General features: G+C 40.6%; 9 protein-coding genes and 6 long non-coding RNA genes across 28 annotated transcripts; 10 read left to right on the forward strand and 5 right to left on the reverse strand.

Annotated features, from left to right (window-relative positions):
* Nucleotides 1–28,092: 28,092 nt before the first annotated feature.
* Nucleotides 28,093–121,056, forward strand: LOC106592333 (zinc finger protein 135). 6 transcript variants are annotated; one of them, XM_045713130.1, is made up of 4 exons: nucleotides 28,093–28,642; nucleotides 29,068–29,165; nucleotides 63,132–63,306; nucleotides 119,277–121,056. In XM_045713130.1, exons 2-4 carry the CDS (start codon nucleotides 29,163–29,165, stop codon nucleotides 120,350–120,352), a joined length of 1,254 nt encoding a protein of 417 aa, XP_045569086.1. In that variant the 5' UTR covers nucleotides 28,093–28,642; nucleotides 29,068–29,162; the 3' UTR covers nucleotides 120,353–121,056. The 6 variants fall into 6 exon arrangements, 5 of the variants coding, with proteins under 5 accessions (XP_045569086.1, XP_014039143.2, XP_045569075.1 ...); XM_014183668.2 differs by lacking the exons at nucleotides 28,093–28,642; nucleotides 29,068–29,165; nucleotides 119,277–121,056 and adding exons at nucleotides 62,152–62,645; nucleotides 62,899–62,996; nucleotides 64,096–66,391; XM_045713119.1 differs by lacking the exons at nucleotides 28,093–28,642; nucleotides 29,068–29,165 and adding exons at nucleotides 62,155–62,645; nucleotides 62,899–62,996.
* On the forward strand, nucleotides 42,865–44,953 carry LOC123736734 (uncharacterized). The gene is made up of 3 exons (XR_006766391.1): nucleotides 42,865–43,609; nucleotides 44,029–44,123; nucleotides 44,262–44,953. It is a non-coding gene; the product is annotated as an uncharacterized lncRNA (long non-coding RNA).
* LOC106591045 (zinc finger protein 501) lies at nucleotides 71,436–91,080 on the forward strand. Of its 3 annotated transcripts, XM_045713153.1 has the most exons (5): nucleotides 71,436–71,905; nucleotides 73,008–73,105; nucleotides 73,241–73,418; nucleotides 76,083–76,115; nucleotides 77,481–78,169. In XM_045713153.1, the coding sequence occupies exons 1-5, from the start codon at nucleotides 71,707–71,709 to the stop codon at nucleotides 77,498–77,500; spliced, it is 528 nt and encodes a 175-aa protein (XP_045569109.1). In that variant the 5' UTR covers nucleotides 71,436–71,706; the 3' UTR covers nucleotides 77,501–78,169. The 3 variants fall into 3 exon arrangements, with proteins under 3 accessions (XP_045569109.1, XP_045569112.1, XP_045569106.1); XM_045713156.1 differs by lacking the exons at nucleotides 76,083–76,115; nucleotides 77,481–78,169 and adding an exon at nucleotides 91,021–91,080; XM_045713150.1 differs by having other exon boundaries at nucleotides 76,083–78,169.
* Nucleotides 121,057–123,063: 2,007 nt separating the features above from the next.
* LOC123736789 (uncharacterized) lies at nucleotides 123,064–124,014 on the forward strand. Its single transcript, XR_006766402.1, has 3 exons — nucleotides 123,064–123,139; nucleotides 123,328–123,403; nucleotides 123,887–124,014. It is a non-coding gene; the product is annotated as an uncharacterized lncRNA (long non-coding RNA).
* Nucleotides 124,015–128,893: 4,879 nt separating this feature from the next.
* LOC106591226 (uncharacterized) lies at nucleotides 128,894–147,145 on the reverse strand. Of its 2 annotated transcripts, XM_045713081.1 has the most exons (6): nucleotides 146,640–147,145; nucleotides 145,734–145,831; nucleotides 145,421–145,598; nucleotides 141,784–141,898; nucleotides 133,156–133,188; nucleotides 128,894–131,014 (listed from the first exon to the last, which is right to left on the reverse strand). In XM_045713081.1, the coding sequence occupies exons 1-6, from the start codon at nucleotides 146,848–146,850 to the stop codon at nucleotides 130,000–130,002; spliced, it is 1,650 nt and encodes a 549-aa protein (XP_045569037.1). In that variant the 5' UTR covers nucleotides 146,851–147,145; the 3' UTR covers nucleotides 128,894–129,999. The 2 variants fall into 2 exon arrangements, with proteins under 2 accessions (XP_045569037.1, XP_045569044.1); XM_045713088.1 differs by lacking the exon at nucleotides 133,156–133,188 and having other exon boundaries at nucleotides 146,640–147,144.
* Nucleotides 145,782–148,555, forward strand: LOC123736745 (uncharacterized). Its single transcript, XR_006766393.1, has 3 exons — nucleotides 145,782–145,859; nucleotides 148,268–148,329; nucleotides 148,469–148,555. It is a non-coding gene; the product is annotated as an uncharacterized lncRNA (long non-coding RNA).
* A 6,474-nt stretch (nucleotides 148,556–155,029) lies between these two features.
* LOC106564015 (zinc finger protein 501-like) lies at nucleotides 155,030–165,022 on the forward strand. 2 transcript variants are annotated; one of them, XM_045713168.1, is made up of 4 exons: nucleotides 155,030–155,081; nucleotides 155,525–155,622; nucleotides 155,757–155,934; nucleotides 163,231–165,022. In XM_045713168.1, the coding sequence occupies exons 2-4, from the start codon at nucleotides 155,620–155,622 to the stop codon at nucleotides 164,316–164,318; spliced, it is 1,269 nt and encodes a 422-aa protein (XP_045569124.1). In that variant the 5' UTR covers nucleotides 155,030–155,081; nucleotides 155,525–155,619; the 3' UTR covers nucleotides 164,319–165,022. The 2 variants fall into 2 exon arrangements, with proteins under 2 accessions (XP_045569124.1, XP_045569125.1); XM_045713169.1 differs by having other exon boundaries at nucleotides 163,243–165,022.
* Nucleotides 165,023–167,031: 2,009 nt separating this feature from the next.
* LOC123736767 (uncharacterized) lies at nucleotides 167,032–170,916 on the forward strand. Its single transcript, XR_006766398.1, has 4 exons — nucleotides 167,032–167,104; nucleotides 167,293–167,368; nucleotides 167,851–167,917; nucleotides 170,836–170,916. It is a non-coding gene; the product is annotated as an uncharacterized lncRNA (long non-coding RNA).
* Nucleotides 170,917–172,897: 1,981 nt separating this feature from the next.
* Nucleotides 172,898–191,089, reverse strand: LOC123736417 (piggyBac transposable element-derived protein 4-like). Of its 4 annotated transcripts, none has more exons than XM_045713229.1 (4): nucleotides 190,623–191,089; nucleotides 189,716–189,813; nucleotides 189,403–189,580; nucleotides 172,898–175,016 (listed from the first exon to the last, which is right to left on the reverse strand). In XM_045713229.1, exons 1-4 carry the CDS (start codon nucleotides 190,831–190,833, stop codon nucleotides 174,871–174,873), a joined length of 633 nt encoding a protein of 210 aa, XP_045569185.1. In that variant the 5' UTR covers nucleotides 190,834–191,089; the 3' UTR covers nucleotides 172,898–174,870. The 4 variants fall into 4 exon arrangements, with proteins under 4 accessions (XP_045569185.1, XP_045569184.1, XP_045569178.1 ...); XM_045713228.1 differs by having other exon boundaries at nucleotides 190,623–190,817; XM_045713222.1 differs by lacking the exons at nucleotides 189,403–189,580; nucleotides 189,716–189,813; nucleotides 190,623–191,089 and adding exons at nucleotides 177,150–177,182; nucleotides 185,771–185,807.
* Nucleotides 189,764–192,538, forward strand: LOC123736756 (uncharacterized). Its single transcript, XR_006766396.1, has 3 exons — nucleotides 189,764–189,841; nucleotides 192,251–192,312; nucleotides 192,452–192,538. It is a non-coding gene; the product is annotated as an uncharacterized lncRNA (long non-coding RNA).
* A 5,934-nt stretch (nucleotides 192,539–198,472) lies between these two features.
* On the forward strand, nucleotides 198,473–208,500 carry LOC106596404 (zinc finger protein 501). 2 transcript variants are annotated; one of them, XM_045713170.1, is made up of 4 exons: nucleotides 198,473–198,524; nucleotides 198,968–199,065; nucleotides 199,200–199,377; nucleotides 206,709–208,500. In XM_045713170.1, exons 2-4 carry the CDS (start codon nucleotides 199,063–199,065, stop codon nucleotides 207,794–207,796), a joined length of 1,269 nt encoding a protein of 422 aa, XP_045569126.1. In that variant the 5' UTR covers nucleotides 198,473–198,524; nucleotides 198,968–199,062; the 3' UTR covers nucleotides 207,797–208,500. The 2 variants fall into 2 exon arrangements, with proteins under 2 accessions (XP_045569126.1, XP_045569128.1); XM_045713172.1 differs by having other exon boundaries at nucleotides 206,721–208,500.
* Nucleotides 208,501–210,521: 2,021 nt separating this feature from the next.
* LOC123736778 (uncharacterized) lies at nucleotides 210,522–211,477 on the forward strand. Its single transcript, XR_006766400.1, has 3 exons — nucleotides 210,522–210,594; nucleotides 210,783–210,858; nucleotides 211,341–211,477. It is a non-coding gene; the product is annotated as an uncharacterized lncRNA (long non-coding RNA).
* A 5,251-nt stretch (nucleotides 211,478–216,728) lies between these two features.
* Nucleotides 216,729–218,213, reverse strand: LOC123738301 (piggyBac transposable element-derived protein 4-like). Its single transcript, XM_045713369.1, has one exon. It carries the CDS (start codon nucleotides 218,211–218,213, stop codon nucleotides 216,729–216,731), a length of 1,485 nt encoding a protein of 494 aa, XP_045569325.1.
* A 32,495-nt stretch (nucleotides 218,214–250,708) lies between these two features.
* LOC106564014 (zinc finger protein 239) lies at nucleotides 250,709–254,071 on the reverse strand. Its single transcript, XM_014129979.2, has 2 exons — nucleotides 252,630–254,071; nucleotides 250,709–251,870 (listed from the first exon to the last, which is right to left on the reverse strand). Exons 1-2 carry the CDS (start codon nucleotides 253,060–253,062, stop codon nucleotides 251,242–251,244), a joined length of 1,062 nt encoding a protein of 353 aa, XP_013985454.2. The 5' UTR covers nucleotides 253,063–254,071; the 3' UTR covers nucleotides 250,709–251,241.
* Nucleotides 254,072–255,823: 1,752 nt separating this feature from the next.
* On the reverse strand, nucleotides 255,824–262,234 carry LOC106594893 (zinc finger protein 135-like). Its single transcript, XM_045713186.1, has 2 exons — nucleotides 261,642–262,234; nucleotides 255,824–257,605 (listed from the first exon to the last, which is right to left on the reverse strand). Exons 1-2 carry the CDS (start codon nucleotides 261,979–261,981, stop codon nucleotides 256,770–256,772), a joined length of 1,176 nt encoding a protein of 391 aa, XP_045569142.1. The 5' UTR covers nucleotides 261,982–262,234; the 3' UTR covers nucleotides 255,824–256,769.
* Between the last annotated feature and the right edge of the window lie 26,124 nt (nucleotides 262,235–288,358).

Genomic DNA, 288,358 nt, shown 5'->3' on the forward strand with positions numbered 1-288,358 from the left:
AAGGAGTTTCCACCGCTATTTCTCGCTCATACATTTTTACTGACACAAAATGATCCCACCATGTCAAACGAACAAACAAATCGTCTGTCGGCATTTATAAAAGTGTTCAGGCATATCCTGTTTCCATCAGCCCGGTCATTACTTTTGAAATGGTTGGATCAATATCCACCTTCATGATATGGATGAAGCCTGGTTTGGAATGTCTGAGTAGTTCTTGCTGGCTTCATAGTTTACTCTGATAATCAAGTAATATTTACATGTGATACATTTGCTCCATTGTTTCCATTTGACGTCAAGAAGAGAATGGGCTGATGGGTGGTGGTGCTACTCTATAGGTAAGGCTGTCCAATATGAATGTTTAATGCACACAATAGGTTGATCAGTAGCCAGTTAGCTAGCTGTACAGTCCAATATGAATGTTCAATACACACAATTGGTTAATCGGTAGCCAGTTAGCTAGCTGTTACGTCTTTAGCTAACACAGCTAGCTAACACAGCTAGCTATCAACAAAGTCAAAATGCCCTCCAGGCCTGGTGGTGGCAGCAGTGCACTACAACCACTGTTTACTGGAGCTTCCTGAGGAGAAAATAATTAGACTATATATATATAGCTTGATTAACAACGTTTCCAGACAAAGTGTGAGTAAAGTCATACCAAATATATATATATTTTTAAATCATGACAGCTGTGATGGAAACAGGAAGTTGTGATTGGTGGTGGTGTTCAGTCCATAGGTAAGGCTGTACAGTCCAATATGAATATTCAATACACACAATAGGTTGATTGGGGAGGGGATTTCCCAATAAGAGCTAAGATGCAAATATTTGTGTAAACTACATATAGTTGTGTTCTGTGGTTGTCACTGAGGTGGCTGATATCCCACTCCATTGTTAAGGCTGAACAGTGACTATAGGAAGTCTACACCCCCTTGACATTTTTTTTTCACATTTTGATCCCTTAAAATTCAATATAAAAAGGTTTTAAATTCTAAAAAATTTTTAGAACATGTCCAGCAATTGTATTTTTATATGTCATAATTGGATAAATCCCCCCTGAGTTAATACTTGGTGGAAGCACCTTTGGCACTCCATTACAGATGTGAATAATTGTGATTAAGATTCAACTTTTCACAACTCTAGGGCAACATATATCCATAGATTTGGTCGAAATTGCTAATTGATGGACAGTGATATTTAAACCTGATTTGTCTCAGATTTTCTTTCCGCAGATTTAAGTCAGGACTGAGAACAGACCCCTTAGGAACACTCAACAAGTCTTGGAAAGCCATTCTGGTGTGTCTTTTGCGTAAACATTTGTGTTATTGTCCCTCAGAAAAATAAAACCTTATCCCAGGGTTTGGTTTTCAGAAGACTGAGTTGGGTTTTAACTTTTTACCTGGGCTTTGCTTCTTTCATATTTCTTTTGATCCTGACAAACTCCCCAGTCCCTGCCGGTGACAAGCATACCCATAACATGATGCTGCCACCACAATACTTATTGTGTGGTTAATGTGTGGTCTATCTCCAGGTCATCAGACTATTAAATAGTCACCACTAGACGGCCTCCGCACAGTACCTTGCCCTGAACTTTAGTCACTGTTACTAGCCGTCTACCACCCAGTACTCCACCCTGTATTCTAGTCAAGGCTCATCCTATATAACTGCTGCTGTTCACACCTTTTATATTCATATACAGTCCATAATGTCTATACACACCACCATATACATTGTAAACAAACTGTATATATTTATATTCCAGACTCTGACATTGCTCGTTCTACTATTTCTATATTTCTAAATCCTTCAAATAAATTGTGGGGATTTGTGTGTACTGTTTTGTATTGTTAGATATTACTGCACTGTTTCGCTACACCTGCGATAACATCTGAGAAATATGTGTATGAGACCAATAACATTTAATTTGATCTGTGGTCAGAGGTGTGCAGACAACAGACAGTGGTAGAGGTGTTTGTGGTGGAGAAGACTGTGGACTCAGTGGAGGACATCCCAGCCACTTGGCAGTGTTGACACTGCTACTTCCTACCTGACTGGTAATAGGACTTCACTGCTATTTCATAGTTTTGTCTTCATCTATTATTCTACAATGTAGAAAATAGTAAAAATAAAGAAAAATCCTTGAATGAGTAGGTGTGTCCTAACTTTTGACTGGTTCTGTATACTTCTGCTACTGTCACATAACAAAATACAATGTCAGCGTCAGTATATGCATCCTTAGATGCTGTGGGAATGTGTTATATTGTGTACATGTTCCCCTTGTAGATATTCCTTAACATCTTAGATACTAGTACATTAGTAGTACATGACAGTGTAATAGTTTAGTACTACAATACAGACCTGTCTTGACATCCTCGTTTGAAACGGAAAAGTTGATTGTTTATTGTCAGAACCAGCCTTCTGGACATGTGTACTATATAAAATACCAGGGACTCCTTGATTCACCAGAGGTTCTTGTTCTCCACAGTTTAACATAAACAGTATTTCCCTCCCCTCTAAAAACATACTTTTGGATTATAAACATGTCAATAAAAAAAGATGACTAAAGTAGCCAATGTATCTTGTCATGTCATATACATCATAACCCAAGGGTGGTCGAAATTGTTGTTCAAATGTTGCATATAAAATCTTTAGTACCTAGGCATTGGGTTATATGTTAGAATGTCTAATAAACAACTATATTGTATAAATTAACAATGTTGTTTTGTCAAAATAAACTGTATGCAGAAGATACAGTTGTGTACTATATTGCCCACCCTGCTGATCAGGCTCTATCTGAACTACAGTATGCTGTCATTATTTTACAGAAAACCTTTATTGACCTTAAATTACTATTGAATCTGTGTAAACTAAGTATATGTTGTTTTCTAGAGTGAACAAAAATGATTCCAATGATTTAAAGTGTATGTACCTTGTGTGGTGTATCTGACGTTAAGCTGTCTTTAAAACCATATTGATGAGTTAGTTAATTAAGATGCTGAGTTGGGGTTTTAGGCTGGGTTTCTGTAGAGATGTTAAGCTGTCTTTTAAACAACATTTTGATGAGTTAGTTAATTAAGATGCTGAGTATTAAAAGGGTCTTCTTCTATAGAAATAGGTCAGGCCTCTTGCTTAATAGTACAAAGCAGATCATTCAATCGATGTTCTTACTGGTCCTAGACTGTGGTGACATCATCTATATGAATGCAGCTGCCACTTCATTAAAGCCATTAGATGCATTTGACCATAATGCACTTTGTTTTATTATGGGTACAGGTTCAGTAAACCTCCCTGCATTCTCCATCAGGAAGTAGGCTGACCCTCTTTGTGGTCACGTAGGTCCATTCATTGCTCTCTTTGCATTTATAAAGCTCTTTGACAGTAACTCTCTCTGTAGCTAACATCTACAATAACCATTAGAGGTAAGAGTTGGTGTTATCATACACAGTCTCAGGGATGGCTAGCTCTGGGAATTCCTTTGGTCTGTACAGAGTTAGGTAAATCAGCTCTTTGCACCTTACTTGTGAAATAATCTCCTAACTTCTCTAAACAAATCAAATCAAACTTTATTTGTCACATGCGCCGAATACAACAAGTGTAGACCTTACCGTGAAATGTTTACTTACAAGCCCTTAACCAACAGTGCAGTTCAAGATAAGTTAAGAAAAGATTTACCAAATAAACTAAGGTAAGAAATTATAAAAAGTAACACAATAACATAACAATAATGAGGCTGCATACAGGAGGTACAGGTACCGAGTCAGTGTATGGGGGTACAGGTTAGAGGTAATTTGTACATGTAGGTAGGGGTGAAGTGACTATGCATAGATAATAAACATTGAGTAGCAGCAGTGTACAAAACAAATGGAGGGGGGAGGGTCAATGTAATAGTCCGGTGGCCATTTGATTAATTGTTCAGCAGTCTTATGGCTTTGGGGTAGAAGCTGTGAAGGAGCCTTTTGGTCCTAGACTTGGCGCTTCGTTACATCTTGCCGTGCGGTAGCAGAGAAAACAGTCTATGATTTGGGTGACTGGAGTATGACAATTTTATGTGCTTTCCTCTGACACCGCCTATTATATAGTCCCTTGAAAGCAGGTTGCTTGGCCCCTCATTGATGTACTGGGCCGTATGCACTACCCTCTGTAGCGCCTTAAGGTCAGATGCCGAGCAGTTGCCATACCAGGCGGTGATGCAACCGGTCAGGTTGCTGTCGATGGTGCAGTTGTAGAGCTTTTTGAGGATCTGGGGACCCATGCCAAATCTTTTCAGTCTCCTGAGGGGGAAAAGGTTTTGTCTTGCCCTCTTCACGAATGTCTTGGGGTGTTTGGACCATGATATATCGTTGGTGATGTGGACACCAAGGAACTTGAAACTCTCGGCCCGCTCCACTTCAGCCCCGTTGATGTTAAATGGGGGCCTGTTCGGCCCGCTTTTCCTGTAGTCCACAATCAGCTCCTTTGTTTTGATCACATTGAGGGAGAGGTTGTTGTCCTGGCACCACACAGCCAGGTCTCTGACCTCCTCCCTATAGGCTGTCTCATCGTTGTTGGTGATCAGGCCTACCACTGTTGTGTCGTCAGCAAACATAATGATGGTGTTGGAGTCGTTGTTTGGCCACGCAGTCGTGGGTGAATAGGGAGTACAGGAGGGGACTAAGTACACAACCCTGAGGGACCCCAGGGTTAAGGATCAGGGTGGCAGACGTGTTGTTGCCTACTCTTACGACCTGGGGCTGGCCCGTCAGGAAGTCCAGGATCCAGTTGCAGAGGGAGGTGTTTAGTCACAGAGTCCTTAGCTTAGTGATAAGCTTTGTGGGCTCTGTGGTGTTGAACGCTGAACTGTAGTCAATGAACAGCATTCTCACATAGGTGTTCCTTTTGTCCAGGTGGGAAAGGGCAGTGTGGAGTGCGATTGAGATTGCGTCATGTGTGGAACTGTTGGGGCGGTATGCGAATTGGAGTGGGTCTAGGGTGTCCGTGAGGATGCTGTTGATGTGAGCCATGACCAGCCTTTCAAAGCACTTCATGGCTACCGACGTGAGTGCTACAGGGCAGTAATCAGTTAGGCAGGTTACCTTCACTTCCTTGGGCACAGAAACTATGGTGGTCTGCTTGAAACATTTAGGTATTACAGACTTGGTCAGGGAGAGGTTGAAATGACATTTGACAGTTGGTCCGCGCATGCTTTGAATACACTTCCTGGTAATCCGTCTGGCCCAGCGGCTTTGTGAATGTTGACCTGTTTAACCTCTATGGGCTAGGTGGGACGCTTGCGCTTACACCATTTTAAAGATAAGACTCTCGTTAATCTAACCACACTGTCCGATTTCAAAAAGGCTTTACAACGAAAGCAAAACATTAGATTATGTCAGCAGAGTACCCAGCCAGAAATAATCAGACACCCATTTTTCAAGCTAGCATATAATGTCACATAAACCCAAACCACAGCTAAATGTAGCACTAACCTTTGATGATCTTCATCAGATGACAACCCTAGGACATTATGTTATACAATACATGCATGTTTTGTTCAATCAAGTTCATATTTATATCAAAAACCAGCTTTTTACATTAGCATGTGACTAGCATGTGACTAGCATTCCCACCGAACACTGCCGGTGAATTTACTAAATTACTCACGATAAACGTTCACAAAAAGCATAACAATTATTTTAAGAATTATAGATACAGAACTCCTCTATGCACTCGATATGTCTGATTTTAAAATAGCTTTTCGGTGAAAGCACATTTTGCAATATTCTCAGTAGATAGCCCGGCATCACAGGGCTAGCTATTTAGACACCCAGCAAGTTTAGCACTCATCAAAGTCAGATTTACTATAAGAAAAATGTTATTACCTTTGTTGTCTTCCTCAGAATGCACTCCCAGGACTTCTACTTCAATAACAAATATTGGTTTGGTCCAAAATAATCCATCGTTATATCCAAATAGCAGCATTTTGTTCGTGCGTTCAAGACACTATCCTAAAGGGTAAATAAGGGTGGCAAGCATGGCGCAATTCGTGACAAAAAAATTATAAATATTCCATTACCGTACTTCGAAGCATGTCAACCGCTGTTTAAAATCAATTTTTATGCAATTTTTCTCATAAAAAAGCGATAATATTCCGACCGGGAATCTGCGTTTAGGTAAACAGACAAAGGAAAAGAAAGCATTCGGTCGACGCGGGCACGCGCCTTAGCCCATAGTACTCTGAGTGGCCACTTGCCAAAAGCGATAAAGTGTTTCAGCCAGAGCCTGCCTCGATATCGTTCAGCTTTTTCCCGGGCTCTGATAGCCTATGGAAGCCGTAGGAAGTGTCACGTTATTGCACAGATCCTGAGTCTTCAATAAAAAGAGCCAAGATGAAACACTACTTCTCAGACAGGCCACTTCCTGCTTGAAATCTTCTCAGGTTTTGGCCTGCCATATGAGTTCTGTTATACTCACAGACACCATTCAAACAGTTTTAGAAACTTTAGGGTGTTTTCTATCCAAAGCCAATAATTATATGCATATTCTAGTTACTGGGCAGGAGTAGTAACCAGATTAAATCGGGTACGTTTTTTATCCGGCTGTGTCAATACTGCCCCCTAGCCCTAACAGGTTAAAGGTTTTGTTCACACGGGCTACCGAGAGCATTATCACACAGTCATCCAGAACAGCTGGTGCTCTCATGCATGCTTCAGTGTTGCTTGCCTCGAAGCGAGCATAAAAGGCATTTAGCTCGTCTGGTATACTTGCGTAACTGGGCAGCTCGCGTCTGGGTTTCCCTTTGTAGTCCGTAGTAGTTTTCAAGCCCTGCCACATCCGATGAGCGTCAGAGCCGGTGTAGTAGGATTCAATCTTAATCCTGTATTGACGCTTTGCTTGTTTGATGGTTCATCTGAGGGCATAGCGGGATTTCTTATAAGCATCCGGATTAGTCTCCCACTCCTCGAAAGCAGCAGCTCTAGCCATTAGCTCGATGCGGGTGTTGCCTGTAATCCATGGCTTCTGGTTGGGATATGTACGTACAGTCACTGTGGGGACGACGTCGTCGATGCACTTATTGATGAAGCCAATGACTGAGGTGGTGTACTCCTCAATGCCATTGGATGAATCCCGGAACATATTCCAGTCTGTGTTAGCAAAACAGTCCTGTAGTGTAGCATGCACGTCATCTGACCACTTACATATTGAGCTAGTCACTGGTACTTCCTGCTTTAGTTTTTGCTTGTAAGCAGGAATCAGGAGGATATAATTATGATCAGATCTGCCAAATAGAGAGTAGGGGAGAGCTTTGTATGCATCTCTGTGTGTGGAGTAAAGGTGGTCTAGAATTTTTTTTCTCTGGTTGCACATGTGACATGCTGGTAACAATGTGGTAAAACTGATTTAAATCTGCCTGCATTAAAGTCCCCGGCCACTAGGAGCTCCGATTCTGGCTGAGCATTTTCTTATTTGCTTATGGCCTTATAGAGTTGGTTGAGAGCAGTCTTAATACCAGCTTCGTTCTGTGGTGGGAAGCAGACGGCTACGAATAACATAGATGAGAACTGTCTTGGTAGATAGGGCGGTCTACAGCTTATCATAAGATTCTCTACCTCAGGTGAGCAATACCTTGAGACTTCTTTTATATTAGACATCGCACACCAGCTGTTATTGACAAATAGACACACACCCCCACCCCTCGTCTTACCAGACGTAGCGTATCTGTTCTGCCGGTGCATAGAAAATCCCGCCAGCTCTATATTATCTGTGTCTTCGTTCAGCCACGCCTGGGTTAAACATAAAATATTACAGTTTTTAATGTCCCGTTGGTAGGATAATCTTAATCGTAGGTCGTCAATTTTATTTTCAACTGATTGCACGTTAGCAAGAAGAAAGGATGGCAGTGGGAGTCTACTCTCTCGCCTACGGATTATCAGAATGCTGCCTGATCTGCGGCCCCTTTTCCTGCGTCTTTTCATCAAGCAAATGACGGGGATCAGGGCCTGTTCCAGTGAACGCAGTATATCCTTCTCATCAGACTCGTTAAAGGAAAAAGTTTCTTCCAGTCTGCGGTGAGTAATCGCTGTCCTGATGTCCAGAAGTTATTTTCAGTCATAAGAGACGGTAGCAGCAACATTATGTACAAAATAAGTTTAAAAATAAGTTACCCACAACGTAAAAAAACGAACAAAATAGCACAATTGGTTTGGAAAATGTAAAACGTCACCCATGTTCTTCTGGCACAATCTTTTTCGAATGTTTCCTCTTCAGAAAGTTGAAGGAAAATACAAATCACTTGGACTAATTTAGACGACTTGCAGGCAGTGGGTTCAGAATAACTATGGCAAAAAGCACCACCCAAAAGGACACTTTAGAGACTGTAAGTGCAAAGGGGCATGTGCTCTACACAGGTAGAGCCCTATCTGTCCATTTTGCCTTATGCAAAGTGGGCACTGCTCCATGTGGCAATAGCAACACTCACCTAAATAGCCCATATGCCACTGGGTGTGAGAAGTTTTCATTGTTTTGGGGCAGCATTATGTGAGGTGTTATTATGTGTTAGTGATGAGCCTTGGCCAATTTATCTCTGAATATGCCACCCTCTTCAATCTGTCACCTAATCCTGCCCAATGGGCAGGTCAGCCCTGGAGTAAAGTATTGGCTGTAAGAAGGAAGAGAAAACATAACATCTGGTTGTTTTTAAATGAGTTCTTATGACATTGCTTGCCAGAATAAACATTGTAATTAATATTTTTCCAATCTGCGTTACCCACTCCAGTCAGCAGATGGCGATGTGAGTCTTTCAGTTGATGCTTCTTGCGTGACGTATAATCTAGTGGACGGGACAGGAGGCTTCTTCAACAGCGACAAAAGGCTTCTGATTCAACCAACGTGGTGGTTTGCTAGCGAACATAAAAACTGAAACGTTGAAGCGTTTAAGACCAAACTTGTTTATATTACTCTTGGTGTTTTAAACATAATTCTGTTTACCTTTCTACTAGTTAATTTAAACGTAATTTGCTTGTTAAATTAGGAAATGTGTTAATGTAGCTGGTTTCTTATGCACCACAGGAGAACCAAGAAATGAAGAGCGACACCACGGCTGTCTTTTAGGCTTTTATGTTGATCTGCAATAGTATTGTGAAAAGACAGGACAGGAACACATCAGTCTCCAATGCACCACCTGACAAGTTGTTCTTTCTCTCTCAGTGTTTTCTCAGACTCTCACAATCACACTCATACATAAAGCCATAATGTATAGTATAAAATAATAACCAGTCCTTAATACAAAGAATGTATAATCTTAATTCTTAGACAATAGAACCATACCTGCAATAGTATTGTGAAAAGACAGGACAGGAACACATCAGTCTCTAATGCACCACCTGACAAGTTGTTCTACACAGGAGCATGAAGAAAGGTAAAAACACATATCCTGTCTCACATCCCCAATACATTGCTAGGTGCTTTCATTTACATTTACATTTTAAGTCATTTAGCAGACGCTCTTATCCAGAGCGACTTACAAATTGGTGGATTCACCTTATGATATCCAGTGGAACAACCACTTTACAATAGTGCATCTAAATCTTTTAAGGGGGGGGTTAGAAGGATTACTTTATCCTATCCTAGGTATTCCTTAAAGAGGTGGGGTTTCAGGTGTCTCCGGAAGGTGGTGATTGACTCCGCTGTCCTGGCGTCGTGAGGGAGCTTGTTCCACCATTGGGGTGCCAGAGCAGCGAACAGTTTTGACTGGGCTGAGCGGGAACTGTGCTTCCTCAGAGGTAGGGAGGCGAGCAGGCCAGAGGTGGATGAACGCAGTGCCCTTGTTTGGGTGTAGGGCCTGATCAGAGCCTGAAGGTACGGAGGTGCCGTTCCCCTCACAGCTCCGTAGGCAAGCACCATGGTCTTGTAGCGGATGCGAGCTTCAACAGGAAGCCAGTGGAGAGAGCGGAGGAGCGGGGTGACATGAGAGAACTTGGGAAGGTTGAACATCAGACGGACTTTCAGTGTTGATAGTAGCAAAATACAACAACTCATGTACAAAACCACTGCAACACAAACAAGTTACAACGTAAAATCGCCTTAGAGGGCAAAAACTACATCCCCCATAATGCAACACCATCACTAGTTGGCAGCTCAGCGTGCCGTCTGCATCACAGAAAGAACGGCATGCTAGCTAGCAACACTTTTAGCACTCTAACTATATTAATAACAATAAAACTCTGAAAGTTACGTGTTTCGATAGTCTCACATCCCCTTATAACAATATCTACAGCATTAACCTTGGGACGTTTTATTTATTTCACGTTACGGACTTCTACAAAGCAGTAATCTGCAACCCGTACCTTTCTCTCTCAGTGTTTTCTCAGACTGAGGAGAGCGGGAGCTATGGGTAGTACCAGGGTGTTAGTAGGTGACGTAAGCGCCCAGATAAAATAAAATAAATGTAATGAAACAAAACCTGAAGATATTAACATCATTCAGCTACTGTAGCTGCCTACCTAACACCAACAGGCATCACCAGTAGCGCAACAATTAAAATTAGAAACCAAAAGTAAAGTTCCTGGCGATCATAGCGATCTGACTCCCCCCTTCTGTCTGAACTTGGAATATTCCTGTTCGCGGGGTTTGGCCATTGACCCTCAACCTGATTGTTCTGTTCTGCGTTGTGTACTATTCTAATAATTTGAAGTTTGCTGGAATAACCATTTTAACTCTACTACATTAAATTGATACTGCACTTGGCTAATCTCCCGGAGCAACTAAGCTAGACGGAAAAAGAAACTCTGGTGAAAGGAGAGGAAGAAGCTTTCAGAATGAAAAAGGAGGAAGAGGAGGCTATCACATTGAAATAAGATGATGATGTTATTACAGTGACTGAGAAAGAGGTTGTCAGAGTGGAAGAGGAGGAGGTAGAAGCTTTCAGAATCAAAAAGGAGGAAGATGCCTTAACATTGAAAGAAGTGAAAGAACCTTTTGCAGTTAAAGAGGAAGGGGAGGCTATCTCAATAAAAGAGGAAGACGTTTTTGGAGTGAAAAAGGAGGAGGAGAGACTGACGATCAGATTAACACCAGTGAGTACTGTCTTAAAAACGGGCAAAAACTATGCAGTTGTTGAACTGTGTGGTTTTAAAGGGGCATTATACTGAAGTTCTACACTTGAATATGTTGTTCAGTACTGTAGGAATTGTTTAAGGGGCAGTGTGTCGTTGGTACATATATTTTTGGGACTTTTAAATTAATGTATTTAATTCTCCTTGTGGTCTGTATCTAATATAACAGGCTTTTAAAATTCCAAATTGGTGCATCATTTCTATTTAAAATATCAAAGGGCACCCATGTCGTGGAACGACCCTTTTACATTTGCATCATAAACAATATTTTTAAGAAGCGTAATGAAAGTGGCCTATTTAGGCCCTTTTTAGACATATTAATGCCTCTTGAAAGACCCTATGATTGTAATAGAAGATAATAAGTTTGATGTTCTCACTTACACAGGAGAGAGACATTATTATTGTGGATCTTCTGGGGAGCCTCAACAACATCCTGATGCTGACGAGGCAGAGAAGAGTCTCTCCAGATCAGAACACCAGATGGTACAGCTTGGTCTGGTCTAGCATACAGCTTGTAAATAACTCATGGACACTAGAGAAGCTTTAACCAAGTTTAATTATTCCCAAAGGTTCTGTACAGCTGTAATTCAGACAACCCAACATTTGTCCCATCCAGATATATATATCCCACTTAAGACACTTCTCCTTCCTTCCAATACTTACATCTTATGGTTCCAGAGGAAGAGAGTAAAGAGGGTAACAGGATACCAAACCCTTATTACTCCCTGATGAGAATCTGTCCTGACCTCAACCCCTCCTTCATCTAATCCACAGATGTCTATCTGTCTCCCGTTTCACACTTTACTCTCCTCTCATCACCCAACACATTCCGAAGCCTTCTGTCTTTCTACAGAGAACCATTAACTTCTGACATAACACCCAGTCTCTTTCACTTCCTATCACTTCATAAAATGTCTCCATGTTCAAAATTTAGCCGTTTCCAACAATGTAAAAAACATTTGTTTGTCTGTGGTGTGTAATGATGAGCAACCAGACGCTGCCCTTGACACGTTTATGACATTTCTTATCCCAGTTAGTAATAAGCATGCACCCATTAAGAAAATGACTGTAAAAACTGTTAAATCCACGTGGATTGATGAGGAATTAAAAATGGTATGATGAAGAGGGAGGCAAAAGAGATGGCAAATAGGTCTGGCTGTATAACTGATTGGCAAACGTATTGCAAATTGAGAAATCATGTGACTAAACTGAATAAAAAGAAGAAGAAACTACACTATGAAACAAAGATAATTGACATGAAGAATGATAGTAAAAATCTTTGGAGCATCTTCAATGAAATGTTGGGCAAAAAAATCAACAATGACATGTCACCGGTGTCTGACAACGTGGATGGAAAATGATTGAGGATAATAGCGGCCGATATTGCCACTCCTATTTGCCTTATCTTTAAGCCTACTAGAAAGCTAAAGTCATTCCACTGCCCAAGAATAGTAAAGCTCCCTTTACTGGCTTAAATAGCCGACCAATCAGCCTGTTACCAACCCTTACATTTTTTGAAAGAAATGGTGTTTGGCCAGATACAATGCTATTTTACAGTAAACAAATAGAGACTTTCAACTTATAGGGAAGGACATTCAACAAGCACAGCACTTACACATGACTGATTGGCTGAGAGAAATTGATGATAAAAAATATTGTTGGGGCTGGTTTGTTAGACTTCAGTGCGGCTTTTGACATTATCGATCATAGTCTGCTGCTGAAAAAAACGTATGGCTTTACACCCCCTGCTATATTGTGGATAAAGAGCTTTTTTTTATTTATTTTTTATAAATGTAACCTTTATTTAACAAGGCAAGTCATTTAAGAACAAATTCTTATTTTCAATGATGGCCTAGGAACAGTGGGTTAACTGCCCTTTTCAGGGGCAGAACGACAGAGTTTTACCTTGTGAGCTTGGGAATTTGATCCAGCAATCTTTCGGTTACTGACCTACCGCTCTAACCACTAGGCTACCTGCCGCCCCAGAGCTACCTGTCTAACAGAACAGAGAGTGATCTTTAATGGAAGCCTGTACAACAAAATCAAGGTAGAATCAGGAATTCCCCAGGGCAGCTGTTTGGCACCTACTTTTTTCAATCTTTACCAACGACATGCCAACGACATTTGAGTAAAGCCAGTATGTGTTTATGTATGCGGATGACTCAACACTGTACACGTCAGCTACTACAGCAGCTGAAATGACAGCAACACTTAACAAAGAGCTGCAGTTAGTTTCAGAATAGGTGGCAAGGAATAAGTTAGTCCTAAATATTTCAGATTAGCTTAAATTATATGGCCTACTATGCTAATTCTGTAGCGGTATTGTTAGAGGGGGGTAAAGATAAAGATTTTCTTGGGGCGCCAGGCAGGTATTAACCCTAGTTATTAAAGTTAGTTATTACCTATTATAACATTATTATTATTAAATATTATTAAAGCCGGAAGGATAAGAGTAGAATAGATAGAGTAGTGCTTCCAGACACATTCTAAACATGATGGAGTCTTAAAGGAGGCCTGTAGCATCTAATGATGAAACATGGTGGAGTCTTAAAGGAGGACTGTAGCATCTAATGATGAATTACTATGGAGTCTGATGCTTAAAAGGAGAAGTTTACCCAAAATCCAGAAACTCCTGCGGGACAGGTACAGGATGGCAACAACAACTTCCCAAGTTACACCAGGAACGCACAATCCCTCCATCGGTGCTCAGACTGTCCACAATAGGCTGAGAGAGGCTGGACTGAGGGCTCGTAGGCCTGTTGAAAGGCAGGTCCTCACCAGACATCACCGGCAACAACGTCGCCTCTGGGCACAAACCCACCGTCACTGGACCAGACAAGACTGGCAAAAAGTGCTCTTCACTGACAAGTCGCAGTTTTGTCTCCAGGGGTGATGGTCGGATTCGCGTTTATCGTCGAAGGAATGAGTGTTACACCGAGGCCTGTACTCTGGAGCGGGATCGATTTGGAGGTGGAGGGGCCGTCACGGTCTGGGGTGGTGTGTCACAGCATCATCAGACTGGGCTTGTTGTCATTGCAGGCAATCCCTCATGTGGTACCCTTCCTACAGGCTCATCCTGACATGACCCTCCAGCATGACAATGCCACCAGCCATACTGCTCGTTCTGTGCGTGATTTCCTGCAAGACCGTAATGTCAGTGTTCTGCCATGGCCAGCGAGGAGTCCGGATCTCAATCCCATTGAGCACGTCTGGGACCTGTTGGATCGGAGGGTAAGGAGTAGGGCCATTCCCCCCAGAAATGTCCGGGAACTTCCAGGTGCCTTGGTGGAAGAGTGGGGTAACATCTTACAGCAAGTACTGGCAAATCTGGTTTAGTCCATGAGGAGGAGATGCACTGCAGTACTTAATGAAGCTAGTGGCCACACCAGATACTGACTGTTACTTTTGATTTTGACCCCCCCCTGTTCAGGGACACATTATTCCATTTCTGTTAATCACATGTCTGTGGAACTTGTTCAGTTTATGTATGTTGTTGAATCTTGTTATGTTCATACAAATATTTACACATGTTACGTTTGCTGAAAATAAACACAGTTGACAGTGAGGATGTTTCTTTTTTTTTGCTGAGTTTAGTTTGACGAGGGGGAAAAAACGTTTTAATCAATTTTAGAATAATGCTGAAACGTAACAAAATTTGGAAAAGGTGAAGGGGTCTGAATACTTAACAAATGCACTGTGTGTGTGTGTGTGTGTGTGTGTGTGTGTGTACTGAACCAAAATATAAACAACAATTTCAACGATTTACAGTTTATATAAGTCAGTCATTGTAAATAAATAAATTAGGCCCTAATCTATGGACTTCACATGACTGGGCAGGGGCACAGCCATTGGTGGGCCCTGGAGGGCATGCACCCACCCATTGCGGAACCAGGCCCAGCCAATCAGAATAAGATTTTCCCCACAAAAGGGCTTCATTACAAAGAGAAATACAACTCGGATGGCTGGTCTCAGATGATGTGGAGGTCCTGGGCTGGCGTCGGTGTCTGTGGTTGTGAGGCCAATTGGATGTACCGCCAAATTCTCTAAAACGATGTTGGAGGCGGCTTCTGGTAGAGATTTGAACATTCAATTATCTGGTAACAGCTCTAGTGGATATTCCTGCAGTCAGCATGCCAATTGCACGCTCCCTCTGAGACATCTGTGGCATTGTTGTGTGACAAAACTGGACATTTTAGTGGCCTTTTATTATCCCCCGCACAAGGTGCACCTGTGTAATAATCAAGCTGTTCAATCAGCTTCTTGATATGCCACACCTGTCAGGTGGATGGATTATCTTGGCAAAGAATAAATGTTCACTAACAAGGATGGAAAAATTCTGCAATCTTTTTTTTCAGCTCATTAAACATCCAATACTTTACATGTTGCAATTATATTTTTGTTTATTGTAGTTACTATCAGTTTTAGGAACATCTACCCAAAATATTTCACCTTATTTTTTACTTTACCCAAAATATGACATCAGCGATAGTCAAAATGTTGAAAACCTGTGAACGTCTAAATAAGAAATTGGTCCATTTAAACAGCATGTGTCGAACCCTTTCGACAACGGGGAGATTTTTTTGATGTGCTTTGTGTCTTCGACGTAAAAACAAGTTTTAGACTTCCACACAAAATTACTTATTTACTTATTTTATGTTTAAGGAAGTGTGTAGGTCGCATTCTGTATCATACAGCTATGAAAGTTATAAATTCCACCTGCTCGATTGGAATGTAGCAATGTCTGTGTCTTCAGTGTCCTAGAACTGTTTCGTTTTTTGGTGTTCTGACTTGTAAAACAGGATGAATAAAATAATGTAAACATATCAGTAATTACCAGGAAGCTCTTCATTTGTTTTAAAATCACACCAAGATTGTTAAAACTGGTCTCAGGTTATTGAGAGATCTGATTAGGATTTATCCTCATAGCAAGGCCGTTTTATCATGTGGAGGTTTCATTCGGGTCTCTATTTTTAAAAAACACTGTCTTTGGCAGAAGAAAGACCAGACTCAGAGGAACCAGAGCCAGGGACGTCCAAACCAGCAAGACTACACCACTGCTCCCAGTGTGGAAAGGGTTTCAACCAGTCAGGGGAGCTGAAACGACATGAGAGAATACACACGGGAGAAGCCTTACCACTCCTCCCAGGGTGCAAAGCTTTTGCCCATTTAGTAAGCCTGAAAGAACACATGATACTGCACACAAAGGAGAATGCTTACAAAAGCTCAGACTGTGGGAAAACGTATTACTCATAACAGTCACTTAAACATCATTAGAGAATCCACACAGGAGAGAGAAATTACTTCTCTTAGTGTGCATATTGATTTTTCACATCACATTGACTTGTAATTCATCAGAGAACATACACAGTGCTCCCATTGTCTTATATTGTTGACTGATAATGTGTTTACCTGTTTTTACCATATGAAATTGCTACTTCCAATTATTGATAAACCTGTACCTGTTAAGAAACTGACTGTTAGAACTGTTAAGGCTCCATGGATTGATGAGGAATTTAAAATCTGTATGGTTGAAGTAGATGGGGCAAAAGGAGTGGCTAATAAGTCTGGCTGCACATCTGGCTGGCTTACGTACTGTAAATTGAGAAATGATGTGATCAAACTCAACAAAAAATAAACTTTATTATGAAGCCAAGATCAATGATATAAAGAATGATGAAAAAAAACTTGGGGTAAAAACATAATGGAAGAAAAGCAGTGCAAGTATTGAATTTTGTAAAGTTAGTGTGGGAGAGGTGGAAAAATTATTATCGATCATTAATGACAAACCTCCTGTTATTGACAACTTAGATGGAAAGCTACTGAGGACAGTAGCTGACTCTATAGCCACTCCTATCTGTCATATTTTTAATCTGAGCCTGGAGGAATGTCTTTGTCCTCAGGCCTGGAGGGAACCCGAAGTAATTCCACTACCCAAGAGTGGTAAAGCGGCCTTTACTTGTTCTAACAGCAGACTTATAAGCTTGCTGCCAGCTCTTAGCCAACTGTTGGAAAAAAATTGTGTTTGACCAAATACAATGCTATTTCTCTGTAAACAAATTAACAACAGACTTTCAGCATGCTTATAGAGAAGGGCACTCAACATGTACTGCACTGACACAAATGACTGATGATTGGTTGAGAGAAATTGATAATAAGAAGATTGTGGGAACTGTACTGTTAGATTTCAGTGCAGTCTGTGATATTATTGACCATAACCTGTTGAAATAACGTATGTGCTGTGGCTTTTCAACCTCTGCCATATTGTGGATTCAGAGCTATCTATCTACTAGAACTCAGTCGTTTTTAATGGAATCTTCTCTAATGTCAAACATGTAAATTGTGATGTACTGCAGGGCAACTCTCTAGGCCCTCTACTCTTTTCCATTTTTACCACTGGCATTAAACAAAGCATGTGTGTCCATGTATGCTGATGATTCAACCATATACACATCAGCAACCACAGCTAATGAAGTCACTGAAACCCTTAAAAAAGAATTGCAGTCTGTTTTGGAATGGGTGGCCAGTAATAAACTGGTCCTGAACATCTCTAAAACTAAGAGCATTGTATTTGGTACAAATCATTCCTTAAGTTATAGACCTCCGCTGAATCTGGTAATGAATTGTGTGGCTGTTGAACAAGTTGAGGAGACTAAATTACTTGGCATTACCTTAGATTGTCAACTGTCATGGTCAAAACATATAGATTCAATGGTTGTAAAGATGGGGAGAGGTATAGCCGTAATAAAGAGATGCTCTGCTTTTTTGCCACCACACTCCAAAAAGCAAGTTCTGCAGGCTCTAGTTTTGTCTAATCTTGATTATTGACCAGTCATGTGGTCCAGTGCAGCAAGGAAAGACCTAGTTAAGCTGCAGCTGGCCCAGAACAGAGCGGCACGTTTTGCTCTTAATTGTAATCAGAGGGCTGATATAAATACTATGCATGCCAGTCTCTCTTGGCTAAGAGTTGAGGAGAGACTGACTGCATCACTTCTTTTTATAAGAAACGTGAATGAGTTGAAAATCCAAAATTGTTTGCATAGTCTATAAGGGAATTCTGCCCTTTGTGCACAGAAGAGAACACAGGAAAACTTATTTGATCAGAGGTTAGTTTGTTTAGTAAGGATTGCAACCCAGAGTATACACTTAACGCAATTTGCAAGTTCAAAAGATGGTGTCTTCCCTTTTTATCCCCTACTGAGGATCACCCCGCCCAGGGTGATGTCCCTTAACTTTAATGCCATATAAGCTCATAATTAATAGTTCCTAATACAAAGATGTCTCTGCTAGGTGGAGTTCAGCTTATTGCGTTATTGGCAGTTAGTTTCCCATCACTCTTCCCCTTATTGATATCATGTAAGACTGTAAGTAAGACTGGAACATAGTATCAACAGGAACTCTTAGTTCCCTTTATCCATCTGTTACCTAAAATATAGTTTCAACACACAGACATCTGACTTTGTACAGTTGACCTTTTCATGCACTTGCAAGGTCTCTACCACTGATTCTTAATCTCAAGCAAAACATGAATCATTGTACTTTTGTCATCACAGGTGTTCCTATAATGTACAGATATCATCAAAGTTCTTACATGTCAACTTACACACAGCTCTGACACACACTTATCCCACCAGACATGCCACCGGGGGTCTTTTCACAGTCCCCAAGTTTCCAGAACAAATTCAAGAAAGCGTACAGTTGTCACGGTTGTCGTCGGGAAAGGAGGACCAAAATGCAGCAGGATTGTGGATGCTCATCTTGAAGTTTATTTTAACTCAAAAGTGAACACCAAAATAATAAACACAACGAACTCACGATCAACAAAACAGTCTTGTCAGGCTCACACACGCTAAACAAGAAACAATCCTCCACAAATTACAAACACCCCCTAATATATAGGACTCTCAATCAAAGGCAAATAGACAACACCTGCCTTCAATTGAGAGTCCCCACCCCAATTAACCAAACATAGAACCAGACTCACCAGACCAAACAAAGAAATACATGAATACAAAACAGTACCCAAACCCCAGAATACACAAATCAAATGCCCCACTAAATAAAACACCACCCCGAACCACATAAAACAAATACCCTCTGCCACGTCCTGACCAAACTACAATAACAATTAACCCTTATACTGGTCAGGACGTGACAACAGTATTATATAGGGACCTTATTGCATGGAACTTCCTTCCATCTCATATTGCTCAAATAAACAGCAAACCTGGTTTAAAAAAACAGATAAAGCAATGCCTCACGGCACAACCCCTCTCCCCTATTTGACCTAGGTAGTTTGTGTGTATGCATTGATATGTAGGCTACTTGTGCCTTTTACAAAATGTATGTAGTTCTGTCCTTGATCTGTTCTTGTCTATTGATGTTCTGTATTATGTGTCATGTTTTGTGTGGACCCCAGGAAGAGTAGCTGCTGCTTTTGCAACAGCTAATTGGGAGCCTAATAAAATATCAAACTCTGTTATTCTCTCTGAGCTCAGAAATAAAGAATCTTGGTTTGACTTGGACTCCAGCAGATCCTATTTTTATAATATCCACCACAACTCGCCCACAAATTGCTGTTTCATCATTGTCTCGAAGAAGAGTTCCTCGTTCCACTTTCCTGGGGCAAAACATCTTTAACATTGATGAACCTTCACTATCTTCATCCCTAAACTAGTAACATTTATTATTGTCTATTGTTATTCTCAGTAACCTTCCTGGCCTTATGAAATCCTAGCTAAATACAATGTTCCCACCAGTTTTCATGTCTTTGGTTATACAAACATTTGTTTATTCAATTATATTTCTCATTATTAAGATGAATGTTGTTTTAATACTATATGGGTCACGCATTGCTTTGGTCATGTGTTCCCTTATTGGTCAATGATTTTAATTAGAATATAGCAATGATGCTCTCTCCTCAATCACTTACAGTTTCTTTGGAAAGTATTCAGACCCCTTGACTTTTTTCACATTTTTCTGTTTAGGTCGTCAGTAAAGGAAGCATAGTTAAATTAAAGAATACAATGAACCTTTCAAAGAGGATGGTGTGAGGCCTCTGGGGCTTTTTTGGGGTGGTTGACTGAGACATCCCTCGGACACTCTTTTATGGGGGGTAAAATGTATCTTTTTAGGTCATCAGTAAAGGGGACATCTTAAATATTACAATGACCCTTTCAAAGACTGAGACATCCCCCGGACATCTCCCATATAACTATTTTTAAAAGGGTAGAAATTATGTGTTTAGGTCGTTAGTAAAACATATGTTTTCAAAGACACCTGAGGGTCCAGGTTGTTAATTATTTTGTGTACATATAGTTCCCCTGTGTGCAAGGGCCCCCGAGATTCACAACTTCTTGACCCTTAACATTCCCCGCCAAGGGGAGAGACAGAGGGAGAGAGATAGAGGGGGAGAAAGCGAGAGAAAAATGTAATTCATTGAAAGTAAATTACATTTTCTTTCAAAGCTTTTATTTTATTCAAAAATGTAGTACTGTCACGGCTGTCGTAGAGAGGGGACCAAGGTGCAGCGTGTGTGTCGTTCCACATTTTATTTAATCTGTGAAACTTTGCAATACTTAAATAAACTGAAAAAACAACAAACCGTGAGAAACAAACACTACTCAAAATAATCACCCACAAAACCCAGGAAGAAAAACCTCTACTTAAGTATGATCTCTAATTAGAGACAACGAGGACCAGCTGCCTCTGATTGGAGATCATCCCAAAAAACAACAACATAGAAATAGAAAACTAGAACCTAAACATAGAAATACAAAACATAGAAAAACACAAAACACCCCCTGTCACGCCCTGACCTACTCTACAATAGAAAATAACATCTTACTATGGTCAGGACGTGTCAAGTACAGACATTTAAACATACATATTACAAATATTAAAGTTTCTATGAATATTAAATACTAAATTATGTCACTGTTTTATTACTAAAGAACTTTATATAAATCACACATGTTATTATTACATGTAGCAACACCATATGACAACAACATTGTAGTAACACAACATGACAAAAACATGGTAGCAACACAACATGGTAGGAACACAACCTGGTATCAATTTGTAAGTCGCTCTGGATAAGAGCGTCTGCTAAATGACGTAAATGTAAATGTAGCAACACCACATAACAACAACATGGTAGTGACACAACATGGTAGCAGCACCACATAACAACATGGTAGTAACACAACATAACAACAACATGGTAGCAACACCAAATGACAACAACATGGTAGCAACACAACATAACAACATGGTAGAAACAACACATAACAACATGGTAGCAACACAACATAACAACAACATGGTAGGAGAACAACATAGTAGAAACACAACATGGTAACAACACAACATAACAACAACATTGTAGTAACACCACATAACAACAACATGGTAGCAACACAACATGGTAGCAACACAACATAACAACAGCATGGTAGCAATACAACATGGTAGAAACACAACATAACAACAACATGGTAGTAACACCACATGACAACAACATGGTAGCAACACAACATAACAACAACATGGTAGCAACACCACATAACAACAACATGGTAGCAACACCACATAACAACAACATGGTAGCAACACAACATAACAACAGCATGGTAGCAATACAACATGGTAGCAACACAACATAACAACAACATGGTAGTAACACCACATGACAACAACATGGTAGCAACACAACATAACAACAACATGGTAGCAACACCACATAACAACAACATGGTAGAAACATCACATAACAACAACATGGTAGAAACACAACATAACAACAACATGGTAGAAACACCACATAACAACAACATGGTAGTAACACAACATAACAACAACATGGTAGAAACACCACATGACAACAACATGGTAGTAACACAACATAACAACAACATGGTAGTAACACAACATAACAACAACATGGTAGCAACACAACATAACAACAACATGGTAGCAACACCACATAACAACAACATGGTAGCAACACCACATAACAACAACATGGTAGTAACACAACATAACAACAACATGGTAGAAACACAACATAACAACAACATGGTAGCAACACCACATAACAACAACATGGTAGAAGCACCACATAACAACAACATGGTAGTAACACAACATAACAACAACATGGTAGAAACACCACATGACAACAACATGGTAGCATGGTAGCAGCACAACATGGTAGCAGAACATCATGGTAGAAACATGGAGGCCTGCTCGCCTCCCTACCTCTGCCTCCCTACCTCGCCTCCCTACCTCTGCGGGAAGCACAGTTCCCACTCAGCCCAGTTAAAACTGTTCGCGGCTCTGGCACCCCAATGGTGGAACAAGCTCCCTCACGACGCCAGGACAGCGGAGTCAATCACCACCTTCCGGAGACACCTGAAACCCCACCTCTTTAAGGAATACCTAGGATAGGATAAAGTAATCCTTCTAACCCCCCCCCCCAAAAAAAAAAATATATAGATGTACTATTGTAAAGTGGTTCTTCCACTGGATATCATAAGGTGAATGCACCAATTTGTAAGTCGCTCTGGATAAGAGCATCTGCTAAATGACGTAAATGTAAATGTAAATGCAACACCACATAACAACAACATGATAGTTACACCACATAACAACAACATGGTAGCAACACAAAATGGTAGCAACACAACATGGTAGACACACCACATAACAACAACATGGTAGCAACACACCATAACAACAGCATGGTCGCAACAGAACATGGTAGCAATACAACATGGTAGAAACACATCTTGGTAGAAACTCCACATAATAACAAGATGGTAGTAGCACCACATGACAACAACATGGTAGCAACACCACATGACAACAACATGGTAGCAACACCACATGACAACAACACCACATAACAACAATATGGTAGAAACACAACTTGGTTGCAACATCACATGACAACAACATGGTAGAAAAATACCACATGGCAGAAACACAACATGGTAGCAGCACAACATGGTAGCAGCAAGAACATGGTATAAACATTATTGGGCACAGACAAGAGCACAAAAGGCAAGAAGGTAGAGACAGCAATACATCATACGAAGCAGCCACAACTGTCAGTAAGAGTGTCAATGATTGAGTCCTTAAATGAAGAGATGGAGATAAAACTGTCCAGTTTGAGTGTTTCTTGCAGTTTGTTCCTGTCGCTAGCTGCAGCAAACTGAAAAGAGGAGCGACCCAGGGATGTGTGTGCTTAGGGGACCTTTAACAGAATGTGACTGGCAGAACGGGTGTTGTATGTGGAGGATGAGGGCTGCAGTAGATATCTTAGATAGGGGGAGCGAGGCCTAAGAGGGTTTTATAAATAAGCATTAAACCAGTGGGTCTTGTAACGGGTATACAGAGATAATCAGTTTACAGAGGAGTATAGAGTGCAATGAGGAGCTAGCGGAACCCCTCGCCAACAGCCAGTGAAATTGCAGGGCGCCAAATTCAAACAACAGAAATCTCATAATTCAAATTTCTCAAACATACAAGTGTTATACACCATTTTAAAGATAAACTTCTCGTTAATCCAACCACAGTGTCCGATTTCAAAAAGGCTTTACGGTGAAAGCATAGCATGCGCTTATGTTAGGTCAGCGCCTAGTCACAAAAAAACATTCAGCCATTTTCCAGCCAAAGAGAGGAGTCACAAAAAAGCAGAAATAGAGATAAATGAATCCCTAACCTTTGATGATCTTCATCAGATGGCACTCTCGGGACTCCATGTTACACAATACATGTATGTTCTGTTCGATAAAGTTCATATTTATATCCAAAAACCAAATTTTACATTGGCACGTTATGTTCAGTAATGTTTTGCCTCCAAAACATCCGGTGAATTTGCAGAGAGCCACATCAATTTACAGAAATACTCATCATAAACTTTGATGAAAGATACAAGTGTTATACATAGTATTAAAGATAAACTTCTTCTTAATGCAACCGCTGTGTCAGATTTCAAAAAAGCTTTATGGCGAGAGCACACCATGCGATAATCTGAGTACAGCGCTCAGCCACCAAAACAAGCCATACCTGCCAAGTAGTGGAGTCAAAAAAAGTCAGAAATAGCGTTATAAATATTCACTTACCTTTGATGATCTTCATCGGAATGCACTCCCAGGAACCCTAGTTCCACAATAAATGTTTGTTTTGTTCGATAAAGTCCATCTTTATGTCCAAAAACCTCCTTATTGTTCATGCGTTTAGTTCAATATTCCAAAGGCACAACGCGCGGTCCCATCCTCCAGACTAAAAGTCAAAAAGTTCAATTAACCTGTTGGGGATAGGGGGCAGTATTTACACAGCCGGATAAAAAACGTACCCGATTTAATCTGGTTACTACTCCTGCCCAGTAACTAGAATATGCATATAATTATTGGCTTTGGATAGAAAACACCCTAAAGTTTCTAAAACTGTTTGAATGGTGTCTGTGAGTATAACAGAACTCATATGGCAGGCCAAAACCTGAGAAGATTCCATGCAGGAAGTGGCCTGTCTGACAAATTGTGTTTCATCTTGGCTCTTTTTATTGAAGACTGAGGATCTTTGCAATAACGTGACACTTCCTACGTTTCCCATAGGCTCTCAGAGCCCGGGAAAACGCTGAACGATATCGAGGCAGGCTCTGGCTGAAACACATTATCGCTTTTGGCAAGTGGCCGATCAGAGTACTATGGGCTTAGGCGCGTGCCTGAGTCGACCGAATGCTTTATTTTCTTTCGTCTGTTTACCTAAACGCAGATTCCCGGTCGGAATATTATCGCTTTTTTATGAGAAAAATGGCATAAAAATTGATTTTAAACAGCGGTTGACATGCTTCGAAGTACGGTAATGGAATATTTAGAATTTTTTTGTCAAGAATTGCGCCATGCTCGTCACCCTTATTTACCCTTTCGGATAGTGTCTTGAACGCACGAACAAAACGCCACTGTTTGGATATAACTATGGATTATTTTGAACCAAACCAACATTTGTTATTGAAGTAGAAGTCCTGGGAGTGCATTCTGACGAAGACAGCAAAGGTAATAACATTTTTCTTATAGTAAATCTGACTTTGATGAGTGCTAAACTTGCTGGGTGTCTAAATAGCTAGCCCTGTGATGCCGGGCTATCTACTGAGAATATTGCAAAATGTGCTTTCACCGAAAAGCTATTTTAAAATCGGACATATCGAGTGCATAGAGGAGTTCTGTATCTATAATTCTTAAAATAATTGTTATGCTTTTTGTGAACGTTTATCGTGAGTAATTTAGTAAATTCACCGGCAGTGTTCGGTGGGAATGCTAGTCACATGCTAGTCACATGCTAATGTAAAAAGCTGGTTTTTGATATAAATATGAACTTGATTGAACAAAACATGCATGTATTGTATAACATAATGTCCTAGGGTTGTCATCTGATGAAGATCATCAAAGGTTAGTGCCACATTTAGCTGTGGTTTGGGTTTATGTGACATTATATGCTAGCTTGGAAAATGGGTGTCTGATTATTTCTGGCTGGGTACTCTGCTGACATAATCTAATGTTTTGCTTTCGTTGTAAAGCCTTTTTGAAATCGGACAGTGTGGTTAGATTAACGAGAGTCTTATCTTTAAAATGGTGTAAAATAGTCATATGTTTGAAAAATTGAAGTTTTTGCATTTTTGAGGAATTTGAATAATGCGCCACGGGATTACACTGGCTGTTGACTAGCACATAGAGGTTAAAGTTTGTAGAAACATGTCAAACGATGTTTACAATCAATCCTTAGGATCCTTTTATCATAAATATTCAATAATAATACAACCGGACAATACCGTTTTCATTACAGAGGAAAAAGAACGCCCGGCGAGCCCGCGGGACCGAGCAAACAACAAATCATTGGTTTCATCTGAGCCACTTCCTATTTGTGGTCTTATTCGACCCCTTTTCACAATACAAGCCTGAAACAACTTCTAAAGACTGTTGACATCTACTGGAAGCCTTAGGAAGTGCAATTTCACCCCACAGACACAGGATATTGGATAGACAATCCCTTGAAAACTACAAAATTCTAATTTTCAACTTCCTGGTTGGATTTTTCTCAGGTTTTCGCCTGCCATATGAGTTCTGTTATACTCACAGACATAATTTTAACAGTTTTGGAAACTTAAGAGTGTTTTCTAGCCACATCTACACATTATATGCATATCCTAGCTTCTGGGCCTGAGTAACAGGCAGTTTACTCTGGGCACGCTTTTCATCCAAACTTCCCAATGCTGCCTCCTATCCCAAACAGGTTTTAAACCAGTGGGTCTTGCAACTGGTATACAGAGATAACCAGTTTACAGAGGAGTATAGAGTGCAGTGAGGAGCATTGGTGGCAAATCTGATGGCCGAATCGTAAAGAACATCTTGCCGCTCAATGTATCCTACTATGACTATATCCAACCCTACTCCATGTGTTGCCACTATCATGTACTATCACATACATAGACCTCGATGAAAAGGTAGTGTGTCAACTAGGAAAATGAGCACCAAAACAAAATCATAGACTACATGGCTTTGATCCAGTGGAAGAACTATTGAGGAGTAGGGAGGTTAAAGGTCACTTCAGGATACAGCTGTTACTCTACACCATCCCTAGATTATCCAGTAATGAGAGATAATGTATAGGTTATTTAGGGCCCTATCAACTCCGTTTTCTTTTTTTTTACCTAATTCTGTTGTTTTCTCTAATTCAGTTTTTTTCTCCAATTTCTTTTTTTTCTCTAATTCTGTTTTCTCCGTTTAGTTTTTCCAGGTTTATAACATCTCTATCATATCCATTTTTTTGGAACTCCTACGTCTGCATTCTGAACAGGTGGATTACTGAACTCAATGACGCCTACTAAATGGACTATTTGGGATATAAAGAAGGACGTTATCGAACAAAACGGCCATTCATTGTGTTCCTGGGACCCTTGTGATTGCGATCAGAGGAAGATCTTCAAAGGTAACTGACTTATTTTATCGCTATTTGGGATTTTGTGACGCCTGTGCCTTTTGGATAATATGCTGTTGTGGGGCGCTGACCTCAGATAATCGAATGCTGTGCTTTCGCCTTAAAGCCTTTCTGAAATCCGACAATGTGGTTAGATTGCCAAGATTCTAAGCTAAAGAATCATGTATGACACTTGTATTATCATGAATGTTTAATATTGCGTTTATTGTATTTTGAATTTGGCGCTCTGCAATTTCACCGGATGTTGTCGAGGTCGCTGGCGGGACGCCTGCGCCAGAAAGGTTATACCACAACAGGAGACCACTTTTGAAGTCTGACAAAAATTGAAGACATTTTCATATTTGGGTGTAGATTCCCTTTAATTCACGCGGCACCAGCAAGAGCCTTGCTTGGTTAGTGGTGTCTCTGTAGCACACATGTGATTGCAGAGCTTGCTGAACAAATCACAACTGGATTAATGCAAATAATCATGATATCATTCTGTCAGGTAGGCAAAGACAACTTTGTAGTTAACATTTAATTGACAAGTTTTTTTGGGAAAGCTTTTCTATCAACCAGAAGATGGTTGTCATTAGCATCATCGCTAACAGCTACACATAGTGGTAGACAAATGCACTCAGAAAGGGGCATTTCCGGGCTGTTTCCTCTTCAGAAAGTTGAAGGAAAATACAAATCACTTAGGCTAATTTAGACGACTTGCAGGCTGGGGGTTCAGAATATCTATGACAAAAATCGAATACTCTTTAACCTGTCACCTAATCCTGCCTAATGGGCAGGCCAGCCCTGGAGTAAAGTATTGGCTGTAAGAAGTAAGAGAAAACATAACATCTGGTTGTTTTTAAATGACTAGTTATGACATTGCTTGCCAGAATAAACATTGTAATTAATATTTTTCCAATCTCCGTTACCCACTCCAGTCAGCAGATGGCGATGTGAGTCTTTCAGGTGATGCTTCTTGCGTGACGTATAATCTAGTGGACGGAACTGGAGGCTTCTTCAACAGCGACAAAAGGCTTCTGATTCAACCAACGTGGTGGTTTGCTAGCGAACATAAAACCGAAACATTTAAGCTCTTTAGACCAATCTTGTGTATTTTACTCTTAGTGTTTTGAATATAAATCTGTTTACTAGTTCATTTAAAGTAATTTGCTTGTTAAATTAGCAAATTTGGTAAATTGCTAATGCACTAGGCTAATCGACCGGAGCATGAGCTCACTAAGCTCGACGGAGAAAGAAGCTCTGGTGAAAGGAGAGGAAGAAGCTTTCAGGATGAAAAAGAAGGAAGAGGAGACTATCACATTGAAAGAAGAAGAGGATGATATTACAGTGAAAGGGGAAGATGGGAAAGAGGTTGTCAGAGTGGAAGAGGAGGAGGTAGAAGCTTTCAGAATCAAAAAGGAAGAAGATGCCATAACATTGAAAGAAGAAAATGTAGTGAAAGAAGAGGATGAACCTTTTGGAGTAAAAGAGGAAGAGGAGGTTATCTCAATAAAAGAGGAGGAAGACGACGTTTTGGGAGTGAAAATGGAGGAGGAGGCTGAAGATCGGTTTTACAACCAGTGAGTACTGTCTTAAAAACAGGGGCACTATGCAGTTCTTGAAATAATGTATTGTTTTAAAGGGGCATTCTACTTCAGTTCTACACTTGAATATGTTGTTCAGTACTGTAGGAATTGTTTAAGGGGCAATCTGCCATTGGTACATATGTTTTTGGGACTACGGTGTATTGAATTCTCATTCTCTGTGGTCTTCATTAAAGTTCACCTCATCTAATATAACAGGCTTTTAAAATTGGTGCATAATTTCTACTTAAAATATCAAAGGGACGTATGGCACCCATTTTGTGGAAATGACCCTTTACATTTGCAACACAAACAATATTTTACAAAACCATGATGAAAGTGGCCATTTTAGACATTCATGCCTCTTGATTGCAATAGACGGTCATAAGTTTACCGTCTGTTTGATGTCCTTGTTCACACAGGAGAGAGACATGACTATCGTGGATCCTTTGGGGAGCCTCAACAACATCCTGATGCTGACGAGTCAGAGAAGAGTCTCTCCCGATCAGAACACCAGATGGTACAGCTTGGTCTGGTCTAGCATACAGCTTGCTCTATCAGGGTCTGGGCTGGGTTTCTGTAAAGCACTTCATGACAACAGTGACATTAGCATCCATAATGATATGTGTCTGTGTCCCCTCTTTATGGTTACCAGGAGAATGTTAGCCTGCCCCCTTCCACCTTACTGCTGGGTATGAAGAGGTTGTCTGTGCTGCTGGTGGGCTGCAGGAAAACAACGGGGCTGAGTGGACCTGTGAGAGGAGGAGAAGAGAAGAAAGGATCAGATTTGACTCATCAAAGTAAGTGCTGTAGTTTAGTTTGAACAAATAAAATAGATCTGCCCACTGGTATCTGTTACCAGGACAACCAGCAGAGTTATGTTAGTTGACATGAAGATAGACTGGTGGATATGGATATTATGAATATCATAACACTGAAAAAGGATTCTGCCAATGAAAAGAGAGAAACCAATAGACCATATAAAACCTTGATGAAAGTTAGCTTTAGAGAGAAAGTTTCAAGATGATCTGATGTAAGGTGCATGTTTTACAAAAACATTTTCTCAAAACATTATGGATGTTACATTGCCTGTCCCAGTCAACCCCCTATCTTTACAAGTCTCTTGAAGAGGCAGACAAAACTCCAGACACTTCAATGTGGTCTGTATTGCTTCATTAACGTCTGATCTACAGAACTTGTTAAACATGCAAATGTACAGTTGTAGTCGGAAGTTTACATACACCTTAGCCAAATACATTTAAACTCAGTTTTTCACAATTCCTTTATTTTAATCCTAGTAAGAATTCCCTGTCTTAGGTTAGTTAGGATCACCACCTTATTTTAAGAATGTGAAATGTCAGAACAATAGTAGAGAGAGAGATTTATTTCAGCTTTTATTTCTTTCATCACATTGCATCAGTGGATCAGAAGTTTACATACACTCAATTTACATACACTCAACACTCAATTTGTATTTGGTAGCATTGCCTTTAAATTGTTTCGGGTAGCTTTCCACAAGCTTCCCACAATAAGTTGGGTGGATTTTGGCCCATTCCTCCTGACAGAGCTGGTGTAACTGAGTCAGGTTTCTAGGTCTCCTTGCTCGCACATGCTTTTTCAGTTCTGCCCACAATTTTCTATCGGATTGAGGTCAGGGCTTTGTGATGGCCACTCCAATACCTTGACTTTATTGTCCTTAAGCCATTTTTCCACAACTGTGCAAGTATTCTTGGGGTCGTTGTCCATTTGGAAGACCCTTTTGTGACCAAGCTTTAACTTCCAGACTGATGTCTTGAGATGTTTCTTCAATATATCCACATCATTTTCCTCCCTCATGATACCATATGTTTTGTGAAGTGCACCAGTCCCTCCTGCAGCAAAGCTCCCCCACAACATGATGCTGCCACCCCCGTGCTTCAGGGTTGGGATGGTGTTCTTCGGCTCCCAGGCCTCCCCCTTTTTCCTCCAAACATAACAATGGTCATTATGGCCTAACACTTCTGTTTTTGTTTCATCAGACCAGAGGACATTTCTCCAAAAAGTTCGATTTTTGTCCCCATGTGCAGTTACAAACCGGAGTCTGGCTTTTTTATGGCGGTTTTGGAGCAGTGGCTTCTTCCTTGCTGAGCGGCCTTTCAGGTGATGTCGATATAGGACTTGTTTTACTGTGGATATAGATACTTTTGTACCTGTTTCCTCCAGCATCTTCACAAGGTCCTTTGCTGTTGTTCTGGGATTGATTTGCACTTTTCGTACCAAAGTACGTTCATCTCTAGGAGACAGAACACGTCTCCTTCCTGAGTGGTATGACGGCTGCGTGGTCCCATGGTGTTTATACTTGCATACTATTGATGAACGTGGTACCTTCAGGCATTTGGAAATTTCTCCCAAGGATGAACCAGACTTGTGGGGGTTTACAATTTTTTTTCTGATGTCTTGGCTGATTTATTTTGATTTTTCCATGATGCAAAGAGGCACTGAGTTTGAAGGTAGACCTTTGAAATACATCCACAGGTACACCTCCAATTGACTCAAATGATGTCAATTAGCCTATCAGAAGCTTCTAAAGCCATAACATAATTTTCTGGAATTTTCCAAGCTATTTAAAGGCACAGTCAACTTAGTGTATGTAAACTCCTGACCCACTGGAATTGTCATACAGTGAATTATAAGTAAAATAAGACATTTGTGGAGTGGTTGAAAAACAAGTTTTAATGACTCCAACATAAGTGTATGTGATCTCCCGACTTCAACTGTATGTATCTTTTTTTAAACAAGCCTTTTCTAAAAGCTGTGAAATCTACTTTAACAGGTCAAATAAACTCCAACATATAGACTTTAAAGAGCATTGTTTCATTTGGAAATGACAAACTTTTTTTGTTCATGTAAATGACATCAGTGTGCTGCTTACAGTTTAGCTTCCTCCACTGTACCCATACTTGGCTGAAACTAGTGATCATCTGCTTCTCAACATGCGTGACTGCTCTCCTTGACAATGTTCCGATTGAGCTATACAAAAGGTACCAGTTGGATAGCTCCATCTGTGATGTTTCAAGCTAGCTGTGGAGTGAGCTTACGGCACGTTCTTACCTCCGTTACACATGTTCAGGTTGACTTTCCCACGGAATCGACCATATACAGTACCAGTCAAAAGTTAGGACACAACTACTCATTCAAGGGTTTTTCTTTATTTTTACTATTTTCTACATTGTAGAATAATAGTGAAGACATCAAAACTATGAAATAACACTTATGGAATCATAGTGTAACCAAAAAAGCGTCCCACCCCTGGTACACCCTATCAACAACAGGTGAAATATCAAGAGCGCCAAATTTGACAACAATTAAATGTCATAATTCAAATTTCTCAAACATACAACTATCTTACACCCTTTGAAAGATAAACATCTCCTTAATCTAACCACGTTGTCCGATTTCAAAAAGGCTTTACGGCGAAAGCATAAAGTTAGATTATGTTAGGAGAGTACATTGACAATAGCTGTGTGTAATGTTTTGTCAATTCAAAGACAGGCGTCACCAAAAGCAGAAAACCAGCTAAAATTATGCACTAACCTTTGACAATCTCCATCAGATGACACTCCTAGGACATTATATTAGACAATACATGGATTTTTTGTTCTATCAAGTTCATATTTATATCCAAAAACAGCGTTTTACTATGGCGTTGATGTTGAGGAAATCGTTTCCCTCCAATAACCGCCAGTCAATCAGCACAAATTAAATAATTACTATTCGAAAACATTGGTAAAATATTATATTGTCATTCAAAGAATTATAGATTTACATCTCTTGAACGCAACCGGATTGCCAGATTTAAGAATAACCTTACTGGGAAATCACACTTTGCAATAATCTGAGCACTGCGCCCAGAAAAATACGCTTTGCGATTCAGACTAACCGCCATGTTGGAGAGCTCTAAAATCGAAAATACTATGTAAATAATCCATTACCTTTGATTCTCTTCATCAGATGTCACTTCCAGGAATCCCAGGTACATAACAAATGTAGTTTTGTTCGAAAAAGCTCATAATTTATGTCCAAAAAGCTCCGTGTTGTTAGCACATGATCTATGCCCGCTGGACTTCTCTTCATAAACGAGGGGAAAAAAATATTTACGTTCGTTCAAACATGTCAAACGTTGTATAGCATAAATCATTAGTGCCTTTTATAACCAGAACATGAATAATATTCAAGGCGGACGATTGCATTCTCTTTTAAAACGTATTGGAACGAGACTACCCAACATGAACTCGCGCGCCAGAGTCTAATCGGCCACCACCGTTCCAAGGCTCTTGTTCGTTCAGTTCTCACAGTAGAAGACTCAAACCACTTTCTAAAGACTGGTGACATCTAGTCTTCCAGTTACACAAATATTTGTTTTGTTCGATAAAGTCCCTCTTTATATCCAAAAACCTCAATTTTGTTGGCTCGTTTTGTTCAGTAATCCAATGGCTCAAATGCGGTCACAATAGGCAGACGCAAATTAAAAATTGTATCCGTTAAGTTCGTAGAAACATGTCAAACGATGTTTATAATCAATCCTCAGGTTGTTTTTAGCCTAAATAATCAATAATATTTCAACCAGACAATAGCGTCGTCAATATAAAAGAAAAACAAGAAAGGCACGCTCTCGGTAATGCGCAGTAAACAGCTCTGGGTACATCTCACTATCCACTCACTCAAAGTTGTCATTCTCCCTCATTTTTCAGAATAAAAGCCTGAAACAATGTCTTAAGACTGTTCACAACTAGTGGAAGCCATAGGGAATGGAATCTGGGTCCTATCCCTTTAAATGGTGGATGGGCTTTCATTGGAAAACAGCCATTTCAAAATAATGGCACTTCCTGGAAGGATTTTCCTCAGGTTTTCGCCTGCCATTTCAGTTCTGTTATACTCACAGACATTATTTTAACAGTTTTAGAAACTTTGGAGTGTTTTCTATCCAAATATACTAATCTATTATATGCATATCCTAGCTTCTGGGCCTGAGTAGCAGGCAGTTTATTTTGGGCACGCTTTTCATCCGGAGGTGAAAATAGTGCCCCCTACCCTAGTGAGGTTAAGGAAGTTTGTAGGTCACATTCTGTATCATACAGCTATGAAGGTTATATATTTACAACCACCGGCTTGATAGGAATCCAGCGACGTCTGTGTCTTGAGTGTCATAGAACTGTCTAGTGTTTGGACTTATAAAACAGAAATAAAAATAAGTAACGTAAACATATCAGTAATTACCAGGATGCTCTACAACATTTGTTTTAAAATCACACAAAGATTGTTTTAAATGATGAAACGTTTGAAAGCTGGCCTCAGGTTATTGAGGGATCTGATTTGCTTTAACCTGTTGGGGGTAGGGGGCAGTATTGACACGGCCGGATAAAAAACGTACCCGATTTAATCTGGTTACTACTCCTGCCCAGTAACTAGAATATGCATATCATTATTGGCTTTGGATAGAAGACACCCTAAAGTTTCTAAAACTGTTTGAATGGTGTCTGTGAGTATAACAGAACTCATATGGCAGGCAAAAACCTGAGAAGATTCTGAACAGGAAGTGGCCTGTCTGACAAGTTGTTGTTCATCTTGGCTCTTTTTATTGAAGACTGAGGATCTTTGCTGTAATGTGACACTTCCTACGGCTCCCATAGGCTCTCAGAGCCCGGGAAAAAGCTGAATGATATCGAGGCAGCCCCAGGCTGAAACACATTTACGCTTTTGGCAAGTGGCCGATCAGAGGACAATGGGCTTAGGCGCGTGCACGAGTCGACCCCGTGCTTTATTTTCTTTCCTCTTTTTACCTAAACGCAGATTCCCGGTCGGAATATTATCACTTTTTTACGAGAAAAATGGCATAAAAATTGTTTTTAAACAGCGGTTGACATGCTTCGAAGTACGGTAATGGAATATTTCAAAAATTTTGTCACGAAATGCGCCGTGCTCGTCACCCTTCTTTACCCTTTCGGATAGTGTCTTGAACGCACGAACAAAACACCGCTGTTTGGATATAACTATGGATTATTTGGGACCAAACCAACATTTGTTATTGAAGTAGAAGTCCTGGGAGTGCATTCTGACGAAGAACACCAAAGGTAATAACATTTTTCTTATAGTAAATCTGACTTTGGTGAGTGCTAAACTTGCTGGGTGCCTAAATAGCTAGCCCTGTGATGCCGGGCTATCTACTGACAATATTGCAAAATGTGCTTTCACCGAAAAGCTATTTTAAAATCGGACATATCGAGTGCATAGAGGAGTTCTGTATCTATAATTCTTAAAATAATTGTTATGCTTTTTGTGAACGTTTATCGTGAGTAATTTAGTACATTTTTTGTAAATTCACCGGAAGTTTGCGGGGGTATGCTAGTTGTGAACGTCACATGTTAATGTAAAATGCTGTTTTTTGATATAAATATGAACTTGATTGAACAAAACATGCATGTATTGTGTAACATAATGTCCTAGGTGTGTCATCTGATGAAGATCATCAAAGGTTAGTGCTGCATTTAGCTGTCTTCTGGGTTTTTGTGACATTATATGCTAGCTTGAAAAATGGGTGTCTGATTATTTCTGGCTGTGTACTCTGCTGACATAATCTAATGTTTTGCTTTCGTTGTAAAGCCTTTTTGAAATCGGACAGTGTGGTTAGATTAACGAGAGTCTTGTCTTTAAAATGGTGTAAAATAGTCATATGTTTGAGAAATTGAAGTAATAGCATTTCTAAGGTATTTGAATAACGCGCCACAGGATTCCACTGGCTGTTACGTAGGTGGGACGATTTCGTCCCGCCGACCCTAGAGAGGTTAAACCTCATAGCAAGGCAGTTTTATCATGTGGAGATTTCATTCTGGTCTGTCTTAAAATAAACACTGTCTTTGGCAGGAGGAAAACCAAACTTGGACGAACCAAAGACATCCAAACCAGCAAGTCGACACCGCTGCTCCCAATGTGGAAAGAGTTTTAGTCACTTTGGAAACATGAAAGCTCATGAGCGTATGCACACAGGGGAGAAGCCTTTCCATTGCTCCCAGTGTGGCAAGTGTTTTAACCTGTTAGGGACCCTGAAACAACATGAGATAATACACACAGGGGAGAAGCCCTACCACTGCTCCCAGTGTGGCAAGTGTTTTAACGATTTATGGTACATGAAAAAACATGAAAGAATACACACAGGGGAGAGGCCTTACTACTGCTCCCAGTGTGGCAAGAGTTTTAACCATTTAGGGAACCTGAAAAGACATGAGAGAATACACACAGGTGAGAATCCTTACCACTGCTCCCAGTGTGGAAAGAGTTTTAACGATTTAGGGAACCTGAAACAACATGAAAGAATACACACAGGGGAGAAGCCTTACCACTGCTCCCAGTGTGGAAAGTGTTTCAACCAGTCACGGAAGCTGAAACGGCATGAGAAAATACACACACGGGAGAAGCCTTACCACTCCTCCCAGTGTTGAAAGCATTTGCCCATTTAGTAAGCCTGAAAGAACACATGAGACTGCACACAGAGGAGAATGCTTACAATAGCTCAGACTGTGGGAAAACATATTACTCATAAGTCACTTAAACGTCATGAGAGAATCCACACAGGAGAGAGAATAATTACTTAATAATTACTTATCCACATTGACTTAAAATTCATCAGAGAACATACACAGTGCTCCCGTTGTCTTATGTTGTTGACTGATAATGTGTTTACCTGTTTTTACCATATGAAATTGCTACTTCCAATTATTGATAAACCTGTACCTGTTAAGAAACTGACTGTTAGAACTGTTAAGGCTCCATGGATTGATGAGGAATTTAAAATCTGTATGGTTGAAGTAGATGGGGCAAAAGGAGTGGCTAATAAGTCTGGCTGCACATCTGGCTGGCTTACGTACTGTAAATTGAGAAATTATGTCACCAAACTCAACAAAAGTATAAACTTTATTTTGAATCCTAGATCAATGATGTAAGGAATGATGGGGGAAAAAAATTGTTAAAATACAAAATGAAAGAAAAGCAGTGCAAGTATTGAATTTTGTAAAGTTAGTGTGGGAGAGGTGGAAAAATTGTTATCGAACAATAATGACAAACCTGTTATTGACAACTTAGATGGAAAGCTACTGAGGACAGTAGCTGACTCTATAGCCACTCCTATCTGTCATATTTTTAATCTGAGCCTGGAGGAATGTCTTTGTCCTCAGGCCTGGAGGGAACCCGAAGTAATTCCACTACCCAAGAGTGGTAAAGCGGCCTTTACTTGTTCTAACAGCAGACCTATAAGCTTGCTGCCAGCTCTTAGCCAACTGTTGGAAAAATTGTGTTTGACCAAATACAATGCTATTTCTCTGTAAACAAATTAACAACAGACTTTCAGCATGCTTATAGAGAAGGGCACTCAACATGTACTGCACTGACACAAATGACTGATGATTGGTTGAGAGAAATTGATAATAAGAAGATTGTGGGAACTGTACTGTTAGATTTCAGTGCAGTCTGTGATATTATTGACCATAACCTGTTGAAATAACGTATGTGCTGTGGCTTTTCAACCTCTGCCATATTGTGGATTCAGAGCTATCTATCTACTAGAACTCAGTCGTTTTTAATGGAATCTTCTCTAATGTCAAACATGTAAAGTGTGATGTACTGCAGGGCAACTCTCTAGGCCCTCTACTCTTTTCCATTTTTACCACTGGCATTAAACAAAGCATGTGTGTCCATGTATGCTGATGATTCAACCATATACACATCAGCAACCACAGCTAATGAAGTCACTGAAACCCTTAAAAAAGAATTGCAGTCTGTTTTGGAATGGGTGGCCAGTAATAAACTGGTCCTGAACATCTCTAAAACTAAGAGCATTGTATTTGGTACAAATCATTCCTTAAGTTATAGACCTCCGCTGAATCTGGTAATGAATTGTGTGGCTGTTGAACAAGTTGAGGAGACTAAATTACTTGGCATTACCTTAGATTGTAAACTGTCATGGTCAAAACATATAGATTCAATGGTTGTAAAGATGGGGAGAGGTCTAGCCGCAACAAAGAGATGCTCTGCTTTTTTGACACCACACTCCAAAAAGTTCTACAGGCTCTAGTTTGTCTAATCTTGATTATTGTCCAGTCATGTGGTCCAGTGCTGCAAGGAAAGACCTAGTTAAGCTGCAGCTGGCCCAGAACAGAGCGGCACGTTTTGCTCTTAATTGTAATCAGAGGGCTGAAATAAATACTATGCATGCCACCCTTGGCTAAGAGTTGAGGAGAGACTGACTGCATCACTTCTTTTTATAAGAAACATGAATGTGTTGAAAATCCCAAATTGTTTGCATAGTCTATAAGGGAATTCTGCCCTATATGCACACAAGAGACCACAGGAAAACTTATTTGATCAGAGGTTAGTTTGTTTAATAAGGATTGCAATCCGGAGAAAACACTTACAGCAATTTGCAAGCAAGACACTCAGTTCAAAAGATGGTGTTTTCCGTTTTATCCCCTACTTCACCCCGCCCAGGGTGATGTCCCTTGCCATATAAGCTCATAATTAATAGTTCCTAATACAAAGATGTCTCTGCTAGGTGGAGTTCAGCTTATTGCGTTATTGGCAGTTAGTTTCCCATCACTCTTCCCCTTATTGATATCATGTAAGACTGGAAGTAAGACTGGAACATAGTATCAACAGGAACTCTTAGTTCCCTTTATCCATCTGTTACCTAAAATATAGTTTCAACACACAGACATCTGACTTTGTACAGTTGACCTTTTCATGCACTTGCAAGGTGTCTACCACTGATTCTTAATCTCAAGCTAAAGCAAAACATGAATCATTGTACTTTTGTCATCACTGGTGTTCCTATAATGTACAGATATCATCAAAGTTCTTACAAGTCAACTTACACACAGCTCTGACACACACACTTATCCCACCAGACATGCCACCGGGGGTCTTTTCACAGTCCCCAAGTTTCCAGAACAAATTCAAGAAAGCGTACAGTATTATATAGGGCCCTTATTGCATGGAACTTACTTCCATCTCATATTGCTTAAATAAACAGCAAACCTGGTTTAAAAAAACAGATAAAGCAATGCCTCACGGCACAACCCCTCTCCCCTATTTGACCTAGGTAGTTTGTGTGTATGCATTGATATGTAGGCTACTTGTGCCTTTTACAAAATGTATGTAGTTCTGTCCTTGAGCTGTTCTTGTCTATTGATGTGCTGTATTATGTGTCATGTTTTGTGTGGACCCCAGGAAGAGTAGCTGCTGCTTTTGCAACAGCTAATGGGGATCCTAATAAAATACCAAACTGTTATTCTCTCTGAGCTCAGAAATAAAGAGTCTTGGTTTGACTTGGACTCCAGCAGATCCTTATTTTATAATATCCACCACAACTCTCCCACGGATTGCTGTTTCATCATTGTCTCAATGAAGAGTTCCTCGTTCCACTTTCCTGGGGGCATTTACAAGCCTCCCACTGGTTGAATAAACGTTCTTTCCACGTCAAATTAAAAAACATCTTTAACATTGATGAACCTTCACTATCTTCATCCCTAAACTAGTAACATTTACTATTGTCTATTGTTATTCTCAGTAACCTTCCTGGCCTTATGAAATCCTAGCTAAATACAATGTTCCAACCAGTTTTCATGTCTTTGGTTATGCAAACATTTGTTTATTCGATTATATTTCTCATTAAGATGAATGTTGTTTTAATTCTATATGGGTCATGCATTGCTTTGGTCATGTGTTCTCTTATGGGTCAATGATTTTAATTAGAATATAGCAATGATGCTCTCTCCTCAATCACTTAGTTTCTTTGGAAAGTATTCAGACCCCTAAACCTTTTTCACATTTTGTTATGTTACAGCCTTATTCTAAAATGGATTAAATAAAACAATTTCCTCAGTAATCTACACACAATACCACATGATGACAAAGCGAAAACAAGTTTTTATACATTTTTGCACATTAATTAAACACACACAAAAAAAGAAATGACATAAGTATTCAGACCCTTTGCTATGAGACTCGTAATTGAGCTCAGGTGCGTCCTGTTTCCATTGATCATCCTTGAGATGTTTCTACAACTAGATTGGAGTCCACCTGTGGTAAATTCAATTGATTGGACAGGATTTGGAAAGGCACATACCTGTCTATATAAGGTCCCACAGTTGACAGTGCATGTCAGAGCAAAAACCTAGCCATGAGGTGGAAGGAATTGTCCGTAGAGCTCCTAGACAGAATTGTGTTGAGGCACAGATCTGGGGAAGGGTAAAACTTTTCTGCAGCAATGAAGGCCCCTGTTTTAGCCCCCTGCAGTAAAAGGTTATTCATGGGGTAAAATGATCTGATTTAGCCCCCTGTAGTAAAAGGTTATTCATGGGGTAAAATGATATGATTTAGCCCCCTGCAGTAAAAGGTTATTCATGGGGTAAAATTATCTGATTTAGCCCCCTGCAGTAAAAGGTTATTCATGGGGTAAAATGATCTGATTTAGCCCCCTGCAGTAAAAGGTTATTCATGGGGTAAAATGATCTGATTTAGCCCCCTGCAGTAAAAGGTTATTCATGGGGTAAAATGATCTGTTTAAGTCATTAGTAAAGGACACATCGTTAACAATACAGTTATCTTTTATTTTGTTTTGTGCTCTATATCTTCTCAATCATTTATTCCTTCATAAACAGAAAATGTATGTGTACCTAAACACAACATGTCTGCAAGGGCCCCCCTAGGTTCCCAACCTCCTGACCATTAAATCTGGATAGCTGACAACTATTTTTAAGGGTAAAAGTGATCTGTTTAGGTCGTCAGTAAAGGAAGCATAGTTAGAGTACAATGAACCTTTCAAAGAGGATGGTGTGAGGCCTCTGGGGCTTTTTTGGGGGGGGGGTTGACTGAGATATCGCTCGGACACTTTTATGGGGGGTAAAATGTATCTGTTTAGGTCATCAGTAAAGGGGACATCTTAAATATTACAATGACCCTTTCAAAGACTGAGACATCCCCCGGACATCTCCCCTATAACTATTTTTAAAAGGGTAAAAATTATGTGTTTAGGTCGTTAGTAAAACATATGCTTTCAAAGACACCTGGGGGTCCAGGTTGTTAATTATTTTGTGTACATATAGTTCCCCTGTGTGCAAGGGCCCCCCTAATTTCAGAACTTCTTGACCTTTAACATTCCCAGCAAAGGGGAGAGACAGAAGGGGAGCGATAGATAAAGGGGGAGAAAGAGAGAGAAAAATGTAATTCATTGAAAGGAAATTACATTTTCTTTCAAAGCTTTTATTTTATTCAAAAATTTAGTCCAGACATTTAAACATACATGTTACAATTATTAAAGTTTACTATGTAATATTACATACTAAATTATGTCACTAATGTTTTATTACTAAAGAACTTTATATAAATCACACATGTTATTATTACATGTAGCAACACCACATGAAAACAACATGGTAGCAACAACAACATGGTAGTAACACAACATGGTAGCAACACCACATGACAACAACATGGTAGCAACACCACATGACAACAACATGGTATCAGCACCACATAACAACAACATGGTAGCAACACCACATAACAACAACATGGTAGCAACAACAACATGGTAGTAACACAACATGGTAGCAACACCACATGACAACAACATGGTAGCAACAACAACATGGTAGTAACACAACATGGTAGCAACACCACATGACAACAACATGGTAGCAACACCACATAACAACAACATGGTAGCAGCACCACATAACAACAACATGGTAGTAACACAACATAATAACAAACATGGTAGCAACACCACATGACAACAACATGGTAGCAGCACCACATAACAACAACATGGTAGCAACACCACATGGCAGCAACACAACATGGTAGCGGCACAACATGGTATAAACATTATTGGGCACAGACAAGAGCACAAAGGCAAGAAGGTAGAGTCAACAATACATCACGCGAAGCAGCCACAACTGTCAGTAAGCGTGTCCGTGATTGAGTCTTTGAATGAAGAGATGGAGATAATCAGTTTACAGAGGACTATAGAGTGCTGTGAGGTGTCCAATAAGGAGCATTGGTGGCAAATCTGATGGCTGAATCGTAAAGAACATCTTACCGCTCAATGTATCCTACCATGACTATATCCAACCCTACTCCATGTGTTGCCACGATCATGTATCCTACTTGGCTGAAGCTTTGATCCAGTGGAAGACGTATTGAGGAGCAGGGAGGTTAAAGGTCACTTCAGGCTACAGCTGTTACTCTACACTATCCCTAGACAATCCAGTAATGAGAGAAAATGTATAGGTTATTTAGGGCCCTATAACATCTCTATCTATATATAACATCGCTATCAATTCTGTTTTTTTCTTTAATTCCATTTTCTTAGTTTAGTTTTCCAGGTTTCTGATTTGTCCCTGTTTTTCTGTTTTTGCTCTCTAAATCACACTGTTATTAGAAAAACAACAACATTGGATGTTCTAAGTCCACAACAATACTTAAAACAACATCAGGAGACTACTTTTGAAGTCTGAGAAAAATCTAATACATTTTCATTTTTGTGTGTAGATAACCTTTAATGCAGGTGGCACCAGCAAGAGCCTTGCTTGGTTAGTGGTGTCTCTGTAGCACACATGTGATTGCAGAGTTTGCTGAACAAATCACAACTGGATTGTTGCAAATAATCATGATATCATTCTGTCAGGTAGGCATAGACTACTTTGTAGTTAACATTTAATTGACAAGGTTTTTTGGGAAAGCTTTTCCATCAACCAGAAGATGGCTGTCATTAGCATCATCGCTAACAGCTACACATAGTGGTAGACGAATGCACTCAGACGGGCATTTCCGGGCTGTTTCCTCTTCAGAAAGTTGAAGGAAAATACAAATCACTTAGGCTAATTTAGACGACTTGGAGGCTGGGGGTTCAGAATATCTATGACAAAAATCGAATACTTTTTAATCTGTCACCTAATCCTACCTAATGGGCAGGTAAACCCTGGAGTAAAGTATTGGCTGTAAGAAGGAAGAGAAAACATAACATCTGGTTGTTTTTAAATTACGTCTCATAACATTGCTTGCCAGAATAAACATTGTAAATAATATTTTTTCCAATCTGCGTTACCCACTCCAGTCAGCAGATGGAGATGTGAGTCTTTCAGGTGATGCTTCTTGCGTGACGTATAATCTAGTGGACGGGACAGGAGGCTTCTTCAACAGCGACAAAAGGCTTCTGATTCAACCAACGTGGTGGTTTGCTAGCGAACATAAAACCGAAACATTGAAGCTCTTTAGACCAATCTTGTGTATTTTATTCTTGGTGTTTTGAATATAAATCTGTTTACTAGTTCATTTAAACGTAAATGTTAAATTAGCAAATGTGGTAAATTGCTAATGCACTAGGCTAATTGACCGGAGCATAAGCTCACTAAGCTCGACGGAGAAAGAAGCTCTGGTGAAAGGAGAGGAAGAAGCTTTCAGCATGAAAAAGGAGGAAGAAGAGGATGATATTACAGTGAAAGAGGAAGATGGGAAAGAGGTTGTCAAAATGGAAGAGGAGGAGGTAGAAGCTTTCAGAAGCAAAAAGGAGAAAGATGCCAGAACATTGAAAGAAGAGGAAGAAGCTTTTAGAGTAAAAGAGGAAGAGCATGTGTAACAGTGTAGGTTCCGTCCCTCTCTTCGCCCCAACCTGAGCTCGAACCAGGGACCCTTGCACACATCAACAACTGACACCCACGAAGCATCGTTACCCATCGCGCCACAAAAGCCGCGGCCCTTGCAACGCAAGGGGCAACCCTACTTCAAGTCTCAGAGCGAGTGACGTCACCGATTGAAACGCTATTAGCGCGCACCACCGCTAACTAACTAGCCATTTCACATCGGTTACACATGCTATCTCAATAAAAGAGGAAGACGTTTTAGGAGTGGAGTCTGAAGATCAGATTACCACCAGTGAGTACTGTGTTAAAAACAGGGGCACTATGCAGTTCTTGAAATAATGTGTTGTTTTAAAGGGGCGTTCTACACTTGAATATGTTGTTCAGTACTGTAGGAATTGTTTAAGGGGCAATCTGCCATTGGTACATATGTTTTTGGGACTTCGATGTATTGAATTCTCATTCTTCATGTGGTCTACATTAAAGTTCACCTCATCTAATATAACAGGCTTTTAAAATTGGTACATTATTTCTACATGAAATATCAAAGGGATGTAAAAGGCACCCATTTTGTGGAAATGACCCTTTACATTTGCAACACAAACAATATTTTACAAAATCATGATGAAAGTGGCCATTTTAACATATTCATACCTCTTGATTGCAATAGATGGTCATAAGTTTACAGTCTGTTTGCTGTTCACGTTCACACAGGAGAGAGACGTGATTTTCGTGGATCCTTTGGGGAACCTCAACAACATCCTGATGCTAACGAGTCAGAGAAGAGTCTCTTCAGATCAGAACACCAGGTGGTAGAGCTTGGTCTGGTCTAGCATACAGCTTGCTCTATCTGGGTCTGGGCTGGGTTTCTGTAAAGCACTTCATGACAACAGTGGCATCAGCATCCATAATGATATGTGTCTGTGTCCCCTCTTTATGGTTACCAGGACAACGCTAGCCCTTCCTCCCTCCCGGAGTCCCTGTGTCGTGCCTCTCCCAGTAGCACCTTACTGCTGGGTATGAAGAGGTTGTCTGTGCAGCTGGTGGACTGCAGGAAAACAACGGGGCTGAGTGGAACTGTGGGAGGAGGAGAAGAGAAGAAAGGATCAGATTTGACTCATCAAAGTAAGTGCTGTAGTTTAGTTTGAACAAATAAAATAGATCTGGTATCTGTTGCCAGGACAACCAGCAGAGTTCTGTTATTTGACATGAAGATAGACTGGTGCATATGGATGTTATGAATATCATAACACTGAAAAGGGATTCTGCCAATGAAAAGAGAGAAACGATAGACCATATAAAACCTTGATGAAAGTTAGCTTTAGAGAGAAAGTTTCAAGATGATCTGATGTAAGGTGCTTGTTTTACAAAAACCTTTTCCTAAAAACATTATTGATGTTACATTGCCTGTCCCAGTCAACCCCCTATCTTTACAAGACTCTAGAACTAAACTCCAGACACTTCAATGTGGTCTGTATTGCTTCATTAACGTCTGATCTACAGAACTTGTTAAACATGCAAATGTGCAATTGTAGTCAGAAGTTTACATACACTTTAGCCAAATACATTTAAACTCAGTTTTTTACAATTCCTGACATTTAATCCTAGTAAGAATTCCCTGTCTTAGGTTAGTTAGGATCACCACCTTATTTTAAGAATGTGAAATGTCAGAATAATAGTAGATTTTTTTCAGCTTTCATTTCTTTCATCACATTCCCAGTAGGACAGAAGTGTACATACTCTCAATTCGTATTTGGTAGCATTGCCTTTAAATTGTTTAACTTGGGTCAAATGTTTCGGGTAGCCTTCCACAAGCTTCCCACAATAAGTTGGGTGGATTTTGGCCCATTCCTCCTGACAGAGCTGGTGTAACTGAGTCAGGTTTCTAGGTCTCCTTGCTCGCACATGCTTTTTCAGTTCTGCCCACAAATTTTCTATAGGATTGAGGTCAGGGCTTTGTGATGGCCACTCCAATACCTTGACTTTGTTGTCCTTAAGCCATTTTTCCACAACTGTGCAAGTATTCTTGGGGTCATTGTCCATTTGGAAGACCCATTTGCGACCAAGCTTTAACTTCCTGATTGATGTCTTGAGATGTTGCTTCAAAATATCCACACCTTTTTCCTCCAAACATAACAATGGTCATTATGGCCAAACAGTTCTATTTTTGTTTCATCAGATCAGGGGACATTTCTCCAGATAGTACGATTTTTGTCCCCATGTGCAGTTGCAAGCCGGAGTATGGCTTTTTTATGGTGGTTTTGGAGCAGTGGCTTCTCCCTTGCTGAGCGGCCTTTCAGGTTATGTCGATATTGGACTTGTTTTACTGTGGATATAGATACTTTTGTACCTGTTTCCTCCAGCATCTTCACAAGGTCCTTTGCTGTTGTTCTGGGATTGATTTGCACTTTTCGTACCAAAGTACGTTCATCTCTAGGAGACAGAACGCGTCTCCTTCCTGAGCAGTATGACGGCTGCGTGGTCCCATGGTGTTTATACTTGCATACTATGGATGAACGTGGTACCTTCAGGCATTTGGAAATTGCTCCCAAGGATGAACCAGACTTGTGGAGTTCTACAATTTTTTTTCTGATATCTTGGCTGATTTCTTTTTTTTTTTTCCCATGATGTCAAGCAAAGAGGCACTGAGTTTGAAGGTAGACCTTTGAAATACATCCACATGTACACCTCCAATTGACTCAAATGATGTCAATTAGCCTATCAGAAGCTTATAAAGCCATAACATCATTTTCTGGAATTTTCCAAGCTGTTTAACGGCACAGTCAACTTCGTGTATGTAAACTCCTGACCCACTGGAAGTGCCAAATTTAAAACCACAAAATGTCATAATTCAAAGTTCTTAAACATAGGACTATTTTACAGCATTTTTTAGATACACTTCTCCTGAATCGAACCACATTGTCCGATTTCCAAAAGGGTTTACAGCGAAAGCAAAACATTAGATTATGTTAGGAGAGTACATAGACACAAATAATCACACAGCCATTTTCCAAGCAAGCATATATGTCACATAAACCCAAACCACAGCTAAATGCAGCACTAACCTTTCATGATCTTCATCAGATGACACTCCTAGGACATTATGTTATACAATACATGCATGTTTTGTTCAATCAAGTTCATATTTATATCAAAAAACAGCTTTTTACATTAGCATGTGATGTTCAGAACTAGCATACCCACCGCAAACTTCTGGTGAATTTACTAAATTACTCACGATAAACGTTCACAAAAAAACATAATTATTTTAAGAATTATAGATACAGAACTCCTTTCGGCAATCGCAGTGTCAGATTTTAAAATAGCTTTTCGGCGAAAGCACATTTTGCAATATTCTGAGTACATATCACGGCTAGCTAATTTGACACCCACCAAGTTTGGCCCTCACCAAACTCAGATTTACTATAAGAAAAATTGGATTACCTTTGCTGTTCTTTGTCAGAATGCACTCCCAGGACTTCTACTTCAACAACAAATGTTGTTTTGGTTCGAAATAATCCATAGTTATATCCATAGTTAGCTCCGTTTTGTTCGTGCGTTCAAGTCACTATACGAAGGGTGACGCACCGGCGCATTTCGTGACAAAAAAAATCGAAATATTCCATTACCGTACTTCGAAGCATGTCAAACGCTGTTTAAAATACATTTTTATGCTATTTTTCTCGTAAAATAGCGATAATATTCCAACCGGGCGACGTTGTGTTCATTCAAACACTGAAAGAAAAACATGGAGTCGTCTCGTGCACGCGCGCCTCAGAGTCATTGTTCTCAGCAGGACCACTCACAAAAACCCCTGCTGTTTTTCACCCTGAGACTGGAGAGCTCTCATTCCACTTTCTGGCGCCTTCCTAGATCCAATGGAAGCCTTAGAAAATGTCATGTTACAGCAGAGATGCTGTATTTTTAATAGAGATGCCCTAGAAGGAGAACAAATTGTCAGACAGGTGTCACTGCTCCTCCTCTGCAGTGCAGGGGCGGTTCCTCCTGCAGGCAGAGGAGGGTCGTTAGTGATTGGAGCTGGTGTTGATTGGAGCCACCTGGGCTCAGGGTTTTTAACAAACTGCTCCACTAACCTCTCTCTATTCGGGCTTGGCTTGCTCTCTCTCTCCCTGCTCCTCCAGGTATGATCCTGTTTTGTTTGTTTGTTTATTTAGTTTCCACTCAGTCATGTTTACACACACATATTCATGCACCCTACATACACCCTACATTATGACATTTCCACACCTCATTCCTTTTTCTTTGTTTAGAATTAATAGTTTTGTTTTATAATAAAGAACTTTTTGAATTGGCCTATACCGGTTGTTGATGTCCTCTCATTTTTGCCACAGGCTATGAGCCGGCCTGTGACAAGTGGGGGCTCGTCCGGGATGTTAAGGTTAATTGTACTTAGTTATAGTTGGGTTTAGTTTAGTTTAGTTTGCCAAGTTTTTGTTTAAGAGGGATGTTTTGGTTTGGCCAATATTGTTGGAGAGAGCATTGAGAGCCATGTGTTCTTTTGGTTCAGTTAGTTTGGTAGCTAAATTTGGTTAGCAATTCACTCTGGGTTTTTCTGGGTTTTTGTTCAAGTGGGAGTCCTCTCCTGTTCAGGCTTATCAGCGAGTGTCAATAGGAGGCTCGTGGTTTTTTTGTTTTAGGTGGCAGTGAACGTGGGTAGAGCTTTCCTTTTCCCCTACATCGGCTCGGGAGCACCTCCGTGGTTATGGGGGGGCCGCCAGTTTCTGGTTGTCTTTTCCACACCGCTGGTTTTGTGTGCATAAAACCCTACCACATGTGACTGCACGAAGACCAGGGCCAGTTAGTTGTTTTTGGAGGATAGTGGGGTGTGGCTCCTGTCCTTGAACCCAGACTAACAGCAGGTGAGTTGTTTTTTTTTTTTAGCATTTGTAATAGTTGTATTGGTTGAGGAAAATGTCTTCCATTCTGAGTTGTTTTGTTCAAGCTCCTTCAGAGGTAGCCTTAGACTTGTGTACTAAGGAGCAGTTAATTGAAATTGCTGAACATTATCAGATTGAGATTGTTGATTAAAAAATTAAAGAGACTATTAAAGCTAAATTAAAGCAGGGTCTTATGGAAATAGGTGTTTTTTCGGGTCAATCTGCTAGTAGTGAAGGTACAAGTTTTCAGTCTAGTACTTCATTAACTTTTGAGCAGCAGCGGGAGCTGTTGCGAATGCAGTTGGAGATAGAGCGATTGCGACATGCTAATAGACCAGAGGGACTACCACAGTTTGATATTGCACAGAATCTTCGTTTGTTGCCTAAATTTGATGAGTCAGATCCAGATACATACTTTACTTTATTTGAGCGTATTGCGGAAGCTAGAGCTTGGTCTGATTTGGACATGACTATGTTGTTGCAATGTGTACTTACAGGTAAAGCACGTGAGGCTTTTGCAGCACTGAGTGTAGCTGACAGTAAAGTGTATGCTAAAGTTAAATCAGCAGTTCTGAAGGTTTAGTTGGTCAAATTTTTTTGGAGCTTCTTTCCAAAGGCCTCAACAGAAGTGTGGGTCTGGAGGACTTAAAGCACCGGTGAATGCTAATACCTGTCGCTACTGTTTAGTTGGACATTGGAAGAAAGATTGTCCTCTACTTAAATCAAAAAAGTCAGGTCAAGTTAAACCTGCTGTGATGGCAGCTCCTGTTTCAGCCTCTGACCACCAGGGTGAGTTTTTCAGCCACTAGTTGAGTTTGATTCTCAGTCTTCCCACTGTGATTTTTCAGCTTTTATTTGATGGTGTAGTATCCCTGGTAGATGGCAAACAAAATGTTTCAATCAAGATCTTAAGAGACACTGGAGCTTTAGATTATTTTATTCTGGAATCTGTTTTGCCATTCTCTAAGGAGTCTAATACTGGCGGATGTATAGTGGTATGGGCTTAGTTCCATTCTCTTCTCCTTTACATGAAGTTACCTTAAAATGTGGTCTGGTAGAGGGTGGTGTAGATGTTGGGGTTAGACCCCAGTTGCCAGTAGAGGGAGTCCATGTGATTTTGGGGAATGATTTGGCAGTTAGTAAGGTGTGGGCAGATGGAAAAGTAAACATCTTTACGAAGCAACCTTCAGTGTCCCCAGCAAGGGTATCTCCAGATAGCAACTGTGTATCTCCTGAGATATTTCCAGTTTGTGCTGTTACCCGCGCTGCCTCTCGTAATAAGGTTGAGAGTAAGCCAGAAAGTCTTGAGTTTCCAGTCAAACTCAAGACAGAACAGTGACTAGTTCTAGAGATTCATTGATAGCTGAGCAAAAGGTTGATACTACTTTGGATGATCTGTTTGAGAAAGTTGTTCCTGATTCAGTGGTGAGGAATAGTGCTCAGTGTTACTTTCTTCTTGATGGGCTGTTGGTTAGGAAAGGGGTTCCACACTATGATCAGGGTCTAGGAGAACCAGTTTTTCAAATAGTTGTACCTACTACTTTGCGAAAAAAAGTGTTGTGAACTTCACATGGTGATGTGGCAGGTCATATGGGTGTTCGTAAAACTTATGATCGCATACTCCGTTATTTTTTTCTGGCCACATTTAAAGTGGGATGTATCTCAGTTTATTAAAACTTGTGCTACGTGTCAGCGCACAAGCAAGCCAAACCAGGTTGTAAAGCCAGCACCTTTGTGTCCAATACCAGCCGTAGGGCAACCTTTTGAGCATCTTATTATCGATTGTGTTGGGCCTTTACCACGGTCCAAGTCAGGTCATAGCTACTTATTAACTGTTATGTGTCAAGCAACTAGATATCCGGCAGCTTTTCCCTTGCGTACCATAACTTCAAAATCAGTAGTTAAAGCGTTAACGCAATTTATTTCAACATTTGGGATTCCAAAAATCATCCAGTCAGATCAGGGATTTAACTTTACCTCCCATTTATTTGCTCAGGTTCTCAAACAGCTTAAAGTTAAACACAATAAGTCTACTGCGTACCATGCTCAGAGTCAGGGAGCTTTGGAACGTTTTCATCGAACTTTAAAGTCCTTGCTTCGTGCATACTGTACAGAACTGTCTGCAGATTGGGAGGAGGGGTTACCTTGGCTGTTACTAGCTGCTCGTGAAGTAGTGCAGGAAAGCACCGGGTTTAGCCCAAATGACTTAGTGTTTGGTTATAAGGTGCGTGGGCCTTTAGCAGTACTGCAGGATGGTTGTTTGCCTGAGGAACCACCTCGGAACCTTATTAACTATGTAAATGCTTTTAGGTTCAAGTTGTATAGGGCTGGTGAACTGGCGAAAGAAAAACTAAAATGTTCTCAACAGAAAATGAAACTGAAATATGACGGACAGGCTGAGCTGCGTGAGTTTAGTCCCGGTCATCGTGTACTTGCTCTTTTGCCTCTTGTAAGTTCATCTTTTCAGGCAAAATACTGTGGTCCTTTCACTGTGTTGCGCAAAGTGTCAGATTGAACCCCCTGGTCATAGGAAGACCTCTAAATTATGCCATGTGAACCTGTTAAAATGTTATCACTCCCGTGATCTAAGCAAAGTGGAAGGCACTCCAGCAGTGAGCTCAGCGTTGACTGCTGCTCCAGTTACTGAATCTTGTGGCTTTAACTTTGTGGAGGGGGGAGAAGAGGAGGTAGTTAGTGTTTCGGATGAGGTCTTACAAGGTCGGTTGAAAAACTCCCAGACTTTGAAAAACCTTGGTTTTGGTAGATCATTTAGACTCTGAGAAACGTGATGATTTGGTAGCTCTTATTAGAAGCTACCCTGTTTTGTTTTTTGACACTCTATCGAAAACCCACTTAATTGAGCATGACATAGACATTGGAGATGCTAAGCCTATCAAACAGAGATTTTATCGTGTATCTCAGGAGAAGAGACTGCAATTGGAAACGGAGGTGCAGTATATGTTGGACAATGGTATTGCGGAGCCATGTTATTCAAATTGGGCTTCACCCTGTCTTCTGGTCAAAAAGTCTGATTCCACTTTCAGACCTTGCACTGATTATAGAAAAGTTAACAATGTTACTAAAGCAGACCTTTACCCTCTTCCTAGGATGGACTGTATTGATCATGTTGGGTCAGCAAAGTATGTTAGCAAATTTGATCTTTTAAAGGGTTATTGGCAAGTACCCCTTACCAAAAGAGCTTGTGAGATTGCTGCCTTTATAACTCCATCTGGTTTGTTCTCTTATACAGTGATGCCTTTCGGGTTGCGGAATGCTCCAGCCACCTTCCAGAGGCTGATGAATCGGGTGGTCTCAGGTGTGGAAGTGTGTGCTGTGTACTTGGACGACGTGGTTGTCTACTCAGACTCTTGGGAGGAGCATATCTGTAGAGTGCAAGCCCTGTTCGAAAGACTGGTGTGGGCCAGGTTGACTATCAATTTGGCCAAGTGTGAGTTTGCCAAAGCTACAGTCACATACCTAGGCAAGGTTGTTGGTCAGGGTGTTGTCTGTCCCGTGGAAGCCAAGGTTCAGGCTGTGAAGCAGTTCCCACAGCCCTCCACAAAGAAATAACTGATGCGCTTCCTGGGAATGGCGGGGTACTACCGTGATTTTGTAAACTTTTCGGTAGTAGTGTCCCCCCTGACTAATCTGTTGAATGCCAAGGCTGAATTTCTCTGGTCCACCCAGTGTCAAGAGGCATTTGATGCAGTTAAGGCTCTTTTGTTTGTCACCCGTGTTGGTAGCACCAGATTTTGTGAAACCTTTCAAATTGCAGGTAGACGCCAGTCAAATCGGTGCTGGGGCTGTGCTTCTCCAGGAAAATTATGACAATATTGAGTGTCTAGTCAGTTTCTTTTCCCGGTAATTTAAGAAGTATCAGAAAAACTATTCTGTAATTGAAAAGGAGGCTTTAGGTCTCATTTGGGCTTTACAGCACTTCGAGGTCTATGTTGGTTCTGGTTTAACCCCTTTAACTGTGTTCACGGACCACAACCCACTTATTTTTCTGAAGTCCCTGCAAAATCCCAACCAGCGCCTGATGCGTTGGGCTTTGTTCTTCCAACCATTCAACCTGGATATTAGACACATTAGTGGTAAGGATAATATCATTGCTGATGCTCTGTCCCGTGCTCCTTTAGCCTAGTTTATATTTTCTCTCTGCTGACCCCTGTCTGCGCCTCTTTCCTCTTAATTTGAGTTTGAGGACAGACAGTCAGCTAGGGGACATAGGGCTACTACTAGGAGCCGGGACTGGTATTTATATTTTTTTGGTGGGGGGAATTTGGATTATGTGTTTATTATGTTGGGTCGTAATTTGAATTGAGGGTGGGACCCTCATTTTAAGGAGGGGGGTGTGACGCCTCCTCCTCTGCAGTGCAGGGTCGGTTCCTCCTGCAGGCAGAGGAGGGTCGTTAGTGATTGGAGCTGGTGTTGATTGGAGCCACCTGGGCTCAGGGTATTTAATTACATCTAGATGTTGTGCTAGCGGAACACCTCTCCAATATCCAATGATAGGGCGTGGCGCGAAATACAAACTCCTCGAAAATCCGAAAACTTCCATTTTTCAAACATATGACTATTTTACACCATTTTAAAGACAAGACTCTCCTTTATCTAACCACACTGTCCGATTTCAAAAAGGCTTTACAACGAAAGCAAAACATTAGATTGTCAGCAGAGTACCCAGCCAGAAATAATCAGACACCCATTTTAAGCTAGCATATAATGTCACAAAAAACAAAACCACAGCTAAATGCAGCACTAACCTTTGATCTTCATCAGATGACACTCCTAGGACATTATGTTATACAATACATGCATGTTTTGTTCAATCAAGTTCATATTTATATCAAAAACCAGCTTTTTACATTAGCATGTGACGTTCAGAACTAGCATTCCCACCGAAGACTTCTGGTGAATTTACTAAATTACTCACGATAAACGTTCACAAAAAACATAATTATTTTAAGAATTATAGATACAGAACTCCTTTATGCAATCGCGGTGTCCGATTTTTAAAATGGCTTTTCGGTGAAAGCACATTTTGCAATATTCTGAGTAGATAGCCCGGCCATCACAGGCTAGCTATTTTGACACCCACCAAGTTTGGCCCTCACCAAACTCAGATTTACTATAAGAAAAATTGGATTACCTTTGTTCTTCGTCAGAATGCACTCCCAGGACTTTTACTTCAACAACAAATGTTGGTTTGGTTCCAAATAATCCATAGTTATATCCAAATAGCGGCGTTTTGTTCGTGCGTTCAAGACACTATCCGAAGGGTAACGAAGGGTGACGCGCGGACGCGTATCGTGACAAAAATCGAAATATTCCATTACTGTACTTCGAAGCATGTCAAACGCTGTTTAAAATCAATTTTTCTCGTAAAATAGTGATAATATTCCGACCGGGAGTCGTTTTCATTCAAAGACTGAAAATGCAAAATGGACTCTTCACGTGCACGAGCGCACCCGTCTCATTGTTCTCAGATCGACCACTATCCAAATGCGCTACTGTTTTTCAGGCAGGGGCTGCAAAGTCATCATTCAATGTTCTGGCTCCTTCTGAGAGCCTATGGGAGCCTTAGAAAGTGTCACATTACAGCAGAGATCCTCTGTTTTGGATAGAGATGACAAAGAAGGCCAAGAAATGGTCAGACAGAGTACTTCCTGTACAGAATCTTCTCAGGTTTTGGCCTGCCAAATGAGTTCTGTTATACTCACAGACACCATTCAAACAGTTTTAGAAACTTTGGAGTGTTGTCTATCCAAAGCTAATAGTTATATGCATATTCTAGTTTCTGGGCAGGAGTAATAACCAGATTAAATCGGGTACGTTTTTTATCCGGCCGTGAAAATACTGCCCCCTATCCATAACAAGTTAACAAACTGCTCCACTAACCTCTCGCTGGTCTCGCTTGGCTTGCTCTCTCTCTCCCTGCTCCTCCAGGTATGATCCTGTTTTGTTTGTTCCTTTGTTGGTTTATTTCGTTTCCACTCAGTCATGTTTACACACACATATTCACGCATCCATGCACCCTACATACACCCTACATTATGACATTTCCACACCTCATTCCTTTTTCTTTGTTTAGAATTAATAGTTTTGTTTTATAATAAAGAACTTTATGAATTGGCCTATACCGGTTTTTGATGTCCTCTCATTTTTGCCACAGACTATGAGCCGGCCTGTGACACAGGGCACTTCCTGTATAGAATCTTCTCAGGTTTTGGCCTGCCATATGAGTTCTGTTATACTCACAGACACCATTCAAACAGTTTTAGAAACGTTAGAGTGTTTTCTATCCAAATCTACTAATTATATGCATATTCTAGTTTCTGGGCAGGAGTAGTAACCAGATTAAATCGGGTACGTTTTTTTTATCCGGCCGTGAAAATACTGCCCCCTATCCCAAACAGGTTAATGAGGGAAATAAGTATTTGACCCGTCTGCAAAACATGACTTAGTACTTGGTGGCAAAACCCTTTTTGCCAATCAGAGGTCAGACATTTCTTGTAGTTGACCACCAGGTTTGCACACATCTCAGGAGGGATTTTGTCCCACTCCTGTTTACAGATCTTCTCCAAGTCATTAAGGTTTCGAGGCTGACGTTTGGCAACTCGAACCTTCAGCTCCCTCCACAGATATTCTATGGGATTAAGGTCTAGAGACTGGCTAGGCCACTCCAGGACCTTAATGTGCTTCTTCTTCAGCCACTCCTTTGTTGCCTTGGCCGTGTGTTTTGGGTCATTGTCATGCTGGAATACCCATCCACGACCCATTTTCAATGTCCTGGCTGAGAGAAGGAGGTTCTCACCCAAGATTTGACGGTACATGGCCCCGTCTATCGTCCCTTTGATGCGGTGAAGTTGTCCTGTCCCCTTAGCAGAAAAACACCCCCAAAGCATAATGTTTCCAGCATAATGTTTCCACCTCCATGTTTGACGGTGGAGATGGTGTTCTTGGGGTCATAGGCAGCATTCCTCCTCCTCCAAACATGGCGAGTTGAGTTGATGCCAAATATCTCCATTTTGGTCTCATCTGACCACAACACTTTCACCCAGTTGTCCTCTGAATCATTCAGATGTTCATTGGCAAACTTCAGACGGGCATGTATATATGCTTTCTTGAGCAGGGGGACCTTGCGGGCGCTGCAGGATTTCAGTCCTTCACGGCGTAGTGTGTTACCAATTGATTTCTTGGTGACTATGGTCCCAGCTGCCCTGAGATCATTGACAAGATCCTCCTGTGTAGTTCTGGGCTGATTCCTCACCGTTCTCATGATCATTGCAACTCCATGAGGTAAGATCTTGCATGGAGCCCCAGGCCGAGGGGCATTGACAGTCCTTTTGTGAATAATCGCACCAACTGTTGTCACCTTCACACCAAGCTGCTTGGCGATGGTCTTGTAGCCCATTCCAGCCTTGTGTAGGTCTACAATCTTGTCCCTGACATCCTTGGAGAGCTCTTTGGTCTTGGCCATGGTGGAGAGTTTGGAATCTGATTGCTTCTGTGGACAGGTGTCTCTTATACAGGTAACAAGCTGAGATTGGGAGCACTCCCTTTAAGAGTGTGCTCCTAATCTCAGCTCGTTACCTGTATAAAAGACACCTGGGAGCCAGAAATCTTTCTCATTGAGAGGGGGTCAAATACTTATTTCCCTCACTAAAATGCAAATCAATTTATAACATTTTTGACATGTATTTTTCTGGATTTTTTGTTGTTGTTATTCTATCTCTCACTGTTCAAGTAAAACTACCATTAAAATTATAGACTAATTTCTTTGTCAGTGGGCAAACGTACAAAATCAGCAGGGAATCAAATACTTTTTTCCCTCACTGTAGGTCAGGATAACCAAAACATTTCTTTATTAAAGACTATCAGAAAGAATGTTGGAACTTACTTATTTTGATCCAAAGCCATGAATGAGTGAGTCACTCAGCTTTATGTAGGTGCCGTCTATATGACTGTGCCATCAACTTGATAATATATAATGATATTTTGGAGGTTATTTCGCTTTCAAAAAAACTAAAGTGAGCGATTTGTAATCTGAATAAAGGGCAGAATAATATTTGTAAAGGCCAAAACATTTATATCTGTTTTTAGAGGGAGAGAAACGCTGGGCCGGTTGTGCGCCGCCCTGTGGGACTCCCAATCAGTCAGATGTGATACATAATAATACTTTTTGTTGTATTATTTGTTTTGTATTTTCTGGTGGATTAAACTGAAATTGCAACCAATCACGGCCGGTTGTGATTCAGCCAACCTAACTAAGAAATACATTTGATGATAATAGTCGCCCCCTATCCTCCTAGGCAAGTCTTTTGTCCAGCTACCTGCTAATAGCCATAATGGCGCTGTACGACATGACCGTGTGTGTGTGTGTTTTGAAAGAGTATTTTCCAGTAAGCAACAATTTGTTTACCTTCATTAGACAAGTTTGTTCCAATATTTCTGTCATTCATTGCTATTTGTTCCCATAGTAATTCGTTATGGATCCATAACTAAATAAACATCTGCATTTTGAAAGAGTATTTTTATCACTATTAACGAAAGCATAAAGATGTTGATGAAGAAATACTGTACTGCTGTTTTTGAGTTAGAAATGTAACACTTAAGAGTACATTGAATACATTGCAGGTAGGGGGATGTTCACACCTACAGTAGCCGGGATATAAAGAGTCTATTGTCCTGCTAATCGGGCTACAAGTGTCTGAAAATGCCACCAGCTGTCCATCACTACTGTAAATAAACACAGCATCTTGTTTACATTCTTTATTGTAACCACATCACAAATCATTTGTATCTACCTTTCCAATTGCTTTTAGAGTTTGGGATTTACAAATGTGCTCTTTTCATATAATTTTTTGTTAAATCCAGTTCAGATTTAAGTAACTTTTGACTGATGCCTTTAGTGAGAGGTCTAATGCTTTAATATTTAATATCTGCCCTCCGAATTAATATCTAAGGTGCATTTTTCACGCCATTATTAGTTACATTGTTTTAGTTAGAATGTGCAGACAGGCACTAAGAACAGTGGGAGCGTTTCCCTAGTCAGCACCATTATTAATGCAATGCCCCTTATAGTGTTGCTCTGTGCTTCCCAGTGGGACAGGGGGTCCACCCCCCTTCCTCCTCCTCCCTTTCCCATGGGCTAAGTCCGTCTTCTGTGCGGGGCTCTGCGACCCATCCCGTGCCCTCTTGCCTTGAACCTTGCGCGCCCTTCGCTGTTTCAGTGGATACAGCTGGAGAACTGCAAGGCAATCCCATTGTGCGCCACTCTGGAGACATGATATATATATATATATATTGTCCTGCTAATAACAGGGTTAATAATATATGAGAATATCCAAGGAGATTTTATATCGTTCTAAATTAATAATCATAATAATCGCTTTGTTTAAAAAATAATATTTTGGAGATTTAGTTTTCAAAATAACGTAAAATGATCAAGAAAAGGGCCATTCTTGAACATGGGGTGAGACATTGTTACTAATTTGTAAATAAAGCCAGTTAGTTATTTAGAATCATTGTTTTCTGTTTTTAGAAGAAGAGAAATCAAAAGCCTACCATCACCTCATGGGTTTCGCGGTCGGCACAGGTATTGAACCAGCATCTGTAACAGCACAGTTTGCACTGCGATGCAGTGTCTTAAACTGCTGCGCCACTCGGGAGCTGTACATTGTGTAACAAGAAGAAGACGGTGTTACAGTGAAAGAGAAATAACCTTTCAGAATGGAAGAGGTGGCTGTTATAGTGAAAGAACATTTTAGAGAGGAAGAGGATGCTGTTTCAATAAAGGTGAAGAAGGAAGACATTTTGGGAGTGAAAGAGGGGAAGACAGTACTCACTGGTGTTAATCTGATATTCTGTCTTAAACAGGGTCACACACTATGCCGTTGTTGAACTAATGTGTGGTTTTTAAGGGTGATTCTACTGAAGTTCTACACTTGAATATGTTGTTCATTATTGTATAAATTGTTTAAGGGTCAATCTGCCATTGGTACATAAATTAGATTTATTGCATTCCTACAAATCTGAATCCCTACAAATCAGCTGGTCTAGACAATCTGGACCCTCTCTTTCTAAAATTATCAGCCAAAATTGTTGCAGCCCCTACTATTAGCCTGTTCAACCTCTTTCGTATCGTCTGAGATCCCCAAAGATTGGAAAGCTGCTGCGGTCATCCTCCTCTTCAAAGGGGGAGACACTCTAGACCCAAACTGTTATAGACCTATATCAATCCTGCCCTACCTTTCTAAAATATTTGAAAGCCAAGATAACAAACAGATCACCGACCAGTTCGAATTCCACCGTACCTTCTCCACTATGCAATCTGGTTTCCGAGCAGGTCATGGGTGCACCTCAGCCACGCTCAAGGTCCTAAACGATATCATAACCGCCATCGATAAAAGACAGTACTGTGCAGCTGCCTTCATCGACTTGGCCAAGGCTTTCGACTCTGTCAATCACCGCATTCTTATCGGCAGACTCAATATCCTTGGCTTCTCAAATGACTGCCTCGCCTGGTTCACCAACTACTTCTCAGAGTTCAGTGTGTCAAATCGGAGGGCCTGTTGTCCGGACCTCTGGCAGTCTCTATGGGGGTGCCACAGGGTTCAATTCTCAGGCCGACTCTTCTCTGTATATATATCAATGATGTTGTCCTCCTGCTGCTGGTGATTCTCTGATCCACCTCTACTCAGATGACACCATTCTGTATACAACTGGCCCTTCTTTGAAACTGTGTGAACAAACCTCCAAACGAGCTTCAATGCCATACAACACTCGTTTTGTCACCAAAGCCCCATATACTACCCACCACTGCGACCTATATGCTCTCGTTGGCTGGCCCTCACTACATATTCGTCGCCAAACCCACTGGTTCCAGGTCATCTATAAGCCTTTGCTAGGTAAAGCCCCGCCTTATCTCAGCTCACTGGTCACCAAAGCAACACCCACCCGTAGCACGCGCTCCAGCAGGTATTTTTCACTGGTCACCCCCAAAGCCAACACTTCCTTTGGCTGCCTTTCCTTCCAGTTCTCTGCTGCTAATGACTGGAACGATTTGCAAAAATCACTGAAGCTGGAGTCTTATATCTCCCTCTCTAACTTTAAGCTTCAGCTGTCAGAGCAGGTTACCGATCGCTGTACCTGTACACAGCCAATCTGTAAATGGCACTCCCAACTACCTCATCCCCATATTGTTATTTATCCTCTTGCTCTTTTGCACCCCAGTATCTCTACTTGCACATCATCATCTGCACATTTATCACTCCAGTGTTAATGCTAAATTGTAATTATTTCGCCTCTATGGCCTATTGCCTTACCTCCCTACTCTTCTACATTTGCACACACTGTACATAGATGTTTCTATTGTGTTATTAACTGCACATTTGTTTGTGTAACTCTGTTGTTTGTGTCGCACTGCTTTGCTTTATCTTGGCCAGGTCGCAGTTGTAAATGAGAACTTGTTCTCAACTGGCCACCTGGTGTTAATAAGGTGAAATAAATACAAATAAAAAAATACCTTCATGAGGTTCTATAGTAGCAAGGATCTGACACCTCCGGAGGGCTTGATGGCTCAATCCACCAGAGGTATGGCTACATCATAGGCATTGTTCAAAGGCATTTCTGTTCAAGAGATCTGTAATGCAGTATGTTGTGGTGATATACCTTCATGAGGTTCTACTGACTGGACATCACTGCACATACGGTGAGTAGAGTGGGGAACTCTGAGGGATGATCCTGTCTTGGCATCAGAGAGTATATGAGCTCTATGGTAGTTGACTATATCCCCAAAGTGAGAGACTAACAAGTCATTGAAATAGAACTGAAGGTTACCTAACAGAACCCTGATTCTATGATATTCACCAGGTTACCTAACAGAACCCTGATTCTATGATATTCACCAGGTTACCTTTCACACATGGAAAACAAACATATACTTAGATGTGAAGACGGGAGCGACTATGTCCCTTATATAGGAAGTGGAGTCGTCTGCTATTAGCTGTTACTTGACAAACGTTGTTTGACTGGATCTCCCTAGACTCCACCACTAACGAGACTTATAATGTCATAGAACCGGGGTTATGTTGGGTAACCTTAAGTTACATGTCCTACTATGCTAATTTATCTGTAATAAATGGCCCATAACTTTAACACTAGCAGAGATCCTGGAACTAATATACCCTTAAAGTATATTATGTTCAACCATATATATAAAAAATCGTAACATTTATATTTTCAATATTTATATTTTCTATATTAATAAATTCATGTAAGAAATGTATGAATGAAATCAAAATACAAATCAAATTAAGTGTAGAACTTACAGTGAAATGCTTACTTACAAGCCCTTAACCAACAATGCAGTTTTAAGAAAAAGGAAAAATACTACTCCTATTACGGAGCAAGTGGTAAAGATTCATATGACACCCATTGTTGGAGGACTGTAGCATCTAATGATGAAACATTATGGAGTCTTAAAGGAGGACTGTAGCATCTAATGATGAAACATGTAGCATCTCCACAGAGGAGCTCTGTCATGATTGTAGCAGGTTTACTAACGCGTTACTTATATTAGCTGTGTTGACTATGATGTTACTTTAGCTAATATGGTGACAACAATGTAGGATGTGTGTAGCAGTTATGATATGGTTTGGGTTGGAAAGTTTTTTTTCTCCTGGTCACATACAGCTGATGTGTTGTGCATTGAAGTCCAGAAGCGAAGGGGAGAAGGTGAGTGCATTGATGGGAGAAGAAATACAACGTGGCAGTTGTGAACTGTGTTTACGCGTCATTAGGGGTGAATTCATTCAGCCGATTCTGTTGCCAATGTTTCTTAAACAGAACAAAACCGGGATAAACATACCTGAATTTGTTCAATAGAATCTCTATTTCATCTAGATGCAGGCGAGAGTGTGCAAGGCAGTATTGAATGTGTCACCTCCAATGTTTCTCTCGACCAGTGTGTACCTACATTCTAAATTTTAATTCATAGGCTAGGTTGTAGCAACCTCATGATGGGTATAGGGAAAATTATAGTATCGTGTAGTAGCCTAAACCTATCGCTGTTACATTGAACAGGGTGAATGGAATATGAATGACAGTCATCTAATATGCTGTAATAGAAATAAGGCCATGCTCATGAAAAAACTAATCGTACTGCCTCATCTTAAACGACACTGACCTCCACTGTTTGGGTGGTGGACCATTCTTTGTACACATGGGAAACTGTTGAGCTGGAAAAACCCAGCAGCACTGAGGTTCTTGATACAAACTGGTGCGCCTGGCACCTATTACCATACCCTGTTCAAAGGCACTTAAATATTTTGTCTTCCCCATTCACACTCTGAATGGCAGACACAATCCATGTCTCAAGGCTTAAAAATCCTTATTTAACCTGTCTCCCCCCTTCATCTACACTGATTTGAAGTGGATTTAACTAGTGGCATCAACTTTCACCTGGATTCACCTAGTTAGTCTGTCATGGAAGGAGCAGGTGCTCTTAATGTTTTGTAGACTCAGTGTATAGCACTACAGATAATCAAGTGCTATTTGCATGTAAAGCATTTGCTCTATTGTTTACAGGATGATTCAAATCTTATAGAGCGTGGCTTTAAGGAAATTGTATGGTCACATCTAGATAAAAACGAATGTGAAAATAAACAGTGCAAATGTGTATTAAAACACTACCTATTCATAGAAGTATTTATGAATCATCCACATACTCATATTAAGCTTCTACGTCTGTGTGCAGGAACGTTTTATTTGTAAGACGTAAGAGAAAATATATCGGCTTATTGTTAAATTATTATGACGTTATTTCCAATACAAAAAGTGTAGTAACTATTGTTTCCAAACTGCGTTACCCACTCCAGTCAACAGATGGCAATGTGCGTCATTCAGGTGATGCTTCTTGCGTGACGTATAATTTACTGGACGGGACGCTTCTTCAGGAACAACAACACCGCTACTCTTTCAACCACCTCGGTAGCTTGCTAGCCAACATAAAATTGAAAGATTTACGCTTTACACCGTGTTTGTGTACATTAGCTAATCTCAGTGTTTTAAACACATTTCTGTTGACTTATCAACTGATGACCTTTAACCTAATTTGCTTGTTCAATTTGCAAACTTGTTAAATATTGATACTGAGTCTAGCACTAGGCTAGTCGCTAATGCTAACTAGCTAGCTAACATCCCCGACCATGACCTCACTAAACTACTCCTCCCCTGCTAAAGAAGAGGATGTCTGCTGGACGGAGAAAGAACCTCTGGCGCTGAACATTGTCGTGGAAGATGAGGGTGTTACAGTGAAAGAAGAGAAAGAACCCTTTAAAGAGGAAGAGGATGCTATTTCAATAATGGTGAAGAAGGAAGACGTTTTGGGAGTGAAAGAGGAAGAGACAGAATATCAGATTAACACCAGTGAGTACTGTCTTAAAAACAGGGGCACAAACTGTTGTTGAACTAATGTGGGGTTTTAAAGGGGCATTCTACTGAAGTTCTACACTTGAATATGTTTCGTACTCTATAAATTGTTAAATTACATTTGCATCACAAATAATATTTTAGGAAATCATGATGGCCATTTTAGGCCCTTTTTAGACATATTAATGCCTCTTGTAAGACCCTATGATTGTAATAGAAGATCGTAAGTTTGATGTTCTCATTCACACAGGAGAGAGACGTGACTATTGTGGATCCTCTGTGGAGCCTCAACAACATCCTGATGCTGACGAGTCAGAGAAGAGTCTCTCCAGATCAGAACACCAGATGGTACAGCTTGGTCTGGTCTAGCATACAGCTTGTTCTATCGGGGTCTGGGCTGGGTTTCTGTAAAGCACTTTATGACAACAGTGACATCAGCATCCATAATGATATGTGTCTGTGTCCCTTCTTTATGGTTACCAGGACAACGCTAGCCCTTCCACCCTCCTGGAGTCCCCGTGTCGTGCCTCTCCCGGTAGCGCCTTACTGCTGGGTATGAAGAGGTTGTCTGTGCTGCTGGTGGACTGCAGGAAAACTGGGCTGAGTGGAACTGTGAGAGGAGGAGAAGAGAAGAAAGGATCAGATTTGACTCATCAAAGTAAGTGCTGTAGTTTAGTTTGAACAAATACAACAGATCTGCGCACTGGTATCTGTTACCAGGACAACCAGCAGAGTTCTCAGTTGACAGGAAGATAGACTGGTGGATATCGATGTGAAGAATATCATAACACTGACAAAGGATTCTGCAAATGAAAAGAGAGAAACCAATAGACCATATAAAACCTTGATGAAAGTTAACTATAGAGAGAAAGTTTCAAGATGACCCAATGTAAGGTGAATGTTTTCTTAAAAACATTATGGATGTTACATTGCCTGTCCCAGTTAACCCCCTATCTTTACAAGACTCTAGAACTAAACTCCAGACACTTCAATGTGGTCTGTGATATTCACCAGGTTACCTAACAGAACCCTGATTCTGTGATAGTCACCAGGTTACCTTTCACACATGGAAGACGGGAGCGACTATGTCCCTTGTTGGGGAAGTGGCGTGGTCTGCTATTGGCCGTTGCTCGATTGACGTTGTTTGACTGGATCTCCCTAGACTCCGCCCCTAATGAGGCTTATAATATCATAGAACCGGGGTTATGTTTGGTAACCTTAAGTTACATGTCCTACTATGCTAATTTCTCTGTAATAAATGGCCCATAACTTTAACACTAGCAGACATCCTGAAACTGATATACCCTTAAAGTATATTATGTTCAACTAATTAAAAATAATATAAACATTTGTTTTCAATATTCATGGTTATATTTTTCAATATTCATGTAGTAAAAAAAACTAAGGTTTTGGACTTCCACACAATAATTAACACTGTCTTTGGCAGGAGGAAAACCAAACTTGGAGGACCCAAAAACGTCCAAACCAGCAAGACGACACCTCTGCTCCCAGATTGGGAAGAGTTTTACCAAGTTAGGAAGCCTGAAAAGACATAAGAGGACACACACAGGAGCGAAGCCACACCATTGCTCCCAGTGTGGAAAGAGTTTCAAATTGTTACGAACCCTTAAAGGTCATGAGCGAATACACACAGGGGAGAAGCCATACCATTGCACCCAGTGTGCAAAGCGTTTTACCCATTTAGGAAGCCTGAAAGCTCATGAGCGAATACACACAGGGGAGAAGCCTTACCGCTGCTCCCAGTGTGGAAAGAGTTTTACCCAGTTAGGAAACCTGAAAGCTCATGAGCGAATACACACAGGGGACAAATCTTACAAATGCTTAGATTGTGGAAAGATATATTACTCATCACAGTCACTTAAAAGTCATGTGAGAATCCACACAGGGGAGAAGCCTTACCACTGCTCCCAGTGCGCAAAGCTTTTTACCCATTTACGATGCCTGAAAGTACATGAGCGAATACACACAGGGGAGAAGCCTTACTGCTGCTCCCAGTGTGGAAAGCGTTTTACCCAGTTAGGAAACCTGAAAGCTCATGAGCGAATACACACCGGGGAGAAGCCCTACCTCTGCTCCCACTGTGGAAAGAGATTTAACCATTCAGGAAAGCTGAAAGAACACATGAAACTGCACACAGGTGAGAAGTCTTACAAATGCAAGTCCAATATGAATGTTCAATACACACAATAGGTTTATCAGTAGCCAGTTAGCTAGATGTACAGTCCAATATGAATGTTCAATACACACAATAAGTTGATCGGTAGCCAGTTAGCTGCTAAGTCTTAACACCGCTGGCTATCACAGCTAGCTATCAACAAAGTTAAAATGCACTCCAGGCCTCGTGGTGGCAGCAGTGCACTACAACCACTGTTTACCAGAGCTTCCTGAGGGGAAAAGAATTAGGCTGTATACAGATTGATTAACCACGTTTCCATCTATCAAGTTTTTATTTGAGTAAAGTCATACCGTATAAAAAACTCAAGACAGATGTGATGGAAACAGGTTTTCAGAAGACTGAGGTGGGTTTTCCTCTAACTTTTTACCTGGGCTTTGCTCCTTTCATATTTATTTTGATCCTGACAAACTCCCCAATCCCTGCCAGTGACACGCATTCCCATAACATGATGTTGCCACCACAGTACTTATTGTGTGGTTAATGTGTGGTCTATCTCCAGGTCATCAGACTGTTAAATAGTCACCTCTAGCCGGCCTCCGCCCAGTTCCCTTTCCTGCACTTTAGTCACTGTGATTAGCCATCTACCACCCAGTACTCCACCCTGTATTCTAGTCCAGGCTCATCCTATATAACTACTGCTGTACATACCTTTTCTATTCATATATGGTCCGTAATGTCTTTACACACGTATACATTGTAAACAAACTATATATTTATATTCCAGACTCTGGCATTGCTCGTTCTACAATTTCTATATTTATGAATCTTTAAAAGGAATTGTATGGATTTACATGTATTGTTAGATATTACTGCACTGTTTCGCTACACCTGCGATAACATCTGAGAAATATGTGTATGAGACCAATAACATTTGATTTGATCTGGTCAGAGGTGTGCAGACAACAGACAGTGGTAGAGGTGTTTGTGGTGGAGAGGACTGTGGACTCAGTGGAGGACATCCCAGCCACTTGGCAGTGTTGACACTGCTACTTCCTACCTGACTGGTAATAGGACTTCACTGCGACTTCCTGTCTGACTGGTAATAGGACTTCACTGCTATTTCATAGTTTTGTCTTCATCTATTATTCTACAATGTAGAAAATAGTAAAAATAAAGATAAACCCTTGAATGAGTAGATATGTCCAAACGTTTGACTGGTTCTATATACTTCTGCTACTGTCACATAACAAAATACAATGTCAGTGTCAGTGTATGCATCCTTAGATGCTGTGGGAATGTGTTATATTGTGTACATGTTCCCCTTGTAGATATTCCTTAACATCTTAGATACTAGTACATTAGTAGTACATGACAGTGTAATGGTGTACTACTACAGTACGGTACTGTCTTGACATCCTCGTTTGAAACGGAAAAGTTTATTGTCAGAACCAGCCTTCTGGACATGTGTACTATATAAAATATCAGGGACTCCTTGATTCCCCAGAGGTTCTTGTTCTCTACAGTTTAACATAAACAGTATTTCCCTCCCCTCTAAAAACATACTTTTGGATTATAAACATGTCAATAAAAAATGATGACTAAAGTAGCCAATGTATCTTGTCATATACATCATAACCCAAGGGTGGTCAAAATTGTTGTTCAAATGTTGCATATAAAATCTTTAGTACCTAGCCATTGGGTTATGTTAGAATGTCTAATAAACAACTATATTATATAAATTAACAATATTGTTTTGTCATAATAAACTGTTACCTGCATCTGTATACAGATGATACAGTTGTGTACTATTTTGCCCACCCTGCTGATCAGGCTCTATCTGAACTACAGTAAACATATTTACCACGTATTGCTTGTTACAGCAGACTACTGTTGCACATTGAATAGGCATTCATCACTGTTACACCTCCTTGATGTGATGGTTTTCTATGTCTGTACATAGTGTGAAAAGGGGTTTCCAAAAAGTTTTTACCCCCCTAAACCAGAATGTTAAATGACCTTTATGATCTTTTGTACCACTATTACTTTGGGGTTCTAATCCCCCTCTGTCAAAATCCACACTGAACACATCTTTAACATTTATGAACCTTCACCATCTTCATCCCTAAACTAGCAACTTTAACTATTGTCTATTGTTATTCTCAATGACCTTCCTGGCCATATGAAAGTCTAGCTAAATACAATGTTATCATGTCTTTGGTTATGCAAACATTTGTTTATTAGATTATATTTCTCATTAAGAATAATGTTTTAATTCTATATGGGTCATGCATTGCTTTGGTCATGTGTTCTCTTATGGGTAAATTATTTTAATTAGAATATAGCAATGATGCTCTCTCCTCAATCACTTAGTTTCTTTGGAAAGTATTCAGACCCCTTGACCTTTTCCACATTTTGTTACGTTACAACTTGTTCTAAAATTTATTAAATTAAACAATTTCCTCAGCAATCTACACACAATACCCCATAATGATGAAGCGATAAAAGGCTTTTAGACAATTTTGCAAATGTATTAAAAACAAAAAAATAGAAACCTTATTTACGTAAATGAGACTCGAAATTGAGCTCAGGTGCATCCTGTTTCCATTGATCAGCCTTGAGATGTTTCTACAACTTGATTGGAGTCCACTTCTGGTAAATGCAATTATTATTGGGTATTGTGTGTAGATTGATGAGGAACATATGTAATTTAATACATTTTAGAAGAAGGCTATAACATAACAAAATGTGGAAAAAGTCATGGTGTCTGAATATTTTCTGAAGGCACTGTACAAACATCACATTGAATATTGAACTCACTTTCAAAAAGCTCCATAAGGAAGAAAGGATTCCCAGATGATCTTTTAGATGTTCTGTCTTCAGGATGTTCTGGGTTGATGGCTGTTGGAGAGGGGAGGGGCAGTTGAGTGAGCTGGGGCCTTTTATTGCCCTTCCTCTGGGAGCCTGTCAGCTTGTGACATGATGCAAGAGATATTTTGTGTTATATACATACTTCTATTTGAAGAGTTTTTTTTGACCAATTGGGGACCTAATCTCAAACACTCATGAAAACATGATAAAAATGTAGTCTACACTAAAGAATGTGAATTTGGTCATAAAAATTATTTTTGACTGTTATTTAAATTTTATATATATTGTTTTATTATTATTGTTTTATTTTTTTAACCTTTTATTTAACTAGACAAGTCAGTTAAGAACAAATTATATTTTCAGTTACGGCCTAGGAACAGTGGGTTAACTGCCTTGTTCAGGGGCAGAACGACAGATTACTTGAAAATAAAGATGTTAAATGTGTCATTTTGGAGAGGTTTCTGCAGACTATATGGGAGGCCTAAGCCTTGTTATGGATAAATGTCTATAAAGATAGACTGGTATAAGATATCTGCTCCATTTTTGGGGCACATGTTGACAAGATGTTGGGAAATCACTGGAGGGGAATATTGACACACTGAGCATCTCAGTGTACAGCTCAATAAACACAATAGGCATTTTGTTACATTTCAGTCTTCAGTGATATATTTGAAGTGTCATATTGGGATGTAAACTCAAACATGAATACATTTGAACTACACTGCTCAAAAAAATAAAGGGAACACTTAAACAACACAATGTAACTCCAAGTCAATCTCACTTCTGTGAAATCAAACTGTCCACTTAGGAAGCAACACTGATTGACAATAAATGTCACATGCTGTTGTGCAAATGGTATAGACAACATGTGGAAATTATAGGCAATTAGCAAGACACCCCCAATAAAGGAGTGGTTCTGCAGGTGGGGACCACAGACCACTTCTCAGTTCCTATGCTTCCTGGCTGATGTTTTGGTCACTTTTGAATGCTGGCGGTGCTTTCACACTAGTGGTAGCATGAGACGGAGTCTACAACCCACACAAGTGGGTCAGGTAGTGCAGCTCATCCAGGATGGCACATCAATGCGAGCTGTGGCAAGAAGGTTTGCTGTGTCTGTCAGCGTAGTGTCCAGAGCATGGAGGCGCTACCAGGAGACAGTCCAGTACATCAGGAGACGTGGAGGAGGCCGTAGGAGGGCAACAACCCAGCAGCAGGACCGCTACCTCTGCCTTTGTGCAAGGAGGAGCAGGAGAAGCACTACCAGAGCCCTGCAAAATGACCTCCAACAGGCCACAAATGTGCATGTGTCTGCTCAAACGGTCAGAAACAGACTCCATGAGGGTGGTATGAGGGCCCGACGTCCACAGGTGGGGGTTGTGCTTACAGCCCAACACCGTGCAGGACGTTTGGCATTTGCCAGAGAACACCAAGATTGGCAAATTCGCCACTGGCGCCCTGTGCTCTTCACAGATGAAAGCAGGTTCACACTGAGCACGTGACAGACGTGACAGAGTCTGGAGACGCCGTGGAGAACGTTCTGCTGCCTGCAACATCCTCCAGCATGACCGGTTTGGCGGTGGGTCAGTCATGGTGTGGGGTGGCATTTCTTTGGGGGGCCGCACAGCCCTCCATGTGCTCGCCAGAGGTAGCCTGACTGCCATTAGGTACCGAGATGAGATCCTCAGACCCCTTGTGAGACCATATGCTGGTGCGGTTGGCCCTGGGTTCCTCCTAATGCAAGACAATGCTAGACCTCATGTGGCTGGAGTGTGTCAGCAGTTCCTGCAAGAGGATGCTATGGACTGGCCCGCCCGTTCCCCAGACCTGAATCCAATTGAGCACATCTGGGACATCATGTCTCGCTCCATCCACCAACGCCACGTTGCACCACAGACTGTCCAGGAGTTGGCGGATGCTTTAGTCCAGGTCTGGGAGGAGATCCCTCAGGAGACCATCCGCCACCTCATCAGGAGCATGCCCAGGCGTTGTAGGGAGGTCATACAGGCACGTGGAGGCTACACACACTACTGAGCCTCATTTTGACTTGTTTTAAGGACATTACATCAAAGTTGGATCAGCCTGTAGTGTGGTTTTCCACTTTAATTTTGTGTGTGACTCCAAATCCAGACCTCCATGGGTTGATAAATTGGATTTCCATTGATTATTTTTGTGTAATTTTGTTGTCAGCACATTCAACTATGTAAAGAAAAAAGTATTTAATAAGATTATTTATTTTATTCAGATCTAGGATGTGTTGTTTAAGTGTTCCCTTTATTTTTTTGAGCAGTATATATCTGACATGGTACTGGTGTCTTCTTTTTTTAAGCCCATAACCATGTGTGTGATGTGTAAACAAAAAAGGGCACCCCCCCATAAAAAGATCCCGCAACAGAAAGCTGCACAATATGTTGTGGAAAGTATTTTGCTTACCATTATATCTAACCCAACTCCATGTGCTGCCACTATCATGTATCCTACCATGACTATATCCAACCCAACTCCATGTGTTTCCACTATCATGAATCCTACTTGGCTGAAGCTTTGATCCAGTGGAAGAAGTATTGAGGAGCAGGGAGGTTAAAGGTCACTTCAGGATACAGCTGTTACTCTACACTATCCCTAGATAATCCAGTAATGAGAGAAAATGTATAGAATATGTAAAGACCTATTAAATCAGTTTTTAACCTATTCCGTTTTTTCTTTTTTATTCTGTTTTCTCCGTTTAGTTTTTCCAGGTTTCTGATGTCCCTGTTTTTCTGTTTTTCGCTCTCAAAAGTTAATAGAAAAACAACAAAATTGGAAGTTCTAAGTCCACAATAATACTTAAACCACATCCGGAGACAACTTTTGAAGTCTGAGAAAAATCTAAGACATTTTCATTTTTGTGTGTAGATACCCTTTAATGCAGGTGGCACCAGCAAGAGTCTTGCTTGGTTAGTGGTGTCTCTGTAGCACACATGTGATTGCAGAGTTTGCTGAACAAATCACAACTGGATTGATGCAAATAATCATGATATCATTCTGTCAGGTAGGCAAAGACAACTTTGTAGTTAACATTTAATTGACAAGGTTTTTTGGGAAAGCTTTTCTATCAACCAGAAGATGGTTGTCATTAGCATCATCGCTAAAAGCTACACATAGTGGTAGACAAATGCACTCATACAGGGGCATTTCTGGGCTGTTTCCTCTTCAGAAAGTTGAATGAAAATACAAATCACTTGGCTAATTTAACGACGACTTGCAAGCAGTGGGTTCAGAATAACTATGACAAAAAATGGATACAGATTATACCACCACCCAAAATGACACTTTAGAGACTGGAAGTGCAAAGGGGCATGTGTTCTACACAGGTAGAGCCCTATCTGTCCATGTTGCCTTTTGCACAGTGGACACTGCTTCATGTGGCAACAGAAACACTCACCTAAATAGCCCATATGCCACTGGGTGAGGTAATATTCCATTATTTTTGGGCAGCATTATGTGAGGTATTATTATGTGTTGTTAGTGATGAGCCTTGGTCAATTTATCTCTGAATATGCCACCCTCTTCAATCTGTCACCTAATCCTGCCTAATGGGCAGGTCAGCCCTGGAGGAAAGTATTGGCTGTAAGAAGTAAGAGAAAACAACATCTGGTTGTTTTTAAAATAACTTCTAATTTAAAAAAAAATCCAATCTGCGTTACCCACTCCAGTCAGCAGATGGTGATGTGCGTCTTTCAGGTGAAGCTTCTTGCGTGACGTGTAATCTAGTGGACAGGACGGGAGGTTTCTTCAACAGCGAAAATAATAAATACAAGTGTATAACAAGAGCGACAACAGACTACTTAGTGATTTATCCACGCGGGTGCTTGCTAGCGAATTTAAAACCCAAACATTGAAGATCTTTAGACCAGTCTTGTGTATATTGATCTTTGTGTTTTGAACATAATTCTGTTTACAAGTTCATTTAAACGTAATTTGCTTGTTTAATTAGCAAATGTGTTAAATTGATACTGCACTAGGCTAATGGCCCAGAGCATGAGATCAGTAAGCTAGACGGATAAAGAAGCTCTGATGAAAGGAGAGGAAGAAGCTTTCAGAATGAAAAAGGAGGAAGAGGAGGCTATCACATTGAAAGAGGAGAATGGGTTGAAAGAAGAGGAAGAACCTTTTGGAGTGAAAGAGGAAAAGGAGGCTATCTCAGTAAAAGACGAGGAGGAAGACGTTTTGGGAGTGAAAAAGGAGGAGGAGTCAGAATATCCGATTAACACCAGTTAGTACTGTCTTAAAAACAGGGGCACAAACTATGCAGTTGTTGAACTAATGTGTGGTTTTAAAGGGGCATTCTACTGAAGTTCTACACTTGAATATGTTGTTCAGTACTGTAGGAATTGTTGAAGGGGCAATCTGCCATTGGTACATATATTTTGGGGACTTTTCAATTAGATTTATTGAATTCTCCATGTGGTCTACATTAAAGTTCCCCTCATCTAATATAACAGGCTTTTAAAATTCAATATTGGTGCATAATTTCTACTTAAAATATCAAAGGGATGCAAAAGGAACCCATTTAGTGGAACGGCCCTTTAACATTTACAACACAAACAATATTTTACAAAATCATGATGAAAGTGGCCGTTGTGGGCCCTTTTTAGACATATTAATGCCTCTTGTAAGACTGTGATTGTAATAGATGGTGTTAGAGAATTTCCAGTCATCTGGATGTTTTAGTACCCATACTGTTTTCTTTGAAGTAGAAAGCAGGATCGATATAAGGTTAAATATTAGACATGTGTAAGCAGAATGAAGGTTGAGCCCATGTGAATGTACAGAGCTGGATCAACATCGAGTTAACCATTAGACATGTAAAAAACAGAACGGAAGCAGAATCCGTGTGGATGAGGCGAGGTAGACCAACACAAGACGTGACTGGTCTGGGCCATATCTGATCTTGTGAAGGCTACTGGACACGCACATGGGTTAATCATACACAGACAACATCGGCCTGAACTTGTGAAGACCTTTGGACAGGAACATTAGCTAATCACTTATAGGCACCATTAGACCTGCAGTGGGAGTGAGCATGTCTGTGTGTCACGCCACCAATAGAATCTATGCCCTAATGTCTGAGCCAATAAGAAAGGTAGCAAGACTAGGGTGGCCAAGGCTAGAAGGTATCAATCATTTACATAAAAGTGAGGTGAAGATGTTATGTAAGGGAGAGTCAGTTCTTCAATGTAAATGCTTGGCTTTGTTAATTTTGTAATGAAGTCTATTTGAATTCACAAGCTCCGGTATCTGAGAAATATTTGATTCAATATCTCCACGACAATGGTCATAAGTTTACCATCTGTTTGATGTTCTCATTCACACAGGAGAGAGACACGACTATTGTGGATCCTCTGGGGAGCCTCAACAACATCCTGATGCTGATGAGGCAGAGAAGAGTCTCTCCAGATCAGAACACCAGATGGTACAGCTTGGTCTGGTCTAGCATACAGCTTGCTCTATCTGGGTCTGGGCTGGGTTTCTGTAAAGCACTTTATGACAACAGTGACATCAGCATCCATAATGATATGTGTCTATGTCCCCTCTTTATGGTTACCAGGACAACGCTAGCCCTTCCTCCCTCCCGGAGTCTCCGTGTCGTGCCTCTCCCGGTAGCGCCTTACTGCTGGGTATGAAGAGGTTGTCTGTGCTGCTGGTGGACTGCAGGAAAACAACGGGGCTGAGTGGAACTGTGAGAGGAGGAGAAGAGAAGAAAGGATCAGATTTAACTCATCAAAGTAAGTGCTGTAGTTTAGTTTGAACAAATAAAATAGATCTGCCCACTGGTATCTGTTACCAGGACAACCAGCAGAGTTCTCAGTTGACAGGAAGATAGACTGGTGGATATGGATGTTATGAATATCATAACACTGAAAAAGGGTTCTGCCAATGAAAAGAGAGAAACCAATATACCATATAAAACCTTGATGAAAGTTAGCTTTAGAGAGAAAGTTTCAAGATGATCCGATGTAAGGTTCATGTTTTACAAAAACATTTTCTCAAAACATTATGGATGTTACATTGCCTGTCCCAGTCAACCCCCTATCTTTACAAGACTCTAGAACAGGCAATCTAAAGTCAAGACACTTAACATTTGTATGTATTGCTTCATTAACATATGATCTACAGATATATTATTCTACACTACTGGTCAAAAGTTTTAGAACAGCCAACAAGTTCTCAGGTTATGTGGGAACTCCTACAAGACTGTTGGAAAAGCATTCCAGGTGAAGCTGGTTGAGAGAATGCCAAGAGTGCGCAAAGCTGTCATCAAGGCAAAGGGTGGCTACTTTGAAGAATCTTATATATATTTTAATTTGTTTAATAGGGACAGACGTTCCGCTAGCGGAACGCCTCACCAATATCCAATAGTAGTATAGCGTGGTGCGAAATACAAACACCTAAAAAATGCTATAACTTCAATTTCTCAAACAAATGACTATTTTACACCATTTTAAAGATAAGACTCTCGTTAATCTAACCACACTGTCCGATTTCAAAAAGGCTTCACAGCGAAAGCAAAACATTAGATTATGTCAGGAGAGTATCCTCCAAAAATAATCACACAGCCATTTTCAAAGGAAGCATATATGTCACAAAAACCAAAACCACAGCTAAATGCAGCACTAACCTTTGATGATCTTCATCAGATGACACTCCTAGGACATTATGTTATACAATACATGCATGTTTTGTTCAATCAAGTTCATATTTATATCAAAAACCAGCTTTTTACATTAGCATGTGATGTTCAGAACTAGCATACCCACCGAAAACTTCCGGTGAATTTACTAAATTACTCATGATAAACGTTGACAAAATACATAACAATTATTTTAAGAATTATAGATACAGAACTCCTTTATGCAATCGCGGTGTCAGATTTTAAAATAGCTTTTCGGCGAAAGCACATTTTGCAATATTATGAGTACATAGCTTGGCCATCACGGCTAGCTATTTTGACACCCACCAAGTTTGGGGCTCACTAAACCCAGAATTACTATTAGAAAAATTGGATTACCTTTGTTTTTCTTCGTCAGAATGCACTCCCAGGACTTCTACTTCAACAACAAATGTTGTTTTGGTTCCAAATAATCCATAGTTATATTCAAATAGCTCTGTTTTGTTCGTACGTTCAGGTCACTATCTGAAGGGTGACGCGCGAGCGCATTTCGTGACAAAAAAATTCAAAATATTCCATTACCGTACTTAGAAGCATGTCAACCGCTGTTTAAAATCATTTTTTATGCAATTTTTCTAATAAAATAGCGATAATATTCCAACTGGGCAACGTTGTATTCATTCAAAGGCTGAAAGAAAAAAATGGAGTAGTCTCGTGAACGCGCATCTCAGTCTCACTGTCCCCAGGCTGACTACTTACAAATTCTGCTGCTGTTCTTTGCCCAGAGACAGCAGACACCCCATTCCACTTTCTGGCGGCTTTGGAGAGCCAATGGAAGCCTTAGAAAATGTCACGTTACAGAACAGATGCTGTATTTTCGATAGAGATGCAACAGAAGGACAACAAATTGTCAGACAGGGCACTTCCTGTATGGAATCTTCTCAGGTTTTGGCCTGCCATATGAGTTCTGTTATACTCACAGACACCATTCAAACAGTTTTAGAAACTTGAGAGTGTTTTCTATCCAAATCTACTAATTATATACATATTCTAGTTTCTGGGCAGGAGTAGTAACCAGATTAAATCGGGTGTGTTTTTTTATCCGGCCGTGAAAATACTGCCCCCTATCCCAAAGAAGTTAAACATCCAACACTTTACATGTTGCGTTTATATTTTTGTTTATAGTAGTTACTATCAGTTTTAGGAACATCTACCCAAAATATTTCAACTTATTTTTTACTTTACCCAAAATGACATCAGCGATAGTCAAAATGTTGAAATCTGTGAACGTCTAAAGAAATTGGGCCATTTAAACAGCATGTGTCGAACCCTTTCGACAACGGGGAGATGCTACTGATGTGCTTTGTGTCTTCTACGTAAAAACAAGTTTTGGACTTCCACTTAAAATTACTTATTTACTTATTTTATGTTTAAGGAAGTGTGTAGGTCGCATTCTGTATCATACAGCTATGAAAGTTATATATTTAGAACCACCTGCTCGATTGGAATCCAGAGACGTCTGTGTCTTCAGTGTCCTAGAACTGTTTAGTTTTTTGTGTTCTGACTTGTAAACAAAATGAATAAAATACGTAATGTAAACATATTATCAGTAATTATCAGGAAACTCTACAACATTTGTTTTAAAATCACACCAAAATAGTTAAAACTGGCCTCAGGTTATTGAGGGATCTGATTAGGATTTACCCTCGTAGCAAGGCCGTTTTATCATGTGGAGGTTTCATTCGGGTCTCTATTTAAAAAAACACACTGTCTTTGGCAGGAGAAAGACCAGACTCAGAGGAACCAGAGCCAGGTACGTCCAAACCAACAAGAAGACACCAGTGTTCCCACTGTGGAAAGGGTTGTAACCACTTATGGGAGCTGAAACGACATGAGAGAATACACACAGGGGAGAAGCCTTTCCACTGCTCCCAGTGTGGAAAGAGTTTTATCCAGAAAAGCTACCTAAAACGACATGAGAGAATACACACAGGGGAGAAGCCTTACCACTGCTCCCAGTGTGGAAGGAGTTTTAGCCAGAAAGGATACCTGAACCAACACGAGAGAATACACACAGGGGAGAAGCCTTACCACTGCTCCCAGTGTGGAAAGAGTTTTAACCTGTTAGGGTACCTTAAACGACACGAGAGATTACACACAGGGGAGAAGCCTTACCACTGTTCCCAGTGTGGAAAGGGTTGTAACCTCTTATGGGAGCTGAAACAACATGAGAGAATACACACAGGGGAGAAGCCTTACCATTGCTCCCAGTGCGGCAAGCGTTTTAACCTCTTATGGGAGCTGAAACAACACGAGAGAATACACACAGGGGAGAAGCCTTACCACTGCTCCCAGTGCGGCAAGAGTTTTAACCAGAAAGGACACATGAACCAGCATGAGAAAATACACACGGGGGAGAAGCCTTACCACTGCACCCTGTGTGGAAAGAGTTTTAACCAGAAAAGCTACCTGAAAAAACATGAGAGAATACACACAGGGGAGAAGCCTTACCACTGCTCCCAGTGTGGAAAGCGATTTACAATGTTTGGGACTCTGAAAATACATGAGAGAATACACACAGGGGAGAAGCCGTACCACTGTTACCTGTGTGGAAAGAGTTTTTCCCACTTATGTCACCTGAAAAGTCATGAAAAAATGCACAAGGGGTGAAGCCTCATCACTGCTCCCAATATGGAAAGGGTTTTAACCTGTTAGGGGACCTGAAACAACATGAGAGAATACACACAGGGGAGATGCCTTACATGCTCCCAGTGTGCAAAGCGTTTGCCCAGGCTTACAAAAGCTCAGACTGTGGGAAAACATATTATTCATCACAGTCACTTAAACGTCATGAGAGAATCCACACAGGAGAGGGAATAATTACTTATCCTAGTTAAAATAATTACTTATCCACATTGACTTAAAATTCATCAGAGAACATACACAGTGCTCCCGTTGTCTTATATTGTTGACCGATAATGTGTTTACCTGTTTATACCATATGAAATTGAATTGTACCAAGTATACTCAAACATATATTTGTATGTTTTTATTAGAAAACGTGTTGAATATGCAGTATGTCAGTTTGAATATAGAGTAGATCAGATTCCATGTGTTTAAATGGTCCTTTTTTTTAACTCTGACTATGTGTGTGTTTATCTGTCTGTCATTCCTCCAGCACTACAGATAATCAAGTGATACTTGGATGTGATCCATTTGTTCCATTGTTTACATTTGCGTTGTTGGCCCACTGATGATTTAATTAAATAAAAATGTTCACAGACTCTGTAATGGAAAATGTTAATTGTATGTGTCCACATAACTGAGTATGTTACTAACCTTGTGAAACTGTCCTATTATAATCTCCTGTTCTTGGGAGTATCATCCTGTGTTGCAAACCAGCTGCACCTGCGTCATTGTATGAATGAAGTCCCTCCCAGGAACAGGAAACTATAAAGATATGTGCTCGTCACCCAATGCTCCGGAATTCAGACTGTCTCCATTTCGCTGTGTAACTAATGTATAAGAGATCATACAAAGATTCTGCTGGTACTCTTATGTGGATGATGCTATGAATATTTGTTGGTCTGATTTGGTTAATGAGGAGCATCCAGACGCTGCACTTGATGAATTTATGAAATTGCTTCTAACAATTATTGATAAACATGTAGCTGTTAAGAAACTGACTGTTAGAACTGTTAAGGCTCCATGGATTGATGAGGAATTGAAAAACTGTATGGTTGAAAAAGATGGGGCAAAAGGAGTGGCTAATAAGTCTGGCTGCACATCTGGCTGGCTTACGTACTGCAAATTGAGAAATGATGTGACCAAACTCAACAAAAATAATAAACTTTATTATGAATCCAAGATCAATGATATAAAGAATGATGGAAACAAACTTGTAAAAAAAAAACATAATGAAAGAAAAGCAGTGCAAGTATTGAATAAAGTTAGTGTGGGAGAGGTGGAAAAATTGTTATCGATCAATAATGACAAACCTCCTGTTATTGACAACATAGATGGAAAGCTACTGAGGACAGTAGCTGACTCTATAGCCACTCCTATCTGTCATATTTTTAATCTGAGCCTAGAGGAAAGTCTTTGTCCTCAGGCCTGGAGGGAAGCTGAAGTAATTTCGCTACCCAAGAGTGGTAAAGTGGCCTTTACTGGTTCTAACAGCAGACCTATAAGCTTGCTGCCAGCTCTTAGCCAACTGTTGGAAAAAATTGTGTTTGACCAAATGAAATGCTATTTCTCTGTAAACAAATTAACAACAGACTTTCAGCATGCTTATAGAGAAGGGCACTCAACATGTACTGCACTGACACAAATGACTGATGATTGGTTGAGAGAAATTGATAATAAGAAGATTGTGGGAGCTGTACTGTTAGATTTCAGTGCAGGCTGTGATATTATTCACCATAACCTGTTGTTGACAAAACGTATGTGCTGTGGCTTTTCAACCTCTGTCGTGGATTCAGAGCTATCTATCTACTAGAACTGAGGGTTTTTAATGGAAGCTTCTCTAATGTCAAACATGTAAAGTGTGTTGTACCGCATGGCAGCGCTCTAGGCCTTCTACTCTTTTCTATTTTTAACAATGACCTGCCACTGGCATTAAACAAAGCATGTGTGTCCATGTATGCTGATCATTCAACCATATACGCGTCAGCAACCACAGCTAATGAAGTCACTGAAACCCTTAACAAAGAGTTCCAGTCTGTTTTGGAATGTGTGGCAAGTAATAAACTGGTCCTGAACATCTCTAAAACTAAGAGCATTGTATTTGGTACAAATCATTCCTTAAGTTATAGACCTCTGCTGAATCTGGTAATGAATTGTGTGGAAATTGAGCAAGTTGAGGGGACTAAATTACTTGGCATTACCTTAGATTGTTAACTGTCATGGTCAAAACATATATAGATTCAATGGTTGTAAAGATGGGGAGATGCTCTTCTTTTTTGACACCGCACTCCAAAAAGCAAGTTCCATCACCTCTTCTTTTTATAAGAAACATGAATGTGTTGAAAATCCCAAATTGTTTGCATAGTCTGTAAGGGAATTCTGCCCTTTGTGCACAGAAGAGACCACAGGAAAACTTATTTGATCAGAGGTTAGTTTGTTTAATAAGGATTGCAACCCAGAGTATACACTTACAGCAATTTGCAAGCAAGACACAAGATGGTGTTTGTTATGGGTGTAAGATGGCACAGTGATGCCATTTGTTGGTAAATGTTCATTACTGCAACTCCAGTGTTTTTACCGGTGTGCTTGAGATACCCGGATGTATTGTAATGTACTGAACAAGACTGGTTACTCGCATTAATGCCCCTGTCTCATCATTTAACATTCAAACATGGTGTCAGAGTCGGATAACTAACCATGCTTTCCGCAAATTAGAGTCACCTGTTCTGGTTTACCAAAAAAAATGCTTATTTGAGTAAAACTTCGCCGGAATTGGCCTTAGCTTGAGTGAGTTTGCTAGTTAGCTTCAGTGATGTTTGGGGTAATGTTAGCACCGGTTAGACATGGCAGCGAACATTACCCCTCCCGCCGTTATGAAGCTCAGCGGGGATTGAAGCACGAACTGGGATACGTTTAGAGGTGAATGGGAGGACTATGGGCTAGCAATGGGAATTCAGGAAAAGTACGATGAGGTAGTGGCTGCCACTTTGAGGACTATAATGGGAACAGAATGCCGATACGTATACAAACACAACCTGAACCTAACAGCAGCTCAGCAAGGTAACGCTACAGATATTCTTGATGCTCTTGAACATTACTTTAAGCCAGCAAAGAATGTTATCTACGAGCGTTATGTTTTCGGTTGTTGCAAACAGGAGGAAAGGGAGTCCATTGACAGCTTTGTCACTAGGCTAAGGGAAAAGGCAGCTACATGTGACATGGTGCTTTAAGAGATGAACTGATCAGAGATAAGATAGTGCTTGGCATAACTGATGAGGGGACCTGCAGACGTTTGCTGAGAGAACGTGACCTGACGGTAGTCTTGGCAGTGGAGACATGCCGTGCAGCAGAGCTTACTGATATACGGATAAGGTCCATAGAGCTAGAAAGGCAACATATGGACAATGTCAATGCTACATTTAGGCAGCCAGTAAAGAAATTCCCTTTTGCCACAGCTAATGCTAATACTACAGCCAACTCTGCAGTAGACAACCCCAATACATGCCGATATTGTGGCATTTCTCATGGACGAGGAAAAGAACACTGCCCAGCCTATGGAAAAATATGCAAATCCTGTGGTACAGCTAATCACTTCGCAAGGGCCTGCATGAAAAGCAAGAGAAAGGAGGGTAAAGTGCACTCCATTGAAACAAACACAGATGAAGGGAACAACAGCACAGAGGATGTATATGCTAGCGAGTGCATAGGGGCAGTGAGGGCAAAAGGACAAAAGTGGTTTGTCACTCTGCTACTTAATAATAAACCACAGCAATGCCAGCTAGATTCAGGGGCCACATGTAACGTTAGGAGCCTTAAAGATAAAAGGAGGCTCGCGCCCAGAGACAAACTCACACAGAGCAGCACCAAGCTGAAACTGTATTCAGGCCAGTTCATGACCTCTTTAGGCCTGTTTGTGACAGAGTGTGTTTTACGTGGCCAGAAACACACCCTTGAGTTTGAAATAGTTGAGGCTAGTCAACAGCCATTACTGTCAGGTTCTACATGCGAGCGCCTTGGGCTTATTAACTTCACCATCCCAGCTGATCTTAACATTATAGACAAAGTCCAGGCTGGGCCCCTGAGCAAGGAGACACTCCTAAACAAGTACCATGATGTCTTCAACGCACCGGTCGAGTCAATTCCCGGCGAAGTCCACTTTGAGTTGGACGCAGCAATCCAGCCTGTCCAGTGTGTACCCCGCAATGTACCAGTGGCCATGAAAGCAGCTACAAAGGCTCAGCTTGACAAATACGAAGCAGATGGCCACATCATATCCGTCACCGAGCCTACAGACTGGATAAATAATATGGTTATCTTCAAGAAACCAGACAAGCTACGGATATGATCCTAAACACCTCAACCGGGCGCTGAGACGTTCACGTTATATTATGCCCACGTTGGAGGATGTTCTTTACAAGCTCCCAAAGGCCAGAGTCTTCACGCTCGTGGACGCCAGAGATGCCTTCCTGCAGTGCAAGCTCGACGAGCCCAGCAGCTACATGACCACCTTTTGGACACCCTGGGGCAGGAAGAGGTGGTTGAAGCTCCCGTTTGGTGTCTCCGTGGCTCCAGAGGTGTATCAGCGGAAACAGCACGAGCTGTTGATGGGACTCAGTGGCGTGGAACCCATAGCAAATGACATCCTCGTAGTGGGCTGTGGGGACAGTGATGAGGAGGCAGAATGTGACCATGACGCCAAGCTGCTGGCCCTGATGGTCAGATGTAGACAGGTCAAGCTAAGGCTAAGCATAAAAAAGCTTCAGTTTAAAGTGCCAGAGGTCCGCTTTCATGGGCACATCTTGTCCTCCACCGGATTGAAGGCGGATCATGAAAAAGTGAAGGCTGTCTTGGAAATGCCCCACCCATCTGACGTGAAGGGAGTGCAGCGCTTCATCGGATTCGTCACCTACCTGGCCAAGTTCCTACTGCGGCTCTCTGAAGTGTGAGAGCCACTAAGGAGGCTCATGGACAAGGACACCATCTGGCATTGGCTCCCAAAACATGACGCAGCTGTGAGGGAAATAAAACAACTGGTCACCCAGACACCTGTACTGCGATACTTCGATGTGTCAAAACCTGTCACGATTCAGAGTGACTCAAGCCAGTATGGACTTGGCTGTTGCCTCATGCAGGAGGGCCAACCTGTGGCATTCGCCTCTAGGGCACTCACCCCAACAGAGCAGAACTATGCCCAGATAGAGAAGGAGTGCCTCAGCATTGTTTGCATGCCAACGCTTCCACTACTACCTGTGTACGGGCGTGACAATTTTACCGCAGAGACAGATCACAGGCCCCTTATTGCTATATTCAGCAAGCCTCTCCTGAATGCCCCGAAATGACTGCAGAGCATGCTACTGGCCCTACAAAACTACAACCTCAAGGTGGTGTATAAGCCAGGGCCAGAGATGTATGTGAGTGACACACTCAGCAGGGCTACTGCATCAGGCACTCACACACGCTCCATGCATGAACGACACGCAGTGTGCAGCTTACAAACAGAGCAAGTGGATGTTGAACATATCAACCAGGCTGACTACCTCAATGTTACGGACCAGCACTTTATACAAATCAGACAGGGACGAGCAACTCCAGGCATTGAGGTCTGTGATTCTGATGGGCTGGCAAGGAAGAAACTGCTTTAGCCGACAGAGAATATTGGCCAGTCAAAGAGGAGAGCGAGTCGTTATTCCCCGGTCTCTGCGCCCTGAGATGTTGGCGCACGTGCATTCAAGTCACATAAGAGGTGAGGCCTGTTACAGACAAGCACGTGACACACTGTATTGGCCAGGAATGCAGAGTGAAATCAAAGACTATGTCAGTAAATGCACAATCTGTAATGAATATGCCATTGAGCAACAGAGAGAGACGATGATGTCCCACGAGCTACCGATGCGCCCCTGGCAGATATTAAGTCTAGATCTCTTCCAGCACAGTGGCAAAGACTTTCTGCTGGTAGTCGATGATTACTCAGACTTCTGGGAGATTGACCTCCTCCCCGACCTCTTAGCAGAGACAACGATCAAATACTGCAAGGCTCAGTTTGCCCGCTATGGCCAGCCAGATAGGGTAATTTCAGACAATGGACCCCAATTCTCCGCAGTTGAGTTCCGAAAATTTGCTGCAGAATGGGAATTCGAGCACGTCACTTCATCACCACGACACCCAAAAGCTAATGGGAAGGCGGAGTCCGCAGTCAAAATCGCAAAGAACCTCTGCAAAAAAGCTCTGCGAGAGGGCAAAGATGCCTGGAAAGCAATCCTGCATTGGCGCAATAACCCGATAGAAGGCATGGATAGCAGCACGGCCCAGCGCCTCATGGCACAGCGCTTAAAAGCAGCTCTGCCAGTAGCCAGCACTCTCCTGGAGCCACGTGTGGTGACAGACGTGCTGGTGAAGCTAAGTCACAGATGACAGGTCTCCAAGTTCATCTACAACAAATCAGCAGAAGACTTACCTGAGCTCAGGGTGGATGAAACGGTGCGAATGAAGCCACTACCAGGGGACTGGACGGGCCTCTGGAGACTCAGATCCGGTGTACAGAAAGTGGCACCACGCTCCTACTTGGTCGAAGTGAATGGATCACTGTACCGTCGTAACAGGGTTGACCTTCGGATTGCTGAGCCAGCACCTACTCAGAACCCTGATGGTCAAAGGGGTCGCATGACAAAAGACAGAACCCCAGCAAGTCACATGGGGCCTGAGGCACTGGGTGAAGAGCCAGGGGATCACTGGTCGGCCACTCCCTCGCCCATCAATACTCCCCTTAGACAGTCAGGTGACACGCCTGTGCGGGAACCCGCAGTCCTCGCAGACAAGCCCCCTGTCTTTTCACGCTGCGGGCGTCTGTCCCAGCCACCAAAAATACTTAATCTGTAGGTTTCCCATAAGGGATTGTTGACAGACAGAGATAAAAGTGAAGAGAGTATCAAAATAGCAGGGCGGCAAATTCAGAACAACTAAAATCTCATAATTCAAATTTCTCAAACATAGAACTATTATATCCCATTTTAAAGATACACTTCTCGTTAATCCAACCAGATTGTCCGATTTCAAAACGGTTTTACGGCGAAAGCAAAACATTAGATTATGTTAGGATAGAACCAAGACAAAAAAAAAAACACACAGCCATTTTCCAAGCAAGGAGAGGCGTCACAAAAACCAGAAATACAGCTAAAATGAATCACTAACCTTTGATGATCTTCATCAGATGGCACTCATAGGACTTCATGTTACACAATACATGTATGTTTTGCTCGATAAAGTTCATATTTATATAAAAAAAAACATTTTACATTGGTGTGTAATGTTCAGAAATTACAGATAAACTTCTCCTTAATGCAACCTCTGTGTAAGATTTCAAAAAAACTTTACAGCGAAAGCACACTTTGAAATAATCTGAGTACGGCGCTTAGACACCAAACCAAACCCGCCATTTTGTGGAGTCGACAAATCTCAGAAATAGTATTATAAATATTCACTTGCCTTTGATGATCTTCATCAGAATGCACTCCCAGGAATCCCAGTTCGACAATAAATGTTGTTTTGTTTGATAAAGTCCATAATTTATGTCTAAACACCTCCTTTTTGTTCACGCGTTCTGTCCACTACTCCAAATGATGGAAGAGCGCAGAAATCGGCATGATGAAAAGTTTTAAAAAGTTCTATTTAAGTTCGTAGAAACATGTCAAACGATGTATAGCGTCAATCTTTAGGGTGTTGTTAAAACATAAATCTTACATAATATTCCAACCAGACGAATCCAATGACTTCAAAAACAAACGGAATACAGCTAACTCTCACGTGAGCGCGCCCCACTGAACTCATGTCTTTTTTTCAGCCATCAACTTCCAGGTGGTCTTATTCTCTCTCTATAAACAGTAGAAGCATGAAACAACGTTCTAAAGACTGTTGACATCTAGTGGAAGCCGTAGGAAGTGCAAGATGAACCCTAAGTCACTGTATGTTAGATAGGGAATCACTTGAAGAAACTACAAGCCTCAGATTTCCCACTTCCTGGATGGATTTTTGCCTGCCATATGAGTTCTGTTATACTCACAGACATCATTCAAACAGTTTTAGAAACTTCAGAGTGTTTTCTATCCAAATCTACTAATAATATGCATATCCTACCTTCTGGGACTATGTAGCAGGAAGTTTACTCTGGGCATGCTTTTCATCCGGACGTCAAAATACTGCCCCCTACCCCGAAGAGTTTTAAATTGTTACCTGCATTTTTTTTTTTTAAATGAACTGTTCATGTTGGAAATTATTACTAGGTTTGTTTTGTTAGTGAATTGACAGCTCCTGTCCTATTTTATAATATCCATCACAACCCGCCCACGGATTGCTGTTTCATCATTGTCTCAATAAAGAGTTCCTTGTTCCACTTTCCTGGGGCATTTACAAGCCTCCCACTGGTTGAATAAACGTTGTTTCTACGTCAAATTAAAAAACATCTTTAACATTGATGAACCTTCACTATCTTCATCCCTAAACTAGTAACATTTACTATTGTCTATTGTTATTCTCAGTAACCTTCCTGGCCTTATGAAATCCTAGCTAAATACAATGTTCCCAGCAGTTTTCATGTCTTTGGTTATGCAAACATTTGTTTATTCAATTATATTTCTCATTAAGATGAATGTTGTTTTAATTCTATATGGGTCATGCATTGCTTTGGTCATGTGTTCTCTTATGGGTCAATGATTTAATTAGAATATAGCAATGATGCTCTTTCCTCAATCACTTAGTTTCTTTGGAAAGTATTCAGACCCCTTGACCTTTTCCACATTTTGATACGTTACAGCCTTATTCTAAAAATGTATTAAATAAAACAATTTCCTCAGCAATCTACACACAATACCCCATAATGACAAAGCGGAAGCAAGCTTTTTATACATTTTTGCAAATGTATTAAACACAACAAAAAAACTTTTGCATAAGTATTCAGACCCTTTGCTATGAGACTCGAAATTGAGCTCAGATGCATCCTGTTTCCATTGATCATCCTTGAGATGTTTCTACAACTTGATTGGAGTCCACCTGTGGTAAATTCAATTGATTGGACATGATTTAGAAAGGCACACACCTGTCAATATAAGGTCCCACAGTTGACAGTGCATGTCAGAGCAAAAACCTAGGCAGCGTAGCCTAGTGGTTAGAGTGTTGGACTAGTAACTGAAAGGTTGCAAGTTGAAATCCCCGAGCTGACAAGGTACGAATTTGTCGTTCTGCCCCTGAACCCACTGTTCCTAGGCCGTCATTGAAAAAAAGAATTTGTTCTTAACGGACTTGCCTAGTTAAATAAAGGTAAAATAAAATAAATAAATGAGGTTGAAGGAATTGTCCGTAGAGCTCCGAGACAGGATTGTGTTGAGGCACAGATCTGGGGAATGGTAAAACCTTCCTGCAGCATTGAAGGCCCCTGATTTAGCCCCCTGCAGTAAAAGGTTATTCATGGGGTAAAATGATCTGATTTAGCCCCCTGCAGTAAAAGGTTATTCATGGGGTAAAATGATCTGATTTAGCCCCCTGCAGTAAAAGGTTATTCATGGGGTAAAATGATCTGATTTAGCCCCCTGCAGTAAAAGGTTATTCATGGGGTAAAATGATCTGATTTAGCCCCCTGCAGTAAAAGGTTATTCATGGGGTAAAATGATCTGTTTAAGTCATTAGTAAAGGACACATCGTTAACAATTCAGTTATCTTTTATTTTGTTTTGTGGTCTATATCCTCTCAATCATTTATTCCTTCATAAACAGAAAACATATGTTTACCTAAACACAACATGTCTGCAAGGGCCCCTCTAGGTTCACAACCTCTTGACCATTAAACCTGGATAGCTGACAACTATTTTTTAAAGGGTAAAAGTGATCTGTTTAGGTCGTCAGTAAAAGAAGCATAGTTAAAGAGTACAATGAACCTTTCAAAGACGATGGTGTGAGGCCTCTGGGGCTTTTTTTGGGGGGGGGTTGACTGAGACATCCCTCGGACACTCTTTTATGGGCGGTAAAATGTATCTGTTTAGGTCATCAGTAAAGGGGACATCTTAAATATTACAATGACCCTTTCAAAGACTGAGACATCCCCCGGACATCTCCCATATAACTATTTTTAAAAGGGTAAAAATGATCTGTTTAGGTCGTTAGTAAAACATATGTTTTCAAAGACACCTGAGGGTCCAGGTTGTTAATTATTTTGTGTACATATAGTCCCCCTGTGTGCAAGGGCCCCCCGAGATTCACAACTTCTTGACCGTTAACATTCCCAGCCAAGGGGAGAGACAGAGGGAGAGAGAGAGGGGGAGAAAGAGAGAGAGAGAAAGATTTAATTCATTGAAAGTAAATTATATTTTCTTTCAAACCTTTTATTTTATTCAAAAACTTTAGTACAGACATTTAAATATACATATTACAATTATTAAAGTTTACTATGTAATATTAAATACTAAATTATGTCACTAATGTTTTATTACTAAAGAACTTTATATAAATCATACATGTTATTATTACATGTGGCAACACAACATGACAACAACATGGTAGCAACAACATGGTAGTAACACCACATAACAACAACATGGTAGCAACACAACATGACAACAACATGGCAGCAACAAAACATGGCAGCAACACAACATGGCTGCAACACCACATGACCACAACATGGTAGAAGCATCACATGGTAGCAACACAACATAACAACAATATGGTAGCAACACCACGGTAGCAACACAACATGGTAGCAACACCACATGACAACATCATGGTAGGAACACAACATAACAACAATATGGTAGAAACACCACGGTAGCAACACAACATGGTAGCAACACCACATGACAACATCATGGTAGGAACACAACATAACAACAATATGGTAGAAACACCACGGTAGCAACACAACATGGTAGCAACACCACATGACAACATCATGGTAGAAACACAACATAACAACAACATGGTAGAAACACCACGGTAGAAACACAACATGGTAGCAACACCACATGACAACATCATGGTAGAAACACCACATGAAAGCAACATGGTAGAAACACAACATGTAGAAACACAACATGGTAGAAACACAACATGGCAGAAACACAACATGGTAGTAGCACATGGTACAAACATTATTGGGCATGGGGAAGAGCACAAAGGCAATACATCACGCGATGCAGCCACAACTGTCAGTAAGAGTGTCCGTGATTGAGTCCTTGAATGAAGAAATAATCTGCTCAGACCCCAACCAAGGAGCATTAAAAGTCGTGCTATAAATTCTCAGACAACCCAAAGATTCCTTGATGCCCTTCCAGACTGCCTCTGCCTACCCAAGGACGTCAGAGGACAAAAATCAGTTAACCACCTAACCGAGGAACTCAATTTAACCTTGCGCAATACCCTAGATGCAGTTGCACCCCTAAAAACTAAAAACATCTGTCATAAGAAACTAGCTCCCTGGTATACAGAAAATACACGAGCTCTGAAGCAAGCTTCCAGAAAATTGGAACGGAAATGGCGCCACACCAAACTGGAAGTCTTCCGACTAGCTTGGAAAGACAGTACCGTGCAGTATCGAAGAGCCCTCACTGCTGCTCGATCATCCTATTTTTCCAACTTAATTTAGGAAAATAAGAACAATCCGAAATTTCTTTTTGATACTGTCGCAAAGCTAACTAAAAAGCAGCCTTCGCAAATGGAGGATGGCTTTCACTTCAGCAGTAATAAACTTATGAACTTCTTTGAGGAAAAGATCATGATCATTAGAAAGCAAATTACGGACTCCTCTTTAATAAATCTGCGTATTCCTCCAAAGCTCCATTGTCCTGAGTCTACACAACTCTGCCAGGACCTAGGATCAAGGGAGATACTAAAGTGTTTTAGTACTATATCTCTTGACACAATGATGAAAATAATCATGGCCTCCAAACCCTCAAGCTGCATACTGGACCCTATTCCAACTAAACTACTGAAAGAGCTGCTTCCTGTACTTGGCCCTCCTATGTTGAACATAATAAACGGCTCTCTATCCACCGGATGTGTACCAAGCTCACTAAAAGTGGCAGTAATAAAGCCTCTCTTGAAAAAGCCGAATCTTGATCCAGAAATTATAAAAAACTATCGGCCTATATCGAATCTTCTATTCCTCTCAAAAAATTTAGAAAAAGCTGTTGCACAGCAACTCACTGCCTTCCTGAAGACAAACAATGTATACGAAACGCTTCAGTCTGGTTTTAGACCCCATCATAGCACTGAGACTGCACTTGTGAAGGTGGTAAATGACCTTTTAATGACGTCAGACCGAGGCTCTGCATCTGTCCTCGTGCTCCTAGATCTTAGTGCCGCTTTTGATACTATCGATCACCACATTCTTTTGGAGAGATTGGAAACCCAAATTGGTCTACATGGACAAGTTCTGGCCTGGTTTAGATCTTATCTGTCGGAAAGATATCAGTTTGTCTCTGTGAATGGTTTGTCCTCTGACAAATCAATTGTAAATTTCGGTGTTCCTCAAGGTTCCGTTTTAGGACCACTATTGTTTTCACTATATATTTTACCTCTTGGGGATGTCATTCGAAAACATAATGTTAAATTTCACTGCTATGCGGACGACACACAGCTGTACATTTCAATGAAACATGGTGAAGCCCCAAAATTGCCCTCGCTAGAAGCCTGTGTTTCAGACATAAAGAAGTGGATGGCTGCAAACTTTTTACTTTTAAACTCGGACAAAACAGAGATGCTTGTTCTAGGTCCCAAGAAACAAAGAGATCTTCTGTTGAATCTGACAATTAATCTGGATGGTTGTACAGTCGTCTCAAATAAAACTGTGAAGGACCTCGGCGTTACTCTGGACCCTGATCTCTCTTTTGAAGAACATATCAAGACTGTTTCAAGGACAGCTTTTTTCCATCTACGTAACATTGCAAAAATCAGAAACTTTCTGTCCAAAAATGACGCAGAAAAATTAATCCATGCTTTTGTTACTTCTAGGCTGGACTACTGCAATGCTCTACTTTCCGGCTACCCGGATAAAGCACTAAACAAACTTCAGTTAGTGCTAAATACGGCTGCTAGAATCCTGACTAGAACCAAAAAATGTGATCATATTACTCCAGTGCTAGCCTCCCTACACTGGCTTCCTGTTAAGGCAAGGGCTGATTTCAAGGTTTTACTGCTAACCTACAAAGCATTACATGGGCTTGCTCCTACCTATCTTTCCGATTTGGTCCTGCCGTACATACCTACACGTACGCTACGGTCACAAGACGCAGGCCTCCTAATTGTCCCTAGAATTTCTAAGCAAACGGCTGGAGGTAGGGCTTTCTCCTATAGAGCTCCATTTTTATGGAATGGTCTGCCTACCAATGTGAGAGACGCAGACTCAGTCTCAACCTTTAAGTCTTTACTGAAGACTTATCTCTTCAGTAGGTCCTATGATTAAGTATAGTCTGGCCCAGGAGTGTGAAGGTGAACGGAAAGGCTGGAGCAACGAACCGCCCTTGCTGTCTCTGCCTTGCCGGTTCCCCTCTTTCCACTGGGATTCTCTGCCTCTAACCCTTTTACAGGGGCTGAGTCACTGGCTTACTTGTGTTCTTCCATGCCGTCCATGGGAGGGGTGCGTCACTTGAGTGGGTTGAGTCACTGACGTGGTCTTCCTGTCTGGGTTGGCGCCCCCCCTTGGGTTGTGCCATGGCGGAGATCGTTGTGGGCTATACTCGGCCTTGTCTTAGGACGGTAAGTTGGTGGTTGGAGACATCCCTCTAGTGGTGTGGGGGCTGTGCTTTGGCAAAGTGGGTGGGGTTATATCCTGCCTGTTTGGCCCTGTCCGGGGTATCATCGGATGGGGCCACAGTGTCTTCTGATCCCTCCTGTCTCAGCCTCCAGTATTTATGCTGCAGTAGTTTATGTGTCGGGGGCTAGGGTCAGTCTGTTACATCTGGAGTATTTCTCTTGTCTTATCCGGTGTCCTGTGTGAATTTAAATATGCTCTCTCTAATTCTCTCTTTCTCTCTTTCTGTCTTTCTCTCGGAGGACCTGAGCCCTAGGACCATGCCTCAGGACTACCTGGTATGATGACTCCTTGCTGTCCCCAGTCCACCTGGCCGTGCTGCTGCTCCAGTTTCAACTGTTCTGCCTGCGGCTATGGAACCCTGACCTGTTCACCGGACGTGCTTGTTGCACCCTCGACAACTACTATGATTATTATTATTTGACCATGCTGGTCATTTATGAACATTTTAATATTTTAACATCTTGACCATGTCCTGTTATAATATCCACCCTGCACAGACAGAAGAGGACTGGCCACCCCTCATAGCCTGCTTCCTCTCTAGGTTTCTTCCTAGGTTTTTGGCTTTTCTAGGGAGTTTTTCCTAGGGAGTTTTTCTTAGTCACCGTGCTTCTTTCACATGCTTTGCTTGCTGTTTGGGGTTTTAGGCTGGGTTTCTGTACAGCACCTTGAGATATCAGCTGATGTATGAAGGGCTATATAAATAAATTTGATTTGATTTGATTTAGATAACTGTCCAGTTTGAGTGTGTTTTTGCAGCTTGTTCCCGTTGCAAGCTGCAGCGAACTGAAAAGAGGAGCGACCCAGGGATGTGTGCTTTGGGGACCTTTAACAGAATGTGACTGGCAGAATGGGTGTTGTATGTGGAGGATGAGGGCTGCAGTAGATATCTTATATAGGGGGAGTGAGGCCTTAGAGGGTTTTATAAATAAGCATTAAATCAGTGGGTCTTGCGTCGGGTTTACAGAGCAGTGTAGAGTGCAGTGAGGTGTCCAATAAGGAGCATTGGTGACAAATCTGATGGCCGAATAGTAAAGAACATCTTGTCGCTCAATGTATCGTATCATGACTATATCCAACCCAACTCCATGTGTTGCCACTATCATATATCCTACCATGACTGTATCCAACCCAACTCAATGTGTTTCCACTATCATGTATCCTACCATGACTATATCCAACCCAACTCCATGTGTTGCCACTATCATGTGTCCTACCATGACTATATCCAACCCAACTCCATTTGTTTCCACTATCATATATCCTACCATGATTATATCCAACCCTACTGCATTTGTTTCCACTATCATGTATCCTCCATGGCTGAAGCTTTGATCCAGTGGAAGAAGTATTGAGGAGCAGGGAGGTTAAAGGTCACTTCAGGATACAGCTGTTACTCTACACCATCCCTAGATAATCCAGTAATGAGAGAAAATGTATAGAATATGTAAAGACCTGCTAAATCAGTCCAAAAAAATACTTAACTCCGTTATAGTTTTTTTCTCAAATTTCGTTTTTCTCCGTTTAGTTTTTCCAGGTTTCTGATGTCCCTGTTTTTCTGTTTTTCTCTCTCAGATTCACACTGTTAATTAATAGAATAACAACAACATCGGATGTTGTAAACCTCATCAAGAGATCACTTTTGAAGTCTGAGAAAAATCTAAGAGCCTTGCTTGTTTAGTGGTGTCTCTGTAGCACACATGTGATTGCAGAGTTTGCTGAACAAATCACAACTGGATTGATGCTCATGATATTCTGCCAGGTAGGCATAGACTACTTTGTAGTTAACATTTAATTGACAAGGTTTTTGGGAAAGCTTTTCCATCAATCAGAAGATGGCTGTCATTAGCATCATCGCTAACAGCTAAACATAGTGGTAGACAAATGCACTCAGACAGGGGCATTTCTGGGCTGTTTCCTCTTCAGAAACTTTAAGGAAAATACAAATCACTTAGGCGAATTTAACGATGACTTACAGGTAGTGGGTTCAGAATAACTATGACAACAAATGAATACATATTATACCACCACCCAAAAGGCCACTTTAGAGACTGGAAGGGCACAAGGGAATGTGTTCTACACAGGTAGAGCCCTATCTGTCCATGAAGCCTTTTGCAAAGTGGGCACTGCTTCATGTGGCATCAGCAACACTCACCTAAATAGCCCATATGCCACTGGGTGGGAGAAGTTTTCATTGTTTTTGGGCATCATTATGTGAGGTGTTATTATGTGTTGTTAGTGATGAGCCTTGGTCAATTTAGCTAGGAATATGCCACCCTCTTTAATCTGTCACCTAATCCTGCCTAATGGGCAGGCAGCCCTGGAGGAAAGTATTGTCTGTAAGAAGTTTTAAAATAACTTCTCATGAAATTGTTATCCAGATTAACCTCTTAAGGACTCCTTCGAGATAAAATCACGTTAACGGGATTGGTTGGACAACAACCAGTGAGATAGTACGGCGCGAAATTAAAAAAATATATATCTCAAAATTAAAATTCAAGCATTATACGACATTTTAAAGATACTCTACTCGTTAATCCAACCACATTGTCCGATTTCAAAAAGGCTTTACGGTGAAAGTAAAACATTAGATTATTTTAGGATAGCACCTTAGCAAAAAAACTTTAAAAAACAGCCATTTTCCAAGCTCGGATAGCCGTCACAAAACCAGATATACAGCTAAAATTAAGCACTAACCTTTGACAATCTTCATCAGATGACACTCCTAGGACATCATGTTAGAAAATACATGCATTTTTTGTTCGATCAAGTTCATATTTATATCCAAAAAACCCATTTTACATTGGCGCGTGACGTTCAGAAAATGTTTTCTCCCCATAACATCCGGTGAATGGGAACATCAATTTACAGAAGTACTCATCATAACGCTAGCATCCCACCTCAACAACAGCCAGTGAAAGTGCAGGGCGTCAAATTCAAAACAATAGAAATCCCATAATTAACATTCCTCAAACATACAAGTATTATACACCATTTTAAAGATAAACTTCTTGTAAATGCAACCACAGTGTCCAATTTCAAAAAGGCTTTACTGCGAAAGCACACCATGCGATTATGTTAGGTCACAGGAAACCATACAGCCATTTTCCAGCCAACTAGAGGGCTCACAAAAGTCAGAAATAGCGATTAAATGTTCAGAAATGCATTGTCTCAAACAAACATCCGGTGAAAGTGCAGAGAGCCACATCAAATTACAGAAATACTCATCATAAACATTGATCTAAGATACAAGTGTTTAACATACATTTAAAGATAAACTTCTCCTTAATGCAACCTCTGTGTCAGATTTCAAAAAGGCTTTACGGCGAAAGCACACTTTGCGATTATGTTAGGTCTGCTCCTAGCCACAGAAAAACATGAGAAAATACATTCTGGAGAAAAGCTGTACCACTGTTGCCAGTGTGGAAAGTTTTTCCCACTTATGTAAACTGAAAACACTTGAGCGAATACACACAGGGGAGTTGCCTTATCACTGCTCCCAGTGTGCGAAGCCTTTTACCCATTTAGGAATCCTGAAAGAACGCATGAGACTGCACACGGGAGAAGCCTTACAACTGCTCCTGGTGTTCAAAGCGTTTTAAGCATTTAGGAAACATGAAAGCTCATGAGCGAATACACACGGGAGAAGCTTTACCACTGCTCTGACTGTAGGAAGACATATTACTCATCAGTCACTTAAACATCATGTGCGAATCCACACAGGAGAGAATAATTACTTCTAGTGTGTATATTGATATTTCACATCACGTTGACTTACAATTAGTCATGGTATTATAATGTTGACTGAGAATGTCTTGTTTATGCCATATGAAATTGAATTGTACACAGTATACTCAAACATTTGTTTTTATTAGGAAACATTAATTGATTATTGAGTATGTTAGTTTGAATATAGATTAAATCAGATTCCATGTGTTTAAATGGTCCTCTGTTAAACTCTGACACTGTGTTTGTCTTTATATGGGTGTCTTTCCTCCAGCACTACAGATAATACAGTGATATTTGGATGTGATGCATTTGTTCCATTGTTTACATTTGCATTGTTGGCCCACTGATGATTTAATGAAATGAAAATGTTCAGACTCTGTAATGGAAAATGTTAATTGTATGTGTCCACATAACTGAGTATGTGACTAACCTTGTGAAACTGACCTATTATAATCTCCTGTTCTTGGGAGTATCATCCTGCGTTGCAAACTAGCTGCACCTGTGCCCTTGTATGAATAAAGTCCCTCCCAGGAACAGGAAACTATAAAGATATGTGCTCATCACCCAATGCTTCAGGAATTCAGACTGTCTACACTGCGCTGTGTATCTCTGTTATTCTCTCTGAGCTCAGAAATAAAGAATCTTGGTTTGACTTGGACTCCAGCAGATCCTTATTTTATAATATCCACCACAACTAGCCCACGGATTGCTGTTTCATCATTGTCTCAATGAAGAGTTCCTCGTTCCACATCCCTGGGGTTATTTACAAGCCTTCCACTGGTTGAATAATATTGTTGTCTCCACATCATTTCAACAAAACAAATCCATGTGATGATGTTAGATCAATGTGAAAAATGGATTCGATTTGTAAAAATCCATCAAGATCAGGTATTTTCATGTTGAATTCACTTTAGTTGACGACTGAAAGAAATGTTAATAGAATCTAGATGTTGACCTGACCTCTGTGCCCAGTGGGCTGGTTTGAATAAATGGCTTCCGGGCATTGTGTGAAGAGGCAGTGTAGCTTGGCTGGGTCGTGTTTCGGCTCTGGACTTTCGCCTCTCCCGAGTCCGTACGTGAGATGCAGCGATGGGACAAGACTGTAACTACCAAAATAAACTTTTGCTGTTAGATTCCCATGTACCGAATAAAAAATAGAAGTTAAATGGATTTCCATCACATGTTCAACTCTACTGATGGTTTTAAAAACTGTTGCGTGAAATAGCAAACGTCCTCTTGTCCCATGTACTGTAGCCAACAGCTCACAGATACAGTGCTGGTAGGCTACCTACATGATGAGATTATTATGGATAAGAGCGATATTATTTTATTTGTCAAATGGCAACCAAGCATCAATCATCATGTCACCAGAATAAGACCAACACTATGTATTGGAAAGGAGCATCAAGCTCATCACGTGCAGTTTCACCACCCTGTGAAGTTCATAACTTATTTCATCTGTAGCCTAATAAACTACATGGGTTCCCAAGTCATAGTGGGAGAACCACACAACATATCATCGCATGACTCCAAGTTAACTTCAATATGATGGTTATTATATAAATATTTGTGCATTAAGGCGTTTGCACCACCATTTCTCACTTGATACATTTTTACTGACACAAAACAATCCCACCATGTACAACGAATGAACAAATCGTCTGTCCACATTTATGAAAGTGTACAGTCGTGGCCAAAAGTTTTGAGAATGACACAAATATTAATTTTCACAAAGTCTGCTGCCTCAGTTTGTATGATGGCTATTTGCATATACTCCAGAATGTTATGAAGAGTGATCAGATGAATTTCAATTAATTGCAACGTCCCTCTTTGCCATGCAAATGAACTGTATCCCAAAAAAAACACAGCATTTCAGCCCTGCCACAAAAGGACCAGCTGACATCATGTTAACACAGGTGTGAGTGTTGATGAGGACAAGGCTGGAGATCACACTGTCATGCTGATTGAGTTCGAATAACAGACTGGAAGCTTCAAAAGGAGGGTGGTGCTTGGAATCGTTGTTCTTCCTCTGTCAACCATGGTTACCTGCAAGGAAACACGTGCCGTCATCATTGCTTTGCACAAAAAGGGCTTCACAGGCAAGGATATTGCTGCCAGTAAGATTGCACCTAAATCAACCATTTATCGGATCATCAAGAACCTCAAGGCGAGCAGTTCAATTGTTGTGAAGAAGGCTTCAGGGCGCCCAAGAAAGTCCAGCAAGCGCCAGGACCATCTCCTAAAGTTGATTCGGAGCACCATCAGTACAGAGCGTGCTCAGAAATGGCAGCAGGCCGGTGTGAGTGCATCTGCACGCACAGTGAGGCGAAGACTTGAAGGATGGCCTGGTGTCAAGAAGGGCAGCAAAGAAGCCACTTCTCTCCAGGAAAAACATCAGACAGACTGATATTCTGCAAAAGGTACAGGGATTGGACTGCTGAGAACTGGGGTAAAGTCATTTTCTGTTATGAATAAAGAATGGTACCAACACATCCTCCGAGAGCAACTTCTCCCAACCATCCAGGAACAGTTTGGTGACGAACAATGCCTTTTCCAGCATGATGGAGCACATTGATATTTTGGGTCCATGGCCAGGAAACTCCCCAGACCTTAATCCCATTGAGAACTTGTGGTCAATCCTCAAGCGGCGGGTGGACAAACAAAAACCCACAAATTCTGACAAACTCCAAGCATTGATTATGAAAGAATGGGCTGCCATCAGACAGAATGTGGCTCTGAAGTTAATTGACAGTATGCCAGGGCGGATTGCAGAGGTCTTGAAAAAGAAGGGTCAACACTGCAAATATTGACTCTTTGCATCAACTTCATGTAATTGTCAATAAAAGCCTTTGACACTTGTGAAATGCTTGTAATAATACTTCAGTATTCCATAGTAACATCTGACAGAATTATCTAAAGACACTGAAGCAGCAAACTTTGTGAAAATGAATATTTGTGTCATTCTCAAAACTCTTGGCCATGAGTGTACAGGCATATCCTGTTTCCATCAGCCCGGTCATTACTTTTGAAATGGTTGGATCAATATCCACCTTCATGATATGGATGAAGCCTGATTTGGAATGTCTGAGTAGTTCTATCTGATGTCATAATACACCCCTCTGATAGTGATACATTTGCTCCATTGTTTCCATTTCAGTTGGTTTCCCACTCTGATGATTTATATCTGACAGAGGGGCTTTAAAGGAATAGTATGGTGACATCTTAGTGTTGCTTGAAGTATATAGGAGTATTAATCATAAACTCCTGTACCAACAATACACTGCAGCTTTGATGTCAAGAAGAGAATGGGCTGATGGGTGGTGGTGCTACTCTATAGGTAAGGCTGTCCAACACACAGTAGGTTGATCAGTAGCCAGTTAGCTAGCTGCTACAGTCCAATATGAATGTTCAATACACACAGTAGGTTGATCAGTAGCCAGTTAGCTAGCTGCTACAGTCCAATATGAATGTTCAATACACACAATAGGTTAATCAGTAGCCAGTTAGCTAGCTGCCAAGTGTTAACACAGCTAGCTAACACAGCCAGCTAACACAGCTAGCTAACAACAAAGTCAAAATGTCCTCCAGGCCTGGTGGTGGCAGCAGTACACTACAACCATTGTTTACCGGAGCGTCCTGAGGGGAAAATAATTAGACTGTATATAGGGAAAATAATTTGGATGTATAAAGCTTGATTAAACACGTTTGCTTCCAAAGTTTTTATGTGAATCAAGTCATATACAAAAATCACGACCAATGTGATGGAAACAGGTTTTCAGAAGACAGGTGGGTTTTAACTTTTTACCTGGTCTTTGCTCCTTTCATATTTCTTTTGATCCTGACAAACTCCCCAGTCCCTGCCGGTGACAAGCATACCCATAACATGATGCTGCCACCACAATACTTATCTCCAGATCATCAGACTGTTAAATAGTCACCTCTAGCCAGCCTCCGCCCAGTACCCTGCCCTGAACTTTAGACACTGTTATAAACCGTCTACCACCCAGAACACCCTGTATTCTAGTCAAGGCTCATCCTATATAACTACTGCTGTACACACCTTTTGTATTAGTTTCCGGTCTATAATGTCTATACACACCATCATATACATTGTAAATAAACTGTATATAATTATATTCCGGACTCTGTCATTGCTCGGTCTACTATTTCTCAATATTTCTTCATCCTTCAAATAAATTGTGGGGATTTGCATGTATTGTTTTGTATTGTTAGATATTACTGCACTGTTTCACTACACCTACGATAACATCTGAGAAATATGTGTATGAGACCAATAACATTTACTATAAAAATGATAGTTTTCTTAGTTTACCATACTTAATTACCAATCAACAATCCCAGCATGAACAGCAGCCTCGGAACAAATTCTTATTTACAATGACAGCATGGCAAAATGCCTCCTGTGGGGCAGTATACACAAATCTGGTTATTTTGAAAATAGTTGTTAGCAAGAATAAACAATGTAATTAACATTTTCCCAAACTAGTCATCAGATGATCCTTTTTTTTCATTGTTTTTTTATTTTATTTGTTTTATTAACAAATATCAACAAAGAGGAATAGTCACATGCTAACAAGCATACATACAAACTATTTACATTCCCAGGAATCCTAAACAAACAAATCAAATTCATTAATAATACAACAAGTTTTAATTGCCTTTTTGTTTTTCATTTTAGTTAAAGTAGTGCCATATTGTTTAAATTCATTTATAAAGTGAAAAAAGTGAGGTTTTGAATTAGACCATTTGCGAATATGAAATGTACCTAATATTATTAGCAGTTGAATTAAATATACTACATCTTTATCAATGTCAGAATTTCGGAAATAAATCATTACATAGTACAACCGGTACTGTTTTTTTGTAGCAAAATTCTGTATGTCAATTCAAAAATGTCTACCATAAATACAGGCAAAAAACAAATGCTAAATGATCTCCTTCTCCATTCCACAGAAATCACGTTTAAAGTCACTATTCAGCTTGAATTCCAAATACTGTTCTGGTTCTTAACATACTTCAGAATCCAATTTATTTTTAAATTATTATTTAGAGTATTGAAATCTAAAACATCAAGACCTCCTTATTCTTGGGTATTAGTGAAAATATCTTTCCGTAGATAGTGAGGCTTGTTCCTCCAAATAAAATGATAAAGAATATTATCTAAGTCCTTTACAGTTTTAGGGGCTATTTCAAGTGATAACGAGACAAACCAATCTGGATAACCCTTCAGCTTTGGCCAATAAAACCCGACCATATAAGGAAATATCTCTTATCAACCAGAGGTTCAATATCTTCTTTGTTTTCTCAATAATGGGGTTAAAGTTTAAATCACTCCTTTGTTTTTCATCCTTGCATATAACAATTCCAAGATAAGTAACCTTATCTTGGAATTGGGATACCATATACCTCCTGTAAAACACAATCCTTGAGTGGAAATAAGACTCTTATTGATATTAATTTTCAAACCCGAAACTTAGGAAAAGTCTTCAATACAGGAAACTGCTTTAGAAACCTCATTCCTGTCTCTCAAAAATATGCTGGTATCATCGGCCAGTTGAAAGTTTAAATTCATTGCCAAGTGCTGAAACAACTTGAAAATTCCCTTTCTTGATATGAAGAGCCATAAGTAACCAATAAAAATTAAAATTGACTAATTGGGCAGCCCTGCCTAATGCCACGCCAATATCAAATCTTTGGGATGTCCCGTGAGCTAATTTTACAGAGCTAGTACAACCACTATATAAAGTTTGGACTGGTTTCAAAAAAAAGTCACCAAACCCCCAAAAAACGTATTGCTTTGAACATAAACTCATGTTCTACAGTGTCAAAAGCTTTATAAAAATCAACAAACATAAGAAAGCTATCATCAAGGATGAGGTCATTATAGTCAATCATATCTAAGATCAACCTGATGTTATTACTAATGTGTCGACCATGCATGAAACCAGATTGTTCTTCATCAATTATATGATGCAAGCCTTGTTTCAACCTCTTAGCTAATACGAGGGAAAATCATTTCATTTTTACATTACATTTTAGTCATTTAGCAGACGCTCTTATCCAGAGCGACTTACAGTAGTGAATGCATACATTTCATACAATTTCATACATTTTTTTTTTCGCTGGCCCCCCGTGGGAATCGAACCCACAACCCTGGCGTTGCAAACACCATGCTCTACCAACTGAGCTACAGGCTAATGGGTCTCCAGTTGTCTATAGAAAACGTATCCTTATTAGGTTTGGGAATTAAAGTAATTACACCTTGCTTTAAGGAAGCCGGTAACTCCCCTTTTTCTATTGATTCTTATAACATAACAAAAATGAAAGGAATCAATTTATCATTGAATGCTTTACAAAACTCGCTTATTAAACCATTATTTCCAGGGGACCTATTGTCCTTAAGGCTTTTAATAGCATTTTCCTCATAGATACAGTCTAACTGCATTTGCAATGATGATGATAGCTCCAGTAATTCCTGATTAGTTAGTTCAGTTTTTTTTGTATAATCCATTATTCCCTTTATGATGTCATATTCTTTCTCTCTCTTCGCATGAGCAATTTTGGCACTCTTACCCTTACAATACAAAAATAAAGATTTCCTTTTCAAAATATTACGGATTCCCCTGGCATTAATAAAAAAAACAGAAATTGACATTTACTATCACAGTCACTATATGAATAATAGTAAACTTGTATACGTTCACATGAAGCGGGTTCTCACAAAAAGAAACGTTTTTACTAGTTGCAAATAAAAACAGTCCTTTGCAAGTGGTTGACCTAAATAATATATATAATTAGTTTTATAATTAGTTTTATACAATTGCAAATAACATGGTGCCATAGATTGGTAAAACGAATAGCCATCAAGGTTACATGAAGTGTCAGTGTGAATTTCTCTGCCATAAATAAAATATATCTAAAAGAAAGCTTGGCTCACACAAACAAGGCTCTTTCCTCAAGAAATATAAGTGTTATCAGATGCAAATAAAACTCAGTCCTGCACAACTCACTTGATAAATCCAGCAGTCAACAAGCTAGGCGTCAGCGTGAATTTCCCTTCCATTAACAAAAGCCTTGGCTCCCGCAAAGTATGCACTTTTCCCGTCCTTCCTTGCTCTCTCAATCATCGACCACAGACGATTCCGAGCTTATTTGTCAAATGCTGTTAGATCCTCCTTGAACCTCAGGTTGTTGTTCTTTAAATAGTCATTTTTGCACTTTTCCATGTCATATCCCTCGCTGTCCTGGAGATGAATCTCATGATCACTGGTCGTGGTGGTGTGACAGGTTAAAGGAAATACTCATAGCCTGTTATACATTAAAAAGTATTAGTAAGTTCATAGTATGTGAGGATCTTAAAACATCTAAGGTTAAAAAGATCATGCATTCTGTATTAGTTGATAGAGATGGATAACATTCATATAATTGTGTTAAAAAGTTAAAATCCATGAAGCGTACAAAGGGTAAGAATTGTAAAAGGAATGTGTAAACGTTATATTGATTACTTTATTTTGTGGTGCCAAATTGAAGGGGAAAAGTGTTAATCTGTGATCTACTAAATGCTCTTAATCTATGAGCCTGAGATCGATTGCTCTGGTCTCCACCCAAGTTCGTGGGGAAATCGCGGTCTTTTGCTTATTGCAGTAAAAGTTCTCAGTGAGGGAACAATACTGTATCACACTCGTAATTATTTCTCCCCTTTTTCAGGTACGTTATTGATGATAAAACAGAGTCATTTAAATGTAATAACTCGCTAACATGTCAAGAGTGTTTAAGGTGTGTCTTAGTAACATCTCGATGAAGTTAGAGTTAAGTTTGCTGAGAGTAATATGAGCCCTCCTCGGTTGCAGCGAAGGCTAGCTTCGTACTGAGTAGCTGCCATTTTATGTCGATCGTGAATGAACATGTGCGTTGTTAATAAGATATTTTGCGGTGTTATTTGTATAATGGTTTTTCAAACACTTTATTGACTGTTGATAAATGGAGTTATGGTTTACTGAGTTAAAGCTTTGTGCTTGACAGTTATATTGAAATTAGTATATGTTTCAGTGGATTACAGTGTATACTGTTGTGACTTGAATAAGCCTTGTTCCCTACAACACTAGCTCTTTCCTGTAGATCTGTTGTTTTGTAAAATGTGTTACTTTTTTAAAATGATTGCAGTAAAAGTTCTCAGTGAGGAAACAATACTGTATCACACTCGTGATTATTTCTCCCCTTTTTCAGGGGCGTAACAGTGGCTGGTTGTTTTCCCCATCTCTCAGCCTATCCAGGCGGTGCACTACATCCAGAGAACCTGCAACAACATTTCACTCCTCCTCCGGGACTATTGCCCTGCAAATGTCCTTAACTCTTGCTTTGATGTTCTCGTCAGATTTTTCTGTTATTCCATAAATTCGAAGATTCCATCTCTGACCATACCGGTCATTCTCGCTTACCTTTGACTCCATTTCAGGGAGTTTCCTCTCCTGCTTTGTGACCTGAATTTTCAATGTTGCGTTCTGCTGCTTCAGAGGTTATACTTCCTCAGCATTGAAATCAATCTCTGTCTTCAGGTTAACGAAGCTGATAGTGTTCTTTTTCACCAAATCCATGATGTCATCTGAGATCTCTTTGATTTTAGCCGTGAGGATGGGGACGGTGTTGTCCTGTAACTGGCTCAGTGATGGTTCACTTCTCAGCTGCTTTGGATGTTGCTCCTTGGTTGGGGTATTCGGGTATGAATACATTCACCCCACTTTTTTTTACACTGCAAGCATATGAGTGAGTTTCAGCAATGCCTGTTTTCTCCTTGGAAGTTTAAACATCCATTATCTCAGCAACAGTTTGGTTATGTCCTGATTCCATGCTACTAGCTATGAACACATTAGCTAGCTAACATAACTAAACACACTGTGTTGTATGGTTAGATATAATTTTTATGTGAGAACTAACTGCAACTGCAGCCTAAAACTATAAACTTTGTGAGAAAACCCTAAAATTGCTCAACTCCTCAAGCAGATTATTATTTGTTTACCTTAATGTTTAAATCTTTTTTTATTAACAAATCAATACAGGAAGTACATGTGGGAACACAAGTATCTATAAATAATATACAAAGGACAATTGGGCTAGGGGAGGGGCTGGGGTGTGCCTAGGGGGTACAATATCACATTACACAAGGACCTTAATGGACATGCATACACTTATTTTTCTAACAGATTTGTTAGTAGAGTATTTAATTGTCTTACCTTAAAATACAGTTCAATTTATTTTTGTAAGAAAATGTGGTGTTTTAGGAAAACTGTTGTAATGAACACATGAGTCTGGTGGGCTGAATTTTCTGGACTTTACTACCTTAAATAATACTTTTAAAATCAATTGGATAAAACAATTCCTAAGAAGACCCACTTCTATGTGGAATTTTACTCCTCATCATGTCTTCTCTACTTTTGCTGGCCGTAACTTCATGTTGTTTTGTAATTATAATATTGACAAAGTTCCAGTTTAACTTTCTGCTTTTAATCGGCAGGTTTTCTTGTCATGGTCCTTCATTTATAAGCATAATTTTTCTCCACACAGATTATATATGGAATAATAACACTACCAAGCAATGCAAGTAGATATTTGGAATTAACCCAAAATAAGTTTTTGATCAAGAATTTATTAAGAAAACCAGTAGTCATGATCAGACTATGCTTCCTATTCAGGCATCATATAATGCACAGCCACATGCAAATACATCAACTCCACCAAAAAAACGTTTAAAACTTTAACATGACTACTGGTGATGTCATTATTTTCGTCACCATCCATCAATGGTTAGATTGCATTATTTTTCTTTGTACATGGTGTGCCCGCCTCCTGAGTCTGACTAGAAGTCCACTCCGAATACCTCTTCTCTACCGTCGGCGACGAGCCCTGGGGGTACGAACAAAGGATCCAATTCTGGAAAGTCGTATTCTTGGTCGTAATGCTGGTGAGTTACCGCCGCTCTGATATCCAAATGTTATTTCCGGCTGTATGTAATAACACAACAAACGTTCTGGGCTAATAATGTAAGAAATAACAAAGACAAAAACAAAACAAGTTGCTTAGGAGCTAGAAGCAGAGTTTAGAATATGTCTCTTGGGAATATTGAAATGTGGCACATACAGTGCATTGGGAAAGTATTCAGATCCCTTGACCTTTTACCTTACAGCCTTATTCTAAAATGGATTCAATCGTTTTTCCCCCCTCATCAATCTACACACAATCCGCCTTAATGACAAAGCGAAAACAGGTTTGTAGAATTGTTTTTCAATTTTTGTGGTGTTGTGAACAATTATAAATGTACACTGACACGTCGCGACCCACCATTAACAGGGTCGCGATCTACCATTAACACGACCCATACTTTAAGGAAGGCGGTTGTAGGGTCATACCCAAGACTCGATGTTGTAATCGCTGCCAAAGGTGCTTCAACAAAGTACTGAGTAAAGGGTCTGAATACTTATGTAAATGTGATATTTCAGTTTTTTTTAAGTTAACCTGTTTTTGCTTCGTCATCATTGGGTATTGTGTAGATTGACGATAAAAAAAAAAAGGGTTGAATCAATTTTAGAATAAAATTCACATAACAAAATGTGGAAAAAGTCAAGGGGCCTGAATACTTTCACGAAGGCACTGTATTTGCACCCTCTCAGTGAACTAATCCATGGCAGAGGCCTAGACTAAAATCCAATTAATCATTTTTCCTCAAATTTGGTCGCAGGCTCCATATGGAGGGTGTGATGAAATTACAGAGCCTCCAGAGGCCAAATCGAGCTCCGTACTGCACCGCTACGCGCCTCCCAAATGTTGTAATAATGTGGATGGCTCTGTATAGCTTCGCATTGACATGATTGGTCAATGCGGCAACTTCAGGAGAGTAATGGCACAAATACCTATATAGAACATACAAAAATGCTATGCTAATAAAAAGTACAAGTTCACACACTCCCAGGAATGTAATAAATGATGGATCATTAGCATCCCTACATAAATATCAACAAACACAGAAGTGAAATATTTAAGGGCCAAGTTAGCAGCCCACAGTGATCTGACGTCAGTGTTGTGAACAACACCAGAAACCACAAAGTTAAAAAACAACACTATTTCCACACTTTAGAATGACAGTATTTGGAAGACCCTCAGTCCTCTACACAATATTCTGCTGCTGATGCCATGTCCCATAGCGGTCTCTTTCTGCTGTAAAGCAGAGGGTAACAGAACAAGTCGTGCAGGTGACGGGGGATTTCTGGTGACAAAGAACACAACGACGCCTCCCTACTGTGCTCTTTTTGCCCCGAGGCACATTCATGTCTGCAGATATGAATTTGGGCATGTGGACACCACTGGTGGCAGGAGCAGAAGGGACAGAGGTAGAGGGGACAGAAGGTGATGCAGTGGACTTGCTGTAGCTAGCAAGCTCCAGGATGAGCAGCTCTCTGAAGGCTAGCTGTCTCATGGAGGTCTGTCCAGAGCTCTTAGCCATTTCCTTCTGGAGGACGAATGCATTCACCACAGCAATGTTGATGAAGTGATAGAACAATGTCCTGTACCATTTCATTGTCTTGTGGAGAACACTGTTGTAGCCTATCAGAGCGTCTGACAGGTCCACACCTCCCATGCTCTTGTTGTAGTCCTTCTCCCCAGAGGATCCACGATAGTCTTGTCTCTCTCCTGTGTGAACGAGAACATCAAATGCTTAGCAGGACAGGAAAATGGTCCAATTCACGCACTAATCAAGAGAACATCCCTGGTAATCATTACTGCCTCCGATCTGGCGGACTCACTAAACACACGTTTCAATTGTAGATTGTCTGAGAGTTGGAGTGTGTCCCTGGCTATCCGTAAATAAAATAAACAAGAAAATGGCCCCATCTGGTTTGCTTAATATAAGGAATTTGAAATGATTTATACTTAAGTACATTTTAGACTTTTTTTACTTTTAATTTTCTATTAAGTTATCTTTACTTTTACTCAAGTATGACAATTGCGTACTTTTCCCACCACTGTGATGCAAATGTTAAAGGGCCGTTCCACAAAATGGGTGAATTTTTTGTCCCTTTGATATTTTAAGTAGAAATGATGCACTGTATATTATATTTTAAAAGCCTGTTATATTAGATTAAGTGCTCTTTTAATATAGACCACATGGAAAATTCAATAAATCAAATTTTGAAGTCCCAAAAACATATGTACCAATGGCAGATTGCCCCTTAAACAATTCCTACAGTACTGAACAACATATTAAAGTGCAGAACTTCAGTATAATGCCCCTTTAATACAACACATTAGTTCAACAACTACATAGTTTGTGTCCCTGTTTTTAAGACAGTACTCACTGGTGGTAATCGGATCTTCAGTCTCATTTTTCACTCCCAAAACGTCCTCATCCTCTTTTGAGATATCCTCCTCTTTTACTCCAAAAGGTTCTTCTTCCTCTTTCAATTTTACGACATTTTCCTCCTTTTTGATTCTGAAAGCTTCTACCTCTTTTTCCACTTTGACAACCTCTTTCCCATATTCCTCTTTCACTGTAATATCATCCTCTTGTTTCAATGTGATAGCCTCCTTTTTCATGTAACACATTTGCTAATTTAACAAGCAAATTACGTTTAAATGAACCAGTAGATAGGTAAATAGAATTATGTTCAAAACACTAAGAGTAATATACACAAGATTGGTCTAAAGAGCTTCAGTGTTTCGGTTTTATGTTCGCTCGCAAACCACCACATTGGTTAAATCAGAAGCCTTTTGTCGCTGTTGAAGAAGCCTCCTGTCCCGTCCACTAGATTATACGTCACGCAAGAAGCATCACCTGAAAACCATCTGCTGACTGGAGTGGGTAACACAAATTGGACAAATATGAATTACAATGTTCAGTCTGGCAAGCAATGTCATAAGAAGTCATTTAAAAAATAACCAGATGTTATCTTCTCTTACTTCTTACAGCCAATACTTTCCTCCAGGATTGGCCTGCCTATTGGGTTCGATTAGGTGACAGATTGAAGATGGTGGCATATTCTGAGCTAAATTGACCAAGGCTCATCGCTAACAACACACAACACTTCATATAATGCTGCCCAAATACAATGAAAACTTCTCTCACCCAGTGGCATATGTGCTATTTAGATGAGTGTTGGTTTCTCCCATCTCCACAGAGGAACTCTAGAGCTCTGTCAGAGTGACCATCAGGTTCTTGGTTCACCTCCCTGACCAAGGCCCTTCTCCCCCGATTGCTCAGTTTTGCCAGGTGGCCAGCTCTAGGAAGAGTCTTGGTGGTTCCAAACTTTTCCATTTAAGAACGATGGAAGCCACTGTGTTCTTTGGGAACTTCAATGCTGTGGATTTTCTGTTTTTTGTCTCCATTCCCCAGATCTGTGCCTCGACACAATCTTGTGTCGGCGCTCTACCGACAATTCGTTCGACCTCATGGCTTGGTTTTTGCTCTGACTTGCACTGTAAACTGTGGGACCTTATATAGACAGGTGTGTGCCTTTCCAAATCATGTCCAATCAATTGAATTTACCACAGGTGGACTCCAATCAAGTTGTAAAAACATCTCAAGGATAATCAATGGAAACAAGATGCACCTGAGCTCAATTTCAATTCTCATAGCAAAGGGTCTGAATACTTATTTAAATAAGGTATTTCTGTTTAAAGAAATATATACATTTGTAATAATTTCTAAAAACCAGAATACTTTCCAAAAGCACTGTATGTATAAACATATATTTTCCTTTGTTTTCCACTAACCCTTCCCTAATTGCAGGAAACTAATGCACAACAACTACTAGGCTTCTAGTCCAGCTTATACATACTATGTTCATTTTACAGACACAATGTATTTTACAATAGTTATATTTAGTTTGTTTTTAATCCTATCCTTCAGTTACCCTAAACCTCTCCCATCTATCTCTGAAGACCATCCAGTCCTATCCTTCAGTTACCCTAAACCTCTCCCATCTATCTCTGAAGACCATCCAATCCTATCCTTCAGTTACCCTAAACCTCTCCTATCCATCTCTGAAGACCATCCAGTTTGATTTCTATTTGCCATATATTTTTAACTGTGCTGTTTCACAAAAGTTATTGACGTTTATATTCTCATAGTTGTTACAGATTGTAAATAAAAAATATTTTTTTTGCTAAAAGTATTATTATATTGTTGATCAATTGACTATGACTTTTCAAATCACCCAGTAGTGCTGTCTGCAGAGTTAGCTCCAGGTAAATGTTCTTCAGCAATTCCTGGACCTGTGACCAAAAACAAGCTACATATGGACAGTACCAAAACAAATGATCTAATGATTCTGTCTCTTCGCAGCTAAATCTGCAGAGAGGTTCATTGTATCCCCCACATATAGAACATTGTATTGGTTGCAAGAATTTTGTATAATAATTGAAAAATTCTAAGTTTTGAATCTGGCATCATTCATAATTTTCTTAAACCAATTTTGGTCTTTAATGCAGGGCTGACAGACAAGTGTCTTACTTTTTCCCCTTTCTGCCATTTTTGTGGTAATGCTGCAATTACTTGGTTGTAATTTTGGGTAGTGCAGACATTTCCACATATTTTTGTTAGCTGCATGTGTGACAACTCCACCAGTCCTATTTATGATATAATTTACAAAGATTATACCTTTTTTATCTATTCAATTTTAATTTTACTTTTATTTTTTTAGCGTTTAGTATATTTGAGTTTAACCACAATTTTTGTTGTATTATTTGTTCTGTCTTTTCTGGTAGATTAAACTGAAATTGCAACCATTTCTATGGCTTGTATTACTGCCTGCCGTACCAGGCGGTAATACAGCCCGACAGGATGCTTTCATTGTGCATCTGTAAATATGTGTGAGGGTTTTAGGTGACAAGACACATTTCTTGTGCCTCCTGATGTTGAAGAGGCTCTGTTGCGCCTTCTTCACCACACTGTATTCTTGGGGTCCTTCAATGCTGCAGAAGTGTTTTGGTACCCTTCCCAAGATTTGTGCCTCGATGCAATCCTGTCTCAGAGCTCTATGGACAATTCCTTCTACCTCATGGCTTGGTTTTTGCTCTGACAGTCTCATAGCAAGGGGTCTGAAAACTTACTGTTATGTAAATAAGGTATTTCTGCTTTTTTATCTTCAATAAAAAATCTACATTGTCTAAAAACCTGTTTTTGCTTTCTCATAATGGGGTATTGTGTAGATTGCTGATAGAGAACCAGTTCGGAATATGTACTTAAACAAAATGTGGAAAAGGTCAAGGGGTCTGAATACTTTCCGAATGCACTGTACAAACATCACAAGGAATATTCACCTCACACCTCAAAAAGCTCCATGAGGAAGAAAGGATTCCCAGATGATCTTTTAGATGTTCTGTCTTCAGGATGTTCTGGGTTGATGGCTGTTGGAGAGGGGAGGGTCAGTTGAGTGAGCTGGGGCCTTTTATTGCCCTTCCTCTGGGAGCCTGTCAGCTTGTGACATGATGAGAGAGTGAGAGAGGGTCTACCTGTTAGATATTCAGTTAGGCAAATTTAACAATGACTTGCAGGCAGTGAGTTTAGAATAACTATGACAAAAAATGAATACAAAGTATACCACCACCCAAAAGGGCACTTTAGAGACTGGAAGTGCAAAGGGGCATGTGTTCTACACAGGTAGAGGCCTATCTGTCCATGTAGCCTTTTGCAAAGTGGGCACTGCTTCATGTGGCAACACCAACACTCACCTAAATAGCCCATATGCCACTGGGTGGGAGAAGTTTTCATTGTTTTTGGGCAGCATTATGTGAGGTGTTATTATGTGTTGTTAGTGATGAGCCTTGGTCAATTTAGCTCGGAATATGACACCCTAGTCAATCTGTCACCTAATCCTGCCTAATGGGCAGGTCAGTCCTGGAGGAAAGTATTCGCTGTAAGAAGTAAGAGAAAACAACATCTGGTTGTTTTTAAATTACTTCTTATGACATTGCTTGCCAGAATAAACATTGTAATGGAGATTTTTCTCCAGTCTGCGTTACCCACTCCAGTCAGCAGATGGCGATTTGAGTATTTCAGGTGACGCTTCTTGAATGACGTGTAATCTAGTGGACTAAACGGAAAACGTCTTCAACAGCGACAAAAGGCTTCTGATTCAACCAACGCGGTGGTTTGCTAGCAAACCTAAAACCGAAACATTTAAGCTCTTTAGACCAATCTTGTGTATATTACTCTTAGTGTTTTGAACATAATTATATTTACGTATCTACTCGTTCTTTTAAATTGATACTGCACTAGGCTATTTGCCCGGAGCACGAGCTCACTAAACTAAAAGGAGAAAGAAGCTCTGGTGAAAGGAGAGGAAGAAGCTTTCAGAATGAAAAAGGAGGAAGAGGAGGCTATTACAGTGAAAGAGGAAGAGGATGATATTACAGTGAAAGGGGAAGATGGGAAAGAGGTTGTCAGAGTGGAAGAGGAGGAGGTGGAATCTTTCAGAATCAAAAAGGAGGAAGATTCCGTAACATTGAAAGAAGAGGAAGAACCTTTTGGACTAAAAGAGGAAGATGTTTTGGGAGTGAAAAAGGAGGAGGAGACTGAAGATCTGATTACCACCAGTGAGTACTGTCTTAAAAACAGGGGCACAAACTTTGCAGTTGTTGAACTAATGTGGGGTTTTAAGGGGCATTCTACTGAAGTTCTCCACTTGAATATGTTGTTCAGTACTGTAGGAATTGTTTAAGGGGCAATCTGCCATTGGTACATACATTTTTGGGACGTTTAAATTAGATTTATTGAATTCTCCATGTGGTGTATATTAAAGTTCAACTCATCTAATACAACAGGCTGTTAAAATTCAATATTGGAGCATAATTTCTTCTTAAAATATCAAAGGGATGCAAAAGGCATCCATTTCGTGGAATGACCATTTTACAGTTGCTTCACAAACAATGTTCTACAAAATCATGATGAAAGTGGCTATTTTCGTTCTATTCATGCCTCTTGTAAGACACTGTGATTGCAATAGACGGCCATCTGTTTGATGTTCTTGTTCACACAGGAGAGAGACATGACTATCGTGGATCCTCTGGGGAGCCTCAACAACATCCTGATGCTGACAAGGCAGAGAAGAGTCTCTGCAGATCAGAACACCAGATGGTACAGCTTGGTCTGGTCTAGATACATCTTGCTCTATCAGGGTCTGGGCAGGCTTTCTGTAAAGCACTTTATGTCAACAGTGACATCAGCATCCATAATGATATGTGTCTGTGTCACCTCTTTATGGTTACCAGGACAACGCTAGCCCTTCCTCCCTCCCGGAGTCCCCGTGTCGTGCCTCTCCCGGTAGCACCTTACTGCTGGGTATGAAGAGGTTGTCTGTGCTGCTGGTGGACTGCAGGAAAACAACGGGGCTGAGTGGAACTGTGAGAGGAGGAGAAGAGAAGAAAGGATCAGATTTGACACATCAAAGTAAGTGCTGTAGTTTAGTTTGAACAAATACAATAGATCTGCCCGCTGGTATCTGTTACCAGAAAGTTTCAAGATGATCCGATGTAAGGTGCATGTTTTACAAAAACATTTTCTCAAAACATTATGGATGTTACATTGTCTGTCCCAGTCAACAAGTCTTTACAAGACTCTAGAACACAAACTAAACTCAAGACACTTCAATGTGGTCTGTATTGCTTCATTATATCTGATCTACAGATATATTATTCTACACTACTGGTCAAAAGTTTTAGAACACCTACTCATTCAAGGTTTTTTTTAAATGTTACTATTTTCTGCATTGAAGACATCAAAACTATGAAATACCACATATGGAATCATGTAGTAACCAAAAAAGTGTTAAATAAATCAAAATATATTTTATATTTGAGATTCTTCAAAGTAGCCACCCTTTACCTTGATGACAGCTTTGAACGCTCTTGGCATTCTCTCAACCAGCTTCATGAGGTAGTCACCTGGAATGCATTTCAATTAACAGGTGTGCCTTGTTAAAAGTTAATTTGTGGAATTTATTTCCTCAATGCTTTTTAGCCAGTCAGTTGTTGTTACAAGGTAGGGGTGGTATACTGAAGATAGCCCTATTTGGTAAAAGACCAAGTCCATATTATGGCAAGAACAGCTCAATTAAGCAAAGAGAAATGACAGTCCATAATTTCCTTTAAGATATGAAGGTCAGTCAATCAGGAAGATTTCAAGGACTTTGAAAGTTTCTTCAAGTGCAGTCGCAACAACCATCAAGCACTGTGATGAAACTGGCTTTCATGAGGACCACCACAGAAATGTAAGGCCCAGAGTTACTTCTGATGCAGAGGATAAGTTCATTAGAGTTACCAGCCACAGAAATTGCGGCCCAAATAAATGTTTCAGAGTTTGTTAGGTTCTTATTTTTCAGAGTAAATAACCCACAGACACTAGAGAAGCTTTAACCAAGTTTATTTTTCCCAAAGGTTCTGTACAGCTGTAATCAGTCAACTCAACATTTGTCCCACTCAGATATATATATCCCACTTAAGACACTCCTTCTTCTCTCCAATCCTTCTTATGGTTTAACAGGAAAGAGTTAAAAGGGTAACAGGATGCCAAACCTTTATTACCCCCTTAAGGGGATCTGACCTCACCCCTCATTTCCTGACCTCAACCCCTCCTTCACCTAATCCACAGATATCCATCTGTCTTCCCTATATCAAACACGTCACTCTCCTCTCCTCCATCAAACACATTCCAAAGCCTTCTGGCTTTCCACAGAGAACCCTTAACTTTCTCCTTTGATTCTATGCTTCTTTTCTATCGTTTATTTAATATCTCAATGTTCAAAATGTCAAACCCAACAGTCCCTCCTCTTGAACAATAGCATCCTAATGTTCAATTCACATAAACTTGGAAATTGCTAATAAATGTATAAACAATGATAATTGAACATGAATTAAAAAAAATAACAAATGATTATAAAACATGATTTAAAAACAAACAAACAGATGAACAGACAGTCACCGCGAGGTGTACAAATTCAGAGACTTATAGCCCCCGAACTATGATCACACAACAAAATGCCTTTCCCATCTATCATCACACAACAAAATGCCTTTCCCATCTATCACCACGCAACAAAATGCCTTTCCCATCTATCATCACGCAACAAAATGCCTTTCCCATCTATCATCACCCAACAAAATGCCTTTCCCATCTATCACCACGCAACAAAATGCCTTTCCCATCTATCATAACGCAACAAAATGCCTTTCCCATCTATCATCACGCAACAAAATGCCTTTCCCATCTATCATCACGCAACAAAATGCCTTTCCCATCTATCACCACGCAACAAAATGCCTTTCCCATCTATCACCACGCAACAAGAAATGCCTTTCCCATCTATCATCACGCAACAAAATGCCTTTCCCATCTATCATCACGCAACAAAATGCCTTTCCCATCTATCATCACGCAACAAAATGCCTTTCCCATCTATCATACGCAACAAAATGCCTTTCCCATCTATCATCACGCAACAAAATGCCTTTCCCATCTATCATCACGCAACAAAATGCCTTTCCCATCTATCATCACGCAACAAAATGCCTTTCCCATCTATCATCACGCAACAAAATGCCTTTCCCATCTATCACCACGCAACAAAATGCCTTTCCCATCTATCATCACGCAACAAAATGCCTTTCCCATCTATCATCACGCAACAAAATGCCTTTCCCATCTATCATCACGCAACAAAATGCCTTTCCCATCTATCATCACGCAACAAAATGCCTTTCCCATCTATCATCACGCAACAAAATGCCTTTCCCATCTATCACCACGCAACAAAATGCCTTTCCCATCTATCACCACGCAACAAAATGCCTTTCCCATCTATCATCACGCAACAAAAATGCCTTTCCCATCTATCACCACGCAACAAAATGCCTTTCCCATCTATCATCACGCAACAAAATGCCTTTCCCATCTATCATCACGCAACAAAATGCCTTTCCCATCTATCATCACGCAACAAAATGCCTTTCCCATCTATCATCACGCAACAAAATGCCTTTCCCATCTATCATCACGCAACAAAATGCCTTTCCCATCTATCATCACGCAACAAAATGCCTTTCCCATCTATCATCACGCAACAAAATGCCTTTCCCATCTATCATCACGCAACAAAATGCCTTTCCCATCTATCATCACGCAACAAAATGCCTTTCCCATCTATCACCACGCAACAAAATGCCTTTCCCATCTATCACCACGCAACAAAATGCCTTTCCCATCTATCATCACGCAACAAAATGCCTTTCCCATCTATCACCACGCAACAAAATGCCTTTCCCATCTATCATCACGCAACAACAAAAATGCCTTTCCCATCTATCATCACGCAACAAAATGCCTTTCCCATCTATCATCACGCAACAAAATGCCTTTCCCATCTATCATCACGCAACAAAATGCCTTTCCCATCTATCATCACGCAACAAAATGCCTTTCCCATCTATCATCACGCAACAAAATGCCTTTCCCATCTATCATCACGCAACAAAATGCCTTTCCCATCTATCATCACGCAACAAAATGCCTTTCCCATCTATCATCACGCAACAAAATGCCTTTCCCATCTATCATCACGCAACAAAATGCCTTTCCCATCTATCATCACGCAACAAAATGCCTTTCCCATCTATCACCACGCAACAAAATGCCTTTCCCATCTATCACCACGCAACAAAATGCCTTTCCCATCTATCATCACGCAACAAAATTCCTTTCCCATCTATCACCACGCAACAAAATGCCTTTCCCATCTATCATCACGCAACAAAATGCCTTTCCCATCTATCACCACGCAACAAAATGCCTTTCCCATCTATCACCACGCAACAAAATGCCTTTCCCATCTATCACCACGCAACAAAATGCCTTTCCCATCTATCATCACGCAACAAAATGCCTTTCCCATCTATCATCACGCAACAAAATGCCTTTCCCATCTATCATCACGCAACAAAATGCCTTTCCCATCTATCATCACGCAACAAAATGCCTTTCCCATCTATCATCACGCAACAAAATGCCTTTCCCATCTATCATCACGCAACAAAATGCCTTTCCCATCTATCACCACGCAACAAAATGCCTTTCCCATCTATCACCACGCAACAAAATGCCTTTCCCATCTATCATCACGCAACAAAATGCCTTTCCCATCTATCATCATGCAACAAAATGCCTTTCCAGCTGAATCTTCGGTCTTGTTATATGTCAGATGGAGCGGCTTTTAGTTTCTCCGCATCCCCGTTCTGGTTCCTAAGAGAGTGATCGCACAAGACTTGGAGAGCAACAAAAAAACATAAAACATACCATTTGGATAGAGAATGGTGTTTCTCATGAGTCTTATAATGAAACCCCCCGTCTATTTAATTCCTAATGAAGTTGATCATTCTTCATTAGGAATTTTTAATATTAAAATGTTTCCTCTCCCTTTCTTTCCCTGTCCTTCGGAAACCGTTTAGATACCTCTTCAAAACATCTCATTCTCTTCTCTGTAACCATCATACCACATTTAAAAAAAAAAAAGTTCATTTTTGGTTTGGTAACCCCAATGCTAATTTCTCGTGACCCCTCCAGCCTTTCGTCCATTCCAGAATCCCATTTCAGAATCCCATTCCAGAATCCCATTCCAGAATAAGACGACATCAGATGTAAATGTATTTAAAAATAAAACCACATAAAACGTCTAATGATTTAGACAAACCCTAAGACCTTCTGCATTTGCAATGAGTGTTCGGTCATATCATTTAAATGTGTTGCCTTTAGAATCCATTCCCCTGGCATTTAGCCTAGAATCTACAACCCTAAATACGCTTTCCTGTGGCAAATTTAGCCAATTTCTCATCGTAAGGAATCCGCAATATATACATGTGGTTCCATAACACTTTATCTCACCAAGGCAGTCGCCTTACCCATTTCGTCTGCTCTACGATTACCTGTGGTGATTTCATCTGTACGACTAGTATGAGCTTCACATTTCACCACTGCTACTTTACTGGTTAACTGATATTCTTCTAATAATTACCTCCAGACCATTTTTATTGGTGTTCCTGTCGCTGTTAACCTGCCCCGTGGTGACCACAATGTACCGAAATCATGAACTACTCCAAATGCATACCACACACAGCGTACCTCGTTACTCTGTTCCCTTCTGTGTTCATGTAACTAGAGCCATCTGTGTACAATACTTTTCCCGATTCCAATGCTGTCTCCTGCAAATCAGGTCTAGGTTTTGGAGTAATCTGATCTGGGTCACATGTATGCGATTCACCCTCCCCATGCAACGACATTAACGACGCAGGATTCAAAGCACCAATCTTATGAAATTGTAGATTTTCCCCATTTAACGTTAACTCCCAGTTTGTCCATCTTGCACTAGTAAAATGTTGTGCTTTCGTGCTGTCCACTATGGTTGCTACTGCGTGTGGAACATACAAATCTATTTAGTTTTTTACCATTGTACTGGAAGCCGTGTTATGCAACACCATTTCTGTCGCCTGTACTGCCCTTAAAAATTGAAAACCTCAAATAGTTGCCTCTTCACTGTTGACGTTGAGACTTGTGGTTTGCGGGTACTATTTAACCTCTCTGTGAAATGTGGGATGCTAGAAGCTACAGCTAAAAGGAATCACTAACCTTTGATGATCTTCATCAGATGGCACTCATAGGACTTCATGTTACACAATACATGTATGTTTTGTTCGATAATGTTCATATTTATATCCCAAAATCTCAGTTTACATTGGCGTGTAATGTTGAGAAATGTTTTGCCTCCAAAAACTTCCCGGGAGAATGAGCACATCAATTAAAAGAAATACTCATCATAAACGTTGATAAAATATACAACTGTTATTCAAAGAATTATAGATAAACTTCTCCTTAATGCAACCACTGTGTCAGATTTCTAAAAAACTTTACAGCGAAAGCACACTTTGAAATAATCTGAGTACGGCGCTTAGACACCAAACCCGCCATTTTGTGGAGTCAGCAAATCTCAGAAATAGTATTATAAATATTCACTTGCCTTTGATGATCTTCATCAGAATGCACTCCCAGGAATCCCAGTTCCACAATAAATGTGGTTTTGTTCAATAAAGTCCATCATTTATGTCCAAATACCTCCTTTTTGTTTGCGCGTTCTGTGCACTACTCCAAATACAGGAAGCGTGCGGAAAATATCACGACGAAAAGTCAAAGAAAATGTATTTACGTTCGTAGAAACATGTTAAACGATGTATAGCATCAATCTTTAGGATGTTTTTAACATAAATCTTCCATAATATTCCAACCGGACGATTCCAATGTCTTCAAAAAAGAAAAGAAACGCAGCTAACTCTCATGTGAGTGCGCGCCACTGAGCTCATGTCATTTCCACAGTCATCTGATTCCACATGCTCTTATTCTCTCCCCATTCACAGTAGAAGCATGAAACAACGTTCTAAAGACTGTTGACATCTAGTGGAAGCTGTAGGAAGTGCAAAATGACCCCATAGACACTATGTTAGATAGGCAATCACTTGAAAGAACTACAAACCTCAGATTTCTCACTCCCTGGTTGGACTTTTCTCAGGTTTTTGCCTGCCATATGAGTTCTGTTATACTCAGACATCATTCAAACAGTTTTAGAAACTTCAGAGTGTTTTCTATCCAAATCTACTAATAATATGCATATCCTACCTTCTGGGCCTGTGTAGCAGGACATTTACTCTGGGCACGCTTTTCATCCGGACGTCAAAATACTGCCCCCTACCCCAAAGAAGTTAACAATTGTGGTTACTACATGATTCCATATGTGTTTTTAATAGTTTTGATTACATTCAATTCCCTGGCAACAGCTCCAGTGGACATTCCTGCAGTCAGCATGCCAATTGCATGCCAATCTGTGGCATTGTTGTGACAAAACTGCACATTTTAGAGTGTCCTTTTATTATCCCCAGCACAAGGTGCACCTGTGTAATAATCAAGCTGTTCAATCAGCTTCTTGACATACCACACCTGTGAGGTGGATGGATTATCTTGGCAAAGAATAAATGTTCACTAACTGGGATGTGAAGAATTCTGCAATCTTTTTTTCAGCTCATGAAACATCCAACACTTTACATGTTGCAATTATATTTTTGTTTATTGTAGTTACTATCAGTTTTAGGAACATCTACCCAAAATATTTCACCTTATTTTTTACTTTACCCAAAATATGACATTGGCGATAGTCAAAATGTTGAAAATCTGTGAACGTCTAAATAAGAAGTTGGGCCATTTAAACAGCATGTGTTGAACCCTTTCAACAACGGGGAGATGTTACTGATGTGCTTTGTGTCTTCGACGTAAAAACACATTTTGGACTTCCACTTAAAATTACTTTTTTACTTATTTTATGTATAAGGAAGTGTGTAGGTCGCATTCTGTATCATACAGCTATGAAAGTTATATATTTAGAACCACCTGCTCGATTGGAATCCAGCGATGTCTGTGTCTTGAGTGTCCTAGAACTGTTTCGTTTTTTGTGTCCTGACTTGTAAAACAGAATGAATAAGTAATGTAAAACATTATCAGTAATTACCAGGAAGCTCTACAACATTTGTTTTAAAATCACACCAAGATTGTTAACTGGCCTCCGGTTATTGAGGGATCTGATTAGGATTTACTCTCGTAGCAAGGCCGTTTTATCATCTGGAAGTTTTATTCAGGTCTCTATTTAAAATTTTAACACAGTGTCTTTGGCAGGAGAAAGACCAGACTCAGAGGAACCAGAGCCAGGGACGTCCAAACCAGCAAGACGACACCACTGCTCCCAGTGTGGAAAGAGTTTTAACCAGAAAAGCTACCTGAAAATACACGAGAGAATACACACAGGGGAGAAACCTTACCACTGCTCCCAGTGTGGGAAGAGTTTTAAGCGGTTTGACGCCCTCGAAGGGCATGAGCGTATACACACAGGGGAGAAGCCTTATCACTGCTCCCAGTGTGGAAAGAGTTTTAAGCAGAAAAGCTACCTGAAAATACACAAGAGAATACACACAGGGGAGAAGCCTTACCACTGCTCTCAGTGTGGCAAGCGTTTTAACCTGTTAGGGGCACTGAAGCAACATGAGAGAATACACACAGGGGAGAAGCCTTACCACTGCTCTCAGTGTGGCAAGTGTTTTAACCTGTTAGAGGCCCTGAAACAACATGAGATAATTCACACAGGGGAGAAGCCTTACCACTGCTCCCAGTGTGGAAAGACTTTTAGCACGGTATGTAACCTGAAAATACATGAGAGAATACACACAGGGGAGAAGCCTTACCACTGCTCTCAGTGTGGCAAGTGTTTTAGCCAGGCAGGTAACCTGAAAATACATGAGAGAATACACACAGGGGAGAAGCCTTACCACTGCTCTCAGTGTGGCAAGTGTTTTAACCTCTTAGGGGCCCTGAAACAACATGAGATAATACACACAGGGGAGAAGCCTTACCACTGCTCCCATTGCGAGAAGAGTTTTAAGCGGTTAGAATCCCTCGAAGGTCATGAGCGTATACACACAGGGGAGAAGCCTTACCACTGCTCCCAGTGTGGAAAGACTTTTAATCGTTTAAGGGACTGCAAAAATCATGAGAGAATACACACAGGGGAGAAGCCTTACCATTGCTCTCAGTGTTGCAAGTGTTTTAACCTGTTAGGGGCCCTGAAACAACATGAGAGAATACACACAGGGGAGAGACCTTACCACTGCTCCCAGTGTGGGAAGAGTTTTAACCATTTATGGAACCTGAAAAGACATGAGCGAATACACACAGGAGATAATAATTACTTCTCCTAGTGTGAATATTTAACATCACATTGACTTAATTATTCTAGTGTGTAAATTGATATTTTAGATCACATTGACTTAAAATTCATCAGAGAACGTACACAGTGCTCCAATTGTCTTATATTGTTGACTGAGAATGTGTTTACCTGTTTATAACATATGAAATTGAATTGTACAAAGTATACTCAAACATGTATTTTTTTATTACAAAACATGAAGTGAATATGGAGTATTTCTGTTTGAATATAAAGTAGATCAGATTACTTCTGTTTTAAATGGTCTTTTTTTAAACTCTGACTGTGTTTGTCTTTATCTGAGTGTCATTCCTTCAGCACTACAGATAATCAAGTGATATTTGGATGTGATGCATTTGCTCCATTGTTTACATTTGCATTGTTGGTCCACTGATGATTTAATTAAATAAAAATGTTCAGACTCTGTAATGGAAAATGTTAATTGTATGTGTCCACATAACTGAGTATGTGACTAACCTTGTGAAACTGACCTATTATAATCTCCTGTTCTTGGGAGTATCATCCTGCGTTGCAAACTAGCTGCACCTGTGCCCTTGAATGAATAAAGTCCCTCCCAGGAACAGGAAACTATAAAGAAATGTGCTCATCACCCAATGCTTCAGGAATTCAGATTGTCTACACTGCGCTGTGTAACTCTGTTATTCTCTCTGAGCTCAGAAATAAAGAATCTTGGTTTGACTTGGACTCCAGTAGATGCTTATTTTATAATATCCACCACAGATTGCTGTTCCATCATTGTCTCAAAGAAGAGTTCCTTGTTCCACTTTCCTGGGGGCATTTACAAGCCTCCCACTGGTTGAATAAATGTTGTGTCCGCGTCATTTCAACAAAACAAATCCAGGTGATGATGTTTGATTAATGTGGAAAACTGATTGGATTTGTAAAAAGCCATCAACATCAGGTATTTTTTATTTTTCACCGAACTGGCAACCTACATGTATATCTCACTGGTCACCCCAAAAGCCAATTCCTCTTTTGGTCGTCTTTCCTTCCAGTGCTCTGCTGCCAATGACTGGAACAAACTGTCATTGGCAACAAACAATCTCTGAAGCTGGAGACTCATATCTCCCTCACTAGCTTTAAACACCAGCTGTCAGAGCAGCTCACTGATCACTGCACCTGTACATAGCCCATCTGTAAACAGCCCATCTACCTACCTCATCCCCATACTGTATTTATTTATCTTGCTCCTTTGCACCCCAGTATCTCTACTTGCACATTCATATTCGGCACATCTACCATTCCAGTGTGTAATTGCTATATTGTAATTACTATTTATTGCCTTAACTTACCTCATTTGCACTCACTGTATATAGACTTTTTGTTTTCTTTTGTTCTACTGTATTATTGACTGTATGTTTTGTTTATTCCATGTGTAACTCTGTGTTGTTGTATGTGTCTAATTGCTACGCTTTATCTTGGCCAGGTCGCGGTTGCAAATGAGAACTTGTTCTCAACTAGCCTACCTGGTTAAATAAAGGTGAAATACATTTAAAAAAATAATAATTTTAAACATCCAATGACAGGTGACATTTTGTGTTGATTTCATATTGAATTCACTTTAGTTGAGGACTCAAAGAAATGTAAATAGAAACTAGACGCACAACTGACGTCTGTACCCAGTGGGCTGGTTTGAATAAGCAGCAGGTGTTGGATCAATATCCACCTTTGTTAAGTTTCCATGCAATGTGCGACAGATTTCCATGTGAATATTCTAAAATATGCATATAACAATATACGCGCTTTCCCACCAGAAATGTTTGCATCAAACAGACTTATTGCAGATTAAAGGCTTTGCATTATGACGCAGTGCACAAAAAAAACGTTTGCTGTTAAATTCCCATGTACAGAATGAAAAATATAAGTTAAATGGGTTTCCATCACGTTTTCAACACTACTGATGGTTTTAAACTGTTGAGTGAAATAGCAAACGTGCTCTTGTCCCGTGTACTGTAGCCAACATCTCACATTACAGTGCGGGTAGGCTACCTACATGATGAGATTATTATGGATAAGAGCCATATTATTTTATTTGTCAAATGACAACCAACCATCGATCATCATGTCACCAGAATAAGACCATCAAAATGTATTGGAAAGGAGCATCAAGCTCATCACGTGCAGTTTCACCACCCTGTGAAGTTCATAATTTATTTCATCTGTAACCTAATAAACTGCATTGGTTCCCAAGTCGTAGTGGGAGGACCACACAACATATCATCATGTGACTCCAAGTTAACTAATATGTGATGGTTATATAAATATTTGCTCATAAAGGAGTTTCCACCGCCAATTCTCGCTTATACATGTTTACTGACACAAAATAACCCCACCATGTCAAACGAACTAACAAATCGTCTGTCTGCATTTATAAAATGGTAAAGGCATATCCTGTTTCCATCAGCCTGGTCATCACTTTTGAAATGGTTGGATCAATATCCACCTTCATGACATGGATTAAGCCTGATTTGGAATGTCTGAGTAGTTCTATATGATGTCATAATACACCCCTCTGATAATCAAGTGATATTTGGAATGTCTGAGTAGTTTTATCTGATGTCATAATACATCTCTCTGATAATCAAGTGATATTTGGAATGTCTGAGTAGTTCTATATGATGTCATAAGACACCCCTCTGATAGTGATCCATTTGCTCCATTCTTTCCATTTCAGTTGGTTTCCCACTCTGATAATTTATATCTGACAGGGGGGCTTTAAAGGAATAGTATGGTGACATCTTAGTGGGACTTGAAATAAATAGTATGGTCACATTTTTAAGATTTGGCTCAGTATGCTTACAATGATGTGAAAAAATATAAACTATTTATTGATAATGTATTTTCCTATTCAGCTTCTACATCTGCATAGAGGCAAACAGTATCTTAAAGTTTATAAAGTAATAATTATACACTTCTATTTTAACAATTTGAATTATTATTTATCAAAAGCTCCTATACCAACAATACACTTCAGTGTTGAAGTCAAGAAGAGAATGGGCTGATGGGTGGTGGTGCTACTCTATAGGTAAGGCTGTCCAATATGAATGTTCATTACACACAATAGGTTGACTGGGGAGGTGATGTACCACAGTCAAAGTCCTGCAATAAAAGCTAAGACACTAATATTTGTGTAAACTATACATAGTTGTGTTCTGTGGTTGTCCCTGAGTTGGCTGATATCCCATTTCATGGGGTCACTCCATAGTTAAAGCTAAACAGTGACTATAGAACATCTACACCCCCTTTAACTTTTTTTTTCACATTTTGCTCCCTTAAAATTAAATCTAAAAATGGATTAAGTTAGATTTTATTGAACATGTTCTACAATTATTATTGTTTTATATCATAATTGAAGAATTCCGTCACCCACCCGAGTTAATACTTGGTGGAAGCCATTACAGTTTAGAATAATTTTCATTTAGATTCTACCAACTTTTCACAACTCTTTGTCAAAACTGCTTATTGAAGGACAGCGATATTTAAACCTGATTCTCTCTGATTTTTTCAGCAGATTTAAGTCAGGACTGAGAACAGACCACGTAGGAACACTCAACAAGTCTTGGAAAGCCATTCTGGTGTGTCTTGCGTTCTTTTTGTAATTTTTTGCACACAGGAATGGGCACCTTCTTATGTTTCCCCAGGCGATCCCAGTTCAACATGACAAACTGCCTGTAGGCAGTGTAGCATAACTTCCTATAGGCAGTGTAGCATAACTTCCTGTAGGCAGTATAGCATAACTTCCTGTAGGATTTTAAAGATGTGGTATTTCCTTCTGAGTCCAGTGTATATTGTGTGATCAAAATCTACTACATAATGATTTTGTTTTTTTAGTTTACCAAACATATAGTTGAAGTTGGAAGTTGACATACACTTAGGTTGGAGTCATTAAAACTCATTTTTCAACCATTCCACACATTTCTTGTCAACAAACTGTAGTTTTGGCAAGTCGGTTAGGACATATACAGTGAGGGGAAAAAAGTATTTGATCCCCTGCTGATTTTTTACGTTTGCCCACTGACAAAGAAATAATCGGTCTATAATTTTAATGGTAGGTTTATTTGAACAGGGAGAGACAGAATAACAACAAAAAAATCCTGAAAAACGCATGTCAAAAATGTTATAAAATTATTTGCATTTTAATGAGGGAAATAAGTATTTGACCCCTCTGCAAAACATGACTTAGTACTTGGTGGCAAAACCCTTGTTGGCAATCACAGAGGTCAGACGTTTCTTATAGTTGGCCACCAGGCTTGCACACATCTCAGGAGGGATCAGTCCCTACACCCAAAGAGGGGCACTGCGTTCATCCACCTCTGGCCTGCTCGCCTCCCTACCTCTGCGGAAGCACAGTTCCCGCTCAGCCCAGTCAAAACTGTTCGCTGCTCTGGCACCCCAATGGTGGAACAAGCTCCCTCACAACGCCAGAACAGCGGAGTCAATCACCACCTTCCGGAGACACCTGAAACCCCACTTCTTTAAGGAATACCTGGGATAGGATTAAGTAATCCTTCTAACCCCCCCCCCAAAAAAAGATATAGATGTACTATTGTAAAGTGGTTGTTCCACTGGATATCATAAGGTGAATGCACCAATTTGTAAGTCGCTCTGGATAAGAGCGTCTGCTAAAGGACGTAAATGTAAATGGATTTTGTCCCACTCCTCTTTGCAGATCTTCTCCAAGTCCTTAAGGTTTCGAGGCTGACGTTTGGCAACTCGAACCTTCAGCTCCCCTCCACAGATTTTCTATGGGATTAAGGTCTGGAGACTGGCTAGGCCACTCCAGGACCTTAATGTGCTTCTTCTTGAGTCACTCCTTTGTTGCCTTGGCCGTGTGTTTTGGGTCATTGTCATGCTGGAATACCCATCCACGACCCATTTTCAATGCCCTGGCTGAGGGAAGGAGGTTCTCACCCAAGATTTGACGGTACATGGCCCCGTCTATCGTCCCTTTGATGGGGTGAAGTTGTCCTGTCCCCTTAGCAGAAAAACACCCCCAAAGCATAATGTTTCCACCTCCATGTTTGACGGTGGAGATGGTGTTCTTGGGGTCATAGGCAGCATTCCTCCTCCTTCCAAACACAGCAAGTTGAGTTGATGCCAAAAAGCTCCATTTTGGTCTCATCTGACCACAACACTTTCACCCAGTTGTCCTCTGAATCATTCAGATGTTCATTGGCAAACTTCAGACGGGCATGTATATATGTGCTTTCTTGAGCAGGGGGACCTTGCGGGCGCTGCAGGATTTCAGTCCTTCACGGCGTAGTGTGTCACCAATTGTTTTCTTGGTGACTACGGTCCCAGCTGCATTGAAATCATTGACAGGGTCCTCCCGTGTAGTTCTGGGCTGATTCCTCACCATTCTCATGATCATTGCAACTCCACGAGGTGAGATCTTGCATGGAGCCCCAGGCCGAGGGAGATTGACAGTTCTTTTGTGTTTCTTCCATTTGCGAATAATCACACCAACTGTTGTCACCTTCTCACCAAGCTGCTTGGCGATGGTCTTGTAGCCCATTCCAGCCTTGTGTAGGTCTACAATCTTGTCCCTGACATCCTTGGAGAGCTCTTTGGTCTTGGCCATGGTGGAGAGTTTGGAATCTGATTGATTGATTGCTTCTGTGGGCAGGAGTCTTTTATACAGGTAACAAGATGAGATTAGGAGCACTCCCTTTAAGAGTGTGCTCCTAATCTCAGCTCGTTACCTGTATAAAAGACACTTGGGAGCCAGAAATCTTTCTGATTGAGAGGGGGTCAAATGCTTATTTCCCTCATTAAAATGCTAATCAATTTATAACATTTTTGACATGCGTTTTTCTGGAATTCTTTGTTGTTATTGTCTCTCACTGTTCAAATAAACCTACCATTAAAATTATAGACTGATCATTTCTTTGTCAATGGGCAAATGTACAAAATCAGCAGGGGATCAAATACTTTTTTCCCTCACTGTATAAGATAGCATAACTTTCTGTAGGCAGTATAGCATAACTTCCTGTAGGCAGTATAGCATAACTTCCTGTAGGCAGTATAGCATAACTTCCTGTAGGCAGTGTAGCATAACTTCCTGTAGACAGTATAGCATAACTTCCTGTAGGCAGTGTAGCATAAGTTCCTGTAGGCAGTGTAGCATAAGTTCCTGTGAAAGTAGTGAAATAAATTACATGGAATTAAAAGGTGTGGTGTTTACTAATGAGTATGTCCAATGTTTATTGTGTGATCAAAATCTACTATAAAAAAGTATAGTTTTCTTAGTTTACCATACTTAATTGCCAATCAACAATCCCAGCATGAACAGCAGCCTCAGAACAAATTGTTATTTACAATGACAGCATGGCAAAATGCCTTCTGTGGGGCAGTAAACACAGATCTGGTTATTTTGAAGATACTTTTTATTAAGTTGTTAGCAAGAATAAACAATGTAACTAACATTTTCCCAAACTGCGTCACCCAAACTAGCCAGCAGATGATTTTTTCAAGTTGTTTCTTGCGTGACGTATAATCTAGTGGACCGGACCTTTCGACACAAGGCTACTGATTCAGACAGATCGGTAGCTTGCTAGCCAACGTTCTATACTGAAAACAGGTACATTCTGAAAGATTTTGTTGATGTGATAACAAAAATGTTATTCACTTCTGAATTCAGGATAATACTGTTTGTTTTATTTTACTTAAATGTTATTATTTATGTCTCATACTATGTGAATACACTACCAAGCAATGCAAGTAGATATTTGGAATGAAACCCAAAGCAGTTTTTGATCAAGAATTTATTAAGAAAACCAGTAGTCACGATCAGACTATGCTTCCTATTCAGGCATCATATAATGCACAGCCACATGCAAATACATCAACTCCACCAAAAAAACGTTTAAAACTTTAACATGACTACTGGTAATGTCATTATTTTCGTCACCATCCATCAATGGTTAAATTGCATTATTTTTCTTTGTACATGGTGTGCCCGCCTCCTGAGTCTGACTAGAAGTCCACTCCGAATACCTCTTCTCTACCGTCGGCGACGAGCCCTGGGGGGTACGAACAAAGGATCCAATTCTGGAAAGTCGTATTCTTGGTCGTAATGCTGGTGAGTTACCGCCGCTCTGATATCCAAATGTTATTTCCGGCTGTATGTAATAACACAACAAACGTTCTGGGCTAATAGAAATAACACACAAAACACTGCAAAGTTGCTTAGGAGCTAGAAGCAGAGTTTAGAATATGTCTCTTGGGAATATTTTAACTTGGCACATACAGTGCATTGGGAAAGTATTCAGACCCCTTGACCTTTTACCTTCCAGCCTTATTCTAAAATTGATTAAATTGTTTTTTTCCCTACACACAATACCCCATAATGACAGAGGAAAATGTTGTGAACAATTATAAATGTACACTGACACATCGCGACCCACCATTAACAGGGTCGCGACCCATACTTAAGAAAGGCGGTTGTAGGGTCATACCCAAAACTCGATGCAGTAATCGCTGCCAAAGGTGCTTCAACAAAGTACCGAGTAAAGGGTCTGAATACTTATGTAAATGTGATATTTCCATTTTTTATTTGAACCTGTTTTTGCTTTGTCATTATTGGGTATTGTGTAGATTGATAAAAAATAAATACATTTTAGAACAAGGCTGTCACGTAACAAAATGTTGAAAAAGTCAAGGGGCCTGAATACTTTCCGAAGGCACTGTATTTGCACCCTCTCAGTGAACTAATCCATGGCAGAGGCCTAGACTAAAATCCAATTTATGCTTTTTCCAAAAATTTGGTCACAGGCTCCATATGGAGGGTTAAAACCTCTTCCAGATATGACCCTTCATCTCAATTTCCACCTAAAATGACACCCAAATCTAACTGCCTGCAGCTCAGGACCTGAAGCAAGGATATGCATATTCTTGATACTATTTGAAAGGAAACACTTAAGTTTGTGGAGATGTGAAATTAATGTAGGAGAACATAACACATCTGGTAAAAGATAAAAACAAAAAAACATGTTTTCAACTTTTATTTGATCTTTGAAATGCAAAAGAAAGGACATACATTGAGATGGATGCTGGGGATCATTTATATGTTGTCCACAACAGGGCAACAGTATGTGTGCAAAGTTTCAGACTGATAACTTCAGGAATGAGCGAGTTACATGACATTTAGTATGAAGTCACCCAGGTGTCCCACACGAGTTGCCCAAATGTACCCAAGTGGCCAAACTGATACATTCAAGAAAATACCTATATAGAACATACAAAAATGCTATGCTAATAAAAAATACAATATGGGGGTCTGTCCACAGCTCTTAGGAGAATGGTTCGGTCAGGTTAAAACCTCTTCCGGATAGGACCCTTCATCTCAATTTCCGCATGAATGACATACCCTAATCTAACTGCCTGTAGCTCAGGCCCAGAAGCAAGGATATGCATATTCTTGGTATCATTTGAAAGGAAACACTGAAGTTTGTGGAAATGTGAATTGAATGTAGGAGAACACAATAGATCTGGTAGAAGAAAATAAGAGAGCATATATTTTCTGTTTTTTTATTGTTGTTGCATTATCTTTCACATGAACAGCCAAACATTCAGATAGGAAGCTGGGGATAATTTAGATGGAGAACATAAGAGGGCAACAGTAGTTGTACAAAGTGTCAGACTGATAACTTCAGGAATGAGCGAGCAACATGACAGTTAGCATGAAGTCACACAAGTTGCCCAAATGTACCCAAGTGGCCGAATTGGTGAAGTGATACATTTTTATGCAAATAACTATACACACAACATAACAAAATGCTATTCTAACACACCATTTTTTTAAATAAAAATGTTTTAAAAAAAAACAAGAGTAAACCCTTGGAAGACCCTCAGTCCTCTACACAATATTGTCCTGCTGATGCCATGTCCCATAGCAGTCTCTTTCTGCTGTAAAGCAGAGGCAAACCGAACAAGTCGTGCAGGTGATGGGGGACTTCATGCGACAAAGAACACAACGACGCCTCCATGCTGTGCCCTTTTGGCCCTGAGGCACATTCATGCCTGCAGTTATGAATGTTGGCATGTGAACACCACTGGTGGCAGGAGCAGAAGGGACAGAGGTAGAGGGGACAGAAGGTGCTGCAGTGAACTTTGTGCCGTAGCCAGCAAGCTCCTGGATGAGCAACTTTCTGAAGGCTAGCTGTGTCATGGGGGTCTGTCCAGAGCTCTTAGCCATTTCCTTCTGGAGGACGAATGCATTCACCACAGCAATGTTGATGAAGTGATAGAACAATGTCCTGTACCATTTCATTGTCTTGTGGAGAACATTGTTGTAGCCTATCAGAGCGTTTGACAGGTCCACACCTCCCATGCTCTTGTTGTAGTCCTTCACAGCAGCTGGAATGGGGACATTTTTAGTGGTCCGTGCCCCATTAGTGTCCTTCACACGCCTGACGACGTGATCGCCACTGTACGACTTGTGGATAGTGGTGCACATGACCACCTCTCTGGTATCCATCCACTTTACAAAGAGCAGGTCATCCTTACGAATCCATCGCATGGTACCCCTATCTGTCCTCTTAGGCATGTCGTTCACTTTTGTTTTGGGAAAACCCACTCTGTTGGGACGAATGGTGCCACAAGCCCACACATCCAGCTTCCTCAGATCTGTAAACAGGGTAGGGCTTGTGTAGAAGTTGTCCACAAACAGTTTGTAGCCCTTCCCCAGCAGTTGAAAATCCAATAATTCCATAACGGAATCATAACTAAGTCCCTTACCGGTGTCTGAGATGGATTTCCCCTCATAAACAAAAAATTCCAAGTGTAGGCACACACAGAATCGGCCAAAACAAACAGTTTGTACCCCCATTTTGTCGGCGTGTTACACATATATTGTTTGAGGCCAATTCTAGCCTTTGAGGCTGCCATCCTCTCATCTATGGACAGGTTCTGGTTGGGCTGAAAATGGGTCTTGCAGGCCTCAACCATGCTGGGGTAGAGAGGTTTGATTTTGCAGAGCCTATCAAAGCTTGCTGTGCCTCTCTTCTGGTCATTGTCCTCATCAACTTGTGGGTCACTGATATGAAGCGCCTGCGAGATAGTCAGAAACCTTTTACAAGACATGACAGTGGTGGGGAAAGGCAGTTGGTAGAGTGTTGACGTTCTCCAGTAGTCCTTCAGGTTTTCGAACTTCACAAGCCCCATGTAAATAACCAGTGAGATGTAACAGTACAGGTCTTGGATGGAAATGGGCTTCCATGCCTCTTTCTTGCCTGCTTGTTTCTTAGCCCCATACTTGTTGGTGTTAGACACCAGCGAATCAAGAACTGACAAGGAGAAAAACATCTGGAAAAGATGAAGGGGGCTGTACTTTGCAGTCATGTCTAGCTGAGGTCCTGGCTGCCTTTTCGGTCTAAATGTTGGTGGAAGTGGCTCCACATCCTCTTCTAGCACAGTGTGCCAGCAGTCCTCTGCCTCGGTGGTAGTTGCCGCTGGTTCACTGGCCCTCCTCCGCTTCTGGACTGGCCTCTTCACACCTCTAGATGGCCGGGCGGGGGAAGGTGTGGAGCCGGAGACAGCAGGGGTCCAGCTGGATGAACCAGCTTCAGCGTCTGAATTAGTGGGGGATGAACACCTTGACATTGTGGGTTCCCATTGTTCATCCGAGTCCCTGGCACTGTGTAAGAAAAGAAAGAAAAAAAAATCTGTATAGTATATCTACTATATAGAGTAGAGGGACCATAATCACGACAGTGAAGTGTGTGTTTATCAATGGTAAATAAGGCTGGTCAGGGGAGAACGGCTCATAGTGGTGGCCGGGGTGAGTGGAATGGTATCAAGCAACATGGTCTGTGGTGCTGTTCCATTCCGGCCATTGTTGTGGGTCACCCTCCCCTCAACAGCCTCCAGCCTATTTACAGTGCCTTGCGAAAGTATTCGGCCCCCTTGAACTTTGACCTTTTGCCACATTTCAGGCTTCAAACATAAAGATATAAAACTGTAATTTTTTGTGAAGAATCAACAACAAGTGGGACACAATTATGAAGTGGAACGAAATTTATTGGATATTTCAAACTTTTTGAACAAATAAAAAAACTGAAAAATTGGCCGTGCAAAATTATTCAGCCCCCTTAAGTTAATACTTTGTAGCGCCACCTTTTGCTGCGATTACAGCTGTAAGTCGCTTGGGGTATGTCTCTATCAGTTTTGCACATCGAGAGACTGAAATTTTTGCCCATTCCTCCTTGCAAAACAGCTCGAGGTCAGTGAGGTTGGATGGAGAGCGTTTGTGAACAGCAGTTTTCAGTTCTTTCCACAGATTCTCGATTGGAATCAGGTCTGGACTTTGACTTGGCCATTCTAACACCTGGATATGTTTATTTGTGAACCATTCCATTGTAGATTTTGCTTTATGTTTTGGATCATTGTCTTGTTGGAAGACAAATCTCCGTCCCAGTCTCAGGTCTTTTGCAGACTCCATCAGGTTCTCTTCCAGAATGGTCATGTATTTGGCTCCATCCATCTTCCCATCAATTTTAACCATCTTCCCTGCCCCTGCTGAAGAACAGCAGGCCCAAACCATGATGCTGCCACCACCATGTTTGACAGTGGGGATGGTGTGTTCAGGGTGATGAGCCGTGTTGCTTTTACGCCAAACATAACGTTTTGCATTGTTGCCAAAAAGTTCGATTTTGGTTTCATCTGACCAGAGCACCTTCTTCCACATGTTTGGTGTGTCTCCCAGGTGGCTAGTGGCAAACTTTAAATGACACTTTTTATGGATATCTTTAAGAAATGGCTTTCTTCTTGCCACTCTTCCATAAAGGCCAGATTTGTGCAGTATACGACTGATTGTTGTCCTATGGACAGAGTCTCCCACCTCAGCTGTAGATCTCTGCAGTTCATCCAGAGTGATCATGGGCCTCTTGGCTGCATCTCTGATCAGTCTTCTCCTTGTATGAGCTGAAAGTTTAGAGGGACGGCCGGGTCTTCGTAGATTTGCAGTGGTCTGATACTCCTTCCATTTCAATATTAATCGCTTGCAGTGCTCCTTGGGATGTTTAAAGCTTGGGAAATCTTTTTGTATCCAAATCCGGCTTTAAACTTCTCCACAACAGTATCTCGGACCTGCCTGGTGTGTTCCTTGTTCTTCATGATGCTCTCTGCGCTTTAAACGGACCTCAGACTATCACAGAGCAGGTGCATTTATACGGAGACTTGATTACACACAGGTGGATTCTATTTATCATCGTTAGTCATTTAGGTCAACATTGGATCATTCAGAGATCCTCACTGAACTTCTGGAGAGTTTGCTGCACTGAAAGTAAAGGGGCTGAATAATTTTGCACGCCCAATTTTTCAGTTTTTTATTTGTTAAAAAGTTTGAAATATCCAATACATTTCGTTCCACTTCATGATTGTGTCCCACTTGTTGATTCTTCACAAAAAAATACAGTTTTATATCTTTATGTTTGAAGCCTGAAATGTGGCAAAAGGTCGAAAAGTTCAAGGGGGCCGAATACTTTCGCAAGGCACTGTATATAACAATGGAATGGAGTGAATGGAACAGCACCAAACAAACCATGTTGCTTGATGATGTGGAACCTTGGGGCGGCAGGTAACCTAGTGGTTAGAGCGTTGGGCCACTAACCCAAAGGTTGGTGGATCGAGTCCCAGAGCTGACAAGGTAAAAAAAACTGTCGTTCTGCTCCTGAACAAGGCAGTTAATCCAATGTTCCTAGGCCGCCACTGTAAATAAGAATTTGTTCTTAACTGACTTGCCTAGTTAAAGAAAAAATAAAATACCATTCCACTCACCGTACCCCGGCCACCACTATGAACCGTTCCCCCCTGACCAGCCACAGGAAAGGAAGACCCATAAGTTCATTAGAGTTACCAGCCTCAGAAATTGCAGCACAAATAAATGCTTCACAGAGTTCAAGTAACAGACATCAACTGTTCAGAAGAAACTGTTTGAATCATGGTTGAATTGCTGCAAAGAAACCACTACTAAATGACACCAAATGAGAAGATGAGACTTGCTGGGGCCAAGAAACACAAGCATTGGACATTAGACCGGTGGATATCGGTACTTTGGTCTGATGAGCACAAATTAGAAATTTTTGGTTCCAACCGCGGTGTCTTTGTAACGCGGAGTAGGTGAACGGATGATCTCTGCATGTGTGGTTCCCACCATGAAGCATTGAGGTGGTGGTGTGATAGTGCTTGCTGGTGGTGACACTGTCAGTGATTGATTTAAAAAGCATTCTGCAGCGATACGCCATCCCATCTGGTTTGAGCTTAGTGGGACTATAATTTGTTTTTCAACAGGACAATGACCCAACACACCTCCAGGCTGTGTAAGGGCTATTTGACCAAGAAGGAGAGCTGCATCAGATGACCTGGCCTCCACAAACCACCCGACCGAAACCCAATTGAGAAGGTTTGGGATGAGTTGGACCGTAAAGTGAAGGAAAAGCAGCCAACAAGTGCTGGTTGAGAGTAAGCTGGTTGAGAGAATACCAAGAGTGTGCAAAGCTGTCAAGGCATGATTCCATGTGTGTGTTTTCATAGTTTATGTCATCATTATTATTCTACAATATAGAAAAAAGAAAAACCTTTGAATGTGTAGGTGTGTCAACTTTTGACTGGTACTATATATATATATATATATAGCTGAAGTCAGAAGTTTACATACACCTTAGCCAAATACATTTAAACTCAGTTAACAATTCCTGACATTTAATCCTAGTAAGAATTCCTTGTCTTAGGTCAGTTAGGATCACCACATTATTTTAAGAATGTGAAATGTCAGAATAATAGGAGAGAGAATTATTTATTTTAGCTTTTATTTCTTTCATCACATTCCCAGTTGGTCAGAAGTTTACATACACTCAATTAGTATTCGGTAGCATTGCCTTTAAATTGTTTAACTTGGGTCAAACGTTTTGGGTAGCCTTCCACAAGCTTCCCACAATAAGTTGGGTGAATTTTGGCCCATTCCTCCTGACAGAGCTGGTAACTGAGTCAGGTTTGTAGGCCTCCTTGCTCGCACACGCTTTTTCAGTTCTGCCCACACATTTTCTATAGGATTGAGGTCAGGGCTTTGTGATGGCCCGGCCAATACCTTGACTTTGTTGTCCTTAACCTGTTAGGGCTAGGGGGCAGTATTGACACGGCTGGATAAAAAAAAACATACCCGATTTAATCTGGTTACCACTCCTACCCAGTAACTAGAATATGCATATACTTATTACATATGGATAGAAAACACCCTAAATTTTCTAAAACTGTTTGAATGGTGTCTGTGAGTATAACAGAACTCATTTGGCAGGCAAAACCCTGAGACATTTTCTGACAGGAAGTGGATACCTGATGTGTTGTATTACCTTTAAACCTATCCCATTGAAAAACACAGGGGCTGAGGAATATTTTGGCACTTCCTATTGCTTCCACTAGATGTCACCAGCCTTTACAAAGTGTTTTGAGTCTTCTGGAGGGAGATCTGACCGAACAAGAGCCATGGAACGATGATGGCCCATTAGACACCTGGCGCGCGAGTTCATGTTGGGTACCCTCGTTCCAATACGTTATAAAAGAGTATGCATTCGTCCACCTTGAATATTATTCATGTTCTGGTTAAAAAAGGCCCTAATGATTTATGCTATACAACGTTTGACATGTTTGAACGAACGTAAATATATTTTTTCCCCTCGTTCATGACGAGAAGTCCGGCTGGCTTAGATCATGTGCTAACAAGACGGAGATTTTTGGACATAAATGAGCTTTTTTGAACAAAACTACATTCGTTATGGACCTGTGATACCTGGAAGTGACATCTGATGAAGAGAATCAAAGGTAATGGATTATTTACATAGTATTTTCGATTTTAGATCTCCCCAACATGACGTCTAGTCTGTATCGCAACGCGTATTTTTCTGGGCGCAGTGCTCAGATTATTGCAAAGTGTGATTTCCCAGTAAGGTTATTTTTAAATCTGGCAAGTTGATTGCGTTCAAGAGATGTAAATCTATAATTCTTTAAATGACAATATAATATTTTACCAATGTTTTCTAATTTTAATTATTTAATTTGTGACGCTGACTTGACTGCCGGTTATTGGAGGGAAACGATTTCCTCAACATCAATGCCATAGTAAAACGCTGTTTTTGGATATAAATATGAACTTGATAGAACTAAAAATGCATGCATTGTCTAACATAATGTCCTAGGAGTGTCATCTGATGGAGATTGTAAAAGGTTAGTGCATCATTTTAGCTGGTTTTATGGTTTTGGTGACCCTGTCTTTGAATTGACAAAACATTACACACAACTCTTGTAAATGTACTGTCCTAACATACTCTAAATTTATGCTTTCGCCGTAAAACCTTTTTGAAATCGTAAAACGTGGTTAGATTAAGGAGATGTTTATCTTTCAAAGGGTGTAAAATAGTTGTATGTTTGAAAAATTTGAATTTTGACTTTTATTTGGATTCAAATTTGCCGCTCTTGAAATGCACCTGCTGTTGATGGAGTGCACCACGGGTGGGACGCTTGCGTCCCACCTAGCCCATAGAGGTTAAGCCATTTTGCCACAACTTCGAAGTATGCTTGGGGTCATTGTCCATTTGGATGACCCATTTGCGACCAAGCATTAACTTCCTGGCTGATGTCTTGAGATGTTGCTTCAATATATCAACATAATTTTCCTCCCTCATGATGCCATCTATTTTGTGAAGTGCACCAGTCCCTCCTGCAGCAAAGCAACCCCACAACATGATGCTGTCACCCCCGTGCTTCACGGTTGGGATGGTGTTCTTCGGCTTGCAAGCCCCCACCTTTTTCCTCTAAACATAAATGGTAATTATGGACAACCGGTTCTATTTTTGTTTCATCAGACCAGAGGACATTTCTCCAAAAAGTACAACCTTTGTCCCCATGTGCAGTTGCAAACCGTAGTCTGGCTTTTTTATGGCGGTTTTGTAGCAGTGGCTTCTGCCTTGTTGAGGGGCCTTTCAGGTTATGTTGAAATAGGACTTGTTTTACTGTGGCTATAGATACTTTTGTACCCGTTTCCTCCAGCATCTTCACAAGGTCCTTTGCTGTTGTTCTGGGATTGATTTGCACTTTTCACACCAAAGTACGCTCATCTCTAGGCGACAGAACACGTCTCCGTCCTGAGGGGTATGAAGGCTGCGTGGTCCCATGGTGTTTATACTTGCATACTATTATTTGTACAGAAAAACGTGGTACCTTCAAGCGTTTGGAAATTGCTCCCAAGGATGAACCAGACTTGTGGAGGTCTACATTCTTTTATCTGAGGTCTTGGCTGATTTCTTTAGATTTTCCCATGATGTCAAGCAAAGCTGCACTGAGTTTGAAGGTAGGCCTTGAAATACATCCACGGGTACAACTCCAATTGACTCAAATTATGTAAATTAGCCTATCAGAAGCTTCTAAAACCATGACATAATTTTCTGGAATTTTCCAAACTGTTTAAAGGCACAGTCAACTTAGTGTATGTGAACTTCTGATCCACTGGAATGGTGATACAGTGAATTATAAGTGAAATAGTCTGTCTAAACAATTGTTGGAAAAATTACTTGTGTCATGCACAAAGTAGAAGTCCTAACCGACTTGCAAAAACTATAGTTTAACTTCTTATGGCTGGGTGGCAGTATTGAGTAGCTTGGATGAATTAGGTGCCCAGAGTAAACTGCCTGCTACTCAGGCCCAGAAGCTAAGATATGCATATTATTAGTAGATTTGGATAGAAAACATCCAAAAGAATCCAACCAGGAAGTGGGAAATCTCAGGTTGTAGTTTTTCAAGTCTTGGCCTATCCAATATACAGTGTCTGTGGGGTCATATTGCACTTCCTAAGGCTTCCACTAGATGTCAACAGTCTTTAGAACCTTGTTTGAGGCTTCTACTGTGAAGTGGGGGAGAATAAGAGCTGATTGAGTGATGGGTCTGCCAGAAGGGCATGAGCTTCAGTCATGCCCATTAGAGGTAGCTGAGTTCCATTGTATTTCTAAAGACAAAGGAATTCTCCGGTTGAAACATAATAAGATTTATGATAAAAACATCCTAAAGATTGATTCTATACATCGTTTGACATGTTTCTACGAACTGTAATGGAATTTTTTTAGTTTGTCTGGCCTGCGCGTCATGAATTTGGATTTGTGAACTCAAGGCGCGAACAAAACGGAGGTATTTGGACATAAAGGATGGACTTTATCGAACAAAAACATTTATTGTGGAACTGGGATCCCTGGGAGTGCATTCTGATGAAGATCATCAAAGGTCAGTGAATATTTAGAATGCTATTTCTGACTTCTGTTGACTCCAACATGGCGGATATATTGTATGGCTTGTTTTTGTGTCTGAGCTCCGTACTCAGATTATTGCATGGTGTGCTTTTTTGGTAAAGCTTTTTTGAAATCTGACACAGCGGTTGCATTAAGGAGAAGTTGATCTAAAGTTCCATGCATAACACTTGTATTTTCATCAACATTTATGATGAGTATTTCTGTAAATTGATGTGGCTCTCTGCAAAATTACCGAATGTTTTGGAAGAAAAACATTTCTGAATGTAACGCGCCAATGTAAACAGATTTTTGGATATAAATATATACTTTATCGAACAAAACATACATGTATTGTGTAACATGAAGTCCTATGAGTGTCATCTGATGAAGATCAAAGGTTAGTGATTCATTTTAGCTGTATTTCTGGTTTTTGTGACGCCTCTCTTTGGCTGGAAAAATGGCTGTGTTTTTCTGTGACTAGTTGCTGACCTAACAATCGTTTGGTGTGCTTTCGTAGTAAAGCCTTTTTGAAAATCGGACACTGTGGTGGGATTAACAACAAGTTTATCTTTAAAATGGTGTAAAATACTTGTATGTTTGAGGAATTTTAATTATGAGATTTCTGTTTGAATTTGGCGCCCTGCACTTTCACTGGCTGTTGTCATATCGATCACGTTAACCTGTTGGGGGTAGGGGGCAGTATTTACACGGCCGGATAAAAAAACGTACCCGATTTAATCTGGTTATTACTACTGCCCAGAAACTAGAATATGCATATAATTATTGGCTTTGGATAGAAAACACCCTAAAGTTTCTAAAACTGTTTGAATGGTGTCTGTGAGTATAACAGAACTCATATGGCAGCAAAAACCTGAGATGATTCCTTACAGGAAGTACCATTCCTTGAGCTTCTTGACTCTGTTTATTGAAGACTGAGGATCTTTGCTGTAACGTGACACTTCCTACGGCTCCCATAGGCTCTCAGAAGGCGGGAAAAAGCTGAATGATGTAATTCCAGCCCCAGGCTGAAACACATTAGCGCTTTTTGCAAGTGCTCTATCAGAGGACAATGGGCTGAGGCGCATGCACGGGTCGACCCCATGTTTTTATTTTCTATCGTCTTTGAACCTAAACACAGATTCCCGGTCGGAATATTATCGCTTTTTTACGAGAAAAATGTCATAAAATTTATTTTAAACAGCGGTTGACATGCTTCGAAGTACGGTAATGGAACATTTAGAATTTTTTTGTCACGAAATGCGTCGTGCGCGTCACCCTTCTTTACCATTCGTATAGTGTCTTGAACGCACGAACAAAACAGAGGATATTTGAACATAACTATGGATTATTTTGAACCAAACCAACATTTGTTATTGAAGTAGACGTCCTGGGAGTGCATTCTGACGAAGACAGCAAAGGTAATAACATTTTTCTTACAGTAAATCTGATTTTGGTGAATGCTAAACTTGCTGGGTGTCTAAATAGCTAGCCCTGTGATGCCGGGCTATCTACTGAGAATATTGCAAAATGTGCTTTCACCGAAAAGCTATTTTAAAATCGGACATAGCGAGTGCATAGAGGAGTTCTGTATCTATTATTCTTAAAATAATTGTTATGTTTTTTGTGAACGTTTATCGTGAGTAATTTAGTAAATTCACCGGAAGTTTGCTAGTTCTGAACGTCACATGCTAATGTAAAAAGCTGGTTTTTGATATAAATATGAACTTGATTGAACAAAACATGCATGTATTGTATAACATAATGTCCTAGGGTTGTCATCTGATGAAGATCATCAGAAGACAGCTAAATGCAGCACTAACCTTTGATGATCTTCATCAGATGACACCCCTAGGACATTATGTTATACAATACATGCATGTTTTGTTCAATCAAGTTCATATTTATATCAAAAAACAGCTTTTTACATTAGCATGTGACGTTCAGAACTAGCATACCCCCGCAAACTTCCGGAGGAATTTGCTAAGAATTTACTAAATTACTCACGATAAACGTTCACAAAAAGCATAACAATTATTTTAAGAATTATAGATACAGAACTCCTCTATGCACTCGATATGTCCGATTTTGAAATAGCTTTTTGGTGAAAGCACATTTTGCAATATTCTAAGTACATAGCCCAGGCATCACGGGCTAGCTATTTAGACACCCGGCAAGTTTAGCACTCACCAATATCAGGTTTACTATTATAAAAGTTTGATTACCTTTTGTTGTCTTCGTCAGAATGCACTCCCAGGACTGCTACTTCAATAACAAATGTTGGTTTGGTCCAAAATAATCCATCGTTATATCCGAATAGCGGCATTTTGTTCGTGCGTCCCAGACACTATCTGAAATGGTAAATCAGGGTCGCGCGCATGGCGCAATTCGTGACAAAAAAATCTAAATATTCCATTACCGTACTTCAAGCATGTCAACCGCTGTTTAAAATCCTTTTTATGCCATTTTTCTCGTAAAAGCGATAATATTCCGACCGGGAATCTCCTTTTAGCTAAACAGAGGAAAGTAAACAAAGCTTTCGGTCGACGCGGGCACGAGCCTGAGTCTCACAGTACTGTAACCAGCCACTACCCAAACGCGCTACTTTTTTTCAGCCAGAGCCTGCAAAGCCACGATTCAGCTTTTTACCGCCTTCTGAGACCCTATGGCAGCCGTAGGAAGTGTCACGGGACAGCTAAGATCCTCACTCTTCAATAAACAGAGACAAGAAGAACGACACCTTGTCAGACAGGCCACTTCCTGAATGAAACCTTCTCAGATTTTTGCCTGCCAAATGAGTTCTGTTATACTCACAGACACCATTCAAACAGTTTTAGAAACTTTAGGGTGTTTTCTATCCATATGTAATAAGTATATGCATATTCTAGTTACTGGGTAGGAGTGGTAACCAGATTAAATCGGGTACGTTTTTTATCCAGCCGTGAAAATACTGCCCCCTAGCCATAACAGGTTACACTGGTTACTACTCTTGTCCAGAAACAAGAATATGCATATAATTAGTAGATTTGGATAGAAAACTCTAAAGTTTCTAAAACTGTTTGAATGGTGTCTGTGAGTATAACAGAACTCATATGGCAGGCCAAAACCTGAGAAGATTCCATACAGGAAGTGCCCTGTCTGACAATTTGTTGTCCTTCTGTTGGATCTCTATCAAAAATACAGCATCTGTGCTGTAACGTGACATTTTCTAAGGCTTCCATTGGCTCTCTAAAGCCGCCAGAAAGTGGAATGGGGTGTCTGCTGTCTCTGGGCAAAGAACAGCAGCAGAATTTGTAGGTGGTCAGCCTGGGGACAGTGAGACAGATGTGCGTTCACAAGACTACTCAATTTTTTTTCTTTCAGCCTTTGAATGAATACAACGTTGCCCGGTTGGAATATTTTCGCTATTTTACGAGAAAAATCACATAAAAATTTATTTTAAACAGTGTTTGACATGCTTCTAAGTACGGTAATGGAATATTTTTTTATGTTTTGTCACGAAATGCGCTCGCCCTTCGGATAGTGACCTGAACGCACAAACAAAACGGAGCTATTTGAATATAACTATGGATTATTTGGAACCAAAACAACATTTGTTGTTGAAGTAGAAGTCGTCCTGGGAGTGCATTCTGACGAAGAACAGCAAAGGTAATCCAATTTTTCTAATAGTAATTCTGAGTTTAGTGAGCCCAAAACTTGGTGGGTGTCAAAATAGCTAGCCGTGATGGCCGAGCTATGTACTCAGGATATTGCAAAATGTGCTTTCGCCGAAAAGCCATTTTAAAATCTGACACCGCGATTGCATAAAGGAGTTCTGTGGTTTTGGTTTTTGTGACATATATGCTTGCTTTGAAAATGGCTGTGTGATTATTTTTGGCAGGGTACTCTCCTGACATAATCTAATGTTTTGCTTTCGCTGTAAAGCCTTTTTGAAATCGGACAATGTGGTTAGATTAACGAGAATCTTGTCTTTAAAATGGTGTAAAATAGTCATATGTTTGAGAAATTTAAGTTATAGCATTTGAGGTATTTGTATTTCGCGCCACGCGATTCCACTGGCTGTTGACTAGGGTGGGACGCAAACGTCCCACCTAGCCCATAGAAGTTAACATGAGAAGCAAAAACGTATTTTACTTACCGATCTAAAAGTGGATCTTTTCCGTCCAAAAACATTTCTTCCGCGCTGGAATCATAACTGTGGTCACTCACAGAGTCCTCATCCATTCCTTCTGTGTCACTCTCCCAGTCAATTTCTGCAATAATATTATCAAAATGTTTATACTTGGACTGAGTTTTAGCTTTTCCACTCTTAGTAGCCATGTTTAACTTTTTCAGATTTGAGAAGTTTGTAAAAGAGAACGAACTGATGTGAAACGTAGACTACAGTTGTTCCTGTTTCCTTTCACCAGAGAATGAACTGTGTTGACAGCTCTAGCGTGATGGCTGTTTGTCCTACAAACAGCGTTCACATACTGCTGGAAAGCCCAGCTCATTGGCTATCTAGCTAGGTTTCAAAACGATAGGTGGTCATTGGACCAAGACCCTTCATGGGCTAATTCAGGTGTTGTATAGCCAATACGTAATGTAGAATTTTGAAACAAGTTTGGTTGCCTTCTAGAGTGTCTGAGGATTGCACAGAAACCGGACTTGACCGTGTTAAACAACGTTAGATTGCTAACAAAATTAGATTTCATAAAATTGTTTTGTTACAAGTTGAAAGAGTCGGAATTCATGCAGAACTCTGTTTACAACATGGATCGTGTTAGGATATACACTACCATTCAAGAGTTCGGGGTCACTTAGAAATGTCCTTGTTTTTTAAAGAAAAGCATTTTTTTTGGTCCATTAAAATAACATCAAATTGATCATAAATACAGTGTAGACATTGTTAATGATGTAAATGACTATTGTAGCTGGAAATGGCTGATTATTTGTGGATTATCTACATAGGCGTACAGAGGCCCATTATCAGCAACCATCACTCCTGTGTTCCAATGGCACGTTGTGTTAGCTAATCCATGTTTATCATTTTAAAAAGGCTAATTGACTATTAGAAAACACTTTTGCAATTATGTTAGCACAGCTGAAAACTGTTGTTCTGATTAAAGAAGCAATAAAACTGGCCTTCGTTAGATTAGTTGAGTATCTGGAGCATCAGCATTTGTGGGTTCGATTACAGGCTCAAAATGGCCAGAAACAAATAACTTTCTTCTGAAACTTGTCAGTCTATTCTTGTTCTAAGAAATTAAGGCTATTCCATGCGAGAAATTGCCAAGAAACTTAAGATCTCAGACAACGCTGTGTACTACTCCCTTAACAGAACAGCGCAAACTGGCTCTAACCAGAATAGAAAAGAGGAGTGGGAGGCCCCGGTGCACAACTGAGCAAGAGTACAAGTACATTAGAATGTCTAGTTTGAGAAACAGACGCCTCACAGGTCCTCAACTTGCAGCTTCATTTACTTCTTTGGGCTGGGGGGCAGTATTTTCACGTTCGGATGAAAGGTGTGCCCGTAGTAAACTGCTTCCTACTCAGGCTCAGAAGGTAGGATATGCATATTATAAGTAAATTTGGATAGAAAACACTGACGTTTCTAAAACTGTTTGAATGATGTCTGTGAGTATAACAGAACTCACATGGCAGGTAAAAACCTGAGAAAAATCCAACCAGGAAGTGGGGAAATCTGAGGTTTGTAGAAATCCAACCAGGAAGTGGTTTGTAGTTTTTCAAGTGATTGCCTATCCAAACTACACTGTCTGTGGGGTCATTTTGCACTTCCTAAGGCTTCCACTAGAATGTTGTTTCATGCTTCTACTGTGAATATTGAGAGAACAAGAGGTCCTGGAGTCAGATGACTGAGAGAATGACATGAGTTCAGTGGCGTGTGTTCCCATGAGTTAGCTCTGTTCCTTTTCTTTTTTGAAGACAAAGTAATCGTCCGGTTGGAATATTATTTAAGATTTATGATAAAAAAGACCCTAAAGAATGATGCTATACATCGTTTGACATGTTTCTACGAATGTAAATATAACTTTTTTGACTTTTCGTCGTGACATTTCGGCGCGCTTCCTGCATTTGGAGTAGTGGACTGAACGCGCAAACAAAAAGGAGGTATTTGGACATAAATGATGGTCTTTATCGAACAAAACAAACATTTATTGTGGAACTGGGATTCCTGGGAGTGCATTCTGATGAAGATCAAAGGTAAGTGAATATTTATAATGCTATTTATGATTTTAGTTGACTCCAAAATGGCAGGTATCTGTATTGCTTGATATTGTTGTCTAAGCGCAGTACTAAGATTACTGCAAAGTGTTCTTTTGTCGTAAAGTTATTTTGAAATCTGACAGCGGTTGCATTAAGGAGAAGTGTATCTATAATTCTTTGAATAACTGTTGAATATTTTATCAACGTTTATGATGAGTATTTCTGTAAATTGATGTGCTCATTCACCGGAAGTTTTGGGAGGCAAAACATTTCTGAACATTACACGCCAATGTAAAATGGGGTTTTTGGATATAAATATGAACTTTATCGAGCAAAACATACATGTATTGTGTAACATGAAGTCCTATGAGTGCCATCTGATGAAGATCATCAAAGGTTAGTGATTCCTTTTAGCTGTAGCTTCTAGCATCCCACATTTCACAGAGAGGTTAAATAGTACCGGCAAACCACAAGTCTCAACGTCAACAGTGAAGAGGCAACTCCGAGATGCTGGCCTTCTAGGCAGAGTTCCTCTGTCCAGTGTCTGTGTTATTTTGCCCATCTTAATATTTTATTGGACAGTCTGAGATATAGCTTTTTCTTTGCAACGCCGCCTAGAAGGCCAGCATCCCGGAGTCGCCTCTTCACTGTTGACATTGAGGCTGGTGTTTCGCGGGTAGTATTTAATGAAGCTGCCAGTTGTGAGGCATCTGTTTCGCAAACTATACACTCTAATGTACTTGTCCTCTTGCTCAGCTGTGCACTGGGGCCTCCCCCTCCTCTTTCTATTCTGGTTACAGCCAGTTTGCACTGTTCTGTGAAGGGAGTAGTGCACAGCGTTGTACGAGATCTTCAGTTTCTCGAATGGAATAGCCTTCATTTCTCAGAACAAGAATAGACGGACGAGTTTCAGAAGAACGTTCTTTGTTTCTGGCCATTTTGAGCCTGTAATCGAACCCACAAATGCTGATGCTCCAGATACTCAACTAATCCAAAGAAGGCCAGTTTTATTGCTTCTTTAAAATCAGCATAACAGTTTTCAGCGTGCTAACATAATTGCAAAAGGGTTTTCTAATGATTAATTAGCTTTTTAAAATGATAAACTTGGATTAGGTAACACAACGTGCCATTGGAACACGGGAGTGATGGTTGCTGATACTGGGCCTCTGTACGCCTATGGAGATATTACATAAAAAATCTGCCATTTCCAGCTACAACAGTCCTTTACAACATTAACAATGTTTACACTGTATTTCTGAGCAATTTGATGTTATTTTAATTGACTTTTTTTGTACTTTTCTTTCGAAAACAAGCAAATTTCTAAGTGACCCCAAACTTTTCAACGGTAGTGTATATATAAAAACACACGTTTAAAATTTGCACCAATTGATTGGTCGAAAGAACAGGTGGCTAAGTCAAACAAGATTTTTATTAGTCAGGGACAGCCCTACTGGGAAAAGATACCAGTCCATCTTCATATCAACTAACAGAACTCTGCTGGTTGTGTTTGTAACAGATACCAGTGGGCAGATCTATTTTATTTGTTCAAACTAAACTACAGCACTTACTTTGCTGAGTCAAATCTGATCCTTTCTTCTTTTCTCTTCCTCTCACAGTTCCACTCTGCCCCATTGTTTTCCTGCAGTCCACCAGCTGCACAGACAACCTCTTCATACCCAGCAGTAAGGCGCTACTGGGAGAGGCACGACACGGGGACTCCGGGAGGGAGGAAGGGCTAGCGTTGTCCTGGTAACCATAAAGAGGGGACACAGACACATATCATTATGGATGCTGATGCCACTGTTGTCATGAAGTGCTTTACAGAAACCCAGCCTAGACCCCGATAGAGCAAGCTGTATGCTAGACCAGACCAAGCTGTACCATCTGGTGTTCTGATCTGCAGAGACTCTTCTCTGCCTCGTCAGCATCAGGATGTTGTTGAGGCTCCCCAGAGGATCCACAATAGTCATGTCTCTCTCCTGTGTGAATAAGAACATCAAACAGATGGTGAACTTATGAACTTCTATTGCAATCATAGGGTCTTACAAGAGGCATGAATATATGTCTAAAAAGGGCCTAAAATTAGCCACTTAAAATGGCACCATCTGGTTTGCTTAATATAAGGAATGTGAAATTATTTATATACTATTACTTTTGATACTTCAGTATATTTTAACTTTTACTCAAGTATTATTTTACCTGGTGATTCACTTTTACTTGGTGACTCACTTTTACTTGAGTTCTGTTAAGGTATCTTTACTTTTACTCAAGTATGACAATTGCGTACTTTTCCCACCTCTGTGATGGAAATGTTAAAGGTCCGTCCCACGAAATGGGGGCATTTTGCGTACGTTTGATAATTTAAGTAGAAATTATGCACTGTATATTATATTTTAAACCCGGCTATACTAGAATAAGTGCACTTTAATATGGACCACAGAGAATTCAATAAGTCCCAAAAATATATGTACCAATGGCAGATTGCCCCTTAAACAATTCCTACAGTACTGAACAACATTTACATTTTAGTAATTTAGCATACGCTCTTATCAAGAGCGACTTACAGTAGTCAATGCATACATTTCATTTAATGCATTTTTTTGTACTGGCCCCCCGTGGGAATTGAACCCACAACCCTGGCGTTGCACACACCATGCTGGCGTTGCAAACACCATGCTCTAACAACTGAGCCATATTTAAGTGTAGAACTTCAGTATAATGCCCCTTTAAAAAAACACGGTTCAACAACTGCATAGTTTGTCTCCCTGTTTTTAAGACAGTACTCACTGGTGGTAATCGGAACTTCAGTCTCCTCTTTTATTGAGATATCCTCCTTTACTCCAAAAGGTTCTTCCTCTTCTTTAAATTTTACGGCATCTTCCTCCTTTTTGATTCTGAAAGCTTCTACCTCTTTTTCCACTTTGACAACCTCTTTCCCATATTCCTCTTTCACTGTAATATCATCCTCTTGTTTCAATGTGATAGCCTCCTTTTTCATTCTTGAAACTTCTTCCTCTCCTTTCACCAGTTTCTTTCTCCGTCTAGATTAGTGAGTTTATGCTCCGGACAATTAGCCTAGTGCAGTATCAATGTAACACATTTGCTAATTTAACAAGCAAATACGTGTAAATTAACCAGTCGATAGGTAAACAGAATTATGTTCAAAACACTAAGAGTAATATACAGAAAATTGGTCTAAAGAGCTTCAATGTTTCGGTTCTATGTTCGCTAGCAAAGCACCGCGTGGTTAAACCAGAAGCCTTTTGTCGCTGTTGAAGAAGCCTCCTGTTCCGTCCACTAGATTATACGTCACTCAAGAAACATCACCTGAAAGACTCATAGCGCCATCTGCTGACTGGAGTGGGTAACGCAGATTGGAAAAATATTAATTACAATGTTCATTCTGGCAAGCAATGTCATAAGAAGTAATTTAAAAACAACCAGATGTTATGTTTTCTCTTACTTCTTACAGCCAATACTTTACTCCAGGGCTGGCCTGCCCATTAGGCAGGATTAGGTGACAGATTGACGAGGGTGGTGTATCCGAGCTAAATTGACCAAGGCTCATCGCTAACAACACATAATAAGACTTCATATAATTCTGCCCAAATACAATGAAAACTTCTCTCACCCAGTGGCATATGGGCTATTTAGGTAAGTGTTGTTGTTGCCACATGAAGCACTTCCCACTTTGCAAAAAGCAACATGGACAGATAGGGCTCTACCTGTGTAGAGCACGTGCTCCTTTTCCCTTCCTGTCTCTAAAGTGCCCTTTTGGGTGGTGGTATAATTTGTATTCATTTTTTCTCATAGTTATACTGAACCCACTGCCTACAAGTCGTCGTTAAATTAGCCTCAGTGATTTGTATTTTCCTTCAGCTTTGTTCCTTTTCCCAAGAAAGCTAATGTAGCATTGTGATGTTGTTACCCTAGATTATGCACCAAATTGCACACAAGGACCAATTCAAATAGGCCAGGTCAATAGGGGATGTTAATAATTTGATAATAATAATAATTCAGTGTTTTTTTTTTTTTAATTACAGCTGCATAGGTAATGTTATTTTTTGGTGTACAAACACTTTTTCATATCAATCTTGTACATACACGTGATTGTAAAAGTTTGGTATATTTGGGTTTGGCCCATTGCGGGTTATTTGTATTTCCGTACCCCCTTATTGTTCTCTTTTGTCTGACCTTCGGCTAGCAAGTTATGTTGTCCTTGGCTCCGAAATTGTTCAGTATAAAACCGTGGTAATGTTACACAATGTGCTGTTATGCAACCATAAGTTTGTTACAATGTGGACAATATAAAGATTTATGTTAACAAGTTTCACTGAGCTCGCTAACTAGGGTACCTATTGTAACTTGTGAGTACTTGGGACAGTGTATGAGTGACTGTCCATGTGCTTGCGCAGGTGCCTGAGAGCTGTGACTGCGCCAAGGGCTAACGTATTGTGTGTTGTCTCTTCGTGTGCAGGTATGTCTTTTATTTTGTCCGAATTATGTTCTATATCATTTTACTTGTATTGTATGGTGTGTTGTTGTGCACTGAATGTGTGCATGCAGCACCTGTTATTTATTTTTGGCACGCTCTCTTTTGTCTGACCTTCGGCTAGCAAGGTGCCTGAGAGCTGTGACTGCGCCAAGGGCTAAAGTATTGTGTGTTGTCTCTTCGTGTGCAGGGCAAATAAAAATAATTCAACCAGCAGACCTCCAGTTGTGGCAGTGTCCTAATTAAAAGTACACAACGCAGAACGAACCACGCTACACCTAGGTATTTGTAGTTGTTCACATATTCTAAGTCAGAACCGTCCAGAGTAGTGATGCTAGTCGGGTGGGCGGGTGAAGGGCAGCAATCGGTTGAAGAGCATGCATTTAGTTTTACTAGCATTTAAAAGCAGTTGGAGGCCACAGAAGGAGTGTTGTATGGCATTGAAGCTCGTTTGGAGGTTTGTTAACACAGTGTCCAAAGAAGGGCCAGATGTATACAGAATGGTGTCATCTGAGTAGAGGTGGATCAGAGAGACGCCAGCAGCAAGAGGGCGACATCATTGATGTTCCCAAGAAAGCTAAGGTAACTGAGCTAAATGACTATCGCCCCGTAGCACTCACTTCCCTCATCATGAAGTGCTTTGAGAGACTAGTCAAGGACCATATCACCTCCACCCTACCTGACACCCTAGACCCACTCCAATTTGCTTACCGCCCAATAGGTCCACAGATGACACAATCACAATGCACACTGCCCTAACACATCTGGACAAGAGGAATACCTATGTAAGAATGCTGTTCATCGACTACAGCTCAGCATTTAACACCATAGTACCCTCCAAACTTGTCATTAAGCTCTAGACCCTGGTTCTTGAACCCGCCCTGTGCAACTGGGTCCTGGACTTCCCGACGGGCCAGGTGGTAAAGCTAAATTAAAGAGCAGTGATACTATGATGAAGGCCCTGAGGTCGATACTTAAAGATTATTAAAGAGCAGTGATACTATGATGAAGGCCTTGAGGTCGATACTTAAAGCTTATTAAAGAGCAGTGATACTATGATGAAGGCCTTGAGGTCGATACGTAAAGCTTATTAAAGAGCAGTGATACTATGATGAAGGCCTTGAGGTCGATACGTAAAGCTAAATTAAAGAGCAGTGATACTATGATGAAGGCCTTGAGGTCGATACGTAAAGCTAAATTAAAGAGCAGTGATACTATGATGAAGGCCTTGAGGTCGATACGTAAAGTTTATTAAAGAGCAGTGATACTATGATGAAGACCTTGAGGTCGATACGTAAAGCTTATTAAAGAGCAGTGATACTATGATGAAGGCCTTGAGGTCGATACGTAAAGCTTATTAAAGAGCAGTGATACTATGATGAAGACCTTGAGGTCGATACGTAAAGCTAAATTAAAGAGCAGTGATACTATGATGAAGGCCTTGAGGTCGATACGTAAAGCTTATTAAAGAGCAGTGATACTATGATGAAGGCCTTGAGGTCGATACGTAAAGCTTATTAAAGAGCAGTGATACTATGATGAAGGCCTTGAGGTCGATACGTAAAGCTAAATTAAAGAGCAGTGATACTATGATGAAGGCCTTGAGGTCGATACGTAAAGCTAAATTAAAGAGCAGTGATACTATGATGAAGGCCTTGAGGTCGATACGTAAAGCTTATTAAAGAGCAGTGATACTCTGATGAAGGCCTTGAGGTCGATACGTAAAGCTTATTAAAGAGCAGTGATACTATGATGAAGGCCTTGAGGTCGATACGTAAAGCTTATTAAAGAGCAGTGATACTATGATGAAGGCCTTGAGGTCGATACGTAAAGCTTATTAAAGAGCAGTGATACTATGATGAAGGCCTTGAGGTCGATACGTAAAGCTTATTAAAGAGCAGTGATACTATGATGAAGGCCTTGAGGTCGATACGTAAAGCTTATTAAAGAGCAGTGATACTATGATGAAGGCCTTGAGGTCGATACGTAAAGCTTATTAAAGAGCAGTGAGACGGTGCGTGTTTCTTATTTGTTCTCAAGGCATCAAAATGTGAAAAAAAGCCTTTCTATATGCTCTGTACAGCCTTAACTATGGAGTGAAATGGGATATCAGCCAACTCAGTGACATCCACAGAACACTGTACAGCCTTAACAATGGACTGGCCCCATGAAATGGGACATCAGCCAACTCAGTGACAACCACAGAACACAACTATGTATAGTTTACACAAATATTAGTGTCTTAGCTTTTATTGCAGGACTTTGACTGTGTGTATTGAACATTCATATTGGACTGTACAGCCTTACCTATAGAGTGTACACCACCACCGATCACAACTTCCTGTTTCCATCACAGTTGTCGTGAGGTTTTTTATACGGTATGACTTTACTGACATAACTTTGGATGGAAACGTTGTTAATCAATCTGTATACAGCCTAATTATTTTCCCCTCAGGAAGCTCCGGTTAAACAGTGGTTGTAGTGCACTGCTGCCACCACGAGGCCTGGAGGGCATTTTGACTTTGTTGATAGCTAGGTGTGTTAGCTAACTGTGTTAAATAGCTGTGCGGCTAAAGATGTAGCAGCTAGCTAACTGGCTACTGATCAACCTATTGTGTGTATTGAACATTCATATTGGACAGCCTTACCTATAGAGTAGCACCACCACCCATCAGCCCATTCTCTTCTTGACATCAAAGCTGCAGTGTATTGTTGCTGTAGGAGTTTATGATTAATAATCCTATTTATTTGATGTCACCATACTATTCCTTTAAAGCCCCACGCTGTAAAATATAAATCATCAGAGTGGGTCACCAACCTAAATGTAAACAATATCACTTGATTATCAGAGGAGTAAACTATGAAGCAAGCAAGAACTACTCAGACATTCCAAATATCACTTGATTATCAGAGGTGTGTATTATGACATCAATAGAACTACTCAGACATTCCAAATATCACTTGATTATCAGAGGAGTGTATTATGACATCAGATAGAACTACTCAGACATTCCAAACCAGGCTTCATCCATATAATGAAGGTGGATATTGATCCAACCATTTCAAAAGTAATGACCAGGCTGATGGAAACAGGATATGTCTGTACAATTTTATAAATGACGACAGACGATTTTTTAGTTTGTTTTACATGGTTTATTATTTTGTTTGACAAATTAAATATCTCTCTTATCCATAATAATCTCATCATGTATGTGGCCTACCATCACTGTATATGTGAGCTACTGGCTACAGTGCATGGGACAAGAGCACGTTTTCTATATAACTCAACATTTAAAAAAAAAAAAAGATCAGTAGAGTTGAAAATGTGATGGAAACCATTTTAACTTGTATTTTTCATTCGGCACATGTGAATTTAACAGCAGGTGGATATTGATCCAACACTTGCCGCTTATTGAAACCAGCCCACTGGGCACAGTCGTCAGTTCAACATCTAGTTTCTATTTACATGTCAACTAAAGTCAATTCAACATGAAATCAATACATTGGATGTAGGTTGCAAGTTCTGTGAAAAATGTATAAAAAATACCTGATGTTGATGGATTTTTACAAATCCAATCAGTGTTCTACATTGATCTAACACCATCACATGGATTTATTTTGTTGAAATGACGTGGAAACAACGTTTATTTAACCAGTGGGAAGCTTGTAAATGCCCCCAGGAAAGTGGAACTCTTCATTGAGACAATGAAGAAACAGCAATCCGTGGGAGAGTTGTGGTGGATATTATAAAATAAGGATCTGCTGGAGTCCAAGTCAAACCAAGATTCTTTATTTCTGAGCTCAGAGAGAATAACAGAGATACACAGCGCAGTGTAGACAGTCTGAATTCCAAAGCATTGGGTGATGAGCACATATCTTTATAGTTTCCTGTTCCTGGGAGGGACTTTATTTATACAAGGACGCAGGTGCAGCTGGTTTGCAACACAGGATGATACTCCCAGGAACAGGAGATTATAATATGACAGTTTCACAAGGTTAGTCACATACAATTAACATTTTCCATTACAGAGTCTGTGAACAATTTAAAAAAAATAATTAAATCATCAGTGGGCCAACAATGCAAATGTAAACAATGGAACAAATGCATCACATACAAATATTATCTGTAGTGCTGGAGGAATGACACCCAGATAAACAGACACACAGTCAGAGTTTAAAAAAGGACCATTTAAACACATGGAATCTGATCTACTTTATATTCAAACTGACATACTCCATATTCAATTCATATTTTCTAATGAAAACACACATTTTTGAGTATACTTTCTACAATTAAATTTCATATGGTATAAACAAGTAAACACATTCTCAGTCAACAATATAAGACAACGGGAGCACTGTGTATGTTCTCCGATGATGCGAAGTCAATGTGATGCGAAATATCAATTTACACACTAGAATAATTATTCATGGATTCTCACATGACTTTTAAGCGACTGTGATGAGTAATATGTCTTCCCACAGTCTGAGCATTTGAAAGGCTTCTCCCCTGTGTGTATTCGCTCATGAGTTGTCAGCATTCCTGACTCCTTAAAACTCTTTCCACACCAGGCGCAATGGTATGGCTTCTCCCCCGTGTGTATTCGCTCATGACATTTCAGTTGTCCTAAGCGGCTAAAACTCTTTCCACACTGGGCGCAAAGGTATGGCTTCTCCCCAGTGTGTATTCGCTCGTGAGATTTCATGTTTCCTAAGTGGTTAAAACTCTTTCCACACTGGGCACAATGGTATAGCTTCTCTGCTGTGTGTTTCCTCTCATGTCTTTTCAGACTTCCTAACTTGGTAAAACTCCTTCCAATCTGGGAGCAGAGGTGTTGTCTTGCTGGTTTGGATGTCCCTGGTTCCTCCGGGTTTGTTTTTTCTCCTGCCAAAGACAGTGTTTATTTAAAGAGAGACCTGAATGAAACCTCTACATGATAAAACTAGCTGTATGATACAGAACACGACCTACACACTTCCTTAAACCTAAAATAGGTAAAGAAGAGACAGACACAAAGCACAGTAAGATCTCCCCATTGTCAATTTGGGAAGATGTTACAAAAACTATAAATACAACATGTAAAGTGTTGGACCCATGTTTCATTAGCTGAAATATAAAGATCACAGAATTCTTCACTTACGCACAAAAGCTTCATTCTCTCAAATTTGGTGCACAAATTTGTTTACATCCCTGTTAGTGAACATTTCTCCTTTTACAAGATAATCCATCCTCCAGGTGTGGCATATCAAGAAGCTGATTAAACAGCATGATCATTACACAGGTGCACCTTGTGCTGGGGAGAATAAAAGGCCACTCTAAAATGTGCAGTTTTGTCACACAACACAACACCACAGATGTCTCAAGTTTTGAGGGAGCGTGCAATTGGTATGCTGACTGCAGGAATATCCACTGGAGCTGTTGCCAGAGAATGTAATGTTAATTTCTCTAGCATATGCCACCTCCAATGTCGTTTTAGAGAATTTGGCAGTACATCCAACTGGCCTCACAACCGCAGACCACGTATTAATGACGCCAGCCCAGGACCTCCACATTGTCTGAGACCAGCCACCCAGACAGATGATGAACCTGAGGAGTATTTAGCTCTGTAATAAAGCCCTTTTGTGGGAAAAAACAAATTCTCATTGGCTGGGCCTGGCTCCCCAGTTGGTGGGCTTATGCCCTCCCAGGCCCACCTATGGCTGCGCCCCTGCCCAGTCATGTGAAGTACATAGATTAGGGCCTAATTCATTTATTTACATTGAGTGATTTCCTTATATGAACAGTAAATGGTTGAAATAGTTGCATGTTGTGTTTATATTTTTGTTCTGTATATACAGCTGAAGTCAGAAGTTCACATGCACCTTAGCCAAATACATTGAAACTCAGTTTCACAATTCCTGACATTTAATCCTAGTAAAAATTCCCTGTCTTAGGTCAGTTAGGATCACCACTTTATTTTAAGAATGTGAAATGTCAGAAGAGAGAATGATTTCAGCTTTTATTTCTTTCATCACATTCCCAATGAGTAAGAAGTTTACTTACACTCAATTAGTATTGCCTTCAAATTGTTTAACTTGGGTCAAACGTTTTGGGTAGCCTTCCACAACCTTCCCACAATAAGTTGGGTGGATTTTGGCCCATTCCTCCTGACAGAGCTGGTAACTGTAGGCCTCCTTGCTCGCACACGCTTTTTCAGTTCTTCCCACAAATTTTCTATAGGATTGAGGTCAGGGCTGTGTAATGGCCACTCCAATACCTTGACTTTGTTGTCCTTAAGCCATTTTGCCACAACTTTGGAAGTATGCTGGGGTCATTATCCATTTGGAAGACCCATTTGTGACCAAGCTTTTAACTTCCTGACTGATGTCTTGAGATCTTGAGATACATCTTCAATATATCCACATAATTTTCCTGCCTCATGATGCCATCTATTAAGTGAAGTGTACCAGTCCCTCCTGCAGCAAAGCAACCCCACAACATGTTGCTGCCACCCCCATGCTTCACGATTGGGATGGTGTTCTTCAGCTTGCAAGCCTCCCCCTTTTTCCTCCAAACATAACGATGGTCATTATGGCCAAACAGTTCTATTTTTGTTTCATCAGACCAGAGGACATTTCTCAAAAAAGTACAATCTTTGTCCCCATGTGCAGTTGCAAACTGTAGTCTGGCTTTTTTATGGAGGAAGATGTTTTGGGAGTGAAAAAGGAGGAGGAGACTGAAGATCTGATTACCACCAGTGAGTACTGTCTTAAAAACAGGGGCACAAACTTTGCAGTTGTTGAACTAATGTGGGGTTTTAAGGGGCATTCTACTGAAGTTCTCCACTTGAATATGTTGTTCAGTACTGTAGGAATTGTTTAAGGGGCAATCTGCCATTGGTACATACATTTTTGGGACGTTTAAATTAGATTTATTGAATTCTCCATGTGGTGTATATTAAAGTTCAACTCATCTAATACAACAGGCTGTTAAAATTCAATATTGGAGCATAATTTCTTCTTAAAATATCAAAGGGATGCAAAAGGCATCCATTTCGTGGAATGACCATTTTACAGTTGCTTCACAAACAATGTTCTACAAAATCATGATGAAAGTGGCTATTTTCGTTCTATTCATGCCTCTTGTAAGACACTGTGATTGCAATAGACGGCCATCTGTTTGATGTTCTTGTTCACACAGGAGAGAGACATGACTATCGTGGATCCTCTGGGGAGCCTCAACAACATCCTGATGCTGACAAGGCAGAGAAGAGTCTCTGCAGATCAGAACACCAGATGGTACAGCTTGGTCTGGTCTAGATACATCTTGCTCTATCAGGGTCTGGGCAGGCTTTCTGTAAAGCACTTTATGTCAACAGTGACATCAGCATCCATAATGATATGTGTCTGTGTCACCTCTTTATGGTTACCAGGACAACGCTAGCCCTTCCTCCCTCCCGGAGTCCCCGTGTCGTGCCTCTCCCGGTAGCACCTTACTGCTGGGTATGAAGAGGTTGTCTGTGCTGCTGGTGGACTGCAGGAAAACAACGGGGCTGAGTGGAACTGTGAGAGGAGGAGAAGAGAAGAAAGGATCAGATTTGACACATCAAAGTAAGTGCTGTAGTTTAGTTTGAACAAATACAATAGATCTGCCCGCTGGTATCTGTTACCAGAAAGTTTCAAGATGATCCGATGTAAGGTGCATGTTTTACAAAAACATTTTCTCAAAACATTATGGATGTTACATTGTCTGTCCCAGTCAACAAGTCTTTACAAGACTCTAGAACACAAACTAAACTCAAGACACTTCAATGTGGTCTGTATTGCTTCATTATATCTGATCTACAGATATATTATTCTACACTACTGGTCAAAAGTTTTAGAACACCTACTCATTCAAGGTTTTTTTTAAATGTTACTATTTTCTGCATTGAAGACATCAAAACTATGAAATACCACATATGGAATCATGTAGTAACCAAAAAAGTGTTAAATAAATCAAAATATATTTTATATTTGAGATTCTTCAAAGTAGCCACCCTTTACCTTGATGACAGCTTTGAACGCTCTTGGCATTCTCTCAACCAGCTTCATGAGGTAGTCACCTGGAATGCATTTCAATTAACAGGTGTGCCTTGTTAAAAGTTAATTTGTGGAATTTATTTCCTCAATGCTTTTTAGCCAGTCAGTTGTTGTTACAAGGTAGGGGTGGTATACTGAAGATAGCCCTATTTGGTAAAAGACCAAGTCCATATTATGGCAAGAACAGCTCAATTAAGCAAAGAGAAATGACAGTCCATAATTTCCTTTAAGATATGAAGGTCAGTCAATCAGGAAGATTTCAAGGACTTTGAAAGTTTCTTCAAGTGCAGTCGCAACAACCATCAAGCACTGTGATGAAACTGGCTTTCATGAGGACCACCACAGAAATGTAAGGCCCAGAGTTACTTCTGATGCAGAGGATAAGTTCATTAGAGTTACCAGCCACAGAAATTGCGGCCCAAATAAATGTTTCAGAGTTTGTTAGGTTCTTATTTTTCAGAGTAAATAACCCACAGACACTAGAGAAGCTTTAACCAAGTTTATTTTTCCCAAAGGTTCTGTACAGCTGTAATCAGTCAACTCAACATTTGTCCCACTCAGATATATATATCCCACTTAAGACACTCCTTCTTCTCTCCAATCCTTCTTATGGTTTAACAGGAAAGAGTTAAAAGGGTAACAGGATGCCAAACCTTTATTACCCCCTTAAGGGGATCTGACCTCACCCCTCATTTCCTGACCTCAACCCCTCCTTCACCTAATCCACAGATATCCATCTGTCTTCCCTATATCAAACACGTCACTCTCCTCTCCTCCATCAAACACATTCCAAAGCCTTCTGGCTTTCCACAGAGAACCCTTAACTTTCTCCTTTGATTCTATGCTTCTTTTCTATCGTTTATTTAATATCTCAATGTTCAAAATGTCAAACCCAACAGTCCCTCCTCTTGAACAATAGCATCCTAATGTTCAATTCACATAAACTTGGAAATTGCTAATAAATGTATAAACAATGATAATTGAACATGAATTAAAAAAAATAACAAATGATTATAAAACATGATTTAAAAACAAACAAACAGATGAACAGACAGTCACCGCGAGGTGTACAAATTCAGAGACTTATAGCCCCCGAACTATGATCACACAACAAAATGCCTTTCCCATCTATCATCACACAACAAAATGCCTTTCCCATCTATCATCACACAACAAAATGCCTTTCCCATCTATCATCACGCAACAAAATGCCTTTCCCATCTATCATCACCCAACAAAATGCCTTTCCCATCTATCATCACCCAACAAAATGCCTTTCCCATCTATCATCACGCAACAAAATGCCTTTCCCATCTATCATCACGCAACAAAATGCCTTTCCCATCTATCATCACGCAACAAAATGCCTTTCCCATCTATCACCACGCAACAAAATGCCTTTCCCATCTATCACCACGCAACAAAATGCCTTTCCCATCTATCACCACGCAACAAAATGCCTTTCCCATCTATCATCACCCAACAAAATGCCTTTCCCATCTATCACCACGCAACAAAATGCCTTTCCCATCTATCATAACGCAACAAAATGCCTTTCCCATCTATCATCACGCAACAAAATGCCTTTCCCATCTATCATCACGCAACAAAATGCCTTTCCCATCTATCATCACGCAACAAAATGCCTTTCCCATCTATCACCACGCAACAAAATGCCTTTCCCATCTATCACCACGCAACAAAATGCCTTTCCCATCTATCATCACACAACAAAATGCCTTTCCCATCTATCATCACCCAACAAAATGCCTTTCCCATCTATCACCACGCAACAAAATGCCTTTCCCATCTATCATAACGCAACAAAATGCCTTTCCCATCTATCATCACGCAACAAAATGCCTTTCCCATCTATCATCACGCAACAAAATGCCTTTCCCATCTATCACCACGCAACAAAATGCCTTTCCCATCTATCATCACGCAACAACGCAACAAAATGCCTTTCCCATCTATCATCACGCAACAAAATGCCTTTCCCATCTATCATCACGCAACAAAATGCCTTTCCCATCTATCATCACGCAACAAAATGCCTTTCCCATCTATCATCACGCAACAAAATGCCTTTCCCATCTATCATCACGCAACAAAATGCCTTTCCCATCTATCATCACGCAACAAAATGCCTTTCCCATCTATCATCACGCAACAAAATGCCTTTCCCATCTATCATCACGCAACAAAATGCCTTTCCCATCTATCATCACGCAACAAAATGCCTTTCCCATCTATCATCACGCAACAAAATGCCTTTCCCATCTATCATCACGCAACAAAATGCCTTTCCCATCTATCATCACGCAACAAAATGCCTTTCCCATCTATCATCACGCAACAAAATGCCTTTCCCATCTATCATCACGCAACAAAATGCCTTTCCCATCTATCATCACGCAACAAAATGCCTTTCCCATCTATCATCACGCAACAACGCAACAAAATGCCTTTCCCATCTATCATCACGCAACAAAATGCCTTTCCCATCTATCATCACGCAACAAAATGCCTTTCCCATCTATCATCACGCAACAAAATGCCTTTCCCATCTATCATCACGCAACAAAATGCCTTTCCCATCTATCATCACGCAACAAAATGCCTTTCCCATCTATCATCACGCAACAACAACAAAATGCCTTTCCCATCTATCATCACGCAACAAAATGCCTTTCCCATCTATCATCACGCAACAAAATGCCTTTCCCATCTATCACCACGCAACAAAATGCCTTTCCCATCTATCACCACGCAACAAAATGCCTTTCCCATCTATCATCACGCAACAAAATTCCTTTCCCATCTATCACCACGCAACAAAATGCCTTTCCCATCTATCATCACGCAACAAAATGCCTTTCCCATCTATCACCACGCAACAAAATGCCTTTCCCATCTATCATCACGCAACAAAATGCCTTTCCCATCTATCATCACGCAACAACAATGCCTTTCCCATCTATCATCACGCAACAACCAAAATGCCTTTCCCATCTATCATCACGCAACAAAATGCCTTTCCCATCTATCATCACGCAACAAAATGCCTTTCCCATCTATCATCACGCAACAAAATGCCTTTCCCATCTATCATCACGCAACAAAATGCCTTTCCCATCTATCATCACGCAACAAAATGCCTTTCCCATCTATCACCACGCAACAAAATGCCTTTCCCATCTATCATCACGCAACAAAATGCCTTTCCCATCTATCATCACGCAACAAAATGCCTTTCCCATCTATCATCATGCAACAAAATGCCTTTCCAGCTGAATCTTCGGTCTTGTTATATGTCAGATGGAGCGGCTTTTAGTTTCTCCGCATCCCCGTTCTGGTTCCTAAGAGAGTGATCGCACAAGACTTGGAGAGCAACAAAAAAACATAAAACATAAAACATACCATTTGGATAGAGAATGGTGTTTCTCATGAGTCTTATAATGAAACCCCCCGTCTATTTAATTCCTAATGAAGTTGATCATTCTTCATTAGGAATTTTTAATATTAAAATGTTTCCTCTCCCTTTCTTTCCCTGTCCTTCGGAAACCGTTTAGATACCTCTTCAAAACATCTCATTCTCTTCTCTGTAACCATCATACCACATTTAAAAAAAAAAAAGTTCATTTTTGGTTTGGTAACCCCAATGCTAATTTCTCGTGACCCCTCCAGCCTTTCGTCCATTCCAGAATCCCATTTCAGAATCCCATTCCAGAATCCCATTCCAGAATAAGACGACATCAGATGTAAATGTATTTAAAAATAAAACCACATAAAACGTCTAATGATTTAGACAAACCCTAAGACCTTCTGCATTTGCAATGAGTGTTCGGTCATATCATTTAAATGTGTTGCCTTTAGAATCCATTCCCCTGGCATTTAGCCTAGAATCTACAACCCTAAATACGCTTTCCTGTGGCAAATTTAGCCAATTTCTCATCGTAAGGAATCCGCAATATATACATGTGGTTCCATAACACTTTATCTCACCAAGGCAGTCGCCTTACCCATTTCGTCTGCTCTACGATTACCTGTGGTGATTTCATCTGTACGACTAGTATGAGCTTCACATTTCACCACTGCTACTTTACTGGTTAACTGATATTCTTCTAATAATTACCTCCAGACCATTTTTATTGGTGTTCCTGTCGCTGTTAACCTGCCCCGTGGTGACCACAATGTACCGAAATCATGAACTACTCCAAATGCATACCACACACAGCGTACCTCGTTACTCTGTTCCCTTCTGTGTTCATGTAACTAGAGCCATCTGTGTACAATACTTTTCCCGATTCCAATGCTGTCTCCTGCAAATCAGGTCTAGGTTTTGGAGTAATCTGATCTGGGTCACATGTATGCGATTCACCCTCCCCATGCAACGACATTAACGACGCAGGATTCAAAGCACCAATCTTATGAAATTGTAGATTTTCCCCATTTAACGTTAACTCCCAGTTTGTCCATCTTGCACTAGTAAAATGTTGTGCTTTCGTGCTGTCCACTATGGTTGCTACTGCGTGTGGAACATACAAATCTATTTAGTTTTTTACCATTGTACTGGAAGCCGTGTTATGCAACACCATTTCTGTCGCCTGTACTGCCCTTAAAAATTGAAAACCTCAAATAGTTGCCTCTTCACTGTTGACGTTGAGACTTGTGGTTTGCGGGTACTATTTAACCTCTCTGTGAAATGTGGGATGCTAGAAGCTACAGCTAAAAGGAATCACTAACCTTTGATGATCTTCATCAGATGGCACTCATAGGACTTCATGTTACACAATACATGTATGTTTTGTTCGATAATGTTCATATTTATATCCCAAAATCTCAGTTTACATTGGCGTGTAATGTTGAGAAATGTTTTGCCTCCAAAAACTTCCCGGGAGAATGAGCACATCAATTAAAAGAAATACTCATCATAAACGTTGATAAAATATACAACTGTTATTCAAAGAATTATAGATAAACTTCTCCTTAATGCAACCACTGTGTCAGATTTCTAAAAAACTTTACAGCGAAAGCACACTTTGAAATAATCTGAGTACGGCGCTTAGACACCAAACCCGCCATTTTGTGGAGTCAGCAAATCTCAGAAATAGTATTATAAATATTCACTTGCCTTTGATGATCTTCATCAGAATGCACTCCCAGGAATCCCAGTTCCACAATAAATGTGGTTTTGTTCAATAAAGTCCATCATTTATGTCCAAATACCTCCTTTTTGTTTTGCGCGTTCTGTGCACTACTCCAAATACAGGAAGCGTGCGGAAAATATCACGACGAAAAGTCAAAGAAAATGTATTTACGTTCGTAGAAACATGTTAAACGATGTATAGCATCAATCTTTAGGATGTTTTTAACATAAATCTTCCATAATATTCCAACCGGACGATTCCAATGTCTTCAAAAAAGAAAAGAAACGCAGCTAACTCTCATGTGAGTGCGCGCCACTGAGCTCATGTCATTTCCACAGTCATCTGATTCCACATGCTCTTATTCTCTCCCCATTCACAGTAGAAGCATGAAACAACGTTCTAAAGACTGTTGACATCTAGTGGAAGCTGTAGGAAGTGCAAAATGACCCCATAGACACTATGTTAGATAGGCAATCACTTGAAAGAACTACAAACCTCAGATTTCTCACTCCCTGGTTGGACTTTTCTCAGGTTTTTGCCTGCCATATGAGTTCTGTTATACTCAGACATCATTCAAACAGTTTTAGAAACTTCAGAGTGTTTTCTATCCAAATCTACTAATAATATGCATATCCTACCTTCTGGGCCTGTGTAGCAGGACATTTACTCTGGGCACGCTTTTCATCCGGACGTCAAAATACTGCCCCCTACCCCAAAGAAGTTAACAATTGTGGTTACTACATGATTCCATATGTGTTTTTAATAGTTTTGATTACATTCAATTCCCTGGCAACAGCTCCAGTGGACATTCCTGCAGTCAGCATGCCAATTGCATGCCAATCTGTGGCATTGTTGTGACAAAACTGCACATTTTAGAGTGTCCTTTTATTATCCCCAGCACAAGGTGCACCTGTGTAATAATCAAGCTGTTCAATCAGCTTCTTGACATACCACACCTGTGAGGTGGATGGATTATCTTGGCAAAGAATAAATGTTCACTAACTGGGATGTGAAGAATTCTGCAATCTTTTTTCAGCTCATGAAACATCCAACACTTTACATGTTGCAATTATATTTTTGTTTATTGTAGTTACTATCAGTTTTAGGAACATCTACCCAAAATATTTCACCTTATTTTTTACTTTACCCAAAATATGACATTGGCGATAGTCAAAATGTTGAAAATCTGTGAACGTCTAAATAAGAAGTTGGGCCATTTAAACAGCATGTGTTGAACCCTTTCAACAACGGGGAGATGTTACTGATGTGCTTTGTGTCTTCGACGTAAAAACACATTTTGGACTTCCACTTAAAATTACTTTTTTACTTATTTTATGTATAAGGAAGTGTGTAGGTCGCATTCTGTATCATACAGCTATGAAAGTTATATATTTAGAACCACCTGCTCGATTGGAATCCAGCGATGTCTGTGTCTTGAGTGTCCTAGAACTGTTTCGTTTTTTGTGTCCTGACTTGTAAAACAGAATGAATAAGTAATGTAAAACATTATCAGTAATTACCAGGAAGCTCTACAACATTTGTTTTAAAATCACACCAAGATTGTTAACTGGCCTCCGGTTATTGAGGGATCTGATTAGGATTTACTCTCGTAGCAAGGCCGTTTTATCATCTGGAAGTTTTATTCAGGTCTCTATTTAAAATTTAAACACAGTGTCTTTGGCAGGAGAAAGACCAGACTCAGAGGAACCAGAGCCAGGGACGTCCAAACCAGCAAGACGACACCACTGCTCCCAGTGTGGAAAGAGTTTTAACCAGAAAAGCTACCTGAAAATACACGAGAGAATACACACAGGGGAGAAACCTTACCACTGCTCCCAGTGTGGGAAGAGTTTTAAGCGGTTTGACGCCCTCGAAGGGCATGAGCGTATACACACAGGGGAGAAGCCTTATCACTGCTCCCAGTGTGGAAAGAGTTTTAAGCAGAAAAGCTACCTGAAAATACACAAGAGAATACACACAGGGGAGAAGCCTTACCACTGCTCTCAGTGTGGCAAGCGTTTTAACCTGTTAGGGGCACTGAAGCAACATGAGAGAATACACACAGGGGAGAAGCCTTACCACTGCTCTCAGTGTGGCAAGTGTTTTAACCTGTTAGAGGCCCTGAAACAACATGAGATAATTCACACAGGGGAGAAGCCTTACCACTGCTCCCAGTGTGGAAAGACTTTTAGCACGGTATGTAACCTGAAAATACATGAGAGAATACACACAGGGGAGAAGCCTTACCACTGCTCTCAGTGTGGCAAGTGTTTTAGCCAGGCAGGTAACCTGAAAATACATGAGAGAATACACACAGGGGAGAAGCCTTACCACTGCTCTCAGTGTGGCAAGTGTTTTAACCTCTTAGGGGCCCTGAAACAACATGAGATAATACACACAGGGGAGAAGCCTTACCACTGCTCCCATTGCGAGAAGAGTTTTAAGCGGTTAGAATCCCTCGAAGGTCATGAGCGTATACACACAGGGGAGAAGCCTTACCACTGCTCCCAGTGTGGAAAGACTTTTAATCGTTTAAGGGACTGCAAAAATCATGAGAGAATACACACAGGGGAGAAGCCTTACCATTGCTCTCAGTGTTGCAAGTGTTTTAACCTGTTAGGGGCCCTGAAACAACATGAGAGAATACACACAGGGGAGAGACCTTACCACTGCTCCCAGTGTGGGAAGAGTTTTAACCATTTATGGAACCTGAAAAGACATGAGCGAATACACACAGGAGATAATAATTACTTCTCCTAGTGTGAATATTTAACATCACATTGACTTAATTATTCTAGTGTGTAAATTGATATTTTAGATCACATTGACTTAAAATTCATCAGAGAACGTACACAGTGCTCCAATTGTCTTATATTGTTGACTGAGAATGTGTTTACCTGTTTATAACATATGAAATTGAATTGTACAAAGTATACTCAAACATGTATTTTTTTATTACAAAACATGAAGTGAATATGGAGTATTTCTGTTTGAATATAAAGTAGATCAGATTACTTCTGTTTTAAATGGTCTTTTTTTAAACTCTGACTGTGTTTGTCTTTATCTGAGTGTCATTCCTTCAGCACTACAGATAATCAAGTGATATTTGGATGTGATGCATTTGCTCCATTGTTTACATTTGCATTGTTGGTCCACTGATGATTTAATTAAATAAAAATGTTCAGACTCTGTAATGGAAAATGTTAATTGTATGTGTCCACATAACTGAGTATGTGACTAACCTTGTGAAACTGACCTATTATAATCTCCTGTTCTTGGGAGTATCATCCTGCGTTGCAAACTAGCTGCACCTGTGCCCTTGAATGAATAAAGTCCCTCCCAGGAACAGGAAACTATAAAGAAATGTGCTCATCACCCAATGCTTCAGGAATTCAGATTGTCTACACTGCGCTGTGTAACTCTGTTATTCTCTCTGAGCTCAGAAATAAAGAATCTTGGTTTGACTTGGACTCCAGTAGATGCTTATTTTATAATATCCACCACAGATTGCTGTTCCATCATTGTCTCAAAGAAGAGTTCCTTGTTCCACTTTCCTGGGGGCATTTACAAGCCTCCCACTGGTTGAATAAATGTTGTGTCCGCGTCATTTCAACAAAACAAATCCAGGTGATGATGTTTGATTAATGTGGAAAACTGATTGGATTTGTAAAAAGCCATCAACATCAGGTATTTTTTATTTTTCACCGAACTGGCAACCTACATGTATATCTCACTGGTCACCCCAAAAGCCAATTCCTCTTTTGGTCGTCTTTCCTTCCAGTGCTCTGCTGCCAATGACTGGAACAAACTGTCATTGGCAACAAACAATCTCTGAAGCTGGAGACTCATATCTCCCTCACTAGCTTTAAACACCAGCTGTCAGAGCAGCTCACTGATCACTGCACCTGTACATAGCCCATCTGTAAACAGCCCATCTACCTACCTCATCCCCATACTGTATTTATTTATCTTGCTCCTTTGCACCCCAGTATCTCTACTTGCACATTCATATTCGGCACATCTACCATTCCAGTGTGTAATTGCTATATTGTAATTACTATTTATTGCCTTAACTTACCTCATTTGCACTCACTGTATATAGACTTTTTGTTTTCTTTTGTTCTACTGTATTATTGACTGTATGTTTTGTTTATTCCATGTGTAACTCTGTGTTGTTGTATGTGTCTAATTGCTACGCTTTATCTTGGCCAGGTCGCGGTTGCAAATGAGAACTTGTTCTCAACTAGCCTACCTGGTTAAATAAAGGTGAAATACATTTAAAAAAATAATAATTTTAAACATCCAATGACAGGTGACATTTTGTGTTGATTTCATATTGAATTCACTTTAGTTGAGGACTCAAAGAAATGTAAATAGAAACTAGACGCACAACTGACGTCTGTACCCAGTGGGCTGGTTTGAATAAGCAGCAGGTGTTGGATCAATATCCACCTTTGTTAAGTTTCCATGCAATGTGCGACAGATTTCCATGTGAATATTCTAAAATATGCATATAACAATATACGCGCTTTCCCACCAGAAATGTTTGCATCAAACAGACTTATTGCAGATTAAAGGCTTTGCATTATGACGCAGTGCACAAAAAAAAACGTTTGCTGTTAAATTCCCATGTACAGAATGAAAAATATAAGTTAAATGGGTTTCCATCACGTTTTCAACACTACTGATGGTTTTAAACTGTTGAGTGAAATAGCAAACGTGCTCTTGTCCCGTGTACTGTAGCCAACATCTCACATTACAGTGCGGGTAGGCTACCTACATGATGAGATTATTATGGATAAGAGCCATATTATTTTATTTGTCAAATGACAACCAACCATCGATCATCATGTCACCAGAATAAGACCATCAAAATGTATTGGAAAGGAGCATCAAGCTCATCACGTGCAGTTTCACCACCCTGTGAAGTTCATAATTTATTTCATCTGTAACCTAATAAACTGCATTGGTTCCCAAGTCGTAGTGGGAGGACCACACAACATATCATCATGTGACTCCAAGTTAACTAATATGTGATGGTTATATAAATATTTGCTCATAAAGGAGTTTCCACCGCCAATTCTCGCTTATACATGTTTACTGACACAAAATAACCCCACCATGTCAAACGAACTAACAAATCGTCTGTCTGCATTTATAAAATGGTAAAGGCATATCCTGTTTCCATCAGCCTGGTCATCACTTTTGAAATGGTTGGATCAATATCCACCTTCATGACATGGATTAAGCCTGATTTGGAATGTCTGAGTAGTTCTATATGATGTCATAATACACCCCTCTGATAATCAAGTGATATTTGGAATGTCTGAGTAGTTTTATCTGATGTCATAATACATCTCTCTGATAATCAAGTGATATTTGGAATGTCTGAGTAGTTCTATATGATGTCATAAGACACCCCTCTGATAGTGATCCATTTGCTCCATTCTTTCCATTTCAGTTGGTTTCCCACTGATAATTTATATCTGACAGGGGGGCTTTAAAGGAATAGTATGGTGACATCTTAGTGGGACTTGAAATAAATAGTATGGTCACATTTTTAAGATTTGGCTCAGTATGCTTACAATGATGTGAAAAAATATAAACTATTTATTGATAATGTATTTTCCTATTCAGCTTCTACATCTGCATAGAGGCAAACAGTATCTTAAAGTTTATAAAGTAATAATTATACACTTCTATTTTAACAATTTGAATTATTATTTATCAAAAGCTCCTATACCAACAATACACTTCAGTGTTGAAGTCAAGAAGAGAATGGGCTGATGGGTGGTGGTGCTACTCTATAGGTAAGGCTGTCCAATATGAATGTTCATTACACACAATAGGTTGACTGGGGAGGTGATGTACCACAGTCAAAGTCCTGCAATAAAAGCTAAGACACTAATATTTGTGTAAACTATACATAGTTGTGTTCTGTGGTTGTCCCTGAGTTGGCTGATATCCCATTTCATGGGGTCACTCCATAGTTAAAGCTAAACAGTGACTATAGAACATCTACACCCCCTTTAACTTTTTTTTCACATTTTGCTCCCTTAAAATTAAATCTAAAAATGGATTAAGTTAGATTTTATTGAACATGTTCTACAATTATTATTGTTTTATATCATAATTGAAGAATTCCGTCACCCACCCGAGTTAATACTTGGTGGAAGCCATTACAGTTTAGAATAATTTTCATTTAGATTCTACCAACTTTTCACAACTCTTTGTCAAAACTGCTTATTGAAGGACAGCGATATTTAAACCTGATTCTCTCTGATTTTTTCAGCAGATTTAAGTCAGGACTGAGAACAGACCACGTAGGAACACTCAACAAGTCTTGGAAAGCCATTCTGGTGTGTCTTGCGTTCTTTTTGTAATTTTTTGCACACAGGAATGGGCACCTTCTTATGTTTCCCCAGGCGATCCCAGTTCAACATGACAAACTGCCTGTAGGCAGTGTAGCAGAGCTTCCTGTAGGCAGTAAAGCAGAACTTCCTGTAGGCAGTGTAGCATAACTTCCTATAGGCAGTGTAGCATAACTTCCTGTAGGCAGTATAGCATAACTTCCTGTAGGATTTTAAAGATGTGGTATTTCCTTCTGAGTCCAGTGTATATTGTGTGATCAAAATCTACTACATAATGATTTTGTTTTTTTAGTTTACCAAACATATAGTTGAAGTTGGAAGTTGACATACACTTAGGTTGGAGTCATTAAAACTCATTTTTCAACCATTCCACACATTTCTTGTCAACAAACTGTAGTTTTGGCAAGTCGGTTAGGACATATACAGTGAGGGGAAAAAAGTATTTGATCCCCTGCTGATTTTTTACGTTTGCCCACTGACAAAGAAATAATCGGTCTATAATTTTAATGGTAGGTTTATTTGAACAGGGAGAGACAGAATAACAACAAAAAATCCTGAAAAACGCATGTCAAAAATGTTATAAAATTATTTGCATTTTAATGAGGGAAATAAGTATTTGACCCCTCTGCAAAACATGACTTAGTACTTGGTGGCAAAACCCTTGTTGGCAATCACAGAGGTCAGACGTTTCTTATAGTTGGCCACCAGGCTTGCACACATCTCAGGAGGGATCAGTCCCTACACCCAAAGAGGGGCACTGCGTTCATCCACCTCTGGCCTGCTCGCCTCCCTACCTCTGCGGAAGCACAGTTCCCGCTCAGCCCAGTCAAAACTGTTCGCTGCTCTGGCACCCCAATGGTGGAACAAGCTCCCTCACAACGCCAGAACAGCGGAGTCAATCACCACCTTCCGGAGACACCTGAAACCCCACTTCTTTAAGGAATACCTGGGATAGGATTAAGTAATCCTTCTAACCCCCCCCAAAAAGATATAGATGTACTATTGTAAAGTGGTTGTTCCACTGGATATCATAAGGTGAATGCACCAATTTGTAAGTCGCTCTGGATAAGAGCGTCTGCTAAAGGACGTAAATGTAAATGGATTTTGTCCCACTCCTCTTTGCAGATCTTCTCCAAGTCCTTAAGGTTTCGAGGCTGACGTTTGGCAACTCGAACCTTCAGCTCCCTCCACAGATTTTCTATGGGATTAAGGTCTGGAGACTGGCTAGGCCACTCCAGGACCTTAATGTGCTTCTTCTTGAGTCACTCCTTTGTTGCCTTGGCCGTGTGTTTTGGGTCATTGTCATGCTGGAATACCCATCCACGACCCATTTTCAATGCCCTGGCTGAGGGAAGGAGGTTCTCACCCAAGATTTGACGGTACATGGCCCCGTCTATCGTCCCTTTGATGGGGTGAAGTTGTCCTGTCCCCTTAGCAGAAAAACACCCCCAAAGCATAATGTTTCCACCTCCATGTTTGACGGTGGAGATGGTGTTCTTGGGGTCATAGGCAGCATTCCTCCTCCTTCCAAACACAGCAAGTTGAGTTGATGCCAAAAAGCTCCATTTTGGTCTCATCTGACCACAACACTTTCACCCAGTTGTCCTCTGAATCATTCAGATGTTCATTGGCAAACTTCAGACGGGCATGTATATGTGCTTTCTTGAGCAGGGGGGACCTTGCGGGCGCTGCAGGATTTCAGTCCTTCACGGCGTAGTGTGTCACCAATTGTTTTCTTGGTGACTACGGTCCCAGCTGCATTGAAATCATTGACAGGGTCCTCCCGTGTAGTTCTGGGCTGATTCCTCACCATTCTCATGATCATTGCAACTCCACGAGGTGAGATCTTGCATGGAGCCCCAGGCCGAGGGAGATTGACAGTTCTTTTGTGTTTCTTCCATTTGCGAATAATCACACCAACTGTTGTCACCTTCTCACCAAGCTGCTTGGCGATGGTCTTGTAGCCCATTCCAGCCTTGTGTAGGTCTACAATCTTGTCCCTGACATCCTTGGAGAGCTCTTTGGTCTTGGCCATGGTGGAGAGTTTGGAATCTGATTGATTGATTGCTTCTGTGGGCAGGAGTCTTTTATACAGGTAACAAGATGAGATTAGGAGCACTCCCTTTAAGAGTGTGCTCCTAATCTCAGCTCGTTACCTGTATAAAAGACACTTGGGAGCCAGAAATCTTTCTGATTGAGAGGGGGTCAAATGCTTATTTCCCTCATTAAAATGCTAATCAATTTATAACATTTTTGACATGCGTTTTTCTGGAATTCTTTGTTGTTATTGTCTCTCACTGTTCAAATAAACCTACCATTAAAATTATAGACTGATCATTTCTTTGTCAATGGGCAAATGTACAAAATCAGCAGGGGATCAAATACTTTTTTCCCTCACTGTATAAGATAGCATAACTTTCTGTAGGCAGTATAGCATAACTTCATGTAGGCAGTATAGCATAACTTCCTGTAGGCAGTATAGCATAACTTCCTGTAGGCAGTGTAGCATAACTTCCTGTAGACAGTATAGCATAACTTCCTGTAGGCAGTGTAGCATAAGTTCCTGTAGGCAGTGTAGCACAAGTTCCTGTGAAAGTAGTGAAATAAATTACATGGAATTAAAAGGTGTGGTGTTTACTAATGAGTATGTCCAATGTTTATTGTGTGATCAAAATCTACTATAAAAAGTATAGTTTTCTTAGTTTACCATACTTAATTGCCAATCAACAATCCCAGCATGAACAGCAGCCTCAGAACAAATTGTTATTTACAATGACAGCATGGCAAAATGCCTTCTGTGGGGCAGTAAACACAGATCTGGTTATTTTGAAGATACTTTTTATGAAGTTGTTAGCAAGAATAAACAATGTAACTAACATTTTCCCAAACTGCGTCACCCAAACTAGCCAGCAGATGATTTTTTCAAGTTGTTTCTTGCGTGACGTATAATCTAGTGGACCGGACCTTTCGACACAAGGCTACTGATTCAGACAGATCGGTAGCTTGCTAGCCAACGTTCTATACTGAAAACAGGTACATTCTGAAAGATTTTGTTGATGTGATAACAAAAATGTTATTCACTTCTGAATTCAGGATAATACTGTTTGTTTTATTTTACTTAAATGTTATTATTTATGTCTCATACTATGTGAATACACTACCAAGCAATGCAAGTAGATATTTGGAATGAAACCCAAAGCAGTTTTTGATCAAGAATTTATTAAGAAAACCAGTAGTCACGATCAGACTATGCTTCCTATTCAGGCATCATATAATGCACAGCCACATGCAAATACATCAACTCCACCAAAAAACGTTTAAAACTTTAACATGACTACTGGTAATGTCATTATTTTCGTCACCATCCATCAATGGTTAAATTGCATTATTTTTCTTTGTACATGGTGTGCCCGCCTCCTGAGTCTGACTAGAAGTCCACTCCGAATACCTCTTCTCTACCGTCGGCGACGAGCCCTGGGGGGTACGAACAAAGGATCCAATTCTGGAAAGTCGTATTCTTGGTCGTAATGCTGGTGAGTTACCGCCGCTCTGATATCCAAATGTTATTTCCGGCTGTATGTAATAACACAACAAACGTTCTGGGCTAATAGAAATAACACACACAAAACACTGCAAAGTTGCTTAGGAGCTAGAAGCAGAGTTTAGAATATGTCTCTTGGGAATATTTTAACTTGGCACATACAGTGCATTGGGAAAGTATTCAGACCCCTTGACCTTTTACCTTCCAGCCTTATTCTAAAATTGATTAAATTGTTTTTTTCCCTACACACAATACCCCATAATGACAGAGGAAAATGTTGTGAACAATTATAAATGTACACTGACACATCGCGACCCACCATTAACAGGGTCGCGACCCATACTTAAGAAAGGCGGTTGTAGGGTCATACCCAAAACTCGATGCAGTAATCGCTGCCAAAGGTGCTTCAACAAAGTACCGAGTAAAGGGTCTGAATACTTATGTAAATGTGATATTTCCATTTTTTATTTGAACCTGTTTTTGCTTTGTCATTATTGGGTATTGTGTAGATTGATTAAAAATAAATACATTTTAGAACAAGGCTGTCACGTAACAAAATGTTGAAAAAGTCAAGGGGCCTGAATACTTTCCGAAGGCACTGTATTTGCACCCTCTCAGTGAACTAATCCATGGCAGAGGCCTAGACTAAAATCCAATTTATGCTTTTTCCAAAAATTTGGTCACAGGCTCCATATGGAGGGTTAAAACCTCTTCCAGATATGACCCTTCATCTCAATTTCCACCTAAAATGACACCCAAATCTAACTGCCTGCAGCTCAGGACCTGAAGCAAGGATATGCATATTCTTGATACTATTTGAAAGGAAACACTTAAGTTTGTGGAGATGTGAAATTAATGTAGGAGAACATAACACATCTGGTAAAAGATAAAAACAAAAAACATGTTTTCAACTTTTATTTGATCTTTGAAATGCAAAAGAAAGGACATACATTGAGATGGATGCTGGGGATCATTTATATGTTGTCCACAACAGGGCAACAGTATGTGTGCAAAGTTTCAGACTGATAACTTCAGGAATGAGCGAGTTACATGACATTTAGTATGAAGTCACCCAGGTGTCCCACACGAGTTGCCCAAATGTACCCAAGTGGCCAAACTGATACATTCAAGAAAATACCTATATAGAACATACAAAAATGCTATGCTAATAAAAAATACAATATGGGGGTCTGTCCACAGCTCTTAGGAGAATGGTTCGGTCAGGTTAAAACCTCTTCCGGATAGGACCCTTCATCTCAATTTCCGCATGAATGACATACCCTAATCTAACTGCCTGTAGCTCAGGCCCAGAAGCAAGGATATGCATATTCTTGGTATCATTTGAAAGGAAACACTGAAGTTTGTGGAAATGTGAATTGAATGTAGGAGAACACAATAGATCTGGTAGAAGAAAATAAGAGAGCATATATTTTCTGTTTTTTTATTGTTGTTGCATTATCTTTCACATGAACAGCCAAACATTCAGATAGGAAGCTGGGGATAATTTAGATGGAGAACATAAGAGGGCAACAGTAGTTGTACAAAGTGTCAGACTGATAACTTCAGGAATGAGCGAGCAACATGACAGTTAGCATGAAGTCACACAAGTTGCCCAAATGTACCCAAGTGGCCGAATTGGTGAAGTGATACATTTTTATGCAAATAACTATACACACAACATAACAAAATGCTATTCTAACACACCATTTTTTTAAATAAAAATGTTTTAAAAAAACAAGAGTAAACCCTTGGAAGACCCTCAGTCCTCTACACAATATTGTCCTGCTGATGCCATGTCCCATAGCAGTCTCTTTCTGCTGTAAAGCAGAGGCAAACCGAACAAGTCGTGCAGGTGATGGGGGACTTCATGCGACAAAGAACACAACGACGCCTCCATGCTGTGCCCTTTTGGCCCTGAGGCACATTCATGCCTGCAGTTATGAATGTTGGCATGTGAACACCACTGGTGGCAGGAGCAGAAGGGACAGAGGTAGAGGGGACAGAAGGTGCTGCAGTGAACTTTGTGCCGTAGCCAGCAAGCTCCTGGATGAGCAACTTTCTGAAGGCTAGCTGTGTCATGGGGGTCTGTCCAGAGCTCTTAGCCATTTCCTTCTGGAGGACGAATGCATTCACCACAGCAATGTTGATGAAGTGATAGAACAATGTCCTGTACCATTTCATTGTCTTGTGGAGAACATTGTTGTAGCCTATCAGAGCGTTTGACAGGTCCACACCTCCCATGCTCTTGTTGTAGTCCTTCACAGCAGCTGGAATGGGGACATTTTTAGTGGTCCGTGCCCCATTAGTGTCCTTCACACGCCTGACGACGTGATCGCCACTGTACGACTTGTGGATAGTGGTGCACATGACCACCTCTCTGGTATCCATCCACTTTACAAAGAGCAGGTCATCCTTACGAATCCATCGCATGGTACCCCTATCTGTCCTCTTAGGCATGTCGTTCACTTTTGTTTTGGGAAAACCCACTCTGTTGGGACGAATGGTGCCACAAGCCCACACATCCAGCTTCCTCAGATCTGTAAACAGGGTAGGGCTTGTGTAGAAGTTGTCCACAAACAGTTTGTAGCCCTTCCCCAGCAGTTGAAAATCCAATAATTCCATAACGGAATCATAACTAAGTCCCTTACCGGTGTCTGAGATGGATTTCCCCTCATAAACAAAAAATTCCAAGTGTAGGCACACACAGAATCGGCCAAAACAAACAGTTTGTACCCCCATTTTGTCGGCGTGTTACACATATATTGTTTGAGGCCAATTCTAGCCTTTGAGGCTGCCATCCTCTCATCTATGGACAGGTTCTGGTTGGGCTGAAAATGGGTCTTGCAGGCCTCAACCATGCTGGGGTAGAGAGGTTTGATTTTGCAGAGCCTATCAAAGCTTGCTGTGCCTCTCTTCTGGTCATTGTCCTCATCAACTTGTGGGTCACTGATATGAAGCGCCTGCGAGATAGTCAGAAACCTTTTACAAGACATGACAGTGGTGGGGAAAGGCAGTTGGTAGAGTGTTGACGTTCTCCAGTAGTCCTTCAGGTTTTCGAACTTCACAAGCCCCATGTAAATAACCAGTGAGATGTAACAGTACAGGTCTTGGATGGAAATGGGCTTCCATGCCTCTTTCTTGCCTGCTTGTTTCTTAGCCCCATACTTGTTGGTGTTAGACACCAGCGAATCAAGAACTGACAAGGAGAAAAACATCTGGAAAAGATGAAGGGGGCTGTACTTTGCAGTCATGTCTAGCTGAGGTCCTGGCTGCCTTTTCGGTCTAAATGTTGGTGGAAGTGGCTCCACATCCTCTTCTAGCACAGTGTGCCAGCAGTCCTCTGCCTCGGTGGTAGTTGCCGCTGGTTCACTGGCCCTCCTCCGCTTCTGGACTGGCCTCTTCACACCTCTAGATGGCCGGGCGGGGGAAGGTGTGGAGCCGGAGACAGCAGGGGTCCAGCTGGATGAACCAGCTTCAGCGTCTGAATTAGTGGGGGATGAACACCTTGACATTGTGGGTTCCCATTGTTCATCCGAGTCCCTGGCACTGTGTAAGAAAAGAAAGAAAAAAAAAATCTGTATAGTATATCTACTATATAGAGTAGAGGGACCATAATCACGACAGTGAAGTGTGTGTTTATCAATGGTAAATAAGGCTGGTCAGGGGAGAACGGCTCATAGTGGTGGCCGGGGTGAGTGGAATGGTATCAAGCAACATGGTCTGTGGTGCTGTTCCATTCCGGCCATTGTTGTGGGTCACCCTCCCCTCAACAGCCTCCAGCCTATTTACAGTGCCTTGCGAAAGTATTCGGCCCCCTTGAACTTTGACCTTTTGCCACATTTCAGGCTTCAAACATAAAGATATAAAACTGTAATTTTTTGTGAAGAATCAACAACAAGTGGGACACAATTATGAAGTGGAACGAAATTTATTGGATATTTCAAACTTTTTGAACAAATAAAAAAAACTGAAAAATTGGCCGTGCAAAATTATTCAGCCCCCTTAAGTTAATACTTTGTAGCGCCACCTTTTGCTGCGATTACAGCTGTAAGTCGCTTGGGGTATGTCTCTATCAGTTTTGCACATCGAGAGACTGAAATTTTTGCCCATTCCTCCTTGCAAAACAGCTCGAGGTCAGTGAGGTTGGATGGAGAGCGTTTGTGAACAGCAGTTTTCAGTTCTTTCCACAGATTCTCGATTGGAATCAGGTCTGGACTTTGACTTGGCCATTCTAACACCTGGATATGTTTATTTGTGAACCATTCCATTGTAGATTTTGCTTTATGTTTTGGATCATTGTCTTGTTGGAAGACAAATCTCCGTCCCAGTCTCAGGTCTTTTGCAGACTCCATCAGGTTCTCTTCCAGAATGGTCATGTATTTGGCTCCATCCATCTTCCCATCAATTTTAACCATCTTCCCTGCCCCTGCTGAAGAACAGCAGGCCCAAACCATGATGCTGCCACCACCATGTTTGACAGTGGGGATGGTGTGTTCAGGGTGATGAGCCGTGTTGCTTTTACGCCAAACATAACGTTTTGCATTGTTGCCAAAAAGTTCGATTTTGGTTTCATCTGACCAGAGCACCTTCTTCCACATGTTTGGTGTGTCTCCCAGGTGGCTAGTGGCAAACTTTAAATGACACTTTTTATGGATATCTTTAAGAAATGGCTTTCTTCTTGCCACTCTTCCATAAAGGCCAGATTTGTGCAGTATACGACTGATTGTTGTCCTATGGACAGAGTCTCCCACCTCAGCTGTAGATCTCTGCAGTTCATCCAGAGTGATCATGGGCCTCTTGGCTGCATCTCTGATCAGTCTTCTCCTTGTATGAGCTGAAAGTTTAGAGGGACGGCCGGGTCTTCGTAGATTTGCAGTGGTCTGATACTCCTTCCATTTCAATATTAATCGCTTGCAGTGCTCCTTGGGATGTTTAAAGCTTGGGAAATCTTTTTGTATCCAAATCCGGCTTTAAACTTCTCCACAACAGTATCTCGGACCTGCCTGGTGTGTTCCTTGTTCTTCATGATGCTCTCTGCGCTTTAAACGGACCTCAGACTATCACAGAGCAGGTGCATTTATACGGAGACTTGATTACACACAGGTGGATTCTATTTATCATCGTTAGTCATTTAGGTCAACATTGGATCATTCAGAGATCCTCACTGAACTTCTGGAGAGTTTGCTGCACTGAAAGTAAAGGGGCTGAATAATTTTGCACGCCCAATTTTTCAGTTTTTTATTTGTTAAAAAGTTTGAAATATCCAATACATTTCGTTCCACTTCATGATTGTGTCCCACTTGTTGTTGATTCTTCACAAAAAAATACAGTTTTATATCTTTATGTTTGAAGCCTGAAATGTGGCAAAAGGTCGAAAAGTTCAAGGGGGCCGAATACTTTCGCAAGGCACTGTATATAACAATGGAATGGAGTGAATGGAACAGCACCAAACAAACCATGTTGCTTGATGATGTGGAACCTTGGGGCGGCAGGTAACCTAGTGGTTAGAGCGTTGGGCCACTAACCCAAAGGTTGGTGGATCGAGTCCCAGAGCTGACAAGGTAAAAAAACTGTCGTTCTGCTCCTGAACAAGGCAGTTAATCCAATGTTCCTAGGCCGCCACTGTAAATAAGAATTTGTTCTTAACTGACTTGCCTAGTTAAAGAAAAAATAAAATACCGTACCCCGGCCACCACTATGAACCGTTCCCCCCTGACCAGCCACAGGAAAGGAAGACCCATAAGTTCATTAGAGTTACCAGCCTCAGAAATTGCAGCACAAATAAATGCTTCACAGAGTTCAAGTAACAGACATCAACTGTTCAGAAGAAACTGTTTGAATCATGGTTGAATTGCTGCAAAGAAACCACTACTAAATGACACCAAATGAGAAGATGAGACTTGCTGGGGCCAAGAAACACAAGCATTGGACATTAGACCGGTGGATATCGGTACTTTGGTCTGATGAGCACAAATTAGAAATTTTTGGTTCCAACCGCGGTGTCTTTGTAACGCGGAGTAGGTGAACGGATGATCTCTGCATGTGTGGTTCCCACCATGAAGCATTGAGGTGGTGGTGTGATAGTGCTTGCTGGTGGTGACACTGTCAGTGATTGATTTAAAAAGCATTCTGCAGCGATACGCCATCCCATCTGGTTTGAGCTTAGTGGGACTATAATTTGTTTTTCAACAGGACAATGACCCAACACACCTCCAGGCTGTGTAAGGGCTATTTGACCAAGAAGGAGAGCTGCATCAGATGACCTGGCCTCCACAAACCACCCGACCGAAACCCAATTGAGAAGGTTTGGGATGAGTTGGACCGTAAAGTGAAGGAAAAGCAGCCAACAAGTGCTGGTTGAGAGTAAGCTGGTTGAGAGAATACCAAGAGTGTGCAAAGCTGTCAAGGCATGATTCCATGTGTGTGTTTTCATAGTTTATGTCATCATTATTATTCTACAATATAGAAAAAGAAAAACCTTTGAATGTGTAGGTGTGTCAACTTTTGACTGGTACTATATATATATATATATAGCTGAAGTCAGAAGTTTACATACACCTTAGCCAAATACATTTAAACTCAGTTAACAATTCCTGACATTTAATCCTAGTAAGAATTCCTTGTCTTAGGTCAGTTAGGATCACCACATTATTTTAAGAATGTGAAATGTCAGAATAATAGGAGAGAGAATTATTTATTTTAGCTTTTATTTCTTTCATCACATTCCCAGTTGGTCAGAAGTTTACATACACTCAATTAGTATTCGGTAGCATTGCCTTTAAATTGTTTAACTTGGGTCAAACGTTTTGGGTAGCCTTCCACAAGCTTCCCACAATAAGTTGGGTGAATTTTGGCCCATTCCTCCTGACAGAGCTGGTAACTGAGTCAGGTTTGTAGGCCTCCTTGCTCGCACACGCTTTTTCAGTTCTGCCCACACATTTTCTATAGGATTGAGGTCAGGGCTTTGTGATGGCCCGGCCAATACCTTGACTTTGTTGTCCTTAACCTGTTAGGGCTAGGGGGCAGTATTGACACGGCTGGATAAAAAAAACATACCCGATTTAATCTGGTTACCACTCCTACCCAGTAACTAGAATATGCATATACTTATTACATATGGATAGAAAACACCCTAAATTTTCTAAAACTGTTTGAATGGTGTCTGTGAGTATAACAGAACTCATTTGGCAGGCAAAACCCTGAGACATTTTCTGACAGGAAGTGGATACCTGATGTGTTGTATTACCTTTAAACCTATCCCATTGAAAAACACAGGGGCTGAGGAATATTTTGGCACTTCCTATTGCTTCCACTAGATGTCACCAGCCTTTACAAAGTGTTTTGAGTCTTCTGGAGGGAGATCTGACCGAACAAGAGCCATGGAACGATGATGGCCCATTAGACACCTGGCGCGCGAGTTCATGTTGGGTACCCTCGTTCCAATACGTTATAAAAGAGTATGCATTCGTCCACCTTGAATATTATTCATGTTCTGGTTAAAAAGGCCCTAATGATTTATGCTATACAACGTTTGACATGTTTGAACGAACGTAAATATATTTTTTCCCCTCGTTCATGACGAGAAGTCCGGCTGGCTTAGATCATGTGCTAACAAGACGGAGATTTTTGGACATAAATGAGCTTTTTTGAACAAAACTACATTCGTTATGGACCTGTGATACCTGGAAGTGACATCTGATGAAGAGAATCAAAGGTAATGGATTATTTACATAGTATTTTCGATTTTAGATCTCCCCAACATGACGTCTAGTCTGTATCGCGACGCGTATTTTTCTGGGCGCAGTGCTCAGATTATTGCAAAGTGTGATTTCCCAGTAAGGTTATTTTTAAATCTGGCAAGTTGATTGCGTTCAAGAGATGTAAATCTATAATTCTTTAAATGACAATATAATATTTTACCAATGTTTTCTAATTTTAATTATTTAATTTGTGACGCTGACTTGACTGCCGGTTATTGGAGGGAAACGATTTCCTCAACATCAATGCCATAGTAAAACGCTGTTTTTGGATATAAATATGAACTTGATAGAACTAAAAATGCATGCATTGTCTAACATAATGTCCTAGGAGTGTCATCTGATGGAGATTGTAAAAGGTTAGTGCATCATTTTAGCTGGTTTTATGGTTTTGGTGACCCTGTCTTTGAATTGACAAAACATTACACACAACTCTTGTAAATGTACTGTCCTAACATACTCTAAATTTATGCTTTCGCCGTAAAACCTTTTTGAAATCGTAAAACGTGGTTAGATTAAGGAGATGTTTATCTTTCAAAGGGTGTAAAATAGTTGTATGTTTGAAAAATTTGAATTTTGACATTTATTTGGATTCAAATTTGCCGCTCTTGAAATGCACCTGCTGTTGATGGAGTGCACCACGGGTGGGACGCTTGCGTCCCACCTAGCCCATAGAGGTTAAGCCATTTTGCCACAACTTCGGAAGTATGCTTGGGGTCATTGTCCATTTGGATGACCCATTTGCGACCAAGCATTAACTTCCTGGCTGATGTCTTGAGATGTTGCTTCAATATATCAACATAATTTTACTCCCTCATGATGCCATCTATTTTGTGAAGTGCACCAGTCCCTCCTGCAGCAAAGCAACCCCACAACATGATGCTGTCACCCCCGTGCTTCACGGTTGGGATGGTGTTCTTCGGCTTGCAAGCCCCCACCTTTTTCCTCTAAACATAAATGGTAATTATGGACAACCGGTTCTATTTTTGTTTCATCAGACCAGAGGACATTTCTCCAAAAAGTACAACCTTTGTCCCCATGTGCAGTTGCAAACCGTAGTCTGGCTTTTTTATGGCGGTTTTGTAGCAGTGGCTTCTGCCTTGTTGAGGGGCCTTTCAGGTTATGTTGAAATAGGACTTGTTTTACTGTGGCTATAGATACTTTTGTACCCGTTTCCTCCAGCATCTTCACAAGGTCCTTTGCTGTTGTTCTGGGATTGATTTGCACTTTTCACACCAAAGTACGCTCATCTCTAGGCGACAGAACACGTCTCCGTCCTGAGGGGTATGAAGGCTGCGTGGTCCCATGGTGTTTATACTTGCATACTATTATTTGTACAGAAAAACGTGGTACCTTCAAGCGTTTGGAAATTGCTCCCAAGGATGAACCAGACTTGTGGAGGTCTACATTCTTTTATCTGAGGTCTTGGCTGATTTCTTTAGATTTTCCCATGATGTCAAGCAAAGCTGCACTGAGTTTGAAGGTAGGCCTTGAAATACATCCACGGGTACAACTCCAATTGACTCAAATTATGTAAATTAGCCTATCAGAAGCTTCTAAAACCATGACATAATTTTCTGGAATTTTCCAAACTGTTTAAAGGCACAGTCAACTTAGTGTATGTGAACTTCTGATCCACTGGAATGGTGATACAGTGAATTATAAGTGAAATAGTCTGTCTAAACAATTGTTGGAAAAATTACTTGTGTCATGCACAAAGTAGAAGTCCTAACCGACTTGCAAAAACTATAGTTTAACTTCTTATGGCTGGGTGGCAGTATTGAGTAGCTTGGATGAATTAGGTGCCCAGAGTAAACTGCCTGCTACTCAGGCCCAGAAGCTAAGATATGCATATTATTAGTAGATTTGGATAGAAAACATCCAAAAGAATCCAACCAGGAAGTGGGAAATCTCAGGTTGTAGTTTTTCAAGTCTTGGCCTATCCAATATACAGTGTCTGTGGGGTCATATTGCACTTCCTAAGGCTTCCACTAGATGTCAACAGTCTTTAGAACCTTGTTTGAGGCTTCTACTGTGAAGTGGGGGAGAATAAGAGCTGATTGAGTGATGGGTCTGCCAGAAGGGCATGAGCTTCAGTCATGCCCATTAGAGGTAGCTGAGTTCCATTGTATTTCTAAAGACAAAGGAATTCTCCGGTTGAAACATAATAAGATTTATGATAAAAACATCCTAAAGATTGATTCTATACATCGTTTGACATGTTTCTACGAACTGTAATGGAATTTTTTTAGTTTGTCTGGCCTGCGCGTCATGAATTTGGATTTGTGAACTCAAGGCGCGAACAAAACGGAGGTATTTGGACATAAAGGATGGACTTTATCGAACAAAAACATTTATTGTGGAACTGGGATCCCTGGGAGTGCATTCTGATGAAGATCATCAAAGGTCAGTGAATATTTAGAATGCTATTTCTGACTTCTGTTGACTCCAACATGGCGGATATATTGTATGGCTTGTTTTTGTGTCTGAGCTCCGTACTCAGATTATTGCATGGTGTGCTTTTTTGGTAAAGCTTTTTTGAAATCTGACACAGCGGTTGCATTAAGGAGAAGTTGATCTAAAGTTCCATGCATAACACTTGTATTTTCATCAACATTTATGATGAGTATTTCTGTAAATTGATGTGGCTCTCTGCAAAATTACCGAATGTTTTGGAAGAAAAACATTTCTGAATGTAACGCGCCAATGTAAACAGATTTTTGGATATAAATATATACTTTATCGAACAAAACATACATGTATTGTGTAACATGAAGTCCTATGAGTGTCATCTGATGAAGATCAAAGGTTAGTGATTCATTTTAGCTGTATTTCTGGTTTTTGTGACGCCTCTCTTTGGCTGGAAAAATGGCTGTGTTTTTCTGTGACTAGTTGCTGACCTAACAATCGTTTGGTGTGCTTTCGTAGTAAAGCCTTTTTGAAAATCGGACACTGTGGTGGGATTAACAACAAGTTTATCTTTAAAATGGTGTAAAATACTTGTATGTTTGAGGAATTTTAATTATGAGATTTCTGTTTGAATTTGGCGCCCTGCACTTTCACTGGCTGTTGTCATATCGATCACGTTAACCTGTTGGGGGTAGGGGGCAGTATTTACACGGCCGGATAAAAAACGTACCCGATTTAATCTGGTTATTACTACTGCCCAGAAACTAGAATATGCATATAATTATTGGCTTTGGATAGAAAACACCCTAAAGTTTCTAAAACTGTTTGAATGGTGTCTGTGAGTATAACAGAACTCATATGGCAGCAAAAACCTGAGATGATTCCTTACAGGAAGTACCATTCCTTGAGCTTCTTGACTCTGTTTATTGAAGACTGAGGATCTTTGCTGTAACGTGACACTTCCTACGGCTCCCATAGGCTCTCAGAAGGCGGGAAAAAGCTGAATGATGTAATTCCAGCCCCAGGCTGAAACACATTAGCGCTTTTTGCAAGTGCTCTATCAGAGGACAATGGGCTGAGGCGCATGCACGGGTCGACCCCATGTTTTTATTTTCTATCGTCTTTGAACCTAAACACAGATTCCCGGTCGGAATATTATCGCTTTTTACGAGAAAAATGTCATAAAATTTATTTTAAACAGCGGTTGACATGCTTCGAAGTACGGTAATGGAACATTTAGAATTTTTTTGTCACGAAATGCGTCGTGCGCGTCACCCTTCTTTACCATTCGTATAGTGTCTTGAACGCACGAACAAAACAGAGGATATTTGAACATAACTATGGATTATTTTGAACCAAACCAACATTTGTTATTGAAGTAGACGTCCTGGGAGTGCATTCTGACGAAGACAGCAAAGGTAATAACATTTTTCTTACAGTAAATCTGATTTTGGTGAATGCTAAACTTGCTGGGTGTCTAAATAGCTAGCCCTGTGATGCCGGGCTATCTACTGAGAATATTGCAAAATGTGCTTTCACCGAAAAGCTATTTTAAAATCGGACATAGCGAGTGCATAGAGGAGTTCTGTATCTATTATTCTTAAAATAATTGTTATGTTTTTTGTGAACGTTTATCGTGAGTAATTTAGTAAATTCACCGGAAGTTTGCTAGTTCTGAACGTCACATGCTAATGTAAAAAGCTGGTTTTTGATATAAATATGAACTTGATTGAACAAAACATGCATGTATTGTATAACATAATGTCCTAGGGTTGTCATCTGATGAAGATCATCAGAAGACAGCTAAATGCAGCACTAACCTTTGATGATCTTCATCAGATGACACACCTAGGACATTATGTTATACAATACATGCATGTTTTGTTCAATCAAGTTCATATTTATATCAAAAAACAGCTTTTTACATTAGCATGTGACGTTCAGAACTAGCATACCCCCCGCAAACTTCCGGAGGAATTTGCTAAGAATTTACTAAATTACTCACGATAAACGTTCACAAAAAGCATAACAATTATTTTAAGAATTATAGATACAGAACTCCTCTATGCACTCGATATGTCCGATTTTGAAATAGCTTTTTGGTGAAAGCACATTTTGCAATATTCTAAGTACATAGCCCAGGCATCACGGGCTAGCTATTTAGACACCCGGCAAGTTTAGCACTCACCAATATCAGGTTTACTATTATAAAAGTTTGATTACCTTTTGTTGTCTTCGTCAGAATGCACTCCCAGGACTGCTACTTCAATAACAAATGTTGGTTTGGTCCAAAATAATCCATCGTTATATCCGAATAGCGGCATTTTGTTCGTGCGTCCCAGACACTATCTGAAATGGTAAATCAGGGTCGCGCGCGTGGCGCAATTCGTGACAAAAAAATCTAAATATTCCATTACCGTGCCAAGCATGTCAACCGCTGTTTAAAATCCTTTTTATGCCATTTTTCTCGTAAAAGCGATAATATTCCGACCGGGAATCTCCTTTTAGCTAAACAGAGGAAAGTAAACAAAGCTTTCGGTCGACGCGGGCACGAGCCTGAGTCTCACAGTACTGTAACCAGCCACTACCCAAACGCGCTACTTTTTTTCAGCCAGAGCCTGCAAAGCCACGATTCAGCTTTTTACCGCCTTCTGAGACCCTATGGCAGCCGTAGGAAGTGTCACGGGACAGCTAAGATCCTCACTCTTCAATAAACAGAGACAAGAAGAACGACACCTTGTCAGACAGGCCACTTCCTGAATGAAACCTTCTCAGATTTTTGCCTGCCAAATGAGTTCTGTTATACTCACAGACACCATTCAAACAGTTTTAGAAACTTTAGGGTGTTTTCTATCCATATGTAATAAGTATATGCATATTCTAGTTACTGGGTAGGAGTGGTAACCAGATTAAATCGGGTACGTTTTTTATCCAGCCGTGAAAATACTGCCCCCTAGCCATAACAGGTTACACTGGTTACTACTCTTGTCCAGAAACAAGAATATGCATATAATTAGTAGATTTGGATAGAAAACTCTAAAGTTTCTAAAACTGTTTGAATGGTGTCTGTGAGTATAACAGAACTCATATGGCAGGCCAAAACCTGAGAAGATTCCATACAGGAAGTGCCCTGTCTGACAATTTGTTGTCCTTCTGTTGGATCTCTATCAAAAATACAGCATCTGTGCTGTAACGTGACATTTTCTAAGGCTTCCATTGGCTCTCTAAAGCCGCCAGAAAGTGGAATGGGGTGTCTGCTGTCTCTGGGCAAAGAACAGCAGCAGAATTTGTAGGTGGTCAGCCTGGGGACAGTGAGACAGATGTGCGTTCACAAGACTACTCAATTTTTTTTCTTTCAGCCTTTGAATGAATACAACGTTGCCCGGTTGGAATATTTTCGCTATTTTACGAGAAAAATCACATAAAAATTTATTTTAAACAGTGTTTGACATGCTTCTAAGTACGGTAATGGAATATTTTTTTATGTTTTGTCACGAAATGCGCTCGCCCTTCGGATAGTGACCTGAACGCACAAACAAAACGGAGCTATTTGAATATAACTATGGATTATTTGGAACCAAAACAACATTTGTTGTTGAAGTAGAAGTCGTCCTGGGAGTGCATTCTGACGAAGAACAGCAAAGGTAATCCAATTTTTCTAATAGTAATTCTGAGTTTAGTGAGCCCAAAACTTGGTGGGTGTCAAAATAGCTAGCCGTGATGGCCGAGCTATGTACTCAGGATATTGCAAAATGTGCTTTCGCCGAAAAGCCATTTTAAAATCTGACACCGCGATTGCATAAAGGAGTTCTGTGGTTTTGGTTTTTGTGACATATATGCTTGCTTTGAAAATGGCTGTGTGATTATTTTTGGCAGGGTACTCTCCTGACATAATCTAATGTTTTGCTTTCGCTGTAAAGCCTTTTTGAAATCGGACAATGTGGTTAGATTAACGAGAATCTTGTCTTTAAAATGGTGTAAAATAGTCATATGTTTGAGAAATTTAAGTTATAGCATTTGAGGTATTTGTATTTCGCGCCACGCGATTCCACTGGCTGTTGACTAGGGTGGGACGCAAACGTCCCACCTAGCCCATAGAAGTTAACATGAGAAGCAAAAACGTATTTTACTTACCGATCTAAAAGTGGATCTTTTCCGTCCAAAAACATTTCTTCCGCTGGAATCATAACTGTGGTCACTCACAGAGTCCTCATCCATTCCTTCTGTGTCACTCTCCCAGTCAATTTCTGCAATAATATTATCAAAATGTTTATACTTGGACTGAGTTTTAGCTTTTCCACTCTTAGTAGCCATGTTTAACTTTTTCAGATTTGAGAAGTTTGTAAAAGAGAACGAACTGATGTGAAACGTAGACTACAGTTGTTCCTGTTTCCTTTCACCAGAGAATGAACTGTGTTGACAGCTCTAAGCGTGATGGCTGTTTGTCCTACAAACAGCGTTCACATACTGCTGGAAAGCCCAGCTCATTGGCTATCTAGCTAGGTTTCAAAACGATAGGTGGTCATTGGACCAAGACCCTTCATGGGCTAATTCAGGTGTTGTATAGCCAATACGTAATGTAGAATTTTGAAACAAGTTTGGTTGCCTTCTAGAGTGTCTGAGGATTGCACAGAAACCGGACTTGACCGTGTTAAACAACGTTAGATTGCTAACAAAATTAGATTTCATAAAATTGTTTTGTTACAAGTTGAAAGAGTCGGAATTCATGCAGAACTCTGTTTACAACATGGATCGTGTTAGGATATACACTACCATTCAAGAGTTCGGGGTCACTTAGAAATGTCCTTGTTTTTTAAAGAAAAGCATTTTTTTTGGTCCATTAAAATAACATCAAATTGATCATAAATACAGTGTAGACATTGTTAATGATGTAAATGACTATTGTAGCTGGAAATGGCTGATTATTTGTGGATTATCTACATAGGCGTACAGAGGCCCATTATCAGCAACCATCACTCCTGTGTTCCAATGGCACGTTGTGTTAGCTAATCCATGTTTATCATTTTAAAAAGGCTAATTGACTATTAGAAAACACTTTTGCAATTATGTTAGCACAGCTGAAAACTGTTGTTCTGATTAAAGAAGCAATAAAACTGGCCTTCGTTAGATTAGTTGAGTATCTGGAGCATCAGCATTTGTGGGTTCGATTACAGGCTCAAAATGGCCAGAAACAAATAACTTTCTTCTGAAACTTGTCAGTCTATTCTTGTTCTAAGAAATTAAGGCTATTCCATGCGAGAAATTGCCAAGAAACTTAAGATCTCAGACAACGCTGTGTACTACTCCCTTAACAGAACAGCGCAAACTGGCTCTAACCAGAATAGAAAAGAGGAGTGGGAGGCCCCGGTGCACAACTGAGCAAGAGTACAAGTACATTAGAATGTCTAGTTTGAGAAACAGACGCCTCACAGGTCCTCAACTTGCAGCTTCATTTACTTCTTTGGGCTGGGGGCAGTATTTTCACGTTCGGATGAAAGGTGTGCCCGTAGTAAACTGCTTCCTACTCAGGCTCAGAAGGTAGGATATGCATATTATAAGTAAATTTGGATAGAAAACACTGACGTTTCTAAAACTGTTTGAATGATGTCTGTGAGTATAACAGAACTCACATGGCAGGTAAAAACCTGAGAAAAATCCAACCAGGAAGTGGGGAAATCTGAGGTTTGTAGAAATCCAACCAGGAAGTGGTTTGTAGTTTTTCAAGTGATTGCCTATCCAAACTACACTGTCTGTGGGGTCATTTTGCACTTCCTAAGGCTTCCACTAGAATGTTGTTTCATGCTTCTACTGTGAATATTGAGAGAACAAGAGGTCCTGGAGTCAGATGACTGAGAGAATGACATGAGTTCAGTGGCGTGTGTTCCCATGAGTTAGCTCTGTTCCTTTTCTTTTTTGAAGACAAAGTAATCGTCCGGTTGGAATATTATTTAAGATTTATGATAAAAAGACCCTAAAGAATGATGCTATACATCGTTTGACATGTTTCTACGAATGTAAATATAACTTTTTTGACTTTTCGTCGTGACATTTCGTCGCGCTTCCTGCATTTGGAGTAGTGGACTGAACGCGCAAACAAAAAGGAGGTATTTGGACATAAATGATGGTCTTTATCGAACAAAACAAACATTTATTGTGGAACTGGGATTCCTGGGAGTGCATTCTGATGAAGATCAAAGGTAAGTGAATATTTATAATGCTATTTATGATTTTAGTTGACTCCAAAATGGCAGGTATCTGTATTGCTTGATATTGTTGTCTAAGCGCAGTACTAAGATTACTGCAAAGTGTTCTTTTGTCGTAAAGTTATTTTGAAATCTGACAGCGGTTGCATTAAGGAGAAGTGTATCTATAATTCTTTGAATAACTGTTGAATATTTTATCAACGTTTATGATGAGTATTTCTGTAAATTGATGTGCTCATTCACCGGAAGTTTTGGGAGGCAAAACATTTCTGAACATTACACGCCAATGTAAAATGGGGTTTTTGGATATAAATATGAACTTTATCGAGCAAAACATACATGTATTGTGTAACATGAAGTCCTATGAGTGCCATCTGATGAAGATCATCAAAGGTTAGTGATTCCTTTTAGCTGTAGCTTCTAGCATCCCACATTTCACAGAGAGGTTAAATAGTACCCGCAAACCACAAGTCTCAACGTCAACAGTGAAGAGGCAACTCCGAGATGCTGGCCTTCTAGGCAGAGTTCCTCTGTCCAGTGTCTGTGTTATTTTGCCCATCTTAATATTTTATTGGACAGTCTGAGATATAGCTTTTTCTTTGCAACGCCGCCTAGAAGGCCAGCATCCCGGAGTCGCCTCTTCACTGTTGACATTGAGGCTGGTGTTTCGCGGGTAGTATTTAATGAAGCTGCCAGTTGTGAGGCATCTGTTTCGCAAACTATACACTCTAATGTACTTGTCCTCTTGCTCAGCTGTGCACTGGGGCCTCCCCTCCTCTTTCTATTCTGGTTACAGCCAGTTTGCACTGTTCTGTGAAGGGAGTAGTGCACAGCGTTGTACGAGATCTTCAGTTTCTCGAATGGAATAGCCTTCATTTCTCAGAACAAGAATAGACGGACGAGTTTCAGAAGAACGTTCTTTGTTTCTGGCCATTTTGAGCCTGTAATCGAACCCACAAATGCTGATGCTCCAGATACTCAACTAATCCAAAGAAGGCCAGTTTTATTGCTTCTTTAAAATCAGCATAACAGTTTTCAGCGTGCTAACATAATTGCAAAAGGGTTTTCTAATGATTAATTAGCTTTTTAAAATGATAAACTTGGATTAGGTAACACAACGTGCCATTGGAACACGGGAGTGATGGTTGCTGATACTGGGCCTCTGTACGCCTATGGAGATATTACATAAAAAATCTGCCATTTCCAGCTACAACAGTCCTTTACAACATTAACAATGTTTACACTGTATTTCTGAGCAATTTGATGTTATTTTAATTGACTTTTTTGTACTTTTCTTTCGAAAACAAGCAAATTTCTAAGTGACCCCAAACTTTTCAACGGTAGTGTATATATAAAAACACACGTTTAAAATTTGCACCAATTGATTGGTCGAAAGAACAGGTGGCTAAGTCAAACAAGATTTTTATTAGTCAGGGACAGCCCTACTGGGAAAAGATACCAGTCCATCTTCATATCAACTAACAGAACTCTGCTGGTTGTGTTTGTAACAGATACCAGTGGGCAGATCTATTTTATTTGTTCAAACTAAACTACAGCACTTACTTTGCTGAGTCAAATCTGATCCTTTCTTCTTTTCTCTTCCTCTCACAGTTCCACTCTGCCCCATTGTTTTCCTGCAGTCCACCAGCTGCACAGACAACCTCTTCATACCCAGCAGTAAGGCGCTACTGGGAGAGGCACGACACGGGGACTCCGGGAGGGAGGAAGGGCTAGCGTTGTCCTGGTAACCATAAAGAGGGGACACAGACACATATCATTATGGATGCTGATGCCACTGTTGTCATGAAGTGCTTTACAGAAACCCAGCCTAGACCCCGATAGAGCAAGCTGTATGCTAGACCAGACCAAGCTGTACCATCTGGTGTTCTGATCTGCAGAGACTCTTCTCTGCCTCGTCAGCATCAGGATGTTGTTGAGGCTCCCCAGAGGATCCACAATAGTCATGTCTCTCTCCTGTGTGAATAAGAACATCAAACAGATGGTGAACTTATGAACTTCTATTGCAATCATAGGGTCTTACAAGAGGCATGAATATATGTCTAAAAAGGGCCTAAAATTAGCCACTTAAAATGGCACCATCTGGTTTGCTTAATATAAGGAATGTGAAATTATTTATATACTATTACTTTTGATACTTCAGTATATTTTAACTTTTACTCAAGTATTATTTTACCTGGTGATTCACTTTTACTTGGTGACTCACTTTTACTTGAGTTCTGTTAAGGTATCTTTACTTTTACTCAAGTATGACAATTGCGTACTTTTCCCACCTCTGTGATGGAAATGTTAAAGGTCCGTCCCACGAAATGGGGGCATTTTGCGTACGTTTGATAATTTAAGTAGAAATTATGCACTGTATATTATATTTTAAACCCGGCTATACTAGAATAAGTGCACTTTAATATGGACCACAGAGAATTCAATAAGTCCCAAAAATATATGTACCAATGGCAGATTGCCCCTTAAACAATTCCTACAGTACTGAACAACATTTACATTTTAGTAATTTAGCATACGCTCTTATCAAGAGCGACTTACAGTAGTCAATGCATACATTTCATTTAATGCATTTTTTTTGTACTGGCCCCCCGTGGGAATTGAACCCACAACCCTGGCGTTGCACACACCATGCTGGCGTTGCAAACACCATGCTCTAACAACTGAGCCATATTTAAGTGTAGAACTTCAGTATAATGCCCCTTTAAAAAAACACGGTTCAACAACTGCATAGTTTGTCTCCCTGTTTTTAAGACAGTACTCACTGGTGGTAATCGGAACTTCAGTCTCCTCTTTTATTGAGATATCCTCCTTTACTCCAAAAGGTTCTTCCTCTTCTTTAAATTTTACGGCATCTTCCTCCTTTTTGATTCTGAAAGCTTCTACCTCTTTTTCCACTTTGACAACCTCTTTCCCATATTCCTCTTTCACTGTAATATCATCCTCTTGTTTCAATGTGATAGCCTCCTTTTTCATTCTTGAAACTTCTTCCTCTCCTTTCACCAGTTTCTTTCTCCGTCTAGATTAGTGAGTTTATGCTCCGGACAATTAGCCTAGTGCAGTATCAATGTAACACATTTGCTAATTTAACAAGCAAATACGTGTAAATTAACCAGTCGATAGGTAAACAGAATTATGTTCAAAACACTATGAGTAATATACAGAAAATTGGTCTAAAGAGCTTCAATGTTTCGGTTCTATGTTCGCTAGCAAAGCACCGCGTGGTTAAACCAGAAGCCTTTTGTCGCTGTTGAAGAAGCCTCCTGTTCCGTCCACTAGATTATACGTCACTCAAGAAACATCACCTGAAAGACTCATAGCGCCATCTGCTGACTGGAGTGGGTAACGCAGATTGGAAAAATATTAATTACAATGTTCATTCTGGCAAGCAATGTCATAAGAAGTAATTTAAAAACAACCAGATGTTATGTTTTCTCTTACTTCTTACAGCCAATACTTTACTCCAGGGCTGGCCTGCCCATTAGGCAGGATTAGGTGACAGATTGACGAGGGTGGTGTATCCGAGCTAAATTGACCAAGGCTCATCGCTAACAACACATAATAAGACTTCATATAATTCTGCCCAAATACAATGAAAACTTCTCTCACCCAGTGGCATATGGGCTATTTAGGTAAGTGTTGTTGTTGCCACATGAAGCACTTCCCACTTTGCAAAAAGCAACATGGACAGATAGGGCTCTACCTGTGTAGAGCACGTGCTCCTTTTCCCTTCCTGTCTCTAAAGTGCCCTTTTGGGTGGTGGTATAATTTGTATTCATTTTTTCTCATAGTTATACTGAACCCACTGCCTACAAGTCGTCGTTAAATTAGCCTCAGTGATTTGTATTTTCCTTCAGCTTTGTTCCTTTTCCCAAGAAAGCTAATGTAGCATTGTGATGTTGTTACCCTAGATTATGCACCAAATTGCACACAAGGACCAATTCAAATAGGCCAGGTCAATAGGGGATGTTAATAATTTGATAATAATAATAATTCAGTGTTTTTTTTTTTTTAATTACAGCTGCATAGGTAATGTTATTTTTTGGTGTACAAACACTTTTTCATATCAATCTTGTACATACACGTGATTGTAAAAGTTTGGTATATTTGGGTTTGGCCCATTGCGGGTTATTTGTATTTCCGTACCCCCTTATTGTTCTCTTTTGTCTGACCTTCGGCTAGCAAGTTATGTTGTCCTTGGCTCCGAAATTGTTCAGTATAAAACCGTGGTAATGTTACACAATGTGCTGTTATGCAACCATAAGTTTGTTACAATGTGGACAATATAAAGATTTATGTTAACAAGTTTCACTGAGCTCGCTAACTAGGGTACCTATTGTAACTTGTGAGTACTTGGGACAGTGTATGAGTGACTGTCCATGTGCTTGCGCAGGTGCCTGAGAGCTGTGACTGCGCCAAGGGCTAACGTATTGTGTGTTGTCTCTTCGTGTGCAGGTATGTCTTTTATTTTGTCCGAATTATGTTCTATATCATTTTACTTGTATTGTATGGTGTGTTGTTGTGCACTGAATGTGTGCATGCAGCACCTGTTATTTATTTTTGGCACGCTCTCTTTTGTCTGACCTTCGGCTAGCAAGGTGCCTGAGAGCTGTGACTGCGCCAAGGGCTAAAGTATTGTGTGTTGTCTCTTCGTGTGCAGGGCAAATAAAAATAATTCAACCAGCAGACCTCCAGTTGTGGCAGTGTCCTAATTAAAAGTACACAACGCAGAACGAACCACGCTACACCTAGGTATTTGTAGTTGTTCACATATTCTAAGTCAGAACCGTCCAGAGTAGTGATGCTAGTCGGGTGGGCGGGTGAAGGGCAGCAATCGGTTGAAGAGCATGCATTTAGTTTTACTAGCATTTAAAAGCAGTTGGAGGCCACAGAAGGAGTGTTGTATGGCATTGAAGCTCGTTTGGAGGTTTGTTAACACAGTGTCCAAAGAAGGGCCAGATGTATACAGAATGGTGTCATCTGAGTAGAGGTGGATCAGAGAGACGCCAGCAGCAAGAGGGCGACATCATTGATGTTCCCAAGAAAGCTAAGGTAACTGAGCTAAATGACTATCGCCCCGTAGCACTCACTTCCCTCATCATGAAGTGCTTTGAGAGACTAGTCAAGGACCATATCACCTCCACCCTACCTGACACCCTAGACCCACTCCAATTTGCTTACCGCCCAATAGGTCCACAGATGACACAATCACAATGCACACTGCCCTAACACATCTGGACAAGAGGAATACCTATGTAAGAATGCTGTTCATCGACTACAGCTCAGCATTTAACACCATAGTACCCTCCAAACTTGTCATTAAGCTCTAGACCCTGGGTCTTGAACCCGCCCTGTGCAACTGGGTCCTGGACTTCCCGACGGGCCAGGTGGTAAAGCTAAATTAAAGAGCAGTGATACTATGATGAAGGCCCTGAGGTCGATACTTAAAGATTATTAAAGAGCAGTGATACTATGATGAAGGCCTTGAGGTCGATACGTAAAGCTTATTAAAGAGCAGTGATACTATGATGAAGGCCTTGAGGTCGATACGTAAAGCTTATTAAAGAGCAGTGATACTATGATGAAGGCCTTGAGGTCGATACGTAAAGCTTATTAAAGAGCAGTGATACTATGATGAAGGCCTTGAGGTCGATACGTAAAGCTAAATTAAAGAGCAGTGATACTATGATGAAGGCCTTGAGGTCGATACGTAAAGCTTATTAAAGAGCAGTGATACTATGATGAAGGCCTTGAGGTCGATACGTAAAGCTTATTAAAGAGCAGTGATACTATGATGAAGGCCTTGAGGTCGATACGTAAAGCTAAATTAAAGAGCAGTGATACTATGATGAAGGCCTTGAGGTCGATACGTAAAGCTAAATTAAAGAGCAGTGATACTATGATGAAGGCCTTGAGGTCGATACGTAAAGCTTATTAAAGAGCAGTGATACTATGATGAAGGCCTTGAGGTCGATACGTAAAGCTTATTAAAGAGCAGTGAGACGGTGCGTGTTTCTTATTTGTTCTCAAGGCATCAAAATGTGAAAAAAAGCCTTTCTATATGCTCTGTACAGCCTTAACTATGGAGTGAAATGGGATATCAGCCAACTCAGTGACATCCACAGAACACTGTACAGCCTTAACAATGGACTGGCCCCATGAAATGGGACATCAGCCAACTCAGTGACAACCACAGAACACAACTATGTATAGTTTACACAAATATTAGTGTCTTAGCTTTTATTGCAGGACTTTGACTGTGTGTATTGAACATTCATATTGGACTGTACAGCCTTACCTATAGAGTGTACACCACCACCGATCACAACTTCCTGTTTCCATCACAGTTGTCGTGAGGTTTTTTATACGGTATGACTTTACTGACATAACTTTGGATGGAAACGTGGTTAATCAATCTGTATACAGCCTAATTATTTTCCCCTCAGGAAGCTCCGGTTAAACAGTGGTTGTAGTGCACTGCTGCCACCACGAGGCCTGGAGGGCATTTTGACTTTGTTGATAGCTAGGTGTGTTAGCTAACTGTGTTAAATAGCTGTGCGGCTAAAGATGTAGCAGCTAGCTAACTGGCTACTGATCAACCTATTGTGTGTATTGAACATTCATATTGGACAGCCTTACCTATAGAGTAGCCCCACCACCCATCAGCCCATTCTCTTCTTGACATCAAAGCTGCAGTGTATTGTTGCTGTAGGAGTTTATGATTAATAATCCTATTTATTTGATGTCACCATACTATTCCTTTAAAGCCCCACGCTGTAAAATATAAATCATCAGAGTGGGTCACCAACCTAAATGTAAACAATATCACTTGATTATCAGAGGAGTAAACTATGAAGCAAGCAAGAACTACTCAGACATTCCAAATATCACTTGATTATCAGAGGAGTGTATTATGACATCAGATAGAACTACTCAGACATTCCAAACCAGGCTTCATCCATATAATGAAGGTGGATATTGATCCAACCATTTCAAAAGTAATGACCAGGCTGATGGAAACAGGATATGTCTGTACAATTTTATAAATGACGACAGACGATTTTTTAGTTTGTTTTACATGGTTTATTATTTTGTTTGACAAATTAAATATCTCTCTTATCCATAATAATCTCATCATGTATGTGGCCTACCATCACTGTATATGTGAGCTACTGGCTACAGTGCATGGGACAAGAGCACGTTTGCTATATAACTCAACATTAAAAAAAAAAAAAGATCAGTAGAGTTGAAAATGTGATGGAAACCATTTTAACTTGTATTTTTCATTCGGCACATGTGAATTTAACAGCAGGTGGATATTGATCCAACACTTGCCGCTTATTGAAACCAGCCCACTGGGCACAGTCGTCAGTTCAACATCTAGTTTCTATTTACATGTCAACTAAAGTCAATTCAACATGAAATCAATACATTGGATGTAGGTTGCAAGTTCTGTGAAAAATGTATAAAAAATACCTGATGTTGATGGATTTTTACAAATCCAATCAGTGTTCTACATTGATCTAACACCATCACATGGATTTATTTTGTTGAAATGACGTGGAAACAACGTTTATTTAACCAGTGGGAAGCTTGTAAATGCCCCCAGGAAAGTGGAACTCTTCATTGAGACAATGAAGAAACAGCAATCCGTGGGAGAGTTGTGGTGGATATTATAAAATAAGGATCTGCTGGAGTCCAAGTCAAACCAAGATTCTTTATTTCTGAGCTCAGAGAGAATAACAGAGTTACACAGCGCAGTGTAGACAATCTGAATTCCAAAGCATTGGGTGATGAGCACATATCTTTATAGTTTCCTGTTCCTGGGAGGGACTTTATTTATACAAGGACGCAGGTGCAGCTGGTTTGCAACACAGGATGATACTCCCAGGAACAGGAGATTATAATATGACAGTTTCACAAGGTTAGTCACATACAATTAACATTTTCCATTACAGAGTCTGTGAACAATTTAAAAAAAAAATTAAATCATCAGTGGGCCAACAATGCAAATGTAAACAATGGAACAAATGCATCACATACAAATATTATCTGTAGTGCTGGAGGAATGACACCCAGATAAACAGACACACAGTCAGAGTTTAAAAAAGGACCATTTAAACACATGGAATCTGATCTACTTTATATTCAAACTGACATACTCCATATTCAATTCATATTTTCTAATGAAAACACACATTTTTGAGTATACTTTCTACAATTAAATTTCATATGGTATAAACAAGTAAACACATTCTCAGTCAACAATATAAGACAACGGGAGCACTGTGTATGTTCTCCGATGATGCGAAGTCAATGTGATGCGAAATATCAATTTACACACTAGAATAATTATTCATGGATTCTCACATGACTTTTAAGCGACTGTGATGAGTAATATGTCTTCCCACAGTCTGAGCATTTGAAAGGCTTCTCCCCTGTGTGTATTCGCTCATGAGTTGTCAGCATTCCTGACTCCTTAAAACTCTTTCCACACCAGGCGCAATGGTATGGCTTCTCCCCCGTGTGTATTCGCTCATGACATTTCAGTTGTCCTAAGCGGCTAAAACTCTTTCCACACTGGGCGCAAAGGTATGGCTTCTCCCCAGTGTGTATTCGCTCGTGAGATTTCATGTTTCCTAAGTGGTTAAAACTCTTTCCACACTGGGCACAATGGTATAGCTTCTCTGCTGTGTGTTTCCTCTCATGTCTTTTCAGACTTCCTAACTTGGTAAAACTCCTTCCAATCTGGGAGCAGAGGTGTTGTCTTGCTGGTTTGGATGTCCCTGGTTCCTCCGGGTTTGTTTTTTTCTCCTGCCAAAGACAGTGTTTATTTAAAGAGAGACCTGAATGAAACCTCTACATGATAAAACTAGCTGTATGATACAGAACACGACCTACACACTTCCTTAAACCTAAAATAGGTAAAGAAGAGACAGACACAAAGCACAGTAAGATCTCCCCATTGTCAATTTGGGAAGATGTTACAAAAACTATAAATACAACATGTAAAGTGTTGGACCCATGTTTCATTAGCTGAAATATAAAGATCACAGAATTCTTCACTTACGCACAAAAGCTTCATTCTCTCAAATTTGGTGCACAAATTTGTTTACATCCCTGTTAGTGAACATTTCTCCTTTTACAAGATAATCCATCCTCCAGGTGTGGCATATCAAGAAGCTGATTAAACAGCATGATCATTACACAGGTGCACCTTGTGCTGGGGAGAATAAAAGGCCACTCTAAAATGTGCAGTTTTGTCACACAACACAACACCACAGATGTCTCAAGTTTTGAGGGAGCGTGCAATTGGTATGCTGACTGCAGGAATATCCACTGGAGCTGTTGCCAGAGAATGTAATGTTAATTTCTCTAGCATATGCCACCTCCAATGTCGTTTTAGAGAATTTGGCAGTACATCCAACTGGCCTCACAACCGCAGACCACGTATTAATGACGCCAGCCCAGGACCTCCACATTGTCTGAGACCAGCCACCCAGACAGATGATGAACCTGAGGAGTATTTAGCTCTGTAATAAAGCCCTTTTGTGGGAAAAAACAAATTCTCATTGGCTGGGCCTGGCTCCCCAGTTGGTGGGCTTATGCCCTCCCAGGCCCACCTATGGCTGCGCCCCTGCCCAGTCATGTGAAGTACATAGATTAGGGCCTAATTCATTTATTTACATTGAGTGATTTCCTTATATGAACAGTAAATGGTTGAAATAGTTGCATGTTGTGTTTATATTTTTGTTCTGTATATACAGCTGAAGTCAGAAGTTCACATGCACCTTAGCCAAATACATTGAAACTCAGTTTCACAATTCCTGACATTTAATCCTAGTAAAAATTCCCTGTCTTAGGTCAGTTAGGATCACCACTTTATTTTAAGAATGTGAAATGTCAGAAGAGAGAATGATTTCAGCTTTTATTTCTTTCATCACATTCCCAATGAGTAAGAAGTTTACTTACACTCAATTAGTATTGCCTTCAAATTGTTTAACTTGGGTCAAACGTTTTGGGTAGCCTTCCACAACCTTCCCACAATAAGTTGGGTGGATTTTGGCCCATTCCTCCTGACAGAGCTGGTAACTGTAGGCCTCCTTGCTCGCACACGCTTTTTCAGTTCTTCCCACAAATTTTCTATAGGATTGAGGTCAGGGCTGTGTAATGGCCACTCCAATACCTTGACTTTGTTGTCCTTAAGCCATTTTGCCACAACTTTGGAAGTATGCTGGGGTCATTATCCATTTGGAAGACCCATTTGTGACCAAGCTTTTAACTTCCTGACTGATGTCTTGAGATCTTGAGATACATCTTCAATATATCCACATAATTTTCCTGCCTCATGATGCCATCTATTAAGTGAAGTGTACCAGTCCCTCCTGCAGCAAAGCAACCCCACAACATGTTGCTGCCACCCCCATGCTTCACGATTGGGATGGTGTTCTTCAGCTTGCAAGCCTCCCCCCTTTTTCCTCCAAACATAACGATGGTCATTATGGCCAAACAGTTCTATTTTTGTTTCATCAGACCAGAGGACATTTCTCAAAAAAGTACAATCTTTGTCCCCATGTGCAGTTGCAAACTGTAGTCTGGCTTTTTTATGGAGGAAGATGTTTTGGGAGTGAAAAAGGAGGAGGAGACTGAAGATCTGATTACCACCAGTGAGTACTGTCTTAAAAACAGGGGCACAAACTTTGCAGTTGTTGAACTAATGTGGGGTTTTAAGGGGCATTCTACTGAAGTTCTCCACTTGAATATGTTGTTCAGTACTGTAGGAATTGTTTAAGGGGCAATCTGCCATTGGTACATACATTTTTGGGACGTTTAAATTAGATTTATTGAATTCTCCATGTGGTGTATATTAAAGTTCAACTCATCTAATACAACAGGCTGTTAAAATTCAATATTGGAGCATAATTTCTTCTTAAAATATCAAAGGGATGCAAAAGGCATCCATTTCGTGGAATGACCATTTTACAGTTGCTTCACAAACAATGTTCTACAAAATCATGATGAAAGTGGCTATTTTCGTTCTATTCATGCCTCTTGTAAGACACTGTGATTGCAATAGACGGCCATCTGTTTGATGTTCTTGTTCACACAGGAGAGAGACATGACTATCGTGGATCCTCTGGGGAGCCTCAACAACATCCTGATGCTGACAAGGCAGAGAAGAGTCTCTGCAGATCAGAACACCAGATGGTACAGCTTGGTCTGGTCTAGATACATCTTGCTCTATCAGGGTCTGGGCAGGCTTTCTGTAAAGCACTTTATGTCAACAGTGACATCAGCATCCATAATGATATGTGTCTGTGTCACCTCTTTATGGTTACCAGGACAACGCTAGCCCTTCCTCCCTCCCGGAGTCCCCGTGTCGTGCCTCTCCCGGTAGCACCTTACTGCTGGGTATGAAGAGGTTGTCTGTGCTGCTGGTGGACTGCAGGAAAACAACGGGGCTGAGTGGAACTGTGAGAGGAGGAGAAGAGAAGAAAGGATCAGATTTGACACATCAAAGTAAGTGCTGTAGTTTAGTTTGAACAAATACAATAGATCTGCCCGCTGGTATCTGTTACCAGAAAGTTTCAAGATGATCCGATGTAAGGTGCATGTTTTACAAAAACATTTTCTCAAAACATTATGGATGTTACATTGTCTGTCCCAGTCAACAAGTCTTTACAAGACTCTAGAACACAAACTAAACTCAAGACACTTCAATGTGGTCTGTATTGCTTCATTATATCTGATCTACAGATATATTATTCTACACTACTGGTCAAAAGTTTTAGAACACCTACTCATTCAAGGTTTTTTTTAAATGTTACTATTTTCTGCATTGAAGACATCAAAACTATGAAATACCACATATGGAATCATGTAGTAACCAAAAAAGTGTTAAATAAATCAAAATATATTTTATATTTGAGATTCTTCAAAGTAGCCACCCTTTACCTTGATGACAGCTTTGAACGCTCTTGGCATTCTCTCAACCAGCTTCATGAGGTAGTCACCTGGAATGCATTTCAATTAACAGGTGTGCCTTGTTAAAAGTTAATTTGTGGAATTTATTTCCTCAATGCTTTTTAGCCAGTCAGTTGTTGTTACAAGGTAGGGGTGGTATACTGAAGATAGCCCTATTTGGTAAAAGACCAAGTCCATATTATGGCAAGAACAGCTCAATTAAGCAAAGAGAAATGACAGTCCATAATTTCCTTTAAGATATGAAGGTCAGTCAATCAGGAAGATTTCAAGGACTTTGAAAGTTTCTTCAAGTGCAGTCGCAACAACCATCAAGCACTGTGATGAAACTGGCTTTCATGAGGACCACCACAGAAATGTAAGGCCCAGAGTTACTTCTGATGCAGAGGATAAGTTCATTAGAGTTACCAGCCACAGAAATTGCGGCCCAAATAAATGTTTCAGAGTTTGTTAGGTTCTTATTTTTCAGAGTAAATAACCCACAGACACTAGAGAAGCTTTAACCAAGTTTATTTTTCCCAAAGGTTCTGTACAGCTGTAATCAGTCAACTCAACATTTGTCCCACTCAGATATATATATCCCACTTAAGACACTCCTTCTTCTCTCCAATCCTTCTTATGGTTTAACAGGAAAGAGTTAAAAGGGTAACAGGATGCCAAACCTTTATTACCCCCTTAAGGGGATCTGACCTCACCCCTCATTTCCTGACCTCAACCCCTCCTTCACCTAATCCACAGATATCCATCTGTCTTCCCTATATCAAACACGTCACTCTCCTCTCCTCCATCAAACACATTCCAAAGCCTTCTGGCTTTCCACAGAGAACCCTTAACTTTCTCCTTTGATTCTATGCTTCTTTTCTATCGTTTATTTAATATCTCAATGTTCAAAATGTCAAACCCAACAGTCCCTCCTCTTGAACAATAGCATCCTAATGTTCAATTCACATAAACTTGGAAATTGCTAATAAATGTATAAACAATGATAATTGAACATGAATTAAAAAAAATAACAAATGATTATAAAACATGATTTAAAAACAAACAAACAGATGAACAGACAGTCACCGCGAGGTGTACAAATTCAGAGACTTATAGCCCCCGAACTATGATCACACAACAAAATGCCTTTCCCATCTATCATCACACAACAAAATGCCTTTCCCATCTATCATCACACAACAAAATGCCTTTCCCATCTATCATCACGCAACAAAATGCCTTTCCCATCTATCATCACCCAACAAAATGCCTTTCCCATCTATCATCACCCAACAAAATGCCTTTCCCATCTATCATCACGCAACAAAATGCCTTTCCCATCTATCATCACGCAACAAAATGCCTTTCCCATCTATCATCACGCAACAAAATGCCTTTCCCATCTATCACCACGCAACAAAATGCCTTTCCCATCTATCACCACGCAACAAAATGCCTTTCCCATCTATCATCACACAACAAAATGCCTTTCCCATCTATCATCACCCAACAAAATGCCTTTCCCATCTATCACCACGCAACAAAATGCCTTTCCCATCTATCATAACGCAACAAAATGCCTTTCCCATCTATCATCACGCAACAAAATGCCTTTCCCATCTATCATCACGCAACAAAATGCCTTTCCCATCTATCATCACGCAACAAAATGCCTTTCCCATCTATCACCACGCAACAAAATGCCTTTCCCATCTATCACCACGCAACAAAATGCCTTTCCCATCTATCATCACACAACAAAATGCCTTTCCCATCTATCATCACCCAACAAAATGCCTTTCCCATCTATCACCACGCAACAAAATGCCTTTCCCATCTATCATAACGCAACAAAATGCCTTTCCCATCTATCATCACGCAACAAAATGCCTTTCCCATCTATCATCACGCAACAAAATGCCTTTCCCATCTATCATCACGCAACAAAATGCCTTTCCCATCTATCATCACGCAACAACGCAACAAAATGCCTTTCCCATCTATCATCACGCAACAAAATGCCTTTCCCATCTATCATCACGCAACAAAATGCCTTTCCCATCTATCATCACGCAACAAAATGCCTTTCCCATCTATCATCACGCAACAAAATGCCTTTCCCATCTATCATCACGCAACAAAATGCCTTTCCCATCTATCATCACGCAACAAAATGCCTTTCCCATCTATCATCACGCAACAAAATGCCTTTCCCATCTATCATCACGCAACAAAATGCCTTTCCCATCTATCATCACGCAACAAAATGCCTTTCCCATCTATCATCACGCAACAAAATGCCTTTCCCATCTATCATCACGCAACAAAATGCCTTTCCCATCTATCATCACGCAACAAAATGCCTTTCCCATCTATCATCACGCAACAAAATGCCTTTCCCATCTATCATCACGCAACAAAATGCCTTTCCCATCTATCATCACGCAACAACGCAACAAAATGCCTTTCCCATCTATCATCACGCAACAAAATGCCTTTCCCATCTATCATCACGCAACAAAATGCCTTTCCCATCTATCATCACGCAACAAAATGCCTTTCCCATCTATCATCACGCAACAAAATGCCTTTCCCATCTATCATCACGCAACAAAATGCCTTTCCCATCTATCATCACGCAACAAAATGCCTTTCCCATCTATCATCACGCAACAAAATGCCTTTCCCATCTATCATCACGCAACAACGCAACAAAATGCCTTTCCCATCTATCATCACGCAACAAAATGCCTTTCCCATCTATCATCACGCAACAAAATGCCTTTCCCATCTATCACCACGCAACAAAATGCCTTTCCCATCTATCACCACGCAACAAAATGCCTTTCCCATCTATCATCACGCAACAAAATTCCTTTCCCATCTATCACCACGCAACAAAATGCCTTTCCCATCTATCATCACGCAACAAAATGCCTTTCCCATCTATCACCACGCAACAAAATGCCTTTCCCATCTATCATCACGCAACAAAATGCCTTTCCCATCTATCATCACGCAACAAAATGCCTTTCCCATCTATCATCACGCAACAACGCAACAAAATGCCTTTCCCATCTATCATCACGCAACAAAATGCCTTTCCCATCTATCATCACGCAACAAAATGCCTTTCCCATCTATCATCACGCAACAAAATGCCTTTCCCATCTATCATCACGCAACAAAATGCCTTTCCCATCTATCATCACGCAACAAAATGCCTTTCCCATCTATCACCACGCAACAAAATGCCTTTCCCATCTATCATCACGCAACAAAATGCCTTTCCCATCTATCATCACGCAACAAAATGCCTTTCCCATCTATCATCATGCAACAAAATGCCTTTCCAGCTGAATCTTCGGTCTTGTTATATGTCAGATGGAGCGGCTTTTAGTTTCTCCGCATCCCCGTTCTGGTTCCTAAGAGAGTGATCGCACAAGACTTGGAGAGCAACAAAAAACATAAAACATAAAACATACCATTTGGATAGAGAATGGTGTTTCTCATGAGTCTTATAATGAAACCCCCCGTCTATTTAATTCCTAATGAAGTTGATCATTCTTCATTAGGAATTTTTAATATTAAAATGTTTCCTCTCCCTTTCTTTCCCTGTCCTTCGGAAACCGTTTAGATACCTCTTCAAAACATCTCATTCTCTTCTCTGTAACCATCATACCACATTTAAAAAAAAAAAAGTTCATTTTTGGTTTGGTAACCCCAATGCTAATTTCTCGTGACCCCTCCAGCCTTTCGTCCATTCCAGAATCCCATTTCAGAATCCCATTCCAGAATCCCATTCCAGAATAAGACGACATCAGATGTAAATGTATTTAAAAATAAAACCACATAAAACGTCTAATGATTTAGACAAACCCTAAGACCTTCTGCATTTGCAATGAGTGTTCGGTCATATCATTTAAATGTGTTGCCTTTAGAATCCATTCCCCTGGCATTTAGCCTAGAATCTACAACCCTAAATACGCTTTCCTGTGGCAAATTTAGCCAATTTCTCATCGTAAGGAATCCGCAATATATACATGTGGTTCCATAACACTTTATCTCACCAAGGCAGTCGCCTTACCCATTTCGTCTGCTCTACGATTACCTGTGGTGATTTCATCTGTACGACTAGTATGAGCTTCACATTTCACCACTGCTACTTTACTGGTTAACTGATATTCTTCTAATAATTACCTCCAGACCATTTTTATTGGTGTTCCTGTCGCTGTTAACCTGCCCCGTGGTGACCACAATGTACCGAAATCATGAACTACTCCAAATGCATACCACACACAGCGTACCTCGTTACTCTGTTCCCTTCTGTGTTCATGTAACTAGAGCCATCTGTGTACAATACTTTTCCCGATTCCAATGCTGTCTCCTGCAAATCAGGTCTAGGTTTTGGAGTAATCTGATCTGGGTCACATGTATGCGATTCACCCTCCCCATGCAACGACATTAACGACGCAGGATTCAAAGCACCAATCTTATGAAATTGTAGATTTTCCCCATTTAACGTTAACTCCCAGTTTGTCCATCTTGCACTAGTAAAATGTTGTGCTTTCGTGCTGTCCACTATGGTTGCTACTGCGTGTGGAACATACAAATCTATTTAGTTTTTTACCATTGTACTGGAAGCCGTGTTATGCAACACCATTTCTGTCGCCTGTACTGCCCTTAAAAATTGAAAACCTCAAATAGTTGCCTCTTCACTGTTGACGTTGAGACTTGTGGTTTGCGGGTACTATTTAACCTCTCTGTGAAATGTGGGATGCTAGAAGCTACAGCTAAAAGGAATCACTAACCTTTGATGATCTTCATCAGATGGCACTCATAGGACTTCATGTTACACAATACATGTATGTTTTGTTCGATAATGTTCATATTTATATCCCAAAATCTCAGTTTACATTGGCGTGTAATGTTGAGAAATGTTTTGCCTCCAAAAACTTCCCGGGAGAATGAGCACATCAATTAAAAGAAATACTCATCATAAACGTTGATAAAATATACAACTGTTATTCAAAGAATTATAGATAAACTTCTCCTTAATGCAACCACTGTGTCAGATTTCTAAAAAACTTTACAGCGAAAGCACACTTTGAAATAATCTGAGTACGGCGCTTAGACACCAAACCCGCCATTTTGTGGAGTCAGCAAATCTCAGAAATAGTATTATAAATATTCACTTGCCTTTGATGATCTTCATCAGAATGCACTCCCAGGAATCCCAGTTCCACAATAAATGTGGTTTTGTTCAATAAAGTCCATCATTTATGTCCAAATACCTCCTTTTTGTTTTGCGCGTTCTGTGCACTACTCCAAATACAGGAAGCGTGCGGAAAATATCACGACGAAAAGTCAAAGAAAATGTATTTACGTTCGTAGAAACATGTTAAACGATGTATAGCATCAATCTTTAGGATGTTTTTAACATAAATCTTCCATAATATTCCAACCGGACGATTCCAATGTCTTCAAAAAAGAAAAGAAACGCAGCTAACTCTCATGTGAGTGCGCGCCACTGAGCTCATGTCATTTCCACAGTCATCTGATTCCACATGCTCTTATTCTCTCCCCATTCACAGTAGAAGCATGAAACAACGTTCTAAAGACTGTTGACATCTAGTGGAAGCTGTAGGAAGTGCAAAATGACCCCATAGACACTATGTTAGATAGGCAATCACTTGAAAGAACTACAAACCTCAGATTTCTCACTCCCTGGTTGGACTTTTCTCAGGTTTTTGCCTGCCATATGAGTTCTGTTATACTCAGACATCATTCAAACAGTTTTAGAAACTTCAGAGTGTTTTCTATCCAAATCTACTAATAATATGCATATCCTACCTTCTGGGCCTGTGTAGCAGGACATTTACTCTGGGCACGCTTTTCATCCGGACGTCAAAATACTGCCCCCTACCCCAAAGAAGTTAACAATTGTGGTTACTACATGATTCCATATGTGTTTTTAATAGTTTTGATTACATTCAATTCCCTGGCAACAGCTCCAGTGGACATTCCTGCAGTCAGCATGCCAATTGCATGCCAATCTGTGGCATTGTTGTGACAAAACTGCACATTTTAGAGTGTCCTTTTATTATCCCCAGCACAAGGTGCACCTGTGTAATAATCAAGCTGTTCAATCAGCTTCTTGACATACCACACCTGTGAGGTGGATGGATTATCTTGGCAAAGAATAAATGTTCACTAACTGGGATGTGAAGAATTCTGCAATCTTTTTTCAGCTCATGAAACATCCAACACTTTACATGTTGCAATTATATTTTTGTTTATTGTAGTTACTATCAGTTTTAGGAACATCTACCCAAAATATTTCACCTTATTTTTTACTTTACCCAAAATATGACATTGGCGATAGTCAAAATGTTGAAAATCTGTGAACGTCTAAATAAGAAGTTGGGCCATTTAAACAGCATGTGTTGAACCCTTTCAACAACGGGGAGATGTTACTGATGTGCTTTGTGTCTTCGACGTAAAAACACATTTTGGACTTCCACTTAAAATTACTTTTTTACTTATTTTATGTATAAGGAAGTGTGTAGGTCGCATTCTGTATCATACAGCTATGAAAGTTATATATTTAGAACCACCTGCTCGATTGGAATCCAGCGATGTCTGTGTCTTGAGTGTCCTAGAACTGTTTCGTTTTTTGTGTCCTGACTTGTAAAACAGAATGAATAAGTAATGTAAAACATTATCAGTAATTACCAGGAAGCTCTACAACATTTGTTTTAAAATCACACCAAGATTGTTAACTGGCCTCCGGTTATTGAGGGATCTGATTAGGATTTACTCTCGTAGCAAGGCCGTTTTATCATCTGGAAGTTTTATTCAGGTCTCTATTTAAAATTTAAACACAGTGTCTTTGGCAGGAGAAAGACCAGACTCAGAGGAACCAGAGCCAGGGACGTCCAAACCAGCAAGACGACACCACTGCTCCCAGTGTGGAAAGAGTTTTAACCAGAAAAGCTACCTGAAAATACACGAGAGAATACACACAGGGGAGAAACCTTACCACTGCTCCCAGTGTGGGAAGAGTTTTAAGCGGTTTGACGCCCTCGAAGGGCATGAGCGTATACACACAGGGGAGAAGCCTTATCACTGCTCCCAGTGTGGAAAGAGTTTTAAGCAGAAAAGCTACCTGAAAATACACAAGAGAATACACACAGGGGAGAAGCCTTACCACTGCTCTCAGTGTGGCAAGCGTTTTAACCTGTTAGGGGCACTGAAGCAACATGAGAGAATACACACAGGGGAGAAGCCTTACCACTGCTCTCAGTGTGGCAAGTGTTTTAACCTGTTAGAGGCCCTGAAACATCATGAGATAATTCACACAGGGGAGAAGCCTTACCACTGCTCCCAGTGTGGAAAGACTTTTAGCACGGTATGTAACCTGAAAATACATGAGAGAATACACACAGGGGAGAAGCCTTACCACTGCTCTCAGTGTGGCAAGTGTTTTAGCCAGGCAGGTAACCTGAAAATACATGAGAGAATACACACAGGGGAGAAGCCTTACCACTGCTCTCAGTGTGGCAAGTGTTTTAACCTCTTAGGGGCCCTGAAACAACATGAGATAATACACACAGGGGAGAAGCCTTACCACTGCTCCCATTGCGAGAAGAGTTTTAAGCGGTTAGAATCCCTCGAAGGTCATGAGCGTATACACACAGGGGAGAAGCCTTACCACTGCTCCCAGTGTGGAAAGACTTTTAATCGTTTAAGGGACTGCAAAAATCATGAGAGAATACACACAGGGGAGAAGCCTTACCATTGCTCTCAGTGTTGCAAGTGTTTTAACCTGTTAGGGGCCCTGAAACAACATGAGAGAATACACACAGGGGAGAGACCTTACCACTGCTCCCAGTGTGGGAAGAGTTTTAACCATTTATGGAACCTGAAAAGACATGAGCGAATACACACAGGAGATAATAATTACTTCTCCTAGTGTGAATATTTAACATCACATTGACTTAATTATTCTAGTGTGTAAATTGATATTTTAGATCACATTGACTTAAAATTCATCAGAGAACGTACACAGTGCTCCAATTGTCTTATATTGTTGACTGAGAATGTGTTTACCTGTTTATAACATATGAAATTGAATTGTACAAAGTATACTCAAACATGTATTTTTTTATTACAAAACATGAAGTGAATATGGAGTATTTCTGTTTGAATATAAAGTAGATCAGATTACTTCTGTTTTAAATGGTCTTTTTTTAAACTCTGACTGTGTTTGTCTTTATCTGAGTGTCATTCCTTCAGCACTACAGATAATCAAGTGATATTTGGATGTGATGCATTTGCTCCATTGTTTACATTTGCATTGTTGGTCCACTGATGATTTAATTAAATAAAAATGTTCAGACTCTGTAATGGAAAATGTTAATTGTATGTGTCCACATAACTGAGTATGTGACTAACCTTGTGAAACTGACCTATTATAATCTCCTGTTCTTGGGAGTATCATCCTGCGTTGCAAACTAGCTGCACCTGTGCCCTTGAATGAATAAAGTCCCTCCCAGGAACAGGAAACTATAAAGAAATGTGCTCATCACCCAATGCTTCAGGAATTCAGACTGTCTACACTGCGCTGTGTAACTCTGTTATTCTCTCTGAGCTCAGAAATAAAGAATCTTGGTTTGACTTGGACTCCAGTAGATGCTTATTTTATAATATCCACCACAACTCTCCCACAGATTGCTGTTCCATCATTGTCTCAAAGAAGAGTTCCTTGTTCCACTTTCCTGGGGGCATTTACAAGCCTCCCACTGGTTGAATAAATGTTGTGTCCGCGTCATTTCAACAAAACAAATCCAGGTGATGATGTTTGATTAATGTGGAAAACTGATTGGATTTGTAAAAAGCCATCAACATCAGGTATTTTTTATTTTTCACCGAACTGGCAACCTACATGTATATCTCACTGGTCACCCCAAAAGCCAATTCCTCTTTTGGTCGTCTTTCCTTCCAGTGCTCTGCTGCCAATGACTGGAACAAACTGTCATTGGCAACAAACAATCTCTGAAGCTGGAGACTCATATCTCCCTCACTAGCTTTAAACACCAGCTGTCAGAGCAGCTCACTGATCACTGCACCTGTACATAGCCCATCTGTAAACAGCCCATCTACCTACCTCATCCCCATACTGTATTTATTTATCTTGCTCCTTTGCACCCCAGTATCTCTACTTGCACATTCATATTCGGCACATCTACCATTCCAGTGTGTAATTGCTATATTGTAATTACTATTTATTGCCTTAACTTACCTCATTTGCACTCACTGTATATAGACTTTTTGTTTTCTTTTGTTCTACTGTATTATTGACTGTATGTTTTGTTTATTCCATGTGTAACTCTGTGTTGTTGTATGTGTCTAATTGCTACGCTTTATCTTGGCCAGGTCGCGGTTGCAAATGAGAACTTGTTCTCAACTAGCCTACCTGGTTAAATAAAGGTGAAATACATTTAAAAAAATAATAATTTTAAACATCCAATGACAGGTGACATTTTGTGTTGATTTCATATTGAATTCACTTTAGTTGAGGACTCAAAGAAATGTAAATAGAAACTAGACGCACAACTGACGTCTGTACCCAGTGGGCTGGTTTGAATAAGCAGCAGGTGTTGGATCAATATCCACCTTTGTTAAGTTTCCATGCAATGTGCGACAGATTTCCATGTGAATATTCTAAAATATGCATATAACAATATACGCCGCTTTCCCACCAGAAATGTTTGCATCAAACAGACTTATTGCAGATTAAAGGCTTTGCATTATGACGCAGTGCACAAAAAAAAACGTTTGCTGTTAAATTCCCATGTACAGAATGAAAAATATAAGTTAAATGGGTTTCCATCACGTTTTCAACACTACTGATGGTTTTAAACTGTTGAGTGAAATAGCAAACGTGCTCTTGTCCCGTGTACTGTAGCCAACATCTCACATTACAGTGCGGGTAGGCTACCTACATGATGAGATTATTATGGATAAGAGCCATATTATTTTATTTGTCAAATGACAACCAACCATCGATCATCATGTCACCAGAATAAGACCATCAAAATGTATTGGAAAGGAGCATCAAGCTCATCACGTGCAGTTTCACCACCCTGTGAAGTTCATAATTTATTTCATCTGTAACCTAATAAACTGCATTGGTTCCCAAGTCGTAGTGGGAGGACCACACAACATATCATCATGTGACTCCAAGTTAACTAATATGTGATGGTTATATAAATATTTGCTCATAAAGGAGTTTCCACCGCCAATTCTCGCTTATACATGTTTACTGACACAAAATAACCCCACCATGTCAAACGAACTAACAAATCGTCTGTCTGCATTTATAAAATGGTAAAGGCATATCCTGTTTCCATCAGCCTGGTCATCACTTTTGAAATGGTTGGATCAATATCCACCTTCATGACATGGATTAAGCCTGATTTGGAATGTCTGAGTAGTTCTATATGATGTCATAATACACCCCTCTGATAATCAAGTGATATTTGGAATGTCTGAGTAGTTTTATCTGATGTCATAATACATCTCTCTGATAATCAAGTGATATTTGGAATGTCTGAGTAGTTCTATATGATGTCATAAGACACCCCTCTGATAGTGATCCATTTGCTCCATTCTTTCCATTTCAGTTGGTTTCCCACTGATAATTTATATCTGACAGGGGGGCTTTAAAGGAATAGTATGGTGACATCTTAGTGGGACTTGAAATAAATAGTATGGTCACATTTTTAAGATTTGGCTCAGTATGCTTACAATGATGTGAAAAAATATAAACTATTTATTGATAATGTATTTTCCTATTCAGCTTCTACATCTGCATAGAGGCAAACAGTATCTTAAAGTTTATAAAGTAATAATTATACACTTCTATTTTAACAATTTGAATTATTATTTATCAAAAGCTCCTATACCAACAATACACTTCAGTGTTGAAGTCAAGAAGAGAATGGGCTGATGGGTGGTGGTGCTACTCTATAGGTAAGGCTGTCCAATATGAATGTTCATTACACACAATAGGTTGACTGGGGAGGTGATGTACCACAGTCAAAGTCCTGCAATAAAAGCTAAGACACTAATATTTGTGTAAACTATACATAGTTGTGTTCTGTGGTTGTCCCTGAGTTGGCTGATATCCCATTTCATGGGGTCACTCCATAGTTAAAGCTAAACAGTGACTATAGAACATCTACACCCCCTTTAACTTTTTTTTCACATTTTGCTCCCTTAAAATTAAATCTAAAAATGGATTAAGTTAGATTTTATTGAACATGTTCTACAATTATTATTGTTTTATATCATAATTGAAGAATTCCGTCACCCACCCGAGTTAATACTTGGTGGAAGCCATTACAGTTTAGAATAATTTTCATTTAGATTCTACCAACTTTTCACAACTCTTTGTCAAAACTGCTTATTGAAGGACAGCGATATTTAAACCTGATTCTCTCTGATTTTTTCAGCAGATTTAAGTCAGGACTGAGAACAGACCACGTAGGAACACTCAACAAGTCTTGGAAAGCCATTCTGGTGTGTCTTGCGTTCTTTTTGTAATTTTTTGCACACAGGAATGGGCACCTTCTTATGTTTCCCCAGGCGATCCCAGTTCAACATGACAAACTGCCTGTAGGCAGTGTAGCAGAGCTTCCTGTAGGCAGTAAAGCAGAACTTCCTGTAGGCAGTGTAGCATAACTTCCTATAGGCAGTGTAGCATAACTTCCTGTAGGCAGTATAGCATAACTTCCTGTAGGATTTTAAAGATGTGGTATTTCCTTCTGAGTCCAGTGTATATTGTGTGATCAAAATCTACTACATAATGATTTTGTTTTTTTAGTTTACCAAACATATAGTTGAAGTTGGAAGTTGACATACACTTAGGTTGGAGTCATTAAAACTCATTTTTCAACCATTCCACACATTTCTTGTCAACAAACTGTAGTTTTGGCAAGTCGGTTAGGACATATACAGTGAGGGGAAAAAGTATTTGATCCCCTGCTGATTTTTTACGTTTGCCCACTGACAAAGAAATAATCGGTCTATAATTTTAATGGTAGGTTTATTTGAACAGGGAGAGACAGAATAACAACAAAAAAATCCTGAAAAACGCATGTCAAAAATGTTATAAAATTATTTGCATTTTAATGAGGGAAATAAGTATTTGACCCCTCTGCAAAACATGACTTAGTACTTGGTGGCAAAACCCTTGTTGGCAATCACAGAGGTCAGACGTTTCTTATAGTTGGCCACCAGGCTTGCACACATCTCAGGAGGGATCAGTCCCTACACCCAAAGAGGGGCACTGCGTTCATCCACCTCTGGCCTGCTCGCCTCCCTACCTCTGCGGAAGCACAGTTCCCGCTCAGCCCAGTCAAAACTGTTCGCTGCTCTGGCACCCCAATGGTGGAACAAGCTCCCTCACAACGCCAGAACAGCGGAGTCAATCACCACCTTCCGGAGACACCTGAAACCCCACTTCTTTAAGGAATACCTGGGATAGGATTAAGTAATCCTTCTAACCCCCCCAAAAAAGATATAGATGTACTATTGTAAAGTGGTTGTTCCACTGGATATCATAAGGTGAATGCACCAATTTGTAAGTCGCTCTGGATAAGAGCGTCTGCTAAAGGACGTAAATGTAAATGGATTTTGTCCCACTCCTCTTTGCAGATCTTCTCCAAGTCCTTAAGGTTTCGAGGCTGACGTTTGGCAACTCGAACCTTCAGCTCCCCTCCACAGATTTTCTATGGGATTAAGGTCTGGAGACTGGCTAGGCCACTCCAGGACCTTAATGTGCTTCTTCTTGAGTCACTCCTTTGTTGCCTTGGCCGTGTGTTTTGGGTCATTGTCATGCTGGAATACCCATCCACGACCCATTTTCAATGCCCTGGCTGAGGGAAGGAGGTTCTCACCCAAGATTTGACGGTACATGGCCCCGTCTATCGTCCCTTTGATGGGGTGAAGTTGTCCTGTCCCCTTAGCAGAAAAACACCCCCAAAGCATAATGTTTCCACCTCCATGTTTGACGGTGGAGATGGTGTTCTTGGGGTCATAGGCAGCATTCCTCCTCCTTCCAAACACAGCAAGTTGAGTTGATGCCAAAAAGCTCCATTTTGGTCTCATCTGACCACAACACTTTCACCCAGTTGTCCTCTGAATCATTCAGATGTTCATTGGCAAACTTCAGACGGGCATGTATATGTGCTTTCTTGAGCAGGGGGACCTTGCGGGCGCTGCAGGATTTCAGTCCTTCACGGCGTAGTGTGTCACCAATTGTTTTCTTGGTGACTACGGTCCCAGCTGCATTGAAATCATTGACAGGGTCCTCCCGTGTAGTTCTGGGCTGATTCCTCACCATTCTCATGATCATTGCAACTCCACGAGGTGAGATCTTGCATGGAGCCCCAGGCCGAGGGAGATTGACAGTTCTTTTGTGTTTCTTCCATTTGCGAATAATCACACCAACTGTTGTCACCTTCTCACCAAGCTGCTTGGCGATGGTCTTGTAGCCCATTCCAGCCTTGTGTAGGTCTACAATCTTGTCCCTGACATCCTTGGAGAGCTCTTTGGTCTTGGCCATGGTGGAGAGTTTGGAATCTGATTGATTGATTGCTTCTGTGGGCAGGAGTCTTTTATACAGGTAACAAGATGAGATTAGGAGCACTCCCTTTAAGAGTGTGCTCCTAATCTCAGCTCGTTACCTGTATAAAAGACACTTGGGAGCCAGAAATCTTTCTGATTGAGAGGGGGTCAAATGCTTATTTCCCTCATTAAAATGCTAATCAATTTATAACATTTTTGACATGCGTTTTTCTGGAATTCTTTGTTGTTATTGTCTCTCACTGTTCAAATAAACCTACCATTAAAATTATAGACTGATCATTTCTTTGTCAATGGGCAAATGTACAAAATCAGCAGGGGATCAAATACTTTTTTCCCTCACTGTATAAGATAGCATAACTTTCTGTAGGCAGTATAGCATAACTTCATGTAGGCAGTATAGCATAACTTCCTGTAGGCAGTATAGCATAACTTCCTGTAGGCAGTGTAGCATAACTTCCTGTAGACAGTATAGCATAACTTCCTGTAGGCAGTGTAGCATAAGTTCCTGTAGGCAGTGTAGCACAAGTTCCTGTGAAAGTAGTGAAATAAATTACATGGAATTAAAAGGTGTGGTGTTTACTAATGAGTATGTCCAATGTTTATTGTGTGATCAAAATCTACTATAAAAAAGTATAGTTTTCTTAGTTTACCATACTTAATTGCCAATCAACAATCCCAGCATGAACAGCAGCCTCAGAACAAATTGTTATTTACAATGACAGCATGGCAAAATGCCTTCTGTGGGGCAGTAAACACAGATCTGGTTATTTTGAAGATACTTTTTATGAAGTTGTTAGCAAGAATAAACAATGTAACTAACATTTTCCCAAACTGCGTCACCCAAACTAGCCAGCAGATGATTTTTTCAAGTTGTTTCTTGCGTGACGTATAATCTAGTGGACCGGACCTTTCGACACAAGGCTACTGATTCAGACAGATCGGTAGCTTGCTAGCCAACGTTCTATACTGAAAACAGGTACATTCTGAAAGATTTTGTTGATGTGATAACAAAAATGTTATTCACTTCTGAATTCAGGATAATACTGTTTGTTTTATTTTACTTAAATGTTATTATTTATGTCTCATACTATGTGAATACACTACCAAGCAATGCAAGTAGATATTTGGAATGAAACCCAAAGCAGTTTTTGATCAAGAATTTATTAAGAAAACCAGTAGTCACGATCAGACTATGCTTCCTATTCAGGCATCATATAATGCACAGCCACATGCAAATACATCAACTCCACCAAAAAAACGTTTAAAACTTTAACATGACTACTGGTAATGTCATTATTTTCGTCACCATCCATCAATGGTTAAATTGCATTATTTTTCTTTGTACATGGTGTGCCCGCCTCCTGAGTCTGACTAGAAGTCCACTCCGAATACCTCTTCTCTACCGTCGGCGACGAGCCCTGGGGGTACGAACAAAGGATCCAATTCTGGAAAGTCGTATTCTTGGTCGTAATGCTGGTGAGTTACCGCCGCTCTGATATCCAAATGTTATTTCCGGCTGTATGTAATAACACAACAAACGTTCTGGGCTAATAGAAATAACACACACAAAACACTGCAAAGTTGCTTAGGAGCTAGAAGCAGAGTTTAGAATATGTCTCTTGGGAATATTTTAACTTGGCACATACAGTGCATTGGGAAAGTATTCAGACCCCTTGACCTTTTACCTTCCAGCCTTATTCTAAAATTGATTAAATTGTTTTTTTCCCTACACACAATACCCCATAATGACAGAGGAAAATGTTGTGAACAATTATAAATGTACACTGACACATCGCGACCCACCATTAACAGGGTCGCGACCCATACTTAAGAAAGGCGGTTGTAGGGTCATACCCAAAACTCGATGCAGTAATCGCTGCCAAAGGTGCTTCAACAAAGTACCGAGTAAAGGGTCTGAATACTTATGTAAATGTGATATTTCCATTTTTTATTTGAACCTGTTTTTGCTTTGTCATTATTGGGTATTGTGTAGATTGATTAAAAATAAATACATTTTAGAACAAGGCTGTCACGTAACAAAATGTTGAAAAAGTCAAGGGGCCTGAATACTTTCCGAAGGCACTGTATTTGCACCCTCTCAGTGAACTAATCCATGGCAGAGGCCTAGACTAAAATCCAATTTATGCTTTTTCCAAAAATTTGGTCACAGGCTCCATATGGAGGGTTAAAACCTCTTCCAGATATGACCCTTCATCTCAATTTCCACCTAAAATGACACCCAAATCTAACTGCCTGCAGCTCAGGACCTGAAGCAAGGATATGCATATTCTTGATACTATTTGAAAGGAAACACTTAAGTTTGTGGAGATGTGAAATTAATGTAGGAGAACATAACACATCTGGTAAAAGATAAAAACAAAAAACATGTTTTCAACTTTTATTTGATCTTTGAAATGCAAAAGAAAGGACATACATTGAGATGGATGCTGGGGATCATTTATATGTTGTCCACAACAGGGCAACAGTATGTGTGCAAAGTTTCAGACTGATAACTTCAGGAATGAGCGAGTTACATGACATTTAGTATGAAGTCACCCAGGTGTCCCACACGAGTTGCCCAAATGTACCCAAGTGGCCAAACTGATACATTCAAGAAAATACCTATATAGAACATACAAAAATGCTATGCTAATAAAAAATACAATATGGGGGTCTGTCCACAGCTCTTAGGAGAATGGTTCGGTCAGGTTAAAACCTCTTCCGGATAGGACCCTTCATCTCAATTTCCGCATGAATGACATACCCTAATCTAACTGCCTGTAGCTCAGGCCCAGAAGCAAGGATATGCATATTCTTGGTATCATTTGAAAGGAAACACTGAAGTTTGTGGAAATGTGAATTGAATGTAGGAGAACACAATAGATCTGGTAGAAGAAAATAAGAGAGCATATATTTTCTGTTTTTTATTGTTGTTGCATTATCTTTCACATGAACAGCCAAACATTCAGATAGGAAGCTGGGGATAATTTAGATGGAGAACATAAGAGGGCAACAGTAGTTGTACAAAGTGTCAGACTGATAACTTCAGGAATGAGCGAGCAACATGACAGTTAGCATGAAGTCACACAAGTTGCCCAAATGTACCCAAGTGGCCGAATTGGTGAAGTGATACATTTTTATGCAAATAACTATACACACAACATAACAAAATGCTATTCTAACACACCATTTTTTTAAATAAAAATGTTTTAAAAAAAACAAGAGTAAACCCTTGGAAGACCCTCAGTCCTCTACACAATATTGTCCTGCTGATGCCATGTCCCATAGCAGTCTCTTTCTGCTGTAAAGCAGAGGCAAACCGAACAAGTCGTGCAGGTGATGGGGGACTTCATGCGACAAAGAACACAACGACGCCTCCATGCTGTGCCCTTTTGGCCCTGAGGCACATTCATGCCTGCAGTTATGAATGTTGGCATGTGAACACCACTGGTGGCAGGAGCAGAAGGGACAGAGGTAGAGGGGACAGAAGGTGCTGCAGTGAACTTTGTGCCGTAGCCAGCAAGCTCCTGGATGAGCAACTTTCTGAAGGCTAGCTGTGTCATGGGGGTCTGTCCAGAGCTCTTAGCCATTTCCTTCTGGAGGACGAATGCATTCACCACAGCAATGTTGATGAAGTGATAGAACAATGTCCTGTACCATTTCATTGTCTTGTGGAGAACATTGTTGTAGCCTATCAGAGCGTTTGACAGGTCCACACCTCCCATGCTCTTGTTGTAGTCCTTCACAGCAGCTGGAATGGGGACATTTTTAGTGGTCCGTGCCCCATTAGTGTCCTTCACACGCCTGACGACGTGATCGCCACTGTACGACTTGTGGATAGTGGTGCACATGACCACCTCTCTGGTATCCATCCACTTTACAAAGAGCAGGTCATCCTTACGAATCCATCGCATGGTACCCCTATCTGTCCTCTTAGGCATGTCGTTCACTTTTGTTTTGGGAAAACCCACTCTGTTGGGACGAATGGTGCCACAAGCCCACACATCCAGCTTCCTCAGATCTGTAAACAGGGTAGGGCTTGTGTAGAAGTTGTCCACAAACAGTTTGTAGCCCTTCCCCAGCAGTTGAAAATCCAATAATTCCATAACGGAATCATAACTAAGTCCCTTACCGGTGTCTGAGATGGATTTCCCCTCATAAACAAAAAAATTCCAAGTGTAGGCACACACAGAATCGGCCAAAACAAACAGTTTGTACCCCCATTTTGTCGGCGTGTTACACATATATTGTTTGAGGCCAATTCTAGCCTTTGAGGCTGCCATCCTCTCATCTATGGACAGGTTCTGGTTGGGCTGAAAATGGGTCTTGCAGGCCTCAACCATGCTGGGGTAGAGAGGTTTGATTTTGCAGAGCCTATCAAAGCTTGCTGTGCCTCTCTTCTGGTCATTGTCCTCATCAACTTGTGGGTCACTGATATGAAGCGCCTGCGAGATAGTCAGAAACCTTTTACAAGACATGACAGTGGTGGGGAAAGGCAGTTGGTAGAGTGTTGACGTTCTCCAGTAGTCCTTCAGGTTTTCGAACTTCACAAGCCCCATGTAAATAACCAGTGAGATGTAACAGTACAGGTCTTGGATGGAAATGGGCTTCCATGCCTCTTTCTTGCCTGCTTGTTTCTTAGCCCCATACTTGTTGGTGTTAGACACCAGCGAATCAAGAACTGACAAGGAGAAAAACATCTGGAAAAGATGAAGGGGGCTGTACTTTGCAGTCATGTCTAGCTGAGGTCCTGGCTGCCTTTTCGGTCTAAATGTTGGTGGAAGTGGCTCCACATCCTCTTCTAGCACAGTGTGCCAGCAGTCCTCTGCCTCGGTGGTAGTTGCCGCTGGTTCACTGGCCCTCCTCCGCTTCTGGACTGGCCTCTTCACACCTCTAGATGGCCGGGCGGGGGAAGGTGTGGAGCCGGAGACAGCAGGGGTCCAGCTGGATGAACCAGCTTCAGCGTCTGAATTAGTGGGGGATGAACACCTTGACATTGTGGGTTCCCATTGTTCATCCGAGTCCCTGGCACTGTGTAAGAAAAGAAAGAAAAAAAAATCTGTATAGTATATCTACTATATAGAGTAGAGGGACCATAATCACGACAGTGAAGTGTGTGTTTATCAATGGTAAATAAGGCTGGTCAGGGGAGAACGGCTCATAGTGGTGGCCGGGGTGAGTGGAATGGTATCAAGCAACATGGTCTGTGGTGCTGTTCCATTCCGGCCATTGTTGTGGGTCACCCTCCCCTCAACAGCCTCCAGCCTATTTACAGTGCCTTGCGAAAGTATTCGGCCCCCTTGAACTTTGACCTTTTGCCACATTTCAGGCTTCAAACATAAAGATATAAAACTGTAATTTTTGTGAAGAATCAACAACAAGTGGGACACAATTATGAAGTGGAACGAAATTTATTGGATATTTCAAACTTTTTGAACAAATAAAAAAACTGAAAAATTGGCCGTGCAAAATTATTCAGCCCCCTTAAGTTAATACTTTGTAGCGCCACCTTTTGCTGCGATTACAGCTGTAAGTCGCTTGGGGTATGTCTCTATCAGTTTTGCACATCGAGAGACTGAAATTTTTGCCCATTCCTCCTTGCAAAACAGCTCGAGGTCAGTGAGGTTGGATGGAGAGCGTTTGTGAACAGCAGTTTTCAGTTCTTTCCACAGATTCTCGATTGGAATCAGGTCTGGACTTTGACTTGGCCATTCTAACACCTGGATATGTTTATTTGTGAACCATTCCATTGTAGATTTTGCTTTATGTTTTGGATCATTGTCTTGTTGGAAGACAAATCTCCGTCCCAGTCTCAGGTCTTTTGCAGACTCCATCAGGTTCTCTTCCAGAATGGTCATGTATTTGGCTCCATCCATCTTCCCATCAATTTTAACCATCTTCCCTGCCCCTGCTGAAGAACAGCAGGCCCAAACCATGATGCTGCCACCACCATGTTTGACAGTGGGGATGGTGTGTTCAGGGTGATGAGCCGTGTTGCTTTTACGCCAAACATAACGTTTTGCATTGTTGCCAAAAAGTTCGATTTTGGTTTCATCTGACCAGAGCACCTTCTTCCACATGTTTGGTGTGTCTCCCAGGTGGCTAGTGGCAAACTTTAAATGACACTTTTTATGGATATCTTTAAGAAATGGCTTTCTTCTTGCCACTCTTCCATAAAGGCCAGATTTGTGCAGTATACGACTGATTGTTGTCCTATGGACAGAGTCTCCCACCTCAGCTGTAGATCTCTGCAGTTCATCCAGAGTGATCATGGGCCTCTTGGCTGCATCTCTGATCAGTCTTCTCCTTGTATGAGCTGAAAGTTTAGAGGGACGGCCGGGTCTTCGTAGATTTGCAGTGGTCTGATACTCCTTCCATTTCAATATTAATCGCTTGCAGTGCTCCTTGGGATGTTTAAAGCTTGGGAAATCTTTTTGTATCCAAATCCGGCTTTAAACTTCTCCACAACAGTATCTCGGACCTGCCTGGTGTGTTCCTTGTTCTTCATGATGCTCTCTGCGCTTTAAACGGACCTCAGACTATCACAGAGCAGGTGCATTTATACGGAGACTTGATTACACACAGGTGGATTCTATTTATCATCGTTAGTCATTTAGGTCAACATTGGATCATTCAGAGATCCTCACTGAACTTCTGGAGAGTTTGCTGCACTGAAAGTAAAGGGGCTGAATAATTTTGCACGCCCAATTTTTCAGTTTTTTATTTGTTAAAAAGTTTGAAATATCCAATACATTTCGTTCCACTTCATGATTGTGTCCCACTTGTTGTTGATTCTTCACAAAAAATACAGTTTTATATCTTTATGTTTGAAGCCTGAAATGTGGCAAAAGGTCGAAAAGTTCAAGGGGGCCGAATACTTTCGCAAGGCACTGTATATAACAATGGAATGGAGTGAATGGAACAGCACCAAACAAACCATGTTGCTTGATGATGTGGAACCTTGGGGCGGCAGGTAACCTAGTGGTTAGAGCGTTGGGCCACTAACCCAAAGGTTGGTGGATCGAGTCCCAGAGCTGACAAGGTAAAAAACTGTCGTTCTGCTCCTGAACAAGGCAGTTAATCCAATGTTCCTAGGCCGCCACTGTAAATAAGAATTTGTTCTTAACTGACTTGCCTAGTTAAAGAAAAAATAAAATACCGTACCCCGGCCACCACTATGAACCGTTCCCCCCTGACCAGCCACAGGAAAGGAAGACCCATAAGTTCATTAGAGTTACCAGCCTCAGAAATTGCAGCACAAATAAATGCTTCACAGAGTTCAAGTAACAGACATCAACTGTTCAGAAGAAACTGTTTGAATCATGGTTGAATTGCTGCAAAGAAACCACTACTAAATGACACCAAATGAGAAGATGAGACTTGCTGGGGCCAAGAAACACAAGCATTGGACATTAGACCGGTGGATATCGGTACTTTGGTCTGATGAGCACAAATTAGAAATTTTTGGTTCCAACCGCGGTGTCTTTGTAACGCGGAGTAGGTGAACGGATGATCTCTGCATGTGTGGTTCCCACCATGAAGCATTGAGGTGGTGGTGTGATAGTGCTTGCTGGTGGTGACACTGTCAGTGATTGATTTAAAAAGCATTCTGCAGCGATACGCCATCCCATCTGGTTTGAGCTTAGTGGGACTATAATTTGTTTTTCAACAGGACAATGACCCAACACACCTCCAGGCTGTGTAAGGGCTATTTGACCAAGAAGGAGAGCTGCATCAGATGACCTGGCCTCCACAAACCACCCGACCGAAACCCAATTGAGAAGGTTTGGGATGAGTTGGACCGTAAAGTGAAGGAAAAGCAGCCAACAAGTGCTGGTTGAGAGTAAGCTGGTTGAGAGAATACCAAGAGTGTGCAAAGCTGTCAAGGCATGATTCCATGTGTGTGTTTTCATAGTTTATGTCATCATTATTATTCTACAATATAGAAAAAGAAAAACCTTTGAATGTGTAGGTGTGTCAACTTTTGACTGGTACTATATATATATATATATATATATAGCTGAAGTCAGAAGTTTACATACACCTTAGCCAAATACATTTAAACTCAGTTAACAATTCCTGACATTTAATCCTAGTAAGAATTCCTTGTCTTAGGTCAGTTAGGATCACCACATTATTTTAAGAATGTGAAATGTCAGAATAATAGGAGAGAGAATTATTTATTTTAGCTTTTATTTCTTTCATCACATTCCCAGTTGGTCAGAAGTTTACATACACTCAATTAGTATTCGGTAGCATTGCCTTTAAATTGTTTAACTTGGGTCAAACGTTTTGGGTAGCCTTCCACAAGCTTCCCACAATAAGTTGGGTGAATTTTGGCCCATTCCTCCTGACAGAGCTGGTAACTGAGTCAGGTTTGTAGGCCTCCTTGCTCGCACACGCTTTTTCAGTTCTGCCCACACATTTTCTATAGGATTGAGGTCAGGGCTTTGTGATGGCCCGGCCAATACCTTGACTTTGTTGTCCTTAACCTGTTAGGGCTAGGGGGCAGTATTGACACGGCTGGATAAAAAAACATACCCGATTTAATCTGGTTACCACTCCTACCCAGTAACTAGAATATGCATATACTTATTACATATGGATAGAAAACACCCTAAATTTTCTAAAACTGTTTGAATGGTGTCTGTGAGTATAACAGAACTCATTTGGCAGGCAAAACCCTGAGACATTTTCTGACAGGAAGTGGATACCTGATGTGTTGTATTACCTTTAAACCTATCCCATTGAAAAACACAGGGGCTGAGGAATATTTTGGCACTTCCTATTGCTTCCACTAGATGTCACCAGCCTTTACAAAGTGTTTTGAGTCTTCTGGAGGGAGATCTGACCGAACAAGAGCCATGGAACGATGATGGCCCATTAGACACCTGGCGCGCGAGTTCATGTTGGGTACCCTCGTTCCAATACGTTATAAAAGAGTATGCATTCGTCCACCTTGAATATTATTCATGTTCTGGTTAAAAAGGCCCTAATGATTTATGCTATACAACGTTTGACATGTTTGAACGAACGTAAATATATTTTTTCCCCTCGTTCATGACGAGAAGTCCGGCTGGCTTAGATCATGTGCTAACAAGACGGAGATTTTTGGACATAAATGAGCTTTTTTGAACAAAACTACATTCGTTATGGACCTGTGATACCTGGAAGTGACATCTGATGAAGAGAATCAAAGGTAATGGATTATTTACATAGTATTTTCGATTTTAGATCTCCCCAACATGACGTCTAGTCTGTATCGCAACGCGTATTTTTCTGGGCGCAGTGCTCAGATTATTGCAAAGTGTGATTTCCCAGTAAGGTTATTTTTAAATCTGGCAAGTTGATTGCGTTCAAGAGATGTAAATCTATAATTCTTTAAATGACAATATAATATTTTACCAATGTTTTCTAATTTTAATTATTTAATTTGTGACGCTGACTTGACTGCCGGTTATTGGAGGGAAACGATTTCCTCAACATCAATGCCATAGTAAAACGCTGTTTTTGGATATAAATATGAACTTGATAGAACTAAAAATGCATGCATTGTCTAACATAATGTCCTAGGAGTGTCATCTGATGGAGATTGTAAAAGGTTAGTGCATCATTTTAGCTGGTTTTATGGTTTTGGTGACCCTGTCTTTGAATTGACAAAACATTACACACAACTCTTGTAAATGTACTGTCCTAACATACTCTAAATTTATGCTTTCGCCGTAAAACCTTTTTGAAATCGTAAAACGTGGTTAGATTAAGGAGATGTTTATCTTTCAAAGGGTGTAAAATAGTTGTATGTTTGAAAAATTTGAATTTTGACATTTATTTGGATTCAAATTTGCCGCTCTTGAAATGCACCTGCTGTTGATGGAGTGCACCACGGGTGGGACGCTTGCGTCCCACCTAGCCCATAGAGGTTAAGCCATTTTGCCACAACTTCGGAAGTATGCTTGGGGTCATTGTCCATTTGGATGACCCATTTGCGACCAAGCATTAACTTCCTGGCTGATGTCTTGAGATGTTGCTTCAATATATCAACATAATTTTCCTCCCTCATGATGCCATCTATTTTGTGAAGTGCACCAGTCCCTCCTGCAGCAAAGCAACCCCACAACATGATGCTGTCACCCCCGTGCTTCACGGTTGGGATGGTGTTCTTCGGCTTGCAAGCCCCCACCTTTTCCTCTAAACATAAATGGTAATTATGGACAACCGGTTCTATTTTTGTTTCATCAGACCAGAGGACATTTCTCCAAAAAGTACAACCTTTGTCCCCATGTGCAGTTGCAAACCGTAGTCTGGCTTTTTTATGGCGGTTTTGTAGCAGTGGCTTCTGCCTTGTTGAGGGGCCTTTCAGGTTATGTTGAAATAGGACTTGTTTTACTGTGGCTATAGATACTTTTGTACCCGTTTCCTCCAGCATCTTCACAAGGTCCTTTGCTGTTGTTCTGGGATTGATTTGCACTTTTCACACCAAAGTACGCTCATCTCTAGGCGACAGAACACGTCTCCGTCCTGAGGGGTATGAAGGCTGCGTGGTCCCATGGTGTTTATACTTGCATACTATTATTTGTACAGAAAAACGTGGTACCTTCAAGCGTTTGGAAATTGCTCCCAAGGATGAACCAGACTTGTGGAGGTCTACATTCTTTTATCTGAGGTCTTGGCTGATTTCTTTAGATTTTCCCATGATGTCAAGCAAAGCTGCACTGAGTTTGAAGGTAGGCCTTGAAATACATCCACGGGTACAACTCCAATTGACTCAAATTATGTAAATTAGCCTATCAGAAGCTTCTAAAACCATGACATAATTTTCTGGAATTTTCCAAACTGTTTAAAGGCACAGTCAACTTAGTGTATGTGAACTTCTGATCCACTGGAATGGTGATACAGTGAATTATAAGTGAAATAGTCTGTCTAAACAATTGTTGGAAAAATTACTTGTGTCATGCACAAAGTAGAAGTCCTAACCGACTTGCAAAAACTATAGTTTAACTTCTTATGGCTGGGTGGCAGTATTGAGTAGCTTGGATGAATTAGGTGCCCAGAGTAAACTGCCTGCTACTCAGGCCCAGAAGCTAAGATATGCATATTATTAGTAGATTTGGATAGAAAACATCCAAAAGAATCCAACCAGGAAGTGGGAAATCTCAGGTTGTAGTTTTTCAAGTCTTGGCCTATCCAATATACAGTGTCTGTGGGGTCATATTGCACTTCCTAAGGCTTCCACTAGATGTCAACAGTCTTTAGAACCTTGTTTGAGGCTTCTACTGTGAAGTGGGGAGAATAAGAGCTGATTGAGTGATGGGTCTGCCAGAAGGGCATGAGCTTCAGTCATGCCCATTAGAGGTAGCTGAGTTCCATTGTATTTCTAAAGACAAAGGAATTCTCCGGTTGAAACATAATAAGATTTATGATAAAAACATCCTAAAGATTGATTCTATACATCGTTTGACATGTTTCTACGAACTGTAATGGAATTTTTTTAGTTTGTCTGGCCTGCGCGTCATGAATTTGGATTTGTGAACTCAAGGCGCGAACAAAACGGAGGTATTTGGACATAAAGGATGGACTTTATCGAACAAAAACATTTATTGTGGAACTGGGATCCCTGGGAGTGCATTCTGATGAAGATCATCAAAGGTCAGTGAATATTTAGAATGCTATTTCTGACTTCTGTTGACTCCAACATGGCGGATATATTGTATGGCTTGTTTTTGTGTCTGAGCTCCGTACTCAGATTATTGCATGGTGTGCTTTTTTGGTAAAGCTTTTTTGAAATCTGACACAGCGGTTGCATTAAGGAGAAGTTGATCTAAAGTTCCATGCATAACACTTGTATTTTCATCAACATTTATGATGAGTATTTCTGTAAATTGATGTGGCTCTCTGCAAAATTACCGAATGTTTTGGAAGAAAAACATTTCTGAATGTAACGCGCCAATGTAAACAGATTTTTGGATATAAATATATACTTTATCGAACAAAACATACATGTATTGTGTAACATGAAGTCCTATGAGTGTCATCTGATGAAGATCAAAGGTTAGTGATTCATTTTAGCTGTATTTCTGGTTTTTGTGACGCCTCTCTTTGGCTGGAAAAATGGCTGTGTTTTTCTGTGACTAGTTGCTGACCTAACAATCGTTTGGTGTGCTTTCGTAGTAAAGCCTTTTTGAAAATCGGACACTGTGGTGGGATTAACAACAAGTTTATCTTTAAAATGGTGTAAAATACTTGTATGTTTGAGGAATTTTAATTATGAGATTTCTGTTTGAATTTGGCGCCCTGCACTTTCACTGGCTGTTGTCATATCGATCACGTTAACCTGTTGGGGGTAGGGGGCAGTATTTACACGGCCGGATAAAAAAACGTACCCGATTTAATCTGGTTATTACTACTGCCCAGAAACTAGAATATGCATATAATTATTGGCTTTGGATAGAAAACACCCTAAAGTTTCTAAAACTGTTTGAATGGTGTCTGTGAGTATAACAGAACTCATATGGCAGCAAAAACCTGAGATGATTCCTTACAGGAAGTACCATTCCTTGAGCTTCTTGACTCTGTTTATTGAAGACTGAGGATCTTTGCTGTAACGTGACACTTCCTACGGCTCCCATAGGCTCTCAGAAGGCGGGAAAAAGCTGAATGATGTAATTCCAGCCCCAGGCTGAAACACATTAGCGCTTTTTGCAAGTGCTCTATCAGAGGACAATGGGCTGAGGCGCATGCACGGGTCGACCCCATGTTTTTATTTTCTATCGTCTTTGAACCTAAACACAGATTCCCGGTCGGAATATTATCGCTTTTTTACGAGAAAAATGTCATAAAATTTATTTTAAACAGCGGTTGACATGCTTCGAAGTACGGTAATGGAACATTTAGAATTTTTTGTCACGAAATGCGTCGTGCGCGTCACCCTTCTTTACCATTCGTATAGTGTCTTGAACGCATCGAACAAAACAGAGGATATTTGAACATAACTATGGATTATTTTGAACCAAACCAACATTTGTTATTGAAGTAGACGTCCTGGGAGTGCATTCTGACGAAGACAGCAAAGGTAATAACATTTTTCTTACAGTAAATCTGATTTTGGTGAATGCTAAACTTGCTGGGTGTCTAAATAGCTAGCCCTGTGATGCCGGGCTATCTACTGAGAATATTGCAAAATGTGCTTTCACCGAAAAGCTATTTTAAAATCGGACATAGCGAGTGCATAGAGGAGTTCTGTATCTATTATTCTTAAAATAATTGTTATGTTTTTGTGAACGTTTATCGTGAGTAATTTAGTAAATTCACCGGAAGTTTGCTAGTTCTGAACGTCACATGCTAATGTAAAAGCTGGTTTTTGATATAAATATGAACTTGATTGAACAAAACATGCATGTATTGTATAACATAATGTCCTAGGGTTGTCATCTGATGAAGATCATCAGAAGACAGCTAAATGCAGCACTAACCTTTGATGATCTTCATCAGATGACACACCTAGGACATTATGTTATACAATACATGCATGTTTTGTTCAATCAAGTTCATATTTATATAAAAAAACAGCTTTTTACATTAGCATGTGACGTTCAGAACTAGCATACCCCCGCAAACTTCCGGAGGAATTTGCTAAGAATTTACTAAATTACTCACGATAAACGTTCACAAAAAGCATAACAATTATTTTAAGAATTATAGATACAGAACTCCTCTATGCACTCGATATGTCCGATTTTGAAAAGCTTTTTGGTGAAAGCACATTTTGCAATATTCTAAGTACATAGCCCAGGCATCACGGGCTAGCTATTTAGACACCCGGCAAGTTTAGCACTCACCAATATCAGGTTTACTATTATAAAAGTTTGATTACCTTTTGTTGTCTTCGTCAGAATGCACTCCCAGGACTGCTACTTCAATAACAAATGTTGGTTTGGTCCAAAATAATCCATCGTTATATCCGAATAGCGGCATTTTGTTCGTGCGTCCCAGACACTATCTGAAATGGTAAATCAGGGTCGCGCGCGTGGCGCAATTCGTGACAAAAAAAATCTAAATATTCCATTACCGTGCCAAGCATGTCAACCGCTGTTTAAAATCCTTTTTATGCCATTTTTCTCGAAAAGCGATAATATTCCGACCGGGAATCTCCTTTTAGCTAAACAGAGGAAAGTAAACAAAGCTTTCGGTCGACGCGGGCACGAGCCTGAGTCTCACAGTACTGTAACCAGCCACTACCCAAACGCGCTACTTTTTTTCAGCCAGAGCCTGCAAAGCCACGATTCAGCTTTTTACCGCCTTCTGAGACCCTATGGCAGCCGTAGGAAGTGTCACGGGACAGCTAAGATCCTCACTCTTCAATAAACAGAGACAAGAAGAACGACACCTTGTCAGACAGGCCACTTCCTGAATGAAACCTTCTCAGATTTTTGCCTGCCAAATGAGTTCTGTTATACTCACAGACACCATTCAAACAGTTTTAGAAACTTTAGGGTGTTTTCTATCCATATGTAATAAGTATATGCATATTCTAGTTACTGGGTAGGAGTGGTAACCAGATTAAATCGGGTACGTTTTTTATCCAGCCGTGAAAATACTGCCCCCTAGCCATAACAGGTTACACTGGTTACTACTCTTGTCCAGAAACAAGAATATGCATATAATTAGTAGATTTGGATAGAAAACTCTAAAGTTTCTAAAACTGTTTGAATGGTGTCTGTGAGTATAACAGAACTCATATGGCAGGCCAAAACCTGAGAAGATTCCATACAGGAAGTGCCCTGTCTGACAATTTGTTGTCCTTCTGTTGGATCTCTATCAAAAATACAGCATCTGTGCTGTAACGTGACATTTTCTAAGGCTTCCATTGGCTCTCTAAAGCCGCCAGAAAGTGGAATGGGGTGTCTGCTGTCTCTGGGCAAAGAACAGCAGCAGAATTTGTAGGTGGTCAGCCTGGGGACAGTGAGACAGATGTGCGTTCACAAGACTACTCAATTTTTTTTCTTTCAGCCTTTGAATGAATACAACGTTGCCCGGTTGGAATATTTTCGCTATTTTACGAGAAAAATCACATAAAAATTTATTTTAAACAGTGTTTGACATGCTTCTAAGTACGGTAATGGAATATTTTTTTATGTTTTGTCACGAAATGCGCTCGCCCTTCGGATAGTGACCTGAACGCACAAACAAAACGGAGCTATTTGAATATAACTATGGATTATTTGGAACCAAAACAACATTTGTTGTTGAAGTAGAAGTCGTCCTGGGAGTGCATTCTGACGAAGAACAGCAAAGGTAATCCAATTTTTCTAATAGTAATTCTGAGTTTAGTGAGCCCAAAACTTGGTGGGTGTCAAAATAGCTAGCCGTGATGGCCGAGCTATGTACTCAGGATATTGCAAAATGTGCTTTCGCCGAAAAGCCATTTTAAAATCTGACACCGCGATTGCATAAAGGAGTTCTGTGGTTTTGGTTTTTGTGACATATATGCTTGCTTTGAAAATGGCTGTGTGATTATTTTTGGCAGGGTACTCTCCTGACATAATCTAATGTTTTGCTTTCGCTGTAAAGCCTTTTTGAAATCGGACAATGTGGTTAGATTAACGAGAATCTTGTCTTTAAAATGGTGTAAAATAGTCATATGTTTGAGAAATTTAAGTTATAGCATTTGAGGTATTTGTATTTCGCGCCACGCGATTCCACTGGCTGTTGACTAGGGTGGGACGCAAACGTCCCACCTAGCCCATAGAAGTTAACATGAGAAGCAAAAACGTATTTTACTTACCGATCTAAAAGTGGATCTTTTCCGTCCAAAAACATTTCTTCCGCTGGAATCATAACTGTGGTCACTCACAGAGTCCTCATCCATTCCTTCTGTGTCACTCTCCCAGTCAATTTCTGCAATAATATTATCAAAATGTTTATACTTGGACTGAGTTTTAGCTTTTCCACTCTTAGTAGCCATGTTTAACTTTTTCAGATTTGAGAAGTTTGTAAAAGAGAACGAACTGATGTGAAACGTAGACTACAGTTGTTCCTGTTTCCTTTCACCAGAGAATGAACTGTGTTGACAGCTCTAGCGTGATGGCTGTTTGTCCTACAAACAGCGTTCACATACTGCTGGAAAGCCCAGCTCATTGGCTATCTAGCTAGGTTTCAAAACGATAGGTGGTCATTGGACCAAGACCCTTCATGGGCTAATTCAGGTGTTGTATAGCCAATACGTAATGTAGAATTTTGAAACAAGTTTGGTTGCCTTCTAGAGTGTCTGAGGATTGCACAGAAACCGGACTTGACCGTGTTAAACAACGTTAGATTGCTAACAAAATTAGATTTCATAAAATTGTTTTGTTACAAGTTGAAAGAGTCGGAATTCATGCAGAACTCTGTTTACAACATGGATCGTGTTAGGATATACACTACCATTCAAGAGTTCGGGGTCACTTAGAAATGTCCTTGTTTTTTAAAGAAAAGCATTTTTTTTGGTCCATTAAAATAACATCAAATTGATCATAAATACAGTGTAGACATTGTTAATGATGTAAATGACTATTGTAGCTGGAAATGGCTGATTATTTGTGGATTATCTACATAGGCGTACAGAGGCCCATTATCAGCAACCATCACTCCTGTGTTCCAATGGCACGTTGTGTTAGCTAATCCATGTTTATCATTTTAAAAAGGCTAATTGACTATTAGAAAACACTTTTGCAATTATGTTAGCACAGCTGAAAACTGTTGTTCTGATTAAAGAAGCAATAAAACTGGCCTTCGTTAGATTAGTTGAGTATCTGGAGCATCAGCATTTGTGGGTTCGATTACAGGCTCAAAATGGCCAGAAACAAATAACTTTCTTCTGAAACTTGTCAGTCTATTCTTGTTCTAAGAAATTAAGGCTATTCCATGCGAGAAATTGCCAAGAAACTTAAGATCTCAGACAACGCTGTGTACTACTCCCTTAACAGAACAGCGCAAACTGGCTCTAACCAGAATAGAAAAGAGGAGTGGGAGGCCCCGGTGCACAACTGAGCAAGAGTACAAGTACATTAGAATGTCTAGTTTGAGAAACAGACGCCTCACAGGTCCTCAACTTGCAGCTTCATTTACTTCTTTGGGCTGGGGGCAGTATTTTCACGTTCGGATGAAAGGTGTGCCCGTAGTAAACTGCTTCCTACTCAGGCTCAGAAGGTAGGATATGCATATTATAAGTAAATTTGGATAGAAAACACTGACGTTTCTAAAACTGTTTGAATGATGTCTGTGAGTATAACAGAACTCACATGGCAGGTAAAAACCTGAGAAAAATCCAACCAGGAAGTGGGGAAATCTGAGGTTTGTAGAAATCCAACCAGGAAGTGGTTTGTAGTTTTTCAAGTGATTGCCTATCCAAACTACACTGTCTGTGGGGTCATTTTGCACTTCCTAAGGCTTCCACTAGAATGTTGTTTCATGCTTCTACTGTGAATATTGAGAGAACAAGAGGTCCTGGAGTCAGATGACTGAGAGAATGACATGAGTTCAGTGGCGTGTGTTCCCATGAGTTAGCTCTGTTCCTTTTCTTTTTTTGAAGACAAAGTAATCGTCCGGTTGGAATATTATTTAAGATTTATGATAAAAAAGACCCTAAAGAATGATGCTATACATCGTTTGACATGTTTCTACGAATGTAAATATAACTTTTTTGACTTTTCGTCGTGACATTTCGGCGCGCTTCCTGCATTTGGAGTAGTGGACTGAACGCGCAAACAAAAAGGAGGTATTTGGACATAAATGATGGTCTTTATCGAACAAAACAAACATTTATTGTGGAACTGGGATTCCTGGGAGTGCATTCTGATGAAGATCAAAGGTAAGTGAATATTTATAATGCTATTTATGATTTTAGTTGACTCCAAAATGGCAGGTATCTGTATTGCTTGATATTGTTGTCTAAGCGCAGTACTAAGATTACTGCAAAGTGTTCTTTTGTCGTAAAGTTATTTTGAAATCTGACAGCGGTTGCATTAAGGAGAAGTGTATCTATAATTCTTTGAATAACTGTTGAATATTTTATCAACGTTTATGATGAGTATTTCTGTAAATTGATGTGCTCATTCACCGGAAGTTTTGGGAGGCAAAACATTTCTGAACATTACACGCCAATGTAAAATGGGGTTTTTGGATATAAATATGAACTTTATCGAGCAAAACATACATGTATTGTGTAACATGAAGTCCTATGAGTGCCATCTGATGAAGATCATCAAAGGTTAGTGATTCCTTTTAGCTGTAGCTTCTAGCATCCCACATTTCACAGAGAGGTTAAATAGTACCCGCAAACCACAAGTCTCAACGTCAACAGTGAAGAGGCAACTCCGAGATGCTGGCCTTCTAGGCAGAGTTCCTCTGTCCAGTGTCTGTGTTATTTTGCCCATCTTAATATTTTATTGGACAGTCTGAGATATAGCTTTTTTCTTTGCAACGCCGCCTAGAAGGCCAGCATCCCGGAGTCGCCTCTTCACTGTTGACATTGAGGCTGGTGTTTCGCGGGTAGTATTTAATGAAGCTGCCAGTTGTGAGGCATCTGTTTCGCAAACTATACACTCTAATGTACTTGTCCTCTTGCTCAGCTGTGCACTGGGGCCTCCCCCTCCTCTTTCTATTCTGGTTACAGCCAGTTTGCACTGTTCTGTGAAGGGAGTAGTGCACAGCGTTGTACGAGATCTTCAGTTTCTCGAATGGAATAGCCTTCATTTCTCAGAACAAGAATAGACGGACGAGTTTCAGAAGAACGTTCTTTGTTTCTGGCCATTTTGAGCCTGTAATCGAACCCACAAATGCTGATGCTCCAGATACTCAACTAATCCAAAGAAGGCCAGTTTTATTGCTTCTTTAAAATCAGCATAACAGTTTTCAGCGTGCTAACATAATTGCAAAAGGGTTTTCTAATGATTAATTAGCTTTTTAAAATGATAAACTTGGATTAGGTAACACAACGTGCCATTGGAACACGGGAGTGATGGTTGCTGATACTGGGCCTCTGTACGCCTATGGAGATATTACATAAAAAATCTGCCATTTCCAGCTACAACAGTCCTTTACAACATTAACAATGTTTACACTGTATTTCTGAGCAATTTGATGTTATTTTAATTGACTTTTTTTGTACTTTTCTTTCGAAAACAAGCAAATTTCTAAGTGACCCCAAACTTTTCAACGGTAGTGTATATATAAAAACACACGTTTAAAATTTGCACCAATTGATTGGTCGAAAGAACAGGTGGCTAAGTCAAACAAGATTTTTATTAGTCAGGGACAGCCCTACTGGGAAAAGATACCAGTCCATCTTCATATCAACTAACAGAACTCTGCTGGTTGTGTTTGTAACAGATACCAGTGGGCAGATCTATTTTATTTGTTCAAACTAAACTACAGCACTTACTTTGCTGAGTCAAATCTGATCCTTTCTTCTTTTCTCTTCCTCTCACAGTTCCACTCTGCCCCATTGTTTTCCTGCAGTCCACCAGCTGCACAGACAACCTCTTCATACCCAGCAGTAAGGCGCTACTGGGAGAGGCACGACACGGGGACTCCGGGAGGGGAGGAAGGGCTAGCGTTGTCCTGGTAACCATAAAGAGGGGACACAGACACATATCATTATGGATGCTGATGCCACTGTTGTCATAAAGTGCTTTACAGAAACCCAGCCTAGACCCCGATAGAGCAAGCTGTATGCTAGACCAGACCAAGCTGTACCATCTGGTGTTCTGATCTGCAGAGACTCTTCTCTGCCTCGTCAGCATCAGGATGTTGTTGAGGCTCCCCAGAGGATCCACAATAGTCATGTCTCTCTCCTGTGTGAATAAGAACATCAAACAGATGGTGAACTTATGAACTTCTATTGCAATCATAGGGTCTTACAAGAGGCATGAATATATGTCTAAAAAGGGCCTAAAATTAGCCACTTAAAATGGCACCATCTGGTTTGCTTAATATAAGGAATGTGAAATTATTTATATACTATTACTTTTGATACTTCAGTATATTTTAACTTTTACTCAAGTATTATTTTACCTGGTGATTCACTTTTACTTGGTGACTCACTTTTACTTGAGTTCTGTTAAGGTATCTTTACTTTTACTCAAGTATGACAATTGCGTACTTTTCCCACCTCTGTGATGGAAATGTTAAAGGTCCGTCCCACGAAATGGGGGCATTTTGCGTACGTTTGATAATTTAAGTAGAAATTATGCACTGTATATTATATTTTAAACCCGGCTATACTAGAATAAGTGCACTTTAATATGGACCACAGAGAATTCAATAAGTCCCAAAAATATATGTACCAATGGCAGATTGCCCCTTAAACAATTCCTACAGTACTGAACAACATTTACATTTTAGTAATTTAGCATACGCTCTTATCAAGAGCGACTTACAGTAGTCAATGCATACATTTCATTTAATGCATTTTTTTGTACTGGCCCCCCGTGGAATTGAACCCACAACCCTGGCGTTGCACACACCATGCTGGCGTTGCAAACACCATGCTCTAACAACTGAGCCATATTTAAGTGTAGAACTTCAGTATAATGCCCCTTTAAAAAAACACGGTTCAACAACTGCATAGTTTGTCTCCCTGTTTTTAAGACAGTACTCACTGGTGGTAATCGGAACTTCAGTCTCCTCTTTTATTGAGATATCCTCCTTTACTCCAAAAGGTTCTTCCTCTTCTTTAAATTTTACGGCATCTTCCTCCTTTTTGATTCTGAAAGCTTCTACCTCTTTTTCCACTTTGACAACCTCTTTCCCATATTCCTCTTTCACTGTAATATCATCCTCTTGTTTCAATGTGATAGCCTCCTTTTTCATTCTTGAAACTTCTTCCTCTCCTTTCACCAGTTTCTTTCTCCGTCTAGATTAGTGAGTTTATGCTCCGGACAATTAGCCTAGTGCAGTATCAATGTAACACATTTGCTAATTTAACAAGCAAATACGTGTAAATTAACCAGTCGATAGGTAAACAGAATTATGTTCAAAACACTAAGAGTAATATACAGAAAATTGGTCTAAAGAGCTTCAATGTTTCGGTTCTATGTTCGCTAGCAAAGCACCGCGTGGTTAAACCAGAAGCCTTTTGTCGCTGTTGAAGAAGCCTCCTGTTCCGTCCACTAGATTATACGTCACTCAAGAAACATCACCTGAAAGACTCATAGCGCCATCTGCTGACTGGAGTGGGTAACGCAGATTGGAAAAATATTAATTACAATGTTCATTCTGGCAAGCAATGTCATAAGAAGTAATTTAAAAACAACCAGATGTTATGTTTTCTCTTACTTCTTACAGCCAATACTTTACTCCAGGGCTGGCCTGCCCATTAGGCAGGATTAGGTGACAGATTGACGAGGGTGGTGTATCCGAGCTAAATTGACCAAGGCTCATCGCTAACAACACATAATAAGACTTCATATAATTCTGCCCAAATACAATGAAAACTTCTCTCACCCAGTGGCATATGGGCTATTTAGGTAAGTGTTGTTGTTGCCACATGAAGCACTTCCCACTTTGCAAAAAGCAACATGGACAGATAGGGCTCTACCTGTGTAGAGCACGTGCTCCTTTTCCCTTCCTGTCTCTAAAGTGCCCTTTTGGGTGGTGGTATAATTTGTATTCATTTTTTCTCATAGTTATACTGAACCCACTGCCTACAAGTCGTCGTTAAATTAGCCTCAGTGATTTGTATTTTCCTTCAGCTTTGTTCCTTTTCCCAAGAAAGCTAATGTAGCATTGTGATGTTGTTACCCTAGATTATGCACCAAATTGCACACAAGGACCAATTCAAATAGGCCAGGTCAATAGGGGATGTTAATAATTTGATAATAATAATAATTCAGTGTTTTTTTTTTTTTAATTACAGCTGCATAGGTAATGTTATTTTTTGGTGTACAAACACTTTTTCATATCAATCTTGTACATACACGTGATTGTAAAAGTTTGGTATATTTGGGTTTGGCCCATTGCGGGTTATTTGTATTTCCGTACCCCCTTATTGTTCTCTTTTGTCTGACCTTCGGCTAGCAAGTTATGTTGTCCTTGGCTCCGAAATTGTTCAGTATAAAACCGTGGTAATGTTACACAATGTGCTGTTATGCAACCATAAGTTTGTTACAATGTGGACAATATAAAGATTTATGTTAACAAGTTTCACTGAGCTCGCTAACTAGGGTACCTATTGTAACTTGTGAGTACTTGGGACAGTGTATGAGTGACTGTCCATGTGCTTGCGCAGGTGCCTGAGAGCTGTGACTGCGCCAAGGGCTAACGTATTGTGTGTTGTCTCTTCGTGTGCAGGTATGTCTTTTATTTTGTCCGAATTATGTTCTATATCATTTTACTTGTATTGTATGGTGTGTTGTTGTGCACTGAATGTGTGCATGCAGCACCTGTTATTTATTTTTGGCACGCTCTCTTTTGTCTGACCTTCGGCTAGCAAGGTGCCTGAGAGCTGTGACTGCGCCAAGGGCTAAAGTATTGTGTGTTGTCTCTTCGTGTGCAGGGCAAATAAAAATAATTCAACCAGCAGACCTCCAGTTGTGGCAGTGTCCTAATTAAAAGTACACAACGCAGAACGAACCACGCTACACCTAGGTATTTGTAGTTGTTCACATATTCTAAGTCAGAACCGTCCAGAGTAGTGATGCTAGTCGGGTGGGCGGGTGAAGGGCAGCAATCGGTTGAAGAGCATGCATTTAGTTTTACTAGCATTTAAAAGCAGTTGGAGGCCACAGAAGGAGTGTTGTATGGCATTGAAGCTCGTTTGGAGGTTTGTTAACACAGTGTCCAAAGAAGGGCCAGATGTATACAGAATGGTGTCATCTGAGTAGAGGTGGATCAGAGAGACGCCAGCAGCAAGAGGGCGACATCATTGATGTTCCCAAGAAAGCTAAGGTAACTGAGCTAAATGACTATCGCCCCGTAGCACTCACTTCCCTCATCATGAAGTGCTTTGAGAGACTAGTCAAGGACCATATCACCTCCACCCTACCTGACACCCTAGACCCACTCCAATTTGCTTACCGCCCAATAGGTCCACAGATGACACAATCACAATGCACACTGCCCTAACACATCTGGACAAGAGGAATACCTATGTAAGAATGCTGTTCATCGACTACAGCTCAGCATTTAACACCATAGTACCCTCCAAACTTGTCATTAAGCTCTAGACCCTGGGTCTTGAACCCGCCCTGTGCAACTGGGTCCTGGACTTCCCGACGGGCCAGGTGGTAAAGCTAAATTAAAGAGCAGTGATACTATGATGAAGGCCCTGAGGTCGATACTTAAAGATTATTAAAGAGCAGTGATACTATGATGAAGGCCTTGAGGTCGATACTTAAAGCTTATTAAAGAGCAGTGATACTATGATGAAGGCCTTGAGGTCGATACGTAAAGCTTATTAAAGAGCAGTGATACTATGATGAAGGCCTTGAGGTCGATACGTAAAGCTAAATTAAAGAGCAGTGATACTATGATGAAGGCCTTGAGGTCGATACGTAAAGCTAAATTAAAGAGCAGTGATACTATGATGAAGGCCTTGAGGTCGATACGTAAAGTTTATTAAAGAGCAGTGATACTATGATGAAGACCTTGAGGTCGATACGTAAAGCTTATTAAAGAGCAGTGATACTATGATGAAGGCCTTGAGGTCGATACGTAAAGCTTATTAAAGAGCAGTGATACTATGATGAAGACCTTGAGGTCGATACGTAAAGCTAAATTAAAGAGCAGTGATACTATGATGAAGGCCTTGAGGTCGATACGTAAAGCTTATTAAAGAGCAGTGATACTATGATGAAGGCCTTGAGGTCGATACGTAAAGCTTATTAAAGAGCAGTGATACTATGATGAAGGCCTTGAGGTCGATACGTAAAGCTAAATTAAAGAGCAGTGATACTATGATGAAGGCCTTGAGGTCGATACGTAAAGCTAAATTAAAGAGCAGTGATACTATGATGAAGGCCTTGAGGTCGATACGTAAAGCTTATTAAAGAGCAGTGATACTCTGATGAAGGCCTTGAGGTCGATACGTAAAGCTTATTAAAGAGCAGTGATACTATGATGAAGGCCTTGAGGTCGATACGTAAAGCTTATTAAAGAGCAGTGATACTATGATGAAGGCCTTGAGGTCGATACGTAAAGCTTATTAAAGAGCAGTGATACTATGATGAAGGCCTTGAGGTCGATACGTAAAGCTTATTAAAGAGCAGTGATACTATGATGAAGGCCTTGAGGTCGATACGTAAAGCTTATTAAAGAGCAGTGATACTATGATGAAGGCCTTGAGGTCGATACGTAAAGCTTATTAAAGAGCAGTGAGACGGTGCGTGTTTCTTATTTGTTCTCAAGGCATCAAAATGTGAAAAAAAGCCTTTCTATATGCTCTGTACAGCCTTAACTATGGAGTGAAATGGGATATCAGCCAACTCAGTGACATCCACAGAACACTGTACAGCCTTAACAATGGACTGGCCCCATGAAATGGGACATCAGCCAACTCAGTGACAACCACAGAACACAACCCTATGTATAGTTTACACAAATATTAGTGTCTTAGCTTTTATTGCAGGACTTTGACTGTGTGTATTGAACATTCATATTGGACTGTACAGCCTTACCTATAGAGTGTACACCACCACCGATCACAACTTCCTGTTTCCATCACAGTTGTCGTGAGGTTTTTTATACGGTATGACTTTACTGACATAACTTTGGATGGAAACGTGGTTAATCAATCTGTATACAGCCTAATTATTTTCCCCTCAGGAAGCTCCGGTTAAACAGTGGTTGTAGTGCACTGCTGCCACCACGAGGCCTGGAGGGCATTTTGACTTTGTTGATAGCTAGGTGTGTTAGCTAACTGTGTTAAATAGCTGTGCGGCTAAAGATGTAGCAGCTAGCTAACTGGCTACTGATCAACCTATTGTGTGTATTGAACATTCATATTGGACAGCCTTACCTATAGAGTAGCACCACCACCCATCAGCCCATTCTCTTCTTGACATCAAAGCTGCAGTGTATTGTTGCTGTAGGAGTTTATGATTAATAATCCTATTTATTTGATGTCACCATACTATTCCTTTAAAGCCCCACGCTGTAAAATATAAATCATCAGAGTGGGTCACCAACCTAAATGTAAACAATATCACTTGATTATCAGAGGAGTAAACTATGAAGCAAGCAAGAACTACTCAGACATTCCAAATATCACTTGATTATCAGAGGTGTGTATTATGACATCAGATAGAACTACTCAGACATTCCAAATATCACTTGATTATCAGAGGAGTGTATTATGACATCAGATAGAACTACTCAGACATTCCAAACCAGGCTTCATCCATATAATGAAGGTGGATATTGATCCAACCATTTCAAAAGTAATGACCAGGCTGATGGAAACAGGATATGTCTGTACAATTTTATAAATGACGACAGACGATTTTTTAGTTTGTTTTACATGGTTTATTATTTTGTTTGACAAATTAAATATCTCTCTTATCCATAATAATCTCATCATGTATGTGGCCTACCATCACTGTATATGTGAGCTACTGGCTACAGTGCATGGGACAAGAGCACGTTTGCTATATAACTCAACATTTAAAAAAAAAAAAAGATCAGTAGAGTTGAAAATGTGATGGAAACCAATTTAACTTGTATTTTTCATTCGGCACATGTGAATTTAACAGCAGGTGGATATTGATCCAACACCTGCCGCTTATTCAAACCAGCCCACTGGGCACAGTCGTCAGTTCAACATCTAGTTTCCATTTACATGTCAACTAAAGTCAATTCAACATGAAATCAATACATTGGATGTAGTTTGCAAGTTCTGTGAAAAATGTATAAAAAATACCTGATGTTGATGGCTTTTTACAAATCCAATCAGTGTTCTACATTGATCTAACACCATCACATGGATTTATTTTGTTGAAATGACGTGGAAACAACGTTTATTTAACCAGTGGGAAGTTTGTAAATGCCCCCAGGAAAGTGGAACTCTTCATTGAGACAACGATGAAACAGCAATCCGTGGGAGAGTTGTGGTGGATATTATAAAATAAGGATCTGCTGGAGTCCAAGTCAAACCAAGATTCTTTATTTCTGAGCTCAGAGAGAATAACAGAGTTACACAGCCGTGTAGACAATCTGAATTCCAAAGCATTGGGTGATGAGCACATATCTTTATAGTTTCCTGTTCCTGGGAGGGACTTTATTTGTACAAGGACGCAGGTGCAGCTGGTTTGCAACACAGGATAATACTCCCAGGAACAGGAGATTATAATATGACAGTTTCACAAGGTTAGTCACATACAATTAACATTTTCCATTACAGAGTCTGTGAACAATTTAAAAAAATTTAAATTAAATCATCAGTGGGCCAACAATGCAATGTAAACAATGGAGCAAATGCATCACATACAAATATCACTTGATTATCTGTAGTGCTGGAGGAATGACACCCAGATAAACACACACACAGTCAGAGTTTAAAAAGGACCATTTAAACACATGGAATCTGATCTACTTTATATTCAAACTGACATACTCCATATTCAATTCATATTTTCTAATGACAACACACATTTTTGAGTATACTTTCTACAATTAAATTTCATATGGTATAAACAAGTACACATTCTCAGTCAACAATATAAGACAACGGGAGCACTGTGTATGTTCTCCGATGATGCGAAGTCAATGTGATGCGAAATATCAATTTACACACTGAATAATTATTCATGGATTCTCACATGACTTTTAAGCGACTGTGATGAGTAATATGTCTTCCCACAGTCTGAGCATTTGAAAGGCTTCTCCCCTGTGTGTATTCGCTCATGAGTTGTCAGCATTCCTGACTCCTTAAAACTCTTTCCACACCAGGCGCAATGGTATGGCTTCTCCCCCGTGTGTATTCGCTCATGACATTTCAGTTGTCCTAAGCGGCTAAAACTCTTTCCACACTGGGCGCAAAGGTATGGCTTCTCCCCAGTGTGTATTCGCTCGTGAGATTTCATGTTTCCTAAGTGGTTAAAACTCTTTCCACACTGGGCACAATGGTATAGCTTCTCTGCTGTGTGTTTCCTCTCATGTCTTTTCAGACTTCCTAACTTGGTAAAACTCCTTCCAATCTGGGAGCAGAGGTGTTGTCTTGCTGGTTTGGATGTCCCTGGTTCCTCCGGGTTTGTTTTTTCTCCTGCCAAAGACAGTGTTTATGTAAAGAGAGACCTGAATGAAACCTCTACATGATAAAACTAGCTGTATGATACAGAACGCGACCTACACACTTCCTTATTAAACCTAAAATAGGTAAAGAAGAGACAGACACAAAGCACAGTAAGATCTCCCCATTGTCAATTTGGGAAGATGATACAAAAACTATAAATACAACATGTAAAGTGTTGGACCCATGTTTCATTAGCTGAAATATAAAGATCACAGAATTCTTCACTTACGCACAAAAGCTTCTTTCTCTCAAATTTGGTGCACAAATTCAATTACATCCCTGTTAGTGAACATTTCTCCTTTTACAAGATAATCCATCCTCCAGGTGTGGCATATCAAGAAGCTGATTAAACAGCATGATCATCACACAGGTGCACCTTGTGCTGGGGAGAATAAAAGGCCACTCTAAAATGTGCAGTTTTGTCACACAACACCACAGATGTCTCAGGTTTTGAGGGAGTGTGCAATTGGCATGCTGACTGCAGGAATATCCACTGGAGCTGTTGCAAGAGAATGTAATGTTAATTTCTCTAGCATATGCCGCCTCCAATGTCGTTTTAGAGAATTTGGCAGTACACCCAACTGGCCTCACAACCGCAGACCACGTATTAACGACGCCAGCCCAGGACCTCCACATTGTCTGAGACCAGCCACCCAGACAGATGATGAACCTGAGGAGTATTTAGCTCTGTAATAAAGCCCTTTTGTGGGGAGAAACAAATTCTCATTGGCTGGGCCTGGCTCCCCAGTTGGTGGGCTTATGCCCTCCCAGGCCCACCTATGGCTGCGCCCCTGCCCAGTCATATGAAGTACATAGATTAGGGCCTAATGAATTTATTTACATTGAGTGATTTCCTTATATGAACAGTAAATGGTTGAAATAGTTGCATGTTGTGTTTATATTTTTGTTCTGTATATACAGCTGAAGTCAGACGTTTACATGCACCTTAGCCAAATACATTTAAACTCAGTTTTTTTCACAATTTCTGACATTTAATCCTAGTAAGAATTCCCTGTCTTAGTTCAGTTAGGATCACCACTTTATTTTAAGAATGTGAAATGTCAGAAGAGAGAATGATTTCAGCTTTTATTTCTTTCATCACATTCCCAATGAGTCAGAAGTTTACTTACACTCAATTAGTATTTGGTAGCATTGCCTTTAAATTGTTTAACTTGAGTCAAACGTTTTGGGTAGCCTTCCACAACCTTCCCACAATAAGTTGGGTGGATTTTGGCCCATTCCTCCTGACAGAGCTGGTAACTGGTAGGCCTCCTTGCTCGCACATGCTTTTTCAGTTCTGCCCACAAATTATCTATAGGATTGAGGTCAGGGCTGTGTAATGGCCACTCCAATACCTTGACTTTGCTGTCCTTAAGCCATTTTGCCACAATTTGGAAGTATGCTTGGGGTCATTATCCATTTGGAAGACCCATTTGTGACCAAGCTTTAACTTCCTGACTGATGTCTTGAGATATATCTTCAATATATCCACATAATTTTCCTGCCTCATGATGCCATCTATTTTGTGAAGTGTACCAGTCCCTCCTGCAGCAAAGCAACCCCACAACATGTTGCTGCAACCCCCCATGCTTCACGATTGGGATGGTGTTCTTCGGCTTGCAAGCCTTTCCCCTTTTTCCTCCAAACATAACGATGGTCATTATGGCCAAACAGTTCTATTTTTGTTTCATCAGACCAGAGGACATTTCTCCAAAAAGTACAATCTTTGTCCCCATGTGCAGTTACAAACTGTAGTCTGTTTTTTATATGGTGGTTTTGGAACAGTGGCTTCTTCCTTGCTGAGCAGCCTTTCAGGTTATGTCGATATAGGACTTGTTTTACTGTGGCTATAGATACTTTTGTACCTGTTTCCTCCAGCATCTTCACAAGGTCCTTTGCTGTTGTTCTGGGATTTGCACTTTTCGCACACCAAAGTACGTTCATCTCTAGGAGACAGAACGCGTCTCCTTCCTGAGCGGTATGGCAGCTGCGTGGTCCCATGGTGTTTATACTTGCGTACTATTGCTTGTACAGATGAACGTGGTTCCTTCAGGCGTTTGGAAAAAGTATTCTGAGGTCTTGGCTGATTTCTTTTAATTTTCCCATGATGTCAAGCAAAGAGGCACTGAGTTTGAAAGTAGGCCTTGAAATACATCCACAGGTACACCTCCAATTGACTCAAATTATGTCAATTAGCCTATCAGAAGCTTCTAAAGCCATGACATAATTTTCTGAACATTTCCAAACTGTTTAAAGGCACAGTCAACTTAGTGTAAGTAAACTTCTGACCCACTGGAATTGTGATACAGTGAATTATAAGTGAAATAATCTGACTGTAAACAATTGTTGGAAAAATTACTTGTGTCATGCACACAGTAGATGTCCCAACCCACTTGCCAAAACTATAGTTTGTTAACACGAAATTTGTGTAGTGGTTGTCAAACGAGTTTTAATGACTCCAACCTAAGTGTATGTAAACTTCCGACTTCAACTGTATGTTGAAAACGTTTTTTTGGGAAACGCGATGGATCATTGGGGATCATTCAATATTCGCTTTTTTTTTAAGTTTAAGTTTCCGACTTCAACTCTCTGTCCATCTTCTCAAGGGTCTGTTTCACAAGGTCCACAAAGTACTGTCCAGTCGATGACTCAGTCAATGACCACAATGAGTCTCTCGTGGACAACATCAGTGACATATCGCAGAACTACTGCACACTGGTCGTTGGATGTTAAATCCTGTGTAGTGTCCATTTGTACTGAGAACATCCCTGCCTTTCTCACTTCAACAGCAATTGTCTGCGGAATCGACATTCTGATGACTTCAATTACTTTATTTGCTGTTTTGGGCAAAATAATAAAACTGGATTTTCAGTGCTTTTGCTGTCCCTTCCTATTTTCCGTGTACTGAACCTCTCTCTGCACATCTGGTTGCTCTGCAGAATGAGATTAACATTGTAAATAACCTAAACTTAAACGTGTATCTGAAGGTTCCTGCTCTGAGTCTAACTCTGTACTGACCACCATCTCCAGTTCTGCAGGAGCACCTGAAGCTCTAGTGCTGCTGCTGCTTCCTTCTCCACCTTTACAAAGAAAATACTCTTATCATACTAGTGTATCACTAGGCTACATTAATACAGCGCTGGGAAAAAAATAGAGAGACCTGATGTCATTTTTGGCACGTGGACACTTCAACGAGAGCGTGAGAGTCGCGCCTGATGCATGGATTCTCCATCAACTCATTCCTGCTTGCTATATTATCGCTGGTCAAGTTGACCATTCATGGCAGGCCAAAACAACACTCAGGCCACCGGGAAACGTCCCGGTGCTCCCGACGGCCAGTCCGCCACTGCTGTCAGGAGTTTTGCTTGCCTGTTCTAGAGTCTTGTAAAAATAGGGGGGTTGACTGGGACAGGCAATGTAACATCCATAACATTCCCAGGAAAGGTTTTTGTAAAACATGCACCTTACATCAGATCATCTTGAAACTTTCTCTCTAAAGCTAACTTTCATCAAGGTTTTATATGGTCTATTGGTTTCTCTCTTTTCATTGGCAGAAACCTTTTTCAGTGTTATGATATTCATAACATCCATATCCACCAGTCTATCTTCATGTCAACTAACAGAACTCTGCTGGTTGTCCTGGTAACAGATACCAGTGGGCAGATCTATTTTATTTGTTCAAACTAAACTACAGCACTTACTTTAATGTGTCAAAAATGATCCTTTCTTCTCTTCTCCTCCTCTCACAGTTACACTCAGCCCCGTTGTTTTCCTGCAGCCCACCAGCAGCACAGACAACCTCTTCATACCCAGCAGTAAGGCGCTACCGGGAGAGGCACAACACGGGGACTCCGGGAGGGAGGAAGGGCTAGCGTTGTCCTGGTAACCATAAAGAGGGGACACAGACACATATCAGTATGGATGCTGATGTCACTGTTGACAAAGTGCTTTACAGAAACCCAGCCCAGACCCCGATAGAGCAAGCTGTATGCTAGACCAGACCAAGCTGTACCATCTGGTGTTCTGATCTGGAGAGACTCTTCTCTGATTCGTCAGCATCAGGATGTTGTTGAGGCTCCCCAGAGGATCCACAATAGTCATGTCTCTCTCCTGTGTGAATGAGAACATCAAACAGATGGTAAACTTACGTCTATTACAATCATAGGGTCTTACAAGAGGCATTAATATCTCTAAACAGGGCCTAAAATGCAAATGTGAAAGGGTAGTTCCACGAAATGGGTTCCTTTTGCATCCCTTTGATATAAGTATAAATTATGCTCCAATACTGAATTTTAAATGCCTGTTGTATTAGATGAGGTGCACTTTAATGTAGACCACATGGAGAATTCAATAAATCTATCTTAAAAGTCCCCAAAATATATGTACCAACGATTGAAACTTTAACAATTCCTACAGTACTGAACAACATATTCAAGTGTAGAACTTCAGTAGAATGCCCCTTAAAACCCCACATTAGTTCAACAACTGCATAGTTTGTGCCCCTGTTTTTAAGACAGTACTCAGTGGTGGTAATCTGATATTCTGTCTCCCCCTCTTTCACTCCCAAGACGTCTTCCTTCTTCACCTTTATTGAGATAGCATCCTCTTCCTCTCGAAAAGGTTCTTCCTCTGTTTCCTCTATAACATCCTCTTCTTCTTCCACGACAATGTTCAGCCCCAGAGCTTCTTCCTCCATACAGCAGACCTCTTCTTCTTTAGCAGAGGACGAGTTGTTTAGTGAACTCATGATCGGGGATGTTAGCTAGCTAGTTAGCATTAGCGACTAGCCTAGTGCTAACCTCAGTATAAATCTTTAACAAGTTTGCAAATTGAACAAGCAAATTAGGTTAAAGTTAACACGTCAACTGAACTGCGTTAACAACACTGAGATTAGCTAATGTACATTAACATGGTCTAAAGCGTCAATCTTTCAGTTTTATGTTGGCTAGCAAGCTACCGAGGTGGTTGAAAGAGTAGCCGTGTTGTTGTTCCTGAAGAAGCGTCCCGTCCAGTCCATTATACGTCACACAAGAAGCATCACATGAAAGACGCACATCGCCATCTGCTGACTGGAGTGGTAACGCAGTTTGGAAACAATAGTTACAACACTTTTTGTATTGGAAAGAACGTCATAATAATTTAACAATAAGCTGATATATTTTCTCTTACGTTTTACAAAGAATACCGTCCTGTACACAGACGTAGAAGATTCATATGAATATGTAATGCTGAATAAATACTTATATGAATAGGTTGTGTTTTAATACACATTTGCTCTGTTCATTTTTTACATTCGTTTTTATCTAGATGTGACGGTACTATTCCCTTAAAGCTAAGATACAAATCATCCTGTAAACCAGGGGTTGGAAACTCCAGTCCTCGGGGGCCGGATTGATGTCACCCCTTTTCTCCATCCCTAGCAAACACAGCTGATTAATCAAACTGCATTCTAAACTGAAGATCATCATTAGGTGATTATTGGAGTCAGGTGTGTTAGCTGGGGATGACCTCTGGAATAGTTCTTCCATGAAACATACAAGCTATGATCCCTTATTGATATCACTAGTTAAATCCACTTCAATCAGTGTAGATGAAGGGGGGAGACAGGTTAAATAAGGATATTTAGGCCTTGAGACAAATGAGACATGGATTGTGTATGTGTGCCATTCAGAGGGTGAATTGGTAAGACAAAATAGTTAAGAGCCTTTGAACAGGGTATGGTAATAGGTGCCAGGTGCACCGGTTTGTGTCAAGAACCGCAAAGTTGCTGGGTTTTTCCAGCTCAACAGTTTCCCATGTGTTCCAAGAATGGTCCACCACCCTAACAGTGGCGGTCAGTGCCATTTAAAATGAGGCAGGACGATTTGTTTTTTCATGAGCATGGCCTTATTTCTATTACAGCATTTTAGATGACTGTCATTCATATTTCATTCACCCTGTTCAATGTAACAGCGATAGGTTTAGGCTACTACATGATACTAACATTTCCCCTATACCCATCATGAGATTGCTACAACTTAGCCTATGAATTAAAATTTAGAACGTAGGTGCACACAGGTCGAGAGAAAAATTTGAGGTGACAGACAGTGACACATGGACAGACAGTGACACATTCAATACCACCTTGCACACTCTTGCCTGCATCTAGCTGACCTAGGGTGTAATCATTAGTCAGTTGCAGACGAGAGTTTCTATTGGACAAATTCAGGTATGTTTATCCCCGTTTTGTTCCGTTTAAGAAACGTTTTGCAACAACAATCAGCGGAATGTGTGATCTAACTTGCACTTTAAGTAGCCTATATTTGATGTGATATATTCCTTTTGAGACAGGATTGTGTCACGGCACAGATCTGGGGAAGTGTACCAAAACATTTCTGCCACATTGAAGGTCCCAAAGAACACAGTGGCCTCCATCATTCTTAAATGGAAGAAGTTTGGAACCACCAAGACTCTTCCTAGAGCTGGCCGCCCAGCTAAACTGAACAATAGGGGGAGAAGGGCCTTGGTCAGGGAGGTGACCAAGAACCCGATGGTCACTCTGACAGAGCTCAAGAGTTCCTCTGTGGAAATGGGAGAACCCTCCAGAAGGACAACCATCGCTGCAGCACTCCACCAATTAGGCCTTTATGGTAGAGTGGCCAGACGGAAGCCACTTCTCCGTAAAAGACACAAGAAAGCCCGCTTGGAGTTTGCCAAAAGGCACCTAAAGGACTTTCAGACCATGAGAAACAAGATTCTCTGGTCTGATGGAACCAAGATTAAACTCTTTGGCCTGAATGCCAAGCGTCACATCTCGAAGAAACCTGGCATCATCCCTTTGGTGAAGCATGTTGGTGGCAGCAACATGCTGTTGGGATGTTTTTCAGTGGCAAGGACTGGGAGACTAGTCAGGATCGAGGGAAAGATGAATGGAGCAAGGTACAGAGAGATCCTTGATGAAAACCTGCACCAGATCTCTCTCCAGAGATGTTCGATCCGGTTCAAGTCCGAGCTCTGGCTGGCCCACTCAAGGACGTTCCGAGACTTGTCCCAAAGCCACTTATGCATTGTCTTGGCTGTGTGCTTAGGGTCATTGTCCTGTTGGAAGGTGAACCTTCATCCCAGTCTGAGGTTCTGAGCGCTCTGGAGCAGGTTTTCATCAAGAATCTCTCTGTACTTTGCTCTGTTCATCTTTGCCTCGATCCTGACTTGTCTCCCAGTCCCTTTTAAAATTACACGAAAAAAATATTCATTTGTATTTGGAACGGCAAGCAAGACTAAATTAAATAGGCCTATTTATATAATGAATATGAATTCGGAGGGCAGAAATGATTATTTATTAAAGCATTAGACCTCTCGCTAAAGGCTTCAGTCATACAAAAGTTATACTTTTATTCCGAACTGGTTCTCTATCAGATTAGTAAGAATGTCTCACCCTATGTTCAAGAATGGCCTTTTCCCCTTTATTCAGAATACAACCTCTCACTTTCGGTTATTTGAAAATGAAATAATCTCCAAAATATCGTTATTTTTAAAACAAGCCATAGAAAGTTGGTTGCAATTTCAGTTTAATCCACCAGAAAATAACAAATAATACAAAAAAATGGTGGTTAATCTCAAATATACTAAACGATAAAAAAATAAAAGTTAAATTTAATACATAAAAAATGTATAATCTTTGTAAATTATATCATCAATAGGACTGGTGGAGTTGTCACACATGCAGCTAATAAAAATATATGGAAATATCTGCTCTACCCAAAATTACAAATAACTAATTGCAGCATTACCACAAAAATGGAAGAGGCAAGTGGAAGGGGGGAAAAAGTAAGAAACTTGTCTGTCAGCCCTGCTTTAAAGACCAAACTTGGTTAATGAAAATTGTGAATGACGCCATGATTCAAAACTTAGAATTTTTCAATTTAAATTATTCTACAAAATATATATGGGGGATACAACGAACCTCTCTGCAGATTTAGCTGCGAAGAGACCTGTGATCCGGAACCAAGGGAGTCTGCCTGCGATCCGGAACCAAGGGAGTCTATCTGCGATCCGGAACCAAGGGAGTCTGCCTGCGACCCGGAACCGAGGGAGTCTGCCTGCTACCCGGAACCGAGGGAGTCTGCCTGCAACCCGGGAACCGAGGGGGTCTGCCTGTGACCCGGAACCAAAGGGATCTGCCTGTGACCCGGAACCAAAGGGGTCTGCCTGTGACCCGGAACCAAGGGGGTCGGCCTGCGACCCGGGACTGAGGGAATCTACGTGCGACCCGGAACCGAAGGGGTCTGCCTGTGACCCGGAACCGAAGGGGTCTGCCTGTGACCCGGAACCAAAGGGGTCTGCCTGTGACCCGGAACCGGGTGGGTCTGCCTGTGACCCGGAACCAAGGGAGTCCATCAGCGACCCAGAACCGGGTGAGTCTGCCTATGACCCGGAACCAAAGGAGTCTATCAGCAACCCGGAACTAAGTAAGTCAGTTGACGATCCGGAACTAAAAATGATTAACTATGTATTTAATGAGTCTGCCTACAGTGTGGAAAGGAAGAGGTCTGCCTACGATCCGGAACAAGGGGAGTCTGCCTACGGCCCGAAACTAATCAAGTCTGTCTGCATTCTGGAGGACAGTAGGCCGGAGCCAGAACCACCTCCTGTATAGGTGGGTTGGGGAGGGGGGGTGTAGCACAAGTGCCGTCGGTGACGGCAGCCACCCTCCCTTCCCTCCCTTTAGTTTAGGGGGATTTATTTTATTTATTTATTATATATATTTTTTTTTATGAGGTGCATCCGGGGTCTGCACCTTTGGGGGGGGGGGGGGTACTATCACGTCCTGACCAGTATAAGGGTTATTTGTTATTGTAGTTTGGTCAGGACGTGGCAGAGGGTATTTGTTTTATGTGGTTCGGGGTGGTGGTTTATTTAGTAGGGCGTTTGATTTATTATTTCTGGGTTTTTGGGTAATGTTCTATGTTTGTATTTCTATGTGGTCTCTGGTCTTTTGTATTTCTATGTCTGGTTTATCGGGGTGGGACTCTCAATTGGAGGCAGGTGTTTTCTCGTTGCCTCTGATTCGGAGTCCTATATGTATGTGAGCCTTACAAGACTGTTTTGTTGTTCGTGAGTTCTTCTTTTGTTATTTTGGTGTTTTCTTGGTTTAAAATAAGTACAAGATGAGCATCCACATTCCTGCTGCGTTTTGGTCCTCCATTCCAGACGACAACCTTTACACCTGGGTCTGAACCCCGCTCTGTGCAACTGGGTCCTGGACTTGCTGACGGGCTGCCCTCAGGTGGTGAAGGTAGCAAACAACACCTCAACTTCAATGATTCTCATCACTGGGGCCCCACAAGGATGCTTGCTCAGCCCCCTCCTGTACTCCCTGTTCACCCATGACTGCGTGGTCACGCTATTGTTATTTTACTGCTCCTCTTTAATTACTTGTTACTTTTATCTCTTATTTTTATCCATGTAGTTTTTCAACTGCATTGTTGGTTAGTGGCTCATAAGTAAGCAATTCACTGTAAGGTCTACATCTGTTGTATTCGGTGCATGTGACTAATAAAATTTGATTTGAAGACGGAACGAAGTCTCGAGCTGTCCCTACAAGTCCTGATCCAGAAACAGAGAAGAGGGAACGAAGTCCCGAGCTGTCCTACAAGACCTGATCCAGAAACAGAGAAGAGGGAACGAAGTCTCGAGCTGTCCTACAAGACCTGATCCAGAAACAGAGAAGAGGGATAGAAGATGGAACAAAGTCCTGAGCTGTCCCTACAAGTCCCAAAGTTCTTTGTCTCTCTCAGGAAAATGGATTATTAAAAATACATTTGAGATACATTAACAAATAAACACAAAGACTGAATGGGGGCTTTAAAGCCACATTCTCTAAGATACATATCCATCACATATGTAAACAGTAGATCATGCTTAACAACATATATCACTCGATTAACAACATATAGCTCTCGATTAACAACACACACAAAAAACACAGAGTAAAAAAAAAGACTTTAATCCCAGAGTGTACATAGAATCTACATAAAAACTGCTACACTCCATATTCAATTCATATCTTGGGATATTAAAGCATAAAACATACACATTTATTTTTGAGTAGGTTTTCTCCAATTTGATTTCATATGGAAATAAGAGCATAAACAAAACCACAAAGCATCAATTTTCAGTCAAAAATATGAGACAAGTATGGGAGCAAAGTGTGTGATACATCATGAATTGTAAGTATGTGAAATATCGCTCTCCACACTGGGAGCATGGGTAAGGCTTCTCTGCGGAGAGTGTAACCTCAGTCTTTCAGGTGCCTAAACTGGGTAAATATCTTTCTAAACTGAAGGCATTCATAGAGTTTCTCTCGTGTGGATACTTTCATGTGATTTCAGTTGCCTTAACCAGGTAAATGTAATTCCACACTGGGAGCAGTGGAAAGGCTTCCCCTGTGTGTCTTTGCTCATGAATCTTCAGGGAGCCTGATGAGGTTAAACTCTTTCCACACAGAGCAGTGATGGGGCTTTTCATCTGTGTATCCACTCATGTGATTTTAGGTTTCTTAATCGGTTAAAACGCTTTCCACACTGGGAGCATTGATAAGGCTTTTCTCCTGTGTGTATTCTATTATGTATTTTCAGGCTCCCTAGCTGGGTAAAACTCTTTCCACACTGGGAACATTGGAAGGGCTTCTCTCCAGTGTGTGTTCTCTCATGCGCTTTCAGTTGCCTTAACCAGCGGAAACTCTTTTCACAATGGAAACAGTGGTAAGGCTTTTCCCCGGTGTGTACTCTTTTATGGTCCTTCAGGTTATTTAACCGCTTAAAGGTATTACCACATTGAGGGCATTTGTGAGGCTTATCTTCTGTGTGTATTATCTCATGTGATTTCAGGTAACTTAACTGTGAAAATCTCTTTCCACACTGGGAGCATTGGTAAGGCTTCTCTCCTGTGTGTATTCTATTATGTATTTTCAGGCTCGCTAACTGGGTAAAACTCTTTCCACACTGGGAACATTGGTAGGGCCTCTCTCCAGTGTGTATTCTTTCATGCACCTTCAGTGTCCGTAATTGAGTAAAGCTTTTTCCACACTGGGAGCAGTGGTGTCGTCTTGCTGGTTCAGACGTCTCTGGTTCTTCAGAGTCTGGTCTCTCTCCTGCCAAAGACAGAGTGTTTAATTTAACAGAGAGATCATTATTTGTTGTGATGTGTGTTTTGTCCTAGATTTATATTGTATTTATTTATTTTAATCCGTCCCCGCCGGAGGCCTTTTGCCTTTTGGTAGGCCATCATTGTAAATAAGAATTTGTTCTTAACTGACAAAAAAAAAACATCTGCTAGCATACATAGACTTCCAGTTATTTTGTTAACGCTAGTTAGCAACTTTCTTCAAACCGCTCACAGAGACATAAAAATGTTATACACTAGTTCATCTGACTCTGGGGAAGTAGATAAAAGACCTCATTGCCAAAATCCCGAAGTATCCTTTTAAGGATAATTATGAACGTGGTTTCATTTGGAAATGACTAACTTTAATTGTGCATGCTCAGGTTGACCTTCCCACAGAATCTACCACAGTCTCCCCAAAAAGCTTGTCCATTTCATGTAACATCCATTAAGCTTCTATATCTCCAACATACCAATATTTAGAAGTCCGATTTCCTGGGTATACACTCCACCCAAGGGGTAATACAGACAAACACATCAAAAGTTGAATTTATATTTTGTCTTTCCATTCTGTGAGACATTAAAATTGTGATTTTGTGTGCAAATGTAATGTCCATAACGCTGGAATCGCCCATAACTTCAGTAGAACGACCCTTTAAAGTCACATCAGTTCAACAGAAAGAGATATTCAGGGGCATCGGTTCAACAACTGCAGAGTTTGTGCACCTTTTTTTAAGACAGTACTTACTGGTGGTAATCAGATCTCCGTTCGGATCTTCTTCCTCCTCCAACGTGACAGTAATCTCCCCCTCCTCCTTCACTCCAAAAACGTGTTTTATTTCTTTCACTGTGACAGTCATCGCCTCATCCTCCTCTTTCACTACAAAAACTGCATCCTGTTGTTTCTCTTCCTCCTCGTCTTCTTTCACTCTGAAAACGTCTTCCTCTTCTTTCACAGTAACATCCTCCTCTTTCACTTTGAAATCTTCTCTCTCTTCTGTCACAGTAACTTCTTTCACTGTAACAGCCTCACCCTCTACTTCTTTTTTAACTGTGACATCCTTTTCTTCCTTCTCCTCTTTCACGAGAGTTTCTTTCTCCGTCCAGCAGACCTCTTCTTTAGCAGGAAGGGATCGGCTTAGTGAGCTCATGGTCGGGGATGTTAGCTTGCTAGCTAGCATTAGCGATTAGCTTAGTAGTAGGCTATCTTTACAAGCTAGCTAGCTAACAAGGTCAATATTAAATGGAGTAACTAGTAAATATGCAGATAGTGTGTTTAAAACACTGAGGTTAAAACAGTAAAATGTTTCGGTTTTGTGTTGGCTAGCGAGTTACCGAGGTGGCTGAATCAGTAGCCGTGTTGTTGCTGTTGTTGAAGAAACGTCCCGTCCACAAGATTATACGTCACATAAGAAGCGCCACCATCGCCATCTGCTGACGCAGTTTAGGAGAAAATTGACTACAATGTATTGTAACGACCCTGGGTTTATAAGCGCGGAAATCGACTCTGACGCTTGACCATGGTTTTGCGGCACTGTCGATAGCGCGTCGGACTTCGGGCTTGAAGGTCGAGGGTTCGAGACCTGCTCCCTGCCTGCTGTTTCATTACAGTATATTCTGGCAAACAATGTGATAACAAATAATTACAAAATTACCATATTACTTCTTACAGCCATTACTTTCCTCTACGCAGACCTAGATATTAATATGAATATTATTAATAAATACTGTCTTGTTTCATGTCCCAAAAGCCTACATGGATAGAATGCAAGACTTGACTAATATTGGCCACATTGTAATAATTAGCACGCTCCAATGTATAGTCACGGTCTGTTGCCAGGGTGGAACTTACACTCCAGTAGATCTGAAGACTTGGCATCCAGCCAATCAGAAAAGCAAGGCAAAAGTCAGGACACTTAAACAATTATTCAGCATTCATCATTTATTCAAATTATCATCAGGAAAAATCTCCCCCCCGTCGAAACATGTTGTCGATCTTCAGAGCATATTTCCTATAGCTGCCGTTTCTATTAGACACATCTGGGAATTTATCTTTTTTTCAGACATTGCTTTTGTCGAATAAACCTGGGTCAATGGACACCTGCCTAATGTCATAACATTTCACTCTAAACAAATGTTTTCTATTTTTTTATTGCCAATACATTCATCTACGCAGACTTAGACCTGAATATGATTATGTACATTATGAATAAATTGTGCGAATAGGAATTGTTCATTGTTTTCTCTTTTCACATATAGATGTGACCATACTATTCCCTTAAAGGGGAAATCTGCAGTAGCTACATACATTTTTGCACTTATAAATTAATGACATGTACCAATTGATTTTTGAAGCATTTTCGGCAGTTAAATGCAACAACAAACAATTATTTATGAAAAACTCTCTTAATAATATGGATTTTCAACACTATAATTTATTGGTGAGTATGAAAGCTGTACTTTTAGTTTATGGTTAACGGAGCTTGTTTGCCATTAGCCAAACTTCGATCTCGGGTTCAAGGTATGTATTAAGTACCTCAGTTCCTGTGTTGTGGTTTTGTTTGTATGTGAGGATGGATTCCTGAAATTCCCCCAAGCAGCTGATTGGTCGGCCCCATTGATGATTGGAGCTGACCCCGCGCTCTCGTCAGAAACAGCTGTCTTAATTTACCAACTCTTTCTCCAACTATATAAGCCAGTGTTCTGTTGCGCAGAAGGGAGATGATGAGTGTGTACTGTGGTGGTTGTTGTTGAGAGAGCTGATTGGTATGTCCTATGTTGGTTGTTGCAGAGAGAGCTGATTGGTATGTCCTATGTTGGTTGTTGCAGAGAGAGCTGATTGGTATGTCCTATGTTGGTTGTTGCAGAGAGAGCTTATTAGTATGTCCTGTGTGTGTAAGTAGGACGCAGTGTTTTGATAATTGACATTGTTTTTGTTCCCAGGGGGGAAAGGGAAGGCACGTAGGGTGTGCTTAGGCAAGAGGCCTGTGGGCATACATTACCCGTAGTATTTACTGTCTATGCACACTAGCTAAGACCTGGGCGGACCACCCCCTGTATTTTGGATAGCGCACCAGGTGGTGCTAAGTTAGGTAAGTAGTGGGTAGGCAGGTAAGGTAGGAGAGGGCTTTGCCATTTACTTTATTTGATTCCGTTCAGCCCCTTTTCCCCAAATATTACCTTTTGTGAAGGAATAAATGAATTCCCAGTAAACGGTAAATTCTCTGCCTTTGTCATCCTTACTCGCACCTACAGTCCCATACCTCTTTCACTCCACGGGGAGTTGAGTTGTAGCAGGGTGTTGCGTTCCCTCTTCCTAGAGGCGTATGTAACAGTAGGTGAACACACAACTCGTTGCTCCCAGTTTAAAAGTAGTATTTTCCCCACTTGTTATGAACGCAGAATAAGATACATATCCAGTTTAAAAGTATTATTGTCTCACTTGTTATGATCGTGGAGGGGCTCAGCTTTGTCGCTAACATGGAGAAGGGTTCCAGCAGTGGCAAATGCTCCGCTAAAGTCGTCATCAATGACCGTGGAGAGCTCTGAGCACCCTGTCCCTCCCTCTTTCCACTTTCATCCCTCCTTCCCACCCTGCCTCCTTTCACCCAGCTTTGAGCATTGCATCCCTTGTTCCCTCCCTCCACACAGCTCTAAGCATCAAACTCTCCTTCCTTCCTTAAGCTCTCCCCTCCCCAATAATTGGAAACATTCCATTTAATTGAGATTCGTTTTTTTACAATTCCTCTCTCCTACCGAACTGTTTGTCTTGTCTGAACTAGTTTCATTTGGTATTTTTTTCCGGTCTCCTAAGATGCATATCCAGTTTAAAAGTAGTATTTTCCCACTTGTTATGAACGCAGCATAAGAAACATTATCAGCCAATGTAAACAATAGAGCATCACATGGAAACAGCAATTGATTATCACACACACAAAGAAAACACATAGACCATTTAATCACAGTAAGCGTGTACATTGAACACACACAGACCATTTAATCACAGTAAGCCTGTACATTGAATCTGATGTACTACTGTATACATTCAATTCATGTCTTGAGAAAATAAAATAGCAAACGACATACACATTTATTTTTGAGCAGGCGTTATCCAATTTTGATTTCATATGGCACAAACAAAATCATACATTTTCATTCAAAAATAAGACAAAGGGAGTGTGTTCTCATGAATTTCTCATGAATTTTAAGTTACATTTGACATTTTAGTCATTTAGCAGACGCTCTTATCCAGAGCGACTTACAGTAGTGAATGCATACATTTTTTTCTCCATACTGGTCCCCCGAAACCCACAACCCTGGCGTTGCAAACACCATGCTCTACCAACTGAGCCACACGGGACCGTGATCTGTTTCACCTGTCTTTGTGCTTGTCTCCACCCCCCTCCAGGTGTCACCCATCCTCCCCAGTGTACTTATACCTGTGTTCTCTGTTTGTCTGTTGCCAGTTAGTTTTTGTTTCATCAAGCCTACCAGCGGTTTTTCCTGTGCTCCTATCTGTCTCTAGTTCCTGTTTTCTCGGTTTTTGACTGCCTTGAGCCTGCCTGCCGTTCTGTATCTTTCGAACTCTGTTCTGGACTACTGGCCTTTGCCTGCCCTTGACATGTCGTTTGCCTGCCTCCCTGTTTTCATAATAAAAACTTCTGTTACTTCGAAACTGTCTGCATCTGGGTCTTATCCTGAGCCTTGACACTGACAGCAGTGGTAAGGCATCTCCTCTGTGTTCCCTCATGGTCTTTCAGGTCTCCTAACTGGGTAAATAGCTTTTCACAGAGTATTGATAATGCTTTTTCAGGTGTGGATTTTCACAGTGGGAGAAGTGGGAAGGCTATTTATCCCTTGTGTGTGTTATCTTGTGTCTTCAGGTTCCCTACATCGGTAAAACTCTTTCCACACAGGGCTTTTCTCCTGTATGTGTTCTCTCATGTATTTTCATACTCCCTAACTGGGTAAAACTCTTTTCACAATGTGAGCATTGGAAAGGCTTTTCTCCTGAGTGTGCCCTCTCATGTGATTTCAGGGACCCTGATGAGGAAAATCTATTTTCACACTGGGAGCAGTGATAAGGCTTTTCTCCTGTGTGTGTCCTCTCATGTACTTTGAGGTTATATAACCGGTTAAAACTCTTTCCACATTGAGAGCATTTGTGAGGCTTATCTCCAGAGTGTATTGTCTCATGTATTTTCAGGTTTCCTAAGTGGGTAAAACTCTTTCCACACTGGGAGCAGTGGAGGTATGGCTTCTCTCCAGTGTGTGTTCTCTCATGCTCTTTCAGTTGCCCTGACCAGCTAAAACTCTTTCCACACTGGGAACAGTGGTAAGGCTTTTCTCCTGAGTGTGTCCGCTCGTGTGATTTCAGGCACCCTGATGAGGAAAATCCCTTTTCACATTGGGGGCAGTGGTAAGGCTTCTCCCCTGAGTGCAATATCTCATGTTTTCTCAGGTGTCCTAACTGGATAAAACCCTTTCCACATTGGGAGCAGTGATGAGGCTTATCTCCTGTGTGTATTATCTTATGTGATTTCAGGCTTCCTAACTGGGTAAAACTCTTTCCACACTGGGAACATTGGTAGGGCTTTTCTCCTGTGTGTATTCTTTCATGGTCTTTCAGGTTCCCTAACTTAGTAAAACTCTTTCCACACTGAGAGCAGTGGTGTGGTCTTGCTGGTTTGGATGCCTCTGGTTCCTCTGAGTCTGGTCTCTTTCCTGCCAAAGACAAACAGAGTATTTAGCTTAAGAGTGATCAGGGTCCTATTCATCAAATGAAAACTGAGGAAAATGGACCGAAATGGGGAGGGACGACTAGCGGAACTTGTACAATAAGAAATGCTTGTTTATGTTTTCTGTTGCAAAATGTTTTTTTTTGCTACGATGTGCACTAATTAATACAACCTAAAATGAAATCTCTACATGATTAAATGTGTCTTTGCGCAGCAACAGCTGGAAAAACAATTCAAATCTAGTATTGGCTTCATACACCAACACCTAGCGTGAGTTATATGCTAAGACCACTATGCCTGTTTTTAACCAGTCAGAAAGTGATTGAAATCATATGGAACAACCCACATTCATCTTAATCACAGCTGAAGAGGATATAAAAGCAACATATCAAGAAGCTGTGTCTCTGTTCCACTTCATCCATAGCGTCTGATACACAAGACTCTGTCCAGGACTCTATTTAATATTCCACTTCATCCACAGCAACTGATGGAGAAGACTCTGTCCAGGACTCTATTTAATATTCCACTTCATCCACAGCAACTGATGGACAAGACTCTGTCCAGGACTTTATATTTAATGTTCCACTCCATCCACAGCGACTGATGGAGAAGACTGTCCAGAATTCCCCCTCCTGGACATTGTGGGCATGTGCATGTTGGTGGTTTATTTGTTTGGGGTCTCTGCTATGTCTAGCCTTCACCTCTCTCCCCAATCACGTGAGAGATCGATAGAATGTGGCCTTAGACAATCATTTAGTAGCCATGCTTCTAGGTTCCTTTAGCCCCATGCTCTTACTAGGGTATAAACACAGGTCTCAGCTCGAGACATCTTTTTTTCCTCCCGGTGTTATCCTTGTGGCTGGATTGATGCCTTTTGGAGTGTGTGGGAAAATGTTACTGGTTCCTACTATTGGTACTATTGCAACGTGTGCTGGAGTAGCTGTGTTATATTCAGTTTCTCCTGCCTGCTAAAATAAGTCACCATTTTATATTGCCTATTTATCATCTATTCCATTCCTAATACAGTCCTTGTTATTGTACATTACTGTGCAATACAGCCCGTACTAGTCACGAGTGGTGCAGCGGTCTAAGGCACTGCATCTCAGTGCTAGAGGCATCACTACAGACCCTGGTTCGTTCCCGGGCTGTATCACAACCGGCCGTGATTGGTAGTCCCATAGGAATTTGACCAATCGATTGGTCAAAATAAAAATAAAATGTTTTTAGTCAGAGACAGACCTAGTAGAATTGCAGGAAATGAGCTTCAGATGGCCCTCCGACCAGGTTATTTCCCCCCCTTCTAAAACCAACCCAGACCCTCCGACCAGGTTATTGCCCCCCCCTTCTAAAACCAACCCAGACCCTCTGACCAGGTTATGCCCCCCCTTCTAAAACCAACCCAGACCCTCCGACCAGGTTATGCCCCCCCTTCTACATTTACATTTTTTTTTACATTTGTCATTTAGCAGACGCTCTTATCCAGAGCGACTTACAGTAGAGTGCATACATTTTTATTACATTTTTAAATACTGCAACCAACCAAGACCCTCCGAACCAAGTTATGCCCCCTTCTAAAACCAACCCAGACCCTCCGAACCAGGTTATGCAACCAACCAAGACCCTCCGAACCAAGTTATGCCCCCCTTCTAAAACCAACCCAGACACTCCGACCAGGTTATGCCCCCCTTCTAAAACCAACCCAGACCCTCCGACCAGGTTATGCCCCCCCCTTCTAAAACCAACCCAGACCCTACGACCAGGTTATGCCCCCCCTTCTAAAACCAAAGTGGCACCCCTGTTTGTCACATCTCCTGATCCTGTGACATTCTGATAGGGAACCATACCTGCTAGGGATGCACGACATATCGGTAAGCATATCAGAATCGGACGATATTAGCTAAAAATGCCAACATCGGCCCGATGTCTAGTTTAACGCTGATGTAAAAAAAAAACGACATCAAAGCTGACGTGCCATACCGATATAACGTAAGTAGATGACGTAATGATGCCATGAAAAATACAGCGCTACACACAAAGGAAAAAAATACTAAGCGTAATTCCAACACCAAAAAAGGTTCAAATCGAGCAGTCATTTCAGAGAGTAAGAACATTTCAGCGAGACAACTCAAAGGCAAAATCTATTAAAGCCAAGATAATGGAATTCATTGCCCTTGACAATCAACTGTTCTCTGTCGTGGATGATGTTGGCTTTCGCCAACTGGTCGAACACCGGGACACACTACAAAGTATGCACTATTTTTCAGATGTTGCCCTACCGGAGTTACACAGTATTGTTGAAACGCACATCCATGAGCTACTTGCTATGGGCGTCTGATAAGAGAATTATCTAATAAAGGTAAATAAATCAATAAACCATGATGAATTATTAGTCATACAGCATGGTTAATGAATAATCAATGTAATGATCAATGTAGTGATCGATTAGTCCGATTAGTCCCAGAAAGTCCAGGAACCACTGGAGAGGGAAAGAAATGTGTGTTTGTAATTAGTGTAGAGAGCAGGGGACAGATGGTAAAGGGAGTAAAACTTCAAAGGATTCCTAACCTTGAGGGAAAGGAACAGGCTGAGCTAGGTAGTGATAAACAGTGTGGGAAGTCAATGGGGGATGCAGGTCACCAACAGTTTGTGTGTAATTGCATGTGCGTAAGTAAGCAAGAACTATAAAATGACTGTTTTGTTATCCTGACCTCAGAACATCCTCTGAATAAAGCTACAGAAACCTTTTGCAGAAAGCTGAGTCCTTGCCTAATTATTTAACCCATTGTCTTACAAACCTTGGGCATTAGTCAAGGCGAATTGATTATTGATTAGGCAATCATCTAGATATCAAATTATTCTAACAGCTTCACTGCTATTAGCTTCACGACTGACATTTGGACCAGCGATGCAAGAAATGGTACAAAAAAAATACAAAAGAACGGTCGTTTTTATCTTTGTATTATCTTTTACCAGATCTATTGTGTTAGTCTCCTACATTCCTTTTACATTTCCACCAACTTCAAAGTGTTTCCTTTCAAATGGTACCAAGAATACGCATATCCTTGCTTCAGGGCCTGAGCTACAGGCAGTTAGATTTGGATATGTCATTTTAGGCGAAAATTGAAATAAAAGGGGCAGATCCTTAAAAGGTAAGTAATAGGCTGCGTGTCCCATTCTAAATGATCCACCCAGTTTACAACAAGGCCCTTAAGTAATAGGTTACTCAAAGACAACAAGAGAAAGAAATGTACTTTTTGGACGAAATGAAAAACTTTAGGTTTGGGGCCCAACACAATTTATCACAGAGTGAAACCCTCTGTATTTCCAAGTATTGTGGTGGCAGTATCATGTTATGGGTATGCATGTCACTGGCAAGAACTGGGGAGTTGGGACCAATCAGACGGTCTAAAATGGCTTTCCATTCTATAAATCGTCAGGGAGGTACTCAGATCCAGACTCATTGCGGAGAAGAAACTAACCTCCTTAGGTGTGGCATAACGTTTGGCTGGAGCAAGAAGTTGGGATAGCAAATAATATGTGCTCGTCTGGTCACGAGTCATCTCCCCACAAGCCTCAGCCCTCTGATGACCTAACACTGAGATAGTTTGATTATAATATGCGCTCGTAATGTTGTGCCTGGTTTTCAACCTTCCCAAGTTCTCCCATGTCACCCCGCAGACTCTGCTGATAGCTACTTTATTGAGGAAAATGTAACTTGCTATGCCTGTAATATGTGGTTGTCCCACCTAGCTTCTGTATCTTAAGATGAATGCATTAACTGCAATTCTGGAAAAGAGCGTCTGCTAAATGACAAATATATATCTTATATGCCTGGACGGTCTATAAACCCTGGGCTAGGGGTGGGTAGAGTTTCACTAGGCACTGTGCTAGCTTTAACAATTCCTGCAGTACAGAACAACACACTCAAACGTAAAACTTAAGTTGAATGCAACGTAAAAACCACACATCGGTTCAACGCCTGCAAAGTACGCGACCCGGTTTAATATAGGCCTAGTACTCACCGGTGTTAATCAGATCTCCAGTCCTCTCTTCTTCCTCCAATGTGACAGGAATCTCCCCCTCCTTCAATCCAAAACCGTCTTCCTCTTCTTTCGCCGTAACAGTCCTCTCCTCCTCAACAAAACATGCATCCTCTTGTTTCTCTTCCGCCTCCTCTTTCACTATGAAAGCATTTTCCTCTTCTTTCACTGACACGTCTTCCTCTTTCACTGTAACAGCCTCATCCTCTACTTCTTGTTTTACTGTGACAGCCTCCTCTTCCATCTCCTCTTTCACTGCAACTTCTATCTCCGTCCAGCAGACCTCTTCTTTAGCAGGAAGGGAGTAGCTTTGTGAGCTCATGGTCGGGGATGTTAGCTAGCTAGCATTTGCGACTACCCTAGTGCTAAGCTCAGTAGCTATCAATCTTAACACATTTGCAAATTACGTTTAACTCAACTTGTTGATACGCTTACATAATTGTGTTTAAAACACTGAGATTCAGGTAGCTACACACATTTTTTTTTATCTAAAGTGGTTAAATATTTAGATTTTGTGCTGGCTAGCAGACTACGGAGATGAATCAGCAACCCTGTTGTTGTCGTCGAAGCGTCCCGTCCACTAGATCCTACGTCACTCAAGAAGCGTCACCTGAAAGACTCACATCTGCTGACTGCAGTGGTCACCAGTTCTAGCAAACAACGTCATAACAAATCATTCCAAAAAAGCAAATTTGTTCTGTTTTCTTTACAAGACAATATTTCCTCTACGCAGGCTTAGACCTGAATATGAACATTATGAATAAAAAGGGTCATTATTGGACTGCGGTAATATTTAAGTACATATTAAACCTTCAAGAAAACATATTTTCCCACATCAGGCATTAAAGACCTTTTATTATTGTCCATTTTTGTCTGAATTGAACACAATTTATCGTCAACCCCGTCACAAACAATATGGAAGTGGTCTGAATATGATTATAAAATATGCTTGTTATAAAATCAACATTTACCTAATGCTCATGTGTCCCCCAAACGAATCAAATTATTATAAATATAACATTTATGTAAAATCTCAGAATTTTGCTATATTAAACACACTGTGTCAGCGGGTCATCATTTAAATAAAAAAAATGCTTTCCATTCAGAATTTTAATATAAATCTAATCTTCTTGGAATTGTCCTTAACATTTCACACTGAACTCAGAAAACATTCAATTCATATTTATTCATCTTTGCCATTTTATTTAACAAATATTGTCATGTGACGGGGTTGAGACTAGGGTGACAGGGTTGAATACTTTAACGCAGTTGAAGAGACAGATCAGTTTCCATATAAAGTAGTTTAGTTTACTATCAAAATTCCTCCAAGATTTACCCTAACAGATTACATTTCATTGTATGCAACCATGTAATAAGGACATTAGATATATTTAGAATAATATGGGTTTTATTAACCAAACTGCAGGAAATATCGAAACAAATAAAAACACGTCAGGCATTAGAGTAATTAATAACATTCAGAGGTTTCATCAGAAAAGTTCAACATGTCATCAAACTGTAGGAACATGTTCCAAGGGCATTTAGAACGCTAGAACAGCTGTTAACATTTACATTTAAGTCATTTAGCAGACGCTCTTATCCAGAGCGACTTACAAATTGGTGCATTCACCTTATGATATCCAGTGGAACAACCACTTTACAATAGTGCATCTACATCTTTTAAGGGGGAGGGGGGGGTTAGAAGGATTACTTTATCCTATCCTAGGTATTCCTTAAAGAGGTGGGGTTTCAGGTGTCTCCGGAAGGTGGTGATTGACTCCGCTGTCCTGGCGTCGTGAGGGAGCTTGTTCCACCATTGGGGTGCCAGAGCAGCGAACAGTTTTGACTGGGCTGAGCGGGAACTGTGCTTCCTCAGAGGTAGGGGGGCCAGAAGGCCAGAGGTGGATGAACGCAGTGCCCTTGTTTGGGTGTAGGGCCTGATCAGAGGTGCCGTTCCCTTCACAGCTCCGTAGGCAATCACCATGGTCTTGTAGCGGATGCGAGCTTCAACTGGAAGCCAGTGGAGAGAGCGGAGGAGCGGGGTCGTACTCTGCGAATGTTGTAGAGCATGAACCTACAGGATCGGGTCACCGCCTTGATGTTAGTGGAGAACGACAGGGTGTTGTCCAGGATCACGCCAAGGTTCTTAGCACTCTGGGAGGAGGACACAAGGGAGTTGTCAACCGTGATGGCGAGATCATGGAACGGGCAGTCCTTCCCCGGGAGGAAGAGCAGCTCCGTCTTGCCGAGGTTCAGCTTGAGCTGGTGATCCATCATCCACACTGATATGTCTGACAGACATGCAGAGATGCGATTCGCCACCTGGTTATCAGAAGGGGGAAAGGAGAAGATTAATTGTGTGTCGTCTGCATAGCAATGATAGGAGAGACCATGTGAGGATATGACAGAGCCAAGTGACTTGGTGTATAGCGAGAATAGGAGAGGGCCTAGAACAGAGCCCTGGGGGACACCAGTGGTGAGAGCGCATGGTGCGGAGACAGATTCTCGCCACGCCACCTGGTAGGAGCGACCTGTCAGGTAGGACGCAATCCAAGCGTGGGCCGCGCCGGAGATGCCCAACTCGGAGAGGGTGGAGAACTGTTAACTACAGCACGAGTATCGGCATGACTATCCTTCTTCTCAGGAGCACCGTATTCATTCATTCATTCATAGTTTTCTTCCTGAGAGTCTGGCCCACACATCTCTCTCAACCTCTTACGTGGCAGGATGTCACACGCTGTGGGGCTGGAATCATCTCAAGGACTTCATCAAACTGATACCAGTGGATGTCATCTCGAGAATGCCAGAAAAATCTGTTTGGTCCTACATGATGCATATATTTCACTTACACACTAATTTCATCCCTGCCGAGGATGATGCCTGGATAAAAAATGATTTTCCTCATTGGCTGGCTGTTCTGGAGTTTAAATGAATGCTATATTTATTTCAATCCATTATACTGGACATTTCAATGTATATAAAAAATCAGTCAGTGGGACTGAAATATTACCAGAGCTCAAGAATGACCCAAATACTGTTAGAATAGAAATTGTTTTCTCTGTCTGTTATTTTTTCACATCTAAATATGACCATACAACTCCCTTAAAGTGAAGGTAGCTAAATGTATCCACATGTAACATATGGATCTGCATTAGTATAGCATCACAAGTCCCAATGCAAAGTTATACCTCTCTTTTCTATTTTTCGAGTACATAAAACCGATCAGAATTTCAAAGAATGCCGAAGTCATGTCAGAATTCTTTTTTACAGGCTGTGAAGTAATATGGAGGACCCGGCTAGCCAGCCTATTCCCTACAATGTAAACTTTGACAGAAATATCTTCAAATAGATAACTTCAAATTAAACCAAAACCAAATCGTGTGCACTCATGACTACTGGTTTCAATAACATTTTCAGCCAATTTACAAGCAAATACTTTATGAATTGACTGTTACAGATAAGCTTGCAAGGTTGATAGGCAACTAGCCTGCTAATGTTAGCCCTACCAGGCCTACCTACTTCAGCACTGCATGAGTCAGCCAGTGGCTATCAACACCTAGCTAGCTCTAATTTACAGCTTTAATAGCAAATTGAGCCACATTAAAGTAAACCAAAGTTTTGTAAATACACAATGCCATCTAACCAGTTATCAAATCATGTTACATGCAGTTCTTAGCCAGACAGCTAACATTAGCTATTTTAACCTGCTAGCCTAGCCAGCTAACTAGTCTAGCTAGCCAACCACAACAGTAAGTAGTGAGTAGCAAGCCAGAGCCCAACATTGTTAACAACTCGAGACCAAGTAGCACAGGCAGGAGCCCACAGAACACAACTAAAACAAAACCAGCACATCAAAAGCAAAGAAAGCAGAGACTTACAGATTGACGGACCATCTGTTGGTAAAAGAGTGGCTGAGTTACTGAAGCGAGAGGCAGGGAGAGAAGTGCTTCTGAGAGAGAGAGGTCGTTTCACCTGGCCAAGGGAGAGTCAGTGAGGCGGGTAATTAGGGTGACCACATGTCCCGCACAACCAAACAATCATGTCCTGCATTTTATCAACAAATTCAATTACCACTAATTTAGAAAAAAAGGTTGATTTGTCCCATAAAACAGTCTGACATTCCCGTCCTGTCTCTTGTAGTCACGTTGCTCTTATGAAAATAGATACTGTATATCATAAGGATGTGATAGCCTAAACCTACTGGTGATGTTAATCCTTAAGAAGCACCTGTGCGTCAATCTAAGTAACATAGTAAAAATAAAATCCCCATCCAAATCCATCAGTTTAAGATAAAGATATCTGTATTTTTTTTTTGTTGCATGGGCTGCGTCTCAATCCATCACATCTGAAAATGTCGGCCTTCCGCCTGTGCGGTGGAAGGTGGTCGAGCTACAACGGTTTTTGTCAGACCATGAGACATCCCGAAAATCGGTCTTCTTACAAAAAATGTCTGTAGCGTCCAAACCGCTTGAGCTACTGTTGGGGTTGGTTCCTTGGTCCTTGTCAATCATTGGCTCATTGGTGAAATTAGCATTTTGACAATATCTTCAATGAAATAATTTAAAAAACTTTAATGCAATTGCAGACAGAAGTTGACGACAGGAACATAGCACGCATGTTTCCAAGTAAGTTCTGCAAAATAGAAAAGGGTCTGAGTTGTTTTATTTGTCCTGCAGTCATATTGTCACGACTTCTGCCGAAGTCGGCTCCTCTCCTTGTTTGGGCTGCGTTCGGCAATCGACGTCACCGGCTTTCTAGCCATCGCCGCTCTATTTTTCAAATGTCCTTTTGTTTTGTCTTGTTCCATACACACCTGGTTTTCATTCCCCAATCAATCTACATGTATTTAGTCCTCTGTTCCCCATCATGTCTTTGTGTGTAATTGTTCATTGTTAATGGTGTATGTTCACGCGCGATACTTTTACAGTTTATGTTCCGTGTTTTTGGGCACTTATGTCATTTTTTGTGCCTATTGTTGAACAGAATAAAAGTGTGCCTGTTTACTCTACTCTGCTCTCCTGCACCTGACTTCGCCTCCCTTACACAGCCTTAACACATATATCTTAGTGATGTCACTGCCTACGTCTTTACCTTCTACTCATGAGACCAAAACCATGCCTACACAGCTATAGAAACAAAAGTTTTAATGTTATCTAAAAGCTTAGCAGTAAATGTCCACTCCCCAATTTGATTTATAGTGGAATGTCTGACTAGTCTCTTATCTCTTACACTCCCCTGCAGAGTTATGTCTCACAGTCACACATTATATTTCTCAGACAGTTTCTTTATAAGAGGCAGAGATTAGAAAAGACTGTGGAACAATATTAAATCTTTATAATTAATATATATATTGTTAATCTGTAGTCTAGGACCCTATAAATGGAATACAACATAAGCATAATCAATTATTATAATACATCAAACATTTGGTACAGCCCCTATCATGACCCAAAGCTGAACCCCCGAGATTAAACTAAAATGGAAAAGGGGAGACTCACCAACATAATGGTGTTCTCTATGTAGCTCAGCGGAACTCGTTTGAAGGTAACCTATACACACACAAATGGAAGTACGGAGGTAGTTTTGTGCCCCAAAAAATAAGGGGTTAAAACCTCTTACATATAGACGTTCCGCTAGCGGAACACCTGCTCCAATATCCAATGATGGGCGTGGCGCGAAATACAAAGTCCTCGAAAATCCGAAAACGTCCATTTTTCAAACATATGACTATTTTACACAATTTTGAAGACAAGACTCTCCTTTATCTAACCACACTGTCCGACTTCAAAAAGGTTTTACAGCGAAAGCAAAACATTAGATTATGTCAGCAGAGTACCCAGCCAGAAATAATCAGACACCCATTTTTCAAGCTAGCATATAATGTCACAAAAAACAAAACCACAGCTAAATGCAGCACTAACCTTTGATGATCTTCATCAGATGACACTCCTAGGACATTATGTTATACAATACATGCATGTTTTGTTCAATCAAGTTCATATTTATATCAAAAACCAGCTTTTTACATTAGAATGTGACGTTCAGAACTAGCATTCCCACCGAACACTTCCGGTGAATTTACTAAATTACTCACGATAAACGTTCACAAAAAACATAACAATTATTTTAAGAATTATAGATACAGAACTCCTTTATGCAATCGCTATGTCCGATTTTAAAATAGCTTTTCGGGGGAAAGCACATTTTGCAATATTCTGAGTAGATAGCTCGCCATCATGGGCTAGCTATTTTGACACCCACCAAGTTTGGTACTCACCAAACTCAGATTTACTATAAGAAAAATTGGATTACCTTTGCTGTTCTTCGTCAGAATGCACTCTCAGGACTTCTACTTCAATAACAAATGTTGGTTTGGTTCAAAATAATCCATAGTTATATCCAAATAGCAGCGTTTTGTTGTGTGTTCAAGACACTATCCGAAGGGTAACGAAGGGTGACGCGCCCGGCGTGTTTCGTGACAAAAAAATTCAAAATATTCCATTACCTTACTTCGAAGCATGTCAAACGCTGTTTAAAATAAATTGAAAACATGGAGTGGTCTTGTGCACGCGCACACCCGTCTCATTGTTCTCAGATCGACCACTTACCAAATGCCCTACTGTTTTTCAGCCATGGCCTGCAAAGTCATCATTCAACGTTCTGGCGCCTTCTGAGAGCCTATGGGAGCGTTAGAAAATGTCACGTTACAGCAGAGATCCCCTGTTTTGGATAGAGATGATCAAGAAGGCCAAGAAATGGTCAGAGAGGGCGCTTCCTGTTTGGAATTTTCTCAGGTTTTGGCCTGCCAAATGAGTTCTGTTATACTCACAGACACCATTCAAACAGTTTTAGAAACTTTGGAGTGTTTTCTATCCAGAGCTAATAATTATATGCATATTCTAGTTTCTGGGCAGGAGTAATAATCAGAGTAAATCGGGTACGTTTTTATCCGGCCGTGAAAATACTGCCCCCTATCCATAACAAGTTAAATATATGTAAAACTATATATAAAATATTACCTGAGCTTTCTTATATCGCCTAGATATAGGACAGACACTTCAAAACCTTATTCGTAAAAAAAATAAAAATGTATTTTTTGCCAGTTATCAACATGTTAATCAATGCATTTCTACGAGCAATATTAGTAAAGCTCAAATTCAATATTTGATAAAAAAAATATATACAGTGAGGGAAAAAAGTATTTGATCCCCTGCTGATTTTGTACGTTTGCCCACTGACAAAGAAATGATCAGTCTATAATTTTAATGGTAGGTTTATTTGTCAGTGAGAGACAGAATAACAACAAAAAAATCCAGAAAAACGCATGTCAAAAATGTTATAAAATGATTTGCATTTTAATGAGGGAAATAAGTATTTGACCCCTCTGCAAAACATGACTTAGTACTTGGTGGCAAAACCCTTGTTGGCAATCACAGAGGTCAGACGTTTCTTGTAGTTGGCCACCAGGTTTGCACAGATCTCAGGAGGGATTTTGTCCCACTCCTCTTTGCAGATCTTCTCCAAGTCATTAAGGTTTCGAGGCTGACGTTTAACAACTCGAACCTTCAGCTCCCTCCACAGATTTTCTATGGGATTAAGGTCTGGAGACTGGCTAGGCCACTCCAGGACCTTAATGTGCTTCTTCTTGAGCCACTCCTTTGTTGCCTTGGCCGTGTGTTTTGGGTCATTCTACAATGTAGAAAATAGTAAAAATAAAGAAAAACTGAATTGAATGAGTCGGTGTGTCCAAACTTTTGACTGGTACTGTAAATATACAGTGGGGAGAACAAGTATTTGATACACTGCCGATTTTGCAGGTTTTCCTACTTACAAAGCATGTAGAGGTCTGTAATTGTTATCATAGGTACACTTCAACTGTGAGAGACGGAACCCAAAATTTTTTTTCCAGAAAATGACATTGTAGGATTTTTAAGTAATTAATTTGCATTTTATTGCATGACATAAGTATTTGATCACCTACCAACCAGTAAGAATTCCGGCTCTCACAGACCTGTTAGTTTTTCTTTAAGAAGCCCTCCTGTTCTCCACTCATTACCTGTATTAACTGTGTAACGCCCTGGCCATAGAGAGGGGTTTTTGTTCATTATTTTGGTTAGGCCAGGGTGTTACATTGGGTGGTTGTTCTATGTTCATTTCTCTATGTTTTGTATTTCTTTGTTTTGGGCCGTGTGTGGCTCCCAATCAGGCACAGCTGAAGCTCGTTGTTGCTGATTGGGAGTCACACATAAGGAGCATGTGTTTCCTTTGGGTTTTGTGGGGGATTGTTTCTGTTTAGTGTTTTGCACCTGACAGAACTGTTTGGCTGTCGGTTTCCTTGTTTTGTTTTCGTATAGTGTTCTTGCCGTAATTAAATACAAAGATGAACACTAACTCCGCTGCGCCTTGGTCTACTCTCTCTTCAGACAGCCGTTACAGAATTACCCACCACAAGAAGGACCAACGGTATGAGGGAACACGGCTGGCAAGGAAGCCCGAGAGGCAGCCCCCCCAAAAAAAATTGGGGGGCACACGGGGAGTGTGGCAGAGTCAGGTTGGAGACCTGAGCCAGCTCCCCGTGCTTACAGGAGGCAGCGCAGCACTGGTCAGACACCGTGTTATGCGGTAAAGCGCACGGTGTCCCCAGTACGCGTGGAGAGCCCGGTGCGCTACATCCCAGCTCCTAACATCTGCCGGGGGAGGTTGGGCATCGAGCCAGGACGGGTTGTGCAGGCTGTGCGCTCTAGACCCCAGTGCGTCTTCAGGACCCGGTCTATCCTGTGCCTGCGCCCAGGACTAGGCCTCCAGTGGGTCTCCCCATCTTGGTTAAGTCTGTGCCTCCTCCTCGGACCAGGCCTCCAGTGGGTCTCCCCATCCTGGTCTGTCCTGTGCTTGCTCCACTGACCAGGCCTCCAGTGGGTCTCCCCATCCTGGTCCGTCCTGTGCCACCTCCCAGGACTAGGCCTCCAGTGGGTCTCGCCAGTCCGGAGCCGCCAGAGCCGCCCGCCAATCAGGAGCTGCCAGAGCCGCCCGCCAGTCAGGAGCTGCCAGAGTGGCCCGCCTGTCCGGAGCTGCCAGAGTGCCCCGCCTGTTCGGAGCTGCCAGAGTGGCCCGCCTGTACGGATCTGCCAGAGTTGCCCGCCTGTCCGGATCTGCCATCGCCGCCCGCCAGACGGGCGCAGCCAGGGTCATCTGCCAGTCGGGCGCAGCCATCGCCGCCCGCCAGCCGGGCGCAGCAAGGGACACCCACCAGCCGGGCGCAGCCAGGGTCGTCCGCCAGCCGGGCGCAACAAGGGTCGCCCGCTAGCTGGGCGAAGTCAGGGTCGCCCACCAGACCTTCGGCGCGGCCAGGTGCGCCACCGAAGAGGGCGATGCCAAGGGTGAAAGAGGCCACGTCCCGCACCTGATCCGCCGCCGTAAGAAGGCCAACCCGGACCCTCCCCTTCAGTGTCAAGTTTTGCGGCCGGAGTCCGCACCTTGGGGGGGGGTACTGTAACGCCCTGGCCATAGAGAGGGGTTTTTGTTCTTTATTTTGGTTAGGCCAGGGTGTTACATTGGGTGGGCGTTCTATGTTAATTTCTCTATGTTTTGTATTTCTTTGTTTTGGGCCGTGTGTGGCTCCCAATCAGGCACAGCTGAAGCTCGATGTTGCTGATTGGGAGTCACACATAAGGAGCATGTGTTTCCTTTGGGTTTTGTGGGGGATTGTTTCTGTTTAGTGTTTTGCACCTGACAGGGCTGTTTGGCTGTCGGTTTCCTTGTTTTGGTATAGTGTTCTTGCCGTAATTAAATACAAAGATGAACACTAAGTCCGCTGCGTATTGGTCCACTTTCTCAGACGATGACTTCTCTGTTTCGTCTGAGGACGAAGACAGCCGTTACAAACTGCACCTGTTTGAACTCCTTACCTGTATAAAAGACACCTGTCCACACACTCAATCAAACAGACTCCAACCTCTCCACAATGGCCAAGACCAGAGAGCTGTGTAAGGACATCAGGGATAAAATTGTAGACCTGCACAAGGCTGGGATGGGCTACAGGACAATAGGCAAGCAGCTTGGTGAGAAGGCAACAACTGTTGGCGCAATTATTATAAAATGGCAGAAGTTCAAGCTGACGATCAATCACCCTCGGTCTGGGGCTCCATGCAAGATCTCACCTCGTGGGGCATCAATGATCATGAGGAAGGTGAGGGATCAGCCCAGAACTACACGGCAGGACCTGGTCAATGATCTGAAGAGAGCTGGGACCACAGTCTCAAAGAAAACCATTAGTAACACACTACGCCGTCATGGATTAAAATCCTGCAGCACACGCAAGGTCCCCCTGCTCAAGCCAGCGCATGTCCAGGCCCGTCTGAAGTTTGCCAATGACCATCTGGATGATCCAGAGGAGGAATGGGAGAAGGTCATGTGGTCTGATGAGACAAAAATAGAGCTTTTTGGTCTAAACTCCACTCGCCGTGTTTGGAGGAAGAAGAAGGTTGAGTACAACCCCAAGAACACCATCCCAACTGTGAAGCATGGATGTGGAAACATCATTCTTTGGGGATGCTTTTCTGCAAAGGGGACAGGATGACTGCACCATATTCAGGGGAGGATGGATGGGGCCATGTATCGCAAGATCTTGGCCAACAACCTCCTTCCCTCAGTAAGAGCATTGAAGATGGGTCGTGGCTGGGTCTTCCAGCATGACAACGACCCAAAACACACAGCCAGGGCAACTAAGAAGTGGCTCCGTAAGAAGCATCTCATGGTCCTGGAGTGGCCTAGCCAGTCTCCAGACCTGAACCCAATAGAACATCTTTGGAGGGAGCTGAAAGTCCGTATTGCCCAGCGACAGCCCCAAAACCTGAAGGATCTGGAGAAGGTCTGTATGGAGGAGTGGGCGAAAATCTCTGCTGCAGTGTGTGCAAACCTGGTCAAGAACTACAGGAAATGTATGATCTCTGTAATTGCAAACAAAGTTTTCTGTACCAAATATTAAGTTCTGCTTTTCTGATGTATCAAATACTTATGTCATGCAATAAAATGCAAATGAATTATTTAAAAGTCATACAATGTGATTTTCTGGATTTTTGTTTTAGATTCCGTCTCTCACAGTTGAAGTGTACCTATGATAAAAATTACAGACCTGTCACAAAAAGTGCCGTGTTGAATTGACCAAACTGCAGCGGGTATGTGGATACTCATTCTTTTAATGGAAAAAACTAAAAGCATCCACAGGAAAAACAAAACAATAAACAGTACTCACGACTAGACAGTGTAGCAGGCTCAATAAACGCAGTGCTCACAAACAATTACCCACAAACACACAGACAAACACACCCTACTAATATAGGACTCCCAATCAAAGGCAACTCAACACACCTGCCTTCAATTGGGAGTCCAATCCCAATTAACTCTACATAGAAAACAAACCTAGAACCTATACCCACAACTAACTAACTAAACCTAGAAATACATAAACACAGAGCAGTGCCCAAAACCCCCGGAATACATAAATAAAACAACCTACTACCTACACCACCACCCCAAACCATATAAAACAAATACCCTCTGCCACATCCTGACCAAACTCCAACAACAAATAACCCTTAACTGGTCAGGACGTGACAAGACCTCTACATGCTATGTAAGTAGGAAAACCTGCAAAATCGGCAGTGTATTAAATACTTGTTCTCCCCACTGTATATATTTATATATATTATACCTAAAGAGGTCCTAGAATTAAAAATCAAACAGCTAAATAATCCACGGTGTGGCCATCTTAAAACAATTCCAACCAATAAAATACAGCTAAATTTGGAGAGGACAGCATTCGGAAAGTATTCAGACGCCTTGACTTTTTCCAAATTTTGTCACGTTACAGTCTTATTCTAAAATTGATTAAATTATGTTTTTCCGTCATCACAATTTTTAAAAATGAAAGTGCAGGTGATGAGCTTGATGCTCCTTTCCAATAAATTTTGATGGTCCTATTCTGGTGACATGATGATCGATGCTTGGTTGCCATTTGACAAATAAAATAATATCGCTCTTATCCACAATAATCTCATGTAGGTAGCCTACCCGCACTGTATCTGTGAGCTGTTGGCTACAGTGCACGGGACAAGAGAACGTTTTCTATTTAACGCAACGGTTTTTCAAAACCATCAGTAGAGTTGAAAATGCGGTGAAATCCCATTTAACTTGCATTTTTCATTCAGTACATGGGAATTCAACAGCAGAAACATTTGTTCCCGTGGACTACGTCATCACGCAGACTTTATCCGCAACAAATCTGTTTTCCGGTGGGAAAATGCATGTATTGTTTTATGCAGATTTGAGAATATTCACATGAAAATCTGTCGCAAATTGCACGGAAACTTAGCTACTAAGGTGGATATTGATCCAACATCTGCCGCTTATTCAAACCAGCCCACGGCACAGACGTCAGTTCAACGTTTAGTTTCTAGTTACATTTGTTTGAGTCGGATTTAGGTTGCAAGTTGGTTGAAACACAAAATGTCACCAGTCACTGGATTTAGGGTGCCAGTTGTGTGAAAATTAATAAAAATACCTTATGTAGATGGATTTTTACAAATCCAATCCGTTTTCCACATTGATCAAACATAATCACATGGATTTGTTTTGTTGAAATCAAATCAAATCACATGTTATTGGTCACATACACATGGTTAGCAGATGTTATTGTGAGTGTAGCGAAATGCTTGTGCTTCTAGATCCGACAGTGCAGCAGTATCTAACGGGTAATATCTAGCAATTCCACAACAAAACCTAATTCACACAATCTAGTAAAGGAATGGGATAAGAATATATAAAATATATGGATGAGCAGTAACAGAGCGGCTAAGATGCAATATATAGTAAAGAACAGATAGTGAAGGATACAGTATACAGTATATACAGTTGAAGTCGAAGTTTACATACACTTAGGTTGGAGTTAGTAAAACTCGTTTTTCAACCACTCCACACATTTCTTGTTATGAAACTATAGTTTTGGCAAGTCGGTTAGGACATCTACTTGTGCATGACACAAGTCATTTTTCCAACAATTGTTTGCAGACAGATTATTTCACTTATAATTCACTTTATCACAATTCCAGTGGGTCAGAAGTTTACATACACTAAGTTGACTGTGCCTTTAAACAGCCTTTGAAAATTCAAGATAATTATGTCATAGCTTTCGAAGCTTCTGATAGGCTAATTGACATCATTTGAGCCAATTGGAAGTGTACCTGTGGATGTACTTCAAGGCCTACCTTCAAACTCAGTGCCTCTTTACTAGACATTATGGGAAAATCAAAAGAAATCAGCCAAGACCTCAGATAAAAGAATGTAGACCTCCACACGTCTGGTTCATCATTGGGAGCAATTTCCAAATGCCTGAAGGTACCACGTTCATCTGTACAAACAATAGTATGCAAGTATAAACACCATGGAACCACACAGCCGTCATACCGCAAAGATCGTACTTTTTGGAGAAATGTCCTCTGGTCTGATGAAGCAAAAATAGAACTGTTTGGCCATAATGTCCATCGTTATGTTCTGAGGAAAAAGGGGGAGGCTTGCAAGCCGAAGAACACCATCCCAACCATGATGCACACGTGTGGCAGCATCATGTTGTGGGGTGTTTGCTGCAGGAGGGACTGGAGCACTTCACAAAATAGATGGCATCATGAGGAAGGGAAATTATGTGGATATATTGAAGCAACATCTCAAGACATCAGTCAGGAAGTTAAAGCTTGGTCGCAAATGGGTCTTCTAAATGGACAATGACGCCAAGCATACTTCCACAGTTGTGGAAAAATGGCTTAAGGACAACAAAGTCAAGGTATTGGAGTGGTCATTACAAAGCCGTGACCTTAATCCTATAGAAAATGTGTGGGCAGAACTGAAAAAGCGTGTGCGAGCAAGGAGGCCTACAAACCTGACTCAGTTACACCAGCTCTGTCAGGAGGAATGGGCCAAGATTCACCCAACTTATTGTGGGAAGCTTGTGGAAGGCTACCTGAAACATTTGACCCAAGTTAAACAATTCAAAGGCAATTCTACCAAATACTAATTGAGTGCATGTAAACTTCTGACCCACTGGGATGTAATGGAAGAAATAAAAGCCTAAATAACTCTGCTATTATTCTGACATTTCACATTCTTAAAATAAAGTGCTGATCCTAACAGAACTAAGACAGGGAATTTTACTAGGATTAAATGTCAGGAATTGTGAAAAACTGAGTTTACATGTATTTGGCTAAGGTGTATGTAAACTTCCAACTACAACTGTACATTTTGCATGTTTAACAAGTTCTGTTTATCAGACGTTAATGAAGCAATACAGACCACATTGAAGTGTCTGGAGTTTAGTCTGCCTCTTCTAGAGTCTTGTAAAGATAGGGGGTTGACTGGGACAGGCAATGTAACATCCACAATGTTTTTAGGGAAAGTTTTTGTAAAATATGCACCTAGCATCAGATCATCTTGAAAATGTCTCTCTAAAGCTAACTTTCATGAAGGTTTTATATGGTCTATTGGTTTCTCTCTTTTCATTGGCAGAATCCTTTTTCAGTGTTATGATATTCATAACATCCATATCCACCAGTCTATCTTCATGTCAACTAACAGAACTCTGCTGGTTGTCCTGGTAACAGATACCAGTGGGCAGATCTATTGTATTTGTTCAAACTAAACCACAGCACTTTGATGTGTCAAATCTGATCCTTTCTTATCTTCTCCTCCTCTCACAGTTCCACTCAGCCCCGTTGTTTTCCTGCAGTCCACCAGCAGCACAGACAACCTCTTCATACCCAGCAGTAAGGCGCTACTGGGAGAGGCACGACACGGGGACTCCGGGAGGGAGGAAGGGCGTTGTCCTGGTAATCATAAAGAGGGGGCACAGACACATATCATTATGGATGCTGATGCCACTGTTGTCATGAAGTGCTTTACAGAAACCCAGCCCAGACCCTGATAGAGCAAGCTGTATGCTAGACCAGACCAAGCTGTACAATCTGGTGTTCTGATCTGGAGAGACACTTCTCTGCCTCGTCAGCATCAGGATGTTGTTGATGCTCCCCAGAGGATCCATGATAGTCATGTCTCTCTCCTGTGTGAACGAGAACAGCAAACAGACGGAAAAATTATGACCGTCTATTGCAATCAAGAGGCATGAATATGTCTAAAATGGCCACTTTCATCATGATTTTGTAAAATATTGTTTGTGTTGCAAATGTAAAGGGTCATTTCCACAAAAAGGGTAATTTCCACAAAATGGGTGCCTTTTACGTCCCTTTGATATTTTAAGTAGAAATTATGAACCAATTTTAAAAGCCTGTTATATTAGATGAGGTGAACTTTATGCCTACCTGACAGAATGACATCATGATTATTTGCATCAATCCAGTTGTGATTTGTTCAGCAGACTCTGCAATCACATGTGTGCTACAGAGACACCACTAACCAAGCAAGGCTCTTGCTGGTGCCACTTGAATTAAAGGGTATCTACACCCAACAATGAAAATGTCTTAGATTTTTTTCAGACTTCAAAAGTGGTCTCCTGATGTGGTTTAAGTATTGTTGTGGACTTAGAACATCCAATGTTGTTGTTTTTCTATTAACAGTGTGATTTAGAGAGAAAAACAGAAAAACAGATTACATTTATATAGTCATGGTAGGATACATGATAATGGAAACACATGGAGTAGGGTTGGATATAATCATGGTAGGATACATGATAGTGGAAACACATGGAGTAGGGTTGGATATAGTCATGGTAGGATACATGATAGGTGAAACACATGGAGTAGGGTTTGATATAATCATGGGAAGGATACATGATAGTGGAAACACATGGAGTAGGGTTTGATATAGTCACGGTAGGATACATGATAGTGGAAACACATGGAGTAGGGTTGGATATAATCATGGTAGGATACATGATAGTGGAAACACATGGAGTTGGGTTGGATATAGTCATGGTAGGATACATGATAGTGGCAACACATTGAGTTGGGTTGGATATAGTCATGGTAGGATTCATGATAGTGGAAACACATGGAGTTGGGTTGGATATAGTCATGGTAGGATACATGATAGTGGCAACACATGGAGTTGGGTTGGATATAGTCATGGTTAACAAAATACTTTCCACAACATATTGTGCAGCTTTCTGTTGCAGGATCTTTTTATGGGGGGGTGCCCTTTTTTTTTCTCCACGGCGTCTCCAGACTCTGTCACGTGCTCAGTGTGAACCTGCTTTCATCTGTGAAGAGCACAGGGCGCCAGTGGCGAATTTGCCAATCTTGGTGTTCTCTGGCAAATGCCAAACGTCCTGCACGGTGTTGGGCTGTAAGCACAACCCCCACCTGTGGACGTCGGGCCCTCATACCACCCTCATGGAGTCTGTTTCTGACCGTTTGAGCAGACACATGCACATTTGTGGCCTGTTGGAGGTCATTTTGCAGGGCTCTGGTAGTGCTTCTCCTGCTCCTCCTTGCACAAAGGCAGAGGTAGCGGTCCTGCTGCTGGGTTGTTGCCCTCCTACGGCCTCCTCCACGTCTCCTGATGTACTGGACTGTCTCCTGGTAGCGCCTCCATGCTCTGGACACTACGCTGACAGACACAGCAAACCTTCTTGCCACAGCTCGCATTGATGTGCCATCCTGGATGAGCTGCACTACCTGACCCACTTGTGTGGGTTGTAGACTCCGTCTCATGCTACCACTAGAGTGAAAGCACCGCCAGCATTCAAAAGTGACCAAAACATCAGCCAGGAAGCATAGGAACTGAGAAGTGGTCTGTGGTCCCCACCTGCAGAACCACTCCTTTATTGGGGGTGTCTTGCTAATTGCCTATAATTTCCACCTGTTGTCTATTCCATTTGCACAACAGCATGTGACATTTATTGTCAATCAGTGTTGCTTCCTAAGTGGACAGTTTGATTTCACAGAAGTGAGATTGACTTGGAGTTACATTGTGTTGTTTAAGTGTTCCCTTTATTTTTTTGAGCAGTGTAGTTCAAATGTATTCATGTTTGAGTTTACATCCCAATATGACACTTCAAATATATCACTGAAGACTGAAATGTAACAAAATGCCTATTGTGTTTATTGAGCTGTACACTGAGATGCTCAGTGTGTCAATATCCCCCTCCAGTGATTCCCCAACATCTTGTCAACATGTGCCCCAAAAATGGAGCAGATATCTAATAGCAGTCTATCTTTATAAACATTTATCCATAACAAGGCTTAGGTGTCCCCTATAGTGTCCATTTTTTAAACATCTTTATTTTCATGCAATCTGTCATTCTGCCCCTGAACAAGGCAGTTAACCAACTGTTCCTAGGCCGTCATTGAAAATAAGAATTTGTTCTTCACTGACTTGCCTAGTTAAATAAAGGTTAAAATAAAATAATTATAATAATAATAATAATAATAATAATAAAAAACAATATTTAAAAAAAAACTGTCAAAAACATTTTTTCTGATCAAATTCATATTCTTTAGTGTAGACTACATTTTTCTCATGTTTCATGAGTGTTTGAGATTAGGTCTCCGAATGGTCAAAAAACTCTTCAAATTAAAGTACGTTTATAACACAAAATATCTTCCAAGAAGAATAAACTCCCCAGCTCACTCAACTGCCCCTCCCCTCTCCAACAGCCATCAACCCAGAACATCCTGAAGACAGAACATCTAAAAGATCATCTGGGAATCCTTTCTTCCTCATGGAGCTTTTTGAAAGTGAGTTCAATCCTAATGTGATGTTTGTACAGTTCAGACACCATGACTTTTTCCACATTTTGTTATGTTATAGCCTTATTCTAAAATGTATGAAATTACATTTGTTCCTCATCAATCTACACACAATACCCAATAATAATTGCATTTACCACAAGTGGACTCCAATCAAGTTGTAGAAACATCTCAAGGATGATCAATGGAAACAGGATGCACCTGAGCTCAATTTCGAGTCTCATATCAAAGGGTCTGAATACTTACGTAAATAAGGTTTACATTTTTTTGTTTTTAATACATTTGCAAAAATGTCTAAAAGCCTTTTATCGCTTCATCATTATGGGGTATTGTGTGTAGATTGTGAGGAAATTGTTTAATTGAATCCATTTTAGAATAAGGCTGTAATGTAACAAAATGTGAAAAAAGTCAAGGGGTCTGAATACTTTCCAAAGAAACTGTAAGTGATTGAGGAGAGAGCATCATTGCTATATTCTAATTAAAATCATTGACCCAAAAGGGAACACATGACCAAAGCAAGGCGTGACCCATATAGAATTAAAACAACATTATTCTTAATGAGAAATATAATTTAATAAACAAATGTTTGCAGAATCAAAGACATAACAACACTGTATTTAGCTAGGCTTTCATATGGCCAGGAAGGTAATTGAGAATAACAATTGTGGAAGGACCACCAGAGGGCAGGCTGGGCTCACGGATAGTAGCCCAACAAGGCATATCTACTAATGAGATATTCTCTTTCCCCTACAAGAGAGAGGATGGAACCAGCAAGAGGGGAGAAAGATAAACTATCTCTGGAGAACGGCTACGGAGAGAGAGGTGCTATCCAAGAAGATCCATTAAGACGGTGACGAATATGTGATTGTTGTTATAGTTTGAAGATAATCGTAATGTGATCCTGTGTCACCTAAAGAAGAAGATGTATGTTGTTCCTTTGGAGATTCTCATTGACTGTGTTGGAGTGTTTGTATTGTCAGAAATCCCTCAATAGAGAACTGTGTTGAATCAAGAACCTACTCTTGACTCATTTATTCCACCTTTCCGCTTTAGAGTGACACCAAATGACTTGGTCCGCTAACACAATAGACAATAGTTAAAGTTGCTAGTTTAGGGATGAAGATGGTGAAGGTTCATGAATGTTAAAGATGTGTTCACAGTGTGGATTTTGACAGAGGGGGGATTAGAAACCCAAAGTAATAGTGGTACAAAAGATCATAATGGTCATTTAACATTCTGGTTTAGGGGGGTAATAACTTTTTGGAAACCACTCAGCAGTCTGAATTAACCTAGAGTCACCAAAACAAACTTTTAGAGAAGTTTGGAGATTACTCCACAAGTAAGGTGCAAAGAGCTGATTTACCTAATTCTGTACAGACCAAAGGAATTCCCAGAGCTAGCCATCCCTGAGACTGTGTATGATAACAACAACTCTTACCTCTAACGGTTATTTTAGATGTTGGCTACAGAGGGAGTTACTGTCAAAGAGATTTATAAATGCAAAGAGAGCAATGAATGGAACTACGTGACCACAAAGAGGGTCAGCCTACTTCCTGATGGAGAATACAGGGATGTGTACTGAACCTGTACCCATAATAAAACAAAGTACACTATGGTCAAATGCATCTAATGGATTTAATGAAGTGGCAGCTGCATTCATATAGATGATGTCACCACAGTCTAGGACCAGTAAGAACATCGATTGAATGATCTGCTTTGTACTATTAAGCAAGAGGACTGACCTATTTCTATAGAAGAAGACCCTTTTTAAACTCAGCATCTTAATTAACTAACTCATCAATATGTATTTTAAAAGACAGCTTAACGTCTATACAGAAACCCAGCCTAAAACCCCAACTATAACATTTTCCGACAAGATAGAACTGCCAAAGGGGGCGGAGTTGCAATCTACTGCAGAGATAGCCTGCAGAGTTCTGTCTTACTATCCAGGTCTGTGCCCAAACAATTTAAGCTTATACTTAAAAAAATCGACCTTTCCAGAAACAAGTCTCTCACCTTTGCCGTTTGCTATAGACCACCCTCTGCCCACAGCTTTGCCCTGGACACCATATGTGAATTGATTGCCCCAATCTATCTTCAGAGCTCGTGCTGTTAGGTGACCTAAACTGGGACATGCTTAACACCCCGGCCATCCTACAATCTAAGCTTGATGCCCTCAATCTCAAACAAATTATCAATGAACTTACCAGGTGCAACCCCAAATCCGTAAACACGGGCATCCTCATAGATATCATCCTAACCAACTTGCCCTCCAAATACACCTCTACTGTTTTCAACCAAGATGTCAGCGATCACTGCCTCATTGCCTGCATCCGTAATGGGTCTGCGGTCAAACGACCACCCCTCATCACTGTCAAACGCTCCCTAAATCACTTCAGCGAGCAGGCCTTTCTAATCGACCTGGCCCGGGTATCCTGGAAGGAGACTGACCTCATCCCATCAGTAGAGGATGCCTGGTTATTCTTTAAAAGTGCTTTCCTCACCATCTTAAATAAGCATGCCCCATTCAAAAACAATTGAACCAGGAACAGATATAGACCTTGGTTCTCTCCAGACCTGACTGCCCTTGACAAGCACAAAAACATCCTGTGGCATACTGCATTAGCATCGAATAGCCCCCATAATAAGCTACTTTTCAGGGAAGTTAGGAACCAATATACACAGGCAGTTAGGAAAGCAAAGGCTAGCTTTTTCAAACAGAAATTTGCATCCTGTAGCACAAACTCAAAAAAGTTCTGGGACACTGTAAAGTCCATGGAGAATAAGAGCACCTCCTCCCAGCTGCCCACTGCACTGAGGCTAGGAAACACTGTCACCACCGATAAATCCAAGATAATTGAGAATTTCTATGAGTATTTTTCTACGCTGGCCATGCTTTCCACCTGGCTACCCATACCCCGGTCAACAGCCCTGTACCCCCCACAGCAACTTGCCCAAGCTTCCCCCATTTCTCCTTCACCCAAATCCAGATAGCTGATGTTCTGAAAGAGCTGCAATATCTGTACCCCTACAAATCAGCCGGGCTATACAATCTGGAACCTCTCTTTCTAAAATGATCTGCCGAAATTGTTGCAACCCCTATTACTAGCCTGTTCAACCTCTCTTTCTTATTGTCTGATTGAAAAGTTGCCGCGGTCATCTGTCACGAGAATTTTCAATCCCAATAATGTTAATTATACAATCATTTAATCTTTGACCAATTTCCCGAGGTTTGTAAGACCCTGGGATCAATAATAATTGGGCAAAGTCTCAGATTTTATTAAAGGTTCGTTGATCTGTATTCATGAGAGCTCTAAAGTCAAAAATGACGACCCAGTCCTTTTATAATACACACACACACATTCCTATCTTTAGACCACTCCTTTCTCAAACAACCAGTACTTTTCCACTAACCACAAAGAACCATACATTTTGTCCCATCCTTCAAGGCTTTCACCTCCATCTCCCCCGGTGGGGCCCTCTTGGTTTGAAAACCTCTAATGATTTTCTATTATCTACTCTACAACTTCACTCTGCTTACATCTTTACTAAAGAATATAATACCCTAGTATTAAAATTCTAACAGATCTACACACATCCTCGTTTTATCTTCTCATGATTCTCAAACATTTCACACAATCATACAATTTCAGAGTGGAACACTTTAACCATTATTCTAAAACATACAAATTATTCTATCATCATCCCCCTCTTTAAAGAGGGAGACACTCTAGACCCAAACTGCTACAGACCCATATCTATTCTACCCTGCCTTTCTAAGGTCTTCGAAAGCCAAGTTAACAAACAGATCACCAACCATTTCGAATCCCACCGTACCTTCTCCACTATGCAATCTGGTTTCTGAGCTGGTCATGGGTGCACCTCAGCCACGCTCAAGGACCTAAACGATATCATAACCGCCATCGATAAGAGACAATAGTGTGCAGCTGTATTCATCGACCTAGCCAAGGTTTTCGACTCTGTCAATCACCACATTCTTATTGGCCGGACCTCTGGCAGTCTCTATGGGGGTGCCACAGTGGGGAGTACACCTGTTCTGTCTCTGTCTTGACTCAGTTCTTTCTTTCCGCATTCTATTGTTCTCTCTAGTTTTAGTTTGGTCACGGTAGCCTTGTTCATGAAGATCTGTCCTTCCAGCAACATCATTTCAATCACAGTTTCTGATACAAGAGTACTATTTTCTATCATCTTCTTTTTGTCCATTTTTCTTGTCTGAATTATCTCCTTGACTAAAATCCAACCTATTCTTGTTGAATGAAACAGCTATCGGATATCTATTTTCTCCTGCCATCTCAGTCCAGACATGCAATTTCTTAAAAGTGACTGTAAATTCCACAGTAGGATACTTATTTTGCATTCTTTCAACAGGCGTGACAGGCTTCATTGCTCCGATCTCCTCATTCTGATGTGACTGTGCCATGGTGCTGCGGCTTTTTATTTAGATTGTCTGCGTGTCGTGTTTTTCTAGAAGGTTATCCTAAAGTGGGTGTAATATGTAGGAATATGCCTATATAACTTCTCCTCTATCTTCTTTCAGTGTGTGTTAACTAACAGTGGGTGACAATGTAATTCTAATTCTACTCTCACTTGATCCAGGCTATAGTAAATGGTTCTACTTAGACTCAAATATATTTCACACACAGGCCTCAGAGAGAAAACCACATGGTAAACTTCAATTCCTATCTTTCTTTCTTAAGGGTGTAGAGTAATAGTTATATGTTATACAACAGTGTTATCACCAGTGGTGGTGATAGGATTACAAAATATTTGTTTAATTATTTTTTATTTTATTTTTTATTGTCTACAGAATGTCTTTATAATTATCTTACTGATATACGAAGGGGTTGTACATTTCCAATGCTGTCCTATGGTAGGAAATTGTCACTAACAAATACGTTCAATCTTTTATTAGAATAATTTCTGTCCTACTCCTAACTTTGTATTCCACTATTAGGCCATTACCCAATAACTCCCGCCATAATCCACAGACAAACAAACAATGAAACATACACAACGCACTATACATAAACAACTCAATTCATTCACTTGGTAAATTTCACACAAAATTACCATTATTCATAACCAACTCAACTCATTCGCTGGGTACCTCTACAAAAATAAAAAATAACTAGTCTTTACTACCCAAAATAAAACAGATGATTAACACTGAATCACCTCTTCAAAAGTAATGATCGCTGCATTACCTCCCAATATATAATGAATGATTATCACTGAATCACCTCTTCAAAACCAAAAGTAATGATCGCTGCATTACCTCCCAATACATAATGAATGATTATCACGGAATCACCTCTTCAAACATTCATTTCATTCATCATATATTGACATCTTTACTAAAGAATATAACATCATAATATTACAACACTAACAGATCGACACATCCTGGTTTTATCTTCTCATAATAATCAAACATTACCCCATATCCTACAATTTCAGAGCGGAACACTTAAGTCATTATCCTAAAACATACAAATTATCCTAACATATAATTACTGCTGTACACACCTTTTATATTCATTTACAGTCTATAGTGTCTATACACACCATCATATACATTGTAAACTAACTGTATATATATTTATATTCCAGACACTGACATTGCTCGTTCTACTATTTCTATATTTCTAAATACTTCAGTAAGTCACACATGACTATTTCTAAACAAAGATAATAGGCAAGTAGAATGGGACAGGTTTCTTATACTAGCTTTACTTACTCGGTGAAGAGACACCAAGGACGGTGATGAAGGCTGTAGGAATGAAGGTCAGACAGTAGTGCTGGTCCTGTGGTCAGGTGGGGGGAGTGGTCGAGGCAGCCAATGATTGTGAGGAACCATGCGGGGAACAGGCTCCTTTCTACTGCCATTCTGGTGTCTGGATACATGCCAACAAAGACTACAACTGCTTCACACAATGGGAGTGGCTACCATTGACCGTCACACTTTCTTTCATCACCAGGATGCCCATGTTGAGCCAGCAGTGTTCTCACTATGGAAGAGGGAGCAAGCAGCCGTCATCCAGTCTCTCAGAAGCCCATGTTGAGCCAGAAGTGTTCTCACTACGGAAGAGGGAGCAGGCAGCCATCATCCAGTCTCTCAAGGACAAAGGTGCAGCACTGGTGATGGCAACTGATGACAGAAGTGACAGCCTTGGACACACAGCAAAGTTTGACGCGATCAGTGTTGTTGAGCAGAGAATCAACCAGATTGATTCACAGCCAGTATTGTTGAGCAGAGAATCAACCAGAGAATCAACCAGATTGATTCACAGTCAGTGTTGTTGAGTAGAGAATCAACCAGATTGTTGAAGTTATTCAGGTGCATAATACATTTTATTTGTTTAATTCTGTTTTATTCAATTAGAAAATGTACTCAATGAGAACAAGCACATCTGTGAGCATTATGCATTATAACATCGATTGACTAAATGATTACGTTGACAGCTTTGTAGTAAAACCAGGGTTGGAGTCAATTCCATTTAAATTCCAGTCAATTCAGAAAGTAAACCCAATTCCAATTCCACATTTTCCTAATTGAAAACCATAGAAGAGAATTTGAATTTTCAGTTTACTTCCTGAATTTACTGGAATATTCTAAAATTTAGTAAATTGGGAGGTTTTCCTCATGAATCTGCACAACAACACCCTATAATGAAGAAGCAAAAACAGGATTTTAGAAATGTTTGCAAATGCATTTTAAAATTAAAACTGAAATATCACATTTAAATAAGTATTCAGAAACTTTACACAGTACTTTGTTGAAGCACCTTTGGCAGTGATTACAGCCTCAAGCCGCCTTGGGTATGACACACCTGTACTTGTGGAGTTTCTCCCATTCTTCTCTGCAGATCCTCTCGAGATCTGTCAGGTTGAATGGAGAGCGTCGCTGCACAGCTATTTTCAGGATTTCTTCAGAGTTGTTCGATCGGGTTCAAATCCAGGCTCTGGCTGGGCCATTCAAGGACATTCAGAAACTTGTCCCAAAGCCACTTCTATGTTGTCTTTGCTCTGTGCTTAGTGTCATTGTCCTGTTGGAAGGTAAATCTTTGTCCCAGTCTGAGGTCCTGAATGCTCTTGAGCAGGTTTTCATCAATTATCTCTCTGTACTTTGCTCTGTTCATCTTTCCCTCGATCCTGACTAGTCTCCCAGTCCCTGCAGCTGAAAAACATCCCCACACCAAGATGCTGCTACCACCATGCTTTAGGGATGGTGCCGGGTCTCCTCCAGACCTGACGCTTGGCATTCAGGCCAAAGAGTTCAATCTTGGTTTCATCAGACCAGAGAATCTTGTTTCTCATGGTCTGAGAGTCCTTTAGGTGCCTTTTGGCAAACTCCAAACATGCTTTCATGTTCCTTTTACTGAGAAGTGGCTTCCGTCTGGCCACTCTACCAAAAAGTCCAAATTGGTGGAGTGCTGCAGAGATGGTTGTCCTTCTAGAAGGTTCTCCCATCTCCACAGAGGAACTCTTGAGCTCTGTCAGAGTGACCATCGGATTCTTGGTCACCTCCCTGACCAAGGCCCTTCTCCCCTGATTGTTCAGTTTGGCCAGGCGGCTAGCACAAGGAAGAGTCTTGGTGGTTCCAAACTTCCAAGCTTTCCATTTAAGAATGATGGAGGCCACTGTGTTCTTTGGGACATTCAATGCTGCAGAAATGCTTTGGTCCACTTCCCCAGATCTGTGCCGTGACACAATCCTGTCACGAAAGGAATATATCACATCAAATATAGGCTACTTAAAGTTCATGAGAGAACACACATATGCTCGTACACTTGTCTCATGTTTTTTTTTTTACAAAAATAGAATTGTGCTTTTGGTCATTAAGCCACATTAAATCAAATTGTATAAAGCTGCATGTTTTTTATAACAACACCTGCTCCTAACCTGTACCTCAGTACATTGACTCTGTACCGTTACCCCCTGTATATAGCCTCCACATTGACACTGCACCGGTACCCCCTGTATATAGCCTCCACATTGACTCTGTACTGGTACCCCCTGTATATAGCCTCCACGTTGACTCTGTACCGTTACCCTCCGTATATAGCCTCCACATTGACTCTGTACTGGTACCTCCTGTATATAGCCTCCACATTGACACTGTACTGGTACCTCCTGTATATAGCCTCCACATTGACACTGTACTGGTACCTCCTGTATATAGCCTCCACATTGACACTGTACTGGTACCTCCTGTATATAGCCTCCACATTGACACTGTACTGGTACCTCCTGTATATAGCCTCCACATTGACACTGTACTGGTACCTCCTGTATATAGCCTCCACATTGACTCTGTACTGGTACCTCCTGTATATAGCCTCCACATTGACTCTGTACTGGTACCTCCTGTATATAGCCTCCACATTGACTCTGTACTGGTACCTCCTGTATATAGCCTCCACATTGACTCTGTACTGGTACCTCCTGTATATAGCCTCCACATTGACACTGTACTGGTACCTCCTGTATATAGCCTCCACATTGACACTGTACTGGTACCTCCTGTATATAGCCTCCACATTGACTCTGTACTGGTACCTCCTGTATATAGCCTCCACATTGACACTGTACTGGTACCTCCTGTATATAGCCTCCACATTGACACTGTACTGGTACCTCCTGTATATAGCCTCCACATTGACTCTGTACTGGTACCTCCTGTATATAGCCTCCACATTGACTCTGTACTGGTACCTCCTGTATATAGCCTCCACATTGACACTGTACTGGTACCTCCTGTATATAGCCTCCACATTGACTCTGTACTGGTACCTCCTGTATATAGCCTCCACATTGACACTGTACTGGTACCTCCTGTATATAGCCTCCACATTGACTCTGTACTGGTACCTCCTGTATATAGCCTCCACATTGACACTGTACTGGTACCTCCTGTATATAGCCTCC

Source organism: Salmo salar, chromosome ssa02, assembly GCF_905237065.1.
Source record: "Salmo salar chromosome ssa02, Ssal_v3.1, whole genome shotgun sequence".
NCBI lineage: Eukaryota > Metazoa > Chordata > Actinopteri > Salmoniformes > Salmonidae > Salmo > Salmo salar.

Coding starts and splice junctions, on each gene's coding strand:
- LOC106591045 (XM_045713150.1), top strand. CDS start 71,707: ATGAAAGGAGAGGAAGAAGCTTTCAGAATGAAAAAGGAGGAAGAGGAG. Junction 73,106..73,240: donor CCAGATCAGAACACCAGATG/GTACAGCTTGGT, acceptor TATGGTTACCAG/GACAACGCTAGCCCTTCCTC. Junction 73,419..76,082: donor ATCAGATTTAACTCATCAAA/GTAAGTGCTGTA, acceptor TGTCTTTGGCAG/GAGAAAGACCAGACTCAGAG.
- LOC106592333 (XM_045713109.1), top strand. CDS start 110,875: ATGAAAAAGGAGGAAGAGGAGGCTATTACAGTGAAAGAGGAAGAGGAT. Junction 111,654..111,787: donor GCAGATCAGAACACCAGATG/GTACAGCTTGGT, acceptor TATGGTTACCAG/GACAACGCTAGCCCTTCCTC. Junction 111,966..119,264: donor ATCAGATTTGACACATCAAA/GTAAGTGCTGTA, acceptor ATTTTAACACAG/TGTCTTTGGCAGGAGAAAGA.
- LOC106591226 (XM_045713081.1), bottom strand. CDS start 146,850: ATGAAAAAGGAGGCTATCACATTGAAACAAGAGGATGATATTACAGTG. Junction 145,832..146,639: donor TGAAGTTCCGATTACCACCA/GTGAGTACTGTC, acceptor TTATTCACACAG/GAGAGAGACATGACTATTGT. Junction 141,899..145,420: donor ATCAGATTTGACTCAGCAAA/GTAAGTGCTGTA, acceptor ATATTATTGCAG/AAATTGACTGGGAGAGTGAC.
- LOC106564015 (XM_045713168.1), top strand. Junction 155,935..163,230: donor ATCAGATTTGACACATCAAA/GTAAGTGCTGTA, acceptor ATTTAAACACAG/TGTCTTTGGCAGGAGAAAGA.
- LOC123736417 (XM_045713222.1), bottom strand. CDS start 185,805: ATGTTTTTGGACGGAAAAGATCCACTTTTAGATCG. Junction 177,183..185,770: donor AAAGATCCACTTTTAGATCG/GTAAGTAAAATA, acceptor GTGGCTGGTCAG/GGGGGAACGGTTCATAGTGG. Junction 175,017..177,149: donor ATAGTGGTGGCCGGGGTACG/GTATTTTATTTT, acceptor TTTCTTACACAG/TGCCAGGGACTCGGATGAAC.
- LOC106596404 (XM_045713170.1), top strand. Junction 199,378..206,708: donor ATCAGATTTGACACATCAAA/GTAAGTGCTGTA, acceptor ATTTAAACACAG/TGTCTTTGGCAGGAGAAAGA.
- LOC123738301 (XM_045713369.1), bottom strand. CDS start 218,213: ATGACTGCAAAGTACAGCCCCCTTCATCTTTTCCAGATGTTTTTCTCC.
- LOC106564014 (XM_014129979.2), bottom strand. CDS start 253,062: ATGCTAGCTAGCAAGCTAACATCCCCGACCATGAGCTCACTAAGCCGA. Junction 251,871..252,629: donor CGGAGATCTGATTACCACCA/GTAAGTACTGTC, acceptor TGTCTTTGGCAG/GAGAGAGACCAGACTCTGAA.
- LOC106594893 (XM_045713186.1), bottom strand. CDS start 261,981: ATGAGCTCACAAAGCTACTCCCTTCCTGCTAAAGAAGAGGTCTGCTGG. Junction 257,606..261,641: donor TGGAGATCTGATTAACACCG/GTGAGTACTAGG, acceptor TGTCTTTGGCAG/GAAAGAGACCAGACTCAGAG.